At 44.7% G+C, this 288,358-nt stretch overlaps 1 protein-coding gene and 1 pseudogene across 8 annotated transcripts; both read right to left on the bottom strand.

The window, feature by feature from the left end:
* Nucleotides 1-49,247: 49,247 nt before the first annotated feature.
* TBC1D1 (TBC1 domain family member 1) lies at nucleotides 49,248-284,930 on the bottom strand. Of its 8 annotated transcripts, none has more exons than XM_055434927.2 (22): nucleotides 284,724-284,930; nucleotides 273,082-273,584; nucleotides 167,583-168,035; nucleotides 165,580-165,669; nucleotides 163,779-163,883; nucleotides 163,126-163,258; nucleotides 158,166-158,257; nucleotides 151,409-151,519; nucleotides 148,889-149,017; nucleotides 147,420-147,506; nucleotides 144,286-144,566; nucleotides 141,939-142,100; nucleotides 141,001-141,120; nucleotides 139,883-140,022; nucleotides 98,862-99,047; nucleotides 91,849-92,010; nucleotides 85,736-85,894; nucleotides 69,527-69,771; nucleotides 68,121-68,280; nucleotides 61,559-61,728; nucleotides 54,649-54,822; nucleotides 49,248-51,040 (listed from the first exon to the last, which is right to left on the bottom strand). In XM_055434927.2, exons 2-22 carry the CDS (start codon nucleotides 273,496-273,498, stop codon nucleotides 50,840-50,842), a joined length of 3,777 nt encoding a protein of 1,258 aa, XP_055290902.2. In that variant the 5' UTR covers nucleotides 273,499-273,584; nucleotides 284,724-284,930; the 3' UTR covers nucleotides 49,248-50,839. The 8 variants fall into 8 exon arrangements, with proteins under 8 accessions (XP_055290902.2, XP_055290903.2, XP_055290905.2 ...); XM_055434928.2 differs by having other exon boundaries at nucleotides 144,325-144,566; XM_055434930.2 differs by lacking the exon at nucleotides 54,649-54,822.
* LOC148777841 (heterogeneous nuclear ribonucleoprotein A1-like) lies at nucleotides 250,244-273,072 on the bottom strand (annotated as a pseudogene).
* Nucleotides 284,931-288,358: the final 3,428 nt, after the last annotated feature.

Here is a 288,358-nt window from a genome sequence, read left to right as displayed (position 1 = left end):
CCTTCCCCTATGCCTTGGCTGCACTGCATTGCAAGCTTCCATGCTGTTTACGAATCTGAGTGACAGGAGAGGAATTACTGGCCTCTGAGTATCCCCAGCTTGGCTGCCCTCTCCTTACCAGCTACAAAGCCTCTTCCACTAAGTTTCCACCTCTTTCTGTTCTGAGCATGGCAATCTCCCTTTCCAGGATTCTTCTTTTCTGTGATATAGAAGCAAAGTTGGGGAGAGAAAACTAAGAGAGAGAAGAAAGAGGTGTCTAGAAGACACGAGAGATATAGGGACTAGGACTAGAAGGACATTTTCCCTAAAATAGAGAAAAGAAAAATAGAGTAGATTGGGACAGCCTTCTGGGGGGAGTGGAAGGAAGAATGCCAAGGCAGGCTGAGGGTGTAAGGAAGCAGATAGAAAAGGAAGAGGTTATATCGAGAGTAACTCTGGATGTCCACGAAGACTCTATTTACTGAGTTTAAAAGTTCAAGTAATGAACTTGAATTACTCTGAAGTGTCTTTTGGTTGCTGGGACCCTCTCTCTCTGATGCTGCTCCAGGACGGGACCACAGGAGTTTCGCTTTTGTTGGGTTGCATCCTCGGGTTTCTCCCGTCTTTCACTTTGCTTTTCTCAGGGTCTGGCACAGAGCCTGGTTGTATAAGAGATTCACAGAAAAGTTCAGCTTTTTTCCCTCCTTTCTTTTCCTTCTGTCAACCCTGAGCAGCCCATGAGGCTGAAATGATGGCAGAAGGGAGCAGGAGCTGACAGGACAGCTTGGGGGAGAGAGGCAACTAAAACGTCCCACTAAATCTCCCTGGACGAGCGAGAACCAGCCGCACGCTGCTGATCTTGGCTGGGAGCCCACCATTTACCAGCCCCCTCTGGGCCTCTAGGGTATGGCTAATTAAAGACATGGTTACTCATTTCATTCCCAAGTCGCTATTTAAGGAAGTAGAATCATGCCATTCCTATAAGGCCTCTGACCCTACCCTAGAGGCAAACAATGCCAGGGCTTGTCTGAGTGGCTGTAAGCACAGAGCTGTTGGGAGAGGCGGGGCGGGCGCGGGGGAGGGGGAGACAGCAGGCCCGACCGCTGGACCAGCAGCTGGATGCTCCCTCCCTCGACGTCCTCCTCTCTCCCTCCCCCTAAGGGGCTAGCATCTTGTGACCACCCCTCCCTGAGCCCACTGCCAGGGCAACTCCTGTGTTTTCTGGACACACTCAGAGTCACACAGCTGACTCAGAAAAAAAGCACTAACGATCTCCTTTTGGATTTCAAGTAGCAGCAACTTGGAGCATCTGAGATTTTTCAGTTGTTTTTTAAGATGTGAAGAAAACATTGCTTTTAATCAGCAGACTTGCTGAGATCTGCTGTATGTGAGGCCCAGTGCTAAGCACTGGGAAGGGGAGTGAATAAAAATAAGCAAGTGTTGCTCTGACAGAGTGTCCAGTCTGATAGATGGAAGAGATGCATAAGCAAATGCATTACACTAATGTGGAATAAATTAAAAGTAGAGTTTGGTCCTATGCACACTACAGAGAAAGTGGTGATAACCTGTAACTGGTAGGCAAAGAAATGTGTGTGGAGCAGGGGTGGGAGTGGGGAGATTTGAGGTGAGTTTTGAGGTAGGAGTTCATCAAGTAAGGGAAGAACACCCCTAGCAGAGGAAAAGCATATTCAAAGTCATTTAAATCATGGAGAAATGAGTTGAATCCATGAGTTTCAATGGGTCTCAAACTTTGCTAACAAATATCTCAAACAGAATAAGCCACATTAAAGTGAATAGGTTAGTCCGAAGCATCCAGTACAAGTATGGATTTTTAAAAATTTGTTATTGAGGATTAATTGACATAAAGCATCATATTAGTTTCAAGCAGTCTGAAATTTCTTAGACTTTTTAAAAAAATTTTTAACTGTGCAAAATTATGCATTATGGTTTATAAGAGTCTCATGTTTTGACATTAAGATTTTCAATTTCTAGTAAGATTATTCAACTTTCCAACCATAGATGGTCAAATAAATTGATCCCCTGTGTAGGGAGAAGCTCCACATGGATCTCTTGAGAAAGAGAAAGGCAGTTTGTAACCAGTGTGAGAACTAGAAAGCCTTTAAAAGAGGGTTGGAGACCAGAGCTGTCTCTGACTGTACAAGCAATTTTTCACTCTCTTATTTAGGTGTTGGCTGGGTTTGACCACAGTTACAGCATTTTCCAAACACTCTTAGAGAAGTAAGTTTGTCCTGGTGTCTGATGAGGCCGTCCTGGGTTTTGCAGGAATGGTGTTGTTCTTCTCACCCTTACCCAGGCCACCACCCTCTGGGCTATGGGTATGTGGCTGGGGTGTGGTACCCAAGGAAAGAGATCACAGGCTAGGAAGGCCATGATTACCGCCTGCAGAGATCAGAACACAGAGGGAGATAATTTGTGCTAGAACATTTCAAACAGCAAATTTAACATTCACACTTTGTTACACGCTAGGGAACCCTCGCATTTCCAGCTCAGCATCAAGGGGGAGGCACAGTGCAATCCTGGAGAGTCACGGCAAGGGGAGCCCGTCTTCACCAGGAGTAGGAGGATGAGGCAGCTCACTAGATACCATGTAACAACCCTTAATTTAATGATGTTGGAGGAAAACTGAAGGGAGAAGATCTATTTTGTTTCAATACAAGCCAGGCTCTGATGAGCGCTTGCATGATAACAGCAATGTTTCTCCTTCCTTATAGTGGGAGATACGAAATTAACTACGAACAGCAGGTTGGACTATAAAGGACAGGAAGACAGGGTGTCTGGACCCTACAAAGAATCTTCACATGCACTGACTGAACAATAAATACAGTTTATTTATGTAAATAAAATAGCTTCCCATTTGATCTAGTTTTGTACCAAGAGCCAAGTGTTTCTGTATCAAAGGCAAGCAGGTGGATGTCCACACTTCCAGTTCCAGCCAGCAAAGCTGACATGGCCCAGATGGGGTTAAAGGTTGAACTGTATCCCCCTACCCCTGGAATCTGTTTGTTGAGGTCCTAACCCCCAGGACTTCAGAAAGTGGCCTTATTTGGATATTCAGTCTTTGCAGATACAATTAAGATAAAGTCAGACTAGAGTAGGGTGGGCCCCTAAGGCATCATGACTGGTCCCCTCGTAAACAGAGGGAAACAGACACACGTATAGGTAGAACACCCTGTGAACATGAAGGCAGAGATCAGGGTGATGCATCTACAAACAAAAAAATGCCAAAGACTGCCAGCAAACCAGCAGAAGCTAGGAGAGAGGCTTGAGACAGATCCTGCCTCACTGCCTAGAGGGAACCAGCCCTGCCGACACTTTGATCTTGGACTTCTAAACTCTAAAACTGTGACACAGTAAATGTCTGCTGTGTATACCACCCAGTCAGTGGTCCTTTGTTATGGCAGCTCCAGCAAATTGATGCAGGGATGGGAACTGTCCTCAAGGAAACCTAATAGAAGTTCAATAACAAAGGTTCAAAGCAGATTAAAAGCAAAAACAAAAATCAAAAGCAGAATCTCTCCTGGTAATGAAAGACTTGGAAATCATTGGAAACTATTCGGAAACTTAGAGAACCAGTGTTTTAGTTTTTCTTCCTTTCTTTCTTTTTTAATGCACTTAACACTGCTGTAGGAAGCATCATAAATCTCCTCAATGAACAGTCCCAATCTGCTGATAGCTGGTGAGAAAGTAACTGGCTGGTTTTGTGTAAAAGCTCCTACACTCCTTTCACAGCCATGTTCATTTTAGCCTGTCAGGCCAAGGGGAGATAATTGCATTAAATCACCTGACAACTTAAATGCTCTCCTTATTGGCATCAAAGAAGACTTTCCCTTCAATCAATTAAAAACCTGAGGTCTCCCTGACAAGTGCATAAACCTTAGAATTAGGGGGTGGCCAGGAGCTGGATTCTGGAGAAGGCAATGGCAAGCCACTCCAGTACTATTGCCTAGAAAATCCCATGGATGGAGGAGCCTGGTAGGCTGCAGTCCGTGGGGTCGCTAAGGGTCGGACATGACTGAGCGACTTCACTTTCATTTTTCACTTTCACACATTGGAGAAGGAAATGGCAACCCACTCCAGTGTTCTTGCCTGGAGAATCCCAGGGACAGGGGAGCCTGGTGGGCTTCCGTCTATGGGGTCACACAGAGTCAGACACGACTGAAGTGACTTAGCAGCAGCAGGAGCTAGATTCAATAGGAGAACTTCTGCATGCAAACTTCTGGTGGACCCTGGCAGAGGAACCCAAGAGGTGTCATATTCTTTTTAAGTTGCCAAGTCATGTCTGACTCTTTTCAGCCCATGGACTGCAGCATGCCAGACTTCCCTGTCCTTCACTATCTCCTGGATTTTGCTCAAATTCATGTCCATTAAGTCGGTGATGCCATCCAATCAGCTCATTCTCTGTTGCCCCCTTCTCCTGTCTTCAGTCTTTCCCAGTATCAGTGTCATGGTGATTGAGGCTTGCCCTTGATCATGCCCCATGACAGTGACCTGTACAACTCCCACCGGATACTGAGTCCTCTGAGGGAAAGGACTGTGTCCCTTACACCTCACCACAGGTCCTATTTTCATGACGGTGCCATTGAATCCTCCTACTCAAGCCCTTCTTGGGGTTCCGAGATTCTTCTTCCTCACCTGATTCCCGTACGATGGGACAAGGATAATCAGAGAGCTCATAGCCTACAGGATTAGGGAGAAGGCATTCATTCATGCCTATTTTTAGGGTCACACAAGCCAGGTAAAAAGATGATAAATGGAAATTTAATTAGGGTCAGTGAAAGGGTAATGGGTGTTGAACTTTGAAATGAATTTTTCTTTATGAAGATGCGAAAAAAATCTTGGAGTCCTTTGGCTCTTTTGACCTACAGAAATGGTTTTCTAATTGAAGAGCCCGAGACTCATCTTCCCACATAAGAGGTGAGCAGATCTAGGGAGCTTTAGACAAGGCTCTTAGAATAAATGCAAATGAAAGAAATGAATGTCTTCCGCCCTGACAGCTCTTCTCAGGTCCCCTCCTACTCTAGGACTTTCCGGTGGGTAGACGTGGAGGGGAAAAAAATATTCAAATATGCAATTGATTGTTCAATCCCAAGTCAGTTTCATTTTCTAGCTCTCTGGCAGTCGGCTTGCTGTATCAACTATCACACTCCAGTTCCCTAGATGTGCCGGTTTGGATACGCAAACACCCGGTACCATTCTAGGCTGGGCCCTGCTCCTCCATGGGCTGCTGGGCCTCTGCCGCTGAGAGAGGCCTTGTGTAAAGAGCTTCCATAATAACGTCTCAGATTCCAGTGCGGGTCCTTCCCTGATGCAGGTTACTTGACTCTGCAAGACTGGTTTCCTCTTCTTAGAATGGAGATCAAATGAGTGATGATAGCAGCTTCATGGTCTCCTTGTGAGGACCCAGCAGAAGAATAAATTTGATAAACAGAGCTTGTGCTATACTGCGTCAGGAGAATGATAAGTAAAGCAAGGTCCTGTTATGCTCCTTGCTTGCTTGTTAAGTCGTCTCAGTCGTGTCCGATTCTTTGCGGTCCTATGGACTGTGGCCCGCCAGAGTCCTCTGTCCATGGGATTCTCCAGGCAAGAATACTGGAATGGGTTGCCGTAGCCTCCTCCAGGGGATCTTCCCAACCCAGGGATTGAACCCGCATCTCTTATGTCTCCCACACTGCAGGTGGGTTCTTTACCACTGAGCCACAGAGGAAGCCCGTTCTGCTCCTAAGAGATAATAAATAAAACTCCTGGTGCATTGTGGTAGATGCTCAATAAAAGGGCCTCCACTCCATGGTGTCTGATCCTTCTCCCTTGTCAATATACAAACAGACAGGGAATGAGACCAGTGCTCTGTTCCCCCTGTCCTGTCTCCTCTGGAGGTAGACCTGAGCATAGGCTCCTGTGCTTGCCTTCTGAGGAGGGAGCTGGAGCTGACAGAGAATGAAAGAGGCAGAAGTGTAGCCCTTTCCCATTTGAGAGAATCAAATAAAGGAAGCTCTATGTGCTGGACTTTAGCGCCAGCTGGTACACATGAGTTGAGAGTGGACCACTTGTAGATGCTATGCTAAAGCCTGAGGTTGAAGAAATGAGACACTTGGTCCCTCCAAGCCTTTCTACATCTCCATGTGCCGGTTTAAGAACGCAAGATGTCTTTCAATACATCTATTTCCTAACAAATTGTCACAATTCTATCTTATACTATTTTGTTTGACTTTTATTTTAACAAAAAGATTTATGTGTGCCAAAGAAAAGTACACTGTTTTTTTCCTCTCTCTTAATTCCTAAACCTCCACTTTTAAGATGGAATTAATGTCAGTAATATAAACAGGAAGTGGCTGTCTTTTTAAGTGACTAAATAAAGCCAACCACTTTCTCATTGAGATAATTTGACAACAGTTTTCAAGTCGTAGAAGGATTTGTTTCCCAATTGACTAATTAAAACCCACTTAATCTAATAAAGTAGATTCTCTATGGACCCCCATAACAGAGAAAATTAATCTGAATTGAGCTATAATATAAACATAGAGCAAATAAATTGCATTTTGTGAGAAGAAAAAACACGCTATAGGCGGTAGTTCTCACTTATCCACACCAACTCTGTAACAGACTCCAAAAGCTGTATTTATAGAGACCTCTGCACTCCCCACCACCCCACCCCACCCCACTTTGATAGGGAACTGTCTCCTCCAGTTAGGAACTGGGAAACCAGATCCCCTTATGTTGGCTGGTGATGTTTCTCCTCTGGGAAGACAGCATTCACTTTCCTGCTCCTTCTTCCAGGTCAAAGTGATCTTGTTGTTCTGACACTTCCTCTCCTATCCGGCAGTTTCCCTTTGAAAAATGAGACCATTCAGTCCAACGAGCTTTGCCCATGCCTTCGAAGGAAACTTGGGGTGGAGCAGAGACTGGCTCTGTCTGGTCGTCCTCCCACACAAGAGGATATGGCGCAAAACTCTCTCTCCAGGGACTCGCTGAAGAGTGGCTGACACCAGAGTGCACTGGCATCTGGACTATGGGGCCTCTGAGTCAGAACGTGCTCCTTAGAAAGTCACATGTATGTGTTATGTGTGTATGTATTTGCAAAGATACAGCTGCGACTATCTCTGTATGTTCAAGAAAGAAGCCTCAAATTGAGGCCAACCAACATTTCCCTAGGCCCTCGATGCCTCAAAGGAACTTGCTTTAATTAATAGATCAGAATAGTTAGTATTTAATGCATCAAATAAATGGATGATAGATACACTGATGCATAGATAAATGGATAGATTGATAGATACATAGATAGATTTGGAAGTTGGACCTAAGTTTATACCAATTCCTGGCTGAAGGAGCCAGTATTGTGCTGTGCTGAGTTGCTCAGTCGTGTCTGACTCTTTGCGACCCCGTGGACTGCAGCCTGCCAGTATCCTCTGTCCGGGATTCTCCAGGGAAGAATACTGGAATGGGTTGCCATATCCTCCTCCAAGGTATGTTCCCAGCCCAGGGATTGAACCCAGGTTTCCCGCATTGCAGGCGGATTCTTTACCGTCTGAGCCACCAGGGAAGCCCGGACCCAGTAGTAAGTTTCCCTAAATCTAAATTTGTGTATGTGTGTGTATGTTCAGTCATGTACAACTCTTTGCGACACCATAGACTGTAGCCCGCCAGGCTCTCTATCCATGAAACTTTCCAGGCAAGAAATACTGGAGTGGGATGCCATTTCCTATTCCAGGGCATCTTCCTGACCCAGGGATCAAACCCGAGTCTCTTGAATCTCCTACATTGGCAGGGGGATTCTTTACCACCGTGTCACCTGGGAAGCCCCAAACCTAAATTTCCATGTCTGTAAAATGGGTTTGATTACCTCTCTGTTTGGTTTCCAGGCATAAATGAATGAATGCAAGTAAAGTACTTATGAAAGCAACTGCCACGAAGTAAGCTTCAGTAAGAAGGAACCATCACTGATTTCATTCTTAGTGGAGAACAGTTCATTTGGGGGCATCTTTGAGAGTTCAGGATTTCGGAACTGCAGGGAGACACAGTGGTTTCATGGGAAGGCTCTGATATATCTACATGTAAATGGATACTTTCTGCAACAATGCACAGCTTAAGTGGGGCCTGTCACCTGGTGGTCAGACGTTTCCCAGGTCTTGAGGGTGAGAGAGTACTGCCAGGGAGCCCAGCTTGATTTCCTGGTTCAAAAATCACACCTGTGAAACTCGATCCAGGTGGGAAATTCTTCTGGCTGCTTCTGCTAAAGCCATGGTTCATTATCAAGTTATGTCTCTGGGTCACTCTGAGGTCATCTTTTTAATTAATGTAACTGCCAAGGAAGGCCACAAAATCTCGCTGTTTAGCCTTCACCTACAAGTCCATCACAGCAGCTCTCTCGTGTTGATTGAACACGTACATGGTGCTAGCAGCCTTATAGTCATGTTTCTTTACTCCTCCAACAAGCCTGCAACAACCCTCCATCAGGGCAGCTGCAATAATCCCCATTTAAAGATGAAAAATCTCAGGCTTGCAATGTCCAAGGTCACAGCTAGCAAGTGGAGCCAACACTGCAGGTAAGTAGGGAGCCTTTGCCACCAGGCTGTGCTTCACAGAAAACCATTCATCCTATTTTGCTCTCCTGTGTCATGTGTGTCGATATTGCATCTGAGAACAGAAAGAGGTTTAAAATTCTCATTTTTCTCACCTGCTAAAAAGCAGCACAGCCTGTTATAAGGCTCTACATTGCTCCAGGCTCTCCAGATTCTTCCTCCAACCCTCTTTATAGAGCATTTCCCTTTACCCCCACAATACCTGCTCAGGATTCTTCCTGGCCTTTCAAAATACAACTGGCAATAAGCAACTAGCTTGAATCCCTTTTAGTTTGGCTAAGACGCCCCTTTTCAGGGGACCTGGTTGGAGTAAGAGTGCCACCTGCTGGAATGTCTGAGCCACTGCCAACACATGTTCCTTGGGCCAACATGGGCAGGCAGGCGGAGGGGCTTAAGCCTAGCCAAGGAATCAAGCCGTGTTCACAGAAACACCTCAGCAGCGTCCAGGCGCCAACTTACTGACACTCAATGTTTAGTTGTTCAGTCGTATCTGACTCTTTTGTGACCCCGTGAACTGTAGCCTGCCAGGCTTCTCTGTCCATGGGATTTCTCAGGCAAGAGAATCTTCCCCACCCAAGGACTGAACCCGTGTCTCCTGCAGTTGGCAGGCAGGTTGTTTTTTTTTTAACCACTGAGCTACCAGGAAAGCCCAGATACTGACACTCAAGGTCTTATTCAAATACAGGTTTGGGACTTTAAGGCTGTGCATTTCTTGTTTCCAAATAGGGGCTGGGATGAGGGTGGGGCAAGTGTCGCAGGGCCTTTCAAACACAGTACATCCCATCTTTGTTGAAAATCGTGAAGTTGTATTCATCATGGATTTTTGCATTTATTTTGACTTTTTAAAGTGCATTAAAGTATTACATATCTTGTTACTGAATTGTTTGGCACCCTCTCCTTTATAATTTACACCCACTGCAAAGGTTTCATTTGCCTCATGCTAGTATCGGCCCTGTTGAAGCCTTCTGCAAAAGGATTCAGTTTCTTTTCAGAGCTCTGTCTGTAGATGAGCTACACTCAAAGAGTCTCTAAGCTGACTGCCCACATCAGGGCCAGGCACCATGCAACTCTGTGTCCACACTAGGTTTTTCCAATCCCCAGACCCACAGTCTGAGGTCAGGTGGGGTTGGGGGTAGTTCTTCATTTGTAGTGTGTGGGAGGGTTTCAGACGGAGGATGGTTCTCAAAACCCTTAAAATTTTATGGAAAACTATGTGCATTTTCCAGGGAGACGGCTTATCACCCTCCTTCATTCTCCAAGGAGGCTTGACCCCGTAAAGAATAAGACTCACAACAGCCTTCATCAAGAGTCTATGCAGGAAAAAGCAACAAGAAATATCTTCCCATGTATGCCCTAGTAAAATGAACGTCAATTGCCTGACCTGTGGTCTATAGACGGTGTTGGGCAACCCTGATACAAAGATTCAAGGGTTCTCAGAGTTTGGAGGAAGGAAAAATTCCTCTTTTGATAAACTGGAATCTCAGCTGCATGCTAAGAACTGGATAGTCCACGTTGCCCTCTTTAATTTTCACTCCCTGCTCTGAAAACCTCTCAACCTTGCCATTGTTCTCAGGCAAAACTCTTTTGCAAGCTCCAGACTCTTCCACCCTCCTGGCATTCTTAACCGATCCTTCAAGATCAACTTTCTCCACATTCTCAGGCAGGGCTAGGCTGTAACACATTCCCGTTAACCTGCAGATGACTTTTCTAGATTTGATTTGCATATTGATCTACCTTGCCCACAAGGCTGTGAGTCCCAGAGGGCAGGAATCCAGTCTTGTTTGTTTCCATAGCCCCAGTTCTTGGCAGAGTCAGTGTGTTTTAAAAAAAAAAAAAAGTTAGATGGATGAATAAATAAATAGATCTGTGAATGAATGAACAACACATCCCCCAACCCAAGCCTTCTTGTGCTGGATGAGGAAAGTGAGACTCCAGACACTAGAAGGTCAGTAGGCCTGAGCTGAGCAGGGGCTCCCCCAGGACCCCCCACCGGAGCCCCCCCCGCCCCGACCAGCTGCAGGCCACCCCACCCCCACACCCCAGCTGTGCACTGAGTTCAGAGCCCTTAGCAGTCACTCTAGAGCCAGCCCTTTGCCCTGCTTTTCCTTCCTTTTGCTGCTCCTGGTTCAGAGCATGAAGTAGGGAGACAACTAACCAGGGGAATTCAAGGATGAGAAAGTGGTCCCTGCAGTGGCCAGCTGTCCCCCTTACAGGGTCTGGGAAACCGGAATCTTCTCCGTGGTTCTCTGCCTTCCCATAGTGAAGACGTAAATGAAAAAACTATTTGACACTTCCAAACTTACTTCAACAGAAAGGGACAGAGTCACATTTCTTGCCCAGAAATACATTGTCCATGAACCTAAACAGCTCGTTTTCCTCTGCTTCCTTTCACCGGAATTAGATTCAACAGAAGTCTGATAAAATCTCTGGACGGACAAGCACCCCAAGCGCGGCTGGTCCCGATACTGTTCAGAAACTGGAGAGAGCCGGGAGGAGGGCAGCCACACCAGCTGCTTCTGCTCCTGCTCTGAAGGCAGACAGGCCTCCCAGGAAAAGCCTGGGCCTGAACACAGCTGTGGTCGTTACTGAATCTGCAGGCTTGCCGCAGACTAGAGAAAATCTTCAAACAACTAAGCAGATTTTTCCGAGGTCGGCTGAATGGGGCTCGCTTCTCCTTGTGTTTTGGTTCCTTCTGGTGGCGAGGCCTCCCCTGTAGGGTTTCCTCAGCTCAGGCTGCCTTCCTCAGAGAGCCACAGAAGACCCCTGTAGCCACCCTACCCCACCCTACATTCTCCCCAAGAGCTCTCCTCAGTGAAACAAACAAAAAAATTCTTAAATACAGGTAAATCCAGAAAGGGCTTCCCTGGTGGCTCAGATGGTAAAGAACCCACCTGCCAATGCATGAGACCTTGGTTCAATCCCTGAGTGGGGAAGATCCTCTGGAGAAGGAAATGGCAACACACTCCAGTATTCTTGCTGGGAAATTCCATGGACAGAGGAACCTGGTGGGCTACAGCCCATGGGGTCACAAAGAGTCAGACATGACTGAGAGATTAAACAACAACAACAATCCAGAAAACACTCAGGGTCTTGAGTCATGACTTTGTAAGCAGCCGTTGGACCTTCTCTTGTCCACTTCTCAGAATCACTTGTCCCTTCTCCGAAGAACACAAAAGCCCACACAGGAAAAGGAGGGCTGTCCCAAATTTACAGCTAGGAAAAGGGAAATCTGTTACTGTTCGTCCTCAAATATTCACCGGTTCCAAATGCCCCACCTCTCCCTGAAGTCGGGTAGAAACCACCCATTTGCCCCGACCCCAAGGTTCTCTGTCCTGTGTCTTTTCTGTTGCCCTAGATCTTAGATCGCTTTCTGTTCCCTTTTGCACCTACTAAGTAAGTAATAAATATTGATTGACCGATAGCAGCCTAGAAAGCCTAAAGCCAACATAAAACCAAGGGCATTTTTATAAAAATAGAAACCATTTAGGAAGTGTTACTACCAACCAGGCTCTTTATTTAATATTTAATCCTCCCTGCCATCCTGTAAGATGTGTTTTTATTCCATTTTTCAGATGAGAAATGAAGGGTTGGAAGGATTCTGGGGGTGCAAACAGCTTTTCAGGGGTGGAATTAAGACTCTGAGACTGACCTCCAAAGCTTTGCCTTCCATCACTCTGGAGTTTCCAGTGTTTCAACAAAGGGCCCAGGGAAGTTTTAACTCACTGTCACAAAGGACCCAAGGGATCAGGTATACTAAGTCATTTCAGCTGTGTCCGATTCTTGGCGACTCTATGGACTGTAGGCCTCCAGGCTCTTCTCTCCATGGGATTCTCCAGGCAAGATTAGTGGAGTGGGTTGCCATGCCCTCCTCCAGGGGATCTTCCCGACTCAGGGATCGAACCCACATCTCTTATGTGTCCTGCATTGGCAGGCAGAATCTTTACCACTAATGCCACCAAGGGATCAAGATGCTGCGCAAAATGCAGCCAGGCCCAGAGCAGGGAGGGGCACCCTGTGCGCTAGAGGTGTCAGTGCTTTTCCTGGCAGAGCTACACGTACTGCCCAGAACAAGCCCTCTTTCCTCCGGTTCTGCCATTCCCTCCTAACCCTGCCCAGCTCTTCTCATTCCAGTCCACGTTGGGTGGGTATCAGACCAATCCTTCCTTTGTTTCCTTCATCTAACTGGCCCTGGGCTGGGAACATGGAACAGTGTGGTGGCTCTAAGATGTATGTGACTGCTGATGCTCACCACAATCATGCCCTTACCTGATAACTCTGAACCTATTCCAACACTATCTCCTCTGGAAGACAGACTGGACCTTGGAATCCTTCTTAACACAGCATTCCAGGCCTAGCCACTACCAATCAATCAGCATTGCTTCTGAGATTAAGCCTATTTGCCATTATTGGCACTAGAAGTAACCAATAAAACTTAATTTCCATATCCTTCTATCCTTCCTGCCTGTGTTCCCTAGCATTTCTGGGGTGGATAGTGGGATGGCTGTATGGATGATAAAAGGAAACTGAGTTCTCATCTTAAGAGGAGCACCGTTTGGCACCACTCCTAAATCTGCTGACTTCACTGAGTGCCGATGCCTCCATGACAAAACTTGCTCCAGCACGAAGCATATTTTGTGGTATTTGTTACAGGAATTGGTGAGATTCCTGGGTCATTCAGAGGCCATGGAGGATCCTCAACATCAGCACTTTGCTTCTCACACAATCTCATTTCCTCCCCCTCTAACATATGCTTGAGCTTAAAAACATCCAGTCACCCCATACTTCCTTCTTTTTCAAAGCTCAAGCTGACAAGAGAAATTTCTTCTCCCCTTCACCTTTTTTTTTTTTTTTCTTATGCAGGGAATAAATACAGATGGCCAGTTAAAAACTTCTGTGTCTTTCAAGCCATCAGCATCTTTAGTTTACGCCATTAGCTGCCTACAGGTTCTGAATCATTTCATGTTTTCCCAAGGCCCTTTCAGAAGCTCTGGCTTCTGGTTTTGAACCAATCCAGTGTGATATCAAGATAGTCCTTCCCTTAGCAAAATACCACTCAGTGTTCAAGAGGACGGAAATGTTAAGAAATTCTTATTCAAGAGATGTTGAAGAAGAGTAAAACAGCTCTTACAAAGCAACGTTTTTGAAATTTGAGTTCAAGTAAATCAGAAGCATCTGGATTGTGTGCTGTTAAAACATGTTTTGGTTCCCCTAGGGAGGAAAAAATACTTGGAAAATATACCTTTTATAAAATAACATGTATTGGAAAATATAGCTAAAGATTTTTCAGAAAACCTAAATGTAGCAGTGATGGTCCAACCCTAGTTATAAATATCCTGGAACCAGCTGGGGAGTAAAATTAGGTGGTGAAATGATTGTATCATTTGTTATTCCAAGCTGGAAATGACACATTTCTTGTATATTTCTAAAAAAGAAAAATGCTATGCTGAGGTCTATGAGATGAGATTTTCTTTTATTGTCTTTGATTTGATATTCATTATGATAATAATTATTTTCACTGAACTCCCAGACCATGAATGATAAAAATGCAGAGGTAAAGAGAGGTCCCTGGGGTCAGACTCTGCCCCCACTAGCCATGGGATCTTGGGCAAGTTCATTCACCTCTCTGTGCCCTAATTTCACCTGGAAAGTGATAATGATGATGATGATAGCAATAATTGCTGCACTTAGAATAAATGTTGTCTTCCCTGGTGGCTCAGCAGTAAAGAATCTGCCTGCCAATGCAGGCAAAACAGGAGACGCGAGATCAATCCCTGGGTTGGGAAGATACCCTAGAGAAGGAAATGGCAACTCACTCCAGCATTCTTGCCTGCAGAATCCCAAGGACAGAGGAGCCTGATGGGCTGCAGTCCATGGGGTCACAAAAAGTCAGACAGGACTGAAGAGACAGCACACAGAATGAATGCCTGGTGCACAGGAAGTTCTCAATGTTAGCTGGTGCTATTTGTCATCCTGTCTAGAAGATTCTGCCACTAGAGAACTCTGTGGCTCAGTCACTCACTTCAAAACCTAACAAACCTTTATCTAGCCTGCCAAAGGAAAAATGAAAATGAGGCTATTACAATCAACCTTGTGAGCATGTAGGCTAAGTCACTTCAGTCGTGTCCAACACTTTGCAACCCTATGGACTGTAGCCTGCCAGGCTTCTCTGTCCATGGGATTCTCCAGGCAAGAATACTGGAGTGGGTGGCCATGCCCTCCTCTAGGGTATCTTCCCAACCCAGTGGCTTAACCTGCTTTTTTTATGTTTCCTGCATCGGCAGCCAGGTTCTTTACTGCTAAGCCACCAGGGAAGCCCTCAATTGACCTTACAGAAATAAAAAGATTAGAATACTGTGAATAAATGCATGCCAAAAAATTAGATAACCTAGATGAAATGGCAGGTTCGCAGAAACACAATGCACCAATTGCTTGAAGAGACTCAAGAAGAAATTAAAAAACCACAACAGACCTCTAATGAGTAAAGAGATTAAATCAGTAATCAAAAAATTCTAAACACAAGAAAACCAGGACCAGATATATTCACAGATGAATTCTACTAAACAGTTGAATAAAAATGAACACTATTCCTTCTCAAATTTTTCCAAAAAATAAAGAGGAGGAAACACTTTCTAGCTCATTGATTCTATGAAGCCAGATAGATACCAGATTTATTACTCTTATACCAAAATTCTTGGCTCATTTCTTTCAAAAGTCTGCCCTCCTTGACTGTTCTACATGCACACACACACACACACTCACACACAGAGGCCACTTATTCCCTCTTCCCAATTTGTTTTTTTTTTCCATAGGACTTATAATGGTTGATATATATTTATTCACTTATTTATTTACTGACTCTCTTGTCTTATATGATGTAAGCTTCATCAAAGCAGAGAATTTGGGGTTTTTCCCACTGTTGAATTCTCCATACTTAGGATAGTGCTAACCACATAATAGTTGCTCATAAAAATGAACTGAATGAATAAATAAATTGCCTAATCATTCTTTCACTGTGAAAGAATAGAGGGAAAACTAGTGAAGGATCTAAGTATTACAGAATTCCAGGACCCAGCTGATGAGAAGAAAATAAGCCTTCAAAGGCAGATAACCCAGAAAGTATTGTGTCAGGAAAACAAAGAGAAATGAGATTTCTGAAAAGCAGCGATGGTCAACAGTGTCAGTTTGTGCTGAGAAATCAAATACAACAGGACAGAAGTGTCCACTGGGTTGAGCTGTGTGATGGTCACTGGCCACTAATGACAGTCAAAAGCCAGGCTGCTTTGAAGGGTGGATGAGGGGAAGTGGTATATTCTAACAACTTATTAAAGCATTCTCCTACAAAGAAGAAGGTACAGAGATAGGGCAGCTACTGGAAGAGGATCAGACAATGGAGGGTGTTGTGTTTAAGTAGGAAAGACCTTACGTCAAAAAGCCAACGGAAGGAACCAAGTTGAGAAAAAAGAAGTTGAATATTGAGAAGAGGCAAGATTCCCAGGAGAGTCATAGGACCCAGATCAGAGGACTTGCCTAACAAAGGGCAACATCTCCTACACCTCAGACTTCGGACGAACAAAGGCTCCAGGAAATCCAGCCTTGCAGAGCTGATGTGCCTCACCCATGCGCCCCAACCAGGATCCAGGGCTCCTGACACCCAGTTCAGTGCTCTTTTTACAATATAGTTTTTCTTTCTTGCTCAAATTAGGGTGATCAAGGGGCAGTGCAGAGGTGAGAGGAATAGAAACCACAGATGATGAGTAGAAAATGCCTACTGTAATAGCCTTTATCGTTGAAGACTGTTGGAGACAAGGTGTTCCTGTCCCTGTGGTGGGTGCCCCCTTAGCACGACGGTCCTTCTGCAGCCCCTACTCACTCCTCCCCAGGAGGTGGAGTGACTTCCCTGATTGGTGAGCCTGCAGGGAGAAACTGAGCCTGAGGGCCTGGCCCCTTCCTATCTCTTCTTCCTTTTAGGAAATAACAGAAAAGACAAGCTCTAGATGGCTTTCCATCCCACGGGAAGCAGAGCAGGGAATCTTCACTCACGCCTACCCTATGCGGAGGCCAGCGGTGGTCCAGCGCTGCCTATGGCCAGATGGGCAGTCCTGCCAATACTTGGCCCCACAGTTAGGAGATCCGTCTGCCCACAGATCTGTTCTACCTTCTCCCATGTCAGCTTTATCAGTCAGAAAGATGATAGTTTGGTCTCCATCTGCCTTTCTCCTTTGTCTCTTTTTTCTTCAGTGAGTTTAGCAAAAGATGAAGAAGGGGGCTAATGACTCCAACAGAAATTATACCACTAATGCTGGCTTAGGAAGCAATCGTTCTTTCCATGGAATTGTTGTTGCCGCTCAGTTGCTCAGTTGGGTCCCACTATTTGCAACCCCATGGACTGCAGCATGCCAGTCTTCCCTGTCCTTCACTTTCTCCTACCCAACTATCTCATCCTCTGTCACCCGCGTCTCCTCCTTCCCTCAATCTTTCCCAGTATCGGGGTCTTTTCCAATGAGTGGGCTGTTCACATCAGGTAGCCAAAGTTATGGAGCTTCAGCTTCAGTCCTTCCAATGAATATTCAGGGTTGATTTCCTTTGGGATTGACTGGTTCGATCTTGCTGTCCAAAGGACTCTCAAGAGTCTTCTCCAGCAAAAACGATTCAAAGATTAAAAAAAAAAAAAAAAAAACATAAAGCACAATAGGAATATTTTCTGGTGTAATTCAAACAATGAATATGCATTCTTGTCGGAGAAGATCACACATAGTGTAGAATGAAAGCCTGATTCCTTTCATGAATGCGGAAAACCCCAAGGACCTGCTTTCTTAATTCAGTTGGATCAGAGAAATCATGGCTGATAGCTTTTCAATTCTGTCCAGGGTTCCACCATTTTCCATCTGGAAACAGCCACGGCCACATCCACAATTTCAAACTTGTGAAAATGACCCAGAATCATCACTGCATGTGAAGAAGCTGCAGAGCAATAACCATGCTGCAAGGGCCAGAGAGAAATCTGCCAACGTACATTCTTTGCTGATGAGAAAAATGCATCAGCAACTGTAAAACTTGGTGTTGGCACCATATTTAGCCATGGATCCAACTTTCAACTCCCTTCTCTCCAACTTTTCCAGTGCCAAACACTTGATCCCAATCATCATTTCAGAAACAGTCATTCTCACCTTCTCCAATGACTTCAATCTCCATATTTCAAATTGAAAAATACTGACCTTGACTGTACAACATCTCTCTGCTGCTCCTAAATGGCTATTTGGAAATTTACCAAATAATCTTAAGCCTATCAGTGAAGACAAAGATTATCAGTGAAATCCCTCTTGCAATTTTGTTTGCAAACTATCTTAAGAAACGAAGGAGCTGGGAATTGTTCAAAGACTTTATGGCACATTAGAATCCATGGGGGTCAGAAGTCCAGGGTGGAAAAATAGACAGAAGAAACCCTGCAAAACTCAGAGCAGGGCTGTGTAGTTCTATACCATCTAGGTCCCGTGATGAATGGCTCCCCCAACCTCGCAGCCATTGCTCAAATTCAAAGTTCCCAGAGAATCTGGCCCCCTCAGTTTCCAAGCAGCCAACAATCCTCTACCACCACACACTTGAGAAAACACTTCATGGCAGGAAATTCCCTAGAAGGAAGAAGGAGTGCTATTAGAATGGTGGGATTGGAACTTCCCTGGTGGTCTAGTGGCTAAGACTCCTTGCTGTCAATGCAGAGGGCCTGGGTTTGATCCCACATGCCACAATGAAGATCAAAGATTCCAGGTACTGCAACTGAGACCCAGTGAAGCCAAATAAATATTTTTTTAAATGGTGGGATTGGGTGTCAGGGGTTGCGGGGGGCGGTGCACAAATCTGGGGAAGTGTCCCCCATACCTGGCCCTGATGGGGAATCCTATGTCAATACAGTGGCTTAATTTATTAGCAAACCAAACTGGAATCCACTCGTCTATGCACCGTAAAGCCAATCTACTGTCATCAGGTTGTGGTGAAACAAAGTGCAACATTTGTTACAGGGGCACCAAGCAAGGAATTCAGGACAGCTAGTGCTGAAAACACCCAACACCCCAATGGGTTTCAGCAAAGCATTTTTTAAAGGCCAATTGAGGGAGGAGAGACCCAGGGTATGCAGTCAGCTCATACACAATTCTCCGATTGGTTGATGGTATGGTAAGGAAGCAGTGTCACAGGGATTAACACTGTCACTTCTTAGGCACTTGTAGGCTTGGCGTCTGTGTGCTCACATTCGATCATCAAGTAGTTCAGTTCAGTTCAGTCACTCAGTCATGTCCGACTGTTTGCGACCCCATGGACTGTCTATCACCAACTCCCAGAGCTTGCTCAAACTCAATGTCCATCGAGTCAGTGATGCCATCCAACCATCTCATCTTGTAGTTAATTTTCACATCTGTAAAACAATGCAGGAAATATGCATCAAATACTATTATGTAGCTTCTTCAGAGAGGAGCTACAGCAGAGGGTATGGGGGAGGGTTTGTTCTGGGAAGGCCCATTAGGGTCCTGCCAGGTTACAGATTCATTCAAGACTGTTTGTTGGTGGTGATCCTGGAGCTCCCATAGATTCTAAGATCGTTCACTACGTAACGACTGGGCCTAAGTGGGTGAGGACGCATTGTTGAACTAAACAGACAGCCACCACCTTTATGCTGCTCACAGCCTCCTTAAATCGTCCACCTTGATTGACAAACCACTGAACCCATCCTTGTCATGATGAGCCCACAGCTGCTATATAACAGTCCTATCCAACCTCAGCCCTGGTCTCATGGAAAGTCAAGGGAAGAAGGACACCATTGGCACAGGCTTGGAACTCTTGAGGACTGAGATCTCGGAGTTCGATTTGTCTACAAATTAAAAAGTGAGATACATGTACAAGGAGAGGCAAAATGTAGTAGAGTCACAGATCGCCAGTTGCTGACCTGGCAGTGTGAGAAGAAAACAACCCAGCCTGTGGGAAACTTTGTACTGAATTTCTGATATTGGCATATGGTAGTTCAAATACATAAACATTCCCATTTCAGCAGATTCATTTGTGAGAATAATAATTCTCTTTTCGGAGAAACAGCTGAGTTATGTGTGTGTATGTCTGTATGTACATGTGTTAACTAGCAAGTAAGAAGAGTTCACTTTTTCCTTGTTTTTCATCTAGATATCGACAATGGTTAATGTCAAGGAAGAATTACAAGCCCCAGGGGCTTCTGCATCTAATTCTCTAAATTATTTATCTGCACAGTCTTGGGGAAATTACTTCTCTGAGGTTTGTTTTCTGAGGTCTGATGAGATTTTCCTCATCTGTAATATGAGAATAACTATATCTACCATTTTTTATGCACTTATCTTGTGCCACGCGTGATGCTAAAAATTTTAAGTATGCTATATAGTTTAACTTGCTCCCCTAAATCCATTGAGGTTTTACTTACACTGATTTTACAAATGAAAATTCAGACACAGAGCAGTGAAGTAACTTTCATAAGGTCGTAAGGCTGGCAAATGTGAAACAGACAAGATTTTAACCAGGGATGTCTGATCCTCAAGCCCAACCCTTCCAGCACCTCATCCTACTACCTTTTTGCAGTGTGTTTCTGGTAGGATAGGTTCAGCAACAGACGACCAAAAACCACAAAACTCCCTCTCACAATTTTCAGGGACTGCAGCTTCTTCATGGTACTTTATCACTGTCAACAATGTCAACCCCCTGATCTAAAATGTTTGCTCACATCCAGCAATCATGTCCATGTTCCAGTCAGCATAGAAGGGAAGAGTCAGAAAAAGGCATGTTTGTCCCTGTTAGGGATGCTTCCTGAAACTTGTACACAGCAGTTCTGCTTATATCCTATTGACCACATGGGCATGCACAGAAAAACACACAAGAAAAACTGGGCTATGTACTTACTGAAGGAAGTCATGTGCCTAGCTACCAAAAAAAAAGTTGGATTTTATTATTAAGGAAGAAAAGAAGAATGGATGCTGGAGGACAATCTCCAGGGTTATTGAACATATAAGGGATCAGTTCAGTTCAGTCACTCAGTCATTCCAGCTCTTTATGATCCCATAAACTGCAGCACGCCAGGCTTCCCTGTCCATCACCAACTCCTGAAAGCCTACTCAAACTCATGTCCATTGCGTTGGTGATGCCATCCAACCATCTCATCCTCTGTCATCCCCTTCTCCTCCCGTCTTCAATCTTTCCCAGGATCAGGGTCTTTTCCAATGAGTCGGTTCTTCACATAAGGTGGCCAAAGTATTGGAGTTTCAGCTTCAGCATCAGTCCTTCCAATGAATATTCAGGACTGATTTCCTTTAGGATGGACTGGTTGGATCTCCTTGCAGTCTGAGGGACTCTCAAGAGTCTTCTCCAGCACCACAGTTCAAAAGTATCAATTCTTTGGTGCTCAGCTTTCTGTGTAGTCCAACTCTCACTTCCATACATGACCACTGGAAAAACCATAGCCTTGACTAGACAGACCCTATATGAGGTACACTAATATGATACCTAGTAGGTATTTTGAACACAGCACTGTTTGCTATGTATTAATATTGGCCTATATCTTGAGTCCCGTGGAACACATGCATAAAATCATGAATTCAAATCAGACGGGGAAGGGTCACAGGAAAAGGGTAGGAGAAGGATACATTTTAAAATCACCATATTATGTACTGGGACCTCCAGTTTCATTCCCACCAAAGTGCCACCTTTGCTCATTTGCAGCATCCCTGGGACTGTGTGAAATTTAATAATGAGTAAATGCTGCTGCAGCCATCCTTAGATGAACCAGTCCTCACCACATGATCTGCTGGGTGATGCTATCACAGGTGACTCTCGGTAAATAATTTCTGCAGCAGCCGTTAATGGAAATGCAGTTTTCATTACAGTAAGAAATTGAAATATCAGCCAGCCTCTGTGGGTGCCATCTGACCCATCCCTCATTTCTCATCAGACAGTGTGTTGTTTTCATTCCCCTGTGATTAACCTTTATCATGAAGGGTAGAGGGGACAGGGTAATTGAAATCCTCAGGAAATCTTCACATCACACTGCCATTGAACAATCTTCCTCAGCCATCCTGACACGAGGGCTCTGAGTAAGTAGGAAAGGACCACTTTTAATCTGAGGTGGAGATATTATCTAGTATGGAAGGTTCCAGATGGCTGCCCTGAGTTGAAGTAACAGAGACACAGCTGGTCTGGAAGGGGAAATAGGGAGGAGAGAGAGAGAGAGAAGTGCTGGCATCAAGGGACCCATGTCGTTGAAAAGTTCTTGAACTTTTCAGACAATTTCCCTTGGGTAGAACGGACATATCTGGGGCATGAATACAGTGCCTGCCTCTCTAGCACAAAGTGTATCTTCAACTCAGTTTGGCTTTTGCTCTTTGAAATGCAAATGATCTGTGGCTGCACAAATTTTTTCCCTTGTTAGGAAGAAAAGTGAGCTGAATAGGATGTAAAGCTGCTCCCTCAGAAGCCCCTTTCCCCTGAGCTCTGGGTCATTGTCCTTCAGCTCCTGATCTCTCAGAGGCCCCGTGTCCTTCCCTGTCACTGCTGGCTCCTTCCTTGCAGCTTCTATTTTTGCGCCACCCACTCGACAGAGTAAGCAAGAATCTAATAGATCAGCGACAAAGAGAACATCTGCTCAGCAACGCAAGTCAAGGCATTCAATGTCCTAAAAGCAAAAGAGCACTGGGCATCCTCTATTTGGCAAAGGCCTGCCGTGCTTACAACTTAAAGTCTTTTAAAGTCCCTGTTTTTGTTTTTTTCTGTCACAGCTTATCATTGGACCAAATGTGTCCTGGCTGCCATTTTCTTAGCCCAGAACTGATCCTGTATCAACCATGTGCACGTGATTTCCAGAAGGGAAACCATTGTGAACTCAGGAAGAAGGGAAAGCTTGATTTCAGCAGACAGCCAGAAGGCTTCCTGCCTGTTGCAGTCTTGACCAACTCAACATGGAGCACTGACATGAAGACCCTCCCAGAGCCAAGGATGCTCGAGACGCTCCAAGGAGGGTTATTGCCGTATTCCTCACTTACTCATTCATGTGTTCTCAAATACTTCTTCTTGATCAATCTCTCTTTTTTAGGGAATCCTCTTGTCCCATGACTGACAGGAGTTCATGGGCACTGGAGCTAAATCCACCTGTTCAGCTCTTGGAGGCCATCCTACTCCAACTTATGGGCAAACTGGGATTCCAGGCTGGGGTCATTTCACTGGTCAGTCAGTTGGATTCAAGTTCACTCTCCAAATCTGAAAGCTTCTTCATCCCCACTCTTACCCTAGAATCGTGTTTCATTTGCATCTGACATTTGAGCCTTTACTACTAGGACCAACAGGAGACCCTCAGCATCTGGCTTGTTCTCACCTTTCCCTTTTGCATCTCTGAATCCAGTGAAACCACGTGATGCCCCTCCATATGACCCTTCTTCTTGTCCTCCTGCTAAAGGCAGGCCAGAAGTGCCAGAGGTCAGATAGTGAGCCAAAGAAAGATAGAGCCACAGATTGTAGATTTCAGACTTATAAGGACATTTGGAGACCATCCATGCTTGTCACATTACAGAGGGGAAGGCCAAGGTCAAGATCATGCACAGATCCATGGCAGAGGCAGGCTGGGAGACCAAACCTCTTTCCAGTTCAGGGCTCTCTCTGATGTGCCCAGCATGCCTGATGAATGCTGACTGATTTGTACCCAACGACAATACCCGGTGCTAGAGTTCCCACCATCATGGGAAGACATCAAAGAGACATAAATGTAGAACGATTGACAAAGGAGAGGGGCAGGAAATTTTTTTAAACCTCTGGACATCTGGTACTACCATTTGAGTGAAAGTGTTAGTCTCTCAGTTGTGTCTGACTCTTTGCAGCCCCATGGACTGTATCCTTGGTCCATAGAATTCTGCAGGCGAGAATTCTGGAGAGGATAGCTATTCCCTTTTCCAGGGGATCTTCCCGACCCAGGGATCAAACATGGGTCTCCTGAATAGCAGGGAGATTCCTTACCATCTGAGCCACAAAGGAAGCGATACTACTTTTAGCCTATTCACAAGAGGGAGGAGCTGAATGGATCTGAAGGATGGGGAGGGAAAGCAAGCTTTGGAACCAGCCAGCATGGGGCTGAATGCCAGCTCTCACACTTTCTAGCTGTGTTGCTTAACGTTTCCATGCTTTGGTTTATTCATCTATAAAATGGAGATACTATCTACTAGTATAAGGTCTGCTAGGTAAAGATCTACCTTACCCACCCCAAACATCTATATGTAATTCTTTATTTGAGAATTATGTCTTAAGTCACAGAATTTTAGTGTAAGAGGGAATCCAGTGTGCATGAGTCCATTCCAGAGTTATGCCTAGCTTACTCAAAGCTTGATGGTGCGTTCATGGTCAAACTATTAATAAGATACAGCCTCAATCTCTCGATTCCTATGTCTGAAGTCAAAACCAATCATGAAATTAAATGTTCCTGCCATGTTTTGTGACAACAGAACTTCAGACAGAAGTTTTAAATAAATACCCATGGATAGGGTCTGCCAGCTCTACCCACTGCGTCAGTTGTTGTGAGCATTGATTGAGATAATAAACGTAAAATACACTGGACTTCAGTGCAAGGACATTGGAAGGGATATTTAAATGTTAGCAATGGATGCTACTTCGGTGCAGAGCACAGGGAGTGTCCCAAGACCCGATGAGGGCCTGTGGGAAAGCAAGCAGGTATGGAGCAGTGTGGCATGGTCTTGGGCCCGAAGGCACAGACAGAGACCCCAGCAGATAGGGGCTGGCTGTTACACCTCCGGCAGCCCAGGAACTGAGGCAGGAGTCACGTGAGACCACCCAGAGGGGTGGAGAACTTCAGCCTGGATCAAGGGAGCCACAGGAGACAGGGGCCCAGCTGGAGGCCTCTGCAGAGCCCGTGCCAGGCCCGGCTTTCATCATCTGCCAGGCCACCCCGTGGAGGCCAGCTGCCGGCCCAGAGGGCTTCGGCCACCCAGCCACGTGAGAACACTCTTATTCCCTTACCTCTCCCCTTTCTGGGCTTCACTCCAGGCATGCAGGGAAACAGCAGCTAGCAAGCGGGGGAGGTGGGCCAAGGGAGAGGAGAGGAAAAGGACCATGCCCCCTTTCCCAGGGCAGGTTTCCAGGACCAGGCCGGTCGGAGTCATGGGAAGAGGGGAGGCTAACGGCTCAGCTGCAGAGTTTTAATGGCTACTTGGGACTTGGAATGCTAAAATCTGAAATGAGCCTACTTTTTGCAGCTCAAGGGACTTTTTAAATTACCTGACTGTGACGGTAATTTCCTTAAGTTGTCCAAGTCATCACTGGGTGTAGAAGGCATCTGTTGCTATCAAATAAAATTTAAAGAGATAATGGGGAACCCCACAAAACTCAGATCTGCCCCTCCTAATCTTCTGGAGTAGATAGATGGTAGATTAGGTGTGTAGATAAATGGTAGATAGATAGACAGATAGGAGAGTTACATTTTGTTCACAAACTTGTTCATGCTTTTCCAGTGTTGCCATTACAACATGGATTATTACAACATGATTTTCATAGCCATGCTGGTTGTGCAAGTTATTTTTCTAGATGACCACTTCCCATTAAGAGGACCCACTTTTATTCTCGTGTGCATTCACTGAATTAAAAGTAATTTGGAGACTTCAAACTTCACCTTGATTGCACAAATGATAGCTTTACTTTCTATGATCCTCTCACTCCCTCAAGCCCAATAATGTGCATTATACAGGCCAATATTACTGTGAACTCCACGTAAGCTTAAATTGTGATCACTGACTCCTAATGTCTTCAAACCAGTCTTACTACACAGTGTTTCATGGTCCTCGAGGCCTTCCTCCATCACCCTCTACTGGCAACCGGAACAGATTCCATTCAGTCAGCTCACTACTCATTTATTCATTAATTCATCATTTATTGAGTTAGCCACCTTTTTCATACCAATCACCCTGTGGGTGCTAGAGATATGACCTTACAAACTGAATGATACACAGTCCCTGCCCTCAAGGCACCTACCATCTACTATTCCGTGATTCAGTGGATATTAAGTCATTGTGATAACAGGTGATAAGGACAATGTCGGCATTATAGGCCAGGTGCAGTGGGAGCCAGGAGGGAGGAACTGACTCTCTTTGGTGATAGGTCAGATCAGCCGCACAGAAGAGAACTCCATGTAGCTGGAAGGATCAGCAGGACTTTCCCAGGCAGATGAGAGAGCTGGGGCAGGCGGAGGGGACAGTCAGGAAACACTAGCTAGAAGAGGCAAGAAAGGATTCTCCTCCACATGTTTCAGAGGGAGCATGGCCCTGCTGACACTTTGATTTCAGACTTCTGGTTTGTGGTATTTGGTTACAACATCCCTGAGAAATGGATACAGGCTTCCAAGTGGTGCTGTCCAGTTGAAAGGGATGGATGAGGTGAAACCAGTCTTCTTCCAAAAGCCCAAGGACATACACCTGAAACTAACACAACGTTGTCAATTACACTTCAATAAAAATAAATTGCTTTTTTAAGACATAATGTGTTAGTCACTCAGTCGTGTCCGACTCTTTGCGACCCCATGGACTGTAGCTTGCCAGGCTTCTCTGTCTATGGAATTCTCCAGGCAAGAATACTGGAGTGGATTGCCCCTCCCTCCTCCAGAGAACCTTCCCAACCCAGGGATTGAACCCTGGTCTCCTTCCTCACAGGCATATTCTTCACCGTTTGAGCTACAGGGAAGTCTCCAAGCCCAGGAAGAGATTAGTAAGGACACAGAGCACACTGGGGCGCATACTGGAAGAGATTTATTCTGCTTAGAGTGGAGAAGAGAAAAGGATTGGACAGGGAAACTTCAAGATGAGGATGACCTTTGAAGATGGCGTGGAAGAATCTTTTTGTCTCTTAGCTGATGATAAACTCCCAGGAGCCTGGTCCACAAATCCATAGAGGTATTTGACAGACATTTATCCCACACTTTGTGTTAGGCTCTGTGCTAGGCTCTGAGAATAGAATGGTGAGCAAAACAGGCACAGCCCCTACTCTCGTACAATGAGTCATCTGAGGGGGAGACAGACTGGTGTCTGTGAATACAAATAACTACCCAGGAAAAAACGCAAGCATCACTCGGATAGGTGATATGAAAGACAATTACCAAGCGTTACGAGAACATATTGCAAGGAAGTTGTTCAAGCCTGGAGGCTGTGAAAGCCTTTTTTGAGGAAGTGATGTTTGAGCTGTAATCCAAAGTAAATGAGTTGATTTGAGGTGAGCAGGGAAGGGAGGAGACAGCCCAGGCAAAGCCTCCGAAGGGAGGAAGGGTGACTGCTGTGGATTTGAGGATCTGAAAAATAGCCAGTGTCACTGCAGGACAGAAATAGAGGGACTGTTGACACTGGGAAGCAGGCAGCAGCCATAGCTCTAAGGGCCTTGAAGGGTTTAGTGTTCATCCCCCAAGTAACAGATGGAAGAGAAAGGCAGTCAGTGAATTTCAGCTGAAGTGCCAAGAGACAAGATCAGATTTGGGGGGTGGTTTACTGTTGTTTAGATCACCTTAATGAGAATGGTGGGAGAAAGTCAAGAATGAAAACAAAACAAAACAAAAATATAAAGAAACTCTTGCACTTGTCCAAGTGGATGGTGGCTTGAAAAAGGTGGTAGTGGGTCTTCCCTGGTGGTCCAGTGGTTAAGAATTGCCTTCCAGTGCAAGGGATACAGGTTCAATCCCTGTTTAGCGAACTAAGATCCCACATGCTTAGGTCAACTAAGCCCGAGTGCCACAACCCAGTACAGCCAAAAAACGACAAAACAAACAAACAAGGTGGTAACAATGACGAATGTAAGTTTAAGAAGTGTTTCTCTGGGCACTCAGGGAAGGCAAACAGTGAATGACTCAATGAATGAAACCAAGGTGTTTATCTACAGCTACTTCATATTCTTCTCTATCTTCAGGTTTTTAAGACACTACTTCTCTGAAAAGTGACATTGATGTCTCCATATGAAACAGCTTGACGTCTGATAATGAAGGTTCAGATAAGAAGAAGGGTGCATTAAGTGGTGTTCTGGGAGATGGTGAGGTGCTCTCCAGTTGGGGAAAGGGAAGAAGAGAGAAGAGAGTCTAGACTCCTGAAAACTTTGACAGGCCGTGGAGCACCCAAGGCAAGGACCTATCTGAAGAAAGGATGTCTACATTACCTGCCAGCCAGTAAGCTTCTCTCATCTGACATTCTCCAAGAAGCCTGACTCGCATCGCGCTTAGAGGTAACATAACGTACAATTGAGCTCCCCTAAGGCATCCAGTGTTATTACCCAGAAAGCCCCAAAGTTTCTATAGTCAGATTTTCCTGGGATGCATAGGGTTTGAATTGTTCACTCAGTTGGGTACCTAAGATGCTGCATTAGGTGGGCTGCATATTCCTTTCCTCCTCTATCACGCTAGGGAAGGATGCAGGTCAGAGGGGAGAAAGGCAAGCAGCCATCTTTGAATACCTATAGTGTCTCACAGCTGATCGAATCTGAAGACAATGGGGGAACTGCTTCACGTCTTACCCTCTTACTATACAGTTCAATAGGTTCTGGAATGAACTCTAGATTTAATTTAAAATGAACAATACATTTTCATCCTAATTAATCACACAACAAAAGCTACTTATGAAGTGAACAGATGACTCAGTATTTGTTCAGTAATGACATCATATTCACATCTTTGCCCTAATTCTAATGACTTCAAGTTCCTCTTGCTGAACGGCAGGACCTGAGCCCTCCTTTAGAATTTTCCTATTCTTCCTGGGCAGTCCCAAAGAGGTAAGAGTGTCTTGGCCAAAGGAACTGTACAGGACTGTCAATTGGCTTTATCGGCAGAAAAATCCACAGAGAGGATCCTTAAGGAAACCTCTCCATCACCACTGCTGACAGGGCTGAGATTGTTAAGAGCCCTAGGCATGTCCACAGAGAAGTGTTCCTTACTCATTTACTCTTTTCATTAACTACGTCAGAGCTTCAGTCCCCACCTACCCAGACACACACACACACACACACACACACACACAAATGCAAATCATTACATACACAGAGAAGGAGCCAAAAGGTCCCACTCCAAGGACTTCTAATAATGGTGATGACTCCTGGAGTACGAGTGTTTGGATGTTTCTTGCTTTTGTCTGCTGACACACTTACTTGCTTTGCTTTTTCACTGTCATTTCATCTTGTCATGATCTTTCTATTATGTATTAGTAAATATTTTGTATTTTATTATGTGGTACTTTCATTTTTAAATATCGTTTTAGGTAGCAACATTCAGCTGGCAATTAGAAGCCTTGAAATTTCTTTGGTCTTCCTATAAGTTGCACTGAACACTTCAGAAACTGTTCTTTGCATATTATCTGGCTTTGTGTTTCAATTTAATATGAAAGTTGGCATCTGTGGGCCCTCACTGTGTGCCAGGCACTGTGCCAAGTGCTGCCTGTGTGTTGGGCCACACCACCCTCCCCAGAATCCTGGGTGGGCACTGTAACCCTCACTTTACCAAAGAGGAAACAGCACTTCAGAGTGGATGCAATCTACACAGCAGCACGGTCAGTGCCAGATGCCTGGTGCAGAGACCCGAGTTGTGTGGGAGCCAGGAGGTCTAGAGCTCTTCCGGGGGCATCAGTTAGGGCACTGGTTTGGGGGCCTCCTCAGTCACTGGCTTTCTGCACTCCCTACCCTCAGGGAAACCTCTCTCCTCTTCTCCCAAGCTCCAAAATCACGGAAGAAACAGGGAAGGGCTGGCTCCTCTGTGGAAACTTGCCCACTCCCCACCCACAGGCAGAAAGTCAGCAAAACTCAGCCAGCCAGCATTGGGGTCCTGCCAAGCCCGCCCCACCCATCCTCCTGTAAGAACTTAAGTCAACCAGCCCAGAAAAATCAGACAGGCCATCTTGGGATAGAGAAAGGAAAAACCCTGCAGCTGCCACCTAATTGGCATTCTAAACAGCTAGAAGCCTCCAACCCCAAAAATGAATTAAATAAGACTTTTTTCCCCTTCAGGGTGGAGTACAGCCTCCAGGTTTCCACCCAAGTCACACCCTAGCAGCGGCTATTTATAATGTCTAAATGCCAGATGGAACCTGCCGAGTGAAACAGAAACCAGAGGCCTGGACAACAAAGGCCCCTGGAGCAGATGCAAACCCCAAGGGAGGGAGCGTGTGGAGACTGGCCCAGGGGCAGGGCCCTCAGGCCCCGCCGGCGGCTGGCTAACCCTCCCGCCCAAGTGGCGCTTCCCCAGCCAGCAGAGACCTTCAGAGAGCCCGCTGTTGGATGCTTCTCCTACATCCCACAGCCTGAGGCGCAGGTTGGGTGCTGGGCAGGGACTCGGACTGTACCTGATGGATTGGGAGTGGCCAGCACTGGAGCGGGCCACACCCGGCACCTAGGGTGGGGCCCTGGGTCCAAGCAGAGGCTGGAATCAGGTAGAATGTGGCGGTTCAGAGTACAGAAGCAGGGAGTGAGGCAAACCCTGATATCCTCTCTTACCCCATGTGATTTTCTGCCTCTTTTTAACCCCTAGGGGCCTCCGCCTCCTTATGTGTGAAACACAGGCAGCAGTTACGCCAACCAAATGGGATATTTGCGAACACTGAGTGGACAGTGAGTCCTTAAAGGGTAGATCCTCAGCAGTGAAGTGGCAGTTGTTCCTATTGGACTTTTTTGCCCAGATACAAAAATGCCTCTGTGCTTGCTGCTGGCTGGACCAAGGACTTGCCAGGGAAGCACAGGTCCCTCTCCTCCTAGAGGGCTGACAGGCCAGGAGACAGATCGCATCAGAGGCTCTCAATTCCTTCCCCTAGTGTACCAATGCAGCCTGAAGCTGATGGGCTAAATGGGCACCTGAGTAAAATCCAGTTAGTGCCTGGCTCCTCCTGCTGCCCTGGTCCCGCTGATTGGCTAGTGAGTTAAAGCAGTTTCTCCCAAAATGAAAAGCCCCTCTCTCCTTCTCTGATGAAATAAATCCCGCCCCCGACCCCCATCTCAGTGCAGCTCCACTCTGCTTTCCTCTAGAAATGTCGCTGATCCTCAGACCACACTGAAGTTTCTTGAGTTTCTAGGGTAGCGCTGTCCTATGGAAATGTGATGTGGACCTCACAGGTCATTTAAACTGTTTCAGTAACTTCACGAAAGAAAGTGAAAACAAACAGATGACACTAATTTTAATAGTTTTATTTAACCCCGTATATCGAAAATAGTATCATTTCAAAATGTGATCCATTGAAGCATTAGTTCTTGTTGCTCAGTCACTAAGTCGTGTCCGATTCTTTGCAAACCCATGGGCTGCAGCACGCCAGGCTTCCCTGTGCTTCACCAACTCCCAGGGCTTGCTCAAACTCATGTCCATTGAGTCTGTGGTGCCTTCCAACCATCTCATTATCTGTCTCCCCCTTCTCCTCCTGTCTTCAATCTTTCCCAGCATAAGGGTCTTTTCCAGTGAGTCAATTCTTCACATGCATCAGGTGGCCAAAGTATGTAGCTTCAGCTTCAGCATCAGTCCTTCCAATGAATATTCAGAGTTGATTTCCTTTAGGACTGACTGATTTCATCTCCTCGCTGTCCAAGGGACTCCAAAGAGTCTTCTCCAGCACCATAGTTCAAAAGGATCAATTCTTTGGTGCTCAGCCTTCTTTATGATCCAACTCTCACATCTGTACATGACTACTGGAAAAACCATACCTTTGACTATATGGTCAGCAAAGTAATGTCTCTGCTTTTTAATACGCTGTCTAGGTTTGTCATAGCTTTTCTTCAAAGGAGCAAGCGTCTTTTACTTTTGTGACTGCAGTCACCATCTGCAGTGATCTTGGAGCCCCCCAAAATGAAATCTGTAAGAGGGTGTTTTACAGAGTCTGGTGTGTATTTTATCCTGATAGTACATCTCAGTTCCCTCTAGCTACATCTCAAGTACTTGGCCTGCACATGTGGCTGGTGGTGACTATATTGGATGGCACATCCTAGAGCGTTTGCTTGACTTCCTGTTGAGTTGTATTGGGGGCTCCAGCTTGAGTCTTTGATGCCAAGCTGCTCTGAGGCTGTGATAATTGTAGGCATATCGAGAGAGAAGCAAGTTCTGTTGCGGGCCAGTGTGAAGAGTCTGGTAAGAGAGACTGCCCTCTGTTTTCTCATGGCCAGTCCCCCGACAGTTTGGATATTAGTCTTGGAGTGGGGATGGGTCATGGGCTTTGTGAACAAACATGAAAAGCTGGGAATTCTCTGGTGGTCCAGTGGTTAGAGTCTGTACTTTTACTGCCAAGGGCCTGGATTCCATCCCTGGTCAGGAAACTAAGATCCTAAAAGACATGTGATGTGGCAAAAAAAAAAGAAAAGAAAAAGCCACTTGCCCTCAAAAGAGCAGACAGCTGAGCTTCAAACACCCACCTCTTCAGAGGAGTTTGTTTCCTCACCTCACTCCAAGCTCTTGCAGCTGGAGTGAAGGTTGCCATCAGGATCAGGCTATTACCCCTGAGGAATAAAAGGAGCTTCCTTGGGAAGGGGCCTCATGGGGTAAGAAACAGGAAGAAAGAAGAATGAAAGTGAAGACCTTCAGACCACCAGCTGCAAGGGCATTGACAGTCTTTTTACACAGTCCCAGAAAAGTGTCTTTGGTTTCCAGAGTGTCTGCTTGTGGCCTCTGAAGGTTCAGTGAGCCTCTGCCTGTGAGAAATAGTTTCCAAGACATCACATGAAAAATATTTTCTGTTGAGGACCTAAGCTCACTGAGGTCTGATCCTTCCCATGAACACCGAGGAAGGCACTCTCTGACTGGGAGCTGCTGGCAGCTCCACTTGCCCCCATCAAACCCCAGGATTAGGATGCCTGTCTTGTGCAGAAAATTTGAGAACCTTCTGGAAAACCCTAGGAGAGGCCAAGATGGGACTTTGCGGCTGGTGCCTACCAGTCCTGAAGCCGGAGAGCCAACCCGTGGTTTTGCACAGGTCCCCACCCTGCCGGAGCCGCTGGTTTCTGGCACAGCCCTAGAGGCGTTCCGAGCCTGGGTTTGGCACAGCTTTCCCAGGCATTCGCCCTCTCTGTTGACTGCCCGTAATGCGGACTGCCAAGCCCGTTACTGAAAGGATTTGGAATCTGAAGAGTAAAAAAAATCACCACCTATGCTTTAGGGGAATGAACAAAATGACCCCTTCCAGACAACCTGGAGTGAGGGCAGCCCCGCCCTGACAGAAGCACCATTTGCTGCAAAGTTGAGTCAGTGGGCAAAGTTGGGCAACCACTGATGCTGTCTGGACAATTGTCATGTCCATCCTAAAAGAGATAGCAAGGACACCTTGTCCCAGAAGATACGTCCCAGCAAAATCGCTACCGCACACTCCTGGAAAATAATGTCCTTCCTTCTTCTCAGCATGTGTGTGTGAGCTAAGTTGCTTCAGTCATGTCCAACTCTTTGCATCCCTATGAATTGTAGCCTGCTGCTCCTCTGTCCATGGGATTCTTCAGGTGAGAATACTGGAGTGGGTTGCCATTCCCTTCTCCAGGGGATCTTCCCAAACCTGGTCTCTTAATGTCTCCTTCATTGGCAGGCGGGATCTTTACCACTAGTGCCACCCGGGAAGCTCTCTTATCACCATGAAATCACAAAAGTTAAAATGCTGAGAAAAAGAGTTTCTTTTGATAACTGGCCTTTTCTGGTTAATAGGAAACTGGTTTTATTTTAACCAGCTGCTGGTTTAACCAGATGTTGAAAATCTCCGTCCCGTGGACCAAGGTCTGGCCTGTTTTTGATCCTACAGGACCCTGCCAGGTTATATGGTACAGTGATTCCAGACGGCACGGGCCATCAATGTAGGGCACACTGAGTCACCCCTGATTCCTGGCCTGCCGCTGGCTGCTGTCATTCTGTTTCTGTTTGGTGTTAGCCAGACCCTTTAGATGAGTTCATTTCATTGTAGTTATGTCCTCTTTCCCTAATATCTAAGCATAACACTTCAGTTAGGGCTCAAGTTAACCAGGTTCCACTTGAAAAGTGGCTCTAGCTAGAGCAAAATGTTTCTGGCTCATGTCTAGCCCCTGACCACATTTTGACCATGGGATGGCTTTAGCATTCACTTGGCAAGGGCACTTCCATTTGGCTCCCTGTGAAGTCACTGAAATTCTAGTTATTTCTGGAGTGTGTGATTGCCTGGTTTATTTGTGAGAACTATCCATCAGGGCTGAGCTATTTTGTTTCTGGAGCCGCTTGTGTGATCACAGTTATGAAATGTTTATTTTCTTAGATCAGCTTAAGCTGATAAGGCATTTTTGAGCCATTAAGAATCTTGTAAGTCAAGATTGTTTAGATAGGAGATGATTTTTCTGATGGGGGTAAATCAGATAATCAAGGCCTCTCCCTTGATTGGGCTATTATGTTAAAGGGGTGTGACTGTCACATGCTCCTTTGAGAAATGGTGTTGCCTCCTTAGGAAGATCGGCTGCCAGCCCACTCTTTCTCCTCTGGCTCACACCCCAGCAGCAGCCCAAAGATCCAGAGAGACGAGGTCACCCGAGAGAGGTAAAGGGTCAACTGTGAACGTCAGATAGGGCCACAGGGCCTATTGGCAACCACGCCGGGTGCAAGAAGCCCAAAGAAAATATTCCAAAATTAATGAGCACTGCAGAAGCTCATGGACTTAAAGGCTCAGCACAAATCTATCTGAAGACAGGCCTTGTCCTCACAAATCTTGCTTTCCTGTGGCAAACAAAGAAGGAAATAAATATGCCTTCTGCTGTTGAGAGCTTGAGTAACAAGAACAGAGAAGCAGGATATGGGGCGGGGGGGCGGGGGGTGGAGGTACAGGGAAGAGGGGTCGGGGGTACCTGTCAGGTGGGGCAGGTCTCTCTGAGGAGTAACTCAAATGGAGAGAAGAAACCAGTGCTTCCAAAGCAGAGAGGGTAGGGGGTGTAAATGCCCTGTGGAGGGGGTGTGCCGGCCACCAGAAGAGCAGAGAGGAGGTGTGTCTGGAGGAGCATGTGAGGAGCGGGGAGAGAGCAGGGAGGGCACAGAGCTGGAGAGCCTCTCAGTAGAGCTGCAGACCACCCTGACGTCCATTCTTTCTGCCTCCTCCAGTAATGAAATCCTCCACCATCTTAACAGGGTTCACACGCCTCTGCTAGTGACCACATCTTCCAGACTCTAGTGCAATGGAGTGTGGCCACAGCATTAAGTTCTTGCCAACGGACAATAACTGGAAACGGGTTCTGCTGTGTCTCGGTTCAGAGCTCACAGAGCAGGCAGTGTTCCTCAGTCCCCTTCATCCTTTCTTATAGGTGGAACCCAGACCTGGTGTTAGGGTGTCACTTGGTCCACATAGATCAGGAAAGGCCTAGGCAGAGGTATGAAAAGTGGGGTCCCTAGACCTGCAATGTCAGCATCCCCTGGAAACTTATAGAAATGCACGTGGTGGGGGGGAAAGGGACTCCAGGCCTACTGAATTAGAAACTCAGGGGGTGGGGCTCAGCAATCTGTGTTTTAACACACCCTCCAGGGGATTCTGATACACTCAGGTCTCCAAACCACTGCAGGCTTTCTCATCACAGGCAAGGTTGAACTGCGGGCACAAGCTGCTTTGTTGTGGGGTCTGTCTGTGCCCTGTGGAGCGTTCGGCAGCAGCTCTGGCCTCTACCCACTAGAACCCAGTGGCACACACCCTTCCTCCGCCCTACAGGTTACCACCCAAATTGTTCCCATGCACATTTCCTGTAGTGTTATAAACTCTTGGGAGAAGAGACAAGAAGCTAATAAAAGTGATTGCCTTTGGGTGCTGTGTTGAGGGAGTTTTGGAGGGATTTGCTTTTATTTGTTATGTTTCTATTGTGTGCTTGAGTTTTTACCCTGTGTGTTGCTGAAATAAATCTCTAGGCCCAAGGTGGAGTCACTCCTTTCCAGGGTGCCCCATTAGCAATCCGAAATTTGACAACATTCATATCCCTGAGAATGCTGTGCTTGACCCAGACCTGCAGTGTGTCCAATCGGCCAGTCCCCAAAGGCCAAGTCCACTCTGGGCCTTCTCACTACCGACAAGGGTGGGAACTTCGCCTCAGTTAATCAGACATTTTCTATTTGTCTCATCCTTGTTTATTCTTTATCCTATAAAAGCTTCTTGAGATTACCCACTTTGTGAAGTGTTAAATGTAGTTTGTATTGTCTAAATTGTCTTCTTTAATCCCTTTTAAATAGGATGCTACAATTATGGGGGAGAAATGTTTTAGAAAGACTACATATTGAAAGAGTGGAAACTAGGTTTCTTCTCCACAGTTTTGACACCAACTCCACTGTGTGTGGGTTTTCCCAAGCAATTCTTGGGCGCCTGCAGGGTGTCCTCCAGTTCAAATCCTTTCTAACACCGCCTGGAGAGAGCATCCAACTCCACAGGTTAATGGCTCAGCTGCCAACTGCGAGTCCAGGTTATCCCCATACTTCTGACTGACTAGAGACTGGAGGTTCTCATGACTGCACCACTGGGTTCAGTTAATTTAATAGAGTGGCTCACAGAACTCAGGAAACCCGTTTCCTTACGAGATGACTGATTTATTATTACAGGATGTGACTCAGGAAAAAGTAGCTGGAGAGACGCAGAGAACAAGAGACAAAGGGAGCCGGGGACGGGGCTCCGAGTCCTCGCCAAGCACCCCACTCTCCCTCGTTCCCACGTTCTCTCAGAACCCCATCCTTTTGGGATCTTGGGGAGGCTTCATTATGTACGCATAACTGATTAAATCATTGCCCATAGGTGATTGAGTCAACCTCTATCCCCTCTCCTCTCCCTGAAAATCAGGGGCTTGCAGCTGAAAGTTCTAACTTTCCTTTTTTTGTTGTTGTTGTTTTAATTTGCATCTTTTATTAGATTAAAAATGAATTTTTGAACTTTAGTGTCTCTTCTGTTGATTTTCTGCTCATGTCGGTTTTTCATCCGGGGTTTTAGTATTTTGCTCTTTGATTTCTGAAAATTCTATTTTAAGGAAATCAACTAGTTCTTGAAATTTAAAGCAACTTGACCAAACAGTGCAGTTGTGTTTTTGTAGGATTCCTGGTTGGTTCCTCTGGCAACCAGCCCCCATCAGGTGGGTTCCAAAATTCATCTCATTAACATAACAAATAACATCTTTATCAGCTTCAATACAGGAAATTCCAAGGGATTTAGGAGCTTTGCTTGAAGATCAAACACATATGTCTTATTATAAATCACCATATCACACTGACTACAGGGCTTCTCAGCATCCATAACTCATGCTAACACATTGTTAATCTCTAAAGGTAGCCGAATCCTGGAAATGGCGTGCCCCAGAACACTTCACGAAACACCAACCTGGCCAACGCTGTTGAACCCTCACCATCTAGAAGAGAGTTGAAAGTGGCCAATGCTGGGCATTTCACCGCTAAAATACAGTAAAACAAAAATACAGTAAAACAAACACTGGCAAATTCAGTTCAGTTCAGTTCAGTCGCTCAGTCGTGACTGACTCTTTGCGACCCCATGAATTACAGCACGCCAGGCCTCCCTGTCCATCACCAACTCCCAGAGTTCACTCAAACTCACCTCCATTGAGTCGGTGATGCCATCCAGCCATCTCATTCTCTGTCGTCCCCTTCTCCTCCCGCCCCCAATCCTTCCCAGCATCAGAGTCTTTTCCAGTGAGTCAACTCTTCACATGAGGTAGCCAAAGTACTGGAATTTCAGCTTTAGCATCCGTCCTTCCAGTGAACACCCAGGATCAATCTCCTTTAGAATGGACTGGTTGGATCTCCTTGAAGTCGAAGAGACTCTTAAGAGTCTTCTCCAGCACCACAGTTCAAAAGCATCAATTCTTCAGTGATCAACTTTCTTCACAGTCCAACTCTCACATCCACACATGACCACTGGAAAAACCATAGCCTTGACTAGACAGACCTTTGTTGGCAAAGTAATGTCTCTGCTTTTTAATATACTATCTAGGTTGGTCATAACTCTCCTTCCAAGGAGTAAGCATCTTTTAATTTCCTGGCTGCAATCAGCATCTGCAGTGATTTTGGAGCCCAAAAAAATAAAGTCTGACACTGTTTCCACTGTTTCCCCATCTATTTTACATGAAGTGTTGGGACCAGATGCCATGATCTTTGTTTTCTGAATGTTGAGCTTCAAGCCAACCTTTTCACTCTCCTCTTTCACTTTCATCAAGAGGCTTTTGAGTTCCTCTTCACTTTCTGCCATAAGGGTGGTGTCATCTGCATATCTGAGGTTATTGATATTTCTCCCAGCAATCTTGATTCCAGCTTATGCTTCATCCAGCCCAGCATTCCTCATGATGTACTCTGCATATAAGTTAAATAAGCAGGGTGACAATATACAACCTTGAGGTACTCCTTTTCCTATTTGAAACCAGTCTGTTGTTCCATGTCCAGTTCTAACTGTTGCTTCCTGACCTGCATACAGGTTTCTCAAGAGGCAGGTCAGGTGGTCTGGTATTCCCATCTCTTTCAGAATTTTCTACAGTTTATTGTGATCCACCCAGTCAAAGGCTTTGGCATAGTCAATGAAGCAGAAATAGATGTTTTTCTGGGACTCTCTTGCTTTCTCCATGATCCAGCAGATGTTGGCAAGTTGATCTATGGTGCCTCTGCCTTTTCTAAAACCTGCTTGAGCATCTGGAAGTTCACGGTTCACATATTGCTGAAGCCTGGCTTGGAGGATTTTGAGCATGACTTTACTAGCGTGTGAGATGAGTGAAATTGTGCGGTAGTTTGAGCATTCTTTGGCATTGCCTTTCTTTGGGATTGGGATGAAGACTGACCTTTTCCAGTCCTGTGGCCACTGCTGAGTTTTCCAAATCTGCTGGCATATTGAGTGCAGCACTTTCATAGCATCATCTTTCAGGATTTGAAATAGCTCAACTGGAATTCCATCACCTCCACTAGCTTTGTCTGTAGTGATGCTTTCTAAGGCCCACTTGACTTCACATTCCAAGATGTCTGGCTCTAGGTCAGTGATCACGCCATCATGATTATCTTGGTTGTGAAGATCTTTTTTGTACAGTTCTTCTGTGTATTCTTGCCACCTCTTCTTAATATCTTCTGCACACCGTTTCTGTCCTTTATCGAGCCCATGTTTGCATGAAATGTTCCCTTGGTATCTCTAATTTTCTTGAAGAGGTCTCTTGTTTTTCCTATTCTGTTGTTTTCCTCTATTTCTTTGCATTGATCACTGAGGAAGTCTTTCTTATCTCTCCTAGCTATTCTTTGGAACTCTGCATTCAGATGCTCGTATCTTTCCTTTTCTCCTTTGCTTTTCACCTCTCTTCTTTTCACGGCTATTTGTAAGGCCTCCTCAGACAGCCATTTTGCTCTTTTGCATTTCTTTTCCATGGGGATGGTCTTGGTCCCTGTCTCCTGTACAATGTCATGAACCTCCATCCAGAGTTCATCAGGCACTCTATCTATCAGATCTAGTCCCTTAAATCTATTTCTCACTTCCACTGTATAATCATAAGGGGTTTGATTTAGGTCATATCTGAATGGTCTAGTGGTTTTCCCTACTTTCTTCAATTTAAGTCTGAATTTGGCAATAAGGAGTCATGATCTGAGCCACAGTCAGCTCCTGGTCTTGTTTTTGCTAATTGTATAGCGCTTCTCCATCTTTGGCTGCAAAGAATATAATCAATCTGATTTCGGTATTGACCATCTGGTGATGTCCATGTGTAGAGTCTTCTCTTGTGTTGTTGGAAGAGGGTGTTTGCTATGAGCAGTGCGTTCTCTTGGCAAAACTCTATTAGTCTCTGCCCTGCTTCATTCCGTACTCCAAGGCCAAATTTGCCTGTTACTCCAGGTGATTCTTGACTTCCTACTTTTGCATTCCACTCCCCTATAACGAAAAGGACATCTTTTTTGGGTGTTAGTGCTAATAAAACTCAGGCTGGTCCTTCTGCCCAGGTGAGAAATGTGCCCTGAGAGATGACTCTCCTGTGGCAACTCTGGGCTGTCCCCGGGGCAGCGCATTCTTGAGAGGAGTCCCACCGGGAGCCATGGTCTCTCTGGTTACACCTCACTTCAGGGGTGAACCACCTGCAAGTTCCCCAGGAGCTGGAGGTGGGGGACTTGGAGGGCTCCTGCCCTCTGCACCCCATTCCCCTGCCTTGTCCCTTTGTTGGCTTTGTAGCCTCTCTCCTGGCTCCTTGGCCTTCTCTTGTCCCCTCCAGATGTTGAGGCAGATGCTTTTCCATCTCCTCACTTGCCCCTTTTAGGGGATGGGGAGGAGGGAGGTAAGAGAGGATGTCATTTTAAATTCTGGTAATGATTTTGCTATTTATCCCGAAGGTCCCCAGGCATACAGCACACCTAGTGATCTATCAGGGCTTCCCTAGTGGCTCAGACAGTAGAGAATCTGCCTGAAATGCGGGAGACCTGGGTTCAATCCTTGGGTTGGGAATATCCCCTAGAGAAGGGCATGACAACCCACTCCAGTATTATTAACTGGAGAATCCCGATAGACAGAGGAGCCTGGCGGGCTACAGTCCATGAGGTCGCAAAGAGTCAGACAGAACTGAGCGACTAAGCAAACAACGATCTGTTAAAAACACTGGAAGTTAACCTAACCAGCCCTTCAACTGTTGCTGCTCAACCAATAATGGTGATAATTCTGTAGCTGCAAACACATCAAATCCTAACCATTTCTTTCCTCTCTAAATGAGTTAATAGGTATCTAAGGGACTCATAACAGGGCCTCATGTGGTGACTGCTGGCTTTGTTTTGTTTAGCCATTATTACATCATCAGACTCTACATTCAACGTTTCTCACTATTTAACAGCCTCTGGAATTATCCAGATGTTCAATGAATGGCATTATAGCACGAATGTGGAAAGAAGAGATAAGCATGTGACCTGACCCACAAAGTAAGGAAGATTTCCACAGCAGTGGGAAAATGAGGATAGAACCATAGGGACTTCCCTCGAGGTCCAGTGGTTAAGACTCCAACTTCTACCGCAAAAGCACAGATTCCAACCCTGTTTGAGGAATTAAGATCCCTCATACCGAACTATGCAGTCAAAAACAAAAACTGTAGATCCACAGAGCTGTAAATAATGAGATTCTCTCACAGCCACAGGTGCTAACTCAGGTGTCTCCCATTTTGTACTGCTCCAGTGTGACTTCCCCCCACCCACAAGCAAGTGGTTCTCAAATTTTGGCAGAGGTCAGAATCCCTTGGAATCCCTCAGATGCTTGCTAAAAAGACCATTGGCTTCACCCTCCCGAGTTTCTGAATTAACAGGTTGGGCTGGACCCGGGGAATTTGCATCTGAAACATGTTTTCAGATGCTGCTGATGCTCTTCTTTGGGAACCACTGCCCTTCATGTTAACTTAGATCCTGGCATTGAAATACACCTGTTGCTCAAATCAGGTCATGGGTCCAGCTTGTCACCATCCATCAAGGTCCTGTCATTCATCGTGTTTGTTTTGCGGCACCTTTGCTTGTGAGAGGCATGCCCCTTCTACAGGTCCCTGTATAGGTCACTGATGAAAATGTGACCTGGACTCGCTGAGGACAAAATCCAGGTCAGGTTAATTAAACCCCTGCTTTAGGTTCAACCCATTATAATTACAGCGGTAGTTCTCAATCCTGATTAAACTTTAACATCACAGGGGAAGGTTAAAAAACAACCAAAAATTAAAAAAAAACTCTCCAAGTGATTCTAAAGTGCAACGAGGGCTGAGAACTGCCATCTAGAGGTCTTATAGGTTTAACTTGTTAAATCAACCCAGTTGAGCTGTCCTGCCCGTGTAGTTTCATTTAAGCTATTGTGCGGGATGTTGTCAAAACCTTTGCTGACATCATGTGTGTTTTTCTACAGCTGGATCATTGCTCTTTCAAAACCATAAAATTATATTGGGCTAGTATGACATGGTTTTAGGGAATCATACAAATTTTAAGGATCAAATTTAAATATGTTTATAGTTGTTGAGGTCTTTTGCCTGGGGTTGATGTCAAGCTCACAGAACTGTATCCATTTAGTTTATATAATCCCAATGTAATGTGTGTGTTCATGCTCAGTCGTGTCTGACTATTTGCAACCCCATGGGCTGTAGCCAGCCAGGCGCCTCTGTCCATGGGATTTTCCAGGCAAGAATACTGGGATGGCTGGTCATTTCCTCCTACAGGGGGTATTCAGGGGATTGGACCTGCATCTCTTACATCTCCCGCATTGGCAGGCAGGATCTTTACCACTGCACCACCCGGGAAGCTCCCAGTGTAATGATATTTAACATGTATTGCTTGCTGACTTTGTCTCAGCCACAGGGCTTAGTGCTCTTTTTAAATATCCAGTCCTACAAAATAGCTATTGTTATTTCTATTTTACAGGTGTGAAATCAAGTTTCAATTCTAGCTGACTCCAGGGCTCATGCTTTTAAACACTAACTCTTGCTTCCGTTTTTAATTGTCAGACACCATCTTGTTCTTCAAATGTTTTATGACGTCTTACAAGGATGCTAAAGATATGAGGAAGCATGAACTAAATAACTGGAATACAGACAGACCAGAGAGAGGCAAAATGAACTGTGGATCAGAACAAAATGCTCATTTGCTAACTGCAGGGTCACCAGTTTGGCTTTGAGTGTTCTGAAAAGTCAAAATAGGACCACATGTTCAACTGTTCAGTCAACACTGAACACAAACATTGCTCAACAGAAGTACCTGGGAAACCTGGGGCTTCTTAAAGATGATACTGAGGATTAAAGGAATGTCTGCAAAAACATCCTCATGATCTATGCAGACAAGAGTGTCACAGGACTCAGTGAACCACAGTTTACACCATCTACTTCCTCCCTCATAAAAACACAAACAAACAGAATTTTGGCTTGCTTTACAGTTCTTCAAAAATGTCTTCATTCCCATTTCCTGTACCCTTCCCATCACTAATCACTCACTCCAAAAGAAGATTAATAACGACCATGCAAGTCTTTGCTCACATTTTCTCAGTACTCCTGAATGTAATAATAATAGTTGGAGCAGTTAGGATTTCCTTTTAGAGTTTCACAGTTTCTTGACTCACCTTCCCTTTTGGATTCTCGTACATGAAATCACACCTGCCTTTAAGGAATGAGGTTTCCCATTGAATGAAGTCGATGTGGCTGTGTCCACAGGCGGACTGTCAGGTCTGCGGGCAAGGTCAGCGTAAATGGAAATAACAAGGTGCCCATCACAGTGCCATTGCACCAGCCCATCCCTCCACGCAGTTTGATGATGTGGAGTCAAGAACAGCAGATTCCCTCGTGTCAGTTGAAACCAGTGATGAGACCCATAATTTGTCACTTAACTGTATGAGACTATACAGTAATGGGAGTTTTATCTTGAAAGATATCAGTGTTTTCTTGCCATCTGAAAAAGACATGGTGTTAAGAGTGCTGGGGTTTTTGAAAGGAGATCTGTTGACACGAGACTGATGGTTAGGATAGAATCATGCATGATTTGGAAAGTACTCTGTCATCTTCTAACATTAAGCCACCTGCAGGGAGATCCAACCAGTCCATTCTAAAGGTGATCAATCCTGGGTGTTCATTGGAAGGACTGATGCTAAAGCTGAGACTGCAATACTTTGGCCACCTCATGCAACGAGTTGACTCACTGGAAAAGACTCTGATGCTAGGAAAGGTTGGGGGCGGGAGGAGAAGGGGACGACGGAGAATGAGATGGCTGGATGGCATCACCGACTTGATGGACATGAGTTTGAGTGAACTCCGGGGATTGGTGATGGACAGGGAGGCCTGGCGTGCTGTGATTCATGGCGTCGCAAAGAGTCGGACATGACTGAGCAACTGAACTGACTGAACTGAGCTGAACTCCTCTTTAGCTGGTTCCTTATCCTTCGGATCCCACCTTGAGTACCGGCTCCTCAGCTGAGCCTTCTCTGGAAGCTCTGCATAGGCAGTCCTCATCCCTTGACGAATATTTGTTTACTTATTTCAGTCAGTAAACATTCCCTATTCTGCTACACAAAAGGGCAGCAGGACTTCCCTTGTGATCTCAGGGCCTAGATCAGGGTTTGGTTCATAGTAGGGGCTGCTGCTGCTGCTAAGTCACTTCAGTCGTGTCCAACTCTGTGTGACCCCATAGACGGAAGCCCACCAGGCTCCCTCGTCCCTGGTGTTCTCCAAGCAAGAACACTGGAGTGGGTTGCCATTGCCTTCTCCAATGTGTGAAAGTGAAAAGTGAAGTCGCTCAGTCGTGTCTGACCCTTAGCGACCCCATGGACTGCAGCCTACCAGGCTCCTCCATCCATGGGATTTTCCAGGCAAGAGTACTGGAGTGGTTGCCATTGCCTTCTCCAATAGTAGGGGCACTGTATATTAAAAAACAGAGACATTACTTTGCCAACAAAGGTCCGTCTAGTCAAGGCTATGGTTTTTCCAGTGGTCATGTATGGATGTGAGAGCTGGACTATGAAGAAAGCTGATCACCGAAGAATTGATGCTCTTGAACTGAGGTGCTAGAGAAGACTCTTAAAGAGTCTCTTGGACTTCAAGGAGATCCAACCAGTCCATCCTAAGGGAGATCAGTCCTGGGTATTCATTGGAAGGACAGATGCTAAAGCAGAAACTCCAATACTTTGGCCACCTCACGCGAAGAGTTGACTCACTGGAAAAGACTCTGATGCTGGGAGGGATTGGGGGCAGAAGGAGAAGGGGACGACAGAGGATGAGATGGCTGGATGGCATCACCAACTCAATGGACATGAGTTTGAGTGAACTCTGGGAGTTGGTGATGGACAGGGAGGCCTGGTGTGCTGTGATTCATGGGGTCGCAAATAGACACGACTGAGCAACTGAACTGAACTGAGAGTCACTGTACGGAGAAGGCACTGGCACCCCATTCCAGTACTCTTGCCTGGAAAATCCCATGGACGGAGGAGCCTGGTGGGCTGCAGACCATGGGGTCGCTAAGAGTCGGACACGGCTGAGCGACTTCACTTTCACTTTTCACTTTCATGCATTGGAGAAGGAAATGGCAACCCACTCCAGTGTTCTTGCCTGAAGAATCCCAGGGACGGCGGAGCCTGGTGGGCTGCTATCTATGGGGTCGCACAGAGTTGGACACGACTGAAGCGACTCAGCAGCAGCAGCAGCAGCCTCAGGGACAGTGTAAACACCTGGTGAAAAGAGTGAAAACAGCCAAACAGGTGGACATCAGTGACTGTGGAGTCAGGCTCTGAGGAGCACGTGGGACCAAGTCTACATCATGAGAAGAGAGTGGGGCTGTTCTGATATTAGGAGTGATCCCAGAAACATAAAGGGTGAAGGAGAGGGATCCTGAAGGAAAAACTCATTTTATCATTTTTGATAATCAACATGAATAGACGATTAGAGCATATGAAATTCAGGAGTCAAGGTGATTGCCATGTGCCTCAGAGGAAGGAAAATGGAACACGAAATCCTCAGTGGAAAGTACAGGAAGAGCTGAGGTGGGCAGAACGTTGCCATATACATCAACCTGCCCCCCTCCCACACCCACCAGGCACACTTTCCTCCACTTCCCTCATGCAAGGCTTCACCATCTGCACCGATTCCCTTAAGATGGTGCACCCAGCAGGAGCTAAGAACCAAAGCCACAGGGTCAGCTTTTCCTACAGTTGGAAGAAATGAGGAATACAGTTAGAGGTTTAGGAAGAACCGCTATCAAGAACAGCAGAAAGAAGACACCTAAAACACAGACCCAAATAACGAATGAGATGAAAACAATAGCAGGAAGATGTAGCCAGAAGAGTGAGGAGAAGCAGGTGAATCCGACGGGAAAGACAACGCTGCAACCCTGTCGCCCTGTGGCCCCGTCAGGTGTCCAGGCAAAGCCAGTGGCTCCACACACACGTGAAGCTCCTCTCTGCTCCGCACAACCTAGCACTCCTCAGGCCCCTGCAGGACAGCAGGAAAGGGGCACGGGGTAGGGGGGAAGGGGCAGGGGCAGGGGGCAGGCAGCCACATGGACAAGGAAGACCCCCATACCACTGCCTCCTCCGCCCCCGCCCCATTGGTGAGAGCGCTGGGCTCTGAAAGGGAAAGCACGAAAAAAGACTACTGAGAATGTGCCACGGAAAGGGCTTTGTCAGGAAAGGATGCTTGGCGTGTTATTGTTTTGGTCGTCTCTTAACCAAAACGTGAACGTTTACTCAAAAGATCTTGGAAATGCTTTTATAACTTGTTCAAAACTTTCCAAATGAAGAGTTTGAGTGCTTTTTAGTCCTTGATTAAAAAATATAGAAGTCTAACACATTTTAATTAGTTCACATTAATCCGCCTTGCAGAAAGATGAAAATTTACTAGCCGGGTTTCCACAAAAAGCCTTTGCGTAATTGGTGAGTACACGTGAACTAATGAACAGCCTGACTTACTGTGACCAGCAGTGCCCTTTCTCCATTTAGAGGCTGGAAGCCATCTTCTTTTCAGCCATGGCAGTGGCTTCAAACCAACCATCACACTAGGCTGAACTTGGAAATTGACATCGGAATTACTGTTACTGTCTTAAAGCAATATTTAAAATGAAGTGTTTATTGTTCTCTTTAAAGACACTGGATATCAACTTCTTAATCATTAGTATTTTTAAACTATTTTGTTTCACCTCATTTAAAACTTCTATCTTATAATTTAGTGAAACTTTAAAATAAATATTCACATGATGATATAAATTCAACGACTTGCTAATAAGGGTTTACAACCAAAACAGTCGATTATTCACTTTAGAGATGAAGGCAGTTAATCTATGAAGTGTAAGTACTAAGAACATGCTTTTTCATCTTTTGTTATCAATTTTAATTAATAACTGCTGTGGCTGCTCCATACCCCAGCTCTTATATTTCCCTAATCATTCTGATCGTTTCTAAAGATGGCAACAAAAAATCTTACCTACAGGGAAGTTTCACTTCTTTAAAACCAAAGGCAATTGTGATCTTTTTTTTTTTAACTTGGCAATGCAAGGGTTTTAGAAGTCTAAAGTAAAAAAAAAAAAAATGACTGTCAAGAACAAAGGTTGGACCCAATCAATTGAAACCTGTTGCAGTAGCATTTCTCCGCCAAACATAGACAGACTGGGGAGTGCCTCTGTTTTTTTGGCGGCGGCAGGTCGGGGGCGGGGGGGGGGCTTAATTATTTATTTATTTTTGGCTGCAGTGGTTCTTTCTTCAATGCTTCTCTCGTTGTGGTTTGAGGGCTTCTCATTGTGATGGCTTCTCTTGTTGTTGTCACAGGCTCCAGGTGCGCGGGCTTCAGCAATTGTTGCACAGAGGCTGAGTAGTTGAGGCATACAGGGCCCAGCTGCTCCAAGGCTCTTGGGATCCTTCTGGACCAGGGATGGTACGCATGTCTCCTGCACTGGCAGACGGATTCTCAACCACTGGACCATTGGGAAGTCCTCCCCTCTGATTTTAACTCAGGACAAATTAAGGCCCCTGGAGATTCCACATCTCAGGAGAGAACCTGAGTTGGGCTTCTTACTACACGTATCACCCTTCTGGAAAGTGAAACAGACCTTTCCTTGCCTTGAACTTTAATGCCATCAGAAGTGATTTGCAGAAATCACTGGAATTAAAGCTGGGTGATGTGGACTGTTAACTAGTTGGTCAGGAGACTGAGGATCCCCCTGACCCTGCAGGCAACCATTAGCTGAAGCTATCTTCTCAGTTTTTCCCTCTGTAATATGAGATAGAAAATGATTTTCCTGTATGAAACGGAAGGTTCCCTCTAATCTGAGCTATTTTGAACTATCCCAAACCCTTAGTTTCCATTTAAGACAATGTGGCTGCTAAATTATTTTTACATAGCAAGTTTCTGGATCTTAACCTGTAGAATGTTTGGTCACACTTGACAGAGGGAAGTTTCATAGAGGGGCTTCTCCTATGGCTCAGCAGGTAAAGAATCCGCCTTCCAACACAGGAGACCAAGATTTGATCCCTGGGTGGCGAAATTCCCCTGGAGAAGGAAATGGCAACCCGCTCCAGTATTCTTGCCTGGAGAATCCATGGACAGAGGAGCCTGGTGGGCTATAGTCCATGGGGTCGCAAAGAATCAGACAAGACTGACCACATGGCACGACAGAGGAAAGGAGATGGAAGGCTGGGGTGCCGACACGTCAGCTGTGGTTCCTGCAGCTTTTAAGTCTTCAAAGTTGTACCATCAGTGACAAAGTCAAAACCTGTCTATGAATCCTAACCCTATGGATCATGAATCATGTATACTTAGCTGGAGGGCCTCTGTCGAATGACTCACACCTGCATGCTCTCATTCGGGATAGGCAGGTTCCAAAATTAACTATCTTGGTTTGTATTACATCAATTTGGTTAAGCCAGGACTACTTTTCCCTGTGTCCCCTTGCCTCACGGTTCTAAATTAGAATTGACTCAAAGACACGCTTGTGTGATTTCCAGAAGGTAAAGTGAAGCCAGGGCCATTTTTCTCTGAAGGGCATCAGAGTCAAGTACAGTGACGGACAGGCATGAGGTGTCTGTGGGTCTGTTTGTCCTCGTTATCCTCCTCCACTCCACCTCTAGCTCTTCTTCCCATGTTCTGACCTTGAGCAATGACCTAGGCTGGCTCCACTCCCACTGCCAAACACTGGCTGTAGATGCAGAGGTGGTCACTACGTGGTGGCCACAGTTGCCCCCAGAGCCCTCGCCCTCCGCCCAGGCCTGTGTCAGCACCTACACGCGTTCTGCCTCTCAGAAGGGCCACCAGGGAGTTCTCATGACCTGTGCACCTCCTTCTGCCCCTTCCCCTCTGCAGCTTCTCACACAGCAGTATTTTCTCTTATTCTGGTAACAACTCCGGCATCCTACAGCCCTCAGAGCAATCCTTTTCCCCCAATTCACCAACCAAAACAAACACAGATCCCCAACGGACACTGCTGTTCTATCTACGTGTAACTCCTCACCAGGCCCCCAACTGAGTGTTCTGCACAGAATCTACGTGTTTTGTGTCACAGGGTTCTTCCTGGGGACTCAAGGTTTTCCATCTGAGAGGGTATAAATTTTATCAAAAGACAGACAACCTGCAAGTGCACATGTGTGTGTGCATAGAGTTGTGTGTTGGGGAAAAACACAACAGGAAACTTTCCCAGTTTAAAAACTTGCCTCTGGGAATCCTCAGGCAATGATGTGAACGATGACTTTATCTGTCCCCAGCTAAGACACAGGCTGACTGTTCAACCTGTAAACACAGGCCTGCGTCCACTGTCCTCTCCACCCAGCGCCATCTCATGACTGCACCCACTGGCACATACCACAGATGCATCTGGTCTGAACAGCCCTACTATGCACAGAGTAGAGGTGTCATCACACTTGGGGAGCTATACTTGAAAAACAAGACGCCAATCCCTCAGAGAACTCACTGCTGGTTAGGGAACAGTCACACTCCGACCCACAGGTGTTTATATGTGTGCTAAGTCACTTAATTCATGTCCAGGTCTTTGCAACACTATGGACCATAGCCCGCTATGCTCCTCCGTCCATGGAATTTTCCAAGCATGAATACTGGAGTGGGTTGCCATGCCCTCCTCCAGGGAATCTTCCTGACCCAGGGATTGAACCCACATCTCTCATGTCTCCTGCACTGGCAGACAGTTTCTTTACCACTAGTGCCACCTGGGGTGGTCCTTCAGTTTTTTGCTGAAAAGCAAACACCCAACATAAAAAAAAAAAAAACGCATAAAAGTATGAGTATGAATTATTTGTTTTATTGCTTTGTATCTTATTTAATGCAGAGTCGGTGTTTTCGAGTAATGGTAACAAGATGTCCAAAATTCAACATTATTAAACATTCAAACAGTAAAGTATGTGGGAAGAAGACCTCACATGTTAACTCCGCTAAATTATAGCTGGTGGAACAATTCATAATAAAGGCTATAGGTCTGTCATCGTGGTTTATGACACGGGCAATGGTAGAAAGTCCCCAGTGTCAACCAACTGTGTAGGCACCAGGGGTAGCACGTGTGCCTCCCTTGGAAACATCTGGAAAGATCTAGAAAGACTCCAGGTATAAAAACCCTTCCTTTCACCTCAGGCTTGAAAGACACACCCACCACAGAGGGTGTCAAAGAACTCCTGTGGAATAGAAGTGGTTCACTGTCGAGAAGTGAACTTGCCTACACGTCCCCTCTCTAACACACTGCCCGCTCTAGCTTGTCATGAGCAAAGGCCTCAGGCGGCGACCAGATGATACCAGGCAGCGGCCTTTTGACGGCTGAAGGCACCAGTTCTCATCCCGAGGGAGTGGGTCACTGGGTTGTGAGTTACATTCAACACGCACATCCTACCATGAAAAACTGCTCTCAGCTGCTGTACATTCAATGTAATTCCAGGCTGAAGGTCTGAAGACTTTAAACCCCAGAATGTCTGGGGCCCCTGAAAGTCCTGACGTGCTGGGCAACTTCAGCAAGGAATCTGATCCCCAAGGAGTGGAGGCTCGAAGGGACACAAGGTTGCTCACATCATGTGACAGCACAACATAAATACATGACTCTATAGTGTGGATATGAGACACCACAGTGAAATAATAAATATTTAAAAATCTACAACTGTCAGTCACACGCTAGCCACACCCGGGTACAGTCTAAAAACTGGTGATTTTCCCATAAAAATATGTATCTACCGTGAATGTGATCAATACGTAAGGGCTAAGCAAAAACATATGAAAACTATTCTTCAAAGACAAACTTCACTAAATATCAAGCATAGTGACCAAATTTAAGATGCCAAATTTAAATAAATCACTTTTGATTTTCCCCAGGGGTAATCTGGGGCTTCCGCAACAAGCGTGGTCAACGGCCAGCTGCACCCTGCTGGTGATGCTGAGGGTGTAAGTCATGCAAACCTTCTTGGAAGAACAAGGGACACATCTTTGCCAGAGGAAGCATACCTCCAGCCTCTTCATTCTCTGAAATACCAGAGAACTAACAAATGCCCTTTATAGACACAGTGATGCTGAAAAAGAAAGCAACAAAGAAACATAAAGGTGCATTTATTCGAGTCCATGCCATCTAATCTACCGAGTACAGTAACCAGGACTGGAAAAGGGAAGGATTAAACCTAAACAACAACAAAAACGCTGGGACGTTCGTCCCCTGCATTGTGAGTCAGTTCAGAAGAGTCTGTGTGCTGGCAAGCCAGTCTCCTCCCTGAGAAGTATGCTTCGTTCTTCATTCTCCTCCAGCATTTTCATCTCTCTCAGTTAAGGCCTGGACAGTGTCAGGGCGGTGGCCACACCTGTTCTGGAGCAGTGGGCTGGCAGGAGCTGGGCCCCAGCCATCAGTCACCCGAGGGCTTGGGCAGTGTAGGGTCAGACTCCCGGCTGCCCAGCTCTGCCGTCTGCCTCCGGAGCTGCTCCACCGTCTGCAGCAGGGCTGACCTCTCCAGCTCCAAGGCCAGGGTTGCCTGCTTCAGCTTGCTCTCGCTAGTCAGGAGCTTCTCAACGGTGGCTTCCAGGCTCTGGATCCTCCCGTTGGCGACCTGGAGAATAAAAGAAGACATGTGAATGTAACTGCCTGGGAGACAGTGGGAGACCCACTGTGTGCGCCGCTGTCTGGCCTTGGGGGCACTTAGGAGCCTAATTCAGGCAGACACACACCTTTCCGCATTTATTTTCACTTCTGGCCACAAAAGACTCTATTTCCCAGGCTCCATCAAGGGTGGGCCAGGCCATCTGGAGACCCTCCAACGTCTTTTTCCTCTGTGTGGCTACTGTGGAAGCCACATGTGGAGATAGCAGCTTCCCAGTGTGGAGGAAGCCTGGCCCGAGTTGCCTGCTAGAGATGGCTGAGAAATGGTCCAAGACCGCTTCATGGAGACAAGGTGGTGAGTGCACTGTGCTGAGCCCTGGGGTCCAGAGTGCTGTTACTGTAGCACAGTCTGCCTGCTCTGACAAATACATGCAGCTACAGGTACACGCTGGTTTTAGATGGACCATCAAAATGGTTTCTATGTGAAGGCCCATGCAAGAACAGCTCTCTAACCTTAAACTTTCGGTTTCCCTCCAGTACCAAGAACTGGCATTTCCCCCAGAACGTGTGGAGCGCTCAGGGGACCGAGGTCTGCTAAGACGGTCACATGTGTGGCCTCACTGACCAGACACCAGTAGTGTCCCCACTCCCCCCAGTCTGTATCCTCAACAGTCAGTGTCTGGCAGCCCTTCCAGGTGCTTCTCTCTAGCAACAGACCCTCCTCCTCTTTCAAGTCCTCGCGGACAGGCTTCCCAAGCAACCACAGAATTGGCTCCAGCTGTCCGCTGCATCCCAGAGTCTGCAAGGCACTGCTCTGGCTCATTCATCCACCCAGCCCTCTTCATGTCCCCATAGACTTAAATGGTGTTTTTTCCCTCATTTTCAAAACAAAGGAAACAGTTTTTTGAGCAAGGTAACACCTATGCCAGACAGACAATTTATGACTCAAAGCTGAGCTCCAGCTGTGACACTGGAACGCTCAAAACAGAAAGAAAGAAGGCCTGAGACCCTAAGTCTGTCAGTTGCCAGGCAGGGGGTAGTCACACTCAGTGGGCAAGTCCGAGCAGCCCTCCCAGACCCTCATACTCCTGCCACGGTCAAGGCCTACAGACGGTCCCACCTTATCTCCTTCAGGGACCACTCCTTCCGAGGCCACGGCACTCCCAGGGGTACCTGCCAGCTTCGCAGTGAGCTGGTATGCATGCTCGTTTACTGTTTGGCATGAAATGTCAGGTCTCCTCCTCAATCAGACCGAAGCTCTCTCACCCTGCATGTGGGTCTGACCTCCCACAGGCACCCAGCTCACAGACATTCAGTGGCTCAATGATCATTATGAAAAACGCACATCCCTTATCATATGGCAGAATCAGACGTGTGTATGCAATTATCTCATGCATGCTGCTGGACAAAAGAGGTTAGACAGTTTAGTCTCCAGCTGCCAGAGGACAATCGTCAGTGTTCAGCAAGAAAATAAATGGGGCTTTGGTATGTCCAACTGTATGAATGGAAGAGAGTCAAAACACAGGTCAATTTTGATAGTTTGGGGAAAAAACCAAAGATTTATGTTGGAAAATTAAGTAACGCACTGAACACCTATCCCTGGGCTCTGAAACTGTTTTAAAAAATAAAAAGGGAAGAGAGTCTCATACAACTTATGTGGTCTGGCTGAAAGATAGTGATTCCATGTGACTCAGAGGGTAAAGAGAAGACTACACTCAGGCCCCCACAAACTGACTTGCCATAATCCCGAGAGCAACTCTTTGAACATCTCTTGTTACCAATTACCGCCTGATGCCTTTCTGGAGGGCTGTAGAAGTCAGAGCAGCTTTTTACAACTCCTCTCCTCACAAGAGGGGTACAGTATCACGGAAGCAGCACCAAATTACCTCCCCTTTTCACCACAAACCCACGTGGGTATCAGCCTAGTAAAATCAACCTTCTGCTGCTGCTAAGTCACTTCAGTTGTGTCCGACTCTGTGTGACCCCATAGACGGAAGCCCACCAGGCTCCCCCATCCCTGGGATTCTCCAGGCAAGAACACTGGAGTGGGTTGCCATTTCCTTCTCCAATGTGTGAAAGTGAAAACTGAAAGTGAAGTCGCTCAGTCGTGTCCGACCCTTAGCGACCCCATGGACTGCAGCCTACCAGGCTCCTCCATCCATGGGATTTTCTAGGCAACAGTACTGGAGTGGCTTGCCATTGCCTTCTCCGAAAATCAACCTTCTATTGGAGTGCTATTTTAACAAGACAAATGCTTCTAACGGAGATCTGCGCTTTCCATCCTGCTGTATTTCAGGGACCAACTGTTTGTCTGGAGGGATTTAAAATTCCCACCTACACTGCAGACCCTTACATGCAAGACAAGGTCCTTGGTCCCCTGGCGCCTCCCCTTCAGGTTACAGCTGAGATTCCCGTGGAGAAATCATACCCAGACACTGTCATTTTCCCAGTTAGGATATCTCCATCTTAGGGGAACACGAAGCTGACTCTGAGAATGTGACCGGGAGTCAGGTCTGGGTAGGCAAAGCCTTCTCTTTGTTCCTCTACAGTAACTATCTACTAGGTTATACTGGCGTAAAATCCCTGCGGGGAAGAGTACGTTTTAGACAAGGGTTGACTGATTAAGCTCCCAAATGCTGGCCGTTCTCCCATCACTGCCAAGTTTGCATCTGCAAAGCTGCAACTTTTTAGGCAGAAAAATAAGAGGCTTAGATCAGGATGGAAAGCTTATTCTAAGGACAGCCTAGAACACCACAGAATATATATTTAGAAAATAATACAAATTTTTCTCCACAGTGGCTCAAAAGTAATTTTTAAACCCCACCCCCACCAACACACATTTCCATAACAATGATAGCTGAACCACTGATCAGATCACGACACTTAAAAAGCAGATGGTACGGTTACTTTACTTCATCTGATCGGTGGAGGAGTCGTGCGGAGCAGTAAGGTAATTTTCTGTCCTTGTCACACAAATGAGGAAATCAGAGCAGATGGGTGACAGTGGGGTGACACTGGATCTGCCAAGATCTGGGTCTCTGGTCTGTACCTCCGTGCTCACTCCCTCTTGCCCTCCAGCACACACGATCCGGGTATGTCCCCACCCACATTTATGCAGGCCAAGATGGAAACTTCCAGAGGGGAGAACTGTGCCCTTCGTGAACCTAACCTTTGTATTTGCACCAAGGACTCACAATTATGATCACAGCTCTGGTTTATTCTTTTACTCCTCACTTGATGTCACTCTGAGGACCTAGCTGGTTTTGCTCCTGAAAGCTCCTGCCTTTGATTCTCCGTCATTACCCAAAGCACAATGGCTGGTGTTCGGTTAACAGCACCAGAGCACCATGGACCCAAGCTCAGTTCTTGGCACATCTCCTGAAAGGGTAAGTGTAGAAACAGTCTCTCAGAAAGTTCCGGGACAGTCCGACCTCAGCAAAGGATAATCTGTCTGCTCCCTAACAAACAGGAACAGCTCTCCTGGGCTACCTTTGATCCCAACTACAAACAGAGCAGAAAGGGCCTACAGCAGGGAAACTCAGCCTGCAGAGCCTCTGGTGAGTTAATGAACTACCACATGCTCAAGGTTCAGGTGGCGGCCTTATAAATATGCCCTACCTGCAGCTGTTCAAGGAGGTCAAGGTTCTGTTTGCGTAAGCTGCTGTTGGTCTTCTCTAATTTGTCCATTCTTTGGTTGTCACTGAGAGGAGAAGAATCAATAAGCTCTTCCTGAAGCACGTGGTACTCAACTTCATAAGCCTGTAACTGTTTCGAGATGTCCGTCTCAAACACCTGTTTCACAGAAAAGTCATCAGGCACTGGAAATGAGAAAATCACACACACACACACTCACACTCTTTCACACACACGTGACCATGTCAGTGTGAATCCACTGAGCACCTACTCTGCATCTAATGCTGCTGCTGCTGCTGAGTCACTTCAGTCGTGTCCGACTCTGTGAGACCCCACAGACTGCAGCCCACCAGGCTCCACCGTCCCTGGGATTCTCCAGGCAAGAACACTGGAGTGGGTTGCTATTTCCTTCTCCAATGCGTGAAAGTGAAAAGTGAAAGTGAAGTCACTCAGTTGTGTCCGACCCTCAGCGACCCCATGGACTGCGGCCTTCCAGGCTCCTCCATCCATGGGATTGTCCAGGCGAGAGTATTGGAGTGGGGTGCCATTGTCTTCTCCGCACCTAATGCTATTTAGTGATAAACACAGAAAACTCTCTGAATGGAGAAGAGAATAATTTTACTTGGGAAGAGAGAATTTAAGAAGCATTTGGAAGTAAACTGAGAGAAACAACAAGTATAGGGCTTCCGTGGTGGCTCAGTGGTAAAGAATCCATCTGCCAATGCAGGAGACTTGGGTTTGATCCCTCAGTCAGAAAGATCCCCTGGAGAAGGAAATGGCAACCCAGTTCAATACTCTTGCCTGAAAAATCCCATGGACAAAGGAGCCTGGTAGGCTACAGTCCATGGGGCCACAAAGAGTAAGACATGACTTAGTGACTCAAGAACAACAACTGTCAGTGTAGGTCTCTGATGCCATTTTTCAAAGCCAAAACCTTATTTTTTAAAAAGCTTAAAAGAGTTTCTTTTTAATTCTTATTTCAGTACTGAGATCTCTTCTCTCTGAAAATGCTATTAGATACATCAACTATGGGTCAACGACAGAATAAAACAAGAGAATCACAGCTCCACTTGCCCAGTCACCAGGTCAGAGTTTAATTATAGTTCAGCTGGGTTTTCAGAGTTACAAGAACAGCTAAGCAATGGAACTGTTTACTGAAAAACCCTTCTCTGCACATAAGAGATGAAGAAATGAGCCAAAACCCAAATGTCACCCACATAGATGACTGAATACGAAACAATGCCTGAGTTGCCTTTCTCCTCATAATAGTACAGTCATGAAAAAAAAAACCACTCGTGTGAAAAACAACCCCAGACTGCATGAGTGAGTGAGCTGTTCATGTTTGTACTTTCTCTTGGTGAGGGAGCTGGACCAAGGCAGGGCTGAAGATGGAAGGGATCTGAAGGCAGAGGCTGCTGCTGGCCCAGGCGTGAAACCCCGGCATACATCTGAGAATTCAGTCACCACGTAAGAAAAGCCAGCACAATCAGAACACACGTTTAGAGAATGAAATTCATATTTTCAAGAGCAGAAACTGCCTCTTCACAGCATTTCCTTAAGAAAGAAACTCCAACACAGTTAAAATCAATGAAAAACTACTCACTTCCCTTGATGGTATCCTCTTAGCATTTAAACATGAATGAGCCTTATCTTTCCTGAAATCAATGTTAAAAATCCATGTTTATTTTTTCACCATTCCCAGAAATTTTCTCTTCCTTGAGATAAACTTTTCAGCTTCCTGGCTTTCAATTTAATTCAGTGGCTAATACGAATTAGGCACAAAGGTCACTCCAGGACAAAAAACCTAGAACGCATTCTATTTGTGACATGTGTGTGTGTCTGTGTGTAGCTGACTGTATTGATCTGATTCTCTCCTGTCCATCAGTGACCCTGAGCTCAGCAGGGACTATCATCTCTATTCCACAGTCAAGAAAACTGACCCAGGAGCTTTCAGTCAGCCCTCCAATGGGAGCTTGGCTGGCAACTCCCTGAATGACCGTGAACAAGTTACCTGATCTTTCCTGGCCTCAGTTCCTGGCCTCCCCCATGGGGGTGATAACCCCTACCTCCCAGCATCTGTGGGAATCATGAGACACACACCTGGCAAGCTGAGCTAAGGGATCTGCTTCCCACACTTGTCACGAAACCCCTCACATCCAAGCTTGTGCTTCTGACTAGCTCAGCACAAAGGCCGCACACACTCAAACCAAGACATTCGTGTGTAATCACAAATACAGTTCAGGATAAATGGCACATGCACACATACGTCTCTTCTTTCACCCAGGTTTTAAGTGAGCTCCTAACCTGTAACACCCGGAGACAAAACCTTGGGCCTTTGATGCAGAGGGGCTGAGGTTAAGGGCTCTTGGCTGTGCACAGGGCAGAATGCTCTCGCAAGTCCCCATTAATCCCGAGGAACCATCCCAGGTCACAGGCATCTCTGCTTAATTGCATCACCACCTCCTGGTGCCAAAACACACACAGCCTTGCAGTCATGCCCAGAAATTTATCCCCAACTGTGGCAGCATGCAGCTGGCAGTGACAGCGCCCTGGTCCTCCGAGGACGTTTTTGTACATTGCTGTATAACCTTCAAAACCGTAATTATAAATGGCTTTGTGGTATTCTATCAAGTTGATGCATCAATAATCATGTTAGTCCAGTCATCGAATGTTGGCTATCCAGTTACTTGAAAGTTTCTGTTATAAATGACAACTCTAAACATCTTCGTATGTACTGCTTTTCCCATATTTTGGCTTATTTCCTAAGCATACATTCCAAGAAACGGGATTACTGAATCAAAGGATACGAATATTTTACTGGTTCATGATATACACTGCCAAGTTGCTTCCCGAATGGGAATAATCAACATACAATGCCACTAGCAACATTAAGGATGTGCCAGACACAGTACACCCTTGGCATTGGGTACTGGCATTAAAATGTTTCATTCTGTTAATCTAGGAAGGTAAAGAATTATATATTGTTTACATTTAAATTATGCACGGAGCTACATACTTCCCCAGATATTATTAGTCTGCTATATGACTCTCCTTTAGTGAATTCCTTTACATTCTTGGCTCATCTGCTATTGGAGACTCCGTGTCTTTTTCTCTCTGTTGTCTGCAGACACTACAATGAAGCCATCGACCCTGATGGCAGCAGAACTAGTCACATACTTTCCACCCTCTCCACCCCCACACCCTTCACCCTAGCCGGGGTGGGGAGGGGTACGGTCTCAATGGTGGAGCATCTGCCCAGGTATCAAAATTAAGAGGTTCAGTGTCTGCAGGGAATTTAAAAATAGTAATAAACCCGACTGAAAGTTGGTCTGCTTTTTATTGTCACCACAATGCAAGCAATTCTCAACAATGCCAGGGGTAAGGGACCCCTCCCCGCCATACCCCTACCCTCTTGGTATGGCAGTGATTGGCCTTTTAACAAACTTTCAACAGCACAACCTGCCCGAGCCACAAGGACTCCTCCCAAGGCAGAAGGGACAGCCTCACCACTGTGATTCTGAAGAGCATCTTCTGAACAAGGGAGCTTTGGTGAGATGCCAGTTTCTCTCCTATCAGCTCAAGCAGAACCGAGACCTCTCTGGAGTGTTTATGATGAAGTCACCCACTGCAGCCTTTCCAAGGTGTGTGTGGCTCCCCCGGGGATCTTGCTGAAAGGCAGATTCTGATTCAGCAGGTCTTGGGGGGCGGGCCTGGATTCTGTGTAAGTCCTACGCGGTAGGACAATGGTACTGGTCAGGAGCCCACTTGAGGCAGGGCCTGCAGGATGCTGAATGTGGGCTCCCAACCCCCCTCCCCTGCAATCTTCCCTGCACTGACCTGAGGCTGCAGGGCACGTACTGTGATGAGACAGCCCTGACCTCCCTTCCCTTCCTTTCTGTTTTTTCCCAGGGCTTCCCCTTTCCTGAGACAGGGTTGTTAAGGCTTACATTCAACTGACAACTAAGTCACATTGAACAGCTGCCCCAGAGCCCCAGAGCCCCTTGCCACTGTGCCCTGGACCCTGTCAGCTCTGGGCCTGCCTCTCAGCGGCGGCTCTGAGCCTGTCTGTGTTAAGTGGGAGCTGCAAGGCCCCGTCCTTGGTGACTCTGCCCACCCTGGATGCAGATTGTGTCCCAGAGGCTCACGTTGAGGTTTCCACAGAGAAGGCATTTAGTGAAACGCAGCCTGTCTATCACAGGGGTGCACCCAGCTCCATCCTTTCACACACGGGACAATTAACTCAGCCACGTGCAAGGAACACAGTATCATTTCCACCCTGCAGGCTCTCCAAAGTTGTACCTCTAAGCTGAACTTGAGACTAGAGCACCCTCTGCAGGAAGGGGAGGGGGCAGCGAGAAAATAGAAAGCTTGACAGCCCACAGAGGTCAAGTTCCAGATGGACCAGGAGGGGAAAAGGGCCGAAGCTGCCTGGTACTGTGAATCTGGTTTCCCAGCGAGACCTGTGACAAGCTGAAGACCTGGACCTCAGAAGCAGATGATGTGTCCCTACATGCCACATCCAATCCCCCACCACCCCCCAAGAAAGCTGAAACCATGCCTAGAATGTCTCTCACCCCTGTGCCTTTGCATGTGCTATAACTGGGGGACAGTTGACTTCAGCCTGTGCACCAGGGCTGTCCCACCGCATGCTTTGCAAACAAAGCTTTATTGCAACACAGTCACTTCACTCCACATACACACTGGCTCTGGCCACTTTCAGGCTCCAGAGACTGAGCTTACCTCGTGTGACCGTAAGGCCCACAAAGCCTGAAACACTTTCTCCCTGGCCCTGTGCAGAAAAGGCCTGGCTGAACCCAGTTCCCTCAGCTCCCTGCCAGCCCCACTCCCTGCATAGCCTGCTCCTGCAGCCCTTGCACATGCACTCCTGGAGCTCCCACCACACTTGCAATCACTATGTTACACACTCCTTTTCTGCATAGGATGGGCCCTGGTGTCCCAGAGTCTATTACACTCTTGGCTCTGCCACCGTGTACAGGGTGCTGGGCATTTACTCCCTCTGTGCCCAGCGTCCCAGCAATAAAAGTGAAGATTATGAAGCCATACACCGTGCCCCAGAGTTTTTAGGGAGCCAATGGAATAAAAGATTACCAACATTCAAAACACGTACCTAAAACAGCTCAGGTACACGCACACACACGACTGTCCTCTCGCCACACTGTGACCATTTCTAATCTTCCAACATTTAAAGAACATCCTCACATCCTAGTGAGTATCCTTTACAGAAGAGGGGAGGAAAACGGGATTTTTTTTTTCCCCTGAGGCTCAATATCCAGAAGGTAATAACATCAGTGAGGCTGCCTGCCTTTGAGCCCAGGCAGCAGGTCAAGGCGGTCACTGGGACAGACTTGGGTTTAGGGAACCAAGGCTCTCGCGTTCACCCCAGCAGCCAAAACACAGAAGGATGTGCAATGAATGCTCTGAAAGACAGTACATGCTCAGCAAGGTCAGAAAGGAAAGCACACAGGGTGGAGGATTCTATCTTAATGGACAATACAGGAAAACTCTGATTAAATGAAACCTGGAGGCACCTGGTGGAGCTGAGTAGTTGCTAAAGCGTTTGCCATGAGAGAGCCTCAGTCTGAAACAACACCTTTCCACTTCTTGGCCGTGTGACTGTGGGCCAGCTAATTAACCACTCTGAACCCTAGGTTTCTCTTGAGTTAAAACCAGCTGTCTTCTCAGGAGGTCATGACTGAGTAAGATCAGGTGTGTATATGCACAGACCCTGGCAAAAAGTAGGGCGTCGATAAGTCAGAGCAATTCACACTGAGAGGAGGGCGCCAGGCAAGTAAAAGCCTCTCTTGAGAAGAAAGTGCAGAGTTGAAAAGCACTGCTCCTTCACATAAGTAAATGAAACGTGCAGAGACCCAAAGCGGCACCCGGGCAAAACCCTCTCTTTCAGGCCAGACATGCCTCCTTTGCTGGGCTCAGCACCAAAGGAGGAGCAGCAAATGGAACCACAAACTGCTGCATATGTGTGTGCAGCCCACCATTCTCAGATGAGCAGGAATTCTCAGACTTTTTAAAAACATATCTTTATTTCACTATTTATTTTACAGCCGAGCTGTAAGTGCTGGGCTTATAAGAGGCACGGCCACTGAGTCTGTGGTGGCCCAGCGCAGCGATCCCTTCCGCAGAACTCAGTCATCTGGCCTCGGGACATTTCCATGGGTGACCTCACCCTCTGCAAGGCAGCTCAGTCCTACATGGTCAGCAATCGTTACTGGAAGAGTCTTCCTGACATCAAGAAAAAATCTGCTCCCACTCCAACCCCAGACCACTTAACAACTGGTCAAGCTGCAGTCACCAAGTCACTTCACTCTCAACCTCTTAACATTACATGCATACACGCAATTCTACAGAAACCAGAGGCATGGGACCACAGATGTGGAACTGAACACCGTTCACAAACACGCACACCATGAAACAAACTTATAGAATATACACTCTTTTTCACAACTTCATAGCAAGATATTTTAGAAGATTCCAATTAATGCCATTCAGCACAAAAATCAAAGCACTCATTTTACAAAAGCCTACAAGGAGTAAAAAGCTATGAATTTTGGAAGAACAAATGATGAGGGGTGAAGCCTCTCAACTGTAAGAAATTACAGTTACAATTCTTACAAACTGTAAGAAATTGTGCTGGGTGTCACACTCATAGCACGTGCACACTCAGACACACACTTAGTCATGGAACAAGGCCTTGAGGTGTGCCTCCTAGAAGCTACTCAGGACACAAAGTGGTAGGAAACGGAGGAGGGTAGGGAGGGGAGGGAGGGAGGGAAAGAGAAAGAAAAGGAAGGAAGGAAGAAATTCAGCTTCTGCACATTCAGGATTACAGAGCTTCTGGAAGGTCCAGACCGAACCATACCTGACTGATAGTCTTCTCCATCTGCACCAAGCCCAGGTTGGGTAGTGTGGTTTTTATAAAGTCAACTATGGTTTCTAGGTTTTCATGCTGCAGAATCAAGGGCTTATGGCTTCCCAGCAGACTTAAAGCCACTTTAAATATGACCTCTGATCCCTGAAGAAAGATCATATCTGGGAAAACACAGAAAAGCCAGAAGTTAATACGGACCCAGCTGCTGATAAAATGACACACCATCCCCTTTCACACACACTGAAAAGCAGGACAGTGGGAAACACAACCCTAAATTACAAGATCCTGATACTTCAGATAGGGTTGTCAAGATAATACTAAGAAAACAATGCATGCAAACACACTGCTAAAATTTTGTCACAGGTTCAGATCTCTTTTTCACTCCAAAAATATACTAAATTCAAACACACTTCAAAAGTTGAACTGTGAAAAAGAAAACTTTTAATTAGTCTGTTTTTCCAGAAATTCTCTGGATTTCAAAGGAGTTATTACTAAAACACACATTTTCATGGGTACAACAAAGATTTGTATACTCTTCCATAATTTCTGATGCTGCAAGTGAAAAAAAAAAAAGCCATTTCCTCTGCTTTGAAATAAGGAGTTCAGTGATGTAAAGATCTCTAAAAACTGTAAAAGGCCTTCACCATTGAAAAAGTACATTATTAAATACAAGTATACTGCTTGTTTAACTTATATGGAGAGTACATCATGAGAAATGCTGGGCTGGAAGAAGCACAAGCTGGAATCAAGATTGCCAGGAGAAATATCAATGACCTCAGATACACAGATGACACCACCCTTACGGCAAAAAGTGAAGAAGAACTAAAGAGTCTCTTGATGAAAGTGAAAGAGGAGAGTGAAAACGTTGGCTTAAAGCTCAACATTCAGAAACCTAAGATCATGGCATCTGGTCCCATCACTTCATGGCAAATAGATGGGGAAACAGTGGAAAGTGTCAGACTATTTTTCTGGGCTCCAAAATCACTGCAGATGGTGATTGCCGCCATGAAATTAAAAGACGCTTACTCCTTGGAAGGAAAGTTATGACCAACCTAGACAGCATATTAAAAAGCAGAGACGCTGCTTTGCCAACAAAGGTCCGTCTAGTCAAGGCTATGGTTTTTCCACTGGTCACGTATGGATGTGAGAGTTGGACTATGAAGAAAGCTGAGCGCCAAAGAATTGATGCTTTTGAACTATGGTGTTGGAGGACTCTTGCGAGTCCCTTGGACTGCAAGGAGATCCAACCAATCCATCCTAAAGGAGATCAGTCCTGGGTGTTCATTGGAAGGACTGATGTTGAAGCTGAAACTCCAATACTTTGGCCACCTGATGCCAAGAGCTGACTCATTTGAAAAGACCCTGATGCTGGGAATGATTGAGGGCAGGAGGAGAAGGGGATGACAGAGGATGAGATGGTTGGATGGCATCACCGACTCGATGGACATGGGTTTGGGTGAACTCTGGGAGTTGGTGATGGACAGGGAGGCCTGGCGTGCTGCGGTTCATGAGGTTGCAAAGAATCGGACACAACTGAGCGACTGAACTGAATTGAACTGAAAATCACTGCAGATAGTGGCTGCAGTCACGAAATTAAAAGACGCTTACTCCTTGGAAGAAAAGCTATGACTAACCTAGACAGCATATTAAAAAGCAGAGACATTACTTTACCAACAAATGTACATCTAGTCAAAGCTATGGTTTTTCCAATAGTCATGTATGGATGTGAGAGTTGGACTATAAAGAAAGCTGAGCACTGAAGAACTGATGCTTTTCAACTGTGGTGTTGGAGAAGACATTTGAGAGTCCCCTGAACTGCAAGGAGATCCAACCAGTCCATCCTAAAGAAAATCAGTCCTGAATATTCATTGGAAGGACTGATGCTGAAGCTGAAGCTCCAATACTTTGGCCACCTGATGTGAAGAACTGATTCCTTGGAAAAGACCCTGATGGTGGGAAAGATTGAAGGCAGGAGGAGAAGGGGATGACAGAGGATGAGACAGCTGGATGGCATCACCAACTCGATGGACATGAATTTGAGTAAGCTCTAGGAGTTAGTGATGGACAGGGAGGCCTGGCGTGCTGCAATCCATGGCGTCGCAAAGAGTCGGACACAACTGAGCAACTGAACTGAACTGAATGAAATAAAAATTTGTTTTCACTCTGAAGAATTCAAAGAACTTTATCAGTTATTTTCTAGTTCTTGCCTTTTTTTCCTTAGAATGGCTGGCAAATGCTAACAATTCCCACGTCAACTATGCACAGAGGGGAGGCGAGTGGCCCCTCAGTCAGCCTACCCTCGCTCTCCCTTCCCCAGAGGTGAAGCCATTCAAAGAGACTCCAATGCCCTGGGGCTCAAGGACAGAACTAGTAACTCACTGTTGGGTGACAAAGTTTGGGAAAGTGACCTAACAACTGGAATAATAATGTAAGAAGAAACAGAATTTTAAAAGACAGGAGCATAAATCTAATTAGAGGCAACTGTCAGTACTTTTTTTATAGGGTGGGGAGGGTGAGCTGCAGGCAATGGAAGAGACAAGGCAGCTGTAAATGCCATCAGGTGAAGGAGGGCAGAAGCAGGGGAGAGAGGACGCCCCAAGGAAAGGTGGCTGCAGAGCCTGACCTTCAAGAACCCATAGAAACTTCCAGATAAGAGATCAGGGAGGAATACTCTCAGCAGAAGGAAAAGAAGGTGGAAATGCAGAGAGGGGTGAAAGCACACAGCACATGCAGGAGCCTGGAAGGGCAGGTAAGGTGGGAGCACCTTTTTCTCTCTCCAGAAAGTTTAAAAATTAAGTGACTTTTAATTAATAGTACAGAAAATGTTACCTATAAACCCACTGCCCCAATCCAGCTATTGTCATTTCTGCCCATCTCCCAATCCTTATACACTTACAGACTGGAATTAAAATTTAAAAAAAAAAAAAAAAACAACACCCAATAATCTCCTTGGAAAAGTGAGTTGATTTTCTGCATTTGAACATCCCTGCATGAGGAAGTAAGCTGCTAAGGCTTGCATCAGAGGGGCAGAAGCCCCACTCACAACCTCATGGCCAACTCTCCTTTTTTGAGCCACCAACAAAACAGGCAAAGGGGTTTAGCTGGCAGGAGAGGGAACCTAAAATTCGGCTGACTCCACCACTTTGCAAACTGCTTGCTGAGAACACTGCAAATAACTACTTTGCTTTGAAGACACTTCAGCAGCCCTGTTATTGTGCTAACCTGTATGGGAACTCTATTTGAAACTCCCCACGAAATAGAAGTTCAATTTTCCTGTGGGGGAAAATGATCAACTCCAGGCACACGGCCAGTTAAGTGAACTTACTCTGCATCTCTTTTCCAGCCACCTTCATCTCTGTCTAGGGCGATCCATCTCCTGCACTTTCTCTGGGAGGCTGCAGTCCTCCCGCTGTGACCTGCCCCCCCGCCCCCCACATCCCTACCAGGAATGGGCAGGAGGGAGATGAAAGAGGACAACAGCCTTGCCACAGAACAACCGCACAGATTCTGTGAAGACGCGCTTCTTCACCACGGTATCATGTTACCCTGAAGAGCTGTTTCTCCAAGACATCCAAACGACCTTGTTTTCCAGTCTCTTTTAGTCCTAAAGCCTCTCAGAATCCTTCCCTACATTACAGGTGGCTTTTGTGTTTTTGCCAAACTTTCAGTTTTTATATTCCACCTCCTCTCTCATCTCACTTGGCAGAATGCCCTCCAGAAAACATCTGGAGCCTAATAACAGCACAGCTGCCACCTCCAGCAGGAGCAAGAATGGTCCTATTTTTCAGACTTTTCCCCCAAAGGTAGATGTTAGAAGATGAACAAGCATCTCTCCCAGGAGGGCTCCTCTGCAGCCAAAGAGGAAAAATTCAGGAGGGGGTGATTTCACATTATGTGACATGCAGACGGAAGGACTGACGCCCAGAAGAGTGTGATGAGCACAGGCTCATCACAGCTCAACATGAAGGTCGCACACAGGCATCACTGGCAGCTGTCCCTCGAAGTAGTGTATACTTAATCACAGGTAAAAAGTAAGCTGAAAGTGTTAGCTACTCAGTTGTGTCCAACTCTGCAACCCCATGGACTGCAACTTACCAGGCTCCCCAGTCCATGGGATTCTCCAGGCAAGAATACTGGAATGGGTTGCTATGCCCTTCTCCAGAGGATCTTCCCAATCCAGGGATTGAACCCAGGTCTCCCCCATTGCCCCATTGCAGGCAGATTCTTTACCAGCCTGAGCCACAACTATTCATCTATATATGGGCCATGTGGACTCCAAACTGAGACAGATTCCTTTACTTACATATAAAATGCTGTTGCTGAGTCGCTTCAGTCGTGTCCGATTCTGTGTGACCCCACAGACGGCAGCCCACCAGGCTCCCCTGTCCCTGGGATTCTCCAGGCAAGAACACTGGAGTGGGTTGCCATTTCCTTCTCCAATGCGTGAAAGTGAAAAGTGAAAGTGAAGTCACTCAGTTGTGTCTGACTCTTAACAACCCCATGGACTGTAGCCCACCAGGCTCCTCCATCCATAGGATTTTCCAGGCAAGAGTACTGGAGTGGGGTGCTACTGCCTTCTCCGATATAAAATGCTGAATAGTTAACAAAAGTTCACATGTTTTTAGGTTTCAGTTCAGATCAGTTCAGTCGCTCAGTCGTGTCCGACTCTTTGCGACCCCATGAATCACAGCATGCCAGGCCTCCCTGTCCATCACCAACTCCCGGAGTACACTCAAACTCATGTCCACAGAGTCGGTGATGCCATCCAGCCATCTCATTCTCGGCTGTCCCCTTCTCCTCCTGCCCCCAACCTTTCCCAGCATCAGAGTCTTTTCCAGTGAGCCAACTCGTCGCATGAGGTGGCCCAAGTATTAGAGTTTCAGCTTTAGCATCAGTCCTTCCAATGAACACCCAGGATCGATCTCCTTTAGAACGGACTGGTTGGATCTCCTATCCAGGCCTAAATGCCTATAATGAAATGGGCCCCAGACCAAAAAAGCCTACTGTGTTTGAATGGTAGGCTTTGGGATTTAAAAGGAAGCTATCCACATCATGGAGCTAAGTCACCCATGCTAAATACAGAAACGGTTTTTTAAAAACCTGTCTTTTCTAGGAAACCTACTAATAAAATGGTTCGTTTTTAAGTACTGGTAGAGGAAACAGTGACATCACAAGACAACGCTGCCCTGAGTCCCCACGTCCTGCCTATAATCTCAGGAGCCCTGAGCCCTTTAGCCAGCGGGACGTGGGGTTGGCGGGATCCAAGAATCACAGACACTGGCGTTGTTATGCATAATGTATGAGCAACTCCGAGACCCGCCTCTGACTGCACAGTATGGAGACGACGAGCCTGCTTTTGTGGCTTTAGCTTTACTTAGGAAGTCATTAGGGTGAGCTTCATGCTCCAGAGCCCAGGAATTGCAACTACTAAAGCCCGCACACCCTAGAGCCTGTGCTCCACACGAGAAACCACCACAAGCAGAAGCCTGTGTACCGCAGCTCCAGAGTGGCCCCTACTCACCCCAACCGGAGAAAAGCCAGCACAGCAACGGAGACCCAGCACGACCAATACATACATAGTTTAAAAAAAAAAAAAAAAAGCACGGTTTTTAAGTTATCAAGTGACTCAACAGAAATGGTACTTAAAACCACTCGCTATGTGATGATGATCAATTTTTTATTAACTGCTTTCTCCACAATAAACAGATAAAAAGAATTGTCAGAGTCCCCACTTCATCCTGAAGCAGGGAAAGAACTCTGTCCTGGAGCTGACCGTTCACAGTGCTTCATGCAGCTGCTATCCCTGCCATGTCAAGGCAGACTTCCACATTTTTAAATTTTTATTTCTTTAAATTGAAGCATAAGTGACAAGGCAGCTTTGAGACTTTACATGTGAACGCTTATTTAACTTTGACAGAGGCAATCTTCTTGAAAAGTAAATTGAGAAAAGGGGAGACGGTTTGAAATGTGACCCACCTATGGTCACAAGGGCAGAAAAAAGGGAATTTGAGATGGGGGCGTGTGAGCACAGACCGTGAGTCAGTGATACAGAGGAGGTCTCAAGAGCTGGACAGCAGAGGAAGCAAAGCAGAGCCAAAGGTACAAGAGAAGAGAGGAGGAGGAGGAAGAGGAGATGCAGAGCAAACCCAGAAAGAAGAGTGGCCCAGAAGTCCCCGGCTGAGAAGTCTTAAGGAGCTGTCAGTGAGCAAGCCCTAGGCCAGAGAGGTGGAGGAAGACAATTCAGGAGAAATGTCTCTGCACCACTCGCTGGGCTCCTCGGTCTAGCCTTCAGGACATTTGCTCCAGTGAGAGCCTGGCAGGAGGGAATCGGACCTTATTCCCACAAGAAGGCATCGAGGGGTGGCCCTGATCATCAGAAGTCGAGCAGGTCCTGAAACTCACAAAATGCAACCTCCTCACTAAATGAAAATGACAACATCCTGTTCCTGTAGATACAGGTCTGAAAATAAGAACCACCACCATGGAGAAAGCACGCCAGGTTCCCATCGAACCTGAGAACCCAGGTTCTGCAAACAGCCTCACGCACACTCACCAAAGACTCTGGCGACGAAGCCCAGGGGGAACTGGGAGGCGAACACGGTGAGGAACCAGGGCGCCGCGTAGAGGCTGGGGCCAATCTCGTGCTCCTCCAGATGGTTGTAGAGGTCCCTGTGGTAGTCGTGGAGCAGCCTCGAGAGCTGGTACATCTGGATCTGCAGGGACACACACGGGGCCTCAGGCAGACAGCAGCCTCCACCTCCACTCGGAGTAGAAAGAGAAGGACCACGAGGCTGTTCACGTGGCTCCCTAGACCCCTGCCCACAGCTCTCTCTTGTCCAGCCAGTGCTTGCTGGGGCTGCCGCCACTCAGGGCAGGGCTCCTCCTGCCACTGTCTTTCTCTTTCCTGCCCCCCTGGGCTCCTCAGCTAGGAGGCGCTCCACATCTGTCTCATGAAAATGATCTGTAAGTTCTCTTACACGTTATTAGTGAAACTCAAAGCTAGGGGAGTTGGAGATAAAAAGCCAGCCTCTCGCAGGGAGTCAAGTGGGAGGGAAGTACTCTGTAGCAGGATGCCACTGAACCTGTTCCCTTAGTAAGTTCCTGCTGAACCCCCCCCAACCCCTCAAGAGGCACGACAAGGGTGACTTCTTCAGGTTTATAACACAGGCGAGTTAAAGTAAGATGGCAAAGGTTTATCTCAAGATGGAGAAAATAACTTTTCCAACTGGGCTGGACCCAGGGTGGCAGGGTCTCAGGGATGGGGGTGGGGGGTCCCTGGCAGAGGAAGGAGCAAATACACTGGGAGGTGGGAATCAGACTACCTGAAGGTGGATTCAAAAAGTGAAAGGAAGGGCCCTGGAGTCAGACAGGCCTGGGTTTATATCCCAGCTCTGCCACCTGCTCCTGTGTGACCTGCTCAGATTATTTACTATGTAACTTTTCTGAGCCTTAGCTTTCCTGTCTATAAGCTGGGATCAACACTGCCTTCCTGAGGGTGGAGGAGGTAAATGCACATGAACCACCTGGTATAAGGCTGCTGCTAAGTCACTTCAGTCGTGTCCAACTCTGTGTGACCCCATAGACAGAAGCCCACAAGGCTCCCCCATCCCTGGGATTCTCCAGGCAAGAACACTGGAGTGGGTTGCCATTTCCTTCTCCAATGTGTGAAAGTAAAAAGTGAAAGTGAAGTCGCTCAGTCGTGTCCAACCCTTAGCGACCCCACAGACTGCAGCCTACCAGGCTCCTCCATCCATGGGATTTTCTAGGCAATAGTACTGGAGTGGCTTGCCATTGCCTTCTCCGGGTAATAAGGCTAGCTACAGAGTAAGTTCTCAGCAGTGACAGATGCTACAATGTTAACTGATGGTGGGAAATTTCCTTAGATACTCTTGGAAAGGGATCATAAACATGTTTATTTTAGCATTCAACTTTATCACAGGCAGAAGGAAGGCTTTCTACCTGTAAAATAATCATGTCCGGCCGATATTGTTTCCGCAGTCCCATGTCAAACATCAGAAACTTGAGCATGTTAAATGCCTCTTCTTCACCCATATGAAGCAGCAGGATGCCTGCTACAAAGCTGAGACCTTGGCAATAGCCCACTTCTTGGTCTAGAAGCGAGTAGGCCTTCAGGATGTTGTAAAGTGACAGCTGGCCTGCTCCTAGCTGAGCAGAGTAGTACGGATGTGTTGGAAAGGTTCGCCCTGTAAAAACAAAACATGTTAGCTGTAATTTTTAAAAAAGAAAGTCTAATTGAACCAGAAATCCAATGTGCTTCAAGTTAAAGCAAAAGATCTTTACAAGTGGGATCATGTCATAAATCAGCTCTGTAAACAAAGTCAGCTGGTTGTGCTTGGAACAATTTCTTGTTCTTTGCAATTAAAAACTCAGCAATTAATCATGCTTTCAGGTGAAAGAAATGAGAACCACCTTCAGGCCTGCAGATCTTTGGATTTCAATCTATAACAGAAAGAAAACTGTACATCCTCTCACAGGCATCTGCTCTCCAGAGACCTGTGGTTCTCTACTGTACCCATGCCAGCACCATCGCCCTGCCCCAGCTCTCCCCAGACTACTTGTTTCCCTGCAAGTGCTTCACACAACTCGCACATTTCTACAGAGTAAGTCCCCTACATACAAACGAGCTCCATTTCGAGAGAGCGTGCATAAGTTCAGTTTGTTTGTAAGTCCAACAAAGTTAGTCTAGGTCCCCAATTAACACTATCGGCTGTACAGTGCTGTACTATAATAGGTGTATAAACTTCTCACAGAAACAACAAACAATAAACATTTTTAATCTGACAGTGCAGTACCTTGAACAGTACAGTAGAAGAGCTGGCATACAAGGGCTGGCATTGAGTGAACAGGCAAGAAGAGGTGCTGACTGGAGGAGCGAGAGGAGGAGGGAGACGGCAGAGCTAAAGGGTCGTCAGCAATAGGAGATGGAGGGCAAGCTGCAATTTCACTCATGGCTGACATTGAAGGTTCTGGTTCCTTGGCTGAACCAGATCCACATCTGCATCTTTGAAAATTCATAACTTGAAGCGTTGTATATGGGTGACTTACTGTACTTTTAAACCACAGGCAGTACTCTGATACACACTGGGGAGCAGCAGGCATTTTCTTTTACACACAACAGTCGCCTCTCAAAAAGACGTTAAAATAAAATGCTCTCAACATCCTAATTTTCGCAAAAAGCTGGTACTCAGACAAAATGTAAAGATTTCTTTTGTTCCGGAGGCCTGTGAGGTTGACACCTGTCACATCTCACCTCCCCCTCCTATTCTGGAATGTGACTGATGGGGAAGTGTGTTTCCAGCGAGCAGAAAAGTGCCTGAAGGAAGAGATGCTCAGTTGGGGCCACGCATGGACCCAGGTGAGAAGTAATGGCCTCGTCAAAGGTAGAAGTGCACCAAAGCCACGAGGGAAATGTTCACCTTGATTATTCGGTCTTGGCAAAGGGAGGAAGATACATTCCAGTGTTCTTCCCCAGCCCTGTGAGAAAGCATTTCATCAATCCAGATTGGTTTACCTGAACTTAATTTAAGTGAAAGCGTTAGTCGCTCAGTTGTGTCTGACTCTGCAACCCCATGGACTGTAGCCCATCACACTCCGTGGGATTTCCCAGGCAAGAATATGATTTATGAGGACAGCAATAGCCTTTTCTGATTTCCTGTCCTGTGTTCACCCCTTTCCTTCTGCTCTACCTCTCCCCGCAGCAAACCGTCCCCAAACACGCCCTGCACACATTTACCCCACCGCTGGAAAGCCATCAGCAGGCCCCCATGGGGCTCCACGCACTCACATCCTCGCCTACCCTCCCAGCCTCACGTTCTGCTTCAGGGTTAACCTGGGAACAGCTCTTCCCACCCAGGTTATATGAAGTGGGAGCACAGTGCATCTCTGCCCTGCCCTGCCCGCACCCATCCCCAGCTCTCTTTGGGTCTCCAACAGGAAAGGGTGGCAGAACGCACAGGAGTTGTGTGACACAGGGGAACACCGGGAAAGGTTTGATTATTTTTAAATTTGATCTGTCAGTCTTATATCATTTTTGCTCATCAGTCACCTTCTCATATTAAGAAGGGCCCCCCACACCTTCTGATCTTTAGTTATTAGCCCAACCAGCCAAATCTTCCCTGTCGCAGAGTTTTAGGAACCGGCCCTGATGTTCTTGATGAAGGAAAGTTGTCTGTACCAGCCTGAACAGGGCTCTGGTGTGTTCCTTGGGATTCTCAAGTGTCGTTTCCTGAGACAGCAAGACAGGCCCCGAGACCCTCCCAGGCCCAGGGAGAGTCAGGCCTCCAGTTTCTGACTGAGAGGAATGGCTGTCCAGCTGGCATGAATGCAGCCCGCGTTTTACACTAACTTGTATTGCGAAGACAATGCCTTCCTGTATTTACCTAACACGGTAAATATTGATAGAATTTATCCATGTCAAAAAGGCCCTTTGGGCTTCTCAGTCGTGTTTAAGAGTGAAGGAATCCTGAGATCCAGAGCATGGGAACAACTGCTCTAGATAAATACCATGGCTCACACACTCCTGGCCACCCTCTAGGCAAAGGGAGGGGGCAGGCCTCACGGGTGGAAAAATGGACCAGGTTACACGTTTGTGGATAATCACAGCCACGTAATCTAGCACTGAGGTCTGCAGCCTTCGGCCCTATCTGAGAAGGTCCTCTGCTAACACTGGGAAGGAAAAAAAAAAACTCATCTTCTGAAGACCGTACATGTGTAGCTGATCTACAGCAGGCGAGCCCCAGGCAGTGCACACACAGAGCATGCTCAGTCCCCACATCCCACTTGCTCACACACAGGACACCTGCAAGATTATTCAGGCTGCACTGGGGTGCAAGAGTTGACAAGTTTCTTTCTTTTGATTTTTTTCACAAAGAGCCTGGAGATTTCTGCCTCTTTAGGGAGGGGTACCGACAAACTAGCAATCTTACTGTGGAGCTCGGTTTCCTCATGTGCAGAAGGAAGAGTAACCTGAGAACCACGTGAGCACCAAGGCTCCCTCCTGGCTGAGAATGGTGATGCTGATCTTCTCACAGTGCTGCATTTAACTCGGAGCAGAATGTGAGTTACGACTGGAGGGAAAATGCCCTTCGAATGATGCCTCACAATTAAAAAACAAACAAACAAAAAACCTCAGTCATCAATTGTTCAGTGTCTGCTTCCCCACTAGAACACAGGCTCCGAGAGTGAGGGGATGCACCATATATGCTTGAGAAGCATCTGTGGCTCACCGCCAAACGGCACGGGTGGGCGGGGGATTAAGAAGGCAGAGCTCTCCTGTACTCAGGCTACTTTTGGAAAACAGTTGTCTGAGTCCAGTGACTGAGCTGGAATTGGCTCCCACAGGCCTGTGCAGATCTCTGCTCAACCCCATGATCAATGACAGCAAACTGGTAGCTCAGATTAGCCAAAGTGAATGCTTACACCAAGGAAATCTATAAATGTTGACATCCGGGTTTCTTTTGAAGGGTCTAGGGGAGCTGGTTGTCGCCAGCACACCTCTGACTGGCTGGAAGGGTATAGGGAGATATTAGACGACTGAGAGAGCAAGTGAAGTCACCCCATTTTATTCCTTTATCAGCTACATTTAGTTACATCATTTTGAGGTTAAACATGATATTTAGAATGATCAAATAAATATGAAATCACTACATGCTCTGGCTATCAGAGGCTATGGCAGACCATTTGGAATAACGCATGTAGCTTTGTGTGTATGTGTATAGCTCTTGATGCAAGAATTTATTAAGACTTGAGTTGTGATCATTCAACTGAGCTCCCTAAGGCAAAGTCCCCAAGTGGACAGGAAGGTGTGTTATGTAAAAAGATTGCCGCAGGACAAATCCTAGATACTTTCCTGTCCTTTGCCATTACTGTGTTTTAGTTTTTCGCATGGAACTTAAATCCAAAGATGAAACAGAAAGTTGTGCTCACCACCAGCATCCCTCTGCTGGTCATGAACAGCCCCGTGTACTCCTCAAAGCACACAGCATGCGGCTCCTGGCAGCAAGGCCAGGCAGGCAGGGAGGAGGGAAGCCCTATGCCTGTCCTCCTATGGTAGGGCATCTTCAATACTCTCAGCTGATCCTTCATCTCAGAGGTTTGTCTCCTCACCTTGAAGGGTTCTAAAAAAACAAGGAGAAAATTCTCTCGTATAACACATGGATTATAGCTCCTTTTCTTCTAGATACCAGGCAGGTTTTATATCTTAAATATGTTAAGTGGAAGCACAAATCAATGACAGCTGCCATGCTGGCTTCTTGACTCGAAAAGATCTTTGAATATGTGCTTTGCCTCTCATTGAAGCTTGGACATGCCCAAACCCGCTTAGGGAGCACTGTTAAGACAGTCTCTGCAAGTCCATCAAAAAATGCTATCTGTGGTCATGGAAAGACTCATCTGACCTCTGCAGGGTATGTAAAGCAAGCCACCACTTTACTGCATCCTGTAAAACAGAGATTAAAATGACAAGTGATCACTGTGGGGGTGCCCAGGAGCAGTTTCTAATCGGGAGCACTTCCCTCTGATTCAGTGGTGTCCCTCCATTTCTGGACCTGGTCTAGTGTTGCTCTGGCCAAGTCTCCGATCGTGGGGAAGGCTGGACAGCCTCGCTGGGGAAGCACTGACGGTGGGACGCCTGTGAGAGGAGCAGCTGACAGGGCGGAGGGTGACATGGAGCCTGAGGTGGGGGGTCTCCAGCTTGCTGCTCCGTGTCCCCCTCGGCCACGTGTGGCCACGACTAGACAGGAGGCACAGCCAGAGGGCAGGATGCTATGCTGGCAGTCGAGATTGTCCATCCAGGATGGAGAGCAAGGGAAAAGGAAGGTTACAACTACCTGAGGGCAGCACAAATACATGCAGCTGGAGCCAGGCCTAGAGGGTGGGGCAGGCTCCTGAACTAAGGCCCAGCATGACCTGCTCAGTGTCACCTGCTGCTCTGTTTTCTCCTGGCTGGGTGGGGCCAACTCGAACGTTTCTCCACCTAACCAGAGGAGGGGATGGCTATGCTGGTCTGCAGTGGGCAGAGCCAAGACAGACAGAAGCCATACAGTGTCCGGGAGGGGACATGATACAGAGACTAAGAAGACCAAGGTTCTAGAACTTTCTGCCAGTAAGTAGCAACTGGTAACTTGGGCAAAGCACATCACCTCTGAAGTGGAAATTGAGTACACCTTCATACAGGGTTGTGTAAAGCTGAAATTCAATAAAGTTAGTGAATATGGTTCACAAACTCTAATACACTGCCCAACCATTCAATTGCTGTTCAGTTGCTCAGTCGTGTCCATCTCTTTGTGCCCCTGCTGGGGCCACCAGGAGGAGGGCAACAGGGATTAAACCCCCTCCTCACAGATGGCAAACAAAGACTGGAAGTAAAGGTCAGCTTGTTTCAGATTAATGATAGCACCTGAACCTGCGTGTTGTAACTGTTAATTCTTCCGTGCCTGCATGATGTAAAACATTACTAACGTGTAACCAGTCATGCAGAGCAGGGGTGTACAAAACTGAGTCCTCTGAAATCATCGGAGGGGTCCTTGTTGGGAACCGATTCCCCTTGGACCCGCTGGCATAATAAACTGTACTCCACTGTCCTGAGTGTCTTCTGAGGAGTGTTTTACGACTCTGGATTCTACATTTCTGGTGTGTTGGCCAGGAAGCCCTTGGAGAGATAGGCCCATTGAGCCTCCCCCTGCAACTCGCTGGGACGAGAGCCTTGGGAAGGGGAAGGTGTCTCCTCCCTCGGATCAGCTCTTGTTTTAGTGACTTGTCTTTCTAAGCAGACTTCACGAGACTGTGGACGACAGAAGGGAAGCACGCAGGTAGGTCCCTCTGTAATAGTGGAAGAAGGAACCTGATCAACCCCTTGGGGCTGTATGAGTCTGAGGTGGCTGTGTCCTCCAATGCTCAGTGGGGAATTTACTGAAATAAGTAAAACTCTGTTAACTGAATCTGTGCTGATGGTTTGTCAACACAAATTTTTATTTTCTGGTTTCCAAGGGACTGTCCCCTTTGCCACACCACCATCCTGTTCTTAGGGATTCAGGGACCTCCCGAACATTGTTTAGGACCGGACTGGGAACTGTGGCTCTGGATGTACATTTGTCTACATCAACCCGTGATAAGATAGATTTGGATTTTGCAGGATCAGACTTGTGCAAGGAGGAGTACGTAGAAGCTTTAATTGATTGGATTTGGCTGGCTGCTGACAGAGAAACATGAGAGGGTCTATCACTGAAAGACTTGGCAGGTAAGGCCCTTTTCACCCTGGTCACAGCCGAGGTAAAGTGGCAGCTGTCGTGCTCCTTTGAGTGGAGACATCGGCGGTGGCTGGGGTACAACAAGACCCTGGCAAAGGAGCGATGAAATAGATGTTAGACTTGCTGTAAGTGATAGAAGGAAAGTGAAAAGTAGGATGAGGAGCAGAGAATCCAAGCCACCCATTCCTGAATGCATGATTAAAAACTTTAAAAAGGGCTTTGGAGGAGACTGTGGTATAGTTAACCCCAGACAAGCTTGGAACCTTCTGTGAGATAGACTGGCCATCCTTTGGGGTGGGAAGGCTCTCAGAGGGAACCCTAGTACTGGACAAAGTTCAGGCTGTGTACTCTGTGGAACCGGACAGCCAAGCCACCCAGACCAGTTTCTGTACATTGACTCATGGCTACTAACTGCACAAAAACCATCCCCTTGGGCCCAGGTATGTTATCTTGGAAAAGGAGAAAGCAAGATTTTTCTGGCGCAGGCAGAACCCAAGCAAGAAAAGTTAAAGGAAATATATTATGATTCAGAGGAAGAGGAACTCCCACCTCCCTCCCATACTGGGGAACACGAAGGGGACCCCAAGAACAAGAGGAAGGGACAAGAGAGGAGGTAGACTTTCCTCCTCCACCTCCCCCAGTGGAGGAGGTTTCTCTCCCTCCTACTGTGCCAACATTATCACCCCTCCCCAGTTTAGAAGAGGAGAAAAGGGACAGCCAAGTGTTCGGAGGTGGCTGAGGTCTACAAAGGAACCTTGGAGAGAGAGGTGTTGCAAGTGCCTTTCAGGGAGGCATCCATCCCGGCCCCACTGCTCTTTACTATCAGCCGTTCTCTACCACGGGTCTCATGAACTGGCAAAGGCACACCCCTCCCTATTCTGAGAAGCCGCAGGGTATGATTCATCTAAGGGAGACTATTTTCAGGACCCACCACCAGTGTAGGATGACACAGCCCAGCTTCTCCTCACCCTCCTCAGTAGGGAAAAGAGACACTGGACCCTCACAGAGGCATGTAAGCGACTCCAAGAAAACGCACCAGAGGGCCAACTGGACCCTGAAAGTTGGGCTTGAGAAGCCACTCCTGACACAAGACCATACTGGGACTTCAATACTGACCAAGGTAAGCAATCCTTGGAACGGTATAAGATGGCCATTATACAAGGCCTCAAGAAGGGGGCTCGCAAGCCTACTAACATGGCCAAGACTAACATCGTGATCCAAAAGGCAGATGAGACTCCCACAGAGTTTTATGAGAGACTGTGTGAGGCCATTTGACAATACACCCCCTTTGACCCAGAGACCCCTGAAAACCAAAGGCTCATAAATGCCACCCTTGTGACTCAGTTGTATCCAGGTATTAGAAGGAAACTCCAAAAGATGGAGGGGTTCTTAGATCTTACCAGCACCCAAATGACAGAAGTCGCTGACAAGGTTTTTGTCAATAGGGATCAGGAAACTATAAAAGAGGCTGAGAGGAAAACAAAAGGAGAGTGACAGAAGTTCCTGTCAAAAGATAGCTCTCCTGGCAGCTATGCTGGGCTGCCCAGATCTCAACAAGCAGCCAGCTGCTACCAAGGGAAGATGAATGGACCCTACATTAGTCATCGGCAGGGAGGAACCCCGGAACTCCTAACAAAGCTGTTTCCTGAAGTATGGGCTGAAAGTAACCCCCCTGGACTAGCAAAAAACCACCATCCGGTAATAAGAGTTAAAGGTGAGGGCCCAGCCCATAAAGCAAAAACAATATTCTATACCACTGGCTGCCAGGGAGGGAATCAAGCTCCTCGATAGGCTGAAGGCAGCAGGCATACTGGTGGAACATCGATCACCACAGAACACCCCTATCCTCCCGGTGAAGATGGATGCGGGAAAAGATTATCAGCTAGTTCAGGACTTGAGGTTAGTAAATGAGGCGACGGTGACCTTACACCCAAATGTCCCTAACCCCTATAGTCTGCTAAGCCTAATGCCTCCTAATGCCCAGTATTTTACCTGTTTAGACTTGACAGATGCTTTCTTTTGTATAAGAGTGGCTCCAATTAGCCAAAGAATTTTTGCTTTCTAATGGGAGGACCCTGGGATGGGTCTTAAGACCTAGCTGACTTGGACTCAGCTGCCACAAGGATTTAAAATTCCCCTATGATATTTGGGGAAGCCCTGGCAACAGATCTCCTCTCCTTCCCATCAGATGCTGCTGCTGCTGCTAAGCTGCTTCAGTCGTGTCCGACTCTGTGCAACCCCACAGACGGCAGCCCACCAGGCTCCCCCGTCCCTGGGATTCTCCAGGCAAGAACACTGGAATGGGTTGCCATTTCCTTCTCCAATGCATGAAAGTGAAAGTGAAGACGCTCAGTCGTGCCCGACTCTTAGTGACCCCATGGACTGCAGCCCACCAGGCTCTTCCGTCCATGGGATTTCCCAGGCGAGTACTGGAGTGGGTTGCCATTGCCTTCTCCAACATCAGATGCTACTAAGTGTCAGATTCTACAATATGTGGATGACCTACTCCTGATGGCAGAGACTCGTTCTCAATGCTAGGAAGGAGCTAAGACTCCCTTGGGCCTGCTAGACCAGACTGGATATCAAGTATCATAGAAAAAGGCCCAGATCTGCCAGACTGAGGTAAAGTACCTGCGATTTGTTATAAAGCAAAGGAGGTGTGCCCTGGGCTTAGAACAAAAACACGTGATCAATCAGACAAGCCAGCCTACTACCGAAATGCAAGTGAGAGAAATTTTGGGAGCCGTAGGGTTTTGCTGGATCTGGATACCTGGCTTTTCATAAATAGCTAATCAAGAACTTTATTGTGAAAGTCCCCAAATAAAGGTGCAACCATCCAGCAACTTATCTGCCGGTGAGCCAAGGCCCTCCCAGCCATGGCTGTGGGGAGATGCTAGAGGAAGTCTTTTCTAGCCGACTGGACCTCAGAGACGTCCCCTTAAGTCAACCAGCTGAGACTCACTACACAGATGGGACCAGCTACCTGGGACAGGGACACAGGAAAACTGAATATGCGGTAACCATAAAGGATACAGCAGTCAAGGCAGGATGACTCCCCACACACTGGTCGGCTCAACGAGCAGAGCTCTGGGCACTTATACGAGCCCTAAAATTGGCTAAAAGAAAGAAGGCAAATATACATCCTGGCTCACGGTATGCCTTCACTACTTTACATGGAGCCAAATATGACGAAAGGGGGCTATTAACTGCAACTGGCAGGGAGATATGCATGATACAGGATGCTCGGGGCTGGTGGAGGGGGATGACCCAGAGGGATGATATAGGGAGGGAAGTGCGAGGGGGGTTCAAGATGGGGAACACATGTAAACCTGGGGTGATTTCATGTGTATGGCAAAACCAACACAATATTGTAAAATAATTAGCCTCCAATTAAAATTAAAAAAAAAAGAGGAAATTCTGCCTCTGTTGGAAGCAGTGTGGGAATCTGCTGCAGGGGCAGTAATACCCTGTTCAGTTCAGTCGCTCAGTCGTGTCCAACTCTCCGTGACCCCGTGAATCACAGCACGCCAGGCCTCCCTGTCCATCACCAACTCCCGGAGTTCACTCAAACTCATGTCCACAAAGTTGGTGATGCCATCCAGTCATCTCATTCTCTGTCATCCCCTTCTCCTCCTGCCCCCAACCTTTCCCAGCATCAGAGTCTTTTCCAGTGAGTCAACTCGTTGCATGAGGTGGCCAAAGTATTGTAGTTTCAGCTTTAGCATCAGTCCTTCCAATGAACACCCAGGATTGATCTCCTTTAGAATGGACTGGTTGGATTTCCTTGCAGTCCAAGGGACTCTCAAGAGTCTTCTCCAACACCACATTCAAAAGCATCAATTCTTTGAACGCTGGGCTGGAAGAAGCACAAGCTGGAATCAAGATTGCTGGGAGAAATATCAATAACCTCAGATGTGCAGATGACACCACCCTTATGGCAGAAAGTGAAGAGGAACTAAAAAGCCTCTTGATGAAAGTGAAAGAGGAGAGTGAAAAGGTTGGCTTGAAGCTCAACATTCAGAAAACAAAGATCATGGCATCTGGCCCCATCACTTCATGGGAAATAGATGGGGAAACGGTGGAAACAGTAATACCCTGTAGGGGCCACCAAAGGACGGACACACCTCAGGCTAAAGGGAACTGTCTGGCCGATCGAATGACAAGGCAAGCAGCCGCCCAGGACAATATAGCAACCAAACTTTTGGTGACACCTGTGGTGTCTAGCCTACTAACCACCCAAGTGGCCCCAGTCGATGGCAAGGAAGAAACCACGTGCGCACGAACTGAGCAAAGGAAGCTGTGGGAAGACGGGTGCTGGAAACTCTCAGATGGCAGACTTTTCAACCCCTCTAGGTTGGCATTTCAATTGGTTACGGATTTCCACCAATCTATCCATTTTGGAAAAACAAAGACTTGCGAGATTTTAGACCACTATTTTGTCATACCACGTCTAACAGCCTTGTGTGCAGACGTAAGCCTCCAATGCATAACCTATGCCAAAAATAACCCAGCTCCCAAGGAGACCGTGCCTCCCAGAATACAATTAAAGGGGACCCCTCCATTTGAACATCTAGAAGTGGACTTCACTGAGGTAAAGCCATGCCGAGGATACAAATATTTGCTGGTAATGGTATGTACTTTTACGAGATGGGTGGAAGCTTACCCCACCAAGACTGAGAAAGCAAAGGAAGTCGCCCAATGTATGCTGAGAGACATCATTCCTAGATTTGGGTTCCCCCTGAGTACAGGATCAGATAATGGACCAGCATTTGTGGCTGAGTTACGCCAACTGGTCTGCAAAGAAACTACATACAGCGCAGAGGCCACAAGGCTCAGGAATGGTTGAGAGAATGAACCGGACTATCAAGGTGACTTTGGCAAAATGGATGCAAGGAACTGGCACCCCTGGGATGGACGTGCTGCCGTTAGTGTTAATGAGAGTCAGGATGGCCCCCTGGTCACATAGGTATTCCCTCTATGAGATAATATTCGGGAGGCCTCCCCCAGTTATTTGGGAAGTAAAGGGAAATTTATTACAAAGAGGAAGGATGGAGATGTCTTAGCATCTGGAACAGTTAGGGTGGTGATCCATGACATCACCCCCTATGTTCAGGAGAGAACTCCATTTTCTCTTGGCACTAATGTACGCCCATACTCGCCAGGAGATTTGGTATGGGTAAAGGATTCGGAGCAGCAGACGCTCACCTGTTGGGCATGACGACCCTACCAGGACTACAAATTCAGGATTATGTGTTCCTGTCCTGGGCCCACTCTTAGGGAACGTCTATAATACCTTTAACTGTGGGGTTTGTGGGGCCACACCTTTGTCGGTGATGGATGGACTTCCTTGGTGGGTGTCTCCCTTGCAGAGGAGACTTTAGCTCCCTCTGGTCATTCTTGAGACAACAATGAGAAACGTTTCTTCCTTTGGTAACTCACAACCTGTCGATTCTTTCTTGGTGTAGTCTGGACTCTAACCAAATTAATTAAGGCCATGAGGTGACATGTGAGGTAAAAGCTATGTCTAATGGTAATCCTCCTCTTTGGTCATCAGTATGTTCTTGGATTAAAGGTGATTGGTGGAAAAATCTTTTTGTGATTATTCTGTTAATCACTGTATTAATTTTAGGCCTTGAATTCTCCAATGAGTATAACTCAGTGTGTGACCTCTAGACTGACAGCTCTGCTACAGCTACACTGTCCCTGCGCACAATAATGACCCATGACCCATACCCATACTTAGTTAAAGATGAGCATCAAGAGGGGGAAATGTCAGGGCCAGTGGGAAGAGGGCCAAGAGGGATTAAACCCCCTCCTCACAGATGGCATAGAGAAGGCAATGGCACCCCACTCCAGTACTCTTGCCTGGAAAATCCCATGGATGGAGGAGCCTGGTGGGCTGCAGTCCATGGGGTCGCACAGAGTCGGACACGACTGAAGCGACTCAGCAGCAGCAGCACAGATGGCAAACAGAAATTGGAAGTAAAGGTCAGGCTATCTCAGATTAACGACAGCACCTGCATGTTGTTAACTGTTAATTCTTCTGCACCTGCCTGCTGTAAAACTAATTACTAACATGTAACCAGTCATGTTGTGGCTGAAAACTCAACATTCAAAAATGAAGATCATGGCATCCGGTCCCATCACTTCATGGCAAATAGATGGGGAAACAAAGGCAACAGTGACAGACTTTATTCTGGGGGGCTCCAAAATCACTGTAGATGGTGACTGCAGCCATAAAATTAAAAGGCCCTTGCTCCCTGGAAGAAAAGCTATGACCTAGATAGCTTTTTTAATAAAAAGCAGAGACATTACTTTGCCAACAAAGGTCCATCTAGTCAAAGCTATGGTTTTTCCAGTGGTCATGTATGGATGTGAGTTGGACTATAAAGAAAGCTGAGTGCCAAAGAATTGATGCTTTTGAACTGTGTTGTTGGAGAAGACTCTTGAGAGTCCCCTGGACTATGAGGAAGTCCAACCAGTCCATCCTAAAGGAGATCAGTCCTGGGTGTTCATTGGAAGGACTGATGCTGAAGCTCCAATACTCTGGCCACCTGATGCGAAGAACTGTCTCCTTGGAAAAGACCCTGATGCTGGGAAAGATTGAAGGCGGGAGGAGAAGGGGACAACAGATTAGGGGTTGGTTAGATGGCTTCACCAACTGGATGGACATGAGTTTGAGCAAGTTCCCGGAGTTGGTGATGGACAGGGAAGCCTGGTGTGCTGCAGTCCATGGGGTTGCAAAGAGTTGGACATGACTGAGCGACTGAACTGAACCAGTCAAGTAGCAGGGGGTATAAAACCAAGTCCTCGGAAATCACTGGGTCCTTGCTGGAAACCGATTCCCCTTAGACCCGCTGGTATAATAAACTGTACTCCACTCCTCCGAGTGTCCTCAAGAGGAGTGTTGTGCAACTCTGGATTCTATAACAACCCCGTGGACTGCAGCACGCCAGGCTTCCCTGTCCTTCACTGTCTCCTAGAGTTGCTCAAACTCAAGTCCATTGAGTTGATGATGCCACCCAACCATCTCAATTTCTGTCACCATTCAATACAAAGTCTATTATTCTCACTCTGTAAGGGAAAAAAAAAAATGTTGCAAAGACTGATTAGATTAACAGCTAATTTCAGAAAATAAAGCAAAAAGCTAAGAAAACAAAAATACTTCCAACTAACAAGCATTCTGTTCTCTTGGCCACGATATGGATGCTACTTTTTAAGAAAAACTGAAACATGATTTGTTTTTGTTCTGCTGCTCCACACACCTTTCTTGGGCCTTGAAAGAGCCACAGTGTAGACAAAATAAGAAGTGTAGACAAAACAACTGACTTGGCAAATACCATGTTGTGAGAAGTGAGGGGGGAGCAAGGGGTAGTCTGGAGGAACCTCTAGGCTCAGCCTCCCTGAACCCAGCAGAGCCAGAGCCGGGCAGCGGGGCACCTGGGCCTCCGCTGGGTCTGGGCCAGCACTTCGCTTCTCCCGGTCTGAGGGAGGAGGGGAGGCTGGCCCTGGAGAGACGCACAGATATTACCGTTGCCAGGGAAATGCACTGTTGGAAACAGCTTCTCTGGGGCCTTGGGGGGGGGCGGGGTACTGAGGGGCATCCAAACTGGGGGCTGTGATGGGAAAGAAGTGAGGTGGGGAGACGAGGCCATGCTGTCATCGGGAGGGGGAGTGGGGGCGGGGTGCAGCTCATCTCCAGGGTGCAAAGGGCGAGGGTGGGAGATGGGCAGGGAGAGAGACGAGAACATGAGTGCAGCCTGGCGTCGCCCTGAGTGACAAAAGGCCTAGACTCTGGCTCGCCTGTGCAGACCCCCTGCCAACTAGAGGAAAGGCAGCCACGGGCCCTGCGAAGGGAGGCGTCAAGGGGGACTGTGCAAACACACTCCTGGGGGAAGAGCCCCACCCTCATGCTGATCCAGTCTTTTCTCCCCTCTGCAGCATCCGCAGAACAAGGAGAAGGGTATTCACTGAAAGCGAACAGACGGAAAAGAACATCCAAGAATCAGGACGGCTCCTCCTCCCTTCCAGAGTGGTGTGGAGGCTGGGGGGAGAGGGGGCGGGGTGGAGACACAGAGACGTCTGTCTGTACTTCCTCCTCCCTTTCAACCTCCTACCCCAAATTTATTTTTTTCTTCATTTCACATGATAGGAATATGAAGTCATGTTTTCTGTTACTCATCACATTAGCAAACACAGTTACTGCCAATTTACAGAACTGCTGCCTTGGGGTCAGTGGGCCAGATGGGCTCCTGCCCCAAGCCTTGCATGCTCACTGTCCCCAAGTTACAATCGTGGCCCAGCAGCATCAGCCTCCACCCAGCTAGCGTGGGGCTCCTGGGAGCGTGTGGGGCTCCTGGCAGAGGGCCTGAGGGATGGAGGGGCCCACTGCAGCACAGAGCCAGAACGGGCTTAGGTCCTGGCAGGCAGCTGTGTGACCGTGCTCAGCACTTGACCTCTCTGTGCCCTGGAGACTGTCCTCATTTCTTAGAGAGGATTCGGGGCCAATTTCCCAAGGCTGCAGTGAGGGTCATGGGCAATTGGGAGGCCAGCACCATGCCTCACAGTCAACATCAAGAGACTTAACTGAGCACCTGCTATGTGATAGGCTCTGTCCGAGGAGCTGAGGTACAATGGCCAATGGCCCCAGTCCAGCCCTCAGCGGGAGGCCTGCAGCCTACTGGGGAGAAAGGCAGTAAAAAGGCACTGCCACCTAGCTGAGCGCAGTGCGGGGCCCGGAGCAGAGGCCTGCAGTCCCAGTGCTCAGCGGCGCACCCGCTCTGCTGTGTGGGGAAGGTCACCTAACCTCTCCGCGTTTCAGTGTCCTCAACTCCAAACAAGGACAGGAGGAAGGACGTGTCCCTGATCGCACTGTAAAGACTAAAGGAAGCAGTTTAAGTAACTTCACCCAACATTCGGTCCAAGGGAAAGTTAAGCATTAACTTTAATAATAATACTAAATAAGTCTGCTGAACAGAGTGTAGAGAGCAGGACAAAGGCAGAGGCACCTGACCCAGCCTGAAGGTGGAGAAGAGGCTACCTCGGGGACAGTCTCAGAGACGACACTCAGGCCTGAAGGGGAACATTTATGAAGCCGACCCTGACGAACTGCAGTGCGGTTGGATAGAGAAGCCTCGGTACTGCCCAGCCTGGTTCATGTCAAATGGAGGGAAAGGCCCTGCCTCCCCCTGGCCGCTGTGCTAGGGAACCTCAGTGAGTCGGGCCTCGATGGGGCCCTAGCTGGGCCTGGAGCCCAAGGAGTTCCCCAGGAGCCCTGCTGCCTGCGGGGACGGAGGCCCCAGGGCAAAGCAGAGGCAGGAAGAATGCACTGCTCAGCCGTCTCCTGGAAATACTTACATAGAGTCAGTGATTGGCAAATACACGACCACACTTATTGTGACCACATCCTAACCTCTGAATGTTTATCTCAGAGTTAACTGGATGACCCTGTGAAGTGGGGCACTCACAAATTGCTTTCTAGATTTTTTTTTCTAAATTTTTCTAATAAATCCTGTTTGTAAACCACAAAGACTAGGGTAGCTCCTGTAACTAAACGCAGCCTCAGCTCTGACACTTGCGTTTCCAGGCTGTGCGTTTGGTTGACTATAACCCCTCCTATCAACCTCCGAGTCACTGAACTGAATGAACCCTGGGGGAAACCAGGGCCTGCACGGTGGCTGCCTGCCTCGCTGTAGAGCGAACAAGCCACCAGGCACAGGGGGAGGTTTTTATACCTGAGAAGACATTTGTGATGACTTCAGGACTTTTTTACTTGAAAATCTTGGCAGTAAATTGTGATCGCTAAACCTAAAGGCAGACCACTCAATAACTCGGACAGTCTCTTCAGATTTTCCGAGTGAGTGCGGCTTCCATCTCCACGTCAAGCTGACTGCAGGCTTACCGAGGTCGATGAGGATGGCGTGCTGCTGGGAGGTGAGCTGCTTTAAGAGTTCTTTGTAGGGCGTATCCTTGGGCTGCTGTTTGCAGGGAAACGGGTGCTGCAGGTGGTGCTGCTCCGCCAGGAACTTCCAGACTTCACCCCGGTGGTGCCGTGGCACACCTTCAAGGAGGGGCGGGAAAAAAACCGACGTCATGTACAGAATACAACAAACTGATGAAACGAGTTGTGTCCCATTCTACTGATTCGGCTTCTTGTTCCAGTATGAATTAACGGCACAGAAATGGAAATAACGCAACCAAAATTCTGTCCTATTTGGTCCCTTCCTTCCTCCACACCCCCCTGCCATTCTTCCCTTACCTCCCCGACACCCTCCTACCTTTCAAGTATATATGTACCATGTTTGGACTCTGTTTGTACGTTCCAGACTCTGCAATAAACTGATGAAAGACATGAAAATCCCTAACTCGCACCAATTAACAACGTCCTCAGGAAGTAATCGCAAGCATGTGAAATGACACTGCAAAATGTGATCTCAGAGAAGGGACAGAAGCAAACAGGTGAGTTTGGATGAAGGAGATGAAGGTTTCCTGGATTTCTTCACTGGTGCCAAGACTCAAGCGTGAAAGAAGAGAGAAGTCAAGTCAGAGGAAGGGAACTGCTGGTGTTTGCCTTGACCTCCGACGACACAGTGCGTGTGTGGGAGGAGCAGACAGGTGGCAGCCAGGCTAGACAGGGCTTCACGAGAGGTCAAACTGAGGGCAAGAAACCTGCACTTTATGTGGCAGCTGAAAGGAATCACTGAATCAAAGCTGAGATTCTAGAATACTGACTGGACATCCTTCTGCAAGGGTGGACTGGAGGAAGTGGTCAGATGCTAGACAGGGGATAGTCGGCAGGAACGTGCCCTGGGAGGCATTTAATATGGACCTGAAAGCAAGAAAAATTATCTAGGAGCCTCTTCCTAATGTTTTAGATGTGACTGAGCTGAATATTCAGAGTGCTGCTAAAATGCCATCTAAGAGAAATTCTCTTTAAGTCAATGAGGGCTCATTAGAAAAAGTGACTGTTTTGAATCAAATTCTTATGTTCATGACTCCATTGTTTCAAGGCCCAGATGTGGAAATGGGAAGACCAAGAAAATAGCAGGATAAGACACCGAACCTGTCTCATTCCTGAGAGGAGAGCTCTTCAGAGAAAGGGAGCCTCTGACCCCAGGATTAATCTTTCCATCCAGAAAAGGCATGTAAGGACCCTGTAGCCTTCCTGGCCCCTCAGGGACCTGCCCAGGAAGGCTACTCGCCAGTCCGCCCAGCCGTCTCTCAGAGCAGGTGCTACTCCAGGGGAGAGCAGCGGTTAACCCTCCCCAGGTGACCAGGTGCTGTCACTGGCCCACATACTTCATGTCATCCCCACAACCTGCTGTGGGGAACGCGATGATATTCCATGGGGTGAGGAGGAGGAAACAGAGGCCCCCTGCTGAGCAGGGATGCCCGAGTGGGTTGGTGGCAGCCCGGGGACAGTGACCACTATTTTCTCTTGAAGTTCTCACTGCTGGACAAGCTGCTACTCACAAGGATAATGGGGAGAATATTTTATGTTCCTACCTGGCAATTAATAATAAAATCATCATTTGTGGATCTGAACCAGAGAGTCAATTTCATTTATAACAGACCCACAGGAACTCTTTAGAAAGCACTGCTCGGCCGTCTCCTGGAAATACTTATAGTCAGTGATTTGGTTTTACACAGTTTTAAACATGCCCACACTTATTGTGACCACATCCTACCCTCTGAATGTTTATCTCAAGAGACTGGATGACCCTATGAAGTAGGTTGAATGGTGACCTCCAAAAAGGTATGTCCACGTCCTGATCACCGGAAGCTATGTTACCTTATTCAGGAAAAGGGTCTTTGCAGATATAATTAAGTTAGGCAAAGACCTTGAGATGAGATCATCCTGGGTGATCAATATCCAGGTGGTCCCTATATCCAATGACAATATCTTTGGAAGACAAGAGGAGGAGGTGCCATGTCCATGGAGGCAGAAACAAAGTGTTGTGGCCACAGACAAGCAATGCTGATGGCCACCAGGAGCCTGAAGAGGCTGAGTGCAGCCTGCCCACACCTTGACTTCAGACATCTAGGTTCCAACACTGAGAGAAGACTTTCTGTTGTTTTAGCCACCAAGTTTGTTATTACGTGTTATGGCAGCAACAGAAAACTAATGTATCCTGTTATCTGCGTTTTTATATTATTCTGTTTCTTGTCTCCCTACTATTCTTGCTCAGATGTTTCTCAAGGGGAGAGGTAAGTATAGACACATATAAACCTCGTATTTCAGACCATATTAGAAGCAAATGTAGGCTGAAAAATAGTCAGCATGTTAAATGATTAACAGTGGGGATTTCAAGAAAATATTTCTGTCAAATTGGGAAATATCCCAAGTTATGAGAGGACCAATTTCCCCTTATTACTAAATCATTCCCATTATCTTATCAAACTTTTATCTGGGGCAGGAAACAAGTACTGGCTGTCACTGACAGTGCCAGATACTCTGGAGTTTAAGGGAAAGCTTACATTGCATGATTTAGAAACAAACGGTCATGCAAACTGGTGCCAATGTTTTTGGTAAGAATGATCTTCAACACCCTGCCCCATGCTCGGTTTTGCCTCCACTCCTGACCCCAGAGAGAACCCTGGCAGTGGACCAGGGCCTGCAGGCAGGAGGCTACCCTCCCTCCATATGTAAATGCTTTCAAATTTTTACTGCCTTTACTGCTCATTATTTATATGGGGGAGGGGACAATCTTCTGAAAATAGATATAAAGAATAAAGTGAAAAACCACCCCTTACTAGAGGTAACACACAATTCACCACCCAAAGCAGGAAGCTTCTGACAGTGAAGGGGAGGAAGGCTATTAATTATTTGTACTTGGACAGGTGGAAAAGCAACACCATGCTGGGTAACCCGGATATATGGCCATCCTCCCTGCAACTCGGGTATCTGCAAACACGTCACGTACAGTGATGGAGATACAGAGCAGGACGTGAGGCCACGCTGTCCTTTCTCACTCAACAACTTACCTCAGACATCTTTTACATCAGTTAATACAAATCCACTGTGCTGTTTTCAAGGAATATGATGTGGGTGTGGCCACGTGGTTGGGTTTTTCAGTCATTAAATGATGTCACAGTCAACACTTTTCCCACTGTAGTATATTTTTACTGATTAATTTCTAGAATGGGTTTCTATACATGGCAGTGCTGGGGCAAAGGTAAGAAGAGATTGAACCTATCTCACATTGCCGACTGTTCAGGAAGCCTCTCTGCCTCTCTGCAATGCCACTCCTAGAAAAGTATGATCCAGGTTATAAAACTCTACCTTGCCACCTTTAGAGAAATCATTTAAAGCCAAAGTAAACTTTGAATTATTTAAAATTCCCTATAATTCTTCTTCCTCGTACCAAGTTGACACCCTAAAATCCCACCATCCTGATCCAGCTTGGGACATTTATAAATCTCTTTACTTCTGCCACTTAGGGGTCTTTAGATCATCAAGAAGAAAGGCCTTGTTACCCGCACAAGCATGTCTTTATTTCAAGGGTTTGTAAGTGACTTGGCCTCTACCTCAAAGATTCAAGGTGAAGTTCTGATTTGATCTCTTTTCATAATAATTCTGAGTTACAAGATGGACTGTGGTCATCTGTTTGGAGGTGTTAGATCTTACATGTTGAAACCAGCTCAGTAACTGACAAATAACAATTTCCTTTTAGAATTAGTAAAAGGAATAGTAATAATCCTTTTACAATTAGTGATACAAAGTTCTTGGCACAGAAAGTGATGTGGCAGCTCACCTCAGTATAAACTGTCCAATCCTCTATCATCAGCTTCATCATGTAGGTTCTGGATACTGTGCTGAGTTCATCATGTCTGACTCTTTGTGACCCCATGGATTGTAGCACACCAGGTTCCTCTGTCCATGGAATTTTCCAGGCAAAAATACTGGAGTGGGTTGCCATGCCCTTCTCCAGAGGTTCTTCCTGACCAAGTACCTAGAGTACTTCTATTTGGTTCCTCTTGTAAATGCATGATGAAAACCACTATATGTCCAGGTGCCAGGCTCCTAAGAAGCTCAAACATTTGGACTGCTGTCACAGAACCATGCAATTTACCTATGCAAAAGTAAAGCCACCTGAAGACTATCATCTAATCAACAGTGAAAAGGGAAAGACAGGACTCATTCTTTTCTCTGCTTTCTTTTTTCAAAATGGCAATCTGGGGCCAGTTGATGCAATGGTAAGCCTCCAACAACCATTACTGTACAAAGAATATATGACCTGGAAGAAAGCTGTGAGATCCTCTGCAGGGTCCACACCTCTCATTCTGGAAGCCAGAGGCCAGAAAGATGAGGACAACTGCCACGGCCACTGTGGCTGATACTGGACCTGTGTCCTCAGCACCCACAATTCTGGTCTCCGAGAACAGCACGGCCAAGGCCTAGTTCCACCTCGGGCAGCATCAATGGTGGCTAAAACTCTAGCAGCCTGGGATGCAACCTACTCTGTGGTCCCGGGCCCATAACTCAACATCTCTAGGTCCAAGTCTCCTTAACCATATAAAGGGGCAAGTTATAACTAGTGGTATATTATTACTAAAACTTAAGCTGTCAAAACTCAGATAAAGGTTAGATAATACCTAATAGAGAGACCATAGTAGAAAAGCTGCTTTGTTCCATTTACTAGCAGAGATAAATATGCATGTGCAACTTGGTTTACTGAATTGCTGTCGCAGCAAGAAGATAAGATTTACCACCCTTATTCTAACCACCTGGTTATTCATGCCCAGACTGACAAGACTTCAGGTGCACTAGAACTAGATCCGGAGAAGGCAATGGCAAGCCACTCCAGTCCTCTTGCCTGGAAAATCCCATGGACAGAGGAGCCTGGTGGGCTGCAGTCCGTGGGGTCACTAAGGGTCGGACACGACTGAGCGACTTCACTTTCACTTTTCACTTTCACAGATCGGAGAAGGAAATGGCAACCCACTCCAGTGTTCTTGCCTGGAGAATCCCAGGGACGGGGGAGCCTGGTGGGCTTCCGTCTATGGGGTCACACAGAGTCGGACACGACTGAAGTGACACAGCAGCAGCAGCAGAACTAGATTAGACTCAGGAAACTTCCTATCTTGCCAGCAGATATTAACACACATTTTAAAATAAATAGTTTTGTGTTACTCGAACACTAACAATCACTGAAGAAGAATCCATAAGCTCTAAAATGGAAGTCAAACTACCTCCAGTTTTTTCTTTTGAAATGTTCCAATGAAGGACCAGTTTTTCCTTTTTAAATGTTCCAATCCTTACGGACTGATACTTTGATAAAATACAGTGAATTAGCAATGGGAAAAAAATAAGACTGACAAAATATACATGACCACTTTTTTCCACTAGGATCACTGTTAAATCACGGGGGAAGTTTCTAGATGCTGAATCTCAAGTTCTGCACTTATCTTGGATAAGCAACTGTCCAGACCAGCACCCAGTCAGCAGATCACACTGAAAACACAGGCTCCCCACACTCCACAGCCTTTCAGCAGAGCACACACCTGCAGTGGCTCCTCACAACAGCCACTGTTGTCACCCACATCTCACACATGTGTAAAGTGAGGCTCAGAGAGGTTAAGCCATTTGCCTGAGATCACTCTGCAAAGTAACTGGCAGAAGCGCAATCAAACCCGAGTCTACCTGCCTGAAGTCTGGGCTGGACACTGTGACCTGAGGAGGGCACCCAGACAGAAGGTACACAACTTGTTGTCAGTTTACTATTTAACTCTGTGTATCGTCACATCATTATACAGCTTGTAGGCAACTATGCCCTTAGGTGTACCCTCTTCTTCCTGTTTCCTTAATTAATTTAAGAGAAATCGTAATGAAGAGAAATCGTAATTTAAGAGAAACTGTGATGAAGACATCTGGAAACAAATCAGGTAAAGACATGATAAACAGAAGAGAAATGGTCACTGAAATTGAACCTAAAAAATTTCTTTTATTCCATACTTCTCCCCAGTCATCAATGAAGGGTTAGGCCAACTGGACTGATTCCCAGTTAGGCTTACCTTGGCCAACAGCCGAATGCATTTTTTCCATGTCAAACTTAATTTTTGATCTTCCTGGAGTGCTAAGTATCTTTTCCCACACTGTAGTCACTTCTTTAAGACAAGGAGTGATTTCTTCATAATCAAGCTTTAGGCGCTTGTTCAACAAATCATTCTCAGAGGCTAGAACAGACAATTTAAGAGCACGTTAGTGAGTTATAGCTGTGTCTCCCGTCTCACAGCAAGGCTGCCTGCTTATCACCACCACTGAGACGCCTGCAGCCAGCTTAACAGATCCAAGATGAAGACCAGTTCCCGCCCAGCTTTCTTATCATGGAAAAAGCTGTATACCCAGGAGGCATCCCTGATTCCTCTTATTCCTTCATCCCCGATGGATTTTGTTGGCTCTACTGCTAAAATATACTACACCTATCCAATCCTATCCATCTCCACAGGTACCCTATTAACTGTAAACATGTCAAAGGCAAGAACTGTGTGTCAGAATTCCTCGTGCCTGGCAGGATTAGACCTCAACAAAACTTCACCTAAACTAGGGGAGGCTCTCGGAGAATAGTTTCTTCTTACTTAGAGCCAAACCTCCTTTAAGTATTGATAACGTCTACCCTTCCCAACATCTACCCTTCCTCACGTTTCTGCTGCCTGGGGCTGAACAGAGTAAATCTACCTTTTTCACATGGCATCTTCTCAAATATATGAAGATAGTTACTACTTCCTACCTTTTTCAGATTACAGGTCCATTAGGAAGAACTCTACCTGAATCACCAAACTGGAGGTGGGGGGATCAATAAAAGAAAAGAAACGTAACTGGGCATTCTAAGAAGGACTAAAACTGACAGTCTGACTCCCACCAAACCACTAATTCCTATTCCGACCACAGGGGCAATGCTGTCAGTCCCACACCCATTCCACAGCACATCCCCTGTCTGACCTGTGAGTTTATTGGGAAAGCAGGTAGGAGACATAGCTAAGCAGGGGCCGATATACAGGATTCTGCAGAGCTGCTAAACTTGTCTTCTTCATGACAATAAAAAACAAATACTGTATGTCTTCAGTACTTTATATTTAGTAACATTTAATGTTAACAACACTCTGAGGTAAGTTTTTTTTATGTTTCTTCAATAATATTTAAAACACCATTTTTATTTATTAATTGACGGATAATTGCTTTACAATTTTAAGTTAGTTTCTGCCATACATCAACATGAATCTGAGGCAGGGGTTTTTTGAATGAGAAGACTGGGCTCAACACCCAAGGCCCGAGCAGAAGACATAGTGGGCCTAAACCCCCACCTTTCTCTACTGTTCTAGGACACACTGCAGAACTTGCTGTGATGAATGACACACTGTTTTCTAGGGATGTATCAATCAGGAACCTTAAATATTTGATGGAATCCAGTGGAGCTGTGTGGACCTAGAGTTTTCTTTGTGTGAAAGATTTTTAATACAACTTTTATTTCTTTAACAGATATAGGGCCATTCAGACTTTTTTTTTTCTTATTTCAGTTTTGATAAATTGCATCTTTCAATAAGTTTGTCCATTTCATCTCAGTTGTTTATTGGCAAAGAGTTCTTCTTAGTCCCAGAGACAATGGTAAGTTAGCATGCACCTCGAATAAGTCTGCTCTCCCCTGAACCCATAAACACACACTCCCTGGCCCCAGATCTTAATTCTGGAGGAGACTGAGGTTGAGCAGGTCCATTTCTTTGTCCAGGGCAGCAGAGTAGGGTGTGCAGGGCACAGGATTTTTGCACCCTGAATTACTTTTTAAATAGGAATCGCCACTATCTCATTGAGTCGCTCCTATAAAGACTAAGTGAGATGAAACACACTTGGTTGCTCAGTCTCTCAGTTGTGTCTGGCTCTCTGCGACCCCGTGGACGGCAGCATCTCAGGCTTCCCTGGCCTTCACCAACATTCAGAAAACTAAGAGCGTGGCATCCGGTCCCATCACTTCATGGCAAACAGATAGGGAAACAAGGGAAACAGTGAGAGACTTTATTTTGGGAGGCTCCAAAATCACTGCAGATGGTGACTATAGCCATGAAATTAAAAGATACTTGCTCCTTGGAAGAAAAGTTATGACCATCTTAGACAGCATATGAAAAAGCAGAGACATTACTTTGCCAACAAAGGTCCATCTAGTCAAAGCTATGGTTTTGCCAATAGTCATGTATGGATGTGAGACCTGGACTAAAGAAAGCTGAGCGCTGAAGAATTGATGCTCTTGAACTGTGGTGCTGGAGAAGACTCCTGAGAGTCCCTTGGACTGCAAGGAGATCCAACCAGTCCATTCTAAAGAAAATCAGTCCTGAATATTCATTCGAAGGACTGATGCTGAAGCTGAAACTTCAATACTTTGGCCACCTGATGCCAAGAACTGACTCATCTGAAAAGACCTTGATGCTAGGAAACACTGAAGGTGGGAGAAGAAAGGGATGACAGAGGATGAGATGGTTGGATGGAATCACCGATGCAATGGACCTGAGTTTGAGTAACTCCAGGAGTTGATGATGGACAGGGAGGCCTGGCGTGCTGTAGTCCGTGGGATCACAAAGAGTTGGACATGACTGAGCAACTGAACTGAACTTCACAGACAAGATGCTCCTCTGACTGCTGCCATCTCTTGAAAGCTTAGGAAGGGAAGGAAGGCTAAGAGGCTGGGAGGCTGAGTAATTAAACGACACCCAAACTGGATGGCATCACTGACTCAATGGACACGAGTTTAAGTGAACTCTGGGAGTTGGTGATGGACAAGGAGGCCTGGCGTGCTGTGATTCATGGGGTTGCAAAGAGTCGGTCACAACTGAGCAACTGAACTGAACTGAAACTTGTAGAAATTTTAGAAAAACTACACTATCTAATTTTTTTATAACAAACGTGGTATTTGTTTAACCAGGAAAAAAACAAACTTTTAAAAATATCTTCAGTTATAATTCAATTAAAACTCAAACTTCACTGTGTTACCATTACAGTATCATAACGATCCAGATAACCACGATGGTGTGCAGAGTCAGACATCCCTGGAGTGTGAAGTCAAGTGGGCGTTAGGAAGCATCACTATGAACAGAGCTAAAGCTAGTCGAGGTGACGGAATTCCAGCTGAGTTACTTCAAATCCTAAAGGATGGTGCTGTTAAAATGCTGCACTCATTATGCCAGCAAATTTGGAAAACTCAGCAGTGGCCACAGGACTGGAAAAGGTCAGTTTTCTCCCCAATCCCAAAGAAAGGTAATGTCAAAGAATGTTCAAACTACTGCACAACTGCACTCATTTCACATGCTAGCAAGAGGAAGTTCAAAATCCTTCAAGCCAGGCTTCAACAGTACGTGAAGCAAGAACTTCCAGATGTACAAGCTGGATTTAGAAAAGGAAGAGGAATCAGAGATCAAATTGTCAACATACACTGGATCATAGAGAAAGCAAGGGAATTCCAAAAAAACATCTACTTCTGCTTCACTTACTATGCTAAAACCTCTGACTGTGTGGATCACACGGTACAAAGGACAAAAGAACAAACTGTGGAATATTCTTAATAAGATGGGAATACAAGACCACATTACCTGCCTCCTGAGAAACCTGTAAGCAGAACAAGAAGCAACAGATAGCACTGGACATGGAACAACATACTGGTTCCAAATTGGGAAAGGAGCACGTCAAGGCTGTCTACTGTCACCCTGCCAATTTAACTTCCATGCAGAGTACATCATGAGAAATGCTGGACTGGATGAAGCACAAGCTGGAATCAAGATTGCAGGGAGAAATATCAGCAACTTCAGATATGCAGATGATACCACTTTAATAGCAAAACAGAGAAGAACTAAAGAATGTCTTGTGAAAGGTGAAAGGTGAAAGAGGAGAATGAAAAAGTTGGCTTAAAACTCAACATTCAAAAAACTAAGAACATGGCATCCAGTCCTATCACTTCATGGCAAATAGATGGGGAAAATGTGGAGTTAGATTTCATTTTCTTGGGCTCCAAAATCAATGCAGACAGTGACTGCAGCCACAAAATTAAAAGACACTTGCCCCTTGGAGGAATAGCTGTAACAAACCTAGACAGTGTTATTAAAAAGCAGAGACATCACTTTGCTGACAAAGGTCCATATAGTCAAAGCTACGGTTTTTCCAGCAGTCAAGTATGGATGTAAGAGTTGGACCATAAAGAAGGCGGAGCACTGAAGGATTGATGTTTTCAAACTGTGGTGTTGGAGAAGACTCTTGAGAGTCCCTTGGACTGCAAGGAGATCAAACCAGTCAATCCTAATGGAAAGCAACCCTGAATAATCACTGGAAGGACTGACGCTGAAGCTGAAGCTACAATACTTTGGCCACCTGGTGTGAAGAACCGACTTAGTGGAAAAGACCCTGATGCTGGGAAGGACTGAGGGCAGAAGGAGACAGGGATAACAGAGGATGGGATGGTTGGATGGCAACGCTGACTCAAAGAACATGAGTTTGGGCAAACTCAGAGAGACAGTGAAGGACAGGGAAGCCTGGTGTGCTGCAGCTCATGGGCTCACAAAGAGTCAGACAGGACTTAGCACCTGAACAACAAGTATCTGCAACATTAAGTATACGCCTCATTCCAAAAGCAATACAGTGCCGACCAAAACCCATGGTTGTGGTGAGTCACACTACTGTCCAGCATCAGGCCGCTCCATCATGCATAACTGGGGAAAATGGCCTTGCAGAGGGTGCTGCAGAGGACTGTGGGCCCATGAGACAGGTCTTGCATTTCAGTCCCAACACCACTGAAAATCAACTGTTTAACTTTGAGGAAATCACAATTCAGCCTCCGATGATCAACAAGTAAGTGAAGTAGGTTCAGACAACAGGGTATGATTCTTTCTTGAATGTAATGCTCCAAGAATAATAATAAATATTTGATCCATGCATTCCAAAGCCAAGAAAAAGCCTTAATCATGGGAAAAAACTCCTTGTATATGTTCCTCTAATTTCTTTCCCAAAGAGCATGCAATTCAGCCTGAACCCTTAATCAACTGCATCCCAGCTGCAAAAAAAAAAAAAAAGACTAGAATGATTCTCTCTAGTGAACTTCTGGCTGGTTTTTGTCAAATCTTGCTTTTGCATTTAATAATAAGGTTCTGCACCCCTCATGTCACCCCAAGAAAACCTACTAAATGTTTTTAAATGATTCACGATCAGGCTCTTATCGGTGATTATTCTCCTCAGCAATATAGGTACTATACACACTGACACATGCTTCCTAAATGATATTTAGCAAGTTTATTATGCTTTCACCACAAAAGTATGCTGGATTTTATAGAAGTAACGAAAGAAATAGACTCAAAACATGAGACCACACAGGACAGAACTCTGCTGGATGAAGTAAGGAAGCAGCAAATAAGGATGCTGGCAAGGGCTACTGAACTCAATGCAACACCCGGCAAGGTGTTCCAGGTACCCTAGGGAACCCTTACCCATCCATTCTAGCTGGCCTGGTCATCACTTGCACAGCTTCACAAAAGCTTTGCCACAATGGCAATCTGATCCTGTATCATCAATTACAGTCACGATTCTTCCCCACATTCGCAAGAAGGCAGCCAGTATCCTTTACATTTTACAACTACGTTCTGAGTTCCCGCGGCTGCCATCTGCAAGAAGACTGGAGAGGATAAGCATCAAGGTTTATGGGCTACATGATGAATATAATTGCCTTTCAGCTTTTTAACAAAAGTCCCAACCAACATCCAATGACTCTAAGTACTCTGCTCCAAATCTGTCATTTAGTTGATGGAACACTCAACGATGCCATCACTATCAAATCTCTTTTAGACATCTGCTTTTAGAATTACTTTCAAGAACATGTAACAAAATGATAGAAAAACAGACTTGGGAGAAAACTTAGCATTCACTGCTATAACATCCCCTCCCATGGCATCTCTTTCCACAGTAGCCTCATGGGACGAGTTATCTTTCTCAGCTTCAATACTGGGTACTGGAGAGGCCATGCCACCCATGAATAGACCATTCCAACTGTTCAACTGTTCTTACCAAAGGGCTTATTACTTTGTATTTGACTCTGTGCTTTTGGTCAAAGATGATATACTCCTTTGGACAATGAATCTTATTCATCAGATTTGATATCTTAACTTTGAGTTCTCTAAAAACATTACAATAAAAGATGAAGATCTGCAGTCAAGCAGCAAGTTCAACGAAACAGAAAGGAATTCCAAAACTGCTCTGGACAGGGTCAGCATGGACAAGCCTCCCTTTACCAAAAGCCTCCTTATTTTTACATTCAGGCAACTCTCTGTATTCTAAGACCCATGTTCGTTCCATTATACAACCAGGGTACTTTTATAAAACATAGCTTCTCCACTACTTTGAAAATAATACTTATTGATTCAAATGACTACTGGAATCAGGAAATGAACAAAATCTAAACTTCAGACTTCATGTCTCAGTTTGGCACTAACATAACCCTGGAGCTGCTCTGAGTCTCAGTTTTCTCTTCAGGCTACTACCTAACTTTTGGAGTTGTCACCAGGATTAAATGAGTCAGTCTATACAAAACCTGAATATCAATACAGGTAGAACTCAGCTAACCTGAAGTCTAGTTCTGTTTTTCAGGTTACCTGCAACTCACTAAAAAAGTACAGAGTGAGGTTATGAACTTTAATGATTTATGTAGGATCTGTTCATACCTAATACCCAGGCAAAGACTATAGCAGAGGACAAAGCAGGGACAGAGAGAGAGAAGAAAACAAAAGACACTTTTCAGAGAGTTAAACCTTACATTTGAAGGATGCCTCTCCAAAGATTCAACTTAATACAATTGGTGAAATTATCATTAAATCTCCAGAAAGTAAAAGGTATTAACTTTACTTTAAAAAAGTAAAACAGGCATTTAATATGTGTATTTATGTACGTTGGGGTCCCTTGCTTTTTTCTTTTTAATAACACATCTATGTCTGATGTGTCTCACTTTAGAGTTAGGACCAATTAAACCACCATCAGGCCAGTTTAGTGTTAAAAAAAGAAAACCAACCTTGCAGCTTTTGATTTTCCTTCTCCATCCTGAGCAGCAGTATCTGTTGTAGAATGGCCTTTTGCCACAGCTCTCGAAGTTCACGAGATGTCCTTTTCTTTTCCTCTGGGACAGGGCCAAAGGGTCCATCTTCACAAACTGGTTCTAGTGGAGATCGTGGGGGAAGCTCTCCCAACTCTGAGTAATCTGAGGAGGCAAAAGGACATTTCAGAATGGTCAGTTTTCTTTTTTCCTTTTCTTCCTTTTTATTTATTTTTTTTAAGTGACGTATAGTTGCGGCTGCTGCTGCTAAGTCACTTCAGTCGTGTCTGGGCTCTGTGCGACCCCATAGACAGCAGCCCACCAGGCTCCCCCGACCCTGGGATTCTCCAGGCAAGAATACTAGAATGGGTTGCCAATTCCTTCTCCAATAAGTATAGTTGCTATACAGTATTATATGTTGGCTTCCCAGGTGGTACAGTGGTAAAGAATCCGCCTACCAATGCAAGAGACGCAGCTTTGATCCCTGGGTCGAGGAGATCCCCTGGGATCACGGCATGGCAACCCACTCCAGTATTCTTGCCTGGGAAATCCCAGAGGAGTTTGGCAGGCTACAGCCCACGCGACTGCAGAGTCGGACACAACGGAGCAACTAAGCACACACATTATATGTTACAGGTGTATGATATAGTGATTCACAGTTTTTAAAGGTTACACTCCATTGATCGTTCACACAAAGTACTGGCTATATTCCCCGTGTTGCACAGTACCTTCCTGTAGTTTATTTTATACAGAACAGTGTGCACCCCTTATCCTCTTCCCCTTCATCCCACCTCCCCCTGAACCACTAAGTTTGTTCTCTGTGAGTCTCCTTTTTTTGTTATATTTATTAGTTCATTGTATTTTGGGGATTATACATATAAAGGAGATCATACAGTTTTCATCCTTCTCTGATTTATTTCACTTAGCATAATACCCTCCAAGTCCATCTCCTGTTGCAGCAAATGACAAAAATGGATCCTTTTTTATGACTGAGAAGCATTCCATTGTATACATATACCACATCCAGAATAGCCATTTCTCAATAAAAAATTATATTTAAACATAGTCCCTAGTCAGAAAACTTGGCTCATTCAGATATTAACAATGACATTACTAAATTTAAAATTCAAGTTTTACTATGAATTGAAAAACTATACCTGAGCCACAAACATCTAACAAGTTATACTGCTACATCAAATAGTAAGAAGTCACAGCAGCTGGGGAAATTGTCAAAGACACCTACTTTGTAAGGTATAATATTTTATCTTTTTCTGAATCAATGACTATACGATTGATAATCACAGCAAGCTTTCATACAGTGTTCACTCTGATCCAAAATGTTCTGCAGGTTTTACGTACAGTAATTCATGTACCTCTCAACTACCCTAAGATGCAGGTACGGTAACTCTTCAGTTCTAAAGAGAAACAAGCCGAAGCACAGGCAGTTACGTGCCTTGCCCAAGGCCACGCAGCTCGGAAGAAGTCAGAGCCAGGGTTGGAACCCAAGCAGTCTGGCTTTCATGTACATTCCTGACCACTGTGTTATAAGGCTAGGTGCTTTAAAAGAAGATTAAAACTTTTAATCTTTAATTGCCAATAGTAACAATGACCATTAATAGTTCCTCTACCAAGCACTGGGCACCATGTCAGGTGTTTCATATGGACAGACTTCTTTCATCCTGATGCCAACTACAGATGGCAAGTATCAGCCTGAAGAGAAAGCTACAGCTCAGAGAAGCCAGGTAATTTGTCCAGGGTGAGACAGAAAGTTCATGCTTTCTATAGATACCCCTACAATTACAAATGCCTACAAGGGGCTTCCCTGGTGGCTCAATTGGTAAAGAATCTGCCTGCAATGAAGAAGACACAGGCTCGACCCCAGGGTCAGGAAGATCCTCTGAAAACAGGAATGGCAACCCACTCCAGGATTCTTGCCTGGAAAATGCCATGGGCAGAAGAGCCTGGAGGGCTACAGTTCATGGGGTTGCAGAGTCAGACACGACTGAGTGACTACCACTTTCACAATTCAAATGTCTCTTATGACATCAATTTTCAAATTTCTATTTCTTAGCTGAAATCTCTTTACAGTTCAAGAATTTGTACCTTTCCTAACTGCAGACATGATGTTCCTGGTGCAGTGTTACTGTAACCAATACCTTATAGAGAGCACAGAGAACATCCCAATGGCTCACCATGAAAGTAGCGGTGAAGAGCTGCGTTAAGTTCCCCGACAAGTGGACCTCGTCTGTGAAAAGCCTGTGCAGGCAACCTGAGCCTCACAACCATCCACCAGACAACACACTCTCTCTTCCATCCAATGGCTCTAACACTATTCCATGTTATGTCTAATTTATACAACAGTCATCACCATTGCCTTTTATCTAAAGCTGGGTTTGTTTTCCTGATGTGAAATCATGCATAAGCCACAAAATGTTTAATTTCCTAATGTAAGTTGTCCATCCTAACTCCTCTTAAAAATATTGGATTAAAATAATAATAATAAGCCATTCAGAGTACTTATCACATTTTTATTTACACTTATTTCATCATGAGCCTATTAAACAAATGAACTAAAATTGTACTTTTTTGGAGGTAAGAGATAATAGACCATTTATGAACGTTACAGGAGGATGCTCAGCGTAATGGTCAATTTAAAAGCAGGAATCAAAACTGTCTATATTGTATGATCTCAATTTTGTAAATATTATGAGAGGCAGATAGCTCAGTGATTAATAGGTCAGGCTCTGGAGTCAGGCTGCCTGGCTTTTAATGGTTTTAATCAACACCCTGCATTTGTGGATTTTGTGATCTTTAGCAAGTTTCTTAACCTCTTTGAGACTCCATTTCCCAATCTTTCAAGTGAGAATAACAGCTCCTCCCTCATAATGGTGTCATTGTCACAGGGACTGAGTTAATACAAACACACAAACCACCCAAAACAGGGTCCATCACACAGCAGTACCGGGAATGCTAACTCCCATGGTTGGCTACCAGGTACTAAGGGCAAACAAAAAACACTGGAAGGAAACACATCAACAGGTAGTCACCCAACTGTAAGCTCAGAGAAAGTTAGAACTTGGCCTTCTTGTCCATGAGGGTCTGTCCAGCACCATGTAGTCCCTGGCACCCAACAGGTGCTTGATAAATAATAGCTGAGTAAGAGATTGGCAGGTTCTGGGTTTGGTGTGATTGCCATTCATCTTTGTATTTCCTGAAAGTTTTCTAAAGTTTGTGATAATAAACATTTTTATAATTGAAGATTAAAGAAAATAATGCAAACCCGTTCTGATTTAAATCAAAGATTTAAAAAATGTTCTCTTGCAAAACACTAAGAAGACAAATCACCTCCCACAACCTGTATACTTAGAGGGGCGCTCATGACTGAACATAATACAGTCTAAATTAAACCCTTTTCAAAAGGAACTTTAGTCAGTATTATTAATTTAATCTTATTCTGCAGCACGAAATCTTCCACTTGAGCCCTTCCCTTTTTCTGTTCTTTGTTTTCTTCTTTTACCATCTTGGCTGCTGACACTCTGCTGGACCCTGCAGATATGATTCAAGTTCTGCTTTATCTCATACTGGAAGTATTTACCCTCCCTCTGGTTCATAAAAGATTCCTGTTTCCAAAAAGTAATTCTTGTGAGCTGTCAGGGGTGATGCGGCAGGCGCAGGAGCGGTGGGTGGAGCCGAATTTCAGCAGACCTTTACGTGTATACAGAAAAAAACCAGGGACCGCCCTGAAACCTGAGCATTCAGTGGACTGAATCTGAAGACTCCTTCCCATCCTTAAACTCTACCAGTAAGATGAGGACTCAACTCTCGTGGTCTCCTTCCTCAAATCGGATACTTCCTGTCTGCCACAGCCTTTCTCCTCTTCAGTGTCCTAAAGATTCCTACTATGTTAACTTTCAAATTAGAGAATGAACAGGGCAGTGTGCCTCAGGCTGGGCTGATGGAATGTGTCTAGGAATTCTGGCTGTTTGGTCCCCAGACCCACCTACTCTCTGCCAACTAGGCTGCTGACAAGAACCACAGTCTACAGAAGCTTATGACACTCCAGGTTGCACTATTTTCCTATTCAAAGAAATCAGATTTACAGAGTCCAAGCACTGTCTGGTGATGATGACTGTGAGGTTTAAGACATAAATTGCCTCCCTAGGGTTCTCTGTAAAATGCAGAGACATTACTTTGCCGACAAAGGTCCGTCTAGTCAAAGCTATGGTTTTTCCAGTAGTCATGTTATGGATGTGAGAGTTGGACTATAAAGAAACCTGAGCGCCAAAGAATTGATGCTTTTGAACTGTGGTGTTGGAGAAGACTCTTGAAGAGTACCATGGATGGCAAGGAGATCAAACCCATCCATCCTAAAGGCAATCAGTCCTGAATATTCATTGGAAGGACTGATGCTGAAGCTCCGATAATTTGGCCACCTGACGCGAAAAGCCAACTCACTAGAAAAGACCCTGATGCTAAGAAAGATTGAAGGCAGGAGGAGAAGGGGATGACAGAAGATGAGATTGTTGAATGGCATTACTGACTTAATGGACATGAGTTTGAGCAAGCTCTGGGAGATGGTCAAGGACAGGGAAGCCTGGCGTGCTGCAGTCCAGAGTCACAGAGAGTCAGACACGACTGAACAATTGAACAACCAAAGGGTTCTCTACTTTAGCCTTCTTTTTCTTTTTATTCATCACAGCTCAGTTCGTTGAGCTTTTACCATGTGATGAGTCCTTGGCACAGATAAGCCTGTTTGATTGTCACGACCACTTCAAGAGGTAGGTGATGTTATCCCCTTTCTACAGGCAAAATAACTAAGGTGCAGTGAGGTTTTATAACGTCGCCAAGGTCACACCTCTGGTAAGAGTCAGAGCCACAGTTTGAATGGAGATATATTTTCCTCCAAGTAGAAAACGCTTACCCAGTGCTTAACTTTCAGACACATATGGGTATCCTGCAGAAATGCAGATTTCGACTCAGTCAGTCTGAGGGAAGCCTGAGAGTCTGCATTTCCATCAAGCTCCCAGGGGATGCCACCACCGGTGGTCTCAAAACACACTTGGAAAACTGGGCTCTACACCACATTTTTACTGTTCACCCCCTCCCGTGACCCTAGGTACTTATTATCATGTCAGTTCTCCATTTTCTTTGGCCGTTCTATGGCCCATTGAACATAGTCCAAGTGTTTCCATCAGCTGCCTAACTCAGGCTTTCACACATGGTTGGAGCTCACCCCAATCCTGGTCAGGGTACCAAGGCCCAGTGCAGAACACAATGGATTATGAGCACTAGTGTGAACTAACTAACTAAAGGCTAATCCGCTATACAGTTCAGCAAATAAACCTAACAATTTACAGCAGGGTGTCTCACCGGCAGGACCACTGACACTTTGGGCTAATTCTTTGTCTCAGAGGACTGTTCTGTGCATTGCGGAATGTTTACAAGCATCCCTGGGCACTACTTACTAGAGGATAGTAATATCCCCTCATGCCAGCACTAACAATCAAAAACACCCAGACAGTGCTAAATGCCCACTGGGGACAAGGGAGGACAAAATAACCTCCAGTGAGAACCTGAATCAGAATAAAATACCCATCACTTACTCACTCCTAAACCCTGGGAAGGGGTAAACTACCCCCTTCACCAAGTTTATTTTATGTGATAACAATTACTGGTGTCCTAATCTCTAATTAACAAATTTTAAAAATATACTATCTTTTGTTCATATTAACAGTAACCTAGCTACTGCTGCTGCTAAGTTGTTTCAGTCGTGTCTGACTCTGTGTGACCCCACAGACGGCAGCCCACCAGGCTCCCCCGTCTCTGGAATTCTCCAGGCAAGAACACTGGGGTGGGTTGCCATTTCATTCTCCAATGCGTGAAAGTGAAGTCGCTCAGTCATATCCAACTCTTAGCGACCCCATGGTCTGCAGCCTACCAGGCTCCTCCATCCATGGGATTTTCCAGGCAAGAGTACTGGAGTGGGATGCCACTGCCTTCTCTGACCTAGCTACTAGTAATTTACAAAAAGGGGATAGTTAAACATTTGTTTATTCTAAATGGGACCTGGCTAATCTCATCAATGGAAAAAGATCCAGATCTGGGACGAGGCTATATATCTGGTGATCACTCAGGCACGTGCATGCGTGTCTGGGGCGCAGCTGTGTGAGGTGTACACTCATGTATGAAGGGGCTTGACTGGAGTGGCAGGGCGAGGATAACAACACGAAAATGTTGGACAACTGCTGGCTTGCTTTTATTATTAGGACCTTGCTCTACTAATAAACATACGCATGAGTTAACTTGGATAGTTCCTAAGCTGTTGACACCAGAATTTGTTGAGTCCTTTATATGTACCCAGGATGTGATGTGCTTGGTGGTCTGAGAGAGGCTTTGATGTTTCTAATGTTCTCCAGAACAACGTAGGGACCTCGCTTCTGTTCTCGACTTATGTTCTTGCTGAGAGGCAGCCACCCAGAGGCTCAGGTGAAGAGGGCGGCTTAGTGCAGAGAGGCAGAGCTGGCTGCCCCACTCCAGGCCAGCTTGGTCAGTCGCTCTCTGTTCAGTTCAGTTCAGTTCAGTCGCTTAGTCGTGTCCGACTCTCCGCGACCCCATGAATCACAGCACGCCAGGCCTCCCTGTCCATCACCAACTCCCGGAGTACACTCAAACTCATGCTCTCTGTAAACCTCTGCAAACATGTACACCTCCTGGGTTCCAGCCCCTCAGGGCAAAATGTGAGAAATGGCATTCACCTCTGACCAGCCCAAGTGCGGAGACCAGAGGCACCGACAGACGTCTTTCTAAAGTCTGCAAAGCCACACAACCACAGGGCTGCAGGAACTGGTCAGTCTGGGACTGGCTTTTACTGTTCTGACATCTCCTATAAAGACAGGATGGAGAAGGCTTAACTTATGTAGACGCTCAGCAACAATAGCCTTCAATGAGTTCTAAGAATTTTTAAACCAGCCATAATTCAGGACCTGTAAGAGACAGCTGCCTCTACCTAAATCACTGCTGTAACAATCTCAGTAGACTCATAAATATGATCTATGCCGGTGTGTCAATACTGTTGATGCCAAATTGCTCTTCAGCTGCTCTGTGCTGCCACGTACTCTGCACACACACGTGGGGAAGAACGTTATGGCACATCGCTGGTGTTACAGGGCAGGAGGAAAAGGAACATGTGTGCCTGCCCACACACCTGTGAAGCCTCCAGCTCTGTGAAGTGTGGAATACAAGGAGGGCTCTTTTCTTGCACTTTCATAAGACACTGATTCCAAGTTTGAACTGCAGTTCTCCTCCTTTTAAAGACATGACATTAAATGATGCATTAAGTACCCCTGTAAGAAAGAGGAGCCACCGGAAGAAAATGAAGAGACAGACCTTCTAAGAGACAGTACTCGCCAATATTCTGCTTTTATTTCTTATCCCACGATAGAGCATTATATAACTATCTCCATCCCTTTTGAAAAATCCTGATTTCCCATGCCAAAAGAGAAAGAAAACATTTAAAATTCCAGTTACTCTCAAACCTCTGTTTTAACTATGTCCCACAGACCTTGGAAACAAGAATTAAAACTGAACATTTAATCTCTGGAGAAAAGTTAACAACAACAGGGATTAACATCTGCAGCATCTGTTGTACCAACAGCTGAAGAAAATTTCTTAAAAAAAACAAAGAAAAGGAATGTGTAGATTTAAGAAAGAAACAGGCAGTCCTTGAATGAATGCTGTCAAACTGTTTACAAAGCGCTAATCTCACCTCTCCTACAACAGAACACAGATGCCAGGGGAGCAGAGATATCGGCGGTCCCTGCTGTATTCCATGCCTGGGAAAACAGCAGACACACACAGGAAAGTCACCAACAAATGAATTCATCTCTCTGCACCGTACCCTGACTTCTTCGGATGCTTTATGGAAAATAATTTTAAAAAAACCCAAAACTTGCTATTTTTCTACAGTTGCATTAAATGAGGTGGTTCAGTGGTAAAGAATTTGCCTGCAAGGCAGGAGATGCAGTTTGATCCTTGAGTCGGGAAGATGCCCTGGAGGAAGGCATGGCAATCCACTCCAATATTCTTGCCTGGAAAGAAGATGCCCTGGAGGAAGGCATGGCAACCCACTCCAGTATTCTTGCCTGGAGAATCCCATCGACAGAGGAGCCTGGCGGGCTCTGGCCCATGGGGTTGCAAAGAGTGAGACATGACTGAACCAACTTGAGCACAATAAAAAAGAATTTTCAAGAAACATTCATTTTTTAAAAACCAGTATTGTGAAGTTTTTAACACCTGCTACTAGAAATCTAGAAGCCCTATGAATGTGACACAGTCTCTCAAATGTCAAGGATGACTGGGAGAAGTACACGACTGCTAAGAAATACAAAGTGTACAAGAAGTTCAGCAAAGAATGAATTTCTCCTGTGCATCAAGTCAAGGCCTTGGGCCCTGGAGCCAGATGTCTGGGGTCAAATACCAGCTCCACCACTAACCTAGCTACTTAACCTCAAACAGGTGGTCTGAACACTTTACACCTGCACCCTCACGTGCAAAATTTGCACGAGTGCCTCTCAGAGGATTGGCATGAGCATTCAATGTAGATTCTTCCCTGGTGGCTTAGATGGTAAAGAATCTGACTGCAATGCAAGAGACCTGGGTTTGCTCCCTGGGTCAGGGAAGAACCCCTAGAGAAGGAAATGGCAACCCACTCCAGTATTCTTGCCTGGAGAATTCCATGGACAGAGGAGCCTGGTGGACTACAGTCCATGGGGTTGCAGAGAGTCGGATACGACTCAGAGACTAACACCTCCTCAGTATGGAAGTGTGGGGGCGGGAAAGTCTGGCACATAGGAAGTACTCGATAAAATATCAGCTGTCATTCTTACCAGCATCAGGTTGCTGGAATTGGTGGTTGTGCTTTCGCGACGCGAGAGACGCCGGCCCCGGCGGCGCAGATGCGACGCGAGAGACGCCGGCCCCACGCAAAGAGGTGCAGCCCGTGAGGAGCTACCCCACGCCTGAGGCCAGGGCCGGCGGCCGACAGGAGCTACCCCACGTCCAACAGGCGGTGGCTGCGCGGGCGCAGGAGGGCCGAGAGGAGCTACTCCGCGTTCAAGGTCAGGAGGGAAGGCCTTGAGGAGATACCCCTCGTCCAAGGTAAGGTACAGCGGCTACACTTTGCTGGAGTGGCTGTGAAGAGATTTTCCACGACCAATGTAAGAGAAACCCAAATAAGAGGGTAGGTATTGCTAGGGGGCACCAGAGGGCAGACAAACTGAAATCATAATCACAGGAAACTAGCCGATCTGATCACATGGACCACAGCCGAATGTGGTCTACTGCAGAAGGGAATGGCAAACCACTTCAGTATACTTGCCTTGAGAACCCCATGAACAGTAACAAAGGGCAAAATAATAGGATACTGAATGAGGAATTCCCCAGGTCGGTAGGTGCCCAGTATGCTACTGGAGATCAGTGGAGAAATAACTATAGAAGGAATAAAGGGATGGAGCAAAAGCAAAACCAATACCCAGTTGTGGATGTGACCAGTGATAGAAGCAAGGTCCGGTGCTGTAAAAAGCAATATTGCATAGGAACCTGGAATTACTTCTGCTTCATTGACTATGCCAAAGCCTTTGACTGTGTCGATCACAATAAACTGTGGAACATTCTGAAAGAGATGGGAATCCCAGACCACCTGACCTGCCTCTTGAGAAACCTGTATGCAGGTCAGGAAGCAACAGTTAGAACTGGACATGGAACAACAGACTGGTTCCAAATAGGAAAAGGTGTACGTCAAGGTTGTATATTGTCACCTTGCTTATTTAACTTATATGCAGAGTACATCATGAGGAACGCTGGGCTGGAAGAAGCACAAGCTGGAATCAAGATTGCTGGGAGAAATATCAATAACCTCAGATATGCAGATGACACCACCCTTATGGCAGAAAGTGAAGAGGAACTCAAAAGCCTCTTGATGAAAGTGAAAGAGGAGAGTGAAAAGGTTGGCTTGAAGCTCAACATTCAGAAAACAAAGATCATGGCATCTGGTCCCATCACTTCATGGGAAATAGATGGAAAAACAGTGGAAACCGTGTCAGACTATTTTTTTGGGCTCCAAAATCACTGCAGATGCTGATTGCAGCCAGGAAATTAAAAGACGCTTGCTCCTTGGAAGGAAAGTTATGACCAACCTTGATAGTATATTAAAAAGCAGAGACATTACTTTGCCAACCAAGGTCCGTCTAGTCAAGGCAATGGTTTTTCCCATGGTCATGTATGGATGTGAGAGTTGGACTGTGAAGAAGGCTGATCACCGAAGAATCGATGCTTTTGAACTGTGGTGTTGGAGAAGACTCTTGAGAGTCCCTTATACTGCAAGGAGATCCAACCAGTCCATTCTAAAGGAGATCAGTCCTGGATGTTCATTGGAGGGACTGATGCTAAAGCTGAAACTGCAATACTTTGGCCACCTCATGCGATGAGTTGACTCACTGGAAAAGACTCTGATGCTGGGAAAGGTTGGGGGCGGGAGGAGAAGGGGACGACAGAGAATGAGATGGCTGGATGGCATCACTGACTCTGTGGACATGAGTTTGAGTGAACTCTGGGAGTTGGTGATGGACAAGGAGGCCTGGCGTGCTGTGATTCATGGGGTCGCGGAGAGTCGGACACGACTGAGCGACTGATCTGATCTGAACATTCAGGTGGGTGGAAATAATAAGAGCCATTTCCTATAAGAGGAGGGCAATAAGAAATGCAGGTGAGCATCCGTTATGCACTAAGCCATTCTGCTAATGACCAGACGGTGCACATACAAACAAAAGAATGGTCGCGCCCAGGTTATCGACAGCCTGACTGGTTTATTTATGTATTAATTAGTGGGAATGATGGAAGAATTTGGGCTCTTACAATTTCTAAAAGAAAATTTATCTCATTTATGCATTCTTTAGCCCTGGAACGATACCCCAGCCATCAGGGAATGCAGAGCTTAGCAGATCTGACAAATGAAGGGCTATTATGAAACAAGGTGGAGAAGTGCTGGGGGTGGGGAAGGGAATAAGCTCTGAAGACAGAACAGGGAGCCTACCTCTGCCTGAGATGGGGTGCAGTGGGAGTGAGGGAAGTGATGGGGAGGCAAGCACACAATTTTTTTTTTTAAGCAGCCAAGAAATGAAGAAACTGGAAACAAATTCAAGAGCCCTACAGATCTCTATACCTATGACTTTCCAAAGTAGGCATGTGGGGTTGAGTTTCCAAGGGTCTGTGAAGATGACTTTTGGACTCAGTCTGGTGAGGGGCTGTGATGACAGCTCATGGAGAAGCAGGAAGGCTCAGGGTGATGGAAGGAGAGGAGAGCCGGGCAGAGGCAGAAGATGACTGAGGGAAGGAAGGTGCACGCAGGCACTCCTGGGGAGTCTGGGGGGCTTCCCTCTGGGGCTGAGCTGTGAGAGCTCAGGGTGAAGCACCGCCCTGTAGAGGGAGGAAGTGCCTGAGAAAGTCAAGGCCTACAGAAGCTTGGAAAGAACCAAGAAAACGCAGCAGACATGTGAATTTTTATTTAGCACCCTGGGTAAATTATCCTTTGAAAGAATGGCATTTGTTTTTGCATCTGCAAGGGAGATCATAATATGCTTTTCGGAAGGATTAAGGGCCAGACTCCCATTTCTTGATTAAAGACAACAAAACCCAGGAATCAAACTCAGGTCTCCTGCATTGCAGGCGGAGTCTACCAACTGAGCCACAAGGGAAGCCCAAGAATACTGGAGTGGGTAGCCTATCCCTTCTCCAGCAGATCTTCCGAACCAGGAATCAACCCGGCGTCTCCTGCATTGCAGGTGGATTCTTTACCAACTGAGCTACCAGGGAAGCCCCAACAAAACTATGAAGAGGAACAAATACTCAGCCTCAGTGGGAATATGAAATGTTCATCTTCGTCATAGTTTCATCTCTCCTGTTAGCACATACATAACCTTGAATTTCAAATTGTGGTTCCTGCAGTTTTATGAGACACAGTGAGCGGAAAAGCACACCCCCACCAAAGGCCTTTGGGTGTGCGTATAGGGGGTGGTGCGTCCGGACCAGGCCTGCCCCCAGGGGGCGCTCCTGCTCACCCGCCTTCCCTGCCCTGGCCCGAGGGAGTCCTCAGCACTTGCAGGAGCACGTGAATGTGGGCTGACAGGGACACCAGAGGATGACTCAGCTCAGGTCCCCTCCTTCTCCGATGGGGAGAGTGAGGCTCCAACAATTCCCCCCAGCACTAACTCTGCGCCGGGCAGCATGCTTCACAAGTACCCATGCATCTCACCCTCCCAGCCGCCCGATAAGCCTCAGTGACAAAGGTCTGAGACGCAGAGCTGCCATGCCGGTGGAACTGGGCTGGTTCATCCCAGTGCCTTGGAATGACAGGAATGAACAGAGGCAAACAAGGCCCTGATCACACGTGTGCTGCCACTGACGGACCCAGAGAGCAGCCCCTTGACTGCTCCGTGCCTCGACCTCCTTGTCCACAGCGGACAACCGCATCTGCCTCCCAAAGCTCTGAGGCAGGGGACATGTGACCAACCCTCGAGAGCACTGCCAGCAGTCCTGAGCCAGGGGTACATGCTGAACTGCACACCACTGTCATCATTATTTTATCATTTTAATCTAAAGCTGGGAAAATCTTTGTGCTGTTTAGACTTTTCCACAACCAGACTGAGGCTGGGGATAAAAAAGACGACTGGTGGACTGAAGGACACCGGGGAAGAGAGACACACACTCTGTGAAGAAAATAACAGCATGGTCCCAGGTCTCCAGGGCTGTGTCCGGAACCCACGGTCATGAGAGGAGCAAGCACTGGAGAGGCCTGGCCACTCTCAGGATGGCTGCGTGGCCCTTCTGGACTTTCTCTGTGTGGCTGACTCCCTTCCTCCTCCTCCAGAGCTCAGCTGAGGTCGTACCCTCTGAGAAGACTCTTCCGGTCACTCCCAACCCTGCCAGGTCCTTTATGCTCCCTCAGCAAACTTCAGCGGAGCTGCTAAGATACTGAGAATGGTATGCCGGGGGCCTGACAGTCATGCAAGAGCAGCTCAGAGGAGCAGGAGGTCACGGCAGCCTGCAGCATCTTGGGAAACGTGACGCAGGTGGGAGAGAAGTCGGGAAGGACGGTCCAGGTGGAGGGGACAAGGGAAAGCAGGCACAGGAGGAGGAAGGAACGCCGAGGGCTCCAGGCAGCACACAATTCCAGGCCCAAGGGACCGGGGCTCAGCTCTTTTCAGCAGCTTTATTCTCAGTTTTAAGAAAAACTATTTTAAAAACTTTATATAAACTTTACATATAGTTACCTAAATGGGGACATCTGACATTTATGTAGATACATGACTTTTTATATAAAATATGAACATTACAAATTGCAGTGTTAATCGTCCAGAGACCAACTGTGCATTTAGTTCATTCTGAGAACAATGATGAGATGAACCAACTGCTGTCCCCAAGCAGACAGCTGAGGAGGCCACCATGACAGGTCAGCAGGACAAGTGGCAGGACAAGAGCCCACGGGGTGGCCAAAGTACAGAGGGCTGTGATGGAAGACCTACCTCTAGGAGAGGTGCCCCTAGGCTGCCCCTTCCGTTGGGGTGGGGCAAGGGCAGTGCTGGAGGGGATGGCAGGCACTAGGTCCTACAGGGTGACCAGGAATGCCACTTCCTGCAAAGGGAGGAAATTGAAACGACACATCGCGATGAATTCCTGGGGAGTTTTGAGCAGTTCCATGTGACTCTGGGAAAGTTAGCGGGAATGGGGGTATTGGAAGGAGGGCATACGGATTGTAAGAAATGAGTCTGGTCAAACAGTGAAGGGTCTCCTGTGCTAAATAAGCAAGACTGCCATCCTGACAGAAGCTCCAGAGCAGAGGTGAGAAAACGACTAGCCCGTGAACATTTACCACATGGGGATTTGCCCCAGCTGCTACCTGAGCCCTGAAGAGCTTGTCCACGTGGATTTTTAAAATGGGGTGGGACCACCCAACATTCACCACTCACACAGTTGACCCCCCATGAGAGCTGCTGGTCAAGCCCACAGTGCTTGGACCTCACTGTGGGAATCCAGGAGGAGATGTCTCCCTGATCTCACTGCCCACACCAGCATGTGGGGTCACCGTCAACAGAACCCAGGCCGTGGGTTCAGTCCACTGGAGTAGTTCTCACAGTGCTGTCTGCAGACCAGCAGCATCCGTATCACCTGTTAACTTGTTAGAACTGCAGATTCTTGGTCCCACCTTAGACCTACTGGATTACAAACTGGGCGGGGGAGGACCCAGCAACCTGTCTTTCTGATGACTGGAACACATACTTTAGGTTATGCTACTGCTGCTGCTGCTAAGTCACTTCAGTCGTGTCTGACTCTGTGTGACCCCATAGACGGAAGCCCACCAGGCTCTCCCGACCCTGGGATTCTCCAGGCAAGAACACTGGAGTGGGTTGACATTTCCAACTTTAGGTTATAGGTTCACCGTAATTGGTGGTTTCTCATAATACTTGGGAATAGGGGTACTTTTCAAATAAATTATTTCAAATTAATTCAGCAATGACTCCATCCATTACGGATGACCTGATCATTAAATAAAAATTTTAAATGTAACATAGCTTGCCTTGCAAACACCAAGACCAACCTTGTTTTTATCTTTGTCAAAGGCAATTGTTTATAATTAATACCATTTCTTAGGAAATGCATCAGAAAGTGGTCCCTTCCTGCTTACCCACACGATTACAGTGATAATAAATTTTCTTCCAGAAAACTCCCAGATACGAACATAAATAGTTAGAAACACAGACCAATGAGTCATCTGACACAAACAGAAAAGTACACAACTAACAGATAAGCTCACGATTTCTCCACTCCTGTTTTTTAATCATCTGCACTAAAGCAGCTCCTTTGTTTACCGTGTGTCTTCCAGTGCCTTCTCCCAGCAGGCCAGCCCCGGCCACCCCACCTGAGGGCGAGGGGCCTTTCTGTGCCTCTGTCCTCCTGGGCAGGTGAAAAGAAGCCTAGAGAGGAAACCAGGATCCTCGCCCTCAAACGCCCCCTCACCACAACACAGGGTGTTAGGGGGACCAGGCCACAGCCTGGTGAGAGTAGAGGGGCTGCATATGGAGTGCTGTTTTCCAAACTGTACCCCAGGACACTCCGCGTGCAAAGTCCACGTGGGGGTGCCAGGAGAGGCATGGGGAGCAGAGCGGTCTTAGCTCAGGGTGTAGCAACCACAACGTGCCAACAAAGGGTGGCAGAGACAACAAATGCTCGTTTCTCCCAGTTCTGGAGGCTGGGAGTGCCAGGGGCTTGAGGAATGCCCTCCTCTGGGTCTGCCTCCTCCCTGCTGTACCCTTCACATCACAGAGACAGAACTCTGCTCTCTCCTTTTTTTTTCCCTTATAAGAAAGGAAAGCACGAATCGGAGGTTCTATCTCTTGTTTAGTCACTAAGTTGTGTCTGACTCTTCTGTGACTGTCCGACTCTTTTGTGACCCCATGGACTGTCGTCCACCAGCTTCCTCTGTCCATGGGATTTGGACAAGAATGCTGGAGTGGGTTGCCATTTCCTCCTCCAGAGGATCTTCCCGACCCAGGAATCGAACCCAAGTCTCCTGCACCGGCAGGCGGATTCTTTAGCACTCAACATAAATTACTCGTGCTTTTCAAAATTTTCATCTTAAAAACAAACAAAATCCCATGTATCTCTAGGTTTACTAAGATCAGTTAGCTACAGTTAAGTTCAACCCAGGAAGCACACCCCTCCCTCCAACCCCTCCTGAAAGGCCACCCAGCAGGCTTTAGACACTTGTGCAGAGAAAACAGACACGAAGTTGTGACCACAGGCAGACACGACACATGATGACTTGTCACACAGTGACAGAGCCACTGCCAGCACCGCTGACATGGAGGAGGCGACTCCAACAAAGACATACATTTCTTGCAAATCACATCCTTCTTCAGCTGGGGCATCCCAAGCTGCAGACACCTTCCAGTGTTTGGTGTGTTGGTCCCAATATCATCGACTATACTTCTGAATTCACTGGGGGTTTTGGGATGAGTGCCAGGCTGTCAAAGGTGCCCGGGGACTTCTTTAATATAGCAGTCACAGGCAATGGTGTTCTTCCTGTAGGTGATCTGCATCTGGCTCCTCATCAGGACATGTTCATCAGTCTCCAAGTCGGCTGGCAACGCAGACACAGGCTCCTTTCAATCCAAACTCCCTGATGATGACTTTCTTTCCCTTCCAAAGTCATTTATGAGGTGTTTCGTTTTATAACTTGTGATTTCTTTGTTAACTCTAGTCCTCATTTCATCTTCTTCCACTGTACTTCCCAGTCTGAACATTTAGAACCTCGTCTAAATCTAGTTACCTTCCCAAGGAAGTCCCACCTCCAAATGCCAACACACAGGGTATTAGGGCTTCAACATATGAATTTAGGGGAGACATAAACATCCAGTTCATAGCAGGAGTACATGTGGTTCTAAATTACCCCTCCACTCCATTTCAGCATAGCAGGTCTGATTTAATGTTTTATAGGGCCTCGTTAAAGTTTCCTTAAAAAAGAGGTCAGCAGCAAAAAAATAAAAAGAAAAGAAAGAAAGCAAGAAAGGAAAAGTTCTGAAAGCACAGATAACAAGGTTTTATTATGACCTAAAGGAACAGACCGGTATTTTGGGTCTTGGTGGACTGGCAAAATCCAAATTTGTAAGGAGAAAGGAAGACCCAGAGATCAGAACAAGGGATCTACTTGAACCTGGCATCTATGCCATGAACGTGGAGACTGTCCTGGGCTGTCATATGGTATCTATTATAAGCCAGGTCCCGAGCTGGACTTAGAAGTGGACCATCACCTAGGCTACATCTTATTATGCTACAGGAAGCACATTTGGAAGTTTCTTCCACCCCAACAAGCTGCAAGACACCACCCAGGCACACACTGAACAAACACGTGCTTCCAAGTCTCCACAAGAATGCAGATGAACCCATCTTTCAATTAAAATCACTTGAAGATGAAGAAGAAAAACAGGACAACTCCACAGCCTCAAGACATGAGACAAACACAAGCTTTCAATATAAGACTGGAGAAAATACATTCAAGGCAAGAAAGTACTAAAGTTATGTGAAAGAATCAAGAGTTAAGACAGTTTCTGTCACAGAGATTTTTATAATATAGATGGATAGATTTAGTGTTATTTAATTTGTACTTAACTAATACTTAGAAAGCTTGGAGTAGAAAAGGATCATTTTATCTTGATAAAGCTGTAACCCCCAAATCATTAAGGTTCATGCCACAAAACAGCACTACATCAACACAAGAGGCTAACCAAAATCCTCCAGGGAATTTAAAAGGCTCTTTCCCTCTGCAGCCACAGCTTTCCAATTCAAACCTGAACTAGGCTATATCCACACTCAGGAGTTCCCATCCTTCTTTCTCCCTGACTACACCTCATCATCTTTTATCTAGCATTAAACCCAATGCGTGGGACAGCATTCCACACCCAACGTCACACTCAGAATCTCTGCGTGTTAATCAGATAGACCTCCCTCCTCCTGTCACTGGCAGAGGATGGATCTTGTATGTAAATCCTGGACTTCCTCCTTGACGATGCGATGACACAGACTGACGTGCTGAGCCCCTGTGAGGAGAGGGCAGAGGCCCGAGGTCTGATCCTGAGGGGCTGTGCAGCAGGAGGAAGGTGGGACAGTAAAAGGGGCCGTGAATGGAGAGGGGAGACAGAGAGCTGCCGCAACGGTGCCCGGTCTTCAGAGACCAGGAAAATGATAAAGCGGTGATTTACAAGAAGGGAAGCCCTATTTTTTCACCTTCTGGCTCAGGTGAAGACTTTTAGGAACGCTGACTGGCTTTCCCCCAGAAAGGTACTATTTTAACAGACTGCAGAGAAATTAGAGACACTAAAAGAAAAAAGAAGAAGAAGAAGAAAGGAAAAGCTACCCACAACCCCACTCCCCAAAGCCAAGAGCTCTTCATGGGCTCTGCTTTCAGCGAACACGTGGACGTGGCTCCCAGACTGCTGTCAGCGCAGCACTGGGTCATCGCCTCTACTACAACGGCCCTCTGGAGCCACCACAATGGAGCACAGGGTCTGAAGCCCTGAGGCACAGCCCTCAGGAGTGGACGGTGGGATCCTGACCCCAGGCCTGCACAAAGGGTTGCGTGGGCCAGGCACACTCAGCACTCATCTCCAGAGAGGAGTCACATTCCAGTCCCGTCATCCCCAGAGAGGAGCTGGTGAGACGGAGGGAACTGCTGGGAAGAGGGAGGGGAGTAGAACGGGAGCTACAGGGGATGCGTGACCAAGGGGAAAGATCAGAGGGACCGTGGGAGGACAGGTCCCAGAGGCAGGATAAGTGGTCCATGAAGGCAGCGGGGGAGCCTCACTGGGCTATGCCTGAACAAGGCCCTGCAGTGAACTCTGACTCAGTCAGCCACCCGGAGGAACTGCTAGAAGCCCTCCCTCCTGCCTCTCCTGCAAACTGTGACTAAATAATCATCTCCCCCACCCATCCCATTACACAATGCTTATCTGGATGTGATCTAAGGTCTGAATCCACGAAAGGAAGCTCATGACTTAAAATAGTTAGGAAATACTTTTGTGCCTTTCTGGGGAGAGGGGATGGGGAAGTCCATGGTATGAAATAAGAAGTTTAAAATAGTGAGCCCAGTCCTTTCCCCCACCCCACACAATGCTCATCGGGTTATATGTGGAAACGTGACCTGTCCACCTGGAAAGCCCCAGCCTCACTGCCTTCCTTATAAGGGCTGTGTCCTGAGAGAAATCAGCCTGGGAGGCTGCATTCTTCCTGGGAATCCACAACCCTTGGGCAGTGGGGAAACTTGGGTTTTGGCTTTAGTCAAGTTTTGAGCTTTGATGTTTCCAACTAGAAAATGGAAACTATACGATCACTGAGATGTCTCCCTGCCCTTAAGAGTCAGTACACTGATAATCGTTCAAAACTTCAATAGATTTCAAACAGTTCCTCAGTTTATAAATCACATAACTTAAAGTGGACATGCCAAGTTCAAATGTTTTTTGAAAGCTGATGTTGTAGTAAACAAATTTTAAGACTATTACTATGATGTACTGTGCCCCCCAAAAAAGGGGAAACTGTGAAATTCTCTGAGCATCACTGAATGTGGTAAATGTCAGCACACTGAAGCGTTCTGGAGAGTAAGAAGCAAGAGGTGTTCATACGCACAGAACAAACAGAGAGGGAAGAAACTGCTGTGCTGGAACCAACAAAGCAGTTTGGTCAAGACTCACCTGCCTGCCACGCCAGAGGACAGATACTTTATGAAACATCCTGGCAGAAACAGAGAAGCCAGATAAGGCACACTCAGTGTAATTCCAAGGAAGGGCAGTCCAGGGGGAAATCGACCCTCTGAAGCCTGGCAACTGTGGGCGCGGTTAGCCAGGTCACAGCTCACTACACCTGTCAACTTCCAGGACATCTTGAGCCACATGCTGTCTAACCTCTTGCCGGGGTGATTTTAAAGAGTGAAGCATCTGTGACTAATTTCTTCATAATGATTCCTGGTCTTTGTCTCTCTCATCAAGGAGTTTGCAAAGAGACCAGTCCCTCGCATCCATCAGCACTATTGGCCCGTGCTTTTTCCGTCTCTGAATTGAGAGCACAGGGCCGCTCAGTGAGATGGCGCCTGGCCCCCAGGAGTGCACCTGGGGTGGAACAGGTTCCTAAGGACCCAGGTTTCCTCTGGCTGTGACTTCGGACGATGACAAGCATTCTGCCAAAAAGCTGAAGTCACTGTGCAAACCACCAGCACATGGCCCAGGGCGCCAGATGTTCTTTTTGGTAATGTGAGTGTCCTCCATATAACACAGAGTCTCTGACTGTCCTAGCACAATCTTTCGCTGGTCCTAGAAGTCTAGTGATGATCAAAGTGAAGATGGTGGGGGTGGAATTAAAAGTGGCTGCCATTTGTGGAGGGGACTGAGAAGGCAGCTATTTTCATTTCCTTCAAATCCCTCTTAGGAACAGACCACTCTATCATGGAGCTGCTGCTGCTGCTAAGTTGCTTCAGTCGTGTCCGGCTCTGCGACCCCATAGATGGCAGCCCACCAGGCTCCCCCGTCCCTGGGATTTAGTGCAAGAACACTAAAGTGGGTTGCCATTTCCTTCTCCAGTGCATGAAGGTGAAAAGTGAAAGTGAAGTCGCTCAATCATGTCCGACTCTTAGCGACCCCATGGTCTGCAGCCTTCCAGGCTCCTCTGCCCATGGGATTTTCCAGGCAAGAGTACTGGAGTGGGGTGCCACTGCCTTCTCTGCTATCATGGAGCACTAGCTCCCATTTCTAGGGTCCTTCCTCAGAGACTGCCGAACATCCCTAACTCTATGAAGTGGGTACCACTATCACACCCATGAGATCACTGAGGATTCTGTGGCAACTGCCTTTGGTCAAACAGCTCACAAATGGAGGGGCTGGGACTGAAGCCAAGAACGGTCTGATTTTAAAATCCATCCCGAAACTCAGCAATAACAAAAAATCAAATAAGTCAATTTAGAAGTGGGCAAAGGATTTGAATAGACATTTCTCCCAAGATGATACACAAATGGCCAATAAGCATATGAAAAGATTCTCAATATCACTAATCATTATAGAAACGCAAATCAAAACCACCATGAGATAACACTTCATATCCATTAGGATGTCCACTTCAAAAAAAAAAAAAAGAGAAAACACAAGTGTTGGTGAGGATGTGGACAAACTGGAACTCTTGGGCACTGCTGGTAGGAACGTAAAGTGGCGCACCTGCTATGAAAGACAGCATGGCAGCTCCTTGAAAGATTAAAAATAGAACTACCATAGAGCCCAGCGATTCCATTTCTAGGTACATATCCAAAAGAATCGAAAGCAGGATTGTGGAAGGATATCCGCATACCCATGTTCAATGCATTGTTATTCACAACAGCCAAGAGATATAAACAACCTAAATAGCCATAGACAGATGAATAGTTAAACAAAATGTACTATATACATATAATGGAATAGTATTCAGCCTTAAAAAGGAAAGAAATCTTATTATATGCTTTAACATGGATGAACCTTGGGAACACTATGCTAAGTAAAATAAGCCAGTCCCAGAAGGACAGATACTGTAGGATTCCCCCTGACATGAGGTAACTGAAGTAATCGAACTCTTAGAAACAGAAAGTAGAGTGACAGCTGGCAGAGGAGGCAGGGAGGAGGAATGGGGGCTACTGTTCAAGCGTACAGAATTTCAGTCTTGCAAGTTTAGAAAGTCTTACAGGCCCAAGACACAACAATGTGAACATACTTAACACTACTGAACTATACACTGAAAAATGTTTAAGATAATATATTTTGTGTTACGTGCTTTTTCTTTTTAACCACAATTCAAAATTTAAAACCATTTTTTTGAAAAGCCACACCGTTAAGCGGGATGTTACAGCCAACTCTCCAGTCAATCACTTCTGAAATTATTCACAACTCTAATCCTCCAAGCAGCCAGGGGCCATTTGCAGGTAGATGCATTACAACAGGAGTCATCAGCTGGCCCTGAGTTTCACTTGCTTCTGCCTCACAACACATCAAGAAAACAAAGGACCACTGGGCCCATTTTAAAAACTCTGGCAACTCAGAAAGGGCGGGTGTACTTGGAAGGCGTGTTGATGTAAAATGAAGATCTGAGATCCCAGGATATCCTCCCAAAGGTCATTCCAATTCAGAAACATGAAACCACGACATTCCCAGGCCTTGTCCCTGCCCTACAGACCTGTGAGGGTTTTCCAGGGCATGCACGTTTGCCTCATTTGGGCCCAAGCCTGCATTCATTATGTGATACTGCCTCTTGTACAAGGAGACAGTTAAAGCTCACTCCTCTCACAGAGGAACAAGGTGTGGTAGCAGGCCCGAGGTCCTAGAGAGGAGAAGCAACAGGGCACTCGCAGACCAGACCAGTCTGATCCAGGGCTCCAACCAGGATGCTGATCCTGAGCACTATCCTAAACACAATGCGCAGGAAGGCTCCTGTGGGCCTGATGGTCTTTGAGCCTCCGTCTTCTCATCTGGAAAAGGAGGTGCTGAATTAAGAACCCCTAGTTCCTCTAACTGCTGATCGCTGAAGAATCGATGCTTTTGAACTGTGGTGTTGGAGAAGACTCTTGAGAGTCCCTTGGACTGCAAGGAGATCCAACCAGTCCATTCTAAAGGAGATCAGTCCTGGATGTTCATTGGAGGACTGATGCTAAAGCTGAAACTCCAATACTTTGGCCACCTCATGCGACGAGTTGACTCACTGGAAAAGACTCTGATGCTGGGAAAGGTTGGGGGCGGGAGGAGAAGGGGACGATGGAGAATGAGATGGCTGGATGGCATCACCGACTCTGCGGACATGAGTTTGAGTGAACTCCAGGAGTTGGTGATGGACAGGGAGGCCTGGCGTGCTGTAGTTCATGGGGTCGTGGAGAGTCGGACACGACTGAGCGACTGAACTGAACTGAACTGAACTGAGTCCCTCTAACATGAAAAGCTCCAAATAATCTAAACTGCCAACAATATCAAGGAGACTTTGGTGAGCTCCACAGAAGTCGGTATCATAACAGGAGTAGGTATCATAACAGGAGTAGGAAGTATTTAAGCAAAAAATAAAAAAGCCTTTTTACCCACCATCTAAAAGTCTGTAATCTAAGGAAAAAACCAATGCAGACACATGTGCCAAAGAATGGGGACAGAACTACACCATTCCAGAAAGAGTGAAGTAGCACAAGGAAGATAATGAAATCATTCCTGACCCACAGCTGGTAGGAACGTTATGGACCACAACCAAAGGACCTGGGAGAGGCTAAGGGCGGGATAGCCAGGGACTGTGGCAGTGACCTGGAGTTGATGTTAATATGGGTACACAAGAAGGCAAAAGCCAAAAGCAAAAGCCTCCACGGCAAGGCATCTAGAGGGTGATGACCTGGGTCACTATGCCACTACAAACAGACACCAGGATATGCTGGCTTTTCTGCATCACTGACATTACTTCTTCAGAAACAAACAAAAACAATTATCAGAAACCTTAAAATGACTTCAACCATAGAGTTTAAACTTTAACAAACTATGTTATTTTAGAAACAGAACACACTGATTTGGAATAACTTATCAATTACAATTTCAGAAAAACAGTTTTCAGTTGTATGTAAAGAGCAACTGGAGACGACGGAACGCAGTATCTTCTAAGCTACCAGAAACAGAGGCAAAGGTTCCATGGGTTTTATATTTCTTAATTTAAATTTTAATTTTTAAATCAATTTCCAAACTAAGCTCTGAAACTATGCTGTTGTTCAGTCATTAAGTCACATCTGACTCTGCAATCCCATGGGATGCAGCATGCCAGGCTTCCCTGTCCTTCACCACCTCCTGGAGCTTGCTCAAACTCAAGGCCCTTGAGTCAACGATGCCATCTAACCATCTCATCCTCTGTTGCCCTCTTTTCCTCCTGCCTTCAATCCTTCCCAGCATAGGGGTTTTTCCGATGACTTGATTCTTCCCATCAGGTGGCCAAAGTATTGGAGCTTCAGCATCAGTCCTTCCAATGAATATTCAGGACTCATTTCCTTTAGGATTGACTGGTTTGATCTCCTTGCTGTCCGAGGGACTCTCAAGAGTCTTCTCCAGCACCACAGTTCAAAAGCATCAATTCTTCGGCACTCAGCCTTCTTTATGGTCCAACTCTCACATCCATACATAACCACTGGAAAAACCATAGCTTTGACTATTCAGACCTTTGTTGGCAAAGTGATGTCTCTGCTTTTTAATATGCTGTCTAGGTTTGTCATAGCTTTTCTTCCAAGACTATAAACATCCTGAAATCTTATCTCTGCTGGGACCAGAGAAATCTGAAATCTCAGTAAGCATTGGGAAACAAGGTGCTTTGGGAGCTCCTTCTTGGGTAGGTGAGCAGTAGTGTAAGTGGCCCCTTGGGAGTAGAGGTTTCTGAGACAGGTGACAGCAGTGGCAGGAAGGTCAAGGAGAATACTTCAAATGAAGACTGGGTATCTCTAACCTTTAGGCTTGATTACTGAAAACCAGGGATGTCAGTTTCTCAATGCATTATTACTTGTCATGCCAAGTCTAATAATTCAATAGAAGAAGTGGGGTAGGGAATTGCCAAATGATGACCTGTAGCTTAAGCCCACAAAAGAGAAGTGATTTTATAACTGTGTCCATTTCCACTAAATCTGAATACTTGCTACCATCATAATTTGTGATAGAAATGTGCTTCCATTTTAACCTCCATAAGGCTAAATACATACTACTTAAAAAAAACATTTTGCCCATCACCAAAATGTCACTACATCATAAAAGTGAAAAACAGAAATGGGAAAAATATCACTGATCGCTAAAACCTGTGAAAACTTTATATATATAGAGTATCAGTATGCTTTCTTTTTTCCCCCCATGTATATGTTATTTTTTACACAGTCTGAGTAGCTAACAATATCCATATTTGGTCAACATTCCAAAATCGTAAAGCCCTGCACCCAACAGAAACTGAGCACCAGCTATGAACCAAGCCCTGTGCCAGGTCGCAGCACCATGACACAACAGTGTCCCTGCCTCATAGAGCTGGAACTGGGTTTCAGAAATAAGCCCCCAAAGGGTACAGCACTGAGAGGGCCCGGAGGCTGGCTCTCACACGCACTGTCTATCTGAGGTCCACAGGGAGCTCAGCATGGCTCACCAGCCTTACCTCCTCCAGGGACCCTGACTACTTTTGGTTGTTCAGTTGCGTCAAAACTATTTGCTCTAAGAATTCCAAATTCTTATTACTGGGTAAATATATCAATCAAACTACATCCCCAGCAGAGAAATCTCTGACAGAAAGTTACTCAGTTTCTTTCCATCCCAGTACTTCTGGTAGTAAGAAATTTACACACTTACCCACACACAATTTCACCTACTTTCAGATGACCATTAACTGTTTACAAGCTAGTGGGTCCCTGTTACTTCCACTGTCCTGGTTTCGCCTTTGGTGGGTGAGCAGTATAATTAACAAGAACACATTGACTTGTGGCGGCTGGAGGCTGTGCCCTCTCCTCCCCACAGCCCAGGTGCTACCCTGGGTGGGTCCCCACTGCTGGGCTGGCACCAGGCTTCTCCCACCTCTTCCTGGATGGGCTACCATGAGTGGGGCCAGTCAGCTCTGGGAAAAATCTAGAGTAAAACACAGATAGGCAGCCAGTAACTGGATGCCTCTGGAGCTAAGAGGTCATATGGACTCGTGGGCTGGCTGATTACAGTGACAGACAAGCTGGGAAGGCTGGTATGAAGAATGAAGAGGAGACCAGGAAAAAAAGAAAAATGACGTGATCCCAAAGAGAGGGAGTCAGAGAGACTTCCTGGGTTCCTGTCAGTGCCCTAGTTCCTGGCTCTTGCCCTTACCCTGATGTTTATGAGCCGCCTTCTGATTAAGCTTGCTTGAGTCATATTCTAATTCTTGCACTAAGTGATCGTTGGTTGACTAAGACAGGCTAACACTCATCTGTTTTCTGAGCATCCTCTGAGCGCTGCATCTATGCAGTGGGCCTCTCAGGACAGCAAGAGTGAGAAACAACTTTCTCTCAAGAAGCTAGCCAGGTAGAAAGAGCAAGAACAGAACTTAATTAGGGAAAACAAACAGGCTGGTGATACTAATCAAGTAGGTTTTGTTTAATGGAAAGAGAACCAGTCATTCTACCACTGACTATCTGTTCGACCTTAAGTGGGTCCCTTTCTCTCTCTGAGTCTGCTTCTTCATCTGGAAAATAAGGAATATGGAACGGGCAACTTTCAAAGTTCCAACTTGCTTTCAAGACTCCTTGAAAGCAGTGGACTCACCGCCTATATACCCAGTAATGATCATTCTAGAAGCAAGGTGGGTTGCAGAATATCCTGCCTCAGCCCAAAGTCTACTCCTTGAGTGAAGAGGGCACACAGTGCAAGCACCGCCTGTAAAGCGCCACGCCTGTGGCTCTGAGAGGAGTCAGGGCAAAGGGAGACCTCAGAGGGCTCCAAGAGAACGTGAACAAGGGCAGAGCTGTGGTCTCCAACACATGGCCACTAGCCGCACGCGCCTCCTGAGCACCTGGAATGGGGTGAGGGTGTGGAATTAAACTTTCACGTTCAAGCTTAAATAGCTCTACGGAGCTAATGGCTACCATACTGGACAGTACAGATCTGAAGGTTGGGACAAAGAACCACAAGACAAAGCAAGCCCCAGTCTAACAGGGACAAACACAAACCTTAAGGAACAGTGGGAAAACAGAAGCTGACCACGCCTGAGAGAAAAGAAGTCACGGTGACATGGAAGCGGATGGACAGAAAGGATAAGGAACTGGCCAGTGCCAGAGTGGAGAGAGGAGCCTCTGTGCTGCATGGAGCAGGCCAGCACACCAGGGGCAGACACTCTGCCCAGGCAAGGTTCCCTCCACGTCCATGGAGCAGGCCACCACACCAGGGGCGGACACTCCGCCCAGGCAAGGTTCCCTCCACGTCCATGGAGCAGGCCAGCACACCAGGGGAGGACACTCTGCCCAGGCAAGGTTCCCTCCACATCCATGGAGCAGGCCAGCACACCAGGGGCGGACACTCTGCCCAGGCAAGGTTCCCTCCACATCCATGGAGCAGGCCAGCACACCAGGGGCGGACACTCTGCCCAGGCAAGGTTCCCTCCACATCCATGGAGCAGGCCAGCACACCAGGGGCGGACACTCTGCCCAGGCAAGGTTCCCTCCAAGTCCACTCGAGCCTTCGTCCGGAGCACATCGCACAAGGTGGCCACGTGCTCAGCCAAGAACCAGTGTCGCCCAGCTGCCATGTAGCCACGGGTGACCAGGACACACACAGAACACTTCCAGAGACTCTGTAACAGCCTGCTCTCTTGAAACGGAGGGATCACTCTGCTGTCCTCACTGCTTGCTCCTTCACTCTGCTCAGAGCTGTAGGGGAAGGCCAAGGCGGAGCAGCCACGCTGTGACCAGGAGGTACTCAAGAACATGAAACAGAAAAGTAGAAAGGACCCCAGCCTCCTGGCAACATCACAGAGACAGGGAACCCACCTTGCCTTATCATCATCCAGACTTCCTGTTACGTGAGAAAAATAAACCTACCTCTCCTCCCCAACTCCCAGTTACACCAGTGTGGCAGGATCTCCAGTACATTCAGTCAGACGCCATCTCTAAGTGATGTCAAAAATCTGGTACCTGGAAGGGAGGGGCTGAACACGGCAGAAACGGCCGCAGAGAGGAAACTGGGCAAATGAATGGAAACCCGGTAACTTCGCCACGTGCTGCTGAAACATCTGGTCTAACGGTGCACAGCCTGCTACACTCTGGGACAGACACCAGGCGTGACTGAGCCAGCAGTGTGAGGAACAACGGGAGGAAACTCCCAAGAGGCGGTGCAGAGAGCTCTCTCAGGAGAACGGTGAACCAAAAGCACACCAGCCATTGTGCAAACAGAAACAGAGGAAATGCCCCTGTGTTAATGCAGGTATCCCCACCGATGGCTTCTAATCTAATGAGCCCCACGATCTGAAGCCTTGTGGGTCAGAAACAGCCAACTCTTTCTATATCCTGTCCAAGCCTTGGCAATAGGACACCAAGAGGAAAAAGAAAAATGTCCCGCCTGTAACTGTTCAGGGAAGATGCTACTGCAAGGGAATTTCAAAAACCAAACCACAGAGGAAAGACTATAACCTCTCATCGCCAGAACTGTCCCTAATCGAAAGTTCTTAAGCTAACACACCTGGACAGGAAGTGAAGCACAATACTTCAACTTTCTGTGGGAAACCCACTATTCTCGCAAGTATAAAATGTGTACTTGGGGTTCCAAGCTATTTTCAGAATTACATAAGACCATAATTACAGTGTTCCTACTTTGGTGAATGATGTTTAAAATCTTGTTAGTACTTATTCTGCAAATATTTTCACTTACATGAAAGTGATAAAACAAATTCACTTGAAAAAAAATCCACTCAGGAAGCACTTCAGCATAGCCCTTTGCTTTCTCTCTGAATTTTACAAAACCAAGAGTGTGCTGAGCGCACCTACAGCTCTAAGGCTGGGACTGCTCGGTCACATCTGGTGGGACCGCCCTGCCTCACCCCCTCCAGGAGGGACATGTTTTCATTTAAATAAATGAACTTAATAGAAACCGTTCAACTAAGAAGACTCTATTTTTCACAAATTAGAATTACCAGTAAATAATGCCTAAAACATGCACTGTATTAACAAGAGTTAACATTTAATTCTTAACTCTTGGATGGCATCACTGACTCAATGGACTTGCGTTTCAGCTCATGGAGAGATGAAACTCCGGGAGACGGTGAAGGACAGGGAAGCCTAGTGTACTGCAGTCCATGGGGTCTCAAAGTCAGACACAACTGAGCGACTGAACAACATTTAATTCTAGAATACTTTCAACATAAGAACTGTTCTTTCACTCGAAGGCAGCTTATTACTACACAGACACTAACTTCAGTGCGTAAACCAGTCAAAACTCTTGATAATTTACTCCTAAAACTGTGAAGAGCTCACTACTGTGATTAAGAGACAGGATTTAGAGTACAGCCAACCTGACTGGGGGCTTCACTGGTAGCTCTGCTGGTAAAGAATCTGCCTGCAATGATGGAGACCCTGGTTTGATTCCGAGGTCGGGAAAATCCCCTGGAGAAGGGATAGGTTACCACTCCAGTATTCTTAGGCTTCCCTGGGAGCTCAGACGGTAAAGAATCTGCCTACAGTGCAAGAGACCTGGGTTCGACCCCTGGGTTGAGAAGATCCCCTGGAGGAGGGCATGGCAACCCACTCCAGTATTCTTGCCTGCAAAATCTCCATGGACAGAGGAGTGTGGCGGGCTACAGTCCATGGGATCGCGAAGAGTCGGACACAACTGAGCAACTAAGCACAGCACAGCACAGCCTGATTGGAATCGCAGCTGTGAGAACTAAGTGCTGTGGAGCTATGGGCACAGTATCCAGTATTTCTAGCCTCCTCTCCTCAAAAATATCGGGCATAGTACTGACTGCATAGAGTCAGTGTGAGAATTACCATCTAACTGAGAAAGTGCAAACACTAATGCTCAATACATGATAAGGATAACTGCAGTGGCTACTATTGATGTTCGGTGAGTTTTACTGCAAACAAGACAGGGTTTATTGGCTATTTCATAATCCGCCATAGAACATGTTTCTAATTCTCAATTCACTTATTTTACTAACAACCACTCGGGGCTTTATGGCATGAGTTTAAATCAGAATAGGATGTAACCCTGCCTATCAGCTGCTGCAGCTTGCGACATTCAGAGGACCTCCAAGTGTGGTCCCCAGAACTTGTAAGCATTGCACAACCTTAGGCTCCACCAAGAAACTTCAGGAATGAGGAACAGCATTCTGTGTTTCCGTAACTTCTCCAAGGGATTCCAGGCACACAGTCTGAGGACGGTAGAAAGAAATGCAGCCAGCCCTGGGCCAATGTCACTGACCTGGAATGGGAGTACTGTGGGAGCCCCAACGGAGGCAGCTCCACACTCAACTTCCCAGGTGCTTCTGGGGGCAACACCAGAGTCCCTCCCCGCCCCCCCGGCACTCTCCCCTCAGTCTGCAGGGGAAGAAAGGCAAACAAGGTCAGCAGTACAGAGGCTCACCCATCCCCACTGGCCTAACCATCCCCAAGGCCAGAATTACGAGTGACAACTCAAACCCCCAGAGAAGGAGCTTCCATACTCACCATTAAAACCCCTTCTCAATACATGACCACACAAAACTAAGCACATGAAAGTTCACAGGCGCATTACAGCCAAAAGGTAAATAACTGTATTTGAGGTCTATCTATGTAATGGAGTATTAACTGACTGTATAGAAGAACGAAGTGCTGATAAGCACATAACATGACGCACCCTGAAAACACCGCTAAATGGAAGAAGCCCCACACATCACATATCGCATGATTCTGTTTATACACAACGTCCAGAACAGGCAGATCTACAGAGACAGAAAGATGATGGGTGGTTGTCTTGGGTTTAGGGGAAAGGGGAGTGGTTTTGGGAAGTGACAGCTATGGCTTTCTTTCTGGGGGACAAAAAGTATTTTAAAATTAGACTGCAGCGATGGTTCCACAACCCTGTAAATACAGAAAAATATACTGTATACTTTAAATGGGTGAACTGTATAATATACAAATTTTAGCTCAATAAAGCTGTTTTAAAACAAAAACAAAACACGAGTTTCTTGCCAAGGACTCCTCTTTAAGCTAATCTAAACTTCCCAGGCAGTGGTGTCCCGGCTACAGGGTACCAGTGTACACCGACCTAAGACCAGGAGTAGGGTGAGGAAGGTGTGCCCCTAGGATGCAAAATATAAAGAAGGCACTCACTGTCAGGGTCCTGTGCGCACAGGGTGCATACTTGCAGGGCCCTAAAAGTGAGTGCCTCCTTAAATTTTGCACTTGGAGCACTTGCCTGCCTCACCCTAGTCCTGCCCCAATTTTGAGGCTGTTTCAAGTTCGGGTATGTCTATAGATTATATCCCCCTGAGAACAGTTTCAAACTACCTACCATTTCCTTGTTTTACAAATGTCAGTGGCTCCCCAGTATCCACTGATTAAAGTTCAAAGATGACAAATCAAGAGCTTAAACTCTGGACTCTAATCCTGAAGGTACACAGGCTCTGAGAGTTAGATGAGCCCTGAGGAGGAGTTTCCTGCCAGCCAGGGAGCTGTAAGCAGGATTCACACCCTGGTCTCCCAACTCCAGGACCTTGGGTACCCAAGCCCTGGGTCCTCAGTCCCCTTCCTACCAACAGCAGAGACTGAAATTTTGTCTCTGCATCACCCTTAGAGCCAACCTCTGCATAAAGTGTAACAACTGACTGTTTAAATGCCAATGGTTGACTAGGAAAGGCTCAATCAGGCTAATTTAAAACTGATATCAGGCCTCAAAAACAGCAGACTGAGGTCGAGTCTGGCCATTCACTGTGGCTTCCCCACCTATAATGATGAACCAAAAAGCACAATTAAAGGAGAAAAATCTAGGAGCTTCAAACTATTGAAATTCATGAACAGTCCATTCCTGGCATGCAGTATTTTATCCTGAACCTAGTCTGTATTGACCACGGAAAAGCAAAATTATATGGAAAGAAGGTTAAGAACAATCTTAAGAAAGTCCTGTGTCTCTGGCAATCAGGGACTCTTTTTCTTTTCCTTGTTTTTTGCCCACTCCCTAAAACCTTGTGGAAAATGAAAGAAAAACATCTCGATTTCAGAAGGTATTCTCCTCATTCAAATAAGCTGCAAATCAGTGAGGAAGGTACATACTATAACAAAAACAATACCCAAAACAAAAACACAGGGAAAAAAGAAAGCACACTCTGGGATTGGAAAAAGAAAGAAGGGCTGGCAAGACACAGGGAGCCACACTGCCACCAAGTGGTGACAGTGACTCAAGTCATCCTCTTACATTTAACTAAAACAGCGGTTCCAGTTAGAATGTTTTCAGCTCAGTTCAGTCGCGTCCGACTCTTTGCGACCCCATGAATCACAGCACGCCAGGCCTCCCTGTCCATCAACAACTCCCGGAGTTCACCCAAACTCATGTCCATCGAGTCGGTGATGCCACCCAGCCATCTCATTCTCTGTTGTCCCCTTCTCCTCCCGTCCCCAATCACTCCCAGCATCAGAGTCTTTTCCAATGAGTCAACTCGTCACATGAGGTGGCCAAAGTATTGGAGTTTCAGCTTTAGCATCAGTCCTTCCAGTGAACACCCAGGACTGATCTCCTTTAGAATGGACTGGTTGGATCTCCTTGCAGTCCAAGGGATTCTCTCAAGAGTCTTCTCCAGCACCACAGTTCAAAAGCGTCAATTCTTCGGTGATCAGCTTTCTTCACAGTCCAACTCTCACATCCACACATGACCACTGGAAAAACCATAGCCTTGACTAGATGGACCTTTTTAAAAAGACAGGAGGATTCAAGCCCAAGGACCATCCCCACCCCTTGATATGAAGAGCAGAGGGGCAGGTGCGGCCCACATGCTAAGTCTCCCCATGTGACTGATACACAGTGAATGACGAAAACTGGGGATCAAAACAAAGAGTCATATGGATTTCACTGTGACGCTTACAGGTTCCAGTTAAGTCCTACTTGCAGCTATTCCACTTATACCATCTGTTAAAATTTTCCAATGGCATCTAAATTCTTGAAAATTTGCCATGAACAATATAAAATAAATGATAGTAATACAACAGTTTCTACATTTTTCACAATATAAAACAGTCATTATGAAGATTCTGATTATACTCCTTGGCTTTGCCATTTCTATTTACATCTAATATCTAATCCAACTGACTTAACTGTGTCATAAATTAGGCATATTGACACTGCTATACTCACAACACAAAAACCCTTTGAACTTCAGCTTCACCGGATTATTTACTTATACAATGGGTTTCAAATCAGTAAGTCTGATCTATATTAGATACGTTTTCCTTTTCCTTTTCTTAAAATAAGACATGTAAAAATTCGACTGCTTCTATTGTTGGCAAAATTGGTAAATGCACAGTATAACCTGAAATGCTTAAATGAAAGGCATTGAACCAAGACTAAAATTGTTCCTTGGCACACAGAGGTTGAATAAAGGAATTTCCCCCCATTCCATAGTTGGGAGTTACCTAAAAAATCATTTCTTAACAACAAAGAATCGTGTTTTTTGTATGAAACACTAGGAGGAAAAACCATGGAATATTTCTGCTACTGAACATCTAGTCAGAAGTTGATTTTCAGCATTTTTTGCAGACCTGACAATTAGGTCAGAGCCCACAGCTAAGAAAACAAACACCTGCACAGTCTCGGTGCCGGGCTGCCACCTAGGAGACAAAACTCGCCTGCAAATGAAGCAGCAGGAACGAGGCAGACGCCATATGTTTAGTTTCACTTGGCACGCTGTCAGATTCTTCTTTATCCCTATTACCACATGTTTTGTATCACTCTATTTTCCCACCAGATCAACGCTTTGCGTCTCCAGGCAGCACAAATCCTCTCAAAAAATCTAGGTCACTTATGACCTAGATTTATTTGAGGTCCGACACACGTGGGTGACGCCTTGAGTCATCTACAGGAGCAGGCATACACAGGAGTCCTGGTCAAGGACTAGATGGTCTGGGCTGGATGGACCACAGTCGTTTGTTCCAAGTGCCGGCCACTCACAGTGGATCAGTATCACGAGGGAGCCTGTCAGAAACTGAGACCCACCCAGATCCAGACGCCAGAATTGGCCTTTACCAAGATCACCAGAGGCCTCTGAGCACGATGGCAGTTTGCAAAGTCCTGTTCTAGGTCATGATCTGGAGAAAGCCACATAACCTACAGGTATGTTCACTCCCACCTGAGGGATGACAGTGTCCCTGCCGCCTTTACCTTCAGAGCAGGCCTGTGGTGGGGACCAACAGTGGAAAGGCTTTGAAAGTGACAAAAAGGGCTGTTATACAGACATCAGCAACACGGAACAGCAATGTCTGCCCTAAAAGTGTAGCCTTAAACACATCCAAACTTCAGGGCTCTGCCCCGTAACAGATTTCACTGAACTCCCACACCCCCACCCTCAATCATCAAGTTTACGGTTTACCAAGTATGGACCTTCCACATAGCCAGTCTCTCAGAAACCTTTCACCCAAAGAACTCGTAACACAAAGAAGAGAGAACGCCTTTTCCCTAAGGGTCCTGGGGCACCAGCCACGAGTGGCCATAAACTCAGAGCATCAGTGAAGACTCAGCTTTAAATGTGAAACACTACACAGCTTTTAGTATTCCACTTTATGATCTACCTATGCTTGTTTTATCACTAAAAAGTCTGCCTCACCAACTCTTCAAGTACAAACTGGTGACGACCCTACTTTTACTGCGGTTTCCCTGCGATGCAGTGATGCTGCTGACATGACCTACCAGCTGAAAAGCAGAGAGCCCCCATCCACTCCACTGCCTCTGGGGGTCAGAATGGAAATCACCCTGCTGGACTCTGCTAAAATAACTTCAAGTGGGAATCCCTACAAGAGACCAACTGGTCTATGTTGAGTTAAAAAAAAACAAACAAAAAACAGCCTGGGATTTAGGAATGTTTATGCTGGATCTACTAAATATTTCTAAGTAAATTTCTAAATGGAAAATAATTGTCCACCAACTTCAGATAGGTCTCCAAACATAAAGTTCAGATTCCTGCAACTCAATTATTTCATAGGGATTTTGCACAGACAAAGTCACACACCCCTGAGTATGGGACGAGCTGACTCTCAGGCAGTATTTGCTCAGTCTAATCTCCCCGCCTCTGTCCACACTGCCTGGCCTTGTCCTTTCCTCTCTCTTTACAATGTATTTAGTTGGAGTCACACTCCCTAGTCACCAACAAACCTTTCTCTCCAGGTTTTAGCCCATCTATAAAAATCAGGGGGACTTTCCTGGTGGTCCACTGGTTGAAACTCCATGCTTCCAAAGCAGAGGGTTCAATCTCTGGTCAGAACCCATACCTGTCCCAACTTGTCATGGGGTGTGGCCAAAAAAATTTTTTTAATTTTTAAATCAGAACCCCCAAATTACAGAAAATTCTATTTATCCTTCACTTATCCTCATTGCTATGCAAATACCATGGTTTTTAAATTATGAGTTTGCTTTATTAGTATTTTCTAAGTGGGACAAAACAAATGGGACAGTACAAATATCCCTGTTTTGATTTTTTTTTACCTTGAAGAAAGGTTAAACTTGTCTGTTTTAACTGAAGCTTGCAGTACCAGAATATAAATGCAAAGTATAGCTCACAGTCGCCCTGAGCACCTAAACATTGTAAAAGGCATTTGCTAAGTGCGCCTTACAAGCAGACTCTTGTGTCCCTCACGCCACAGGGTGCAGACACCTGGGCTGCCGCAGGTCCCGCCCCTAAGGCGGAGCAGACAGACACCCAGAGGCACCCCTGACAGCACGCGCTCTTCCTGGCATGGTCTGGTTGGTACAGGGATCTCTGGGGCCCTCAACTGCCTGTGGATCTGGAGGTCTCATAGCTGAAGGTAAACACACGGAGAGCATGTGAGCCCAAGCGGTCCCAGGCCACAGTGGAAACGCTGCTCCCTGCACCTTAAGGTTGGGAAGCAGATAGTGGCAGAGAATAAAGATGCTTGATCTGCCAGAAGAAAATTCAGACAGATATGAAGAGATTAAACCTCCCTCCCAGCACACTCCAGTCCTAGGGCTAACAACCTGGGGAGGGAAGATGATTAACTGAAGTCAAGTCTGTATGTCAAAATGCTCGGAAACGTCTTGCCGCCTGGCCAGCAGTGGGACACAGGGCAAACTCCCACGTGGACAGAAGCAGGCCCACAGCCACCCAGCTTCCAGCCTGGGGCGCGGTTTCACGGGGGCCGAGGGGCAGCGGCCCATGGCGCCAGTCCTGTGCTTCGGGTAAAGTGACTTCAGCCACTCCAAGCCTCTGCTCCCTCATCTGTGAAACTGGTGTAATAAGAACACCGACCTTCATAAGGTTGATTGGGAATTAAAGGAAACAACTCAGAGCACTGGCCAAAAATAAGGGTGTGATGTGATAATTATTACAGCAACTCAAGAGCTGTGTTTTTATTTTCTCTTCTCTCTTTTATACGCAGAGTTCCTACCATATAATTTAAAAACTCAGGCAGCATTTCTTAATTCTGTAAGAGCAAAAAAGACATAAGCAGGAAGAAGGAGGGAGTTGAGGAATCACTAAGGACCAAATATTATGTTTGTAAGAATCTGAGCAAGCTACCTGTCTTCCCTTAGAAGTCATGGAGCTTGGGGGCTGGAGGAACCTGATGATAGATGCTTAAGCAAATAACCAGGGTATGTTTCAAAGCGAGAAATACTATGGAAAAAATCATGATAAAGAGACGAGGAATATCTGAAGGGATGGGGGTGCAACTTGAAGTAGAGTGGCTGCTGCAGCCTCAGTGAAAAGATCATGTTCAGCAATAATCTGAAGCAGGTGGGGGGTTATTCATGGGGATTTGGGATGGGGCGGGGGTGGGGTGGGGAGGAAGCATTCCAGGCAGAGGGAACAGCCCAAGCACAGGCCTCAGGAGGGAGCCCACATGGTGAGCGTGATGGTTCCAAGCAGAAGCCTCTCTCAGAGAGGCCAGGAGAACACTGTGCCGTGACCTTCACCCAGTGCAGCATCAGGGTCCCTGGGACACCTTCCTGCAGGAGACAGCGGAAAAGCCAACAGCAGCTATACAGTCTGGGCCCTGAAGAATCAGTGAGGGCTGTAGAGCAGGAGTAGAAGGCAGAGCCTGTGGCGCTCAGTACTTTTCCATCACAGAGACACAGAGGGCAAGCCTCGTTAACTTTACACAGCTCGCCACAACGTACTGGTCACCAGAACGAGCTTCAAGACCACCCCCGAAGGACTGGATGATGCTCTAACACTCCACAGGTATGAACTATATAAACACTACCTTAGAAATCTTTCTCCATCAAGACCAGCTAGGAATTGGTCCAATTTTGAAATAAAAGTTCACGCCCCAGAGGACAAGATACGGTAAGAGCCCAGAATGTGAGTTAATCCCCTACAGCAGAGAGAGGCTACGACAGTGACCTTGCATACCTAGAGAGGGATGCACTGCACGGGTGGGAGACGGAGGGACGTGGAGCTGGGTTCCGGGTCCCTCGGGGATCGACTATGCTCAGGGACAGGACTCCGACTAGAGGGGACTCAGCAGTAACACTGTGCCGGGGCAAAGGACTGAGGGCAGTCAGCCTGGAGAAAAGATTCAGAGGAAGCGGCACCCCCATGACCCTCTGTCATCTGAAGAAAAGGAAGTGCGAGCAAGTGCACTCTGTGTGGCTCAGAGACCAGGAGGAATGAGGGACGGAACCCCAGGGAGAGAGGATGTGGCTCCATCTAAGGAAGCTCATTTGAAAGCTTAGAACCACTCTAGAGTGGGCCAGGCAGCTTCACACAGTCGTCCATGGCCCGTAACACACTCCTGGCCACTGGGCTGAGTGTTTAAACGCACTGTCAGTACATGTTACACATCTGAATACACTAAAGACATCATACACACTTCGAGCTCCACCAGTCCCTACATACTATAGCCACCGCCACACGGGGGCTCTGTTGTCAGACAGCGGAACTCCATGTCTGGTGTTACTGTTATTCTGTTGTTGCGATCACAAATCACAGCTCAGGGTCACCACCCCCCTCCCCAGGTCTCCTTCCCTCTGGTCCCTTTTTCTCCCCTCTGCCCCCACCTTCCACTCTCCCAAACAAAGGAAGAGCCCTCTGCAGCAGGGGGGCCTGTTCACAGCAGCCCGGCCAGAAGGCTTGGCCACCAGCTCACCATGATTGCAGACAATCAAAACCCTGACTGCTCAGCCCAGAGCTCCCCCAGAGCTCCAGGGGCAGGAAGATGTGGGTGAACAGCTCCACGGCGCCCCCTGGTGGAGGGGCCAAGACCAGAGCAGCTTCCAGTGGGAATACCAGAGTGACTTCCACACGGGAGTGGTGACTATACCAGATACAATTGCACCACTAATTTTTTCTAACATTATGAATTCTGAACACTTTTTACACTGTCAGTAAAAACATCACACTCCCTTATTTCAATCGGTATGGCAAGAGGCCTAATGAATACAGTATCAAAGGTGAGAAATTAAATAGTCTGCTCCAGATCATGGCCCTGAGGGTATAAGCTGGGACCTGGACACAGGCACTCTGCTCCTGCTTTCACAGGCAGCTACCCTGAGTGAGCTCTCAGTTCTTTCCCGAATTGATGCTTTTGAAGTGTGGTGCTGGAGAAGACTCTTGAGAGTCCCTTGGACTGCAAGGAGATCCAACCAGTCCATTCTAAAGGAGATCAGTTCTGGGTGTTCATTGGAAGGACTGATGCTAAAGGTGAAACTCCAATACTTTGGCCACCTCATGCGACGAGCTGACTCACTGGAAAAGACTCTGATGCTGGGAGGGATTGGGGGCAGGAGGAGAAGGGGACGACAGAGAATGAGATGGCTGGATGGCATCACCGACTCGATGGACATGAGTTTGAGTGAACTCCGGGAGTTGGTGATGGACAGGGAGGCCTGGTGTGCTGTGATTCATGGGGTCGCCAAGAGTCAGACACGACTGAGCAACTGAACTGAACTGAACTGCATCCTTATAACCATTCAGACCATGTCGAAGAGGCCACCTCTGTACTTTCCTACAAACAAGGAGGTGACCCTGGGGGCCTAGCTGGCGGACACTGGGGTACTATTTTGAGTACCATTTCCAGAAGGGGAGATGGACAAACCAAGCACTCAGTTCCCAGTTCCCTGGAGACCATGCTGCCTGGTGTGCAGGGTATTGGACGGATCTGCCCAGTGCTCTGACCTCTGGGGCAATAACCACATATCCCATCCCATCCCATCCCCTGCATGCTTCTGCCCAGCTGTTTCAGAGTGTCCAGAAGTCACCAAAAAACGCTGTCTCCTGCAAAGACCACCATAAGAATACAAGGTGGAGTTAAACAGCCATTTCTTACAATATTCCCAGACTAAATTGATTTAATAGTTTTCTGCTTAACTTTCAAAGGGAGGATTCAGACAGAGACAGTGGCGTTCCTCCCAACCCTTTTCTAGGTGCTGGGGTGACGCAGGATCACACGCTCTCCTGCTGCCCACAGTGCAGTCTCCTTGCCCAGTTTACCTTGGGGTCCTCCAGAGGACTGAGCGCTCACCAGCACTGACTAAGCTTCTGACTCAGGTCCCCCCAGACACCAACTGGGAGATAGGAGTGTCCGTCCTATGCAGAAACTTGGGTTATTCCCGACACGGGAGAAGAGTGGCACCAGGGTGGGGCCTGAGGACACCATATTTCCTCAGAGGCCAGAGCTCCAACCGCAAGCTGTGCCTTTTATCAGCCTGGTGAAATGGCCACCACCTTTCCATGGCCACCTACCCTAGCAGACCCCTCTGCCTTAGAATTTTAACAAAAGAATTATTTAAAAAGGAGAGAACTAGGTTCCAAAAACTGGCTGTTGAACATTAGTAGACAATCTACAACATGAAAATAAAATCTTTAAAACTTTCTAAAATGATAGATTGAAATGAACTCAATTTACTAAAAAAAAGTTTTTAATCACACTGAATTAATAAATCCATTGTTCCCTTACACTGCTCCTGCCAGGAAACATCGGTATAGGAATGCAAACACATTAGTGCTCCAAACTCAATAATGGTTAACAAAAATGCCACCACTTTACATTTGACAAGCCTTGAGGCTTTCAAAGTACTTTCACATTTATAATTAAATGTAATTCCATGAGATAGAAAGAGCCAACACTACTGTAACCATTTTATAATCAAAGAACTAAGTACAAATGAAGTTACATGTTTTACATCACAAAGCTAGCTGAGCCCAAACCAGGTTCTTGTTTTAATCTGGCAGAAGATTCAGGATCCAAATTATCATTAAGAACTCTGGGGAGAGTGGTGGGGAGGAAGAGAGAAGAAACAACAGTGAGGGGGGAGGGAACAGGGAGAAAGGGTTCCTCCAACAGTTAACACCTCCTCCCAAGACAGCTGCATGGAACCTAGTCTGAAAACCCTAGGATTAGCTTGGCTGTGTCCTAAGAGACAAAAAGAAGTGTGCCAAGGGACAAGCGTGAGTCCACACTACAGGCAAGCTTGCAATCTGAGGAATCCAAGTGATCTCTGGGGAGCTGCTGTTGCGCTGTGCTTGTGTAATGCTTTCTGATTAGGAGTATTAAGGAAAGCAGATATCTATCATTGAAAGCTTATGACCTCACCGGGCAAAGAAAAATCTTAATTTTAGTCAGCGGAACTTCATTTAAACTCCCCTTTTACATTATAACTCAACATGCAAAAGCCTAAAAATAAACTTTAGCACATTCTATACCACTTGCAGTGCGAGTGGAAAAGAACTCGCCTCCCAACACAGATTAAGAGACGCAGGTTGGATTCCTGGGTCAGGAAGATCCCCTGGAGGAATGTATGGCAACCAACCCACTCCAGTATTCTTGCCTGGAAAATCCCATGGACAGAGGCGCCTGACAGGCTACGGTACATAGGGTTGCCAAGAGTCGGACACAACTGAAGGGACTCAGCATGAACACACATACAGGTATACCTTGTTTTACTGTGCTTATTAGCTTTACTGTTCTTCACAGATACTGCATTTTTTTAGAAACTGAATGTTTGTGGCAACCTTGAATTATCAGATGATGGTTAGCATTTTAGCAATCAAGGTTTTTTCAGCTAAGGTATGTGTGTCTTTTTTAGACATAATGCTACTGCACACTTTAAAGACTGCATCGTAATGTCTACACTATACTACAGAGTAAACATAACTGTTATGGGCACTGAGAAATCAAAAAATTCATGTGATCCGCTTTACTGAGATAATTCTTCTTATTGTATCTGAGGTCTGCATGCATTTCTTTGGAGGGCACAAAGATGATGAAAAGGAGTCCTGCCATGACACCAGACTGATGGACAGCAATCAACAAGGCACAAAGCATCACAAGTGTGACTAGTGGGGTGGGGTGACCTCAAAAACCCACTATGCTAAGGCAGGGTGCAAAATTACTTTCTTGATTGCAGAGGGAGAGAACAGACAAGCCTGGGACTGGGAAGGGAAGGAAGGATGTGGGGGCATCAAGCTGAGCTCCCAACATTCCCCGGGATGGGGGTGGGGGTGGGAAGGGGTGATCACAAAGGCTCAGCAGAAGCACTGTTTGTAACACAAGGTGTTGTAAGCTGCTGGATGCTATCACAGGCTTCCTGGAATGTGGGATCCTCTGAAAACAGTGACAGGCATTGCCATTTGAACTTCCTAACCTGGAAACTTTAAAATCGGGGGATGATTTTAATGCGAAATCTCATTTCACCTCTTCTTTCACCAAACATGAAACTCAAGCCGGAATCCAGGCTCGCATGGGGGGTGGGCCTCACCTTCGTATCTTTTGGGGGAATCGCAGGTCTTCTGGGGGGTGGCCACCCGAAGGAAGATCTGCTGCCTCCACGAGTGTCTCCGTGTCTTCACAGGGGTCCTGCTGGCATCACTGATGTGGTCAGCTTTGGACTCAAAGTCCCTAAAATTAAAGATAGTTGATTTATGACTGGTGGGGAGACACAAGCAGGTATTTTAGCTTGACTTTTTGTCTTTTTTAACCAAGCACTAAATTATAAATTCTCTCTGTACAAGCATATATAACTAGGTAATCACAGGTGTCAATCAAGCTGGTGGTGGGGCAGCAGTCCTGCGGAACTACTTTCTGAAAGGGCGCTCTTTATGGCAGACTATGGTGACATGTCCTTAATTTATTTTTATTATAAAAATATTACGAACTCCACTCCACGGACCTTAGCTTCCAACTGGGGCTCTCTTGATGCCACTTTAGAAAAGAGAAATGGCCTAAAGCTGGGGGGGCCGCGGTTGCGCCATCACCAGGGTCACAACCTCCCCTAGTCTATGTGTGAGATCTCCTTAGCAGAGCCCTATGTCTCCAAGCGTCACCTCAAAAAACAAATAAATAAATAGATTACACAGAACCAGAAGGGCAATATGATGCAGTTACTTGCTAATGATGACTTTTAATACCCGTATCTTTTAAATGACAACACAAAGTCTATTTTTCAATATACATAAATAACAATCATTAAGTTTTTTCCTATTCATAGGACAACTTGGGGAACCCTTGTAGGTTGCACCTGAATATATACCCACAACTGAACAATCATCTGAAATTACAGATCCAATATCCTGACTGATTTACTGGCAGCCATATATGCTTATCCAGAAATACTTCTATCACTTAGAGAAATGGTTAAGATTTTCTCTAACTTTCTGAAAATAACAAAATATAAGTAAACTAATTCTAGTCAAAATTGGGTAACAAGTTGACTCCATATTTTTTAAATTACCTTCAGTAAGAAAAAAGTGTAAGAAAGAAGATACAATAGATCTAGTGAAAATGATTTTGGAAATGGCAAAAGAACAGCTAAAAAATCCCTGTGTGTCTAACAAGCAACATATACACCCAGACTTGATGATCTAAATTGAACCCTACCTTTGAGTGTTCATAAAGTCAGAGGTGTTATTTTCATCTACAGGAGCCAGAAATTTTAGAAAATTTGGCACAGAGGAAGAGGAATGAAGTTTTTTCCGCAGGGCATTACGGTAGGAGATGCTGAGAGTATGGTTGAAAAAAGAGTTTAGGATAAACACAAACACACAAACTGTAAAACAAAACCTTCAAAACAGAAGACACATTTTATACATCTAATGATAAGAAAATCAAAGCAAGTAAGAAGTCAAAAACAGTTTACAAATGAGATTTAACTTTCATTTTCAGTCAAATAAAATTCTACTATTTTAAATGAAAGGAATCAATGAACTAATTAACAAACATCAGTCCAGTCAGTTACACAATACGAATAAATTTTAGAGATCTGCTGTGCAACACTGTGCCTGCAGTTTACAACGCAGTGCCCATAGTTAGTAATATGTGAATACATAAAAAATTTGTTAAGAGGATAGATCTCATTTTAAGCATTCTGACCAAATAAAAACAAAACCACAGCAATAATATTCAGTCCATCACCCAAAGGGATTCTTTCTTTTCAAAGTAGAAAAATAATTTTTCTAAATTAATGAGGAAGTTTCTGAAATGGCACAAATTGCAACTTACATAATCAAGCACATTGCCATTAAACCTGTGTCTGTGTGTGTGTGTGTGTGTACACACCAGAGCAGGGGAATGTGAAAAGAAGTATCACATCTTGCCCTCAAGATTGTTTCATAATAATTTTGAGAGAATTAATCAATGGTAAAATTAAATGGACTCAAATGATAGACTGAAAATAAGAAAAGCACAACCAAACAAGCACACACACACACATGCGCGCGCAGTGGCCCCGGGGTCCTGTGTGGACATGCAGCACGCCCTGTCTGCGTGACCATCCTGGGAAGACCAACGACCCGGAACTTGCCATGCGGGCGGCTCACCTCTTGGGCACAGCATTCCCACTCTGTTCTCCACTCGGGTTATGTCTGAGGTACTTAAAAAAATGAGGCGAGGAGGCGGAGGGGTTAAGACGAGGTGGAGGAGCAGGAGCTGAAGACTGACCTGAGGGGCTCTGAGACTCGCCAACAGGAGGACAATTCCCACTAAACAGCAAGTAGAGAGAGGCAGGGGAGTTAGAGGGAGGGGGAAGGAACCACACCGGAAATGCAGAGGACGCAAGGACATAGGGACTGCCAGTCAGTGGGCGTGCTCCTCTCCAGCCCTCATCCCCACTGGTAAAGCAGCTCGGTCAAGTGGGCGCCATGAAAGGTGCTGCCTGATCACTTCCCACACTCGGAATGACCCCAAGACATCCATTTCCTCCACTCCCTTCTTAGGATCTGACAGGGAAAAAGATTTAATTAAAAGCAAAGGAAAGCAAAACAAAATCCAGAGTTTTAGAAATACATCTCTCTTCAAAATGAACAAAAAGCTGCCTTGAACGTCAAAGTCTCATTTCCTGTGCATAAGTGAGCAGAGAGGTCATGAGGGGTCACGCAGAGCAGAGAGACATGCTGACTGGAGATGGGGAGGACAGTCCCAAGTCCCCTCACCATCCACACCAGACACGACCCTACAGGAAGCTGCGTTCTTAGGGGAGAAGGGAAATGGATGGTCAGGAATTCTAATTTCCTGCCACCTCCGGCTTGTGTGATACAGCAGGCTTCAGCAAGAGGACTAGGAATCTCCAGACAGGAAGGTTTCCATCATCGCTGAAACGCCAGAAAAAGAGGGATGGGAGCGCAGTGGAGAGGCAGAACAAAAGAAGTGTGTGCACGGGGTTTTAAGAAACGTGATGAGAACCCATAAAGCCTCAAACCATGCTTGTCGTGGCTGCATGGGTAAAGAATCCGCCTGCAGTGCAGGAGACAGAGGAGACGCAGGTTCGATGCAGGTTCGATCCCTAGGTGGGGAAGATTCCCCTGGAGGAGAAAATGGCAAACCCCCTCCAGTATTTTTGCCTAGAAAATTCCACAGACAGAGAAGCCTGGCGGGCTACAGTCTATGGGGTTGCAAAGACTTAAACACGACTGATCACATGGCACATTCATCTCTGCTGCTGCTGCTGCTAAGCTGCTTCAGTCGTGTCCGACTGTGTGGACCCCATAGACGGAAGCCCACCAGGCTTCCCATCCCTGAGATTCTCCAGGCAAGAACACTGGAGTAGGTTGCCATTTCCTTCTCCAATGCATGAAAGTGAAAAGTGAAAGTGAAGGCGCTGAGTCAGGTCTGACTCTTTGCGACCCCATGGACTTCAGCCTACCAGGCTCCTCCATCCATGGGACCTTCCAGGCAAGAGTACTGGAGTGGGTTGCCATTGCTTTCTCCATTCATCTCTAGAACATCTCAGAACTGAGTATTAGCTTCGATAGCAGGTCGTGCTTTGGGATCACAGTTATCCAGCCAAAGTCCAAAGAACCATGTAACTATTTTCAATAGCCAGCTGAAAACAAAGCTGACCAACTCTATAGCCTCATCTGAGATTGCAAGGACATGTCCTCCTTCACCAGCAACGGATCAGAGTGCCTCCCCACCCCGTGTGGACACGACATGTCCTGGTTTCCATTGTCACTGGTCAGAGGGAGGCAGCAGCTGTACACAGGTGCGGCCTACTTCATATTTACAAGGTGAGAAGCTTCAGATTTTTGAAGTGATTTCTACAGACACTCGTGTCCATCCACGGTCTCTGACACTTGAGGTCAAATTAACTGCCATGGGGCCCCTGAGGGAAGTGGAACTTCTGCTGCTGTACTGCTGACCCAGCTCTAGAAGCAGGATATTCCAACTGCTCACTACGGCCCAATTTATTAAAATCAGTAAGTATTACTGGAAGAACCCAGAATTCTCACAGTGGAGGCGATTTTCGAGACCATCTATTCCAATCGTGTCCTGCAGTGAAGTGAAGTAACTCTGCCAGTTAGGGACAGAGTCCCCACATCACTGCGGCCCAGGCATCCACCTTCAAACGAGTACTCTCCTCTAGGCCAGGGGCAGAGTCAGCGCTGCCTCTCAGACCACTGTGCATCTCAAGGGCCATTTCTGCTCATCTTACCTGCTTCCTCACAGTCCCTGCACTGGGACAAGTCACGGGGACCTCTTACAGCTACATCTTTCCCAAGGGAGGAGGGTGAGAGGGACACATCACTGATTTTTCTCTTTTTAAGCCAAGAGTGAAACTGGACTCAGGTTTCTTTTTCGCCCAACAGACATGCGTGGGATACACATACCTGGCAGTAACATATGCCCCAGCTATTCATACAACAAATCTACATTTTCAACAAATCTTACTTTCGTTCATGAGGCGTCTCTGTGCTCACTGAGTGATACCTCACAAGTTTCCTTTGCGAGACCCCTGGAGACCCTCGCACCAGCTGTGGAGACTCCTGGCATTCCACGGGGACGTGACTCAGGGTGTTGGCGCGCCTTCGGAAGCCCTGCTTGGGCGAGAGCAGGGCTGGCTCTTCCGCGGGTTGGCTCTCCGAGTCACTGGACAGGTCGTCTGAGGAGCCGAGGAGCCTGAAGCAGCTCTCGGAGATGGGCAGGGGTTCCTTTTCACAGCCAGACGGCTCCTGGTAGCAGACACACAGATCAGACATATCACAGGGCACTGGTGGCATTTACAAATCTCTGATTCCAGTGGCAGGAAAACATTTCAATATGTAAGCACATCTTCTGGTCATAACGCCATCCAGAAGCCACCAAAAAAGGCAATAAAGGCCCATTAAGTGCCTCCTCCTCTGCGGAGACAAAAATGCTAGTGTGCAGGACAAACAGCAAACTGCCCAAGTGCAAGTGTGAAGAACATAAATTACAGCAATTAACTGCCCTAAGCAAAGCCAAAATTCTCTTTGCAGAAACAACTCTTTCCTACTGCCTATAACAAGTCTATTGAGTGCTGTGTAACCTGTCTGCACAGTTTAAACAAATCAACTTCTTTATCTTGGCCAAGGGTGTTCATACATGTGATACCCACATTTTTAGGCTCTCTGAATTTGAGCTAATGTTTGGATTTAACTGGGTAATCTTGAGTGTTTAAAATTACATCCTACATTATTTTTAGATATGGAAAATATCTCTCTAGGCACTTATTGACATGATTCAGAGAAAATCACTTAACTTCTTCCTGCACTTCAATTTCCTCATCTGTGAAAGGGTACAGTGAAAATTTATCTCACTGGGTTTCAGGATTAAGCAAGATAATACAATCAAAAGTACTTGTTCACTGTAAAATGTTATCTAAATATAAGTTATTATTTTATTAGGCGCTCAGTGAATCTCCTGAGTGAGTCCTCAAACATCTGTTAGGACTCACAACAATATTTTCATACCACAGGCTCTCAGGATGCATGCTTTTTCAAAGGAATGAACTATCACCACTCACACTCAGCACTGCATGCCCAGGATGTGGCCAAGGGGGTAACGGCGAAGGGGAAGGGGGGATATATTTTTCCCAAATCAAAAAGTACAAAATAAGAAGTATACCTGCTTGTCCCTACTGAAATTGCTAGATGGGATGAGTAAGTCAACATGAAAAGAGTGCATGCATCGAATGGTGGACTGGAGAATCTAAATTCCATCTGTTCATCTGACCTGTAACTGAATGCCTCTTAAATAAGAGGCATTAAGGATTTTAATTTTTAAAAATTAAATTTATGTTTATTAAGGAGAGAGGTTAAAAGCACTTAATGTAAAAGGAATTAGATTTAAAAAGCTTAATTCCCAATACCTTATGAAATGTTAATCACTCTAACTGTAAGGTAAATTTTTCATTCTTTAGGACTCTACAGTTACAAAGATTCTTTAAAGGTTTAAAAATGTGTCTAAGCAAAAGAGACACAGATGTATAAAACAGTTTTTTGGACTGTGGGAGAGGGCGAGGGTGGGATGATTTGGAAGAATGGCATTGAAACATGTTTATTATCATATGTGAAACGAATCACCAATCCAGGTTCGATGCATGATACAGGATGCGTGGGGCTGGTCATGCACTGGGATGACCCAGAGGGATGATATGGTGAGGGAGGTGGGAAAGGGGTTCAAGATGGGGAACACATGTATACCCACGGTGGATTCATGCCGATGTATGCAAAACCAATACAATACTGTAAAGTAATTAGCTTCCAATTAAAATAAATACATTTATATTAAAAAAATAAAAATGTGTCTAAGACAATCCACCATGAAAACCTATTCATCTCAATTCTCATTAACATCCCTCCAAATTATGTGGAAGAGTTAACCCTTAGCTTCATCTTACACCTGGAAGGGCCAATGGATGTTCAAAGATCATAGTGGTATCAATTTAGTGGTCTGCCATAAACTTTTTAAAACAACAGAAAATACCAGTATGTATCATACACTGTTTACAGTAAATATTGTTTTGTAAAATTTTAATTTTATGTGTGAGCACGTATGTGTGTTTGTGAACCATTTCACAATGTTGTTATGGTCCAAAGGGGAGCTCACAGCAACTTCGATTCCTGTGGTTAGGGGCTGGCCTCCACAACAACTCCTCCTCTTTCCATTCCAGGGCACTCTGCCCTCCCCAGCATAAAACCTGAAATCCACTTTGCTGGTGGTTAAAAAGGTGAGCTAACAACGAGTTGACTCACTGAAAAAGACTCTGATGCTGGGAAGGATTGGGGGCAGGAGAAGAAGGGGACGACAGAGAATGAGATGGCTGGATGGCATCACCGACTCTGTGGACATGAGTTTGAGTGAACTCCGGGAGTTGGTGATGGACAGGGAGGCCTGGCGTGCTGTGATTCATGGGGTCGCGGAGAGTCGGATACGACTGAGCGACTGAACTGAACTGAACTGAACCAGACCTAAGTATGTTTGTGTGTTTGGAAGGCAACAAATGAAGACAACGATATCATAGACACAGGTTTGTTACCAAAAAGAACTGTTGGCTTGCTTATCATCACAAAGCTGTGCTTGGTGGCAGACATGGAAGGGTGAGGTTTATTTATAAAAACCGTGATGCTTAATTATAATCACAGAGTCAGCTAAAGGACACAAGAATTTAAGCTGCATACTTCTCAGAATTCACAAACTCATGTTTGAGGTTTTCCCAATTTAAATTATTTTTAATATATTTCATTTAGATTTCATTGGAAAACCTACTAAAGAAAGAAATCCACTGATTGCCTTGTGATTAACTAGATCTCAGTGGCCTGAAATTGTGTGTTTAGCTCTTTGTTATGGAAGAGCCCCCTGCTTTGCTAAGCACAACTTGTCTGTCAGAGCCAGAACTGCACGACCAGCCTTCCACCTGCATCATGAAGTCTGGAAGCACCAAACGTTTCATGATGGCAGCTATGAGGCTTCTTTGGTTCCTTCTGATAGGCCCTGTGTAGAGGGACAAGCAAGACCCATTTGTTGGTTTCGTCAGGGTGTCACATAAGAAGAAATGTGCTTACTTTGCTGGTGTTACTGAACAAGCTAGACATGGAGCTGTCCAGATCCAAACTGGCTGACTGTTCCTGGAGGCCTCTGGCTTTATTACCCTATGGAAAGAAAAGCCGTCAAGTTATGACTCCTGAGGCTTTTGCAAAGACATTTGCTAGAAGCATTCTAGTCTATTTAATAAACTCAGGAAAAGTGCATCTGAGAAATGCTGCTGAGCTCATATGTGCATTAAGACAATCAACATTTCTTTTTTTTTTTAAACCAACCTAAACATTCCAAAACACCCTGAAGATTAGTCATTTGACAAGAATGATGGGCAGGAGAGGAGACAGTGTGTCTAGAAGAAAAGCAAGTGCTGAGTGTGCACACTCAACAACCCTCCTCTGAGTCACACAGCACGGTGAACTGCCAGCCTATGACACAGAAACCACAATCTCTCCGTTTGGGAGCTCTCAAAGGCAGGCCCACTCCAACTCCAGTTTTGTAAATGAATCCCTTTTAATGATCTGTAAGGATGCTGTAAAATTCTCAGAAACATCTTTGCACAAAATAAAATTTAACAAAAAAAGTTTCAGTGGGAATGGTTCATGAAATAAAAGAGAACCATAAGAAGATATTGCAAGTTCCAGAAAGGTGTGAAACTTTTGAGAGAAAAGAGAACTTTGATTCTTAGAAGTGCCATCAAGGTATTTATACTCATGCTGGCAGGGTGGGGAAGCAGGGTAGTCATTTGTTAAAGAACTTCCAGATTGGTACATATGTTCTTCCCGTAGAGCTCCCAGTCACAAATTTTTTATGTAAAGTGCCAGATTAGTAACCTCTTAGGCTTTGTGGACCATGTGGTATCCATGGCAATGACTCAACTCTGCAGAAAAGTATCCTGAGATAATAGGTAGCTGTGATGCAATAAAACTTTATTTACAAAAGCAGGAAATAGGGGACTTTCCAGTAGCCCAATGGTTAAGACTGTACTTACAATGTAGCGGGGCTCAGGTTCAATTCCTGGTTGGGGAACTAAGACCCCACACACACAAAAAAAACAAAACCAACGAGGAGGTGAATGGCATTTGACCCAAGGGCCGTGGTTTGCAGATCCTGCTATAAACAGTTCCAGACACATAACAATAGCAGCTTACAAAGACAATTTTTAAACTGTACCTAGTGATGATAGGGAGACCAGAACCCACACCTCAGTGTATATAATCCATGCTCTTTACAGGGACTGGACAACAAATAACATTCCTCTGGGAGACAAAAATTCCACTGAATATAATACAAAAGAGTAGAGAATTTTTTTAACCCTAAGTTATAAACTGAATTTTAAGGGTAGATAACATTTTTCTAACACTGAGAAGAAATGAACAAGGCTTTACCCTTCTATACTCTATGATGAACACCGATGGAATGAAAGCAAAGAACTGAATTTCATGCTCTCTCCAAAAGGGATTTAACTGAAATTAGGAGGAATTACGTCACTTACCCGGGACAAAATACTTTCTAAAGATTCTGTTAAAGACCTCTTCGCTTTGTTTTTCAGCATGTCTAGCCTAAATCGAGTGGCACTTGATGGCAATTCACTTCCAATATTCTCTGCTGCAATCTGTGGCGTCTAAGAAGTGAAACAATGGAAAGTTAAGCCACTTGGGTCTACCTTCCCTCCTCCTTTCCTTCCTTTTTAAAGGACTGAAAAATTTCTAGGATGCATCTTTTTGATCCTAGGTCATATTCTTTCTGTGACTTCATCTGCTCCTTGGTGACATGACTGCCAAGTCTGGGAAATAACTTTGCCTCAAAGAGTTGCACTACCCACTCCAAACAAAACAGGGAAAAGCGCTTAGAAACCAATCAGTTCACAAAGAGTTCACAGCTCAGGCTCCGCAGATGGATCAGAGACATGTCATTCACTAGCTATGGCCTTGTACAAGTTACTTTCTCTGAGCCACAATTTCCTCTTCTTTAAACTGAAACCAACCTCAAGATCTCATCACAGGACTTTGTTACACGATTAAAACAGGTAAAGCATGTGAAACAATGGGCACAGCTTCCAGTACAAAGGTGACTATGATTAGCTTTTCAAGTTAAAGTGACAACTTACTTTCGGGGGAGATTCAGCGGGTGAGACAAAATAAATCTAATCAACTGAAGAATGCATCCTGCCCACAACAATCTCTATCCCTCCCACAGAGCTCCTTTTCCTCTCCCGTGGTTTCCATCATCTATTACTCACTGTCCTCTGCAGCCCAGTCTCTCCCTCAACTGACCATAATGTGAAATGATAACATAAAAGTTTGTCAATCACAAAATCAAATTTAGTCTTACTTATTAGAGCTATGCTTAAAATAAATAAATATAGAAAACTCTCTAGATCACAGTTTCTTCTAAGGATTCTTACCTGAATGCTTCCTGCTAGATGATAATTTTGTTAGAAAAACACACAACCACATCCTCCGTTACTCTAAACACCAACTATCTTTCATTGTTATATATTTCAAGCATACAGAAAAGTGTGCAGATTAATACCTTAAATGCCTTCATTCCACCCTTAGCTTTGGCTAAGTTAACATTTTGCAGGTGTTGAGAACAACAATAATGAGCACAGGCTCTAGCATTCACTCAAAAAATTATATATCCTGGGTGAGTGTGTTATTAGTCGCAGTTTGGTCCTGTGCAATCATTTACCAAGAATTAGAGCCTATCCAGGCTCAAGTCAGTCCCTAGAGCTAAGAGAATTATCCACAAAGAACCCACAGGGGCTTGCATTTGACTCAACATCAATTCACTCCTAAGAAGCTGAAGACTTGCTTTCAACCAAAGTTTTCACAAAGGAGAAGCATTTTGAATAATTTTGACACATAAAGAAAATACTGGCTAAAAGACTGGTAGTATATAGAAGATCCTTCAGAGACAGAAGAAAAACTACACTGTGGTTTCCTTTTTATAAACCAAGCCATAAGAACCTCTGTATACTTAATTCAATGTTTCTTCTAGTCTCCTCTGTTGTCTAAAAAGGTTCTTTTCTATGTCTATCACCATAATTCAAATGTATTCTGAAAATACAATTTTTAGAAAATAGTTCACATTTAGAAAATAACAGTCCTTGTTTATTTTAAACTAAACATCCAGAATTTTCTCCTTTGAAGCTGACGCTGGTTTTTGGATAAGCTTCTAGTTTGGGGCTCTAGAGTGAACTGTACTGCAGGCCCCATACTGCCTATGCCAAGACTGAGGGGTGAACGCTAAGCACGAACATTTGGAGCCAAGGTTTAAATTCTGAGGCTAGGATGAAGTTCTCAGCTCAGAACCCACCATCCAGTGGTGTCACAGAGTATCCACCAGCAGCCTTGTTCACAATAACCAGCACCTAAAATTAACTTTGGTATCCAGCAAAAGGAGAATGGAGAAACAAACCGTGCTGCTGATGCAATGGAATAAAAAGGAACATACTACCGATTTAGGCAACAACAAGAATGAGTATCAAAAATATCCTTGTATTTTTTTTTTTCCAAACTCCACACCCCCAGTACGGTAAGTAAAACAGAAGCTCTGTATCTGAGCAGCAGATAAACCAGGCTAATACTGCATGCGATTTATCAGTAGTGCTATCTGACATTCACACTGCAGTTTTAGTACAAAGAATTCCCAGGCACTTTAAGTAATTGTGAAAGAAGCTGTACAATGTCACTCTGGTTTTATCAGGGAGAAAGGTGAGATGACAGGGCCTGGCTCCTTGCAGCTCAAGGAGCTCATTCAGGAAGCAGCATTCGCTCGACGCCCTACTCTAGTCCCCTGTCAGAGCAACCACTCTGCCCCCACCACAATGACACAGACAGAAACTTGCCTCACCAAGCACAATCTAAACATTTCCAAATTTTCCTACATGTGTAACAAGTTAAAATAAATTTCAGAGAGGAAAAGAGGTTTCAAAGCTTCCGAAAAGCCTCAACACTCTGTTCTACAGAGTGTCTTGGTGAAATTAGACAAAGAGAAAAAAATGCCATACCTGTTTTATCTCCCCAATATGGATGTGAACTTTTTGCTTCTCTTCATATAAACATCTCAGGAAAGAAATAATCAATTCATTCTCTCGTTGCTCATTTCTTGGTCTCAATTTCTTAAGGTTAAAAAAAAAAGAATATTTTACATTAATTTTTAATTGTCACCAAGACTGCTAAACCATCCATTTGAAAATGCTCAGCTTCCACCATCGACTAGTGCTTTTACCCAATCATCTCACTAGGGGGCACCAATGATCCTAAAAGTGAAGGTAATATTTAAAAAGAAACAGACAAGGAAGCCAGTGGGCCAGATGTGGCTTCTGACCTCTGATGTCCTTATACCTAAAATAAACATTTCACATCAGATAAAGGCATAGTCAAAATATTTAATAAATACTCTTTAAAACATCAGAAAAGGACAAGAGCTGTGATGCCTGCACATTTATAAACTCTTATGCTTAGGAAACTAGAAAGGAAAACAGCAACTGATCCAGGGTCATGGCTCCTTTCACATATCAAACATGTTCGTCAGGAAGCATTTTCTGGGAGCCCCAAAAGGCATACACTTGCACACAAAATTTCATGGCACAGACTCAATTTCTCTCGCATTTTAAAAATTCTTCGTATTCCTTTTATTTTTCCGGCTAGGTAGTGGCAAAGCACACTGAACTAGAAATCAGGTCATGTAGGTTCAAGGTGCTGCCCAGAAGAGGGATCAAAGGCAACTCATTTAAGCTCAGCCTCTCTGTCTGTTCAAATGAAGATTATGCATGCAATACACTCCAAGGTCTCCTTCAGCTCCCAGACTCTTTGGACTTGAAATACCAGAGTTCACGTTTAGAAGACCATCTAATTTAATGTATTCAATTATTTTCCCTGAATATGAAGCAAACAAAACTGAATTACTCCGGAGATACACAAAGCTTGCAGTTTATAAACTTTAGAAATATACTCTTTTTTTATATATAATGAAAGTTTTCCACTGCCCTGCTTCTTTTCTCTCCTTACCCCAAGCCTCTAGCTCACCCTTTAAAACCAAGTCTGGGTGTGTAATAAACAGAGCAACTACACTAGCATCTGAGGCTGAATCAAGGCTGTTCTCAGCAGCCCATCTAACCAAGGAACAAGTTTACCCTCTGTGTCATAGACTTGAAAGAGAGCAGAGGTAACACCAGACCTTCTAACATTCCCTCCCTTAAAAGCAAAGATCATTTTAAATAAGCTGTCCCTGCTACTCAAGGAAATGGTAGTAAATGATCAGAAGAATTCACCCTGAAGTAAACTATAGACTTCAGTTCAGTTCAGTTCAGTTGCTCAGTTGTGTCCGACTCTCCACGACCCCACGAATCACAGCACGCCAGGCCTCCCTGTCCATCACCAACTCCCGGAGTTCACTCAAACTCATGTCCACAGAGTCAGTGATGTCATCCAGCCATCTCATTCTCGGTCGTCCCCTTCTCCTCCCACCCGCAACGTTTCCTAGCATCAGAGTCTTTTCCAGTGAGTCAACTCATCGCATGAGGTGGCCAAAGTATTGCAGTTTCAGCTTTAGCATCAGTCCTTCCAATGAACACCCAGGATTGATCTCCTTTAGAATGGACTGGTTGGATCTCCTTGCAGCCCAAGGGACTCTCAAGAGTCTTCTCCAACACCACAGTTCAAAAGCATTGACTCTTCGGCGATCAGCTTTCTTCACAGTCCAACTCTCACATCCATACATGACCACGGGAAAAACCATTGCCTTGACTAGACGGACCTTGGTTGGCAAAGTAATGTCTCTGCTTTTTAATATGCTATCTAGGTTGGTCATAACTTTCCTTCCAAGGAGCAAGCGTCTTTTAATTTCATGGCTGCAATCAGCATCTGCAGTGATTTTGGAGCCCCAAAAAATAAAGTCTGACACTGTTTCCACTGTTTTTCCATCTATTTCCCATGAAGTGATGGGACCAGATGCCATGATCTTTGTTTTCTGAATGTTGAGCTTCAAGCCAACCTTTTCACTCTCCTCTTTCACTTTCATCAAGAGGCTTTTGAGTTCCTCTTCACTTTCTGCCATAAGGGTAGTGTCATCTGCATATCTGAGGTTATTGATATTTCTCCTGGCAATCTTGATTCCAGCTTGTGCTTCTTCCAGCCCAGATTTCCTCATGATGTACTCTGCATATAAGTTAAATAAGCAAGGTGACAATATACAACCTTGACGTACACCTTTTCCTATTTGGAACCAGTCTGTTGTTCCATGTCCAGTTCTAACTGTTGCTTCCTGACCTGCATACAGGTTTCTCAAGAGGCAGGTCAGGTGGTCTGGGATTCCCATCTCTTTCAGAATGTTCCACAGTTTACCATGTCAATACTGGCTCAATTGTAATAAAGGTACCACACTAAGACAAGACATTAATAGGAAAAACTGGCTTGAAGAGGGGGAAGGGGCATGAGAAGTTTTATGGGAACTCTCTGTATTTCCACCCACTTTTTCTGTAAAACTACTTTAAAAAATAAGTCTATTAAAAAAAAAAAAAAACGCAAGAAAGAGAAGCAGACGGGAATTACGAGGCCTCTGAGCAGGTACCCAAGAGCTGACCCAGTCTTTCCTTCCCTAATCTTCAGTGAAACTTTTGGGCACTCTCACAAGAAAATCTGTATTTCTCTTGGACATACTCTTCACAATCAATTATTTCCAATATCAAAACAGCCTAAGAATGCAGCAGTAAGAGAGGAGCATTATTAGTACATTCTCTTTTCCTCAATATATACATGAAAGAAACTACTGGAATGGACAGAAAATGCAACTACATCGAGCACCACGTATTCCCACAGCTGCTGGCCAGACACCACATCACGGAGCTCTTTAAACACTGCAGGGCAAAGACAGTACGGCTGAGAAGATCGTGCCTGTGGTGTCACACAAGGTCAAGAAATAAACGCTTCCTTAAAATAACTGAAACATGACTACAGGCTACCCTTCCATTGAGTGAAGTCTCTTGAATGCCTCCCAGGGAACTTCACCATTCTCTAAAGGGGAAAATCATTATTTCCTGATGGGGACTAAATCTCATAAACATCCATGAGTCAGAGAGACAGGTCTAAGGAAACTAATGGGGAATCAAGTTGGGTAATATCGCTTTGCAGTCAAAATTAACTTGCTTATTCAAAGCTAACCTATGGAGTCAGGCCAAGAATCAGGATGCCGGTTACCTGGGGCAGGAACAAGGTGGGGTTCTGAAGCTGGAAATGCTCTATTTCCTAACCTGTGTGTTCCTGCAAGGTGCATTCATCTTATAAAAATTCACTGAAATACAGTCAAAATTTTATAATAACTATAAAGTTGTTAAATATATATAACAACTATAAACCTTTAAAACGGATACACTATATAGTATATATTATATAATTACATAACATATATAATTATATATTGCATATAATTATAAACCTTTAAAAACTGTGGTATAATTATATATATAATATATAATTATATATAATATATATATTATTTATATATATAGGCATTATGTATGTAATATCTATAAACCTTTAAAAATTGTCAATCACTAACATTGTGTAACTGAAACTTATACATCAACTATACCTGTTTATTTCACTGAACTACACACCACTGATTTGTATGCTTTTCTATCGTTAGTTCATTTTTTAAGAAAGAACAATACAAAACAACTGCCTGTTAAAAACAACAAAGCCAATTTTGTTCTTAACCTCCTTTCTATGAGGTGTGGGGCTATAAACCGGTCATAAAAGCAATATGAGAGTCAGTTTCCAACACTGTCTATGAATACCAGCATGCTGAGAAGGTCTATGGTCTTCTGAGGAGTCCACTTACAATGCTTAGTTGGACAATGAAATCTTGAACAAATGATTTTAAGACCGTGGAAAAATCCAACTAAGTTCCTATATATTCTGTTCAAGAAGGGGGAAAAGCTCCTCTAGCTATTAATCTTTAACTTGTAGAGTCATGTCATGTTATTTAATTCATTATCAACATTTACTGAGTATACATCTACTTGGTTTACCTACTCAGTTGAGTATTAAGTCATTCCTTGAAATACACTCAATCAGATGAAGAGAATTTGACTACTGAAACATTTTCTTTACCAGCCCTACTCAGCTTGAAAGCAACTTCTCCCCAGGACAACCGACGTGGACTCAGCACATCCGGCCAGCAGGGGACAGCACAGGGACAGAGCCAGATCCCGCCAGCAGGGAGGCTTCTCACATGTCCACTTAGACGTGTTTGGAAACTGTACACTCCAAAAAGGTCATAAATAAAAAAAAGTGGCTCTGCAGTGTCATGAGTTCTCTTAGAGAAGGGTTAGCACATCCACATGCCCATCTGGCACCAAGGCCTCCTCTCAGAACTCAGAGTCAAAGCCAGCTTGTTGCAGCAGTGATAAACCTTAGCATCATCTGCACAGTAATTAATTTATTTTCCTTTATGGTTCCATTTGGGTTGCACTTTTTTCCCCCCATGAAACATTTATTTACAAAAACAGTGAATATGTAAGCTTTGTGCTTAGTTGCTCAGTCATGTCCAACTCTGCAACCCTGTGGACTACAGCCCACCAGGCTCCTCCGCCCATAGAGATTCTCCAGGCAAGAATACTGGAGTGGGTTGCCACGCCTTCCTCCAGGGATCTTCTCAACCCAGGGATTGAATCCAGGTCTCCCACACTGCAGGCAGATTCTTTACCATCTGAGCCACCAGGGAACACCAGTGTATGCTTTAAGTACAATTATTTCAATAGTAATTACATTTGTTTTATAAAAACTTGCCCTTGGAGAATTCCTCAGGAATTCTTTCTCCAGGAAAGACTGAAAGGAAAAATATTAAAATATTTTTATAAAAAATTAAAAATATTCTATTTATAAGAGGTCTCATGACACTGCAAAGCCACTTTTTCCTTATGATCCATTCAAAATGCATGATTTTCAAATGTATTAGCAGGCACTACTACCTAAAAAGAAACTAGTGACTTGGTTTATATTTTATAAAAAACAAGAGGAGTCATTGAGGAAATAACAAGACTATCAATAAGCCATCAGAAGATGAGATCCATGTTAAGTGTGTATTATTCAAAGAGCTACACCTACCAGGATGAAGGACAAAGTACAAGCTGGTTATTCAAAGCCAATGAACAATATGACTTCTTTTTGGTCTTTAATCAAAAAATTACAGAGCCTACTACAACAACACATAGGGCTCCCAATATATTAATTGAATGAATTTTTTGAAGCAAACTTCCGTCACTGATTTTCTCTAAAGTCTCTTTGTTGTAATATATTGGAGTGTCTCTAACTCACATGGATCAAAGAGAACCTCAGAATCACATCCATCAGGAACTTGTCACTGCTGCAGAAGAATAGCTGGGGTGTTACCTTCCCTGATTCACCATACTGTTTGGGGGAAAGTTACACAGTGCTGTCTAAATGAAAAAGAAAGCAAAGTCATATTAGGGAAGGAATGCATCTTCTATGCTTGCTAAAGAGACTTGATGGCACTACAACAAAGTAAGCCAGCATCAGATGAAAAAGGCCCCAGCTCCCATCACAAATGCATTAACCATCAGAAGCAAATTGTCCATCCATTTAAGAATTCTAAGTACCAATCACATTAAGTCTGTCTGACAGTACTATGTGCTTAGAACTCTAAAGATCCTTTAAGAAAATTATGTAGTGTCTCCATTCAGAAGAACACAAGAAAATTTAAAAGCAACTGATAATTGTGAAAATAACATTCTAAGCTATTTATAAAATTCAAACTCTTTCTAATTCTACTGCAGAAGACCAAGGAAAGGAGAACTGAGAACATGTGATTAAAAAGAAAAAGACAATTCTTCAGTTTCTCACTCTTAACAGAAAACAGATCATGGGTCCTGTCTGGAGCCTTTTCCCCAGTGAGGAGGAAGAGAAAACTAACATCCTAGACTTACTGGCCTTCTTGCTTTGTTTGAAGACTCCTCTACGCGCAAAGCGCCTGCCACTCTCCTCCTCACAAGAGACTTATGCTTTGTTCTGCTGCGATCCCCTTCCAAGAAAAAGTGCCACGAAACCACAGAAAACTTCCCTTTGCAAAAGCAGACATGACATTTTTGATGAGCTCATCACAGATTCATAATGAGCGGACTACAGGCATGCCAGCACAGAGTGTGGTCTCCCCGAGATACGTGCACCTAAATGCAAGGATGAGAGTGTCTCCAGGGTGTAAGCAGGAAACCGATGAGCTTGGGTTTTGTCCTACATTTTGTTTTAATGTTTAGATTTGATATACTATATAGTGTAGGCAACATTTAAATGTATTTTCAAAACTGAAAAAAAAAAAGAGGAGGGAAACTTATGTTCAACTTCATGGACAAAATGTTATATCCTTAAGACTCCCACACTGAGGTCTGAAATCCTGAATGGAACGGAGCTGGCAGAAGTCTCTGGGGAGGGTAGTGCTCAGGGACCCAAGTCCAGGGTCCTCTGTCTCCCAGGCTGAGGTGCTTTCTACTTTATAATTTCCTTCCTCTCATTCTTTAAGAGCGCACTCCCCTGGTTTAGTAGTTTTCACATGAAAGCCAAGTTCTGATAGGAGTCTGCAATACTGACCGTGCCCTTGTCCCGAGGCTGTTAAAGCTCAAACCAAGAGGAACTCAGGCCCACGTCCTCAGGGCTCCCACAGGTCTGCTTTGCTACTTTTTATGATAACATTCCACAGAGAAGCTGCCTTTTTTTTTTCTTTCTGGAAATTAAAAACCAGTACTGTACCTGAACCTCCTCAAAAATAGTTGCTTGCTCCTGATTAGTTAATGTTGTCAGGTGCTTCTGGAGTTCCAGTTTGGTTTTGGAAGAATTCATTCCTATTAAGAAAAAAAAAAAAGAGACCTGAGAACACACTACGTAACAGTTACGAGGCAGAGTTAACACCTTCCATTCTCACTCCCTCTCTTACATGTTTGCCCTCCCTCTTTAGGCATTGGAGGTTCTATGGAAATTTTAATCAATAACAATGTCTGTGATGATGATACTGACAAGTAACAGTTTTTGATTGAGCCCTCATGTGCTCGATGCCAACTTACATGTCAGGTTTGTATCATTTCATTTTATACTAGAACAACCTGATGAAGAGGACTTGATTAGCCCCATTTTACAGTTAATAAAACTGAGACCCAGAGAGCTCACAAGACTCCCAAAGACCAACATACTGGACTCTACCTCAGCTTTGCGTGGTTCCAAATCATTTTTTTTTCTACCACTGCTCCATGTTAAAACATCGCACACAACTGGAACACTGTCCTCAGAAAATGATAAAACCTCATGAGTATTATATGTAAACTAGACAATCTCCCTTAAGAAAAAAACACTACTACCCCATCTGAAAACTGACCAACATTCTCCTGCAGGTTAGGCTCTTTCACATAAAAGTGATTCGTGTGGCCAACAACTTTTCTTTACCACCACACACTTATTAATAGTTTTATGACCACATAATTAACATTACAGAGGATTCTGAGAGAAAGTCATTAAAATAAAGCTGCCGTTTTAGTGCCCATCAGAATCTGGTATTTCACAAAGTTCCTTCTCCACACATATATGGCTCAGACCCTGCTCTGCCTTTCCCTGGGGCCGAAGAAAAACACTTGATGAGATTTGGATGAAAGGATTTGCCAACCTATCATGGAAAAAACTGCAGGACTTCCAGGGCAGTCCTGTCCCTGTCCACTCGCCACCCCATCTCCTCCTGAGGGTGAGCCGCTGGGCCAGGCTCTGGGCCAAATTTATCTACATAATGAGGATGGCCAGATGGGACATCTCGGAAATCAAGAACAGGGACCTGGAAATCAGGCTTCTATTTTACAGATGAGTTTGCTGAGGTCCAGAGAAACCAGGCAACTTACAGGTCAGGAGGCCAATTAGCAGCCAAGCCTGTCCCAGAGCCAGCACTCCCTGCTCTCCCTGCCCGACCCTCTGTCACAGAAGGCAGGGGCCCCACCCCTCTCAGCAAGTTGTGGTGAGGCCACCGCCCCAGCTCAAACCACTGCAGCTTCTAGAAGTCCTTCCAGAGGTATTCCCCCACCACCTTTTTTTTTTTTTGGCCAAGAAAACCCTACAAGGCCATCATAAAAATAAAAGCCAGTACTCTTTTTAATGACTGCTGTGCCACTTTACGGAACACCGCATAATCTCATCTAACCCTCAACATAATCCTGGAAGTGGGCACTATGTTCAGTAATCCCAAGGTCCACAGGTGAGGAAACCGAGGCACAATCAAGTCAAATATTTTGTCCAGTGTCATCAGCTACGTAAGGGACAGAGTGAGAATCTGACCCACGTTGATCTGCCTCTAGAGACCACTCCAGAACACTCCACTGCCTCCCTTTACCACACAGTCAAGACACCTGACCCTGGTGACTTCAATACCAAAGTGAACTGCTCAGTGAAATAAGTCAGGCAGAGAAAGACAAGTACGGCAGATTTTTACTTATATGTGGAATCTAAAAACACAAATATAACAAGACACAAATATACCTACAAAGAACAAGCTAGTGGCTGTAGGGCAGAGGGGAAGAAAATAAGTGAAGGTGACTAAGATGTACCAGCGGATTAAACTACCAGTTATAAAATAAATAAGTCACAGAGATGTGATGTATGGCAAAGGGAATGTAGTCAATAATGTTATGATGACACTGTATGATATAGAAGATATAAAAATATCCAATCACCACGTTGTACACAGACACTAATAATATTGGAAGTCAACTATTCTTCAATTAAAAAGGGAGAAGTGATTAAAGGTGCAAAAAGGACAGCTCGATTTGTCAGAGCACAGTTCATTCAGCTACTCCTCTGGCAAGCTGTCAGGTCACAGCAGCCAGGGAAACAGCGATGCCTTCACTGCTGCTGCTGCTGCTGCTAAGTCACTTCAGTCGTGTCCGACTCTGTGCGACCCCATAGACGGAAGCCCACCAGGCTCCCCCGTCCCTGGGATTCTCCCGGCAAGAACACTGGAGTGGGTTGCCATTTCCTTCTCCAATGTGTGAAAGTGAAAAGTGAAAGTGAACTTGTTCAGTCATGTCTGACTCTTAGCGACCCCACCGACTACAGCCTACCAGGCTCCTCCATCCATGGGATTTTCTAGGCAAGAGTACTGGAGTGGCTTGCCAGTGCCTTCTCCGTGCCTTCACTGCACTAACTACTTACAGGCTGAATCCGAACAGTGTTTACATTTATGAGCAAAATTAGCACTCAGAAGTCAATAAATAAAAATCCTCCCTGCATCTGGATGTCAATGATACCGTCCAAGCATCCTCTCGTGGACACACTTGTACTGTTTGATGAAACATTCTCATATGGAGAAAAACCTCAAGAAGAGTTAGACTCATTATACATACTTCTAACAATCTCAGGTGAAATCATACAATACAGTCTACTCTTCATATTCAGCAGGTATGCAGAGATCCTTAGACAGTTCTATCCTTGTATTCAGGAGCTCCCAATTCATTAAGTCCTTTCTGCCCCATCTCAAATCAAAGCTGGTCCTCCAGGCCGCATGCCCGTTCTCCACTGTGCACCCTCCGTGGGGCTTCTCAACACTTTCAGCCACTCCTGGGGGTTTCTGCAGCAAGAAAGCAGCATTCCCCACATGATGCCAAAGGTTTTACAGGTGAGAAGGGCAGCAAGTCAGTCTGCCTTTATGCTGGCCGCCAGAAAAGGCTCTTATTAAAGGGAGCACTGATGAATAGTTTTGCTTTGCCAAAGGCAAATTTACTTGGAGAGCAAAAGGCAACCTCAGTTCAACTTTTTCTTTTTAGTGAAAGTGTAATTTATTCCAAGAATTCCCAAAATGCTCCTCTAAACTTTAAAATAAGCAAAATGCTATATAAATACTAGCAGTTGTAGAGTCCAAACACAGAATCTGTACAGCCGCCCCTCTTATGTGTTTTAAGTGTCCAATGGCACCCACAAGTACAGTCTATTTATTCTACTTTATGGATTTCAGAGCACGTTAACTACATCAGTTGATTAAGAAAATAGTCTTTAAGTCTTTCTTTTTGTGGCCATGTCATTGTTCCTCTCCACTGTTTACGATGTTCTTGGCCAGATCATATGGGTACATACAATGAGCTTTAATAAACAATTTCATTCTATTTGGGGATTTCCTGGTAGCTCAGATGGCAAAGTATCTGCCTGCAATGTGGGAGACCTGGGTTGGATCCCTGGGTAGGGATGCAATCTAGCAAAATGTAAGAACCTGAAACTGTCCATAAAATAATCATTATCTCCCTTACTAACAGCTCTAATATGTGTCATCGATGCTTTAGAAATGCTTCCCATCATGTAGGTAAAATGTACCCTCGCCAGTCTTCTAATTGTGCTAGTTAATGGATGTTTTTACATTATCATAGTTTTCTGCTTTGCTGGATCTTATCCAGTTAAAAGATGAATTAAATGATAACTCCGAAACTACAGCAGCAAAATCCCTATCTTAATTAAACTTTTCAGGTACAGCTCTCTGAAAGCTAAGCCAGACCAAAGAAAGATTTGTCAAGTGGAACTCTGGAACCCTTCCAGCTCCTGCAGGTCAGAATCTGCTTTATCTTCCAAGGCTGAAGTCACTGCAGGCTTCTTAACAAGCTCACAGAGTGCTCTGCCATCATCGTTTACCTTATCTTGACAACCACTAAGGAAAAAACAAGTGATGCTCTCAGATGGGATCTCTTGTTAAAGCACAACTTTTCTTGTTCCCAGATATATTTTGTATCATGTCATCAAGAGGAACAACTAGGAAAACATGGGTGAAAATGTTAATCATTTTGATCCATTTTAAACAGCACTGGAATGCCAGCAAATGAACCTTTGAAGACCTTAAGATGATGTCAATTTGTCTTTAAAAAGGAAAATCAGATACCACTTCACATCCATCAGGATGGTTATCATCCCCAAGCCCCAGAAAGTAGGTTTGCTTATCCCTCAAATGCACAGTAATCCCTTTTCCTTCCACAAAGTGGTGAGGATTAAAAGGATGATAATACATGTTAAAGAAAACAGTACAGTGCCAGGCATATCTTAGGCATGGAAATCACAACATTTATTGCAGTTTCTCCCCAAGCCAAATTCCTAGAAAAACTTGCAGCAACACTTCCCGTGCTCTTTCTCACTGGCTCCTCAACTGCAACCTGCCCTCTGGCCGTTCCTCACCATTAAAACTGCTCTGGAAGAAGCTATCATTGACCTTGAAATGGATGCTCTGTGTGTCCAACTCTTTGCGACCCCACAGAATGCAGCCCACCAGGCTCCTCTGTCCATGGGATTTCCCAGGCTAGAATACTAGAGCAGGTTCCCATTTCCTTCTCCAGGGGATCTTCCCTACCCAGGGATCAAACCTGGGTCTCCTGCGTTGCAGGAAAGCTGCAGTGAGCCACCAGGGGAGCCATGTAATCGGCTCACTCAGTGGTAATTCTTACCTCTCATCTTATTAGACCCCTCCATGGCAGGCAACTGAACACTCACCCCACCATGATTAACGGCGCAACTGGTCTTGTGCCCTGTGTTCCCCTAACTCCTCCACTCTCCTCAGGGCCCCTCGAGGGCAGAGAGTAGCACCTGATATACAGAAGACATCCATCCACGACCCCTGTAACTAACATCAGCCTCCGTGGGACAGAACCTTCCAATGAATTTGCCCAGGTCCCTGAACTCCTGCCCACCACACCCCACCCCGGCTCACCCTCGATCCGCTCACAGAGCTTGTGCAGGCCCTGCAGGGGGCAGCCCTCACACAGCTGGGCTGGCGCCTTCGCTGTCTGCTGCACAGCAGCCACCGTGAAGGCCTGCTTCAGGGTCATCATGATCTCATCCACCTGATCAAAGAGGAGAGAGCACAGGGAGCAGAAAGTCCATTTAAAATGATCTGGCAGAGATTTCAGGACTCTGTGGAAAGACCCAGTACTTAAGATTCTTCTGGACTGTTAGTCACAGGTTAATGGATAATAATCATTAAGAACCACTAGGATTATACATAGTCTAGAAACACTACAAATGCTCAAAGCTTTTCAAGGAGATAAAGTAAAAACTACATGCAAATTATATACTGAACAAAAACCAACTCTTCTGATCAAAAGTCCAAAATGACTTTTGAAAGATGCTAAAGCAGAGGGTGAAAGTGAGCAGACCTTTAAGCATGATGAAAACTGAAAATGTGCACCCAAGTAAGTCTCAAGTGTATATTAGCTGGTTATTAAATAATCACAAAAGTATAATTAAAACCAAATAATTTGTCAGTGAGGCCATATAGTTTTGCTATGTAAAGAAATCAGTGAGGCTGACCTGACATCCCCTGTAGATGAGATTTCAAGGTAAGAAGAGCTCCTTCTCACTTACCAGAGCTTCATTTGCGCACTGAAACACATAACAGACGAAATGAAAGCCTCCACCTCCGGAAGATTCACGGCAGATGAACCCAAAGTGGTCCACGTGTCTAATACCCTGTGGAAGGCAGGGACGAGAGCAAGAATGGTAAGTTGTACCCAGAGGAGGCACCACTGCCACACGTGCAGCTGAAGACTCACACGGCATGGTTTTAAAGGACACTATGAAATTACCATTTTCTCAGATGTTTTAAATATCTAAAAACATCTCTCAAATATGAAATTCTACTAAAATGTTACTCCTCTGACTATCCCCACAATAAGAGAAGCAGGAGCTGAAAACCAGAGCTTTTATCCTCATTTAGTAGTGAGAGGGAATGGAGAAAAGCTGACACAGAAAAATGAGAACTTAAGTGTTAAGGAATAAGTAGATGAGAGAGTAACAAAGAAACACAACTGCACACACACACAAGCAAACACATGGAGACACAAAAATTAAAGGAAAGGATTTAAAATATTTGTACTCCTAAAATAACAAACAAGTAAATCCTGAAATAAACTTATACACACAAAGAACAGAGATATTTTCAAACATAAGATATTAAGGCCAAAGCTGTACCACAGTTTCATAAGAGCTCTTTTTAATAAATATTAATATGTAGGCTTGTATTGAAAGTATCAGCTAAGAACCACCTTAACACAGATAAGACATCATCCATAAATATTAATCTACAGCATCTCCTAAAAGCATCAGCATTCAGAGTGTTGACAGCCTGAAGGGCAGGTGATCATGCAAACTGGTAAACATCCTTTAGGAAATAATAAAACTACCATATGAAAAAGCAAATATTTAACATTACTATTTCAACAGAAATACAAGCAAATCAGGAGAAAATGTCTATGGAGAATCTCACTTTCAGGTCAAATGTTTCCCAATAAACGCGCAATCACTGACACATCCCGGCATTGCCATCGGTGTTCTCCAATGGCAAGTTAAGCATATGCAAGAGGTTACGCCAAAGGAGAATACGATTTGGAAAAAACATTTTCTTTGTAAATGGTTCTCTAGTCGATCTTATGCATGAATGCTGTTTTTACCTTTGGGGGGAAAAATTCCCTATTGAATCATTATATAGATCACATTATAAATCAACAATTAGAGTTTCATTATATCTTATTAATTTTGAGAAAATGAAAATGATTTCAGACTTTTTAAAACTACCCAAATAGTAACACATTTTTACTAGGAAGATTCTGAGTAAAGTTGTCATAGCTCATTATAACTGACAGATTCTCCAAATCTCTCTATGAAACACACCCAGGAGATTTTCAGGAAAGAACTCAAGTAGACACTGTACTCGAAGGAAAACTTCCTCAAAGGTACTCATTATTTATTATATTTTAGGGAAGAAGAAATAATGATCTTGGTCTCCCAAAAGTCATGAATTTTTATAAAGTAAAAATAAGTATTTTTAAAAATACATTAGTGTGTATGAATGTATATATAAATATGCATATAGACACACATACATGCACATACACCTGGAAATCATGACTGTGGACCATTACTACCAATGACTGGGGAAAAAAAAGAAAAGGAGACCTACTTTCTCCAGTAAGTTATGGTTGCTAAAAGCAAAATTTTTAACTTCAGAATTATATTTTGCCTTAATATACAAAAGGAAATGCAAGATCACAAACCCAGCACTTAGAAAGCATACATCTTGTGACCTTAGCCACTTTGGTTGAATGACAGTAAAATAATTCATTAAAAAATTCAATCACAGTTGAGCTGAAAACCCATGTCCATTTACCTGAGAGCAAAAGGATATCTCCTTAAAATTTTTCTGCAACGCTATTTTTTTGGTGTCAGGACTGATGAGGTAAACTTCAGATTGACCAATCTTAAAAGACAAAGAAAGAAAGAAACTAGCTTTGTGTGAACACTGAATTCAGATTTATTATACAAACTTTCTCAATTCATGACCTAGGAAAATAAAGAATCAATGGCTCAAGCTCCTATTGAACAGTGACCATATCATGTAGAAGACCACTTCCAGGTCACACTCTATTCTACAGGCTTCGGGGGGCAGACAACCATCCGTGTGCTCCCCTTCATCAGCCAGCAGTCTCGAGGTGAAAGGACCAAATATCCCAAAGTTAGTCAAAAAGCCTCGGGTTCCCACAGCTCCCCTTGGTCAGAAAGAGAGGTTTCTGCATAAGTGAACCTCCAAGGATACAGGAGCTTCTCTTTTAAAATTTCCAGGACAATTCCTAATGATCAGAAAAGTCTTCTTAAATTAATGTTAAAAAGCTACCATTTGTTGAGTACATACTCTGTTAGGTACTCACTCCTGCTTATCTGACTTCCTGAAAAAGTTAACAGTGTTAGCACAAACTGTCTTACAGACGAGGGTCAGCCTAACAGATCTCCATTAGAGCAGGGGACTGTGTCGCAATAACCACACAGTTAACTGTGCAGCTTCCCTCCCTCCCCTGCTGTTCCCTGAACCCAGGATGCTCCTCTGGCTGGCCACAATGACACCTCTGCTCAGTGAAAATCACTGCCTTCAGAAAGCCCTGATTCCTCAGAAGCCCTCACAGCATTCTTTACTTCTCCTTTGCAGCATTTATCACAATTTTAGTGAGACAATTACTCGTACAATCAGTTGTCAGTCTCTCACTGGAATCCAAATTTCACGTGGGCAGAGATCATGCCTGTTCTGTTCATTGCTGTATTTCTATCATGTTGCAAGGGACCCTGTAGATAGTATTTACATAATAAGTACTTGAAAATAAATGCACTAAGCAGCTTTCCCAGTGACACCAAGAGGTTTTGGTGGGGTTTTTTTTTAAACACAGATCACACATTACAACACCAGTCTGACTGCCAATGTAGCACTCTTTTCAGTATACTAGGTCAACCATGAAAAGAGGAAGAAATTGGCCCTCTGACACTCCATCTCGATCTCAAACGTGTATATCTACACAGCCAGCTTCCTCATCACTTGGCCCTGAGTTAGGCATGGAAACGTTACTTTTAAGCACACTTTGCTCTCTCTCTAGACTATCAGTCAGCCTTAGGCCAAAGATGAGACAGAGAAGGCTGAGAACAATCTGCTTCCCATACTGGAGAGGCCAGCTCACTAGGGAGCCAGCTGAGTCCCATCAGCTCAGACCCAGAGGACTCCCAGGAGAGCAACCTTTCCAGAACAGCTGGGATCAGCCTGGAACCCAGGAGCCTCAACTGCCAGGGACAGCCTCCTGCCCATGCCTTTTCTGGCATTTGGCTCACTGTCAGTTTATCAAATCATTTCTAGAAAAGAGTAAGCAGCTGGCTAAACTAATACTGTAGTTTGGGTATCAATTTCAAATATCATGTTATCCCCAATTAACCAGGTAACAAAGTGTAAGTAGTTTTACAAATTAATAAAAATAGTAAAGAAGGGGTATTTTCCAAAAATTTTTGCTGAACTAGATTACTTGAAATATGTTTTAAAAAAAAAACCTTTGGAGCCTCTTTTACACACATTAACTGATTGTTCCACATTGAAAAAATGTCTTCACCACCATGTGGGAGGGGTATAAAAATCATACAGGATGTAAGATAGATTCTGTTACCCCTTGATGATTTCCAAGGCTAATGGGGACTAAATAAGGATTCTATCCTGATAAAAGAATTATTCAGAATAAAAATATACGAATTCACACATAAATCCAAAAGCAATTCACAGATGATCTTTGTTCGGCTAAGCAGATTTTCTTTTGAACACACAGACCAGACTGGGGATGCGCAGGAGGCTGGATAATATTTTACCGTGAAGAGCATAGTTCGATTTTCCTCAATATCTGTCGGCTGCACAATATTGTGTCCACTAATCAGGTGGTTCTCGATGTCGCTCTCCTCAAAAGAGCTGAAGAAACTGCTACTCCGCAGGCCTGCATCCTGAAACTCCTTTCGGAAGGCCAAGGAGCGCAGCCCGGGCTGCGAGAAGGACTTGCGCATCGGCCGCGGGCCCCGCTCCCCGTCCCCTGGTGGCTGCAGCGCAGACCGGAACTGATCCGAGGCGCCACCGCTCACGTGACTGAAGCCTTCGATGCACTCATCGATCAGGGCGGGTGGAGCCTTCCTGTGCGCCACTGCCACGCGGCCGCAGAACAGCACCTCGAACTTCTTGGCGAATGTGTCATCGAACTCCGAAGGGCAGCGGAGCTCCTCCTGGCGGGCGATCTTACCAGCCTGCCGGATGGAACTGATGATCTCAGGCACCTGCCGGGAAAGGAAGGAACGTCATTCGGAACCTGCTGTGGTTGGGCTTCCCTGGTAGCTCAGCTGGAAAAGAATCCGCCCGTAATGCAGGAGACCCGGTTTGATCCCTGGGTTGGGAAGATCCCCTGGAGGACGGCATGGCAACCCACTCCAGTATTCTCGCCTGGAGAATGCCATGGACAGAGGAGCCTGGCAGGCTACACACATAAGTGGGGTAGCAAAGAGCTGGACAGGACTGAGCGACTAAGCCCAGCACAGCACAGTGGTTGGGACGCACAGGCACTGCATCCACAGGAGCCACGTCATGCTCCCCACATCCATGCACTGCATATTTCACCACATGGGGCCAAAGGAGAAGCCCACAGAGCTCCAGGGCAGGAGCGGGAAAGGCATGACTCCCTTCCGTGCCGGGGATATGCTAGGGGATCCACGTGCCTGCAAGCTTAAGCAATGAGTCCACAGACACAGCAAGTTAAATCCAGGCTGGCCCCCCCACTTCAGAGCCAAAGGTCTTTTCCAAGAAGCTGTCACTCTCCCTTCAAGAGGTCTGTCACCAAAAGTATATGCAGTTATTCTAGATTTCGTGGCAGTACATCTTGGCAGTGCATCAAATCTTCTAAAATAAATGACAGGACGAGGATAACAAGACTGAAATTACCTTACACAACCTTTCTTCTAATCATAACATCATTATTTTCTCTAATGACAACTGACAATTTATTCCTCAGTTTCACATTCCCTAATAGTTGAACAGTACTGACTACACAGCTAGGAGGTTTTAATCAAGGAATAAGCAACCCATGACAATATCATTATCAAGGCAACACACTGGTTTCTTTCCACTGAACTTCTAAAGCCTTTGGTTCCTAATGTAGTCATGATCAAGAGAATGAACAAAAGAGTCTCATGTACTATTGTCAGCCCAACTGCTATACCCGCTCATCATTAGCTTCTCACAAGATCCTTCAAAGCCACAGAAAGAGACGAACGAGTCCTCCACAGAATGAATAAGCATGTGTCCAATCATCTGGAAGACATACGGCCACAGCACTAACACAAGACAGCCGTGAATGCATTTTCATAAGGAAGGGCCTAGCTTTTGATATGACCTATTAAATAACACCCAAAGCCATTTTTTCCTTTTCTCTAAGAAAATCCAATTGAACACCCAATACCCATAGGCCCATTGTCTTTTTAACATTACAGAAGGAAAAGAAAACCAAACCCGTTTCAATTTAGGTCAAAGATCAATATATACAGTAAAGGGAGGTGGTTTCAGTAGATCTGAAAAAACGTATATTCTGTGTTCATAACATAATCCCCAAAGACCCAACTCAAAAGACTTCTCTGTGATTTCATATCATGCACACCTTAAAGATAATCTCTGCTGAAAAGATTAAGATATATCCTTTCAAGGTACTTTATCATACAAAAAGTCAAAACATCTTTCAGTTCAGTTTAGTTCAGTTGCTCAGTCGTGTCCGACTCTTTGCGACCCCATGAATCACAGCACACCAGGCCTCCCTGTCCATCACCAACTCCCGGAGTTCACTCAAACTCATGTCCATCGAGCCGGTGATGCCATCCAGCCATCTCATTCTCTGTCGTCCCCATCTCCTCCCTCCCCCAATCCCTCCCAGCATGGGTCTTTTCCAGTGAGTCAACTCGTCGCATGAGGTGGCCAAAGTATTGGAGTTTCAGCTTCAGCATCAGTCCCTCATATTTTATATTTAAAAAAATTAATTCCTGAAGCATAAGACCTAAATGACACTAAGGAAGCCAGAATTTCAACATCAAGCATCCACGTGCACTGAGTATCGAACAGCTTGGGCTGTGGCTCATTCCTCTACATACAAATAATTACACATCTTGCAAAGGCCTAAAAGTTATTCATAAATATAAAAGACAAAGAAGAAAGACGTAGAAAGTCTAGATTTCATTCACACGTTTGCCAGTCACTACAGGACCTTGGCAAAAACAGCCTCAGTTTTTCTCTTTTGGGGGGAAAATAAAATTCTTAAAAAGATTTTCAGGTAACAGTTGTTTCTGTGAGCATAAAGAATAATGATTCTTTCAAAAAAGAAAAACAGTTCATGCAAATAATAGATGCTTTTCTAAGCAAATGGGTAAAATTATTTTATCAGGAGTCACATGAATCTTCCTAATTATTAACCCCACTCGCTGAACAGGAAATTCAAAGCTTACTCAGTCTTTTGAGGTTTCTTACAATACCCGACTTTCTATATGCTGGGTCTTCCCACTGCATCTGAAGTGAGTAATGGTGTCTTTCATTACATATCAAAGGGGAGAGAAAATGTGTGAAGTCATATGAATTTATGGTGACTCGGTAATAAAGTACAAACACAAGCAAGACACAAATTAGAGAACTTGCTTTTTCCGTCTCTTCACAAAGTCAGAAGAGGCTAAAGAGTACCTGGGTCCTAGGCAGACAGAGCTGTGCTATCGTCCTTTTCCCAGCCAGCAATCTTTTTCCTATCCTTTAATCAGAATCTTCAAAAGATAATGCTTTAGACAAAAACCAGAGCCTCCCTCTTCCTGAGCTGGTAAGCTGTGTGGATATGGGTGCAAAGGAGATAACTGGGCTTAAAAAAATCTCAGGGATCCTGACAAGAATGTAACAATTTCAAAATATTTGAAGGCATAGTACCAAACACAGTTTCAACAATAAACTGTAAACAGTTTAAAATCTAACATTTTAAAAACATTTCTGTAAATCATTCATGTATACAAGAGACTAAGTAAAAAACAGGCTACACTTATGTCTAAAGAGAAGTGAAGTGAAAGTCAGTCGTCTCTGACTCTTTGTGACCCCATGGACTATACAGTCCTTAGAATTCTCTAGGCCAGAATACTGGAGTGGGCAGCCTTTCCCTTCTCCAGGGTATCTTCCCAAACCAGGGATCGAACCCAGGTGTCCTGCATTCAGGCAGATTCTTTACCAGCTGAGCCACAAGGGAAGCCCCCATTTATGTCTAATTTTGCAAAACTTTGATAGTTTAGTTCTGCTTACCAGAACAGACCTGGGTACTGCTTTTAGAAAAATGAAGCCATATGACAAACCCACAGCTAACGGCATACACAACAGTGAAAAGCTGAAAGTATTCACTCTAAGATCAGGAACAAGATAAGGATACCCACTCTCACCACTTTCATTCAACATAGTTTTAAAAGTCCTAGCCAAAGCAAGCAAAGAAAAAATAAAAAGAAATCCAAACTGTAAAAGAAGAAAACTGTCACTGTTTGCAGATGACATGATACCATACATAGAAAATCCTAAAGATGCTACTGGAAAACTACTAGAGCTCATTAATGCTCTAGCAGAAATCCGTGAAGTTTCAGGCTACAAAATTAATACACAGAAATCTGTTCCATCTCAGCACACTAACAACAAAATATCAGAAAACGAAATTAAGGAAACAATTCCATTTACCATTGAATAAAAAAAAATACTATACTGAGAAATAAACATACCTACATTCAGAAAACTAAGATCATGGCATCTGGTCCCATCACTTCATGGGAAATAGATGGAAAAACAGTGGAAACAGTGTCAGACTTTTTGGGGGGGCTCCAAAATCACCGCAGATGCTAACTGCAGCCATGAAATTAAAAGACGCTTACTCCTTAGAAGGAAAGTTATGACCAACCTAGATAGCATATTAAAAAGCAGAGACATTACTTTGCCAACAAAGGTCCGTCTAGTCAAGGCTATGGTTTTTCCCGTGGTCATGTATGGATGTGAGAGTTGGACTGTGAAGAAAGCTGATCACTGAAGAATTGATGCTTTTGAACTGTGGTGCTGGAGAAGACTCTTGTTAGTCCCTTGGACTGCAAGGAGATCCAACCAGTCCATTCTAAAGGAGATCAATCCTGGGTGTTCACTGGAAGGACTGATGCTAAAGCTGAAACTGCAATACTTTGGCCACCTCATGCGAAGAGTTGACTCACTGGAAAAGACTCTGATGCTGGGAGGGATTGGGGGCAGGAGAAGGGGACGACAGAGAATGAGATGGCTGGATGGCATCACCGACTCTGTGGACATGAGTTTGAGTGAACTCCGGGAGTTGGTAATGGACAGGGAGGCCTGGCGTGCTGTGATTCATGGGGTCGCAGAGAGTCGGACACAACTGAGCGACTGAACGGAACTGAAGGTGAGAAAAAATCTGTACTCCGTAAACTTTAATACACTGATGAAAGAAACTGAAAACAATGCAGACAGATGGAAAGATATACTATGTTACTGGACTGGAAGAATCAATATAGTTAAAATGATTACACTACCCAAGGCAATCTACAGATGCAATTCAATCCCTATCAAACTACTAATGACATTTTTCACATAAGTAGACTAATTATATATAATGGAATACCACTCAGCCATAAAGAAGAATGAAAATTTACTATTTGCAGTAACATGGATGGACTTGGAGGGCATTATGCTAAGTGAAATAAAACAGAGAAATCACTTATATGTGTGTGACATCAATTTTATGTGAAGTTTAATAAAATGGGGATTCCCTGATGGCTCAATTGGTAAAGAATCCTGCAATGCAGGAGACCCAGTTCAATCCCTGGGTGGGGAAGATCCCCTGGAGGAGGGAATGGCAACCCACTCCAGTATTCTTGCCTAGAGAATCCCACGAACAGAGGAGTCTGGCAGGCTGTGTCCACGGGGTTGCAAGAGTCAGATATGACTGAGCACACACACACACAAAATACAACAAACTAATAAAAAAAAAAAAGAGCCAAGTAGATCCACAGATATAGAGAACAAACTAGGAGTGGGGAAAGGAACAATATAAAGGTAGGAGAGCATGAGGTATAAATTAATGGGCATAAGACAGACTCAAGAATGTACTGTACAACACAGGGAATATAGCCAACATTTTGTAATAACTGTAAATGGAAAGTAGTCTTTTAAAATCACATAATTTTTTTAAAAAATGAAGGTGTAACGTCCACTTATGATGAAATCTCTATTCTTTATAACTCTGTCCTGGACTCACCTATACTATTACTTGTAACATAAAGGAAATGGGTCATTTATTTCATTTTATTTCCAAATGTCATCCTAGGTATAACTGGATGCCAAGAGGCAGGGATTCAGAAGTGTGAGATCAACACAAGATAGCCCTGCCTCAGAAGGGAGTGGGGCCTGGAGGAAGGTTTGGTTAGAATCTTTACAGTAACTGAGATAGGGTCTGCTGGGAACCTGAACTAAGCAGCAAGCACTGCAAGAGAAAAAAAGGCAGCAGGAAAGATTCTGGAAGACAGACTCACAAGACCTGGTGACTACCTGGATGGGGGAGTTGGGGACATGGGAGATTGCATGGGACTCACAGATGCTCTGGTTTAGGCTTCTTCGTTAGGGAATACACAAGCAGCAGGTCTGGGGAGAGATTACAGTGAGCTCCCCTCCTGTCCATGTTGAGTACAACCAGAAGGACTTGAAAGTAAAAACATGTGGTGGGCAGCTGGACAAGCCAGCCTGGAGTCCAAGAGAGGAGATCTCGACTGGACATCAACAGCCTATGTATGCAGACGGGAGGTGGCTGATGCCCTGGCAACAGAAAAAGGGAAAGTAAAGGAAGTGAGCTAAGAGGGGATGTTAGGATACACCCACATTTCAGGTATAAAGAAACTGAGGGAACACGGCAGAGAAGCAGGAGGGCAGGCATGCAGGAAGATGCCAGAGATGGAGAGGGAAACAAGCACTCCTTCTTGGGGTGTGGGGCGGGGGCGCTGAGTAAGAATAAACAGAGGGCTGAGACGGGTCTGCTGGAGTTGGCAGCTTGTGTAAAACATAAAGCAGGGATGCCCACAATGACCCTCCAAAACAAGCAAGCAACGGAAAAATGTCTCAAGGTGAACTTTTAGTCTATGAGAACGTATACTTCAAGTTATAATATTTATTGCAAATACACAGATGCTTTAAGGGCAACTATGCTGAGGTCAGTAGTGTTTATTCCCACTGATATGATCTGGGTACTTTCAATAAAAATCTTTTTTTAGTCACAGCAATAATATCTACGTCATTTCTGACGGCAGATAAAGTAAATCAAAACTAATGGCAGCAAAAACAAGAAAGTGAAAAGCATTTTGCTGAGATAAATTCATAAGGATTTCAGATTTGGTTTTCCTTCTTTTAACAATGGGCATCGCAATAAAAATGTTAACTGAAATGAATTGCCAATAATGAAGAAACAAACTCTGTTTTAAACATAAAAAATTTATTGAACTACTCTTCTGTCAGCCTATTTATGTTAAAGGTCATTTTTACGTCTGCACTTCTTTCACAGTCAAAATAAGTTTCTTTTGAATTCACAAACTAACAAATGCACAGTATAGTATGAAGTTTCTGTAGCAGGCTTGTGAATATTGTTTAATAAGTAGTCAGAAAATGATAATCTAAGAGAATTAAAATACTCATTTCTGCAAATAAAATCCTTATTTAAACCTTCGGGTCAAATTTCTTTTTAAAGATTTGAGGATTTTAAAGGATTATAAGCACACTGCAAGTGTAATTTTATTCACAAGGACTTAGGAAAGAGCCCATGAAACATTATTTAGGGTGAAAAGCCATTTTATTGAACATTTACACTTGTGATTTTCTGCCAACTAGTAACAAATATTAAAAACCACGTTTTGCCCATTGGATGAAATGTTCCCTCACTGCAAGGAGTTAAAACGAGCTCTTCAAATAGAAAACAATCATTTCAGATAATTATTTCCCAGAAGAAACAGACTTGTTTTGTTTTCGTTCGTAATAAGTGGTCATTTGTATTTGTTGGTCATAAACAACAGGGTAAGAAAATGAAATTAAACCATGTCTCCTCACTCTAGCTTACATGCCTTGAATTTCATACAGAACACTTAAGAAAACATCTTTAGTGCTCGATACTTCGATTATTTAAAGAGAATAAGACTGCTGTCTGATATTCTCGACATGACACATGTGAGCATTCCTATCATTCAACAGTTTGGCCTATCGAGACTAGATCTGACATAAAGATGTGAATACACCACATACAGTGAAGAAGACGAGCCTGCTCCTGACCTGAGCAGAGGTTCAAGTGCAGGGAGGAAGAGACTTGTCGGAATGTGTGGTTTCCAGTGTGCACTGCAGAAGCCTGGTCCCCAGAAGAGGTCTGGCGTGCTCCTCCCAGGTAACCGATGCCCCTGCTTCTGCTGTGAGCTTACAGTTAGCCAAAGGTCAGATGAATGCGCTACATCTTCCTGACAGATGTGCTGTGATCTGGCTGGGGAAGCACCTGGCATGTCAAAAACGCTGATGACCGCTGGCCCCTAACGCAGCCCTCATACCCTGGGTCAGCCCTCATACCCTGCCTCATCTGTCCAGCCTCCGGGTAAAACAGAAGTAGTAGCATTCAGCCGCCCTGGTTCTAATATGACAAACTGGATAAACTCTCTTCTTCGAAGCTTTTAAACCTCAAGGAATGATGCAATGCAAACACAAAATCCTGTATCATAATATGAAATAATCGTTTGAAAGGTTCCCTACAACCTTCTGGCTAAACCAGCACTTTTCTACAAACACTTAAAACAATGAGTATAAAATCCAACTTATGAAGTGATTTAACAGCTGCAGGAGCTAACACAAGAAGGTGGGAGAATATATCGCTGTTCAGTTCAGTTCAGTTCAGTCGCTCAGTCGTGTCCGACTCTCCGCGACCCCATGAATCACAGCACGCCAGGCCTCCCTGTCCATCACCAACTCCCGGAGTTCACTCAAACTCATGTCCACAGAGTCGGTGATGCCATCCAGCCATCTCATTCTCCGTCGTCCCCTTCTCCTCCCGCCCCCAACCTTTCCCAGCATCAGAGTCTTTTCCAGTGAGTCAACTCGTCGCATGAGGTGGCCAAAGAATTGCTGTTTCAGCTTTAGCATCAGTCCCTCCAATGAACATCCAGGATTGATCTCCTTCAGAATGGACTGGTTGGATCTCCTTGCAGTATAAGGGACTCTCAAGAGTCTTCTCCAACACCACAGTTCAAAAGCATCGATTCTTCGGCGGTCAGCCTTCTTCACAGTCCAACTCTCACATCCATACATGACCACGGGAAAAACCATTGCCTTGACTAGACGAACCTTGGTTGGCAAAGTAATGTCTCTGCTTTTTAATATACTATCAAGGTTGGTCATAACTTTCCTTCCAAGGAGCAAGCGTCTTTTAATTTCATGGCTGCAATCAGCATCTGCAGTGATTTTGGAGCACAAAAAAATAAAGTCTGACACTGTTTCCACTGTTTTTCCATCTATTTCCCATGAAGTGATGGGACCAGATGCCATGATCTTTGTTTTCTGAATGTTGAGCTTCAAGCCAACCTTTTCACTCTCCTCTTTCACTTTCATCAAGAGGCTTTTGAGTTCCTCTTCACTTTCTGCCATAAGGGTAGTGTCATCTGCATATCTGAGGTTATTGATATTTCTCCCGGCCATCTTGATTCCAGCTTGTGCTTCTTCCAGCCCAGCGTTCCTCATGATGTACTCTGCATATAAGTTAAATAAGCAAGGTGACAATATACAACCTTGACGTACACCTTTTCCTATTTGGAACCAGTCTGTTGTTCCATGTCCAGTTCTAACAGTTGCTTCCTGACCTGCATACAGGTTTCTCAAGAGGCAGGTCAGGTGGTCTGGGATTCCCATCTCTTTCAGAATGTTCCACAGTTTATTGTGATCGACACAGTCAAAGGCTTTGGCATAGTCAATAAAGCAGAAATAGATGTTTTTCTGAAACTCTCTTGCTTTCTCCATGATCCAGCGGATGTTGGCAATTTGATCTCTGGTGCCTCATATCGCTGTTAAGAACATGAAATTGCTTTGTAAGTTTTCTAAAACACTTTTTTAAAGCTAAGACATTTTGAATGGTCAGCATAAACACTGACAGAAGTCACTAAAAGGTCAACCTGGGAACATAAGTGCTCAAAATCTAAACCTCTTAATTTAATGCACTGATTTGTAACTCAGTGCACACTAGAGAGGCAGATAAACTTACAACGAGTAACTATTATCTAGTTTTCATCAGTCTAGGTGAAGCAGTCTGTGGAGGTGGGGCCCTGGCACCTGAGGTTTTCAGAAACATCTAAGAGCTCTCAGGGGCAGAATTCCAGATTTACCACCTGTCCTCTGTCATGCCCGGAGGTAAGGAAGACACTCCTCACCCTGCCTACTACATCATCACACCCAAAATCCATGGGATTCTTAAGAACCTAGGCAAACTGTGAATAGCAGCGAAGCAGCTCAACTCACAGAACCAGACCCTGCTTACAGCAGAGATGAACAAACCAGTGAAGTCAAAAACACAAAACTCGCCCCACAGATATCTGGCAAGCTATGTATACCATTTAAGGGCAAATTTGACTTGCAAATAAATTCACTGTATTTCAGAAGTCCCAAACTATTAAATACAGAAGAGCAAGTGCCTTGTAAGAAACATTACTCTATATTTTTGACCAAATCTTAGAGACATCAAAATAACGTTTCCAAGATTAAGAAACATTCACAAATATAATGAACCAGCAGTTTACCATAGCAATCATGCGTTCTGCACGTTACACAATCTTTGAAAAAGGACTCTAGGGTCCTTTTTCTACAAAACAGGGGAACTAAAACATGTAAATACGCTACAAGTAACTATTTTAAAAAAAGTGCTGTTTCCTTCTCCAGGACAAATGCCATAATCGGTTTCAATAAATGATGCCCTGTATGTAAATAAATGGAGTTAGAACAACACCCTAATACCATGTACAAAAAATAATCAAAATAGCTTAAAGACTTAAACATAAAACATGATACCATAAAACTCCTAGAAGACAGCATAGGCAAAACATTTTCTGACATAAATCGTATCAATGTTTTTATTAATTAGTTCAATCTCCCAAGGCAATAGGAATAAAAACAAAACCAAACAAATGGGACCTAATCAAACTTACAAGCTTTTGTACAGCAAATGAAACCATTAAAAAAAAAAGACAACCAATGGAATGGGAGAAAATACTTAACAAATGATGCAACAGACACAGGCTTAATCTCCAAATAGCTCATAACAACTCAACAATAAAAAAACAACTCACTCAAAGAATGGGCAGACGACCTTAACAGACATTTCTCCAAAGAAGGCACACAGATGGCCAGTAGGCTCATGAAAAGATGCTCAACATCACTAATCATTAGAGAAATGCAAATCAAAACTACAATGAGGTACCACCTCACACCAGTCAGAATGACTACCATTAAAAAGTCTACAAATAACAAATGCTGGAGAAGGTGTGGAGAAAAGGGAACCCTCCTACACTGTTGGTGGGAATGTAAATTGGTGCAGTCACTATGGAAAACAGTATGGAGGCTCCTCAAAAAACTAAACATAGAGCTTACCATATGATCCAGCAATCCCACTCCTGGGAATATAGCTGGACAAAACTGTAACTCAAAAAGATATACGCACCCCTATGTTCATAGCAGCACTATTCACAATAGCCAAAACATGGAAACAACCTAAATGTCCATGAACAGAGGAACGCATAAAGACGATGCAGTACATACATACAGAAAAGAGCGAAATAATGGCATCTGCAGAAACAAGGATGTAAGTAGAGACTGCCATACTAAGTGACGTCAGTCAGAAAGAGGAAGACAAATGCCATGTGACGCCACTCGCACGTGGGATTTAAAAAGCGGCACAGACGCACCTATCTACAGAACAGACTCAGACAGAGAGCAGACCTGCAGTTGCCGAGTGCAGGGCGGCGCGGGTGGGGGGGGGGGGGGAGAGGGGGGATGGGCTGGCAGATGCAAACTATTACATTTAGAGCGGATGAACAACTAAAATCCTAATGCACAACACAAGGAGCTATATTCACTATCCTGTGGTAAGTCATAATGGAAAATAACATGAAAAAACAATGTATATATGTATATAACTGAGTCATTCTGCTATACAACAGAGATTGGCATGAGATTGTAAATCAACTCTACTTTAACAGGAAAAAGTATGCCCCTCTGAACTGTCACTGAGAAAAGATCTTCAATAAAGGACTATTTGGTCACACAGTATGCATTTATAAACAACAGCGAAACCTGCTAGAGCACTGGGCACCAATACTGCTTTGTTTCTCCCTAAAATCCCTCAGGACCACACATTAAACTCATTAAAATTGATTTTCAAGCTAATGAGTGCCCATGTGTCATCTTTTCATGTCCAGATCAATAATCTTCGAGAAAAGGAGAATATGGACCTTCTATAAAGTGACAGACACATGAATGCTTTTCACTGTTCTCCTTTATTTCTCAAAAGTCCTTGAAAATCTCAGAGCAGTTAAAACACCAGTGGCCTGCAGTATGAAAACAAACAAGCTGCTCTCTATGCAATAACATGGGTAAATACAAACACCACATTGACTGAAAACAACAGGTATAAAAGAATCACATGGTGCAATTCCATTTTTGGCAAATTTCAAAAACAGGAAAAACTAAACTACGACAAATAGGAAGCAGAATAGGGATTACCTCTGGAGGAGGGAGAGCTTTGAGGGGGCTGTGACGGGGCCTTCTGGGCTATTGTTTATTGATCTGTTTGCTAGCCATATAAGATTATTCAAACTGTAAAGTCACTGAGTATATATAATTTACGTATAATTCTATTTGGTACACTTCAATGAAAACTATACCAAAAAGAAGTATTTTTGCAGGCATGGTTCAATACAATTGAGAAGGGGACAGTGGCTCAGATGGTAAAGAATCTGACTGCAATGCAGAAGACCCAGGTTCAATTCCTGGGTCAGGAAGATCCCCTGTAAAAGGAAATGGCAACCCAACCAGTATTCCGGCCTGGAGAATTCCATGGACAGAAGAGCCTGGAGAGCTATGGTCCATGGGGTCGCAGAGTCAGATATGACTGAGCAACTAACACTTTCAACAACTAGCCCAGTGTTACCCAGCTAATAAGGAGAGGAGCCAGAGGGAATAAACCTGATGCTGGACACATCCTCTTTCTGCCACACCAAACCTTCACTCTCAAGTCACACAGACATCCTAGTCCCTGGCGGGTGGGTTCCTTGCTTTGGTTTGGGAGTTTGGGGCTTTGTTTTGGTCTTACATGGAATCCATCCCCCTTGTTTCTATCAGCACCTCATCCGACTCCCATTCCAGTAGTTAGGTGGGACGCACAGGCCCACCTAAACTAAAGCTCATGAGTGGACTGGCAACCCCGGACCAAGCTGATCAGCACACTATTAATGACTCCACAAGCCCCACTGCCACCACCCCCACTGGCCCTGTAATTAGTTTAGGGTTGGGTACATAACTCCATTCCAGACCAATGACTGCTAGACTTAGGTGGTTTATGGAACTGACGGAAAAAAAAAAAACAACGTGCTGTTGCTTTAGACAGTGATTCTCAAACAGGGGCGATTCTGCCCCACCCCTCCTCACCAGGGGCCATCTGGCAATGCGTGGGGACATTGCTGGTTGCTACAAACGGAGGCTGAGCAATACTACTGACGCTGGATGGTTGAGGCCAGGAAAGCTCCTGCACCTCCTACAATGCACAGGGCAGGCTCCCCTGCAAAGAATTATCGGGCCCAAAATGTCAGCAGCGCCAAGACTGAGAAATCTTGCTTCTGGACTTAGTTCCGTGGGTGTAAGCCTGGAACTGCAGGTGCCATCACACATAAATGCATGCCAGAGAGTTCCACAGGAGGTGGAACAAAGACAGGAAGGGAGGGAACAGAAGCAAGAGGGGAAAAATGATGGCTGAGGGCCTGGATCCAGCTATCCCTGAAGTCTTATCAATCTCATTCTCATATCAGTAAATTTTTTGATAATCCCATTTTATACTGTCACGTGCAACAGAGAGTCCTGTTCACACTCCCAATATGTATAAAGTTCCAGTCTCTCAATCATGTCTGACTCTCTATGACACCACGGACTGCCATGGAATTCTTCAGGCAATACTGGAGTGGGCTGCCTTTTCCTTTTTGCAGGGGATCTTCCCAACCAAGTGATCGAACCTGGGTTTCCCACATTGCAGGCAGATTCTTTACTTTCTGAGCCACCAGGGAAGCCCTAACCTTATGCCAAATTCTATGGGGAATACAAAGATAGGAACACATAAATCTCCTTCAGGGAACCTACAATCTAAACAAAGAAAATAAACAAGTATGAAAATAACTAAACAACGCGGCACACCAATCACGACAGGAGCAGTAGTGCTAAGGAGGTTTCGAAGGTAGGGAAATACAAACTCAGTATAGAGTATATTTCAAACAAATTGTTAAGAGCAAACAGGATTATTTATATATTCACCAAACTCTACCCCTCTTAGAATGAAACCAGCTAACAAAGACCCTCAGGGAGTCCAAACTGGCTCAGTTTTTTTCCCTATAAAAGAAGTGAATATATAAAATTTTAGATCACATCAACGACTGCTGAGAAAGAGCCAAAGTAAAACTCATATCTGAATGACTTGTTTACACATTATTGCTCTACCCACTTATCTCCCTGCTATGAAAGATGAGAAAGGACTCACATGTAATGCAGGAGAACGAAGACACAGGACCACAACACATGCGTTACCTGCAAAGCAGCTACACAACGCCTCCTACACAGGTCTAAATGCTTCACTCAAAGATGATTCTGCTTCTCTTGAAAGGTCATTTCCCCCCTGCACCAGGCTGGCAGTGGGACTGGTGCCCACCCTCAGTGACTGGGGCACTGGAGGATCACGTGGCCTTGCCCTCTCTTCAGAATACACAGCCTCCTTCACTGGCCAGTAAGCGCAAGCCACCTCAATGAAAATCAAAGCAAAGCAATCTCCTGGGCTTCAGCAAGATCTCTAAGGGCAGGACTTAATTTCTTAGGCAAAAGATTGGTTCCCTTCCCCAAAGAAAAAGAATGAGTAAAGGAGAATGCCCTGTGCCCAGTACAGGGCTCTGAACCACAGCAGCTGTCCCCACGGAGGCTGTGCTTGTGTCTCAGAACGTGGGCAACTCAGGGTGAGCCTAAGAACAGCATCACGCACGCCATACAAAGGCCAAGGCAGGGCTGCTCCCCACCTGAGCTCACAGTCTCACCCTGTTAATCAAATCAAGGCTGTACTTCCGTGTGATGGGTGACAGCCCAGGTTGTGGATAACCAGCCCGGGAGACTGTCTTACAGTCTCACTCTTTGTGCTTAAGACAAACTGAATAGAGTCAATTTATCAGGATCAAGGCAGCTACTGGAAAATGCAGGCTTTTCTCTCAAATTCTTCCCCTCCATCTCCATCCCCCCTATTCTAAGAGGAAGATAAGCACGTGTTTTTCCCTCTGGGATGCATCCTTCATATGTACCCTCTGTTCTTGGAGTCCCTGGGGCCTCCACTCCAGGCAGCACCAGCCCAAGCATCGCTATGACTAAGACACTGCAGGCTGACAGCTGCTGGGCAGAAGGGACAGAAAAGAGGGACACCTAACCCCTGCCTCTGACTACCTTCCAGGGCCAAGGTCAGGGCCTTCCTCCTGGGTCCGAGCCAGGAGCAAGCTGGCCTGTGGCAGCTTGCCTCGATAGGAAAGGGCCAACCTCCAGAACGAAGAAGCTGCAAGTACTGTCTTCCCACTTTTCAATAATTCAGCCTCCTTCTAAAACACAGCAGCAGAATGTTTTCTTTAGTCATGTTTCATTCCCAGTAACAAGCTTAATAAATATCCACATAAAAGAAAAATACAGAAAAAGTTAAAACTGCCTATAATCCGGAGCCCAGAAATGTCACAGTCAACATTTTTTTCTTAGCTGTAGTTTCTTGCATACACTAAATGGTCATTTCCTTTACTTAATTAAAAAAAAAGAAAAAAGGGAGGGGTGTGGATCACAGTGTTCTGCATTTATCATCATGGGCATATGGTCAACCCATTCTAGAACCATCTCCCTCCCCATCACAGCATCAATTTCATTCACTGCAAACACTACACAATGGAAATAACAACAACAAAAAATAATAATAATCTCTTCAGGATCCAATTTCAATTAATCTCACACTAGCTGTCAGAAGGCAATGGCAAGCCACTCCAGTACTATTGCCTAGAAAATCCCATGGATGGAGGAGCCTGGTAGGCTGCAGTCGGTGGGGTCGCTAAGGGTCGGACACGACTGAGCGACTTCACTTTCACACATTGGAGAAGGAAATGGCAACCCACTCCAGTGTTCTTGCCTGGAGAATCCCAGGGACAGGGGAGCCTGGTGGGCTTCCGTCTATGGGGTCACACAGAGTCGGACACGACTGAAGTGACTTAGCAGCAGCAGCAGCAGCAGCAGCTGTCACGAACTCTGCCCCATCAGAAGCTATTCTGGCAAATGTGTGATGAGCATCCCAAACTTTGCATCCACTGCCGAGACCCCTAGTTGTGTCAAGAGCATGAAGTGTTTGTGTACATATGGGGAGAGGCGGGAAGGTAATCAGGAGAGATGAGAATGAACGCAGTATTGCTTTTTAAGTCAGAGAGAAACATTCCATTCAGAGGAAGAAAGAGGAGAGAGCATATCTGGGAACAAAACAGAAACAGAAGAACCTTCAAAAAGATAGACAAGGTCAGCCCTAAGGCCCGCCCCAGCTGAAGCCGAGAATCTACTGCAGTGACAGATCCTGCAGGCAATTCTGGAATGGGAATGCCAAAATAAGCTCCAAACTCTTGCCAGTGTGAGCAAGACATCCAACTTCTTAGAACTCAGCATCCTACTGTGCAGGCTGTTTTGAGGAGAAAATTAAACAATGTGAAAGTTGTTAGTGTAGCACCTACCACACATTAGCTTCCAACAAATGCCATCTGTGACCTTCACATTTGCCAAGTAATGAAAAGGTCAACTCTCAATTAAAGTAACAGCACCTGCAGGCAATGAGCTTGCTATTATTCCAACTGCCTTTCAGTACAGAACTGGTAATAAACAATGAAAATGTATTGTGTATCAGCTAGCCACAGATAATGCCAATCACATTTTTTGGAAATGTGACAGAATTTCCAAACATCCCATAGGCAAGAGAACTCTCCCCCATCACACCCCACTCCCAACTTGCCAGCAATCCCAAATACCTAAGAATAGCAAAGCTCTGATTCAAATGGAGCTGGGGAAGGACATCACCTTCTCCTTCCTTCTGCCAGCACCGAGGTGTCACAAGGCCCCAGGAACAGAGTGAAAACCACAACCTTATAAAACTACATGTGTGTGAGTGGCAGGCAGTTTCCACAGCACATTCAGGACAGCCCTATAAACTTCAGAGCATAAAACACTGAAACGCTTGAAGGACAGCTCTAAGAGAGTGGAATTATTGTCTATTTTGCTCACTGTTATAGCCTGAAGTGTCCAGGACAGTGCCTGGCACAGAGCAAGTATTCAGTAAGTTTGCTCAATGTATGAGTGACCGCAATTGAAAATGGAAATTTAGTGATTTCAAGGTTTTTAAGTGATAAATATCTCAAGTAGACCTTAGAAGAGAAACAGTGATAAACCTGTAGGATCTCCAACACAATGCCTGCGCATTGTATGCATGCAACAAATACTTGCAGAAGGAATGAATGCTGTAAAAATAGCAAACCAGAAACAGAGACTAAATCCTTTCGGATTATAAGATTTTTCGAGACAGCTGAGGGCTGCCCCTTTAAGCGCCTAAGCTATTTTCATTTTAACCATTTTTGGATAGGAATCATTTACTGTATCTTTTTCAAAGGCGATAGAGAATGTACTTTAACACTTTCTTTTTTGTGGTGAGCATATATTACAACGACCACAAGAGCTACTGAGGCTGTGAAAAGCTCCGTGCTGGTATGGCTAAGGGCAACAGACAAGGCTGTGGGAATGAGAGACGGTACCTCCGCTTTTAATTACATACCCCACCTTCCCACCAGTCCTCCCAGAACAGATGCTGGCATGCTTTGAAATGCACCCCAGGAACCGAAGCAGACGCTCCTAAACTCACTGTGCCACAGACTCCCTCTGACAAAACCCTACAGACCCTTCTCAGAGTAAGATGCTTAAATGCCATAAAACAGAACACAAGACAATACAAAAGAATTACACCAAAAGGGAACTATCCAAATAATTATGATATAGCATTATGTGCTTCTCACCATACTTAACTAGGTCCAGTGGCAAATCGTATAACTACTGTAATTCAAAGTAATGATGAGCATATTCAGCATTTTTGAAAAATGTGTAACTATAATACAGTAGGAAAATAACTGATTTTATTGGCGTTACTGTCACAGGAGTTGCCAGTGCTAATGGGAGGCGGGAGGCTGAGAACTCATAACTGGCAATGTTAAACTGCAGGTAGAGATTAGTGGAAACAAAGGTGAATTTTTCTTCTGTCCAAGCTCATGAACCTCCCCCCACCCCCAACTTCCATCCTCCGATTTCAGGATAAGTATCCTTGGACTAAACGAAGCAGGCGGGGCTGGGGATAGACCAGCTACAGTTAAACATAAGATCACCACCAGCCATTTCTCTTGGGACCACGGTGTGAATACATTGCATATATGAATAATAAAACAGGGAAAGCTACACGAGAAGCCATAACCATCCAAGTCTACAAAGGGAAATTACAACGTTACGTTGCAGTCAAGAAGGGAAGCAAAATCTAAATGGGTTAAAACTCAAGTGTCCATTAGATAGAGTTATGGGATTAATTTCTACATAATGCAAATGTTTCATCAATATAAAACCATTATAACTCTTTTCAAATGTTACAAAGACTCAATTTTAGTTTGACGTGATATACTGCCTAGCTAGTCCTTGATTATGACAATTTAGTCTAATATACAAACAGATGAAAATAATTGTTTACGTCACCTTCAAGTTATCCCTGCCAATGGGAGAGTAGAAAAATATGACAAATACCTTTGAATCCTTATTTCAAGAAACTGTCATTTAGATTGCAGCTCACATTTGACACTGCAAGCAAGCAGGGGTGGCTTTACTCTAGAATATTCTTCCATCAACTCTCTACTAGCATCTGCTGATTCTTCCAGGCCCAGTTCAATCACCTCCACTCCCACGGGCCTGGCCCCCTGGTATACAGGTCACAGCCCTAACACTTTGGGCTGGGAACAGGGTGCTGTTTGGTTCATTTCTGTGGGCCCTGCAGGCCCGTATCAGTGTTTACTAAACACACAGACTTTAAAGTTAGAGGCAAATGAACAGTTTTTTTCTGTTTCTCCACCTTAAAGTATGAAGTATATAATGTAACCTAATAAACCTCAATTTAAATATGTGCGTGTTCAGTCACTCAGTCATGTCCAACTATTTGTGACCCTAAGGACCGTAGTCCACCACGCTCCTCCGCCCATGGGATTCTCCAGGCAGAAATACTGGAGTGAGCTGCCATGACCTCCTCTAGGGGATCTTCCCAACCCAGAGATTGAACCCATGTCTCTTGGGCCTCCTGTACTGGCAGACAAGTTCTTTTACCACTGAGTCCTCTGGGAATCCCCCAATTTAAATATATTTACCTGAAAATACACCAAAGTCAGGCAAGAAAACTGTATACGTTAAAACAAAAAGAAAATGACAAACAAACAAAAATGAAAGAAACAAACAACAAAATGACTGTTTTCAATCTTACCCAATATCTGGTAGAGAAAGTGGGACACAAACATTTTATATAATCACATAAACTATCGAGGGAAAAGTTGAACTTCTGAGACCTTCACTGGATCGTACTTATGAAAGCCAACTGTGCTTCACACAGATTCTCTCCCTGAATCTTCACACCAACCCTCTGAGGAAAACCCCACTATTTCCATTTTACAGAAGCACAGACTCTTCTGGATAAGTGCTGGGCACTGGGGCTGTCAATGAATGTGACCATCTAAGTGGGGCCAGAAATGTAATACTTTTTAGGAAACCAGGAGCTGGAGGCCACGGGAGTTGCACCGACCTCAGCTCCCTGGGAGGAGAGGTGCCTCCAGGGAACCGAGGCTGGTGGGGAGAGGCACAGAGGGAGCTCTCCGGCCCAGCTCACGCCGGGAGAACGAACAGGTGAGGCTGGGCCAGCAGTTTCCAACAGATCATGGGGCTGCTGTGGACAGGATGGGTTTGACGGACAAAGTAACAGGAGGATGGCGCGCAAAAGGGTGTTGAAGTGGAAATGCCTTAGTTACCTTCCCTCACCCCCGCGGTGAGGCTCAGTCCCAGAGGCGAGGGTCTTGTCACCCCAGGGCCTGGCTCTGTTCCCCACATCAGACTGAGTAAAGGAGCCCATTGAAAATGTAGCATCTGAGCAGGAACAAACGTCAGCTAGGGCGGAGGCAATACAAATGGAGAGGAAAAATGAGGTAAGATAAAGCACGCCAGGGAAGGTAAAAAGGGAGTATCAGTAATTCACTGGGTGTGGGAGTTGATTGGCAGGAGGCAGAACCACCCACAAAAACAAACAAAAAAAAAACCCAGACATTTGAAAAGAAATTAGAATTCACTATTTAGTCAAACAACATCTCTTTTCAAGGCGACTTTATTTCTGAAGGAAATGTGGAAATTGTGCGGGTAGCATGTGCTGCAGTCCAGAGAACAAGGTGCCTCCTCATTCACCCAGTCCATTCTGGCATTCTAGGCCGAAATTCTGACAGATTTTTTTTTTAAAGTATGCATATGTGAAGAGATGTTATTTCTTCTACTTATTTTCAGCAAAAGAGATGCAATTTTAAACAGTGCTTATCACCAAAAAAGATTTGGAAGGAACTGCCCAAGGTTATCTCTGGACAGCAGAAATAAGGTGGCTTGTTATTTTTGCTTATCAACATGCTATTGTTCTATATTTATGTACACTGCTTTTGCAACCTCAGAAAAAGGTTAATTTTTAAAAGACATTTTTCTTAAACTTCAAGAAAGTTTAAAGGTTACTGTCTAATTTCATTAGATAAAGCCATCCACGGACAAAATTCTTTGGAGGAAAAAAAAACTCTTCATTTTAAATACATGATAGTTATTTTCAATGTAGAATTTTGGTATACATTTCTCAGTTCAGTTCAGTTCAGTCGCTCAGTCGTGTCCGACTCTCTGCGACCCCATGAATCACAGCACGCCAGGCCTCCGTGTCCATCACCAACTCCCGGAGTTTACTCAAACTCATGTCCACAGAGTTGGCCCCAAATGCTTCACCACAGAACAAAACTTAAATCATGAGATACAATCTAAAAACTAAACTTCCACATCCATAGAACTAAAAACAATCAATATTCAAAAGACTGCCTTTTTATATGCATAGGCAATTATTTAAGATAAAAACTGTGATAATAGTAAGAACTGGCCTGTTTAATGATGCTGACAGTTCCAATTTGGGTTTAGATAAACCATTAGCCCTCTTAATCAGATAGCTGTGCTACTTCCGAGGACTTGCAGTAAAATCAATGTAATTCAAATTATAACATTTGTGGATACAGTATGGAACCACCTCAACACCATCAATATTAATTTCTTTAAACACAAAATAATTTATAGCATAGGGCTATACTCTGCAGAGTGCCTTTGTTCAACTTACTGGAAGCCAAAAGCCCCTGTCCACCCCCAACCTCGGAGACAAAAACCTACGGACAGCAGACTTTGGTACACACAAATGTGGGCTGGACCTCAGGTTCTGCTTGCCCTGTGGGCTGGATGCCTCTGTGTAGCATGTAACACACACACAACACACACACCTGACGGTCCAATCACAGCCCTGTCACCGGCATCTGTGAGATCCATGGTAGTTTCCCGGAGCATGTTAGAAACTTAAACTTACTAATGCATGATTGCCAGACGCAAATGCCAGAAGGGGATCCAGTATGGCTTATAAATATTAATTATAAGTCATATTATTTATAGTTCTTAAACTCTGCACCACATTAGCTCTCACAGCATTCACGGCATTCTTGAACAAAACCTATCACGCATGTTCAAGAATTTTGAACTTCATTCAGATGAGTGGTAGAAACAGGACTTTTCTTGCATATCATCTCAGTCCTTTTCTTGAAATTGACTATACTCACCAAGGGGCCATCCCTTTTCTTTAACCTTGATCAACAGGCACATTAGAACTTTGGCCAGTAAAGGATATTAGTTTGAACTGACCTTATTATATATTTCCCGTCTAACATATTTTATATTTTATGTTCACCAAGTGTAACAATAACAATACTATTAGCTGGTCCTGGATTTTTCTCAGAAGTTATGTTAGACAACTTCAGTAAATGTTTTAAAACTCAGACTGTATCCTAGCACAGGACAGCTCAAAGGCAGAGTTAGAGAACACTGAAAGACTGGAATTGACTATATACACTACTATACATAAAACAGATAAGTAAACTAATAAGGACCTACTGTTAGTCAAAGGTATGGTTTTTCCAGTAGTGATATATGAATGTGACAGTTGGACCATAAAAAAGGCTGAGCACTGAAGAACTGATGCTTTGGAACTGTGGTGCTAAAGACTTTTGAAAGTTTCCTGGACAGCAAGGAGATCAAATCAGTCAATCCTAAAGGAAGTCAACCCTGAATTTCATTGGAAGGACTCATACTGAAGCTCCAGCAAAAGTTTTTGGCCACCTGATGCAAAGAGCGGACTCACTGGAAAATATCCTAAAGCTGGGAAAGTTTGAATGCAAAAGGAGAAAGAGGAGGCAGAGGATGAGATGGTTAGATACCATCGCCTCATCACCAGCTCAATAAAGACGAATTTGAGCCAACTCTGGGAGATACTGGAGGACAGAGGAGCCTGGAGTGCATGGCATTACAAGTCGGACAAGATTAAGCAACCGAACAACAAAAGACCTACTGTATAGCACAGGGAACTCTACTCAATACTCTGTAATGGCCTGCATGGGAAAAGAATCTAAACGAGAGTGAATGTATGTATATGCATAACTGATTCACTTTGTAGTACACCTGAAACTAACACATTGTAAATCAACTATACTCAAATAAAACGAAATTTTTAAAGCAGAATTAAGTGGCAAATACTTTCTTCCTCAATTTAGAGATGAAGGAAATCAATACCAAACACGTACACAAGACAAAAACGAAACAGTGCAAAGCTGCAGAATGAAGTTCTTCAAGTGTCGATTCCTAACCAGCCCCAGCCCTCAGCTAACGTTTCTCCTCCTTCCTAACCCACTGACCCTTCTGGTTTATGAGAAAGAAAATCTGATCTTGTCCAAGAAACCAACCGTCCCTCCACTTCCACTGACAGTTTCCTCAAGACCAGCTACTCATGTGTCACACTGAAGCGAATAAACTGCAGTTCTCTTTAAATCACTTCTAGTTCCAAAATCCTACTATACAATGAAAGTGAAAGAGGAGAGTGAAAAGGCTGGCTTGAAGCTCAACATTCAGAAAACAAAGATCATGGCATCTGGTCCCATCACTTCATGGGAAATAGATGGGGTAACAGTGGAAACAGTGGCAGACTTTATTTTTTGGGGCTCCAAAATCACTGCGGATGCTGATTGCAGCCACGAAATTAAAAGACGCTTACTCCTTGGAAGGAAAGTTATGACCAACCTAGACAGTATATCAAAAAGCAGAGACATTACTTTGCCCACAAAGTTCTTCAGTGCTCAGCCTTTTTTATGGTCCAACTGTCACATTCATGTATCACTACTTTGTCCGTCTAGTGAAGGCTATGGTTTTTCCCGTGGTCATGTATGGATGTGAGAGTTGGACTGTGAAGAAAGCTGAACACTGAAGAATTGATGCTTTTGAACTGTGGTGCTGGAGAAGACTCTTGAGAGTCCCCTGGACTGCAAGGAGATCCAACCAGTCCATTCTAAAGGAGATCAATCCTGGGTGTTCATTGGAAGGACTGATGCTACAGCTGAAACTCCAATACTTTGGCCACCTCATGCGACGAGTTGACTCACTGGAAAAGACTCTGATCTGGGAAGGATTGGGGGCAGGAGAAGGGGACAACAGAGAATGAGATGGCTGGATGGCATCACCGACTTGATGGACATGAGTTTGAGTGAACTCCGGGAGCTGGTGATGGACAGGGAGGCCTGGCGTGCTGTGATTCATGGGGTCGCAGAGAGTTGGACACGACTGAGCGACTGAACTGAACTGAACTATACAAACAAATTGGCTAATCGAATGAAAATATTTTTTTTTAAATCCCAATATCAGGAATGTGGTGATATGTATAAAATATTTACATAAGTTGATAAAAAAAAACCCTCAACTGGGTAGGTACCCACGGGGTAGATACAGCATGCCAAAAGTTCATGTGAAAAAGATTTAAAGATTTCAGTTGACTGTAAGCCCAGGATAAGCCAACAGAAAAGCCTGAATACCAGAAGAAGGAAAAAGGAACAGAAACCCATGACAATAGGAGAAATGTTATCTTGACATTAAAGGGGCCACAGCCCCACCATCCTTCCCGCTCATCAAGCCACACAGCAAGTTTCCATTTCAGAAGACCTTAAAAGCAGAGGCAGTAAGAATGGCAAGGTGCCTGCAAATCCATGAATAGAGCCTGGGGGACCAAGCCATGAGCTTGCAGCTCAGGCAGAAAAACAGAATACATGCCACTGCCTTAGCAAGTAGGTCGAAGGGAAAAAACACGAGCTTCAAGGTGAGACACAGTGAGACAGAGCTCTGCTCACGTGGAGAAGGGTAGGGGCATCTTGGGATGGTGAGCCTCCCGGAAGGGATGGGAGCACGGCTTCAGGGTTCAGAGCCTAGGGTCCCCTTACAGACAGGCACCAGGACCACCTACTCCAGGTGCCCCCAAAGCAGCACTTCCCCCGGCTTGAATCGGACAGAGTAGTTCCTCCTCCCCGCCCGCACCCCACCAGGCTCCTCTACTGACTGCAGCTTCACGAGCCCAGATATTTTACAATCAGGAACATTCCTAGAGAACCTACACTGAAACCAAAGCTGACAAGAGATAAAGGCGCAGATATGCCAGCCAAGAGCTGCTGCTGGGAATGTGTTCAAGGCTTTGTTGTTTCTCTTGTGCCAAGGGGACACCTAATACGTGCTGAGAAGCTTCCCAGCCTGACCTAGCACAGATTGATTCCATGATAAAGGAACAATCATTCCACCTACCAAGCAGGAACTCCAGTCTCTGATTCCAAAAGACGTTTTCAAATGTGGGATTTCATCTTGGTTTACGAAGAGGAGAAAAACAAGCCACACAGGGAGGGAAAAGGTAAAGAAATTTTGTTGACGTAACCCCCTCCTTTAGACTAGAACGGTAAAAGACACCTCCATTTCAGGCATCTCAGAGAAAACTACTGGGTTCTGCTTTTCTCTCTACTCTCTCTCCAGGAACCTCACCCACTCCCCCAAGACGAACAAAGATAATTTAGCATACATCTTAACCCTGAACTCTTTCCTAAACTTGACTCAACTTTTTTTTTTTTTAAGTGAAACAAGTTTCATTCAAATTTCTAATCACCTCTCTGAGAATCGCCCAGACTTTGGGCACGCTGACCTTAAAACACCCAAATCCAGCTCATTCTCTTAGCCCTAAAACAGGTCTCTCTCATTTCCTTGTTTCCCAACTGCTTTCTGGGCAACTGGTTTGAATACCTGGAAAGTGCCTTCTGCTCTTCTCTCTTTCTCCATTTTTCAGTAAGCCATCAGGATATAGTCTCTCTCACTAGGAACCAAAACCTAGTTTTGGCTAAAACAAAACCTCAAACGCTGGTCTAGGCCTATACTTAACTCAGACCACAGCAAGACCCTGATCCTTCCCCCAGCCCCGCCTCTGGCTTCTACCAGTACTCCCCTCCCACACTCTCCACTGGCAGCCTCCTCTTTCACTCAACCAACTGTCCAGGGCTTCTCTCCAATGTCTACCATAACACTAAACCCCCAGCCTGACCCGCAGAGCCTCCACACCGGGGCATGAACACCCTAACAGGCCAACCTCGGTGGGCAGGGAGGGGTCAGAGCTCCACTCACACACATCCCTGGCTTCTGCTCATTCAGAAGTCCGCATCCATGCCTTTGCTTGCTTGAGCTGCTTCTTCCATCCAAACACTCCCGCTCACCCCTGGATGGGACTCTCAGACCACTCATTTCATCTGCTCATTTTCTCAGGAAATGAAGCCCCAGGGGCCTGGAATGACAGGCATCCGGTCACAGGCTGGGCTAGACAGAGCTGACCTCTCCCTTCAGGGTTTTTTTCCTAGACCACACCAGGTCCCCATGATTTGCTTTTTTAAAAAAGATGAAATAAATACTTTGGCTTGAAATGTCTTCATTAAACTTCTAAGCCCACCAAATTAAAAAAGAAAAAAAAAAAGCACAGTGCCCACATTTCCAGTAACTTGGGGATTTCCCTTAAAAGACTCCCAAGCCCCACTGGCTGCACTTTCCAGTTTAACCACTGAGACTATGTGGATGTGAAGGCTCTGGCGCCCAGCCTGAGGTCTGCCCCAAGGACCTGAGAGCAGACTCGCCTTGCCCCTACAGAGAGGAGCCAGTTGTACTCTACAGCCTCTGTTTATTCAATCAGGGTTAAAGCCAAAAAAATTCTTAGATCTACAGAGTCCTGAAAACCTACTGAGAGAGGTGCTCCAGGACACTGCAGGCTTTCAAAACACCTACATCCAAACCACATCTCTGGCTCCTTTTGAAAGGGACAATATTTAAGATGTGTACAACCGGTTCTGACTATGCCTGCTGATTAAAGTCAACAGTGAGACTGTCGAGTAGGATTTACTGCATTTCAATAATTATGACCTCCGTGGACCAGAAGGCTGCTCATGTGTTGAGAGCCCCACCCCCAGCCCACTTGATTGTGAGACTTCTGTGCACAGACCACTGCACACACACACCCGCCCTCCCCGCTGCGAGCCAGGAATTACATCTTTCTCATCCTGGCATCCGGAGAAGGCAATGGCAAGCCACTCCAGTACTCTTGCCTAGAAAATCCCATGGATGGAGGAGCCTGGTAGGCTGCAGTCCGTGGGGTCGCTAAGGGTCGGATACGACTGAGAGACTTCACTTTCACTTTCACACATTGGAGAAGGAAATGGCAACCCACTCCAGTGTTCTTGCCTGGAGAATCCCAGGGACGGGGGAGCCTGGTGGGCTTCCGTCTATGGGGTCACACAGAGTCAGACACGACTGAAGTGACTTAGCAGCAGCAGCATCCTGGCATCTGTGTCCCAAGTGCCAGGTTCAGAGAAGACACACCATCAGTGTGTGCTGACTGACACGGAACTTGAAAAAGAAGCTGGATTTCTCGACCAAGAATGTCTGGAAATACCACAGGACTCCCCGAATAGTGTGGTAATTGCAAAATAATGAATACAGAATCGTATGCTTTGGTGGTCTAGCACAGTGACCTCTTGCTCTGGGGGAAAAAACCCAGAGATTACATCTCAAGCAGTCTAAGCACTATAGAACTGGTAAAATCACACCCTGGTACGATGCTTTCAGTTACACGAAAACTGGGTGATTGGCCTTCACTGAGACTCCAGTGTACTTGACATTCTCATGCACTCCCTTCATTCCTTTTCAAATGCAGGAACAGTACTGTGGCTATTTTTAGAACTATAAGAGGGTTCTGACCATACCAAAAGCACTAGCAAACTTCATGCTCATTACACGATTCATTTAGTAATAATCAAAACACAAAGAACCACGAACTCATTACTCATAAACAGGTTTTTGGTTTGTGCTTCTGAAGTCACATTATACAATCAAAGCTCTAATATTTCAAACCTGGAAACTTACATGTGTAAGAAAGCAAAAAACCTGACACAACAGAGACCATCATAATAGACCTGTGTAAAATGTCTCTAAGCAAATATTGTCTCAAAGATCTTAGGATTTATTTTCACCTAATGACTGATTTCCTCTGGGTCCACCCTGTGAAAAGAACTTCCGCAAAATACCATTTGGCTGATTCTTATCTGCCTACAATTATGAACTCTGCTAAACAAATAAACTTCCTTCCCATTTTTAAAAGTTTTTCCAAAATTGGAGAATCGACATCTTTAGGGGGCACACTATTTTCTGAACTTGAAACAGCAATGGCAGTGAAGGAATTCGTCACAGTATTTTGAGACAAGGAAAGGACTTCAGAAAGGGTGGCACAGCTGCTCCTTACCTCTATTTTAGGGAAGGGGAAGTCAAGGCACAATTGTCCCCCTGGGTCAGGTCACAGAGATGGCTGGTGGCAGAGGCCAGTCCAGTTCTCTCTGCCCTGTTACTCCCTTAATGGAGCTAAATGACTTGTGGCCTGAAAAGCATTATGATCTTGTTCTGCACAAGTGAATCAGGACTTACGTTTAATTCATGCAGAATGTGATAAAACAACAGGAAAAAAACCTTGATACCAAGGTGAGTACCCAGTGAGGCAAAGAGCTCTGATGTGAATTAGAACACCTTGTTTTAATCTCAGCTGTCACTTCAGGAAAACCACCTCATCTCTAGAGGACCTAATGTTTTCATCTTTCGGAAAAGGGAACGGAACTAATAAGCAACTGTGAAGGTCATCTCCATCTCTAAATGCAATGAAGAAGATGATGGTGACGGCTCACACTCATTAAGCACTTGATCTGAGCCAGACATTGTTCTAAGTATCTTATGTGGGTAAATCCTCAACAGCCTGGAAGATGGCTCGTAGACCCATTTTGAAGATGAACACATTCGTGCTTTAAAAGAACTGATGTGTCCAAGGTGGCACCTCCACTGGGAACAGATGGAGAGGAGATCCATCCAGGCCAGTGGTTCCAGAGGCCCTCTCTTCCTTATCAGAGGTAGACGGTCTAAGATGACTGCCCTGACTTGCAGTAACAAGAGATATTTCAAACTGAGAACAATAATCGAGATCATTCAACACGAAGTCCTATGAGACCAAAGGTCAAGGCCCAGGGAAGTACAACTTTGATGTATGAGTCAAATTCAGTGGAAACATATGACTCCATCCACCCCACTGCCTGGACAAGCCCACTCTAAAGAGTCCTCGACAGTTTACACTCACCTCATCTCATGTGACATCCAAGCAGAACTGCACGGTTGGCAGCAGAGCAGAGGTTACCATTCCCATGGCATTGAGCCAAGGCTAAATAGCAACACCAGCAAATCTGGACCTCCAAGCCACACCTTCAGCTTCCTGTCTGGTGTCCTGTCGCTGGCTGGAGGACATGCCACTATGGCAGGAAGCTCTGGAATAATTCTTTACATAAAAAGCACTTTCCAGTCATCTCAGTAGCTATGAGATGCTGCCTAACTTCTGTGAATTCAATTTCTTCATACACTTTTCCCAACAGGGAGGGAGGAAGGAATAATACCACTACTTCCAGGATTCCCTGGAAGCTGACTACTCCCAACACAATAGCTAGCACATATTAACTGCTCAGAAATGTAATCATCTCTTCCTTCCTATGGCTGTATTAAGGCTATAAATCTATTCTGTAAGTGATGCTTCTCTGAGAAAACTCACTCTTTCTTACTGGAGAAGAGCTATAGCATACACACCTGCCTCATCTACCACAGGACGCCCTCGTGGTAATGGGAGCCCAGGACTGGGAGATATGTCACCTCACTGAACTTGGGCAACTTCCACTCTCTTCAAATAATCAGAACCTGGTTTCTTCCTGTACAAAGTGCACACAACTGGTCAAGCCTCTCAGGCTCTTGAACATCTACGACAATGACACCCTTTCATATGTTAGAGAATCTCCATCTCCCTCAACAGACTACTCAATTTATGCCTCTTTTCTTTGCCTATTTCCTTGCAGGCCCCTTGATCTACTCTGAAATGCACATGCATACACTGAGGTGGCTAAGTAAAATATTCTCAACGACGATCTACTGATAGACATGCATACTTTTGATTTTAGTAAAATAATTTAGAAAGAAAGTACAAACAAATCAGCAGGACATTAACAAAGTATGCAAAAAACCCAGGGATCTGGGACCTTGAGTTTAAGTTCTACCATAACAAGATATGTGATCTTGTTCAAATAAAGTCACCTTGTTCAAATGAAGCCCTGGGTCTCAGTTTCCTCATGTAGAAAAGAGAAAATGGAATTGCATTCCAGTATAACCAGAATGACCGCCATACCACAATCATCAATAGGTGTGTCCATGCGCTAGGGTGTGCTGGGATGAAAGAAGAGAGTCGCTCTTAATTCTGAATCTCCTGGTATCTGGGTAATCTACTTAATGGGACCTGTCTTCCTTAAGGTTAAAAAAAAATCACTGGTCTCAAAAGCAAAGCAAACAGAGTTAGAGAGCAGCCCTGAAAAACACTAAAATATGCTGGAAAACTACCAGGAGTATATCCTAACTTTTTCCATAATCCATCACATCAATGACCTACAACTCAATCATGTTTCTTTGAAGACTTAGTTCAGATATCCTCTCCTCTAAAGCCTCCCTGACTCCCTGTGCGTATCTGTATTATCACACCAAATTCAACTATCTTCACAGGCTCTCCCTGCTAAACCGCAAGGTGCTCAAAGGCTAAGCCTATGTCCTACCCTCCTCTGGATCCACAGCACCTACCACCACGCGTTCACAAAAACCATGAACTTAAACTACAACCTCAACCACATTTTAAATAGTTTACATTTGCAGACAGTCTTCATAATTTCTTATGCAAAATTTGACATTCCATTTTAAAATAGGACCTATAAAAGAGAGATAAATACAGATAAATACAAAACACATTATTAATTTTACAGGGGAAAAAGGCTCAGCCCAGCTCAAAGTGAACAAGGCCTGAGAGTCTAATTCCATTGCAACATGTGACAGACAAAAAACACTCTGCAGAAGTACCAAAGTGCACGATAATGAAGGAAATTTTTTTCATCACATTTTTCTTATAAATTGAACAAAGCAGTGTAGACTGCTAATTCATCAGTCTTTGAAAAGCAAATACAGAGGTAACAGAAATAATAACAGAAAGGTACTTAAGTCTACAGACACAAATAGAACCGAATACATTTTTTTGCTTTTCTATAACTTTTTTAAATGCTCCTGAATACCAATGTATATTATGAAATAAAATTCAAAAAGACTATTATTTCTACTCCTTAAAAGTTATCAAAAGAAAGCAAGGGTTCCACATCATATATCAATAGGGAAATGCAAATTAAAGCAACAAAGAGATACTATTACACATCTATTCGAATGGCCGCAATCTGGAACACCGGCAAAACTAAAGACTGCCGAGGATGTGGGGTAAAAGGAACTCTCGCTCACTGCTGGTGGGAATGCAAAATGGTATGGCCACTCTGGAGAACAGTTTGGCAGCTTCTTAGAAAACTCAGCTTGCTCCCACCACATGATCCCACACTCCTTCTCCCTGATGTTTACCCAAAAAAGGCTGAAAGCGTACATCCATACAAAAACTGACACAAAGATTTTATAGCAGCTTATTCATAACTGCCAAAACTTGGAAGCAACTGAGAGGTCCTTCTGCAGACGAATAAACTGGTACATCCAGACAATGAGACATTATTCAGTACTAAGAAGAAATGAATGATCAAGCCGTGAAAGACACTGAAGAAACTTACATGTACATTACTAAGTGAAGAAAGCCAATCTGAAAAGAATGCATACTTTATGATTCCAATTATATGACATTTTGGAAAAGGCAAAACTATAAAGATTGGCGGTTGCCAGGGACTGGAAAGAAGAAGGGATGAAAAGCATTGCACAGAGAATTTTTAGGGCAGTGAAACTATTCACTGTGACATTACAGATACATGCGATTACACATTTATCCAAACCCATGGAATGTACAACCCTAATAATGAACCACAGTGTAAACTATGGACTTTGGGTGATAATGATATATCAATGCAAGTTCATCAACTGTGACAAATGTACCACACTGATTAGGGATACTGATAACAGGGGAGGCTGTTGCATGTGTGGGAACTGTATCTGCTCAATATCACCATGAACTTAAAATTGCTCAAAAATAAATCTATCCAAAAAAACAAAGCAGGAGATTTTAATCTACTTTTCAATAACAAATTGATGCCTAGTTTATTATATTATCCAATGCTTTTGAACTGTGGTGCTGGAGAAGACTCTTGAGAGTCCCTTGGACTGCAAGGAGATCCAACCAGTCCATTCTAAAGGAGATCAATCCTGGGTGTTCATTGGAAGGATTGATGCTAAAGCTGAAACTCCAATACTTTGGCCACCTGATGCGAAGAGTTGACTCACTGGAAAAGACTCTGATGCTGGGAAGGATTGGGGGCGGGAGGAGAAGGGGACAACAGAGAATGAGATGGCTGGATGGCATCACCGACTCGATGGACATGAGTCTGAGTGAACTCCAGGAGTTGGTGATGGACAGGGAGGCCTGGAGTGCTGTGATTCATGGGGTCGCAAAGAGTCGGACACGACTGAGCAACTGAACTGAACTGAATGGTATTTGGGGCGAAGTTAAATATACTGAAAAAGAGGAAACGCCATCAAAGTATTTTTTTAATTTAATAAACTGAACAGGGATTTCCCCAGAGGTCCAAAGGTTAGATGCCACACTCTCACTGATGACAGCGTGGGTTCAATGCCTGGTCAGGGATCTAAGGTTCCTCAAGCTGTGGGGTGCGGCCAAAAATGAAAAAAAATAATAAACTGAAGAGTTCATATGTAAAACGTTCAAAATTTTTAAAAGGTGCAAGAGTATGTAATGCAAATTTTTTCTTCCACTCTTGTTCTCCAGACACCCAATTCCAAAGTTGCTGAGTTTTTTCAAGTCTTATTTCACTGGACACTATTTCCACTACTGTCTTCCCATATACAAGTGACTATTCTGAAGTCACAATATTGGTTTCAAAAAATATGAACAACTCCTATGTCTAATAGTAGGTATAAAAGGAAATATTTAAATTGAGAACCTTGCTACTCAAAATGTGGTCCCCAGACGAGTAGTATCAGCATCATCACCTGTGAGAAGCTTGTTAGAAATGCAGAATCTTGAGTTCCATCCCAGACCTGCTAAAGCAGAACTATTTAATACATTTCAGCATGATGCCCAATTGATTTGTACACACTGGTATACATGACAACACCACCTCTGTTTTCACAGAGTGTACAGGCTAAGAAGAAGCACAAGCTGGAATCAAGATTGCTGGGAGATATATCAATAACCTCAGATATGCAGATGACACTACCCTTATGGCAGAAAGTGAAGAGGAACTCAAAAGCCTCTTGATGAAAGTGAAAGAGGAGAGTGAAAAGGTTGGCTTGAAGCTCAACATTCAGAAAACGAAGATCATGGCATCTGGTCCCATCACTTCATGGGAAATAGATGGAAAAACAGTGGAAACAGTGTCAGACTTTGTTTTTTTGGGCTCCAAAATCACTGCAGATGCTGATTGCAGCCAGGAAATTAAAAGACACTTGCTCCTTGGAAGGAAAGTTATGACCAACCTTGATAGTATATTAAAGAGCAGAGACATTACTTTGCCAATCAAGGTCCGTCTAGTCAAGGCAATGGTTTTTCCCGTGGTCATGTATGGATGTGAGAGTTGGACTGTGAAGAAGGCTGATCGCCGAAGAATCGATGCTTTTGAACTGTGGTGTTGGAGAAGACTCTTGAGAGTCCCTTATACTGCAAGGAGATCCAACCAGTCCATTCTGAAGGAGATCAATCCTGGATGTTCATTGGAGGGACTGATGCTAAAGCTGAAACTGCAATACTTTGGCCACCTCATGCGACGAGTTGACTCACTGGAAAAGACTCTGATGCTGGGAAAGGTTGGGGGCGGGAGGAGAAGGGGACGACGTAGAATGAGATGGCTGGATGGCATCACCGACTCTGTGGACATGAGTTTGAGTGAACTCCGGGAGTTGGTGATGGACAGGGAGGCCTGGCGTGCTGTGATTCATGGGGTCGCGGAGAGTCGGACACGACTGAGCGACTGAACTGAACTGAACTGAACAGGCTAAGAAGATAAAATATTTAAATAACTGCAATGCAAAAAACACAGACTAGACTACACAGCTACTAGAGTCTGGGGACAGATCAGTTTTGGTCTCTACTGGTTCCCACTATCGCAGGTAAAATGCCAACTCATCTGAAGGGGTCTGTGTGCCATGCACATCCTGGCCCCTGCACATCTGTTCAGCTTACCCTCTGCTACTCCCTATAGCAGATTTCCTGCCAGCCTGACCAACAGCCTGTCACTGAGGCTCCTCCAACATGCCTGCAGGCCTCTGAACATGCTACCCCAACCACTTTGAACCCCTGAGCTTCCTGGCTACCTCCTCCTTGGCCACCTTCGGGAGGGGGCAGGAGCCCCTCCCTGCTCTCCCATGGCACAGCCCAGCTGGCTGATGTCTACCCTTCCCTGCCAGAGGAGCTCCTGTAGTTATTTTCTACCCAGTTCAGTATGCTTATCCAATGAATGAATGAATGAGTAATCAGAGATGCTTCAGGGAAGGCGTGACCACGAGAAAGACTCAGATGGTCAGAAATGGAAGATCAGAGCAGAGGCACATTTAAGGCTAAGATTGGATTAGGGACTCTTATCTAGCAGAACAAACTATAATTTACTTTCTTTCTCATTATGAGATCTGCTCCAGGCAGTGTTTCGCTGTGGATTAGATGGTGTTTCTATCCCTGCTGGCTCAGAGGTTAAAGCGTCTGCCTCCAATGCGGGAGACCCGGGTTCGATCCCTGGGTCGGGAATATCCCCTGGAGAAGGAAATGGTAACCCACTCCAGTATTCTTGCCTGGAAAATCCCATGGACGGAGAAGCCACGTAGGCTACAGTCCACGGGGTCGCAAAGAGTCGGACACGACTGAGCGACTGAACGGAACGGAACGGAATCCCTGCTTTTCTCCCTTCTCTCTTTGTAAAATCAACCTGTGCCCAAATTATTGTCATTCTCATAACCAGAGCTCCCCAAGCACAGAGAGAGGCTGTAGCCACTCCTGCTCAAACACCCCCACAGGAGCTTGGTGGGGGCTACACCAGTTCTGCTTAGCAGAGGCAGCAAATTTTTCAAATTCAAGGAGTGGTTTGGCTATGACAAATTCTTCCCTCTTCATTAAACTCAAACATGCATTAATTAAAAGTAATTTAAATCTACAGACAAAAATATACGGTAATACATATTTTAAAATTTTCCATCTCAACCTAGGACACAATCTCAGCAACAAACCAACATCAGGCTGACTTTAAGCAAGACAGCAACACGGCCACCTATATACTAGCTATAGTCAGATTCACACCTTACAGGAAGGCTGCTGTGCACCAGTAAACAGAAGAGCAAGTCCAACTGGTCAGAGGCACCCAAGGTGGGCTGATCCAGTCTGCAGGAAACCTCAAAGGTAAGTAAATAAGCCCAATGCCAGGACCCAACTGTGCCTGCAAGCTGTGGTTAGCAGCAGCTGAGCAAAGAACAAATTGTACTTGTATTCAATACAGAAGAAGCAATTTGCTACTCAGTCATTTGCACCAATCTCAGACACTGGGTCACAGTCATTCCAGAAGGTAAGAGAATAATTACATATCCAAGGCATCACTACCACCTCCTGAACCACACCAGCCTCCTAAGTGGCCCCCTTGGCTTCCCGAAGCAGACATCACTCTTAGCTTTCACACTCACAGCACTTACAAGCAAACCCTGCACAGCACCCTGGAACCCTCTACAGTCTGGCCCACATCAGCCCTTCCTGGCTCAGGACCCAGCTCTCTTATGCATCACCTGCCTTCCTCCTGCTGCTCTACCAGGCCCACCTACGGGCCTTGTTCCCTGCTGGCCCCTCTTTCTGGTACTTCTTTAGGGACCTATTACCACTCGGGTGAAATGCCACCTCAGCCCCAGGCACTCCCCACCAAACCACCTTGTTAACTTTCCTTCCTAACACTCACCACCATCTGCAATTATTACATTTATTTATTTGCTTCCTTCACTGCTGTCTCTCCTGTCTAGAATCTGAGTCATGAAAAGAGGGACCTGGTGTGCCTGTTCACTGCCCAATCTTAGGTCCTCAATCAATACCTGGCACATAGTAGGTGCTTAAAAACTAGATCTGTGTTGAATACATTTGTTAACTTATTGAATGAATAATGGCTATAAACCCAGGTTCTAAGCAAGGTCAAAATATGAAAAACCTGGTTTTACATAAAATATATATTAGTGATTGAGTATGAATTTACAAAAGGACTCCTTTCCAAATATATTTTTAAATATTACAAAGCGTCAGTGTGTACACTTTTTAAAAGATAAACTTTTAGTGCAAAATGAGCTAACTCCTCCAGGGCATGAATAGTGAGTGCCTGGTACACAGATAGCACCCACTAAGTATCTGCTGAATATATACAGAAGCATTGGAAAATAGCTTAATACAAGGCATGAGCTACATGAAACTCGACGTGGATTCTAAAACACAGCAAATTTGGCTATATTTAGCTCCCATTTTCTATTTTATCTGACAAATTGACATGTACATTTTAAATCCACTAATTTGAGATACTAGCAGTAATCTTAGGCATCATTTTTATAGGCAGTAGAGATCCAAGGAAGTTCAGAAAATTATCTGGCAGTTCTGTTGCTGTTAGTCTTCACCAACAGGGAAGTGGACACATAGAAATACTCAATAGATTACTCAAAACTGCCAGAGATGTCTGTGGATTTAATATAAAAATCACAAAGCTTGAGAAGTTTGTTTTTAACAGTATAATCTACATAAAAACTCCAGTATCCCTGATGAAAGACTAATCAAGAACTCATACCTCAAAAAAACAAAATAAAATAATAAAGAAATCACACCTCCATAAGCCTGGCCCCATTTTCAATATAATGCACACCTGCCTTAATGCTCCAGGACATGTCTAATTTTAAAAAGGTATGTTAATTTTTCTTTTAACAGATAATCTCTTTGAAATAAAATTCTTCCCTGTTTTGGCTTTATTCTTACATGATAAAATGACTCACTCTACATGTTCAGTATCCACACACTATTAATGCATCACCAAAGAAAACCAAATTCAAGTTCAGGTCACCACCTGCATCAAGGAACAGACATCTACTCCCAAGTAACAGACATCTATTCCCCTTCTTCTTCGCTAACAGATGTTGGGCTACAAATGACAAAGGTCAAATTAGGAATTTTTAATGGATGTGCAAGCGTTTGTGTGAGGTATGTGCTCGTGTGCATTTGTGTGTTCTTGTGGGGACATTCTAAAATCTAACATAAATGCACTTTGGGAGTATGCACATTCTGTCCCGTATCTGTGTCTCATTTCTACTTTTAAAACATTTCCTAGTCTATAATGAAAAGTGTGTTAATGACTTGTCTCTTAACTGAACACCAAACAGGTTTCATAGAAAGCCATTCTTATAATTATAACCCCAAGAAATGAACTTTCAAACAGTAACTTCATATTCTAAAAGTGCTCACAGAATAACACAGTCTACAAAAATCAATTATAGAATGCAATTTACAGTAACATAAGACCTAGAAAAAATGAAATACAAAAGAGTAACATTTCTTAAAATTATGCTGACAACTGGTAGATAACTTTGCTCCAAAAACATTTCATGGTTGTTTGCTATTGTTCTGTAGTTTAAACAGTTTTGGAATAACATGATTCAGAACTTAGATCAAGTTGGTCACATGCTGTTCATTTTTTACATGAACTTTTCAAAAGTACTGCCCGTTGTGGAAAGCTGACAATCCTTACAAAATTCTTAATTTTTTTTTAAAATAAGGCTTTGGTTTGCTGTTTTCATCATCACCTCTGTAGGCCAATATGTACAAAAGTTCACCACACTCCTATAGTGTAAAGCACCTTAAATGTTTCAGGAAAGTACTTAAAACTATAAAACAGTATCAGCAGTAAGGTTTTTTTTAGAATTTCCTCTTGATTTTGGAATAAAACAAGTCTTTTTTTTTTCTTACTTCTTTTGGCCTTACAATGTAACAGTATAGTAATATTGGGTTGGCCAAAAAGTTTGTTTGGGTTTTTCCATGAGATGTCACCAAAAAACGAACTTTTTGCCGAAGCCAATACAGAAGCAGATTCAAATCCTCAACCTAGAATGAGTAACAGAATACTCAGGCAACACACCCTGAATTACTTTTTAAACTATATGACATTTTTAAACTTTAGCATTATTTGGAAAAGCCAACAAGCTATCACTTCAAGCCTGAAAATCTGGCCATTATTAATTTGTCTTCAGTAGAAAACTACTTCACAACGACTCAAAACACGTTTGAAAGTCACTTCACTTTGGAGAAGGCAACGGCAACCCACTCCAGTACTCTTGCCTGGAAAATCCCATGGACGGAGGAGCCTGGTGGGTTGTGGTCCATGGGGTCGCTAAGAGTCGGAAACCACTAAGAGACTTCACTCTCACTTTTACTACTAGCTCTGTTTCAGCAACTGAAGATTCTGGTGGGCAAGAGGAGACAGTAGGATATAGTGCCTAATAACTAGTGTTACCTGGTTTCTGCGTCTCTATTTTATTATCACTTAAATGACAGTCAAAGCCTACCGGCCTCATATAAAGGTATTTGTAAAAATGTACTTTAACACTCTAAAAGCACGGCATCATAACTAGACGGACCTATCACCTATTACTTGTAAAGGGTCACAGAACGGCTAACGGGTTCTCTCACTGAGTTTAACTTAATTGCTCAACTAACCTGCCACACACCAAGAGCGAGCCCTGCGAAGAGGCTGGCAGAGAGACGAGCCCGCTGGACACGAGAAAGGTGCCCGATTAGCCCGCCGGCCTGTAGAGGCTTCAAGAGCTGCATCGTTCAAAACACAGAACACCTGGTACTCCGGGAGGATATTATTCTATCACTGCCTTCTCAAACTGGTGGGAACTCTAGAAATCCACTCCAATCCCTTCATTTTTGCAATAGCGGAATTGGCCTGGACTTGCAACGCTTAGCGATTCTGAAGGCGCCAATGTTCTGAAAATAAAACTTCAAAGAAATAAAAAGAACTTAGATTTAAAATTCAGACCCCACCCCGCGCCAAACCCGCCCTTCGAAACCAGGGAGTTAAAAGACAGACATACTCAAAGCGCACCGAGTTCAGCCTCCGGGCATCCTCCGTGCACGGTCCCGACAACCGAGCACAAACCTGTCTGTATCCGGGAGGCTGACTCGCGAGGTCCCGCCGCCGGGACACGCCTCGCGGGGAGTCCGGGGCGCGCTGGCGGCCGCAGAAGCCCACCCGCCCGGTGTCGAGCCTCACTCTCCCCACCTGTGAAATGGGCGTGAGGCCCCCGGCTCTTTCTCCCCACGGGGAAGAAAGAAAGTCTAATGAATGAGAGCCACCCGGTGAGCGCCCCGGACCGCGCGGGCCGCTCTCCGGACGCGGTCCCCGCGCCGCGGTCCGATCCCACCCCCAGCCAGCCGCAGACCCCCAGCGGCCCGGGCGCCCGGCCGCCCGACGGTTACCGAGGGTCCCCGAGCCACGCCCGCCGGGACGCGGGCTCCCGGGCGGCCCGCTGCCGTAACGGGCGCCGGCCCGACGCCGCCTACCTTGGCCACCCAGCTGAACAATGGTGACATCGCGGGCCGGGCGGCGGCTCGTCGCCCGCAGCTCCCGCTCACTCCCTCCGCCGGCCCGAGCGGCGGCGGGCAGCCAGGGGCGGGCTCGGGGCGCGGCGCGGCCGGGGCATGGCTCCCCCCGCGGCGGCGGCGGCGGCGGCGGGCTCCTCCCCGCCCGTCACTGCCCGGAGAGGTCGCGCCCGCGGGGCTGCCGGGCCGAGGAAGGGGAAGTGGGTGGGGAGCGCGGCGGCGGGGAGCGGCGGGAGGAGCGCGGCGGAGGGGAGCGGCGGGAGGAGCGCGGCCGGCCCCGCCCCCGCCCCGCCCACCCCCGCGCTCGCCTCGCGGCGGGAAGGTGGGACCCGCGGGGGTCGCCCTCCTCCGGGACGGCCCCGGCTGCGCGGGTGCCGCGGGAGGAGGCGTAAACCCCGAGGGCTTAGGGACGTGGCTTTCTAGGCCTTCGGGGTCCGTTTGGCCCAACTTTGAAAAAAACTAGGAATTCCTTCTCCCAGAGGTTTGATGAAAGCCCCAGAGCCGGAGCCGACACAAAACCCGCCCAACTTTCCAGGGGTTACCCCCACCCTCACGGCTTTGCTTCCTAAACGCTCCAGATTGCTGGTAACAAAAGGCCTAGTGTTTCCCTAACTCCTAATACCTTTATATAATCAAAGGTGGTTTTCTTGCAGGCAGAAAAACTCAACTGTTGAGACTAGAAAACGGGCGAGAAAGAAGAAAGAACCTTCAGTTCCTGCCAGCCTGGAGATTTCAGCAACGTGAGAAATGGTTTCACCAGTTTTCTTCTCTCCAAGACAAGATGATAAACCGTGTAGTCACTTTATTGCTACAAAGGTTAAGCTGAGTTTCAAACTCAGACACCCAAGAGTTATTAAAATAAAGGCTAAAGGTCACATGAATAGACAGTGTCTAAATATCAATATATGTGTCATATGGAGCCATTCACTGAATGCCTCAGACCAAGTAGCCACCCTAGAACCAGAATTTTGATTCTTCCCTTTTGTTATATTAATTGTGCCCTATCTTCATGGGGAGTTTCCCAGGTGGCTCAGCTGTAAAGAATCTGCCTGCCAATGCAGGAGACTGTTAGATCCCGGGGTCAGGAAGATGGAGAAAGAAATGGCAACCCACTCCAGTATTCTTGTCTGGGAAATCCCGTGGACAGAGGAGCCTGGCAGGCTACAGTCCCTGGGGTGGCAAAAGAGTTGAACATAAGTAGAGACTAAACAACAATCTTCATGGGACATTTTTGTGGCGTTTCCCAAATGCCTGTCATCTTGAGTTAGATGGGTATATTCATTATCTATCACTACATAACAAATTACCCCAAAACTTAGAAACTGAGAACAGCAGTTTCTGTGGGTCAAAAATCCAGCAGCATCTTAGTTGGGCACCTCTGGCTCCAGGTCTGTTAGCTGGGTCTGCAGGCATCTCAAGACTGAGCTGGAACTGAAGCATCCACTTAACAAGCTCACACACAGTTGTTCCCAAGATTCAGTTCATTGCACGCTCTTGGGCTCAGGGTCTCAGTTTCAGCATGTGGTTCTCCCCATAAAACTGCTCACAGAATGACAACTTGCATACCCCAGGATCCAAGAAAGAGCAGGTGTCCAAGAAGGAAGTCAGTGTTTTGTAAACCACAGAAGTGACATCCCAAAACTTCTGCAGCATTCAGTCTAATCTGCTGCTGCTACGGCTAAGTCACTTCAGTCGTGTCTGACTCTGTGCGACCCCACAGACGGCAGCCCACCAGGCTCCGCCGTCCCTGGGATTCTCCAGGCAAGAACACTGGAGTGGGTTGCCATTTCCTTCTCCAATGCATGAAAGTGAAAAGTGAAAGTGAAGTCATTCAGTCGTGTCCGACTAGTATCGAGCCCATGGACTGTAGCCCACGAGGCTCCTCTGTCCATGGGATTTCCCAGGCAAGCATATTGGAGTGGGTTGCCATTTCCTTCTCCAGGGGATCTTCCCAACCCAGGAATGGAATCAGAGTTCCTGCATCTGGCAGGAATTCTGTATTGGAATACAGGAATGCATTCCTGTGTTGGCAGGTGGATTCTTTACCACTGAGCCACCAGAGAAGCCTTTGGAATATCTTAGTGAAAGTGAAGTCGCTCAGTTGTGTCCGACTCTTTGCGACCCCATGGACCATAACCTACAAGGTTCCCCTGTCCATGGGATTTTCCAGGCAAGAATACTGGAGTGGGTTGCCATTTCCTTCTCCAGGGGATCTTCCCGACCCAGTGATCGAACCTGGGGCTCCCATATTGCAGGCAGACGCTTTACCATCTGAGCCAACATCTTGCTGCTGCTGCTGCTAAGTCGCTTCAGTCATGTCCGACTCTGTGCAACCCCGTAGACGGCAGCCCACCAGGCTCCCCTGTCCCTGGGATTCTCCAGGCAAGAACACTGGAGTGGGTTGCCATTTCCTTCTCCAATGCATGAAAGTGAAAAGTGAAAGTGAAGTTGCTCAGTCGTGTCCAACTAGTAGTGACCCCATGGATCGCAGCCTACCAGGCTCCTCCGTCCATGGGATTTTCCAGGCCGAGTACTGGAGTGGGGTGCCATTGCCTTCTCTTCAGTTCAGTTCAGACGCTCAGTCGTCTCCAACTCTTTGCGACCCCATGAATCACAGCACGCCAGGCCTCCCTGTCCATCACCAACTCCCGGAGTTCACTCAAACTCATGTCCACAGAGTCAGTGATGCCATCCAGCCATCTCATTCTCTGTCGTCCCCGTCTCCTCCCACCCCCAATCCCTCCCAGCATCAGAGTCTTTTCCAGTGAGTCAACTCTTCGCATGAGGTGGCCAAAGTATTGGAGTTTCAGCTTTAGCATCAGTCCTTCCAATGAACACCCAGGATTGATCTCCTTTAGAATGGACTGGTTGGATCTCCTTGCAGTCCAAGGGACTCTCAAGAGTCTTCTCCAACACCACAGTTCAAAAGCATCAATTCTTTGGCGATCAGCTTTCTTCACAGTCCAACTCTCACATTCATACATGACCACGGGAAAAACCATAGCCTTGACTAGACGGACCTTGGTTGGCAAAGTAATGTCTCTGCTTTTTAATATGCTATCTAGGTTGGTCATAACTTTCCTTCCAAGGAGTAAGCGTCTTTTAATTTCCTGGCTGCAATCAGCATCTGCAGTGATTTTGGAGCACAAAAAAATAAAGTCTGACACTGTTTCCACTGTTTCCCCATCTATTTCCCATGAAGTGATGGGACCAGATGCCATGATCTTCATTTTCTGAATGTTGAGCTTCAAGCCAAACTTTTTACTCTCCTCTTTCACTTTCATCAAGAGGCTTTTGAGTTCCTCTTCACTTTCTGCCATAAGGGTGGTATCATCTGCATATCTGAGGTTATTGATATTTCTCCCAGCAATCTTGATTCCAGCTTGTGCTTCTTCCAGCCCAGCGTTCCTCATGATGTACTCTGCATGTAAGTTAAATAAGGAGGGTGACAATATACAACCTTGACGTACTCCTTTTCCTATTTGGAACCAGTCTGTTGTTCCATGTCCAGTTCTAACTGTTGCTTCCTGACCTGCATACAGGTTTCTCAAGAGGCAGGTCAGGTGGTCTGGTATTCCCATCTCTTTCAGAATGTTCCACAGTTTATTGTGAGCCACACAGTCAAAGGCTTTGGCATAGTCAATGAAGCAGAAATAGATGTTTTTCTGAAACTCTCTTGCTTTCTCCATGATCCAGCGGATGTTGGCAATTTGATCTCTGGTTCCTCTGCCTTTTCTAAAACCAGCTTGAACATGTGGAAGTTCACGGTTCACATACTGTTGAAGCCTGGCTTGGAGAATTTTGAGCATGACTTTACTAGCGTGTGAGATGAATGCAACTGTGCGGTAGTTTGAGCATTCTTTGGCATTCCCTTTCTTTGGGATTGGAATGAAGACTTACCTTTTCCAGTCCTGTGGCCACTGCTGAGTTTTCCAAATTTGCTGGCATATTGAGTGCAGCACTTTCACAGCATCATTTTTCAGGATTTGAAATAGCTCAATTGGAATTCCATCACCTCCACTAGCTTTGTTCATAGTGATGCTCTCTAAGGCCCACTTGACTTCGCATTCCAAGATGTCTGGGCTCCAGGTGAGTGATCACGCCATCGTGATTATCTTCATCGTGAAGCTCTTTTTTGTACAGTTCTTCTGTGTATTCTTGCCACCTCTTCTGAATATCTTCTGCTTCTGTTAGGTCCATACCATTTCTGTCCTTTATCAAGCCCATCTTTGCATGAAATGTTCCTTTGATATCTCTAATTTTCTTGAAAAGATCTCTTGTTTTTCCTATTCTGTTGTGTTCCTCTATTTCTTTGCATTGATCGCTGAGGAAGGCTTTCTTATCTCCCTTTGCTATTCTTTGTAACTCTGCATTCAGATGCTTATATCTTTCCTTCTCTCCTTTGCTTTTCGCTTCTCTTCTTTTCACAGCTATTTGTAAGGCCTCCTCAGACAGCCATTTTGCTTTTTTGCATTTCTTTTCCATGGGGATGGTCTTGGTCCCTGTATCCTGTACAATGTCACAAACCTCCGACCAGAGTTCATAAGGCACTCTATCTATCAGATCTAGACCCTTAAATCTATTTCTTACTTCCACTGTATAATCATAAGGGATTTGATTTAGGTCATATCTGAATGGTCTAGTGGTTTTCCCTACTTTCTTCAATTTAAGTCTGAATTTGGCAATAAGGAGTTCATGATCTGAGCCACAGTCAGCTCCTGGTCTTGTTTTTGCTAACTGTATAGAGCTTCTCCATCTTTGGCTGCAAAGAATATAATCAATCTAATTTCGGTGTTGACCATCTGGTGATGTCCATGTGTAGAGTCTTCTCTTGTGTTGTTGGAAGAGGGTGTTTGCTATGACCAATGCGTTCTCTTGGCAAAACTCTATTAACCTTTGCCCTGCTTCATTTCGTGCTCCAAGGCCAAATTTGCCTGTTACTCCAGGTGTTTCTTGACTTCCTACTTTTGCATTCCAGTCCCCTATAATGAAAAGGACATCTTTTTTGGGTGTTAGTTCTAAAAGGTCTTGTAGGTCTTCATAGAACTGTTCAACTTCGGCTTCTTCAGCATTACTGGTTGGGGCATAGACTTGAATTACTGTAATATTGAATGGTTTGCCTTGGAAACGAACAAGGGAAGTGCTATTGTTTCATTCATTTCAGCAGTAATGTCCCCTAGAGGTGGAAATGGGGAGTGCATTTGCAACCATCTAACTAAATCTTTCCATGTTATCACATTACTTCCCACAAGCAAGCAGAAGAGATAGAGCCTGAGAGCTCCATTTAAGTGAGAGCCTTTATGGTCCCTACAGCCTTGCCACTCAAAGTGTGGTCCATGGATCAGCTGCCTCAGCATCACCTGGAAATTTGTTAGAAATGCAGATACTTGGAGCCTGCCCTAATCCCATCCTACAGTCACTAGCTTCATTTTACCATCACTCCAAGAGGCTAGGATGCACATAAAGTTTGAAATGCACTAGAATGTGAGACACACTGGCCTTCAGTTCAGTTCAGTCGCTCAGTCATGTCCGACTCTTTGCAACCCCATAAATCACAGCACGCCAGGCCTCCCTGTCCATCACCAACTCCCGCAGTTCACTCAAACTCATGTCCATCATGGTGATGCCATCCAGCCATCTCATACTCTGTCTCCCCTTCTCCTCCTGCCCCCAATCCCTCCCAACATCAGAGGCTTTTCCAGTGAGTCAACTCGTCGCATGAGGTGGCCAAAGTATTGGAGTTTCAGCTTTAGCATCAGTCCTTCCAATGAACACCCAGGACTGATCTCCTTTAGAATGGACTGGTTGGATCTCCTTGCAGTCCAAGGGACTCTCAAGAGTCTTCTCCAACACCACAGTTCAAAAGCATCAATTCTTCGGCGATCAGCTTTCTTCACAGTCCAACTCTCACATCCATACATGACCATGGGAAAAACCATAGCCTTGACTAGACGGACCTTTAGAATGGGCTTAAAATAATGTAACTGACAAACAGTTGAGAGACCAGCTAAAACTGTGCCTCATCCGAGTGATGGTGTGAACTAGCTCAGCAGAGAGAGACCTAGTGAGCAAAGGGGAAGCAGCATCATTTTGGTGGGAGTGGATGAGCAGCTGAGGACCAGCAGGACAAGCTGGATGGACAAATGTCACCCTATACCATCACTCCAATCCCCAGCCTGAGTTCAATGCAAACACCTAGGACTGAGAAGCAACTCAGGGGGAACCCTGAGTGTACTCAGAGGGGAACCCGAAATGTTCTAAGGAAACCTGAATTGCCTCCAATTGACTGAGATAAACTTTCTGCTTCTTTGGCAGGAGGTGGGGAGGCAAAAAATAGAGAAATTACCTTAAATTTAGAAAATTGCACTTCTTGCAAAAAAAAAAAAATTAAGACTAAATCCTGAATATGATAGAAAGGAACGAGTGTGGGCAGGTGAACTAGGGACATCCAGCCTTCACTGTTTAAACCTGGATCCAAGTACACACACATCAGGGTGGAGTCTCCTGCAGTTCCTGGTTTGCACTTGACTAAACCTTACATTGGCCACCTGATGTGAAGAGCTGACTCATTTGAAAAGACCCTGATGCTGGGAAAGATTGAGGGCAGGAGGAGAAGGGGACGACAGAGGATGAGATGGTTGGATGGCATCACCGACTCAATAGACATGGGTTTGGGTAGACTCCAGGAGTTGGTGATGGACAGGGAGGCCTGGCAGGCTGTGGTTCATGGGGTCGCAAAGAGTCGGACACGACTGAGTGACTGAACTGAACTGAACTGAAACCTTACATGATTTTAGACTCAAGAGAGGTCTCCATCTGCTCCAGGTATCCCTGCTTGATCCAGGACTGGGCAGAATCACTCATTTCAGGGGAATCTAAGAACCTTTCTGATGGATGGACTTGATAGTAACATGTGGGGCTGTAAGGCTAAATATTACATGTGTGTATGCACATTCAGTTGTGCCCAGCTGTTTGTGACCCCATTGGACTGTAGCCCACCAGGCTCCTCTGTCTGTGGAACTTCCCTGGCAAGAATACTGGAGTGGGTTGCCATTTCTTTCTTCAGAGGATCTTTCCAATCCAGGGATCAAACCCATGTCTCTTGCATCTCCTGCTCTGGCAGGCAGGTTCTTTACCAGCTAAATTCTTAATTCCCTGACAACATGTACCTTGCCAACAGAAACTCTGTTATAATCTGGAAGTTCATTAAGGGGAAACTGTTAACATCAGACAGTCTAACAAATCTCACATTCAAAACGATTTTCCTTAAAATACTATGTTTCCTCCCACATGAAAAATGTATCCTCCTCTAAGAAATTGCATATTCCCCCAGGGAAGGAATGAACATACAGGGGGCATGGATAATTTTTAATAGCTCCCCGGTGATGCCTTTTCAGCCAGAATTGAGAATACTTACAGACACTTACAGACAGAATAAACATTGCTCAAAGATGCTGATGGTTCCCTAGAGTTACCTGTGCTGCCAAGGCGGTTGGGTGAGGAAGGAGGGCACATGATTTGGCTGTCTGTGGCAGGGTTGAATTCTCAAAGACGTTAAGGGGCAGGCAGGTCATATTAATGTGTGAGAGGGCGAAGTGTGAGACAATAAGGAACAAAAGAACTGTGGCAATGTGGAGAATGAGTACTCAATTATTAAAGCTCTCCACTCAGCCAGGCAAAATGTTAACCCGAATGAATTCAGCAGGAGAGGTGTTATTGGTGTTGACCTCTGGGTTTACTTAAACCTTGGAGGGTGTGTGTGTGTGTGTTTCTGTGTGTGTGTGTGTGTTTCTGTTTGTGTGTGTGTGTGTGTGTGTGTTTCTGTTTATTAGCCCGGGAGAACCACTTCCACATTTCTCAATCCTGGATCCTTTATTTTAAAAAAATAAGTTCTGTGCTCTGTGGAGAGCAATGGGCTATCCAAATAGGACTGAAGAGATCTAAACAAGTACGATCCACAGAAAACCCAGGCCCGATTTCCAGATAGGTTTAAAAGGAAGCTTGTGGCTTCCCTGATGGCGCATTAAAGAATCTGCCAGCAATTAGGGAGACCTGGGTTTGATTCCCAGGTTGGGAAGATCCCCTGGAAAAGGGAATGGCTATTCATTCCAGTATTACTGCCTGGAGAATTCCATGGACAGAGAAGCCTGGCAGGCCACAAAGAGTCAGACACAACTGAGTGATGAACCCTTTCACTCGAATGTCTCACCGTCTCAGTTTTCCTGAGACATTAAAGGAGGGCTAAAAAGAGAAAACTCAGAAACTGGAAGAGTTGCTCATTGACTAAAGAGTCACAAAGAGTCAGACACAACTGAGTGATGAACCCTTTCACTCGAATGTCTCACCGTCTCAGTTTTCCTGAGACATTAAAGGAGGGCTAAAAAGAGAAAACTCAGAAACTGGAAGAGTTGCTCATTGACTAAACTTGATCATAATTTCCCAAACAAGCCTGACACTGCTGTCCTTTTGCCAAGTTCCTCCTTTGAAAAGGAGCAAGGGGCAAGGACAGCAAAACCTCCTGAGAGTCCAGGAGGAGATGCTGACAGGCTCCTCTCCCCCAACTGAAATGTGGAGGTCACAGAAGTCGGAAACTTGCAGAAGCATGACCTCACTCTGCAACCTGTTCTTCCCCACCACAAGACCCGGTTAAAAATAGAATCATTGTCATACCAACTCTGGGAGGAAACTCAACTTGGTTTCAAGAGAATGAGAACCCCTTTGCACTTGGTAACTAGAATGCTGACAGCAGTTACAATGTGTTTGGTTTGATTGTTTCTCCCACAACACCATGCTATTCTGGGACACCCGCTGAGTGTCCTACAATTCAACTCAATTCTGACATTATCTACTCCCACCCTGACTTCAGACACCAATTTCAAGTCCAGGTTGTCACCTGTGCTCTGACCAACTGGTTATAGATTGGAGGTTCCCACAACCCCCTCCTTGAGTTCAATTAATTTGCTGAGTGGTTCACAGAACTCAGGGAAACATCTGACTTACTAGAGCATCGATTTATATAAAAGGATGTAACTCAGGAACAGCTAAAGGAAAGAGAAACACGGGCAAGTTATGGGGAAATAGGGTGAACCCTCCATGCTCTTTCTAGGCACACTTCTCTCATCAAATCTGTTACCTGTTAATCAACTTGGAAGTTCTTCAAATTTCATCCTCCTGGGGTTTTATGGAGGCTTCATACACAGGCATGATTGACCTCTTCACTGGCCTTTGGCCATTGTAATCATTCTCCCCCTCCTCTCCCTTCTGTGGAGTTCAGGGCAGTGGGACCTTCTAATCACAAGGTTGGTTCCCCTAGCAACCAGCCTCCCTCCCAAGGGGACCTAGGGACTTTCCAAAAGTCGCTTCATTAACATAACAAAAGACACCTTTATCAGTCTCTAAACAGGAAATTCCAAGGGTTTTAGTGGTTCTATGTCTGGAAAGGTGGACGAAGACCAAAAGTAAATTGCTTATTATAAATCACAATATCACAGCAACTCATTAATAATTTATTCAGTTTGTGAATATTCCTTAGCAGCTTCGGAGTAAAGCAACACGTGTCCTAACAAGGAATAGCAAAAGTGATCAAACCTGAAGCATGCCCTGAAATAGGCATAGGAGGTAGCAGGAGAGAGTGAACAATGCCAAGGGAAGGGCCCGAGTGCAGCTCCGTGGAGTTCCAAAGGAATGAAAAATAACTTTGGGCCACAAAGGAAGAACCAGCGTCCTGACAGAAGACATCAGGACTTCTATGGACGATGATGAAGGAGTGGGTTTTCCACTGGCATGAAGGATTGATGTTCATCTCTGGAAATCAAGCCATACCAGGACAGACAGGATAGAAGTCAAAGCTCACACTGCAGAAAGAGCATTTTAGTAAATGGCAGTTTGGAGCTGTGCAGTCATGCCTCTCTGGCATAAAAGTTTGTTTCCAGAAAAAATATTTTCAAAGGATACTAGCAAATCCAGAAATGTCATGAAAAAAGTGCTTCTGTAAGAACTGAAAACATATGTCCATGAAAAAAAACTCGTATATGAATGTTTTCACAGTATCATTATTGTAATGGCTAAAGAATGGAAACAACCCAAAGGTCCATCAACTGACAAATGGATAGTATGCCCACACAACAGAATATTATTTGGTCATAAAAGTGGTAAAGTACCAACGCATGCTACAACATAAATGGACCTTAAAAACATTATACTACATGAAAGAAACGAGACGCAAAGAACTATATATTGTATATGGTGGTGGTAGTGGTGGTTTAGTAGTGTCCAGCTCTTTGCAACCCCATGGACTGGGGCCTGCCAGGCTCCTCTGTTCATGGGATTTCTCAGGCAAGAATACTGGAGTGGATTGCCATTCCTTTCTCCACGGGATCTTCCCTACCCAGGTCTCCTGCATTGCAAGATTCTTGACTGACTGAGTGGCCATGCTGAGACGTATATTGTATGGTTCCATTTATAATATCCAAATAGACAAATCCAAAAAGACAGAAAGTAGATTTGTGGTTTACAGGGAATGAGGGGAAAATGAGGAGTGATTGCTAATGAGTATGGATTTTTTTTTTTTGAGGTGTTGAAAATACTTTGGAATTAGACAGTGGGGATGGTTACACAATTTTGTGAGTATACTAAAGCTCCAAATTCCATGGCCTGTGAATTACAGCTCAATTTTTTAAATCCCTCTGTGATGATGGTTTAATGACATAATGTTTAATGGTTTAGATAAATTAATTTCCTGAGCTTGTGTAATAATGGAACCTATACTTCAAAGGGCTAATTTCAGGATAAAATGAGATGCATATAAAGCACACAGCTGGAATCCTTGCACATAGTAGGTGCTCAGAAAATGTCAGCTGGTGTTGTGGGGTGGGGGGATGGAGGAGGAGGAAGAGGTGAAGAGGGGAAAGAAGAAACTTCGGCGGCGGCAGCCGTGACTGTTGTAGCTTAATGATGGGTGTAAGTAAGTGTTAGTCTCTCAGTCGTATCCGATTCTTTTCGACCCCATAGACTGTAGCCCACCAGGCTCCTCTGTCCATGGGATTCTACAGGCAAGAATACTGGAGTGGGTTGCCATTCCCTTCTCCAGGGGATCTTCCCAACCCAGGGATCAAACCTGGGTCGCCTTCATTGCAGGCAGATTCTTTACCATCTGAGCCACCAGCGAAGCCAATGATGAGTATGTGTGATGGTTAATTTTCATGTGTCATTAAGAACTGCCCAGACAGCTGGTTGATATTATTTCTGGGTGTGTCTGTGGCATTCGAGTAAAGGTCACCCTCACCAGTGTTCGGTGGACATTGTCCCCTCCATTGAGGTGCTGAATAGAACAGAAGGTAGAGGGAGGAGGAATGCTCTCTCTCTCGCTCGCTCTGCTTGAGCTGAAACCTCCATCTCCTGCTGCCCTCAGACCTCAGTGCTTCTGGTCCTCAGGCCTTTAGACTCAGACCAGGATGTACTTACACCATCAGCCCTCCCAACTCTCAGGCCTTCAGACTTGTACTGAAATACACCGCTGGTTCTCCAGCTTGCAGACAGCAGATCATGGGACTTCTCAGGCTCTATAACCACGTGAGCCAGTTCCTATAATAAATCCCCCCTTATATATCTCTCTAATATATCCTATTGGTTCTGTTTCTCCAGAGAAGGCTAATACAGCGTGACTGTTATAAATATAGAAATAGAACAGAAGTGATGGGCTGGAGATCTCAAGTTCATGGCTGGGTTTATAGACAAACAGTTGAGAGTAAAGAAGAGATTGTGTGTTAGCCAAAACTAATTCTGGGACAGGTGGGCCCCCCACCATCTCTCACTATTTTCCTCTCCCTTTTATGGGTTGCTATGTCTCCCTTTTATGGAGTATGACTGTGCTCCATTTGTTACTTTCACTCCATAAAGCATACCGTGAATCGTCCAAGTTTTGCTGGTAAATTCCCGTCATTCTGGGCAGACTTGGTGTGCACAAGCATTACTAGACTGTCATACTTTCAGAAAGCTCAGATATTCCTTCCTAAGAAATGGATTCTGCTCACTCACACTGCTCATCCAGCATTTCTCTTCCCCGAACATCCTGTGTGTCATTACCTTTTGACAGCTCTTGCTGTCTCTCAAGCACAAACATGTATTCACATTTTAAATGATTCAACATAGAGTCTCTGGGTGGCAAGACTGAGTATCTGAAGACCAGCCTCAGAGCAAAGGATGCTCAATAAACTGGTGAATGAATGAAAGAAAGTACAGAGTGGAAGAATAAATCCTCTGAAGACATTTAGATTTAGACAATAAATTCAGGGGAAAGGCTGAACAACACTCTACTTTGATAGAGCTGTGTCAGTGTTTAAATTAAGGTGTCTAACGTTATGTTTTGATTTTGTGCATCAAGTTGTAGTTTCTTATTAGCCAGAATAGCAACAAACAAATTTAAAAGAACATTTTAAAATTTCTTAAGCTCCAGTCACCTTCACTACATTGCAAAATTAAAAGCTGGCTGAGAATTCCCTGGTGGTCCAGTGGTTAGGGATTTCCTGGTGGCTTAAACAGTAAATAATGTGCCTGAAATGGAGGAGAATGGGGTTTGATCCCTGGGTTGGGAAAACCCCTGGAGAGGGAATTGGCAACCCACTCCAGTATTCTTGCCTGGGAAATCCCTTGGACGGAGGAGCCTGATGGGCTACAGGCCATGGGGTCACAAAGAGTCGAGCACAATTGAACAACTAACACTTTCGTCTTCTTTCCAGTGGTTAGGATTCTGTGCTTTCACTGCCAGAGGCTTGGGTTTGATCCCTGGTCAGGGACTGCATGCTATGCCAGGAGGTCAAAAAAGAAGAAGAAGCTGGCTGAAGCCCAGCTAGAAATTCTAAGTCTTGCAGTGCAAAAAGGGAGCCACTGAGCTTGTAACTCTAGAGCTGTAAGGTGAACCAGACAGTAACAAATTCCCCCCAAGAATAAAGCTCACATCAGTGAACTTTCTCAAGATGCCTCTTTTTCTCTCAGCACTCAGCAGTCTTATTAAAACAGAAACTTACTTTATGACACAAAGTTCTCTCTTCAGTAGAAAGAACAATCAATTTATGTCATTGTGACATTTCACAACTAGCTAAATTAATATATTTTGCTATTTAAATATCTGTTCCCATCTCAATATTTTCCTTAATATATGCAGTAACTGTGTTCACTTTTTAGCTGGTAAGGCATTCCAAAAATAGAAACAGTGTTTTTCTATTTTTAGCTCAGACTGTAAAGTTTAAGCAAATAATCTTCTTTCCAAAGTACTACACACACATGTTTCAAATTCATGGAAAAACCCAGTAGCAATGAGCTCATAAAAGAAAACAGTGAAAAGCTGGAGTCAAAAGATTTTTGATATCCTTACCCTGTGTTACAACTCAACATAGATGCTCAGCTTCCAACTCAGACATTTTAATTATAATTTCTAATAGGAACATGAAAAACATTACTTAGTACAGCACTAATTTCACTGAAAAATAACTGCTTTTTCTACACTAAAAGTTATGTTTCTCCTTAAAAAGTAGACTAAAAACCATCAATTTCTACTTCCTGGTCAAATATATTCAGTTCAGTTCAGTTCAGTCGCTCAGTCGTGTCCGACTCTTTGCAACCCCATAAATCATAGCACGCCAGGCCTCCCTGTCCATCACCAACTCCCGGAGTTCACTCAAACTCATGTCCATCGAGTCGGTGATGCCATCCAGCCATCTCATACTCTGTCGTCCCCATCTCCTCCTACCCTCAATCCCTCCCAGCATCAGACTCTTTTCCAGTGAGTCAACTCGTCGCATGAGGTGGCCAAAGTATTGGAGTTTCAGCTTTAGCATAAGTCCTTCCAATGAACACCCAGGATTGATCTCCTTTAAAATGAACTGGTTGGATCTCTTTGCAGTCCAAGGGACTCTCCAGAGTCTTCTCCAGCACCACAGTTCAAAAGCATCAATTCTTCGGCGATCAGCTATATTAGTGAATAAAAATCACACCCAGACTTCCTTTCCCCCTTTTCTCATACTAAATCATAATTTCCTTTTTCCTCCCAAAAAGGCAGTTTAATCTATCCTTGATTAGAGTGACTTCCACTTGTAAAACCATGTGTTTGTTCACTTTCATCCATTTAAATGTGTCATGTTTCAATCAAGCAATCGAACTCCTTATTATTTGCCCAACTAAGTTGAAAACTTATGCTCACACAAAAGCCTGCACACCAATGTTTACAGCAACTTTATTTCATAATTACCAAAACTTGTAATAAACCAATATGTCCTTTAGTAGGTAAACGAATAAATAAACTGTGGAACATATTGACAATGGAATATGATTCAGTGTTAAAAATAAATGAGTGATCAAGCCATGAAAAGACATGGAGGAACCTTAAATATACATTACTGAGTGAAAGAAGTCAATCTGAAAAGGCTACATACTGCATGATTCCAACTGTATGTGACATTCTAAGAAAAGCAAAACTGTAGAGGCAGTAAAAAGATCAGTGGTTACCAGGGGGTGAGGATAGGAGAGAAGGGGTGAGTAGCCAGGACACAGATGATTTTTAGGCAGTGATAATACTTTGCATGATACTATAAAGAATCCACTTTCAATGGTTCGATCTCTGGGTTGGGAAGATCCCCTGGAGAAGGAAATGGCAACCCACTCCCATATTCTTGCCTGGGAAATCCCATGAACAGAGGAGCCTGGTGGGCTACAGTCCCTGGAGTCGAAAAGAGTCAGACATGACTTAGCAACTAAACACAACACAACATAATGATGAGTACAAGTCATTACATATTTGACCAAACCCATAGAATGTACAACACTGAGAGTGAATCCTAATGTGAATTCTGGACTTCAGGGGACAGTGGTGCGTCAGTGAAGGTTTGCCAATTGTTATAACTGTTTCACTCTGGTGAGGGATGCTGACAGTGGGGGAGGTCAAGATAGTGGGGGAGGTCAAGATTGCGTAGGGGCAGGGGCCATATGAGAAATACCACCTGCTCAATTTTGCTGTGAACCTAAAACCAATAAAGAATCCGCTAGCAATGCAGGAGACCCGGGTTCAATCCCTGGGTTGGAAAGATCCCTTGGAGAAGGGAATGGCTACCCACTCCAGCATTCTTGCCTGGAGAATCCCATGGACAGAGGAGCCTGGCAGGTTACAGGCCATAGGGTCGCAAAGAGTTGGACATGACTGGGCAACTAACACTTTGCCACTTTGCCACGACAACTATTCTTTGAAAACTTTTGAAAAAAATCAAGTTTTAAACATCACTGAAACTTTCTGTCAATGTTCGCAGTGTTTTGTGTGCATGCTTCCATATTTTGGAACAGAACTGCACACCTTGAAATAGGTAAAATGCCTCTTCGTGTCAGATTCCTATGCCTGGTACAGAGGCATGCACCTCCACACAGTCATGCAAAAAAAAAGTCATATGTGTTTCCTCACCAGGGCTTGAGATTCTGATAAAGATTCCACCAAGTCATGTATACCAATCCTGGATCTGCTCAGCAGAGTTTTCAGGGGCACAGGACAAACGTGCTTTCCAGAAGCTAAGATCACGTGCTGCATTCTTAGGTCCACGCCCCTCCAAAAACTCTAAAGATAAGAGGTCTCTCTGGGCTCACTGCTTAGCAAAAGAATGCATAAGTTGTAAAATAAACCAGCACCTGCATCCTGGTCTCTATACAGAGCTAGAGAAGGTACATCACTTCTGTTGGCTTTGATAGGAGATGCAAAGGCTGAGAAGATACAAGAAGAAGGAAGTGGCTTCTCTTTGCTATTTGTGTTGGAATCACCTTCCATTTCTCAAATGCTTATCAGCAGAGAAGCCTAAAATATGGCTCTCCTCATCTGGAGTTTTTCAAACACAGTACAGGTTATGCTCTGGGGGAAGTGAAGATGGATTCAACCTTCAGATGAGGGTCAAGATTCATCTTAAATGGTCAGATTGAATTGCACCCAGCCCTTGGAGCCTTTCTCTCTGTGGAGGCAGTGTGGTTTTGGAGACAGCCCAACAGAAGGAACAGGGCATTGGTGTCCAGGTGTGAACAGCTAGTTTCTGCCTGCTCATGACTGGCTGTGTGACCTCAGGCAGCTCACATTGCATTTCTGGACCTGTTTGCATCTTCTAAATGTTTTAAATATAATTTTAGTATATATGCTGCCAAAGCGATCACTTTTTAAATATAATTTTAAAATTTATTTTATCTTTCATTCATGTCACTTGGCATGTAGGATCCTAGTTTCCTGACCAGGGACTGAACCCATGCCCCTTGCCTTGGGAGCATGAAGTCCCAACCACCGGACCACCAGAGAAGTTCCCACCTTGTAAATTTTTGGAAGTTGGGTTCCTTCTAAACTTCTCTCAGGAATGCAATGGAATATATTCTAATTTAAATGCCCATGGTGGGTTTGTGATTGGCAGCCTTAGCTCAGGGTCAAGGTAGAACTGAAACATACCTGCTTCCCAATCTCAAGGTCATAAATGGAAATTGCCAACTTGGAACTCTTCTAAAACCTACAGTTAGTTTCTTACCTCGGGGGAGAAGATGACAAGAAAGAATGCCTACAACACCATGGCAGGGGTCACCTGCTTCCTGTCTGAGATACCCCTTCTCCAAGATCAAGGGTCAGGAAGGAACAACACCCACTGAGCACTTGTTACATGCCAAGTGTTTTCACAGAGTCTCACAAATCCTCACAACTCCAAAGCCATGGAGGCTGGACCTCCCAGAGCCTTGGGGGTCAGACCTCTCCCTGCAGAACTATAGCGGCAGGACTTCTGCCCTGCTGTGTCCAGAAGATGAGACCTCTGTCCCAGTGGGACTGGAGGGCAGAGAATCAAGCCAAAGGGGATTATTCTAAAGCCGTAAGGCTTTAGAGCTCATGGAGTTTGCCTGGTAGCCTGGACTCACTTGGGCCCTATCAACCCCTTTCTTCTCTCTGATTTCTCTCTTTCAGAATAGAGTTGTCCATCCTATGCCTGTCCCACCACTGTTCTTTGGAAACACATAACTTGTTTGATTTTACAGGTTCATGACTGGAGAGAAATTTGTCTCAGGATGAATCATACCTTGAATTTAACCCATGTCTGATTTGGATGATATTCAGATGACACTTTGGACTTTTGAGTTGACAGTGGGAAGAAATAAATGAATTTATTACAAAAGACATGAATTTGGGGGGGATCAGGGACAGAATGCTACGGAATGAATGATTATATACTCCCCAGATTGCTATGTTAAAACCAAGTTCCCCAGGGTCTCTGGGGGTGATTAGATTGTGAAGGTGAAGCCCTCACGAATGGGATTAATGCCCTTATAAAAGAGACCCCAAAGTGATCTTTCTTCCCTTCCACCACATGAGGTTACAGCAAAAAGACTGTGGTCTATGAACCAGGAAGTCAGCTCTCACAAGACACCGGATCTTCAGCTAGGATGTCTCAGCCTCTAGACCAGTGAGAAATAAACTGCTGCTGTTCATAAGCAACTCAGTCTGCGGTATTTTTGTTACAGCAGCTCGAATGAACTAAGACTAACAATAGTAACAGAACAGGTGTATGGAGTGCCTACTGTCTACCAGACACTGCTAACACCAGCAAACCTTTGATGTGCGTCCATTAAGGATCGGGCATGGTTCTAAGCATCTACAGTGCACGAGGCTGGGACCAGGATTACTCTGTTTCCAATGGGAAATTGAACAGGTAGGACCAGGATACAGGCTAAAGCACTATGCCAACCTAACCACTTTACTATCCTAATTATCATCTCAAAACTCTGATGCAGGGGGTTATTTATTGTTTTGCGAACAAGGAAGCAGAAGTTGAGCAAGGTAAAATTCAGTCATTCACCCAAGGTTTTACCTGGGTAGAGCTGAGGCTCTCTTTGCAATGTCAGGAAAGCAAATAGCCCTAAGTGTTATCAACACAGGACTCTGCTCTAAGATTTCGGGGATCTAGTCTGGCCAAGAAAGGTTCTAGGGAGAGTTACCAGCTTGCAGCCACCAACAGGCTCTGTCAAGGGCAGAAGTTTTGGAGCCAGGGGCTGAGCCAGTGCCAACGAGGCTAGGTGGAGGTGGCCTTGAAATGGCAGCAAATTTTAATGATCAACAAATGAAGAGAGAGGAAGGGAGGGTAAAGAGGCTGGTTCTCTTTGAGTCTGAGGGAGAAGGGTCCTTTCCGAGGGTACAGCGGGGCCAGGGGTTAGAAAGAAGGAAGAGAGGCTGCAGCGTGCTGCCCCATGAGGCCACCTGACCTGAACCCAGGGCAAACTGGGGACTGGGCGGCTGGGTGCGGGGGAGGCTGGAGCAGTGGTCCTTCCCGTGAAAAGCTGGCCTGACAGATGGGCCGGGGAACCCCACCTCCCAGTGCCCAGGAAATTCAGCTGGATGCTGTGTGGCCCCTGCACAGCTTAATGAGAACCCGATTCTTGGATTGGGTATATCAGTGGGTCCAGAAAAAGGTTTCCTTACACGAAAAACATCACCCTGCCCTTCCCCCTCCATGGGCCTACAGCTGGCCCTATCCGAGAGAGCAGCACAGAGCCCCTCGATGTCAACAAATTCTGCTTTATAGTTTCAGCCCAACAAACAGTGATTTCAGGTATCTGACTATGGCCCTCCGTGTGCACAGCAAGGGAACTTAAGCCACTGAAATATCCGTGAATTCACACAGTCACTTGATAAATACTAAGGCGTACATTCGCACAACTGTCCCTAGGGATGCTACAGTAAAGAAGCTGCCTGTGCCCAGAGGAATGTCATAGGGCCCAGCAGACCCACAGAAGCAGCAAACAGGACACGGCATGACCAACTGAGAAGTGCTGCTAGAAGGAAAAGAGACGGTGCTAAGAAAGCATACAGAGAAGCCTGTAACCCAACCCTGGGGAAACGGGGACCCTCTAAGACGGCCTGCAGCCTCAAGGGAGGCTGCAGGGTTTAAGGACACGCCCAAAGACCAAGTGAAAACTAGTGACTGCGGGGGTAAAAGGGGAGGAAGACAATCCCTAAACTGCTAAACTGCAAAGGAGTAGACTTTGATACTGGACTTTTTATGGCATACAGCATTCTTATTTTCTAAGGTGTGTTTTTTTTTAATTATAAAATACTTCAAAAAATAGAATAATATGACAGATACTTAGGTAGATACTACTAGTTTTAACAATTTTAAATATTGTGTGTGTGTGTGTGTGTGTGTGTGTGTGTGTGTGTGTGTAGGGCTTCCCAGGTGGCTTAGTGGTAAAGAATTCACCTGCAAAGCCGCAGACTTGGGTTTGATCCCTGGGTTGGGAAGATAACAATCCTGAAAAAGTCAGTAATAGCATCCTCTTAAATCTCTTTATTTACAGGTGATGAAACTGAAGTTTGAGAGGCTAAGAAATTTACTCATTCATTCATTCAACAAATATTTATTGAGCATCTACTCTAACAAATACCATTTAGGTGTTTACTATGTATTAAGCTAAGAATTTCATCTAAATTTAGATATTAAACATTTAAACAGAATTTAGACATATTTAGGAGAAGGAAATAGCAACCCACTCCAGTGTTCTTGCCTGGAGAATCCCAGGGACGGGGGAGCCTGGTGGGCTGCCGTCTATGGGGTCACACAGAGTTGGACATGACTGAAGCGACTTAGAAGCAGCAGCAGTTTCTCTGATGATGACTTTAAGAGGTAAAATTTTGGAAGTTAAATAGCTTGCACAAAGTCTGTGGTCCATCAGTGGAGGAGGCAAGGTTAAGACCCCGGGATTCTGATGCCAGCAGGGCTTCCAACTATGTCATAGGATATGCCTGTGGTGCTTGCTCTGAGTTTGAAACACAGAGATATGCATACTAAAGGAAAACAGGGCCCCGGCACTCACACAATATCATGTCCTCCTTCATAGATGAAATTCAGATCTTCTGGTGAAGAGGACAATGGATAGGGGATGGGCAGGAGCCTATGCCCTCACTTAACAGAAACCCATCCTTGTGCGGGCCATTGACCCAAGACAAAGACCACTGATGTAGAGAACCCACCGTGGAATCAACTCTGGGGGAAGAGTAAGTACTTAGTCTTCTTGGTGAGCCCATCAGATAAGAGTCCCTATGAGGGGCTCACAGTCTAGTAGAGGAGACAAGCAGTAAGCATATCAGGAAACCAGTGAAATAAGTAATTACAAAGTGTGGTTAAGGGCCATGAAGGAAGGGAACAAGGTAATGTGAGAGAAAGGTTTGTGGGCAAGGGACTTATTTTAGAATGTGTAGTCAATAGGCTTCTATTAACACTAAAACAGAGACCCATGTGAGTTAGCCATAGCACGAGTTGGGAGAAAAGCACGTGCAAAGGCTCTGTGAAAGGAAGGCAAAAAGTATCTCTGTGAGTACCATAGGGAGAGTCAGGTAGCAAACAGCTTGAGATAAAAGCAAGGGACAGATTACTCAAGGTCTGAAGGCTATGGTAAGGAGCTGGAATTTACTCTAAATATAATGGGGAACTCTTGGTGGGTTAAGTAGTAGAATTACATGATTAAATACTTTACTCAGTCACTCTGATCATTAAATGGAGAATGGAATACTGGGGTCACAGATGGAAACAAGAGACCAGTTCTCTAGTTAGGAGGCCATCATGATGGCGGCTTGGATTAGGGTGATGTCAGTGAAAGCTGACAGAAGCAGCTGGATTCAAGACATATACTGGAAACAGAACCAACAGGGCTTACAAATGGATGGACGGTAGGGTATGAGTGAGAGAGAGGAATCACGGATAACCTTTAGATTGAAAAAAAACTGTGAATAAGGAACTGCTTCCAATTACTTCTCCAATATTTTATTATCTGTCTTGAATTTTTTAACTTCATAGACCTCCAAGGAGAAATGTGAGGGGGACAGAAGGTCACAACACAGTGGTTCTTCTACAAGGAACAGTATGGCATTCTGGGACTGAGACCCTCTATCTCTTCCGGAGGTCAACGTTGTGCATCCTTTGCTTGGGAAGGCATCTTGACCCTTGGCCTCTGGCTGCCTCGAGTGGTCCTTTAGCGACCACATCCAGTCAGCTGTTTGTGAAATGAGATATTCAGAGACATAACTACCACCTGCTTTCAGTAGCAGCAACAAAACTACTAACACACACAATAAATACCAATTCCTGATCTAGAAAGCTCACTAAATTCTGGAATTCAGCAACCACAGAGTAACTCTGTAGGCTTCTCAAGTGATCTAGACTGACATCAGACACATACCAGAACTTTGTATAGAATCCCAGGCAGATTTATAAAACTCCTCTAACTTCTAACACATTAGAAGCAGCATGAGAATTCATGCATATTATTTAACCACGCAGATAATTTAAGATAATCAATGTTAGTCCAAGTTGCAAATGTGTTTCCTATTTTTTTTTTTCAGCATTCCACTTGACTCTCCATCTCCCCTCAATTATCGCCTTTGGTTTCTAGGACCTCCTTCAGGCTTCTATCTGATTCTTGCAAGACTGTCAAAAGCTGATGTGGGGAGCTCTTGACCTAACCCTGGCCCTTTCACCGTTATCCTTTGCTGTTGCCTGTCTCCTGATTTCCCTGCAGGAGCAGACCTTGTTCATACATCATCCAAAGTAGAAGCCTGGGTCTGGAAACAGGGTAGAACCTGGGGGCAGCTCCGGAAGAATAAGAAGGAACATGACCCTCTTTATATTGACGTAGAATGTTCATTCGGAGAAGGCAATGGCAAGCCACTCCAGTACTATTGCCTAGAAAATCCCATGGACGGAGGAGCCTGGTAGGCTGTAGTCCATGGGGTCGCTAAGGGTTGGACACCACTGAGTGACTTCACTTTCAATTTTCACTTTCACACATTGGAGAAGGAAATGGCAACCCACTCCAGTGTTCTTGCCTGGAGAATCCCAGGGACGGGGGAGCCTGGTGGGCTTCCGTCTATGGGGTCACACAGAGTCGGACACGACTGAAGTGACTTAGCAGCAGCAGCAGCAGAATGTTCATTAAAGCAGAAATTGTTGTGGTAATAACTAACTCATGTGGCTGGCGCATGACCTGGGAACTGCAGGTCCACAGGCAAAGTGGGCAGGTCCAGGTCAGACAAAGCTGTGAGGGGTCTCAGCACAGCTTACTGTGAGCCTGGGGACTCGGGCAAGTTTATTTAACATCCAAGCCCTATTTCCCAATCAAAATGGAGGTAACACCCATCCTGCAGGCATTTGAAGTGATCAAAAACACTTAGGTAAAGTACAGGGCAACCAATCAATAAACAGCAGCATTTATAGCATTTCCTAATTTATAATGAACTTTTGCATACATGGTTTCACTTCTTACTAACCTGACTAAATCCAAGTCTTCCATTTTTGGCTAAAGCAGCACCCCAATGTTCTTCTAACTTCAAAGGGCCAAATATTTTCACCCTGACTTCCCTCTTGTGCCAACTCTGATTATTAGGAGCAGAAATTTAACACTTAGTGTTAGAGTCATTGAGCCTTGTCTGGACTCAGCGGTGACATCATAGGTGATGAAGTCTGGGCATAGGATACAGGGGTGTGGTGATGACCGCACCCATTTGCCAACCCTCCTCCAACCCAGTCCAGCCTTTTGATTCACAGCAGCAAAGGGTCACTTCTGTTTCTAAGGCTTAGAGATAAGTTGAAGGCAGTTTGGTGGGAGTTCTTTCGGTTCAATGATAAACATGCTTGTTCTCCAGTGCATTCTAGAAATCTTTGACCCATCACCACATGTGTGTCTGTATTTGAGTCTATAGTCAAATAAATACCTGTTTCTTTGCATAAGGCCCATTTCAAATGCAAAAGGCATTGAAAGATACTAAAACTCTTACTTCTAACCCAAGACAACTAGCTAGGAAGTGACAGTCATGATCTGGACCTGGTGTATTGAGTGACTGATTCAACAGCAACATGGAGCATGTGAACTCAAGTACCATTAGAGAGAGGTCAGGCAGTGAGTGTATAAATGTGAAACGCCAGGTGGAAGGCAACAGGGAGTGGGGAGGCTAGCGAACAGAGTGTACACGCCAACCTGAAGGCATTCAAATGGAATTGCTTTGTTTCAAACACTATGGTTGACAAATCTAAAGTCTACAGGCCACCCATCTGCCACCTTGCACCACTGTACCATTAATAGAACCTTTGCTAATTGCTTTCATTCAAAATATTTTGACATTCTTTTTTTTCTTTTTTTACAATTTATCGTATCAGCTCCTTTTTATTTTTACAAGATTTGCTTCTAAGGTATTTTATGTAAATTTCTTCTTATGTCTAAATACAGTTTCATGCAAATAGGGTTTACGGCCAAACAGCTAACATAACTACCCATTCTGTTTCCTTTTTGGCTGTGCTGGCTCTCTGTTGTGTTATGTGGGATGTTTAGTTGTCACACAAGTGCTTAGTTGGGGCATGCAGGATCTCATTCCCCGACAGGATTGAACCCAAGCCTCGTACATCAGGAGTAGAATCTCTATCACTGGACCACCAGGGAAGTCCCTACATATTCAGTTTTTTTAAAAATAAATAGACTTAAAATGATTCTCTAAATTTGGGCAAAAATAAAGTAAAAATTTGTTGTTGTTGTCGTTTAGTCACTAAGCTGTGTCTGATTGTTTTTTGACTCCATGAACCGTAGCCCTCCAGGCTCCTCGGTCCTTGGGATTTCCCAGGCAAAAATACTGGTGTGGGTTGCCATTTCTTTCTCCAGGGGATATTCCAGATCCAGGGATCGAATCTATGTCTCCTGCACTGGCAGACAGATTTTTTTTACCAGACCCATTCTAAAGAAGGGACAGACTGGTGGCATCTAGAGGTGTGAAAGTAAATCTAATCCAAGAAAGCTCTCTGGAGGAGGCAGTATTTGAGCTAGAAGAGATGGAAGGAATACTTTTCTTAAGCAAAGGAAAAAAACCAAAAACACCTTTTCAGGTAAAACAAAGGTGAGCAAAAACAGGAAAGCGGGGCTCGTCCAGAAAAATAAATAGTCCTAGTTTGTTAGAGAATAGAACACAAAACCTTGGGATTAGAGAGCAAAGTCCAAAAAAATCATCTGAGACCAGATGGGCAAGGCCTTTGACTGCCAAACTAAGGAGTTTGGCATTTATTGGCTGCGGAGTGGGAGGTGGACAGGCCAGAAGTCTTCAGAGATGAAATGGCCTGATCAGAGAATGGGTTTTCTAGAAGATAAATCTGCTTCTTTGATTTTACAGACCCTTTCTTAAGCATGAGTTTTTTCCTAGACAACTTCAATCTGAAAAAAAAAAAAAAAAAGTCATTCTTCTCAGCATGTTTTTAAAAGTAAACTTGGTCACCATACATGTATAGGAGAAAAGGAGACATGGAAACTAGCAGCAAAACCAGCAAACATGGCCATCTGTTTCTGGGACTCTTAGTAGAGATCAGCAAAAATAGCTTTTTAAAAAACACAGAACTACGGCTGAAATCATATTTTCCAGCGTAGGTTTACACTAGTGACTACGTATAATTTTATTTGTCTGGCATTTTCCATAAAATATACCATCACCAGCACATCATGAAAAGCTATCATCTGTTCCATTATAAATGCAAAGAATGAAAAAGGAAGGATAAGAGGAAGGGAGGAGAGGAAGAAGATTATACACGGCTTGTCAGGAAATGTAAATCAAATGTCAGAATCGACCTTTCCAAAGTAATGATGAAGACAAAGAAAAACATCAAACAATCTGTTCAGAACTTTTATGAAAAAGTGGTGTAGGGTAAAAACACAACGGGGTTTGGAGTTGGAAAAGCTCTTTTGGAATCTCCACTCTCTCCTTGTATTACGACCTTCTTGGGATGAGATAAATTTCCTCCTTTCTAAAATGGTGATATAATTTATTACTTTAATGGTTGTGAGGGATAAAAGTGTCACACAGTGTCATGGATCATATGTATTTGCCTCTTTCTCTCCTTTGGAAAGAAAGGGATGTGCCTGCTGTATGATGGGGCTGTGGCCATGGGGACTGCACAAAGGCAACAGCTGCTTGGGTTCTCCCAACCTCCAAAGGCAGTCTGAACATCCATTTGGTCAGCTTGGGCCTGCATACAAGGGAGAGAGGCAGTGATGCCAGTCACACAGGCGACAATAGTCACTTTGGCTTCACTGTGACCTCTCTGAGGGGAGTTCATGACTGTACTTTCCCTTTCTCCAGATTAGTATTAATTAATATTAAATAAATATTAAAATTAGTTGACCCCCTTGAGAACACCATATGAAGCCAAGGGGGAAAGGCACAGAAGGGAGGTACAGGGCAAAAAAAGAACATTTGGAGATTTCAAATGTGTTAAAGCACCGTGAGAATAATCTGCTGGAAACACATTCATTTACAAATATTTATTGAGCACCTATTTGGGCAAGATGCTGTGTAGGCTGTGAGGCTATATCTATTAACGAAACAAACAAACAAAAAATCCCTGCCCTCACAAAACTTACATCCTAGTGAAGAAAGAGACAATGAACAAAAAACAATAAATGCACAGTAGATTAAAAGCTCACTAGAAGCACATGCTGTAAATTTTAATCTACACACATGACTAGAAAAACAGAAGGTGTAAACTTTGAGGCAGAATCCTCCTATGTTAACACTGGGGATTCTTCGAATTCTGGCCACACAGGACAAATAAAGGGCAAGGATTTTTGTGGGAAAGAGTGACAGTGGAAATTACATGCTGCAGACTAATACGGATTTACCATTCTGAAAGACAGAAAGGAGAGAAGCGTGTATATGCACTGGGACCTCTGGGTATTCTGAATTACCTTAAGGAGAAAATTGGGGGGAGGGTGCACTGTTCCAGCAGCAAGATGGAGAGGGCAATTTCTTTTTTACTTTTTACAATTTTTTAAATCTATCAGGTTACAAATGATTCTTAAATTCCATGGGCTTTACAGTATTTTTCAAATAAATACAAAAATAGTTAAAGAGGGATGAATGAGTTCTATATGTACTAACACAAAAATCAGTTTGCAATACATAAAGTGGAAAGTCTCAGTTACAGAGCTTTGTAACTTGTGATCACATGTATGTAATACATAGTTTTTTTTATAATGGCAGCTCACGTTAGACAGCTGAGTTATCCCGCTGAAGTCTCAGTGACTACTCTGAGCCCTTGCCTTTTTTACTGCCCACATACAGCATCACTAAGTAATGGCTTCTGTCTTGGAGTGGCCTTCCAAAGTATCCCTTTCCATTTTGCTTGTTGCTGTCCTAAGTCAGCTGTCATCATCTCTCACTTGAACAACTGCTTAAATCTCCTTACTGGTCTCAGTACATGCACCACAGACTAGATTTGCTTCTCAAAACATCAACCCTCCCTTGATTCTCCAATGACCACTGTGGATCAAGTCCAGTCTTGGCATGACTTCCAACACTCTTCCAAATCTGGCCTATCCTACCAGCAGTAGACAATGATTCCTGTCTAATAATGGTTTCCTCCACTCCTCTTTACTAGCAGAACCCTAATTTTGTGCAATTAATGAACAGAGACTCTTGATCGCAGGCTTAGCCCCAAGCGATATGCTATGGGTTGACACATAGTAGGCAATCCACTTTTTTTTAACTAAATGAATGAATGGTATAAATTAGTCATGTTTATACCATTCCTCTTCTCAAATGATTAGTCTACAAGTCAACATGTAACCCAGTTCTGGCCAATGAGATACTACAAGTATGTCCCATCCTTCCTGTTTGGAACTTACTCGTGCAAAGAGCTACAGCAGCCATCTTGGAACCATGAGGTCACAGAAAAGAAGGCTAAAAAAATCGACGTGCTAAGTCTGGCAGAATGTAATGAGATGAAAGCTTATGCTATTGATGATATAGATCCAGTGACTCTGGAATTGCTTACCTCCAAATCCTGAGATAAAAGCCTGTGTTATTGATGATCCAGAGTGGTAGATCCAACCACTCTGAAACTGCTTACCTCCAAATTCTTATTATTAAGGATATATCAAAATATCTTTATTGCCTAAGTTGGACTTTAATATGCCTATGAATCACTTGGAAATATCATTAAAATGAAAATTCTGATTCAGTAGATTTGAGGTGGAGCCTGAGACGCTGCTTTAATAATAGACTCCCAGATGATGATGCTGCTTTCCAAGGACCACATTTAGAGAAATGAGGATGTAAACCACTTCAAACTGGACACTCCATTACTTTTAGCTGGCAAGTATGGGTTGAAAGGTATGAATGCTAAATTTCAGCTAAATTACTTTTACCTGAACTTATCCTTACTGCCTCCTGTCCCTCCCCACATACCAAGCTGACTACACTAATCATCCAAACTTCTCAACACATACGAAAAGCCTCCTGGGCCTGCTTCACGCTCGTCCTTTACTTGAAGGAGCTTCTGTAGATTTTACCACTATTCCACACATCAGCCTGGGTCACTTTTTTCACTCATTCATTTTATTTGCACTTACTCCCATATATGTTTCTCTAGGGTCTTTTATTCAAGTTATTATTAAACAATTACAGCGACTTGTTAAATAGACAAGATGATTTTGAAAGACTTGAAATTTAATTGCAAAGTTGTTGAATTCCCTAGTAGACTTTATATATATTATGGTTGTGCTCCATTTCAGTAGCGTGGAAATTAAAAACCACATAAACAGTGTTCTGTTGCCAGTAACGACATGCATGTGTCTCTCCTTGATTAACATTTAATTGCACATGGCACTTCGACAAATTTTTATCTTCTGATATTAATATGCATCAACTTGACTGTGCTCGTAAGAATTTTTCATGCTCATTCTCAGATTACAAACACCATCTCTCTCTTATCTCTCCAAGAAATTCAAACCTGATTCTATTTCATTAATTATCAATATGCTTTTCATAGCACCATGTATTTTTTTTAAAATATTACTCTGAAATTTAACATTTGTACCTTTCAGCCCATACTTGCCAGAAGAGGCCTCCAATGGCTCGATTAGAATGCAAGTTGTGTCGAGTGCCGGGACGGGAGGAGGCTGAAGGAGATGAGTACCCGCAGCATCGCAGACTGCACATCAGTCAGCACATGATGGCTGCGCACCATCAATCAGCTGTGCTGATATGCTTTGATTTCCACTGCAAATGCGCACAATTTATCTGCCGCCCCAATCAAACCAACACCATCACAAAATCTGTGCCAACAAGGACATAAGGGATAACTGAAAAAGCAGGACTCCAGAAATGGAGGTTTTTAATTCAAATTCTACCAATGACTCTGCACAAGAATATCACCTTTCTCTTGCCCCTCAATACCCCGCTTCCTCCACCAAATCAGCAGAACTTAAAGTTACACACTGTAAAAGTGAAAATCCAAAACTACTTTATGGGGACTTCCTGGTGGTTCAGTGGCTAAGACTCTGCACTCCTAATGCAGGGGGTCTGGGTTTGATCCCTGGTCAGGGCACTAGATCCCACGTGCCATAATTGAGAGCTCAAATGCAGAAACTAAAGATCTTGCATACAACAGTGAAGACCAAAGATCCTGTCTGCCACAGCCAAGACCTGGAACTCCCAAATAAAATTTTTAAAATAACTATTAATAAATAAATAAAGCTACCCATTGACATCCGCAACTGATTCAGCAAAGGCCAAATCAAAAATCTCAAAGAACACTGTGAGGATACTGGTATGAATAGATAAATAATCTTAGGGCCCCTGATATGAGCTGGAAGCCACCAGGCTACAAGTAACCACAGGCTCTGTGACAGTCTCAGCCTTGCCAACACTGCTAGCTCATTGCTGTTTTCCAGGTAAATCTTTCCCACCCTCCACCTCTTTCAAATGCCACTACATTAATGGTGAACAGTTATAATCCAATGGAAGGATTATTCAAAGTCTGAGGACTCTTAGGTATAGAGCAGGGTGGCATGGTAAAGTACATATCCATTATCATCTGGATCTGAACTTCATGTTAATATTCTGAAAGCTAAAATTCATAACTTACTGCCGTGCTTGTCCAGGCAAAGGGACCTCTTTCTAGATCTTCAGTACTTACTGCTCTTGGACAAATACTATAATCACTTTACAGATCCTAAGTGCTTTACTGAGCAGATACCCTGAGCTCTTTAAAATATTTATTTTGAACATCCCTTTCAAATACCCTTTTTGAAGTCTGTTAATTTATAACCATAAGGTCCACTTTCCCCTCTTGCTAAGTATCATTATATCTTGTTTTCTCTAACTGAAGGTCATGAGGCCTTTCCCCAACTGCTGACCAAATCATTTGATATATTTTGACATAGGAAGGCATCTGTGAAACCAATGCAATTTACCAAATATTTCCATAACCCCCTTAAATTCTTGGGCCGCTTTGCAACCCATTCCTCCTTCTGCCCTATCCCCAAGCAACCACTGAACCACAGATTTGTTTTCTTCACTAAAGATTTGTTTGCATTTTGGGGGTTTTATATAAATGGAATGATATAGTGTATATTCTTTTTATCAGTGAGGGGAAAGCCTGTCTTATTCAGTAAATGATTTTGAGGTTTTCCACACTGCTATGTGCATCCTTTTTATTGTGAGTAGCATTTTACTTGCCACCTGTTGATGGACATCTGGGTTGTTTTCAGTTTCTAGGCTGTTTTCCATTTTTGGCTATCACATATAAAGCTGCTAGGAGCATTGGTACACAAGGCTTTGTGGAGACATGTATTTTTGTTTTCATGTAGATTTCTATTACTGTACTGAAATTTTGCAAAAACCCAGTAGCACAACTGGCTTGTGGTTCGTGGGCTAAGAAGACAACTAGTTTTGGCAACACCACAACTTCCACTCCACACACCCTCTCCAGACACCACTGGTCCCCTGCCTCCCTCCACGGCTCCCAGTGCAGCCACCACAACTCGACTTCCTCTTTCTGTGGCCAATGCCTCTAACCCTGTTCCTTGACCCTTCAGTGACTTAGTCATGGCCTAGCCTCTCCCTGGCGAAATGACAGACCTCTTTCCTTCCTATTCAGACAAAACAAAGGGATTGTTCTAACAGATTCACATATGGGCTTTCCCAACATTTCTAATGTATTCAGATTGTCTGTATAACAGTCAAGACACCAAAGCAAGCGCCAGTTAAATTCAAAGTAAGATATCAAAGTGTATCACTTTCACCTATCTTTACATTACCACTTTAACTGGCACCTTCTTTTAGAGAGCCAGTGTTTCTTGGCATAAACAAAATAGGGCTTTCTGTCCTATTTGTTCCAGCTTCACTGTAACAGGTTGGAAAATTATATTTTTAATGAAGGCCTGTTTTTGTTGTCGACACTCAGAATGTCCACGTTTCCAAATGAATCACAGCTGACTTTTATTTTGGCTGTAATTCCAAGATGAAATTGTCTAACTGAATCCACATTTAAAAATTTCAGCCCATATCTGTTGACTAGATTCTATCCAAAAGACCTAAACTGTACCCCATTTCACAACTGTGAAACAGAACTGTTACCAGTTTAGGTACCAATATAGCACCTAAGTTTAGACTTACATAAAGGCTTTGTATGGGAATCCTGGATGTCACATTATAATCTTTTGGTATCTGTTCCCTTTTGTGTAGAAACACTGTGGACTGCTTGGTAAGGAAGAAGCATAAGGCAGGGTTCAAAAATTACATATGTAACATCTTTTGTAGCAATAAACCTATGACAACACAGAGCAAAGCAGGCTGGACCAGGGTGCTGGCTTTTGCTCCTAGGTTCTTCAGAGACCACACTGAGTGCCAGCCCAAGGCTTTACTTTGGGACCAAACTCAATGACCAATTTGGGTCAGCCATGCAACAACCTGAGATATATTTATTAAGATGCACTTAAGTATTTTATTTCATTTACAATTTTAGCATATTTTTTCATGTATTTCTAACAAGAAAGATTTTTAAAAACCAGTCTCACTTTGTTAAAATTCAAATCACTTATTTGAGCCCCAATTCTCTGCCTTTGTGTGTAACTGTCTGACATATAAAAGTCTTAGTTTTGCCCTGCCAACCCCTTCCTGGAGTTGTGGACCAGTCAACCACCAACCCAACAAGGAAAATTAACAGCTACATGCCCAGAATAACTTCCCTAGAGGTCAGTTGACAATGGGTTGGTTCTAGAACTTTGCTTCTTTAAAATCAGCAAAATACTATTTCAGATAATTTGGGTTTGGGGTTTTTTTTAGAGAAAATTTAATTTTTTATGCATTTTCTTTTTTCCAACTATATTGAATATAACTTACATATAACATTGTATCTTTAAGGTATACAAATGATTTCATATAGATAGATAAATGATTACTACAATAAGTTTAGTTAAAAACCATCAAAATTTTTGTTTTCTTAAGAACAGAACACTCTACAAGCGACATTCTGAACAGGAGGATGTTCCTTTAGCCCTCAAATTGAGACAGGCTGGGACCTGGGACCCTATGCTTCAGTGTTGCAGTGCTTTCACCTGGACACATCTCCCCACCAGCAACAAAATACAAAGAAACTGTATGGAACTAAAAATAACTGCAGTCATGGGCTATTAGGACAAATTCTGGACAAAAGATACAAAGAAACCAAAAAGCTGAACAGCCACTTCTGAAGAGCTTGGAGCAAAGCAGGGTACTTATGTGCATGCCCCCTGCACCTAAGAGGTGGACAAAACCCCTCCAGCCTGACCCCTGGACATACCCTACCCTCTGCCCATATAAGGAACCAGCTTGCTCCACACAGTAAACAAGCAAGCAAGGGAACCTATTGTTTCTTCTCCTTCCCTCTGAACCTGAGGCGCCAATAAACCTTGGCTAAACTTCTTGTCTGGCCTCTGATCAATTTCTATTGATTAAGGAGGCCAAGAACCCTGGTGAGTAACAAAACTTGGTCAAAAGCAGGAGTACCTTCCCTCCAACAAAGCCCAAATTTTGCTTACCCATCAAAATGACACACACCACTACATCCCTGATTCCTCCCAAGCAAGAAATACTCCCAGTAATAACTAACTAAGCACAAGCAAAGCAAATCACTTACCCTTCATTAGGCAGGTAGCCCCTCTCCAGGCATATGAACCCCTAGCAATGCCACGTGACCCAGACTAAGAGTCCAAGTAAAAAATATCTGACTATAAGCTTTACATGTAAATTCTAAACAACCAGTAATAACGATGAAGTCAACTCTGTACAATTTAAGAAAAAATTCTGATCCAAGAAGTCTCTTGAAGAACTTGTTTCCAACTAATAAGTGTGGTTATATCTTGGTGTAGAATGGGGATTGGGAAGTAGAGGGACTTAACACTTTATACTTTACCCATATCTGACTTAATTGAATTTTTATAATTAGCATTTATTATAATTAAATGTTTTAAATGAAAAAATACTTTCCTTGGTTCTGAATTTTTTTCTCCAGCCCTCCGATATTGGACATAAAGCTGCCTAACATCAAATGACTGTCTTATTTAGGAAGAAATTCTTAAATCGGTGGCAGCATGGCCCCCTCTGCTGACGGGGGACAAATATTCACACTCATTCCCTTTCTGGCAATCAACATTGGCTCTGCCAGACAACCACGTGTTCATTCCTGTCTGGGATTTGAACCTCGAAGGGGTAAATTCAGGTCATAGGGTCAGTGAGATCGGACTCACAAGGACGGCAGTGTCACTGGAGTCCAGTGGGGCCACTGCTCACAGCCAGTGGTGGGAGCGCGGAGGACACTGGCATCTGGTAGCAGGGGAGTCAGGGTGGTGTCCTTAGCAAGTATTCCTGTGTTACAACCTCAGCCTCGGTTCCGCCTGTCTGGCTCCCCTTGGTTGCTGCTCATTTGTGAGGCTGGATTATCTTGGTCTTTATGTTGATTCTGAGAACTACCCTATATCCTTTCAATAAATTCTTTTCCTGCTTATGTCAGCCAGGGTCGATTCCTGGAGCCAAGAATTGTGACCCAGAATTTGTCCATTCATTCATCCAATAAAGTATTTTATTTTTCCTTTTTATTTTTGGTCATGACACACAGCTTGTGGGATCTTAGTTGCCAGACCAGGAACCAAACCCGTGCCCCCTGCTGTGGAAGTGTGGAGCCCTAACCATTAGGCCACCAGGGAAGTTCCCCAATAAAGTATTTAACTATCTGTGCCCAATTCTGTTCTAGGCACAGGGATTCTGCTGTGAACAAAATTAAAATCCATTCGCTCGAGGAGGTTATAGCCCAGAGGATCTCATTTCTTCCTGGCCCTGACCTTCCTTTGCCTTTCTCTAGAAGTCTGTTTTAATTTGATACTACCCCTCTAGCCCTAAGCTAAGCCAAGTCAAGCTGGTTTTTCTCAGTTTCCCTTGACATTAAGAAGCAAGGACGTGTTCATGTCCTCCTGGCCGTGCTCTTGAATTCAGGCCAGAACTATGGTTTTGACACCACGCACAGTCATTCATGGTCATTTCATAAGCATCTGCCAGCACCTAGACTATCTGAGGCACTCTGCTAGGAGTTGAGTCGCAGTGTTGAAGCAGTCAATGCCCTCAAAGATATTACAGTGAGGCAGCAAAGACACACAACAGACATTTAAGGAAGCTATAAAGGGTGATGTGCGCCAGGGAAAAGAAAGCACGCTGCCCCAGAATATACAACAGGAACACCTTACCTGCTTTAGGAGGGAGCCAGGGAAGGCTTCCTGGGGGAACTGAGTTTTAAGCTGAGACATGAGGGATGACTTAAAGTCAGATAGCTGAAGAGGATAGAGAGCAGAACAGTCAGAAGGAACCACAGGGACTTCCCTTGGGGTCCAGTGGCTAAGACCCCACCCTCCCGATGCAGGGGGCAAGGGTTCAATTCCTGGTCAGGGAGCTAGATCCCACATGCTGCACATAAGACCTGATGTGGCCAAATAAATAAATAATTTTTAAAAAGAAGGAACAACACATGCAATATACCAGAAGCAAGAGAGGGCACAGCACGTAGAGAAAATGGAAGGAGTTCAGTATGGTGGGGGCAAGAAACATAGGCACTTGTGAGGGAGGGACAGTGGTTAAGGTGAGGCTGAGAAGGCAGATAAAGAGCCTAATTGGCACTCCATAGCTTTATTCCCAGAACAGTCAGAAGCCATCTGCTGAGGAGCTCAAGCAGAGGTGGCAACAGAAGGGTGTATTGTTGGTTCTGCAAATTAGAAAGATCACTGCATGTCAGGTGGAATGAACTGGGGAGGGGAAATATAGAGACATCAGGATTATTTTAGAGCTCACCAAGAGTTCAGAATAGAAAAACTATACTCCAGGTGGCACAGTGGTAAAGAATTCGCCTGCCAATGCAGTTTGGTCCATGGGTTGGGAAGATCCCCTGGAGAGGGAAATGACAACCCACTACAGTATCATTGCCTGGAAAATTCCATGGACAGAGGAGCCTGGTGGGCTATAGTCCATGGGGTCTCAAAGAGTCAGACACGACTGAGTGAGCGTGCATGTAAGAACTGGTAGGGGCAGGAGAGATGAAAAGAAGCGGGAACAGTCGAGGGACATGTATTGGGTACAATCAAAAAGACTTTCTGAGTGGTGGGTGGACATGAGGTGAATAGGAGGGAGAGAAGTCACAGATGACCCCTAGGTGTCTGATTTGCGTAGCCAGGTGAACAGGAGGCCTTCAGCCAGAAACAAGCAAAATGCCGAAGAGGAAATGACTTTAGTTTGCTTGTTCATGTTCAGTTTAAAGTGACCGAGGAGAACTGCCTGATGGGCAGCTACAGAGGTGGGCCTAGATTTCTGTGCAGAGATATGAGATAGAGGACAGGAGCTAGGATCATATGGGCAATGACTGAGGTCTGGGAGTAGTGCGATGCCCCTGCGGTTGATATAGTCATGAGGTGGGCTGTGTTATTCTCATAAAGGTTCATTGCCCCTTCCTGGGGGAAGATTCAGCTTTGCTGCCTTGCTGTTGCCACACTTGTTTTGACCAATGATATGCAAGTGGAAATGACATGGATCACCTCCTTCTGTACAGAAAGCTGACCTTTAAGGTCAGTGCAGCGTTCTCCATGGGGCTTCCCAGGTGGCACTAGTGGTAAAGAACCCGCCTCCCAATGCAGGAGACAACAGGAGACCTGAGCTCTATTCCTGGGTCAGGAACATTCCCTGGAGGATGGCATGGCAACCCACTCCAGTATTCTTGCCTGGAAAATCCCATGGACAGAAGAGCCTTGTGGGCCGCAGTCCATAGTGTCACATAGAGTTGGACACGACTAAAGCGACTAAGCACACATGCGTGCAAGGTTCTCCATAGTTTCTTTTCTATCTGCTATGATGAGCAGCAACATTCCAGAGAGAGGCTGCACGGTCAGCCTGGACCTCAGAATAAAGATTTCAAGCAATCAAGTGATAGCAATTCATAATGAATACATAGCTAGAACAAGAAATAAATATGTGTTGTTATAAGGCACTGAGATTTGTTTGTTACTGCAGCAAAACCAAACCTACTCTGACTGATACACGTGGGAAGAGAAGTAGGTCTATGGCAGAAACTTGCAGAAAAGCAACATTTATCAGCTGATAAAATGGAGCCTACAGAGAAAGCCCACTCCTGCCCTAGCTTCTGACTCACAGAAACCTCTGCAAATTAACTCTTGCATTCACCTCTGGCTTACCTTGTTTTTGGTCTTTGGCATGGGTGTCATCTGGGCAGCCTGATGTACATTTGCTCCTGGCACAGGCTCAGGGACACCTTGCACTGTGGTGTATATGCCTCTTCTGACTCATCCTGAGCTTCTGGGCTTGATTCCTGGATGTGTCTCCAGACCAACAGCTGTCCTGCCAGTTGACCTTTCCAGGTTCCAATCAGTCTGCTTCTTGTCTTCTCACTCACACTGCCTGCCCCCCTACCCCTCCCAACTCCTCCACCCAGCACAAACTGACAAGTGGAAGTGTCTTCATTGACACTGAACACATGCGACACAGGCGACCTCTGCTCCTCCTGGACCCGGGGCAGGCTCTTCCACAGGCCACCCTGCTCTCCCACCTTCTAGGCTCCTTTTACCATAGATCAGGATTGAGAGTGCCACGATCTATTTAGAAGCCCTATTTTCCAAATGAATAGGACTATGCCACTTCTGTGGTTTTCATTCAGTCCTCAAACCAGAGGTAAGCAGTCTGCCAGAACAATTATTATCAGCATTGAGGTCAAGATAAACATACCTACCTTTTCTTAAGTTTACCCATTGTTCAACATTTTGTACATTTTGTTCACATTAGCTATTAACATTTATTGAAAGTTTATGAGGAGACTTCCCTGGTGGCCCCAGTACTCTTGCCTGGAAAAGCCCATGGATAGAAGAGCCTGGCAGGCTACAGTCCATAGGGTTGCACAGTCAGACATGACTGAGCACAAACAGTGGCACTGCATAGAGGCCCAGTGGCAAAGAATCCAGCTTGCAAAGCAGGGGACGCAGGTTTGACCCCTGTCAGGGAACCATGATCCCACGGGCTGCAAAGTAACTAAGCCCACACACCACAACTACTGAGTCCGCAAGCCACAACTTAAGAGTGTGTGCCACATTGAAAAGGTCCCGCATGACAACTTAATAGATGGTAGACAATGTACTAAATATTTAACATACCATTTATTTTGTTTCTCACAGTCAGTCTAAGAATAGTATTATTTTTTCTGTTTTACATGTGGTAAAACAGATTTTAAAAGTTCACATATTTGCCTGAGAAAACACAGCCAATACCAGTAGGGTTGAAAGTTTGCCTAACTCCTGAGTCCTTGTTTTCTACTCTTCTACTATATACATGTGTATGTGTGTTGAGATATATGTGTGTGTGTGTGTATACTGGCGTGTGTGTGTATGTGTGTGTGTATATATATATATATATATATATAGTGGTGATGGTTTAGTCACTAAGTCATGTCCTACCCTACTCTTGCAACCTCATGGACTGTAGCCCACCAGGCTCTGTCCAAGGGATTCCCCAGGCAAGAATACTGAAGTGGATCACTATTTCCTTCTCCAGGGGATCTTCCCAATCCAGGGACTGAATTGAGGTCTGCTGCATTACAGACTGATTCTTTACCAACTGAGTCATCAAGGAAGCCTACATATGTATAATGTGTATGTATATGTACACATATATACATGTATGTGAGTCTACTGGCATATATGTGTATGTTCATTATAAATGCATAGATAAGGATGTGTGTATATATATATGCAGGTGTGTATATAACTATATGTGTATATATGTTTATGTGTGTTCATGAGTACATATATGTGTGTATAAGTATTTATAGGTATAAAAATCTTCCTAGCTCAGGTTAGAAAGTATGGAAGGTAATATATTGTGTTTTAACCACCTGGTATCACTACCCAGTACAATACAGTATTTCAATAGAAGTTTTAAAACTCTTACATTTATTATGTTTTGAATTTATTAAATAAACTCTTTTCAAATTATATTTTACACTAGTCATTTTGAAATTGCTTTCTGAGAGCAAGAAGTCAGGAGTACTGGTTTCCAGTCCTGGCTCTGCCGCTGTCTGGCAGCACATAGCTTCTCCGAGTCAAAGTTTCCTATCTGTAGACTTCGCTGGCAGTCCAGTGGTTAAGACTCTGCGCTCCCAATGCAGGAGTAGGTGTTCAATCCCTGATCAGCGTAGTAAGATCTCACACATTGCATGGCAAAAAAAAAAAAAAAAGTACTAAAAGTACCTAAAAACAAAATCAAATGACAAAGTTCCCTATATGCAAAATGAAGGAGTTTGACTTGATGCCTTATCAGCGTTGTTCCTGCTCAGAAGACTTAAAATGTCAAATCAAATAGCTTTTAAAAGAATAGCTTTATATTTAAAGTAGATTTTATTTTCTAGTGCCTTTTTTCCATCTTAAAAGCCTTGTAAAATTATTTTTCCCAAGTATCAATGAGAACAATAAAAGTTGATTTCATATGACCTCCAATTTAATGAATGCACTAAAGCAGTACAATTATGAAACATCACTGGTAATTCTTAATGTCCACATCAGTTAAAAGCTCAGAAATGGAAAAGACTGCATATTCTCTCTACGTTTAGTGGGCTAGACAATGCACCATGAAAGGAATCAGTTATAGAAACCTGACAGAAGCTATTTCTGTAAAGGGCAAACTAAGGTCCAGTCTTGACACATCCTTTGGAAATGCCTGAGAGTTAGGTTCCAGAGACCTCACCGAAGATTCAACTGTTTATTCCAGCAAAAGCCCACAATTGCAATCTTTAGGTGCCACTGGGGAAAAAACAATGACAGAGGAGCTCAAGACTTTGTCAGATGATTCCAAAGTTGTCAGTCAAAATCCTATCAGCTGAAGTCAATGGAGAAACAAAAAGAAACAGATACAGAACTTTTATATCTAATTTATTATTTCAAAATTTGTTTCTCTATCCTGGTCAGTTCCTATCATCAGGGCAAAATGAATTAGATTCAAGGCACAGGAAAGAGTAACAATATTTTACATTAAAGGATAAGTCTCAGAAACATTGGGTGTGAATGAGTTAGAATAGAAAATAACGAGTGGAGAAGAGAAAGGTTGGGGGTTTGGGGGGCAACAGGACTTCATTCTCTGGAATCCGTGTGACAACTGAAAGGAAAATACCCATGTACCTACATGGTGCATCATATACATGCTCATTCGCTCAGCTGTGTCTGGCTCTTTGCAACCTCATGGACTGCAGCTCACCAGAAGCCTCCGTCCATGGAATTGTCCAGGCCAGGATATTGGAGTGGGTTCTCAATTGCTTCTCCAGCAAACTCACGCCTCCTGCATCTCCTGCATTGCAGGTGGATTCTTTACCCCTGAGTCACCTAGGAAGCCCTGCCTATGGTGGAGAATGGCCTAAAGCAGGCATGGAAGAAATGGTAATGGCCATTGTTAGTCTTATACAGACCACTATCACAAATTCTCCAAACGCATTCTTTCTCCATATGAAAGGAAGAGTACTCAGAGTATAAGTCAGTATGATTTTCTCTCCCTTTGTTGGAAGAAGTTTTATTTTGTGTGAATGTGCCTAATTTCTTATCTTTTCATCATTTATACAGGCAAACTTCAGAGATACTGCAGATTCAATTAGATACCACCACAAAAAGCAAATATCACAATAAGGTAGGTCACACGATTTTTTCGACTTCCCAGTGCATATAAAGGTATATATGGGAAAAAGGTATGTGATACACTGATAGTCTATTAAGTGTGCAATAGCATGACATCTAAAAAAATGTATATTCCTTAAGTTTTCTGGTCATACCCTGCAACATATGAGATCTTAGTTCCCCAACCAGGGGTTGAAGCTGCGCCCTTGGCTGGACTGCTGACCACTGGACTGCCAGGGAATTCCCTGCATTCATTTTTTTGTAGATAATATCAAACTATTTCCCCAGCATCACCCCACCCAGCTTTTTTCCCTCTTCTATTCCTTTCTCTCTAAGACACTTTGGTATACTTCCCCAGACGGTCAGTTAATACCTCTTAATTAAATAGACTCATTGACTTATTTCACGTTAGGGAGAATTAGAGAAGACATTTTCTTCCTAAATTCCTATGCAAGTCCAGGTTCTCCTCAGACACTAAAGGTTGTTTTTTTTTGGCCACAGAAACACAATTTGCAGGATCCAGGGATTGAGCCCTGGGGCCACGGCAGTGAAAGGAGAGTCCTAACCACTGGACCGCTAAGGAATTCCCCAGGTATTAAAGTTGATCTAAGCCTAGTTAAGCCTTCATTTATACCTTATGCCAATGACGCTATATTCTGCACACTATGAAAAAGCAGTCTTCCCTTTTCCTGTTGACTGTCAGAAGGTCAGAAGCCAAATTTACCCATTGGCAAGAAGTAAATAGTTCAGTGCTCCCAGAGTATGTCCACACCATGCAGTGGAAGTCCCTGGGACACGTGTTAGCAACGTGGGTGTCAGAATTCCTCTGGGGAGGCCAAGGAACTGATTTTAAACAGATATTCCCACCAAGAGACCAATGCACACTAAATTCTGAAACCTCTGGTATAATGCTATCAATACATGATACTGTATTTTAGCTTTCATGTCTGAGTCAATACCCTTACCATTGTGTTCTTCCCTCTGATACCCAATTTTTTTCTTTTTTTTTTAAAGAATATTTATTTCTTTTTAGCTGTGTTGGGTGTTTGTTGCTGCATGTGAGCTTTCTCTAGTTGTGGCTAGCGGGAGCCACTCTCCAGTTGCCATGTGAAGGCTTCTCACTGCGGTGGTCTTTCTTGTTGCAGAGCACAGGTGCTAGAATGCATGGGCTCAGTAGTTGGGGCGCATGGGCTCAGTAGTTGGGGCTCATGGGATCAGTCACCCCACGACATATGGGATCCTCCCAGACCAGGGGTCAAACCAGTGTCCCCTGAATTACAAGGTGGACTCTCAACCACTGGAGCACCAGGGAAGCCACTGTCACCCAGTGTTTAATCCATGGAATACTGTTGCATTTTATGTGTACGTATCAATCACCCATGATCATTTCTGGTTCAGGAGGTGGACTGGCTGATAAACTGATAAATGCTTAACTAGATACACAGAAAGAAAAAGTTTCTCTGGTGTCCCGTAACTACAGATACCACTAGTCACTTATGAAATGATCAAAAAGAGATTAGAAAGACACAAACTACTGGATATGGTTTTACATTTTATATTAAGCCATCTTATAGTTTCATCATGACAAATTTAAAGGACCAATAGATGGGTTTTGACTAGCACTCCAGAAATAAATTCTTTGTTTCCTGCTCACAGTTCCCAAACCAAGCCTAGAAACTGTTCAGAAAGAGCTCACAGCACTTCAGGTCATCCTACCTGGGGTTTGCATGACCTTGAATTTCAAAAAGTTACTTGTTAAAAATAACGACTGTAGTGTAAAAAAGGAAACTAACTGGCCATCATCAACTTCTCAAAGTTATGATGATACTCTTTTCTTCAGTAGAAGAGACTGGAATAGCAGAAAACTGAGTTTCTTCTATTTCAGCTCAGATTCTGGCTACCCACAGAGGAACATGCAGCATTCCTGACCAGAGCGGCCAGTTTTCAATCCTGTGCCAAAAAGAGCCTGGGAGAAAACTGGCACAGGTCATCTGTTTATTGTGCACAGACAAGCTGCAAAAACAAGATCTAAATTTTCTGAAGTTTACCCACTGCAAAGGCTGGCTGCTTTATGCAGAGAGGAAGAGAGCAGGCAGAGTCCAAACAAACTGTGCAAGAAGCAAAACACAGCAGAGAATCTTGCCACAGGGATTGAGGAAGAAAAGCAGAAACAAACTGAAAAATCAGATGTAAAAGGAAGAAATATTAGGGTTCTACTATTTATTAGGGCTTCCCTGGTGGCTCAGTGGTAAAGAATCCACTACAATGCGGGAACCAAAGGAAACGTGGGTTCAATCCCTGGGTTGCGAAGACCCCCTGGAGGAGGGCATGGCAACCCACACCAGTATTCTTGTCTGGAAAATCCCATGGACAGAAGAGCCTGGTGGGCTACAGTCCTTGGGATCACAAAGAGTTGGACATGACTAAAGTGATTTAGCATTGCACAGCACTTACTATGCTTACTTTGATTCTGACAAATACATGCCATCTAAAAAGGAAAACTCCTAGGGTAAGTCAAGGATCAAAAAAACGTTTAAACATTCGGTATTTGTCACTGTTGGATTTTATCACAATTTGCTTGGGCAAAGCATTAAAAAATTAATACTACATTATAAAAATGCCTACCTAAATTTTATCTGGCTTCCAAAAGATAATCATACAGTATCTTTCATGTAATAGTTAATGTTTATATGCTAGTAGCTCTTACTATGTGTCAGGCCCTATGCTAAGCACTTCACATATATTAACTCATTTCATCATTAGAACAATGCAGAATAGTGGTATTATTATTATTCCCATTTTATAGATGAGGAAACTGAGGCACAGTTTCTCAATATCTTTCAGCTCTAAAGTGCAGCTTTTTTCACACTCGCCATATATATAGCAGTCATTACCATTTTGGAGGTTATAATAATCTGAATTTCATCCTAACTATATATATATTAATATATATCATATATTAACATATAATTAATTTTAATAATTATTATAATTCATATATATATATATTTGCTGCACCACATGGCTTGCAGGATCTCAGTTCCCTGATAAGGGATTGAACCAGGGCCATGGCAATAAAAGCCCAAAATCCAAACTGCTAGGCCACGGAGGGACTCCCATCTTACCCGTATTTTTGAAGGTGAATTACTAGGTAAAAACGTAATGATTTGTATGTTTATGTAAGTACTTTAGTTGACATGGGCTTCCCTGGTGGCTCAGCAGTAAAGAATTCGCCTGCAATGCAGGAGACATGAGTTCGATCCCTGGGTCAGGAAGATTCCCTGGAGAAGGAAATGGCAACCCACTCCAGTATCTTTGCCTGGGAATCCCATGCACAAAGGAGCCTGGAGGGCTACAGTCCATGGGGTTGCAAAAGAGTTGGACACGACTTAGCGACTAAACAAGCAGCTCAACTGATGCTGTATCCCACTTTTCCACAAAATTATATTGTATTTGCGTAACAGCACAAAGATTGTTTCTAACATGAAAAATTCATCCACCAACAATGTAACTGCTGGTTTTGCTTTTATGCAAACATCACTGAGGTAAAGCAAAAATTAGGAGTACTTAGACTCACTGGCGGAGAAGGCGATGGCAAGCCACTCCAGTACTCTTGCCTAGAAAATCCCATGGACAGAGGAGCCTGGTAGGCTGCAGTCCGTGGGGTCGCTAAGGGTCGGACACAACTGAGCGACTTTACCTTCACTTTTCACTTTCACACATTGGAGAAGGAGATGGCAACCCACTCCAGTGTTCTTGCCTGGAAAATCCCAGGGATGGGGGAGCCTGGTGGGCTGCCGTCTATGGAGTCACACAGAGTCGGACATGACTGAAGTGACTTAGCAGCAGCAGCAGCAGCAGACTCACTGGAAAAGAGTCTGATGCTAGGAGGGATTGGGGGTGGGAGGAGACGGGGACGACAGAGAATGAGATGGCTGGATAGCATTACTGACTTGATGGACATGAGTTTGAACTTCGGGAGTTGGTGATGGACAGGGAGGCCTGGCGTGCTGTGATTCATGGGGTCGCAAAGAGTCGGACACGACTGAGAGACTGAACTGAACTGAACTGAGAATAGCTGAAGCCATAGATCAGCAAGCCCCAGACCAAAGAAAATATCAGTTACACAGCAATAGCTATAAGAGAGAGACTCTTCAGGAGTAGCTGAAGAGAAGGAAAGCCTTGAGACCAGGTCTAAGAACCAAAACCCAAAGAAGAAATAGAATTTGTTTCAGCAGGAGGAGACTGGACTTCAGCTTCAAATTAAAAAAATAAAATTAGAAGTGAGGGGAGCTTTAGGTGGTTTTGGAGGGTCCAGTTGATGTGTCTGCAACTACACGAGGAGCCTGTTTATTAGAATGGCTGCAAGTTCAGTAATTACACAGTGATATTTCAAGCACCTGTAGACAAAACAACTTCCAATAAATTCAGCTGAGACTTCTGAGAGTTCTAGTCTCTAAAAGACAGAGTTGATGGTGGCAGTGGCCAAAGAGAAGGTGAGAAGCAGGGAGCCTTCCATGGGGGCCAGGCTTGGAGAGTAAGAGCTCAATAAATACGCATCAAGTTGAGGACCACAAACCCAGGGCTCACCCAGAGTGGGGGCGGCATCACGTAGATCTGGAATATCTACAGCCTCTACATCCCTGGCTTCTCAAAAGGGAAGCCAGGACCACGACACAGAGTTCTGTGTGTCGTTCACCGAACAAGGATGCTTGTTTCAGGAAGAAAGTGGACAGTGCGTTCAGTACCATTCTGTCCACACTGCGGAGCACAGCCACCTCCAGCCACAGGAGGCAAGGGGTGCCTTTCTCTAACTTGGACAAGGTGGCATATGACTTTAGCAGCTCTGGAGAGCAGTGAAATAAGAAGGAGCCACCACAACCTGACCAACGGGTATGGGAGGCTGTGGGACGCCACGGAGGCACCGAGGGAAGGAATCTGCGTCCTGATGCTTGCTGCCAGGATCCGCAATCTTCTTGGGAGGCCTCCCTCTCCGTTTTCCTCACACAGAACCTTTCTTCAAAAGCACACACATGCCTTCCACATAGTTAAAGTTCAGGCTGACAGATTAGGAAGCATTTCCTTCTAATGATGATGGATAGTCAAAGAGCCGTTACAGGGCACCATCTGGCAAATTCCGCAGGATGAATGCCTTTCAGATAGGAAGACATAAATCTGCAGTCAGAGAACTGAGTGATTTAAACACAGCAGAGGTAGCTGAGGGGTAGGGGATCTTCAGGGACTGATTTCTCCCCTTTGTTTTACAGAGTAAATTGATAACAAACTACTTTGATCCTTTCTAACAGAGGACATGGTGGTAGTGGTTCAGTCACTAAGTCGTGTCAGACTTGTTTTCGACCCCATGGACTACAGCCCGACAGGCACCTCTGTAGGTGGGATTTCCCAGGCAAGAATACTGGAGTGGGTTGTTATTCCCTTCTCCAGGGAGATTTTCCTGACCCAGGGATCGAACCCAGGTCTCCTGCATTACAGGCGGATTCTTTACTGACTGAGCCACCAAGGAACCTCCCTAACGGAGGATAATAAAGCATTTTATTAGCTTAGTTTAAACTTTCATTAAAAAATGATCTCTGAATAGCCTGATTATAGGATGATTTCTGTTTTCTTTGCTCTATGTTTCCATCATTTTCCCAAGTTGTCTGTAATGATTGTGTGTCATTTTCATAATCAGAAGAAATATATATATGTGTGTATATATATATATATTTTTTTTCTTGTTTCCTTGTTCCCTCTACCTCCAGACAGGACTGAATTCATCCAGGAAAGCAGCTCTGAAAAAGCCTCGCAGGACTGGTCACCGTCTGGACAAGAATTAAGTCCAGCGATATAAATGGAGAAGATAACATTCAGTGCATGAGAGACGGGCCGGGCGCCTCCCAGGCCAGGCGTCACAGAACAGGGTGACTGTACCTCCTCTCAATTCACTAGCAAGCACCCCAGGCGTGATGAACGCGTGATTATGTACTCCAGCATTTGACCCAACCCTTGACACATAGTATCTGCTCCATATGTGCTTTTTGAAGAAACTGGAGATGATTTTATAGAAGCCTCAGCATTCTTCTAAGATCACAGCCTCTGGAGTCCAACACGTATGGTTGTTTATGGAAAAGGATAAGCCCTTGGTCATGGTAAATTCTCTGAGCCTCGGTTTCCTTAACTTTAAGGTAGGAATAATACTACCTCATAAAGTTGTGAATACCAAATAAAATAATGAATATAAAATACATATAGCACAGTGCCTGGCACATACAAAGTGCTGGGTCGATCCAATGGGTCTACTTCTGGGTATATACCTGAAAGAATTGAAATCAGGGCTTCATTCAAAGGGATACTTGTGTATCAATGTTCATAGCAGCATGACTCACAATAGTCAGAAGGTAGAAATGGAAATAGCATGTATCAATAGCACACAAAACATGCGATGACATACAATGGAATACTATTCAGCCTTAAGGAGGAAAGAAATTCTGATACCTGCTACAACATAGATAAACCTTGAAAATAATATGCTAAGCGAAATAAGTTAGTTATAAACAAAAAAAATTATATGATCCCACTTATATGAGATGCACAGAATAGGCAAATTCATGAAGAATAAGCAGAATGGAGGCTGCCAGGGGAAGGGAGAATTTGGGAGTTGTTTTCAGTGGCTACAGAGTTTCTATTTGGGATGATGAAAACATCCTGGAAATGAATAGAGGTGATAGCTGCTCAACATAGTAAATATACTTTTGCCACTGGGTTGTACATCTATCTAATAATGGTTAAAATAGTGAATCTTATGTATATTTTACCATAATTAAAAAAGTGCTGGGTTAATGGCAAAAATTTCTTCTGTCATTATTAATAGTAATAGTCCATTCAAAGTGCAAGCAGGTCATAATTTATAAGTCCTGACTCCTAGAAGAGTGATGACAGACTTCCCTGGTGGTCCAGTGATTGAGACTCTGGGCTTCCACTACAAGAGGCGTGATTTTGATCCCTGGTTGAAGAACAAAGATAATGAATACCTGGAAATGTGGCCAAAAAAAAAAACAGAAATTATATATTAGAAAAAGAGTGATGAGAAAATGTCCCATGAGAGGGTTTGGTGAGGGACAACAGGGAAGGAAGGAACCACCAAGGTATGGCAAACCTGAAGAGGCCCAGAGTAAGACTAGAAGCAAATCCTAGAAAATTTGAGGATATAAGTTGGTGAGTCAGATCAAGACACAGGGGAGAAATGGAGCTACAGAAAGGAAAATATGAAATAAGGCCCTCGTGGTTGCAACTGCCACTCAAGAGGATTCAACGTAGCTGGGGACTTTATTGGCTTGGGCACCTCAAGTGCAGGGAGAGCTCCAGCTCCAGGCAGGCTGGATCTTGTGAGCAAATGACATCATCAGGATCCAGCAATCCATCCATCACTGGGCTGCTTCCATGTTGTCCTCCTTCTCCCAGGCCCTTCCCAGGCAGGGGCCACATGGTCCCTGGCAGCTGCAGCTGAGAGATTGTTTTTCCAGGATTGACTCTGGTTTTCATGGCTTGGATCACAAACCCACCCCTGAACCAACCATTGAGGCCAAGGTAACAGAATATGCTAATCAGCCATGAGTCTCCTGAGTGTGCCATATGGAGGGGCTGCTGACAGAATAAGGAGGAGGAGATGCTGCTCTGGCAAAAAGAGTGACTGTCTACCAACAGCAGATAGGAGTGGGAACAACGTGAGGGAGTCTTAGGCAATCACCACAGAGGAGACTGGAGGGTGTGCGGTTTAGTTTTATTGCTTACCTGCAATTAGCAATAGATGAGTCAGGATGGTTGAAAGGTACCGGATCATATTCAGCTATGGGCCAGAGCTCCTCCTGTACTGAGTTTCAACAGAGTTGCCTGAACCTCATCAATATTCCCACTCTGCAGTTAAAGTCATGCAGTGAAAATCAGGAGGTTGGTTTCCGGTGCCGAGACACACCAAACAGCGGTGAAACTGACATAAGGCACATCTCTCTGAGCTTCCGATGTGGTACTAGTAGTAAAGGACGCACCTGCCAATGCGGGACACACAGGAGATGTGGTTCCATCCCTGGGTCGGGAAGACCCTCTGGAAGAGGGCTTGGCAAGCCACTCTGGTATTTTTGCCTGGAGAATCCCATGGACAGAAGAGCCAGGAGGGCTACAGTCCATATGGTCGCAAAGAGTCAGACAGGACTGAAGTGACCCATATATACTATTAATAATATATATACTATATTATATATATACTATTAATAATATATTCTATTAATAATAACATACATCTCTCTGAGCTTCAGTTTCCTCAGTACAGAAAGAGGCTTTGAGGACTTTCCTGGTCATTCAGTGGCTAAGATGCCAATGCAGGGGGCCTGAGTTTGACCCCTGGTCAGGGAGCTAGATCCCACATGCTGCCACTAAGACCTGATGCAGCCAAATAAATAAATATTCAATAAAAGAGAGAGAGAGGAGGAATTTCAAGGCATCTATGACCTCAAGTCTGAATCTCAATTCTAAACTATAATTCAGTTAAAATGCCAACTCAAAAGGGTGGGTGAGCATATTAAATACAGTGAAATATATGTGAAAGCATTTTGTAAATTATGAACAGGCATATCATTTAGTTACGGTTATCATTTTTAAGGTCAAAAGATAGGTGAGGTTAAAAAAAAAAAGGATGGGCTTGAATGGAGCTAAGTTGGAAAAGGAAATAAAAGTAGGCCAGGCAGAATGAAAATTTCATAATTTATATCTAGCTGTAAGGATGTGAGAGTGGGACCATAAAGAAGCACTGAAGAATTGATGCTTTCAAACTGTGGTGCTTGAGAGTCCCTTGGACTGCAAAGAGATCAAACCAGTCAATCCTAAAGGAAATCAACCCTGAATATTCATTGAAAGGACAGATGCTAAAACAGAAGCTCCAATACTTTGGCCACCTTATGTGAAGAGCCAACTCATTGGAAAAGACCCTGATGCTGGGAAAGATTGAGGGCAGGAGAAGAAGGGGACGACAGAGGATGAGATGTTTGGATGGCATCATCGATTCAATGGACATGAGTTTGAGCAAACTCCGGGAGACAGTGAAGGACACGGAAGCCCGGCACGCTGCAGCCCACAGGGTCGCAGAGAGTCGGACACGACTTGGTGACTAAACAACAACAATCTTTACTTCACTACTGCTCTTGACACTGCTGTCCTTATCTTCATTTTGAAACTGCCTGAGCCTTGGCTCTGGGGACACCACTGCCACATGAGTCTCCTCTTATCTTTTGGGACTCCCCTTTCCCTATCCACCCTCTAAAACAATCACATCTGCTGGTGCTCCTTTGTCCTTGGATGCGGTCAACCACGCTCATAGTCCTGACTCCATGGACACACCCCAGCTATGCATCTCTAGCCTGGATGGTCCTCTGCGCTTCAGCCCCCCGCACATCACTCCAATCACTCCAATACCCGCTATCCCCAAATGGAAGCGTCCTCTCCCTCAAATCTTCTCCCTAGACACCCTTTCCCCATCTCAGGCGGCCACAGGGTGAGATGCCCCCTCCCTCCTCCCTCGTCTTTCTGGCCACGCCCCACCTCTCACTCTTCCTTGCTCTGTGCCTTGTCTCTTCCCTTGATTCTCATTCCTCCTTAAAGATTCAGCTCACACGTCAGCTTCTTCAAGATGACCTTCCCCAACCCCCGGACTGAGGAGAAGAGTCCATCTAGTGCCCTGGGCATAACTGTACCTCCTGACTTTTTACCAGATAATATAGAAGCATCTGTCTGGAACTGTCCTCCAAATTCCCATCCACCCTCACCTAAGTTCCCCCTGGGTTCTTCAAAGGCATAGGCTGCTTTTATTTCTTATGCCTGGCACAGTGTTCAGTTCATACTGACTGAATTAAACCAATCTTTACCAATTGCACACCCCAGGTGGCGCTAGTGGTAAAGAACCTGAATGCTCATGCAGGAGACACAAGGGACTCCGGTTAGATCCCTGGGTCAGGAAAATCCCCTGAAGGAGGAAATGGCAACCCACTCCGGTATTCTTGCCTGGGAAATCCCATGGACAGAGGAGCCTGGCAAGCTACAGCCCGTGGGGTCTCAAAAAGAGTCAGACATGACTGAAGAGACGTAGCGTGTATGCATCACCAGTTGTTGTGAAGCCAAATAAGAACATTCTGCTTGCAATGAAAAGAATTTGTTGGGGAATTCCATGGGGGTCCAGTGGTTAGGACTCTGAACTTTCACTGCCGTGGCTCTGGTTCAATCCTTGGTCAAGGAACTAAGATCCTGCAAGCCATGGGGTGCAGCCAAAAAACAAACAAAAAAAGAATTTGTTAATTTTTAAGAGTCAGTATAGATATTTTAATCCAAGCACTCAGCACTGATGAAGTCAAAGAAGGGGAGGCTCATACATCCAAACTATGAAAGAGAGGATGCAGCAGATTCTAAATTTACACTAGGTTATTTATTTTGAGAACTACGCACATGCATTTTTTAACCAGTGATCACATTTTGAGTCTTAATTAGGAGCAGTTGTTTTTTTTTCTAGTTAACCACATAGAAACTGTCTAATAAATTAAAATCTATAATCTTAAAATTCTTTGGGTGACTGTTTCTTTTGAAACTTTGATTTCCAAGATATACATTTTCAGTCTAAAGAAAGAAAGTGAGGGTAAGACTTCAAGCTTCCATGTAGGGATCATTTTCTTTTGCATCTCTCACCCTGTTGCTGACATTTGCAATAAGAAGCAAAATATCATCTAAAGCCTTTAAAGGAAAAGTTATTGAACAATTATGTTGAATTATGCTAATTAGCAGTTTAAAGTATTAAATATGTCAGAAATGGAATAAGAAGTTTAAAATAGTATATGTTGTATATCTATTTTTAAAAATAGCATCATTTAAAGTTAGTTGATAGATGAAGTATGCATTGGTACATCTGGTTTTGGATACTGATCAAAGACGGTAAGGCTAGCTTTACACAGAAAATGCCAGAAACGCTCCATGATCGCATTGGTCTGTTCACTTATTTTAAACAGAAAAGCCAAAAAGAAAAATCTGAAATCTTATTTAGTGTAATTTTATTTTCCTCTTAAAACACAAATGCCAAATACAGTCAAAAATATAAAACAGTTTTTCTTTTTCCCTTCTGCATTGTAAAAGTCAGTGGCAGTCACCTTATTTATTATGAGCAGTCCTGAGAAAACCCAGAATATAGTGTAAGCGGAAGGAGAAAGGCAAAAACAGATTTCAGAAATCCAAGTGTTATAAATGAAGCTTTGAGAATGGAAATCACATGGCTGTGACATTTACGCACATGCAATTTATCTCCAGTTGTTTTTTTTTAAGCTGTGAATCCCATTAAAGCATGCCATCATAATTAAAATATGATCTGGCTCCAAATTTAACATCAAGGAACTAACACAGGGCAACTACGGGCTCCAAGCCATGCCTGCTGCTAAGAGGATCATATTCAAAGTATTCTTAGTCTATTTTTTGAGGAGGCAGCATTGTTTCTATTAATCTATATTAATTACCTATAACTGCTTAGAAACAGACACAAAGCTATGCAAGATTTTGGTTACAGAGAAAACTATAACAAAGACAGGAAAATGGGGAAAATCTAAAAGACCATTATTAGGGGCTTGACTAAATTATGGTACATCTATATATAGGCCAGATGGCAGCAGGGGTCATTCTGCCATTTGGGAGATTTAAAAAATCAGATCAAAATCTCTTCTCATGAGGAAAGAGAAGACCAGCATCCACCCCAAATTCTCCAGGGGTTCCTGGGAGTCCACAGCTCCTCCTGTTCCCTCTGCCTCTGGATTCCAGCCCCCAGGGAACACTGGCTCTCTTTCCTCTTCTTTTTATCACTCATAACTCATCCCTTCTCTGTTTACTGAGCCACATAGTCCTTTTTTGTTGATGTCCACAAATAATGTTCACACCTCTTATGTGTCGTGGACTCTAAAATCTGTTTGTGGATATCAGCAAGGGAAGGCCGTGGTGGGAGAAAGACAGACAGAGAAATCACTGCAACATAATCAACATAGCAACTAACTAAAACAAAGTTTCCTATCCTTAGAAGACCCTGGTCATTCTTCCAACTTCTCCATCAAACACAGGAATTTCATTTTGGCCTCAGCTTCCCATCCTGTTGAGGCTTAGATTTCTCCAAAATCCTTTTTTGTTTTTATTGTTGTCATTTTTATTTGGGGAATTTTATTTTATTTATTTTTTTGGCTGCATCTTGAAGCTTGCAGGATCTTAGTTCCCTGACCAGGGATTAAACCTGTGCCTCCTGCAGTGGAAGCATGGAGTTCTAACTACTGGACCATGAGGAAATTCCCTATTTGAGGATTTTATCTCAGTATTGTTCTTCTTGTATCTTTTTTTTTTGCAGCTTTATTGAGGTATAGTTGACATTTAACGCTGCAGAAGTTTAAGGTGTACATCCTGCTGATTTGATACACATATATTACAAAATATTACCACTATAGGTTAGTTAAAACCTCCATCTCATCATGTAATTACCATTCTTTTTTTTGTGGTGAGAACATTGAAGATCTATTCTCTCACTAACTTATAAGTATATAATACAGTATTAGTAACTATAATGATACGCTGTACATTAGATCCCCAGAATTTATTCATCTTTTAACTGGAAGTTTATATTCATTGATGGGCTTCTCTGGTGGCTCAGACGGTTGAGAATCTGCCTGCATGTGGGAGACCTGAGTTCGATCCCTGGGTTGGGAAGATCCCCTGGAGAAGGGAACTGGCTACCCAGTCCGGTATTCTGGCCTGAAGAATTCCATCGACTGTATAGTCCTTGAGGTGGCGAAGAGTCAGACACGACTGAGCGACTTTCACTTTATACTCATCGACTGACATCTCTCCATTTCCCTCATCCTCAGCTCCTGGTAACCACCGCTGTACTCTCTGTTTCAATGACTTTGGCTTTTTTAGATCCCCTATGTAAGCGACATCACACAGTATTTGTCTGTCTCTAACTTATTTCACTTAGCATCATGCCCTCAAGATCCATCCATGTTGTCACAAATTACAGAATTTCCTTCTTTCTCATGACCGAGTAATATTCCATTGGATCTGTGTATCTTGTCTTCTTTACCCTTTCATCTGCTAATGGACACACAGGTGGCTTCCACATCTTAGCTATGGTGAATAACAGCTGCAATGAACATGGGAGCAGATATACTGGGATCTTGTTTTCATTTCCTTTGTATAGATACCCAGATGTGGGATTGCTGGATCACACAGTAGTAATGTTTTGAATTTTCCAAGAAACCTCCATACTGTTTTCCATGTGGCTGCACTAATTTACATTCCACCAACACTGCACAGGGTTTCCTTTTCTCCAAGCCAACACTGATCTTTTGTCTTTTTGATGACAACCATTCTAACAGGTGTGAGATGACATCTTATTGTGGTTTTTCTTTGCATTCCCCTAATATTAGTGATACTGAGCACCTCTTAAGGTACCTGCTGACCATCTGTATGTCTTCTTTAAAAAAATGTCTATTCAGTTCCTCTACTCATTTTTTTAAAGACTCATTCAGTGTCATGATCAGACTATTACATTTAGCAATGAGCACGGGTGCAAAAAAAACATCTACGTTAAAACTCTTTGTTGGAATGCTTTATACTTTTCAGAGAACAGAAACTAAAGTAACCTGTTATACAATTAGTCACAAGTACAGTCCTCGAGTTTTTTGCCCATACACATGAGTACTGTCTAAAACAGGTCTTCTTTGTAGCATAGCCCCTGCCACCATCGTGCTTGGCTGAGTTCACAAATCTGCTATAACCTGGAGCTTCCCTGTCACTTCTCTGGCTCTCCTCTCCTGCGAAGCATTGTTTCCTGGCAATAATTAAAACCTTCTGCCACTGCCATAGCTACTGCTGCTGCTGGAACCACCAGAGCCACCTTGGCTTTGTGGTTTGGCAAAGTATTGGCCTCCACCACCACAGGGGCCAGAGCTTCTGTCTCCAAAGTTTCCTTCTTTCATGGGTCCAAAATTTGAATATTGATTGCTGTAATTGCCAAAATCATTGCAGCTTCTGCCACCTCCAAAATTGCTTCCATCATTACCAAATCCATTATATCCATCCCCACTGCCACCATATCTGCCACCACCACGGGCTGCCACCAAAGCCACCTCGACCACTGAAGTTTCCTCCATGACCAAAGTTGGTATTCCCACTGAAACCACCTCCACGACCACCACCAAAGTTGCCAGAACCACTTCGACCTCTCTGGCTGGATGAAGTGCTAGCCAGCTCTTGCTTAGACAGGGCTTTTCTCACTTCACAGTTGTGGCCATTCAGTGTGGTATTTCTGAATGACAATCCTGTCTACGGAGTCATGGTCATCAAAGGTTACAAAGCAAAGCCTCTCTTTTTGCCAATACCTTGCTCAGTCATGATTTCAATCACTTCAATTTTCCCACACTGTTCGAAATAATCTTCCGGGTGATGTTCTTCAGTGTCTTCTTTAATGCCACCAACGAAAATCTTTTTCACAGGTAAGTGGGCACCAGGTCTTTGCGAATCTTCTCTTGAGACGGCCCTCTTTGGTTCCACAACTCTTCTGTCCACCTCGTGTGGCCCTGCACTCATGGCCGCATCCACCTCCTCCACTGTGGTGTATGCGACAAACCCGAAGCCTCTGGAGCGCTTGGTGTTTGGATTCCTCATTACCACACAGTCTGTGAGCATTCCCCAATGCTCAAGATGGCTCCTCAGACTCTCATCGGTTGTTTCAAAGCTCAGTCCTCCAATGAAGAGCTTCCGCAGCTGTTTGGGCTCTTTGGGAGACTCTGACTTAAACATGACAGCAGTGGAAGTGGGGGAGACTTCAACAATGCTTTCTTAGCGGCGTTCGTGGGCAGAAAGCCTCTACTCATTTTTTAATCAAAATTTTTTTCTATTGAGAGGTATGAGTACTTTGTATACTTTAGATATTAACCCATTATCAGATATATACTTTGCAAATAACTTCTCCCATTTTACAGGTTGTCTTTTCATTTTATTAATTGTTCCCTTTGCTGTGCAGAAGCTTTTTAGTTTGATGTAGTCAAACTCGCTTATATTCGCTTTTGTTGCTCCAAATCTTGTTTCTTCCTAATGATAGGCAGATCAGACATCTCTGAATCACTTCCAGCCCATCCTGGTCATGCTCTTTTTTCGTAACCAAAATGGTTCATCAAAGCTAAACAAAGCTGACGCTGTCACTTTCTACCAATCGTGAAGCTAGCCTTTCCTTTCTCCCTGTTGCACAAAACTGCAGTCATGCAAAAGCACACATCTCTACCATTATCAAAAATGTCTAAAATATAACTATAGCTATAGCTACTTGTGTGTGTGTGTATATATATATATACATATGCTTCCCGGGTAGCTAAGCTGGCAAAGAATCCGCCTGCAATGCAGGAGACCCCAGTTCGATTCCTGGGTCGGGAATTCCCCTGGAGAAGGGATGGGCTACCCATTCCAGTATTCTTGGGCTCCCCTGGTGGTTCAGACAGTAAACAATCCACCTGCAATGCGGGAGACCTGGGTTTGATCCTTGGGTTGGGAAGATCCCCTGGAGGAGGGCATGGCAACCCACTTCAGTATTCTTGCCTGAAAAATCCCCATGACAGAGGAGCCTGGCGGGCTACAGTCCATGGGACTGCAAAGAGTCGGACATGACTGAGTGACTAAGCATAGTACAGCATATATCTATCTATCTATATATCCTGGAGGAGGGCATGGCAACCCACTCCAGTATTCTTGCCTAGAGAATACCCATGGCAGAAGAGCCTGATGGACTACAGTCCATAGGGTCATGAAGAGTTGGACATGACTGAGGGACGAAGCACAGTACATACACACACATATGTATACATAAATATGTATGTAGACAGGGAGATCAAAAGGGAGACTGAGTTTAAAAGGATATGTGGGGTATTCCCCGGAGGCTCAGTGGTGAAGAATCCACCTACCAAGGCAGGAGAAATGGGTTCAGTCCTTGATCTGGGAAGATCCCACATGCCATGGAACAACTAAGCCCATTAGCCACAACGACTGAGCCTAGGAACTGCAACTACTCAGCCCACACACCCTGCAGCCCGTGCTCCACAACAGGAGAAGCCACCACAAGGAGAAGCCTGAGCATTGCGACTAGAGGACAGTCCCCGTTTGCCACAACTACAGAAAAGTCTGCACAGCAACAAAGATCCCGCACGGCCATAAATAAATCAATAAAATTATTTTTTAAAAAGTAAGTGTAGAAAGGAATATATAAGTTGATTACATATAAAAACATTTGTTTATATTATAAAAGAATAAAATCTATAAGGCTATACACCAACCCGTTCGTTACTGCTGATTTCTCTCTAGGAGGTGGGATTAAGGGGGAACTTGTAATTTTAACTCTATTGTACTATTTTTTTATATTCAGCATAAGTGCCTTTATAATCAGAAAAAGGTTTTATTTTGGGGAAAAAAAGTTGATGCCAAAAAAGATGGGCTCAAATCACAGCTGAAGGGATTTAACCTACATACCACAAAGTTACTGAGAAGTAAAGACGATTCAGCTTTCATGAAATCTGTCCCACAATTCTCACCAATAATGCCCCCAAATTTTGTGTTCATCAAATCCAGAGAACTGTGCAGCAGAACTGAGAGGCAGTGAATGTTATCATGAACAAAGACTCTGAGGGGATAAACACTCAGTAGGGATGGGAAGAGAGCAATGGTGTCTCAGACTGAAATTCTGGCTGAACAAGAGAAATCTGTATTGATGAGGAAGGAGAGGAAGAACAAGGAAATAAACTATTAATAATATGGCTGCACAGGGGGTTTCCAGAAGAGATTTGGCCAAAACATTAAAAATAAAAAAGGAGGACCACATCCCCCAGGAACAAATACAAAAGGTAACATCCACGCAAACATTCATGAAGCAACCCCCTGTAGCAGGCATGGTTCAGGTGCCAGGGTCTAGCCTGGAACAAGACAGGCAAGGGCCCTGTTCTCTTGTTGCTCTGGCAGGTCAGGAGACGGTAAACAAGGAAGCATACAAACCAAGCAAAATAGTTCCAGATAATGATAAGCATTACAAAAACATTTTCCAGGGCTTCCCAGGTGGTGCTAGTGGTAAAGAACCTGCCTGCCAATGCATGTGACATAAGACACGTGGGTTTGATCCCTGGGTCAGGAAGATCCCCTAAAGAAGGAAATGGCAACCCATTCCAGTATTCTTGCCTGGAGAATCCCCATGGACAGAGGAGCCTGGGGGCTACAGTCCATGGGGTCGCAAGAGTCGAACACGACTTAGGGCTAAACCACCACCACCACAAAGACATTAAAATCTAATGAAGTGTCAGTGATTGGTGTGGGAGTACTTTTGACTGGGAGGCTGGAGGATGAGGCTGAACTGAGTTCATAATAGTCTAAGGAACCAACCACATGAAGAGCTGGGAGCAGAGCTCTCCAGGCAGAGGCAACAACAAATACAGAGACCTCATGTGAAAAACGAGGTTGTCACATTTTAGCCATGTGAACACCAGGGTGGCTGGGGTCCAAGGAGCACTGAAAAGAGTGTGGGAAATGAGTTCCACGTGGAAACTCCAGCAGAAATACAGGATTTCAGTCCAAGTACATCAGGAAGTCCTCAGAGAGGTTTTTGAGCAGGGGAATGGCATGAACTGGTAGCTATTCTAGAGGTGCTCTGGATGTTAGCTTGGTGGAAAGAAGAAGCAAGAAAGGAAACAGGAAGAAAAGTTAGGAAGTACTCTAACATTTCAGATGAGAGATGGTGGAGTCATGGACTCAGGATCAGCCATGGAATCAGAGCAGTGACAGATTTGGAATGGGTCTTGAATAATTCGGATGAGAGTGTGAAGGAAAGAGAGCAATCTAGAAGAAAGATGACTCCTAGATTTTGGCTGTAGCAACTGTTACTGTCATTTAAGAGCTGCAGAAGACTGGAAAAACCACAGGTTGGTGGGGAGTAAATTCAAGGGTTCTATTTTAACCATGTTGAGTTCAAAATGCCTATTCAGTGGCTAAGTAGAAGTCAAGTTCAGAGTTGGTGAGGTGAGTCTGGAACTCACTGGTGAGTCTAAGCAATAAATTTGAGAGTCCCCATCAAATAGGTGGTATTTACTGCTATATGATGAGTTCATCTGGAAAGCGTGGCAAAGAGAGAAATGTAGAAGGCAGTCTCAAGGGACGTACAACTCAGAATTAAGAAGAGGAAAAACCAGTGAAGAAGACTGTGTAGAAACCACTATTAGAGGCAAAGGGAAAATAGCAGGTTGTGGTTTTCCAAAAGCCAAGAGAAGAGAATGTTTTAAGACAGAAGAAACAATGTCTTGTCAACTACATCGAAGTTCCTGGATGAGAGACAGAGAAGGGACAACCAGATTTCACAAGCTACAAGTGGCTGGTGACATGTAGGAGCCATCAGTGGAATGATCAAGACAGAAGCCCAGTTGGTAAACCAAGGGAAAAATGGGGATTTCCCTGGTGATCCAGTGGTTCAGAATCCACTTTCCAACGCAGGGAACATGGGTTCCATCTCTGGTCTGGAAATATTCCACATACCGTGAAGCAACTAAGCCTGTGAGCTGACTTGTGAAGTCTGCAATTCCTGGAGCTCATGCTCCACAATGAGAAGCCCCCGCTCTTCAACTAGAGAGTGACCCCCCGCTCACTGCAACTAGAGAAAGCCCGCATGCAGCAACAAAGACCCAGCACGGCCAAAAAATTCAAAAAATTTAAAGCAATTACCCTCCAGTTAAACAATTTAATAAAATAAAATAAAATGGCTGAGTAGAAGCAAAGGTAGCCACCATGGCAACTCTTGAAAAATGGAGCAGAAGATTGGACCAGTTGGAGGAAGCTGGGATGTGAAATGGGGTTAGAGGATGGCTTGTTTTTAAGACGAGAGATGCCAATACTTAGAAGACCAAGCAAAAGCAGACCAGGAATTTCAGTTCTGTGTTATTTTCCATATCATTCTTTAGGAACCAAGCAGGTCAGCATCAGTAGGACAGGAAGTCTTATCTGATTTTCTTTTCTGTGCAGTTCAGTTCAGTTCAGTTCAGTCGCTCAGTCGTGTCCGACTCTCCGCGACCCCATGAATCACAGCACGCCAGGCCTCCCTGTCCACCACCAACTCCCGGAGTTCACTCAAACTCATGTCCATAGAGTAGGTTTTCTGTTAGAGGCCAATAAACAGACTATTAAAATTTTTTTGGGTACTGGAGAGGAAAGTGATTGGAAGACATCAACGTGGGTTTAGCAGAAATGAACCACTTTGTATAATACTTGTGGATCAAGACACTGCTGGATTTTTTACACGACTACTGTGATAGCCTCCTAACTGATCTCCCTCTTCTATCTCATCTCACTACTTCAAAATCTGAAAACAAATCTAATTATTTCACTTCCCTAATACCTCTCATGGCTGACATAGCACCACCTTCTTAAGAAAAATACCCAATGTCCTTAACAAGGCAGATCAAGCCCTGTAAAATCGACTCCAGTCTTTCCTTCCTGTCACATCTCTGACCGTGCAATTTGCAAAACATCACATCACAGCAGCTCCAGCCACAATGGACAACTCTGCACACCTTTGTCCCACTCTGGCTCGATGTGCTCTATCCCCGACTTATGTGTGAGTGCGTGCTAAGTCACTTCAGTTGGGTCCGACTCTTTGCAACCCCATGGATTATAGTCTGCCAGGCTCCTCTGTCCATGGGATTCTCCAGGCAAGAATACTGGAGTGGGTTGCCATGCCCTCCTCCAGGGGATCTTCCTGATGCAGGGATTGAACTTGTGTCTCTTATGTCCCCTGCATTGGCAGGCGAGTTTTTTACCACTAGCGCCACCAGTTAGGACATCCATTCAATCTGCACCAAACTCATCAGCTTGGGAAATACCTACAGGAACTTTAAAACCCACTCAAATGTCTTCCAAATTACATTTGGAAGGTCCCTCCAGAAGACAGAGCTATGACGAAGAATTAAACATTTCAGAAAACAACTTCATTTCAGCGTAAGAGATTTAGGAACAATTCAGTTTTCTGAAACAAAACGGAACGTTGTCAGGTAGTACGTGTGGACACAGGAAGATGCTGACTTGCCAGGTGAAACCTCCAGTCATGTCCATTGTTCAATATGACCCATTTAATTATTTGATGGCTATGATTGTCAGGAGGAGCCAAAATTCAGTCTCTAGAAATTTCTCTTGTTCCTAGTTCTGCCCTCTGGAGCAATTTAGAAATTGTCTACTTAGTTTTGTATACAGCAGCTTTTCACAGAACTTCAGGCACTTATTATGAGTACACCAGGCCTCCTCACGGTCTCTCAAATTTGCTCTTTTATAACTTACAGATGTTTGCTAACTCCCAGCGGTGCAGCCTTCAGAATCTATATTTGGCACAGAAAGCATCATTGACTTCTTAAGGGGGCAATCATGGCTTACTTGACTTTGTACCCTAGCACCCAGTCAAGTACATGTACATTAGTTGCATTCCAAAGAAAGAATTCATGTAAAATCTGTAACATTTCAAATATATCACTTGAGCACAGGAAGGGACGACTTCTGATGTTCTGCTGGAATTGGAAGCAGCTCCTTCCCTGCCCTGAAGTCACATGTGAGTTTCCTGCACCGAAGTCCTCCCCCACGCCCCATTCCTAACCCAGCCTCTTTTGAGACTTTCTCTGAACTGGGCTTAGTCTCCAGTTGGCTTGCTCTGGTTGGTGGTTCAGGATCACAGGCTGCAATTAGTGGGGTGGTCACTTAACCATCCAGAAGGGGGAAAAGCACTCAAAAAAGATAAAAGTTAGAAACAAGAGATTTATCTCTTTCACCATATTCCAAACTAGTAGCCCACAGAGTTCTTAACCACTGTAATATGCACCTAGAATTAAAAAAAGGTCCTAGTGTTTAATGTGATTTTTTTTTAGAGTAACTTTGAGCAAAATTCTATCACTAACAAATAGAAGGCAGCAAAGGAAAGCAGAAAATCTGAATTCACTCTGTGATAAACATTCAAATTATTTCCAGAAATCTTTTCTAGGTAGCTTGTCGAAGGTTGACTAGTAGAAGACGCAAGCTACGTATGTAATTTAAAATTTTCTTGTAGGCACATTAATAAAGATACAATTAAAGATGAAATTAATTTTATTATTATATTTGATTTAACCCAATATATAGAAAATATTATGATTTCAACATGCAACCAAAATAGAAAATTATTGAGATATTTTACATTCCTCTTTTCCAACCAAGTCTTTGAAATCCACTGTTTTGACACTTACAGCACATTTCAGTTCAGACCTGCCACGCTCCAAGTGCTCAATAGCCGCAGACAACTACCAATGACTGTCCTGGACACTGGAGGTCTAGGCTATAAATAAGTCCTTCTAAGACACAAGTCAACTTTAGGTTCAAGACACTTGTAAAGTCTATTCTTAGGAACAGATTTTTATTATAAAAATAATTACCAATGCAAAGCAATCAGGGAAAAAAATGAAAGCTATAAAAAGTGATATGCACTGAAAATAAAGATGTCTAAAGAAATTATCTAGACACTGATCACAAGGTGTACGCTTCTGAAACCCTCAGACTCATCTCTCAGAGTCAAAAATAAATTGCATAATCAATCCTGTGTCATGGACCCAAACCTTCCAACAAATACTTTGGAGTTCATGCAGTCCAGGACATTCTTTTTATAGATGAAAAAGAGTCCCAGCCAGTCCCTGTACCAAGCAACTGGCTTCTGTCTAGTGTGACAGACAGTCAAGTGTTGATGGGTTGACACGGACACACTGCTCCGTGTACCCACGCCCTGGGTCACAGCCACCGAGTGGGCCCCCAAATGAAATCTTACATGACAACCAGGATGGGATAAAAGATGCCACGTGGCAATTTTAACAGCCATGAAAAAATCCTCCAAAACATATGCCACAAAGCCTTCTCAGAACCACTCCCTGAGTAGCAAAGAAAGACTTGTCTGATATTTAAAAATTATGAACACTCAATGCAGAAAGGCACTAGATTAGAAGAGCTGCAAAATAATACTATGCTCTTCAGAATAATCACCCTCAGGAACAAAAACACTCCAGCTTAGTGTTATAATTTCGATCTTCACTCCAGCAAAGAAAGAAAGTAATGAGCCAGCAAATATAACAGCCAAGCAAGAGATGCCACTGAAGCCAGCCTCCACTGAAAATCCTGAAATAAATGATGCATATTTTAAGTCACTAACGTAAAATTCCAAGCAGATGGGGAATTATTAAGGCAAATGAATGATGGGTAAAAGTGCAACAGGAACAAAGCTATGATCAAAACCAAAATTTTTAAAATTGTTAAGTAAATCATAAAACTCAGCCAAAGCAACCTGGGCTTATATAGGGGACTTAAGTATTAAACCTGCTAATCACAGGAAAATAACTTTAGACCACCTTTTCAATTGATATGCAACATAATGAATCCAGAGAGGCTTGGTGGGGTAGCAGTCCATCAGTTACTGAGAAAGATGGTGTGCTTAGAGGGTCTCATGTGAGAATACATTGGTCCTGTACTGGAAATTTCAAAAGGAAACCTTTACTGCTCTTAAATTAAATTCACCAATAGTTAAGCACTCTTAAAACGAGCAGTATGGGAGCCCACAGAATTCAGCCTCAGATATAGCTCACTTTCAAGAAATGCAGTTTCGTTGCCAAAAATCATAGAAAAGGAAACCCATTCTTTCTAAGGACACTGACATTCTCTCAATCATGCCTTCCTCAGCAGCACTTAGAAAAGTCTTTGTAAGTCTTGGCATACTTTTCTCTACTCCTCGTCCCTAAGGTTTTAGTACTTCATTATTTTGCAGCAAGAGATAACATTTCCTTCTTAGAAAAGGGAGAAATGAAGCTAGCAAGATTCTAGCAAATCCACGATGCTGTTAGGAAGGGTGGGGGAGGGGAAGCTCTGCTCATTCATGACATCCATCACAGTTACGAAACCCCCATGTCGTGCCCAGACTGGACAGACTGTTGTGCCCAGATCAGCCCTAACTAAAGTGGGAAACAGTGTTTGAAAATCCACGACAGGTTACAAGTATACGTCAGCTGAAGAAGAGTGGGTCCTTAGAGCAAAACTACTCCCACACACCCCAATTTCTGCCTTACCCCGGTCCCATGAACTGTCCATTCCCTCACCTAACACCAGCTACACTTCTCCTCTATTTATTACCAGCTCAATAATCCGTGTCATTCCTCATTTAAAATCCATTCTTTCCATTCATTGACATAAAACAGCAACGGACACAGTCAGAAGCCCCCGGCCCAACACTTCCACTGCCTGCAACTCAGTGCTGGAAATTCTTTTAAAGGAAGCAGAGCTTTTTACTTTGTAGATTTCTTTAAGAAAAAAAAAGGATTAAAATTTAAATATTCTTCTGAGTGATCTGAAGTAACACTCAAGTGAGTGGCCAAGCTGATGTTCTCCTTAGAAGAGACAAAGCTGAAGAACTGGAGAAGGAAAGAATATTGAGATAATTATCTTAGACTTTACGCTTTTCCTAGGGTTGAGTCCAGGAGGAACTCTTGATTTCTTTGTCATGTGATGGGGTAAAGATCTACTCAGGGTCACCCATGTAGCTATCTGTCTTCCAGAGTGGATTTTTCAAATTTCCTGCCATGGATTCTAACTTAAAACTAAACTTTAACTCAGAACTCTATGCTACTGTGTCCACATGTGTTTGGAGAGATGTTCTTGGATGTTATGAGAAAAATGTAATCCGTGGGTCAATAAATTTAGAAACTTGATGGACAAATGAACAATTAAAGAGTATAATAGAAAATATATTGTTTCCCTGATACAACAGTTTTTAGAGTATGGTCTGTATAATTCAGTGAACCAATATTTTCTGAATAATCACTGCATTATGTTACAGAATCATTCATGCTTAAAATATTCATTAAAGCACAAGACAGACTAATGGATTTTAATATAACACAGTGCAAAAAGTGCTTTGATATGGTTCCAGATTGCACACTGCAACAAACCTTTAAGAAACTGCATTTGTCTAGTTTATGTACATCATTAAAGAAAAATATCCATAATTTTCTAAAAAGGCTCAAAAATATTTCTCCATTTTCCTAGTACATATCCATGTGAAGCCAAATTTTCTTAATATGCTCAATCAAAACAACATATCACGAACAAAATGAGTGGAGAAGTAGCTGAGAGTTGACCACTAATCCAGACATGAAAGAGATTTGTAAAAAACCCAAAAAACCAAGCAAACAAAATTAAACGACGCCAGTTTTATCACTAAAATTTGGGGGAAAATACAATTGTTTTTACAAAAAAATATTATTCAGGCTAACACATAAGGAATTTATTATCACTTTTTAAATTAATATATTTATAATATCTCTGTTTTAATTTCTAATATAGTAAGTATTAATAGATATAACACACATTAATACTCTTTAGGATACTGAATAATTTTTAAGAATGAAAAGCATCTTTAGATCAAAAAGTCTGAGATGCTGCCCTAATATATTTTGATCATGGAGACCTTTCTCTGTGGAACATCTTGAGTATATTCTATGAAGCATACAATGGGAAACACAGTCTCATGCTATGCTTATAAAACTATTCCCCATCATGTCTCTTCTCAAACCTTCTTCAGTAAGTTAATCTATATGCTGTTCAAAGATTTCCTCTCATCTCACATGGTGGTTTTGTGCTTATGACCCTGGCAGTAAATGCATATATTCTCCTCTGGCAAACACAGGTGGATACTGATCTCACTTATTTAGAAGAGGCCTTAATCTATAGCATTATTTCTCTGAGCAAACGTTACAAACAGTCTGGAGAAACGATGACGCAGGTTAACTTGCTCCCACAGCAGACAATGCTCTGCGATCAGACAGGGTGCCAGGATGACCCAAGAACACAACATCGTACCAGCTAGAATCGGTGCCAGTTTGCTTCACCATTCAGCTTTCAACAAGAGAATCACTGATTGAGATGCCTATGTTACAAATTACTCTTTTATGAAATGAGTGGGATGACAGCAATTTATTACTATGAGTACTGGCAATTTGTGTTTGTAAAAATTGTAAGCAAGCCAAAGATAACTTAAGGATGGATTCATATTTCTACAGTGGCTTTTTAGAACATAGAGTCAGGTCAATTCTCTACTTTCAGCACGACTCGAAGCCCCAGTTCCAGAATTTAGTTATAAATCTCTTCTTCCTGTCAGGTAGCTGAATGACTGGCTGGAAGCCTGTTCTCAGATGGCTATAAAAGATTTTGGGAAAGAGTCAAAAGTATAAAGTACTGAACAGCTATTCCGTGCAGAGACTGCCCCCAAGGAAACAGTCCTTATATAGAGCTGGCGTGGAGAACAGGCTGTACAGTCCTCTAATTTTCATTCTGGAATTTGCCCAAATAAGAGCACCATTAAGCTCACTTACACAGTTTTTTTTTTTAATGTCTGGTTTATAAAAATGTTGCTCAAGGTTGACCAGGATTGCATCCTGAGAGCTGAAGATGTTCATCTTGGTCTTTTTGTTTTTGCTTAAGATTTGAAATGGAATTAGCATAAAATCTGCTTCTGATAAAACTTTCTTTAATGAAAATTTGTATTGGCATAAATGCTTACTAGTTTCAGGTCCCATTCTAGTTCATGTAGTCCTCCCAGAAGCTCTCTGAGACACAGACTAAAATTACCCCATTTGACAGATAAAGAGACAGACTCAGTGTTGCCTAAGGCCACTGACTTTACAGATGGTAGACAGGACTGGAGTCCAGGAAGTCAGTCCCTCTGACCTCTGAACTATGCCGCCGTCCCACCTGAGATTCATGAACAATAACAGCAACTGCTTTTTATAAGAAGATATCCAATTCTGTACGTAAAATAGTGGTTTTAAGCTCCAGGTGAGCCATTATTTCAAAAAACCTTCCTTACACCCCGATGTGTTGAACCCCACTCTCTGTGTTCCTGACACACGTCCTGGCCACAGACTGAGTTGTATTTAACTGCCTGGCCAAAACCATGAATTTTCAAATGAGGTTTGTACACCCTGGAGGGTATGAAAAAAAAAAAAACCAGTGTGGTGCAGGGACAAAACATTAGCATTTCTCTTTATAGTTACATTTTTTTTTAAACTGGAGGATAATTGCTTTACAATGTTGTGTTAGTTTCCACTGTACAACAACGTGAATCAGACATAAGTATATATATACATCACCTCCCTCCTCAGCCTCCCTTCCACCCCACCCATTCCACCCCTCTAGGTCATCACGGAGTACCAAGCTGAGTTCCCGGTGCTATATAGCAGCTTCCCACTAGCTATCTATTTTATACAAGGTAGTGTATGCATGTTAATGCTGTGTTTACCACAAGGATTGGCATTAGCATCCTCAGAGCCTGCCTCGGTGTGTGTGGAAACAGCCACATAGGCCTGCCCCACAGGCACACAAGGCACTCAAGACTAGCGTGGGCATTCCTCACTAGCAGGGTTAGCACCCTCGCCTGCTTGTCTGCTTTCCAAAGCTGCACCAAATCTCAGTTTACATAGGCACAACTGAGAAAGTGGCTGTCAGGATTATATTTTCAACCATACCTAAACTAACTCTCACCAAATAGCCAAGTGGCTTCAAAGGAGTCCTCCAGAGAACTGCAAACAAATGCTAACAACAATACAAGTACAAATAAAAAAGAAATTAGTAGAGCTGGTGAAATTTTTCTCATTTCTTTTATAATATTTTTCTCAGCCATATCTTAAGATATAACAACAACAAGCCAGTGAGGCTAGACTTGAAGGTGGCCAAAACAAAACAAAAAACAACTCAAAGTATCAAAACTTAGATTCATATCCACTACTTTTTATGAATGGTCTCTGCCTAAGTGAACATGATACTTTGGGAAACTGGCTAATAAGACTCTTAGACAGCTTACAAATAAATATATTTTTGTTAACAGCATCAAAAACGTAGAACTTGCCGCTCTAGAACTTTGCTACTCAAAGTGCAATCTGCAAAGGGGCAGTGCCCACATCATCGGGCAACTTGTTAGAAATGCAGTCTCAGGGTCCATCCCAGACCTACTGGATGATATTTTGCATTCCCCAGGTCATTCGTGGGCACATTTCTGCTTGAGAAGCACTGCTTTAAGACACACATCTTAAATGATCTGAATCCTAGTAGCTCAGCTCTTCTGTATACGTTTTGAAAGATTTCTCTGTTGAATTTTTGAACTCATAAACTTCTCATTTCAATAAAATATCTACTATCAAATGACCTTAAAGATTATAAAGAAACTATCTCCATAAACCAAAATCCAGTGAAATAATCTTGTATAACTGCAGCATTACCTCCTTATTAATTCTAGTACACATAAATGATCTAACCCCATACAACAAGACCATCCAGCCACACCCATCTTTCTAATCCCCATCTCCACTTACTTTTGTTTGATCATCGGCTTTGAACACATAGCAGATACTCTGCTGACTGGCTGCATCATTTTTAATCAGACAAGCAAAATAACTTGGGTCGTGACTATTGTGAATCAGTTTGTGAACTTGCTGAGGCTTACACTCGAAGATGCTGGAACAGATCAATGGGTCCCATTGTTGACTTTTTCCTGGCTCAGGCTCACATCTCAATCCAGACGGCGAAACACAAAGGCGGACTGGCTTGATGCCAGGCTCCTTTTTGGAAGACTGCCCGCTGAGCCTTCGCACCTCTGCCACCACCCAAGGCAGCATGGGCATGGTGGTCAGAGAATGCACAGGCAAGGAGCCCACCAGCTGGAGACCAAAGTCCACCGAGACCTCGTTAGGGAATGGGTGTTTCCTCGCTGTGAAGGTTATTGGCTCCATGTTGGGAAAGGTCTGGAAACTCAGGAAAACGTTGCCACTGTTTTTCTATTTTAGACCAAGCAATCTATTTCTCATGCTTCTGAATCCTGCGGGAGAAAAACAGAGGCATTAGAATTTAATGAAGTCATGGCAATAGCTACTTTCAAAGAGATATTATTTCAGAGCTTGAGAGTCTGAAACCCAAATAGACGAAGAAATGGATATTAGCTCAAATAAGCTGCTCTGCCTAGAAAGAGCTTTCTTCAAATTGTATTACATATAAAACCTAAAAATGCCGTAACTGTCACACTCACTACAAAGCTCCCAACGGGAAATTCCTGTTAAACACAAGCCTCATAGAGCCAACAGAGGCCAGCTCCATAGAAAGTAATATAGTGCTGCTTGGATAGCTTTAAACCCTGCTGTATTATTTAACGTACATTTCAAGACATTTTTTTAAGATGACTGAATTCAGTACTGGTGGCTCCCCCCAAATAAGTAATCTTGCAAGAAAAAAGTCAGCTATCTATCATGACAGTCTATTGAACCAGATCAGTTTTCAACAACTGACCTGATCACTTATGATACCCCTGAATTTTTAAAGGCTCTCCCCGATGTAGCCCGGAGGTTCTGAATCACGAATTCAAATTCCATTAACACATACTTGGTGACTATTACGTTCTAAACACCATCACAGATATTTTCTTTCATTCATGTACTATACACACCCCGTGTCTCCTCTCATCAATAGAGGGTGTTTTTTGTACGAGACTCAAACTCACTCAAGGGGTAATTTTCCCTTCTCTATGGGTGATTTTCAACAACCACGTCTGATGTATCCTTACACCCTCCTGTTCCACTGGATAACAAAACCTTTCTGTCCAGAGCTGAGTTGTCCATAGGATCTCAAGCTCTCTTCTATAATCACTTGCTCCCCTGGACTTTCATTCTCTCACGCGTTCCCTGAACATATAGACACATGCTAAGAAGAAAGTCTATGAAGCCAGGGACCACATCTTATTCATCTGTGTCCTGGTGTCTGGCACAGACCCCGACTCAAAACAGGGTCTACGTGCGAGTGTGCTCAGTTGCTTCAGTCGTGTCTGACTCTTTTTGACCCTATAGACTGTAGCCTGTCAGGCTCCTTTGTCCATGGGATTTTCCAGGAAAGAATACTGGAGTGGGTTGCTCTGTTCTCCTACAGGGGCTCTTCCCGACCCAAGGACCAAACCAGGGTCTCTTTTTTAAAAAAATATTAATTTATTTATTTTAATTGGAAGCTAATTATTTTACAATATTGTAGTGGTTTTTGCCATACATTGACATGAATCAGCCATGGGTGTACATGTGTTCCCCATCCTGAACCCCCCTCCCACCTCCCTCCCCATCCCATCCCTCAGGGTCAACCCAGTGCACCAGCCCTGAGCACCCTGTCTCATGCATCGAACTTGGACTGGCGATCTAGTTCACATATGATAATATACATGTTTCAACAGAGAGACAGAAACCAGCGTCTCTTATGTCTCCTGCCTGTCTTTACTACCTGCCCAATAGACGCTATAGATATGTTAAAAGGGTGAATAAAGACTCTTTTATAAAAAAAAAAAATATGTTCTCCCTTGACCTCAAAGTCCCCTGGCCCCAATTCTTCCTTCCCTACACAACTGTCTTCAAGGTAAAATCTCCACTTGCTCTCTCCACTTTTTCCTCCATCCACGATCTGGACTGACCAGAAACAATGAGGAGCCACCACAATTGCTCCCGTTAGGGTCACCCACATCCTCTTGTTGTGAAATCCAAATGCAGCTGTTACGTCCTCTGCTGCCTTGTCTCTCCAGACCACTTTCTCAATGTTGACCACTCCATCCTGTTTGAAACTCTCCTGCTTCTGCTCTTACTTCTCTGGTTGCTTCTTTTCAGTTTCTTGATGGCTTTCCCCACTTGCTTGACTCCAACCTCTCCCCTCATTCCACCTGTATCCTTTGGACAATTTTACGTGACCTCTTGGTGTCAGCGACCATATTCTAATACCCTTGCTGCCACTGATAACAGCTTACTTTCACTAGGTACTAGGCAAGTGTTATTTCATCTTGAAACAACCTTCATCTCTCACCTTGGTCTCAACTAGAGATGACCAATATTGCTGTTTTTACGGCCTAGGAAACTTTGTCATAAGTGATTTGAGTTTGCACCTGATTCTCAACCTATTCTCTTGCACAAGAACGCATCTACCATATAAACACCAATGATTCCCATACGTCTGTCTCCTTCTTGAGTTCCAGATCAGGACAGGCCATTAAATATTTCTATCTGGATAGCCTATTCAGACAGCATCTCAGCTTCAATTTAGTTGTTTTAAATCTAACTCAGTCTTACCTCCCTCCTATCCAGAACTTCTCTTCCTTCCCATCACTATTTATTTTATCAGCCAAGTCAAAAGCCAAGGAGTCATTGCTGTAGACTGAATGTTTGTGTCCATCCTCCCTCGGTTTATACGTTGAAATCCTAATACCCGATGTGATAGTGTTTTTAGGGGTAGAGACTTTGGGAGGTGATTAGGTCATGAGGGTGGAACCCATATGAATAGGATTAGTGCCTTTATAAGAGACCTAGAGATCTCTCTTTCCACTTCTACCATGCGAGGACACAGGGTAAAAAGAGCAGTCTACGAACTAGGAAGCCAGCCATCACAAGATTCTGAATCTGCCAGTACCTTGATCTTGGGCTTCCCGTCCTCTAGAACTGTAAGAAATAAGTTTTCATTGTTTATAGACTTCCCAGTCTGTGATATTCTGTGACACCAGCCTGAACGAACTAAGACAGTCATTCAAATCCCTTCTTCACTCTATTATTACTTTCTTAACTGACTTTACATCTAAATAAATCTTACTTTTTTCTCAACTGGAGAAAAGGTGCCCCCACAACTCAACCCAGCCTTCATGTATTTCTTAGAGTAACTCAACCAACACATAAAATTGATTATATCACTCCTCTGCTACAATTCCTTAATCGTAGCCCCCATAAAATCTAAACTCTTTGACATGGCGTATAGGATCTCTTCAGAATCTGGTCCTTTCCATATCTCCAACTGTGTATACTTCTCTAAAATGCAGCTCTGGGAGCTTTCCAGGTGGTGCAGTGGTAAAGAATCCACCTGCCAATGCAAGAGACACAAGAGATTCACGTTCAATCCCTGGGTTGGGAAGATCCCCTGGAGTAGAAACTGGCAACTAGTTCCAGTATTCTTGCCTGGAAAATTCCATGGACAGAGGAGCCTGGTGGGCTCCAGTCCATGGGGTTGCAAAGAGTCAAACACGACTGAGAGACTGAGCACGCACGCAAATGCACATGCAGCTCTTGGCTCTGAAGATAAGTAACTAGACACGGTTCCCCACCTGAGATGGGGTTTCTCATGCCTCCGTGCCACAGTGCATAGTGTTCTCTCTGTCAGGAACATAATACCTGTCACGAACTGTAGACAGCCTGAGAGTTTACCCTGCCTGCAAACTTACAAGTCAGCCTGCCACAAGTTAGCCTCCTGGTAGAGGACATGAGACTCCCAGGTCAGACAAAGAACAATCTATTACTCAGAGCAATAGCAGTAGCCACAGAGGCAGCATTGTGGCTGGTTCCCTGACCTTCAGTTCCCACAGGCCAGGTGACATCTGTATCCACAGTGGGTTACAGGAGAGGCACCTGAGGTTTGGAAGCCTGAATATTTTATAATAAGGAGTAAGAATATTTTGGCCACCTCATGCGACGAGTTGACTCACTGGAAAAGACTCTGATGCTGGGAAAGGTTGGGGATGGGAGGAGAAGAGGACGACAGAGAATGAGATGGCTGGATGGCATCACCGACTCTGTGGACATGAGTTTGAGTGAACTCCGGGAGTTGGTGATGGACAGGGAAGCCTGGCGTGCTGTGATTCATGGGGTCGCGGAGAGTCGGACATGACTGAGCGACTGAACTGAACTGAAGCATGTCTGTCCTTAAATTCTGGAGTGTCTTTCAGAGAGGAACACTATTTCTATCTTCCTTGACTGTTTGCTATTGAAAAAGATCGAAAAGCTGGTCCAGAACAAAGCAGTCAGTACCTCTGCTCACGAAACAGCATCATGGACAACCCAAGGAGACTCTCCCAATGAAATGAAAAATTAGGATCATTGACAACCCAAGGAGACTCTTCCAATGACCTCCACTGGTGTCCTCTAACCTAATCCCAACTCATAGACAAGTCCTAGTTCAAGCAACTGTCACCTCTTTCATCCACGGTGATTCAGGGCAGCCATCACCATGTCCTGCTGCATTTTATACCTAAACATTATATTTACTTTAAAAGTTTGAATAGGTGTCCCTAAACAAGTCTGTAAGCGTCTTAAGCTCATAAGGTTTGGGGTTTGTGAAATCAGTATTCAAATTCTAAACCATTTCTGAACTACAACTGAAGTCTATTCTTTTTACTCTGTGTTTACTATGTTACATATATGCATATATCCAAAGAAATAATTTTTATAATTAATTTGAACATGGTTAAAAGCTAATTTAAAAATTTTAGATGTTCCAAAGTTTAGAAATAAGTCCATATTTTATTTAGATCGGTAATGTATTTCATAAAAGTGTATTCCCTATCTCTTTTCTCTTAAAGTAAAGCTTCTCTTGACGATGAAAACAGACTTAAAGCTCATATAACCCCATTAATAAAGGTCTCTCCTTTTTTTCTTTCTCTCACCTACAGGTGAAAGTGGCATTAAATGTCTGGCTCAGCTTCCACTCCTGTAACTGAATCTGCTTCAAGTGCTAACCGTTGACAGCCGCTAATCCCAAGACATGTTTAAAGAAGTGACTAGAATTATTACAAAGAATAGACCCAAGATTTATCAATGAGAGTAGATGAGGCAGTTATTAATATGGTGGCAACCAGTGTAGCAGAATTCCTTTCAGTTTTCTTATAAGAGAATACAAGCATAAAGCAAAAACATTACACAATTTAGTCGTCTCAATCATTTGGTAAATAATTAGTCATCAAATTGATCCTGCAATTTCACTGTCAAAACTATCTGGATGCCTCAGATTTTCACTTTTCAACCAGGTGGGGCACATCTTAGTTTCTCTGTAAAAAACAGACTGGACTTTAACACCTTAACACTGTCAATAAACTATCAAATCATAAGTTCTACTTCAGACAGAGTCCTATTTACTTATAAGTAATTCAGATTCTGCTGACATAAGATTCATGGTAACTTAGATTAGGTGAATAACTATTTAATGTTCAATGAAAAGTTATATAAAACAGAAGAACCATTCAAATAATCCTAACAAACCATCAGATTATTTTTAAGCCATCTCAGTCCACATCATATGCATGTAACCTGTGACCATCCTTGAGGCCCCAGGGAGAACCATCTATTTCAGGAAGTCTCCTGTGCTTCATATCTCAGAAATACTCTGGTCTGTTATTCTGGTGAACATCTAGTCATGTTCTCGATAGCAGAGTCATCTGTGCAGAAGTCTGACCCCTCCCAGAGATCTTTTGTGTTCTACAAAAACTCTTGCCCACCACAACCCATAACCATGGTGGGACCCAAAACACAAAAACACTCTCTTATCAGAATAGTTCCAAGAACCTTGCTATTGAGTCCTGCCATGATAAATACTCCTGGAAACATGTATCTAAAATCACAAAATTTTAAAGCTAGAAAGGTCCTTTAAAGCCACTCAAATTTCTTTCTTACATGCAGGAAATGAGGAAACTGAAGAAGCTAAATGGTTTGTCCAAGTTTGGTGACAGAATTAGGACAATATAAATCCCTGACTCCCTTCCAAGCATGGCAAAGAACCTGTTTTCTTACAAAAACACTTTCAAGTGTGAAGTTGAGAAAACAAATTACTTTTCCAAATCTCAAGTTTACTCTTACAGAAGGATGGAACAAGACCATCCCCAAGTTTTCTTCTGTCTCTAAAATCTGGTGAATCTCATTTTCATGATGCAAAATACCAAATGTCCCCAAGACTGTGTGGGGATAGAAAGCTGCTCCGATCTTCCCTTAAGGAATATAAATGTGGGAGAGGTGCATGAAGACAGCCTGGGGTTTATTGATCAGGAAGCGAGAAAGGGGATGGTGGGAGTTAGCTGGCTGCCACTGGGAGCCCCCTCTCTTCCCAGCACCCATTCACTCCCTCCTTTCCAGTAAACCACAGGGAGTAGGATGGGGACTTTCCAGTAACCAGCCATATACTGCAGCCCCTACCTTCTCAGACGCTGGTGGGAGGGGAGGAGAGTGAGACAGATGGATGAAGGAAGGGCTATTGGAAGCTTCTAGCTCCAGGCCAGGTTAGGAACCAGTCAATACTGATTAGCTATCAGGGACCTGAGGGAGAGGCAGGAAACCCCCAAGGACACTCATTTCCCCTTGAGAATCAATGACATCTTTTTTTTTTTTTTTTCCTGTTCTTTACTCTAGATGGAGTAGCTTGCAGCTGAACAGGATTATTCTGCCACTTGAAGACTGTAATCGCATGCAGTGAGATCACTGGCTTGGCCCGGCTATTTGTCCATTTCCTGCATAGAATCCCACCCAATCAGAGAAGTGTGCTGCTCACTCAGGAATTGCTCATAGATCCCCAAAGTCTTTGAAGCAGTCGGCTATTTCACCAGCACGGCTATTTCACTGAATGGCTCCTGGAGCTAGTGGTTCTAACCTTTACTTCATCAAGGATGCTCCAGTACCTGGCTTTGCCTCTAACTTGACACATAAAGTAATGCTGTTTTGAATGACTTCCTTCCTATATAAATCAGAGCTAATTCAAGCCTAGTCCTTTAGAATGTCACTGTCACTTCCTGTATTCTCTTCCATGGTATTACACAGGATAAAAGGATGTGATGGGATCGTCCTAGTTGGCCTCTAGGGGTTATGTCTAACCTTGCCTCCTGCATGGCTGCTGTAAGTTATTCTCCTAAAAGTAATAGAATTAACTGTTAACACATAATTAAACACTTACCTGTGAGTCTGTTAACAGGTTTTGCACTCACAATAGCCCTGACCAATAAAGTCCATTATTACCATATCTGAATAAAAACTATTATGGACTATAATTACCACTATCAGCTCCAGTTTAATGATGAGAGATGTTAAGGAAGTTGCTGGCACAGGGAAGTGAGGTCACTTGCCCAAGTCATACTAGTAGCAAGTAGCAGAAGCAGGATTCAGACCCAGGTCTTTCCACTCCAGGGTCAGTGTCCTCTAGCCAGTAAATAAGGAAGGTAGGGTTTGAATCCAGAACTCCCATGTGCCCAAATTTCTGTTCTTTGCAATCTGACAGTATCTCCAGATGCAAGTAACACTAAACTATCATTCTAGTAGATGAACAGGGTTATTTTTCTACCTAAATTTTACAATAGTAACCTAAATCTGAGGACTTCCCAGGTGGCTCAGTGGTAAAGAGTCTACCTGTCAATGCAGGAGCCACAGGAGACTTGGGTTCAGTCTCTGGGTTGGGAAGAGCTCCTGGAGAAGGAAATGGCAACACACTCCAGTATTCTTGCCGGGAGAATCCCATGGACAGAGGAACCTGGAGGGCTATAGTCCATGGGGTTGCAAAGAGTCGGACATGACTGAATGACTGAGCATGCATGCATGCAACCTAAATCTAGTGTCAAGATGATATGCTCAAACTGTAAAACAAGCCAATATAATTATAGCAATAGGCAATACACATTGTGTGCTCACTACCAAGCATTGTTCTAAGCACTTTACATGTATGGATTCATTAAGTTTGACAACTAACCCATAAGGTCCCCTCTCTGGAAGTTTAGATTCACTGATTATGTGTGTGTGTGTGTGTGTGTGTATATATATATGTATGTATGTATATAATTATATATATATATAATGTGTTGTTAAATGGGTACATCTTCTTTTTAAGAGCAAAAAATAGCTGATTCTTGTCTCAAAGGAAACAGGCACACGCAAAATTAAATGCATCTTTGCTGGTACTAAAACATATTTCCTACATTCTGCACAGCTTCACTGAAACTTAAGTGTCAAGAACATTTCACATGGCCCCAATATGACCAATCATTTTCTAAACATCTGAAACCTGAACAGGGACACACTGATCTTAAATTTAAGAATCCATCAAATGGAAATCTTGGCTTGAAAATGTCCAAAACACTGAAAATGGAAAACTTCATGTATTTTGTGAAGAATCTGGCTTAAAAATATTTTTATTCGAATGTGGAAAGCAAGCAATGAAAATAAAAGTCAGCAAAGGTGTTCATAATCTGTACTGAAAACCTAAATCCTTTGTCATCACCAGAAAGGACACAAACCTAACACTCCTTGGTTTCTGAGTGGACTCACAGCCATTTTAATGAACAGATTTCACTTCTCCAAGTTTTAATGGCCAAGGAAAGAAGAGAGCCTGGAAGGAAGGAAAATGAAGTGCGGGGATGAATGAGGCTATTAAATTTGAGAAGAGCAGCACAGCAGACAAGAAAAAGGTCAAAGGAAACTATGCAAGGGTACCCACACATGAGCACACCTATGTAAGCCCCCAAGTGGGCTGATACACATGCTAGATCACCTGGAGAATCTGAAGAGTGGAGATTGGGGACCCTCAGACAAATGCTGTGAAGACAGTAAAAGAGCCTGAAGAGTTGTCATTTGGTGAGAGGCAATTAAAGCATATTCAAAGATGGAATCTGCAAGCAGCATCCCCACTCTGGGCGCCATCATGAATGAAGATGCTGGGGAACAGGTACATGTCATACTCCCTGCCAGTGGTACATCCTAGAAGCTCCCACAAGATCTGGGACTGAAAGGAGCCACCCACCAACACCTGGCTGCACACAGGGGTACACCTGGTTGCTACTGTAGCCCTTCTGCTGAAGGTCACCTTCTAGGGTGTCTTCAGGTGACACTTCCTGTGTCCCAGGAAGTAGGACACAGAGATTGTCAATGGCTGGATGATAAGGGAAGTGGGGCAAGCCGAATAATTTCTTCAGAGTTGCCCTTTTCTTCCTCAAACATCTGGTACCATGACAACGTCACATGGGACAAAAGGTCAACACTGACATGGCTGCACCAAACCAGAAATGTGACCATAGACAGAGGAGAAATCTCCAGAGCTCTCAGTGGGAAAGATAAAGGCAGACTAAGCAGAGAGTTCAATTTGCAAAACTTTATTTTGATGCTAATATGCTAATAATTTATAACTACACCAGTGAATTTTTCCCCTGTTTTACTGGTCTGCCAGTGACTGGACAAGTCCACATAAAGGCATTTATTTTAATGATTGTTTGATGACTTCAGGCACTACTTTGAGCCACACTTAGTCCCTTTTATATCTCTTTGCACTCATTTGACACTGTGGTCTCAGGATACTGCACTGTCTTCACTTCAGGAAATCTCCCCTAAACATTTCACACAGTGCCCTTTAATTCACAGCTGCACTCATTATCCACTAGCTCAGGTTTTATCAACAGAATACAATAGAGAAATTTGGAGAGCAAGCACTTTTTATGGCCTTATTTCCCTATACCTTGTTAGAAAAAAAAAAAAAAAGAAGCAGGCAGATTCGAGACTGCCACAGCTTTCCACTTGAAACAACTATAAAATATCTGTTTACAAAAGCAGTCAAACCTATTTCATGCATACTTTTCCATTCAATGTCCTTATTTCTTAAGACAGTCTTCAAGGTTCCCAGGAAAGAGCTGTTCAGTTCAGTTCAGTCGCTCAGTCATGTACAACTCTTTGTGACCCCATGGACTGCAGCATGCCAGGCTTCTCTGTCCATCATCAACTCCCAGAGGTTGCGCAAACTCATGTCCATCGAGTCGGAGCTAAGCAGGAGACATACCTCCTCCCCAAGCAAGAGAAGCCACCTCAACTCTACAAAATCGTGTGGAACCCAGCTGCTTCCCGGATCCCTAACCAAGATGGTAATAGAACATCATGTGTTCAGAAACATAAAATGTTGTCATGCAAGGTGGATTCCCAGCCCCTTAAAACAACTCTCCTGTTCACTCCTCAGGCCAACCCCTCCCACCCACAGCAGGTTCCCAAAGCACAACAAAATCCAGAGGTGGCCATGCTTCTACTCCTACCAATCTCATCTCCAGTCTTCAATCTCCTACCAATCTCATCTCCGGTATTTGGAGGAGAAGGAAGTGTAGTTGTCCCAAAGAAGGGATTTTTTTTTTTTTTATCAAGGACTCTGCAGTTGGTTTAGACGTCTGGACTTCCAGAGATAGTTGAGTTTCCTAGATGTGACCTATTTAAGCCAGGTTACTTTTACTAACTTTGCTGTAAAGCAGAAACTAACACAACATTGTAAAGCAAGTATACGCCAATAAAAAATAATTTTAATAGGTAATTTTAAAATGCTCTTTCAAAGTCCGATTATATGTATCACTAAGTAAAATCACCCAATTATCTAAAAGGAAGAACGAGCAATCTATGAAGTGAATGAATACCCATTAATTCGTGCAGGGCACTCAGAATCAAACTGTTTGGCGGGAGGAACAATCATCACTTTCGATTTCTTTTCCTTTTTAAGTAACTTCCAGAGAATAATCTATTTTAAATGAAATAGCCACACGTAAAGCCGCCTCTAGGTGGACTTCAAAGAAAATGACATCTCTTTTAAACACACACACACACACCTTACACCCACAACTCGTGGCGAAGTTAGAGGGGTCTCATAATCACAGACAGATCAGGAAGCTGCTAGAAACAATTAAGCAGGGTTTCAAAATGACTGGTACAGGATGTGCCCATAGAAAGAAATGTTGCGCGCGCTGGTGGAGCTGCCAAGTTGCTACTGCGAAGTACCCTGAACTTTTAAAGGGTGACCTGGGGTCACTCTGACCGCCCTCCCCCTGTTTGGTCGCCTTACAAACACACTAGCCCTGGAGACATTTGGAGGGAGGGGCGAGGACGGAGATGCGACGACCGCGAGCAGGAGTGGAGGGAGGGGCAAAGGGAGGGTGCCTGCGGGAGCTCCCGGGTCGCTCTGAACTTGAAGGTTTCGCTTTCGTCCAACTAGGGGACAACGAGGTGGCAATAAACTTCCTCTCCCGAGACACCCCCTGCGCGACAAGGACAGCAGGAACGCCCCTGGAGTGCCCGATCCCAGCTTTTCCGCCGGCCCGGGAGCGCAGGGGCCTGCAAGGGGTGGGGGACGGCCGGGATGCCCCGGGAGGAGGCGGCGGGGTGGCGCGGGCGAGGCCCCGGGAAGCGCCTACCTGTGCGGCGCGCTCAGAGCCCGGAACGCGGCCGGGGCGCGCAGGTGTTCGGGGGTAGCCCGCGGCCGGGCTGCGCGGGCGGGGCGCGCATCGCGGCTGGCAGGCTGCGCTCTTCCAGCCTCGGGCACTGGCAGGGCTCCCGCCTCTTCTCCGGTCGGCGGAGGACGCGGCGGGTCCCGCGGCGGCGGCGGCAGCAACAGGCAGCGAGGCGCAGGGACGCCGGCGGCGGCCGCGGCGGCGGAGGAGGAGGTGTCTGCGCGCGGCTCGCGTTTCCTCCTCCCCGGCAGGGCGAGCGCGGGGGAGGCGAGGGGAGGGCTGAACCCGGGATCTCCCAAGTCGGTCCCCAGGGACCTAAGAGGCGGCCGCGACGCCCCCTCCGTCCCCACAGCGCCGTGTGACTCTGCTCGAGCGGCATGGCCGAGACGGGCGAGTCACTCGCGAGCAACAGCTGCTGCAGTGCGGGTCCGCCGCGGCCTCCCTACCCTCCCTGTCTCTCCCTTCCCGGGCGGCCCATCCTCAACCAGCTCCCGGGCAGCCAGCCTCAGTCCCGAGGGGGTGTCGGGGCGCCGCCCCACCCAGCCCCGGAGCAGGGTCTTGGCCAGACGACCAAGGGCTCTGGGGACGCGGAAACCCGCGCCTGATTAAGGCCCTCGAGGAGGGATGTGCGGTCCAACCCTGTCCTTAGCAGCCTATTTATAGCAGGTGGCACTGCCAGCCGCGCTCCGGGCCTGCGGGGCTCTCAGCAGGTGGCACTGCCAGCCCGCTCTTCACGGCCCTGCGGTAGCCTCGCCTCCTCTGCACTCTCGCCTTCTCTCTCCGAAATGGACAGGGACACAGGAAGGTGGCCAAGCCTCCTGGAGGCTCTTCCCCAGTTACCCCTTCTTCCCGTCCTAGTCAGGGGGTGAATTGAGGCACGGGCATCCCCTGGGGCTGAATCAAGGATTCAGGGAACAGCTGAAGTGTCTTTTCCTATTAAACACCCGTAAACCCATTTCCGAACAACTGCGGGATGACGCAGGGGCTAGACTGCCGGGCGCTTTTCCCCTCCCTGATGGTCCAGAGCGCGCGCGCGCACTCACACACCCCCCTTTATCTCTCCCTGCCTCCCGCACACACATCCCTCCGTGTGTCTACCCTCTCTCACACACACCCTTTATCTGTCTCTCTCTCTCTCACACACACATATCCCTCTGTGAGCCCACCCCCGAGTCAGGTTTGGGGAAGTTAGTTCTCGGCGGCCTTGTAGAGTCTAAGAGACACCGGGGAGATGCAAGACGTCTGAGAAAGCAGGCTCCTCGGGTTAGGAGATGGCAGGGTTCAGGAAACAGGCAAACCTCCTAAATCCCTGTCTTTCCAGGTACATTTCACGCCCCAGGGCAAGGACAGGGATCTGAGGGAAGTGGGGAACTGAGCAGAGAGGGAAAGGTAGGAAGAAGAGGAAGATGGTCTTGGGGAAGATGGAGAGGGGACTGGGCGGCAACGGAAGGGGGCGACATCTTTCAGGATTTTTTACTTAGTGTAGCTGCAAGCTGACTTTAGGAAAGTGGCTGAATTTGAGCTGCAGGGTTGGATGTGAACCCACATTCCAGCTCCACCACTCAGTTTGGCTTGGACAAGCTGCTGGACCTCTGGTCTCCATTCTTTTTACCTGTTAAAAGGGACCAATACACACTTTACAAGAGCACTGTGAGGATATAATGGGAAAGTGTATGTAAAGTACTTAGTACAGTGGCACATACATGGACCTCAAGTAGTGGCAGCAGCTATTGTTACCCTGGCTCAGGATGCAAATACAGGTTCAAGGTTCTCCCCTCCCTCCCCGCCTCCTTCTCCCTCCAGTAACAGTGAGTTGCTAGGAGCTGAGGAGGCATTTGGAGGAGTCTTTTTGATCAGGACTACCTTATGCTCCCTGATCCCATTCCTCTGGATGCTCACATACAAGGGAGTTATATTTGGGTGAGATACAAATTTTTATCCACAGCTTAATTTAAAACTCATCATACTAGTAACTCTTATTCATTGATGGGGCTAGTCTATTTGGGGCATTGTGGAAGCCACTTTATATGTATTGTCTCTAATCCTTGCAAAAACTCTGCAGGGCAGATAATTAAATCCAGAGGTTAATGCCTCTTGGGGCCACGGAGCTAGTAAGTTCTGGGATCTAGAGCTAAAGCCCCTCGTAACACACTTTCCCACTAGCCACTGTGTAGCTCTCTTATAGCACTCAGCTCACACTTTATTATAGTGCAAATTGTTTGTGTTCAGTTCAGTTCAGTCGCTCAGTCGTGTCCGACTCTCCGCGACCCCATGAATCACAGCACGCCAGGCCTCCCTGTCCATCACCAACTCCCGGAGTTCACTCAAACTCATGTCCACAGAGTCAGTTGTGCCATCCAGCCATCTCATTCTCCGTCGTCCCCTTCTCCTCCCGCCCCCAACCTTTCCCAGCATCAGAGTCTTTTATGTGAGTCAACTCGTCGCATGAGGTGGCCAAAGTATTGCAGTTTCAGCTTTAGCATCAGTCCTTCCAATGAACACCCAGGATTGATCTCCTTTAGAATGGACTGGTTGGATCTCCTTGCAGTCCAAGGTACTCTCAAGAGTCTTCTCCAACACCACAGTTCAAAAGCATCAATTCTTCGGCGATCAGCTTTCTTCACAGTCCAACTCTCACATCCATACATGACCATGGGAAAAACCATAGCCTTGATTAGACGGACCTTTGTTGGCAAAGTAATGTCTCTGCTTTTTAATATACTATCTAGGTTGGTCATAACTTTCCATCCAAGGAGTAAGCGTCTTTTAATTTCATGGCTGCAATCAGCATCTGCAGTGATTTTGGAGCCCAAAAAAATAAAGTCTGACACTGTTTCCACGGTTTTTCCATCTATTTCCCATGAAGTGATGGGACCAGATGCCATGATCTTTGTTTTCTTAGCCTCAAATCATTTTTTTTTAAGATAAGGAATATATACAGATGTATACAATGATTAGAATGTTTATTGGGTTATGAAAATTGTTCTTCCTTAGGTTATAAGACCAGATACACCAGCAGAGTCTGGCGGGCTACAGTCCATGGGGTTGCAAAGAGTCAGACTTGACTGAGCACTCATACATACACACACACACCTGTTATGTCTTGGATCACACCATAATTACTTCCCATCTTCGTCTCCAACTTACTCATACAGTTCTCATCCCCTCTCTGCAGCAGCCTGCTGAGCACACTTACCTCTAGATGTCAAGACAGTCACATTCATCCAATTTCATTGACATCCCCAAACTGTCTTCCATACATAACCAGTCAGCTGATGGATGAAAGTATTACCTAACTACCTTGGTCAGGTCAAGCCTGGACACTGCACACAGAGCATCCTGGCCAGAACTCTTTCCATCCTGTCCTTCACTCCCTTTGCTTTTCCTCATTAACTCCCTCTACCCCCACTCCACCCACACCCCAAGTCCCAGAGTGCAGCCAAGCTTCAGTACATGTAGGAAGCCAGATGGGGTGCTAATCAGGCCACAAAGGTAGGAAGTGGGAGGGGTGGGGGACAGAGGCAGGCCTAGGCCCCTTGTCTCTCATACTGTTCCTTTCCTCCGTGCTACTTAGGTCTAGCAAGTTGTAGCTCAGAGAT

This window comes from Moschus berezovskii, chromosome 5, assembly GCF_049115385.1.
Source record: "Moschus berezovskii isolate FMDL1 chromosome 5, NW_MosBer_1.0, whole genome shotgun sequence".
In the NCBI taxonomy this organism is placed as follows: domain Eukaryota; kingdom Metazoa; phylum Chordata; class Mammalia; order Artiodactyla; family Moschidae; genus Moschus; species Moschus berezovskii.
Note: the sequence above shows the minus strand (reverse complement) of the source record. Positions and strands in the feature narration are given on the sequence as shown.

Excerpts from the sequence above, each read along its gene's own strand:
- TBC1D1 (XM_055434927.2), bottom strand. The coding sequence starts at position 273,498 with ATGGAGCCAATAACCTTCACAGCGAGGAAACACCCATTCCCTAACGAG. Across the intron at positions 144,567-147,419 it reads TGTTCAGTAACACCAGCAAA|GAGCCGTCTGGCTGTGAAAA; the intron begins GTAAGCACATTT and ends GTCTGCTACCAG. Across the intron at positions 69,772-85,735 it reads CGCCATCCTCATCGACCTCG|GGCGAACCTTTCCAACACAT; the intron begins GTAAGCCTGCAG and ends TTGTTTTTACAG.